The 288,358-nt window shown below is 42.0% G+C and overlaps 11 protein-coding genes and 5 non-coding genes across 24 annotated transcripts; 11 read left to right on the top strand and 5 right to left on the bottom strand.

The window, feature by feature from the left end:
* Positions 1–7,366: 7,366 nt before the first annotated feature.
* Positions 7,367–29,913, bottom strand: LOC124145548 (zinc finger protein on ecdysone puffs-like). 2 transcript variants are annotated; one of them, XM_046515365.2, is made up of 12 exons: positions 29,859–29,913; positions 24,382–24,859; positions 22,982–23,003; positions 22,388–22,431; positions 20,573–20,638; positions 17,386–17,525; positions 16,002–16,071; positions 15,366–15,470; positions 14,112–14,168; positions 12,681–12,717; positions 11,074–11,195; positions 7,367–10,582 (listed from the first exon to the last, which is right to left on the bottom strand). In XM_046515365.2, the coding sequence occupies exons 2-12, from the start codon at positions 24,844–24,846 to the stop codon at positions 10,469–10,471; spliced, it is 1,242 nt and encodes a 413-aa protein (XP_046371321.1). In that variant the 5' UTR covers positions 24,847–24,859; positions 29,859–29,913; the 3' UTR covers positions 7,367–10,468. The 2 variants fall into 2 exon arrangements, with proteins under 2 accessions (XP_046371321.1, XP_046371322.1); XM_046515366.2 differs by having other exon boundaries at positions 29,863–29,913.
* Positions 29,914–47,147: 17,234 nt separating this feature from the next.
* On the top strand, positions 47,148–53,195 carry LOC124145496. The gene is made up of 5 exons (XM_046515276.2): positions 47,148–48,003; positions 48,964–49,176; positions 50,204–50,422; positions 52,007–52,219; positions 52,757–53,195. The coding sequence occupies exons 1-5, from the start codon at positions 47,178–47,180 to the stop codon at positions 52,999–53,001; spliced, it is 1,716 nt and encodes a 571-aa protein (XP_046371232.2). The 5' UTR covers positions 47,148–47,177; the 3' UTR covers positions 53,002–53,195.
* A 6,229-nt stretch (positions 53,196–59,424) lies between these two features.
* Positions 59,425–74,364, top strand: LOC124145549 (flavin-containing monooxygenase 5-like). The gene is made up of 5 exons (XM_046515367.2): positions 59,425–59,763; positions 66,176–66,544; positions 67,308–67,862; positions 70,568–70,733; positions 72,260–74,364. The coding sequence occupies exons 1-5, from the start codon at positions 59,512–59,514 to the stop codon at positions 72,520–72,522; spliced, it is 1,605 nt and encodes a 534-aa protein (XP_046371323.2). The 5' UTR covers positions 59,425–59,511; the 3' UTR covers positions 72,523–74,364.
* A 13,343-nt stretch (positions 74,365–87,707) lies between these two features.
* Positions 87,708–115,353, top strand: LOC124145550 (PHD finger protein 19-like). 5 transcript variants are annotated; one of them, XR_007219356.1, is made up of 16 exons: positions 87,708–87,886; positions 91,724–91,851; positions 94,504–94,585; positions 96,333–96,425; positions 97,372–97,472; positions 97,856–97,886; positions 99,389–99,429; positions 100,398–100,474; positions 101,359–101,411; positions 102,444–102,555; positions 103,369–103,492; positions 104,762–104,829; positions 106,081–106,254; positions 108,525–108,639; positions 109,497–113,460; positions 113,538–115,353. XR_007219356.1 is itself a non-coding variant. In XM_048389198.1 (15 exons), exons 2-15 carry the CDS (start codon positions 91,729–91,731, stop codon positions 110,181–110,183), a joined length of 1,872 nt encoding a protein of 623 aa, XP_048245155.1. In that variant the 5' UTR covers positions 87,708–87,886; positions 91,724–91,728; the 3' UTR covers positions 110,184–115,353. The 5 variants fall into 5 exon arrangements, 4 of the variants coding, with proteins under 4 accessions (XP_048245155.1, XP_048245153.1, XP_048245154.1 ...); XM_048389198.1 differs by having other exon boundaries at positions 108,528–108,633; positions 109,497–115,353; XM_048389196.1 differs by having other exon boundaries at positions 108,528–108,639; positions 109,497–115,353.
* A 3,779-nt stretch (positions 115,354–119,132) lies between these two features.
* On the bottom strand, positions 119,133–126,243 carry LOC124145551 (60S ribosomal protein L5). Its single transcript, XM_046515369.2, has 8 exons — positions 126,101–126,243; positions 124,552–124,621; positions 124,052–124,167; positions 123,185–123,319; positions 122,146–122,348; positions 121,000–121,177; positions 119,644–119,732; positions 119,133–119,286 (listed from the first exon to the last, which is right to left on the bottom strand). Exons 1-8 carry the CDS (start codon positions 126,101–126,103, stop codon positions 119,187–119,189), a joined length of 894 nt encoding a protein of 297 aa, XP_046371325.1. The 5' UTR covers positions 126,104–126,243; the 3' UTR covers positions 119,133–119,186.
* A 133-nt stretch (positions 126,244–126,376) lies between these two features.
* LOC124145552 (coiled-coil domain-containing protein 18-like) lies at positions 126,377–191,278 on the top strand. Its single transcript, XM_048388896.1, has 29 exons — positions 126,377–126,793; positions 128,786–128,999; positions 131,214–131,399; positions 132,359–132,468; positions 134,583–134,711; positions 136,231–136,327; positions 137,704–137,825; positions 140,398–140,501; positions 141,057–141,238; positions 141,768–141,946; positions 145,032–145,168; positions 145,890–146,110; positions 147,428–147,679; positions 149,625–149,759; positions 151,328–151,522; positions 152,873–153,040; positions 155,381–155,523; positions 156,074–156,237; positions 157,619–157,716; positions 160,117–160,232; positions 160,706–160,805; positions 167,439–167,555; positions 167,728–167,871; positions 168,633–168,712; positions 169,900–170,161; positions 171,808–172,020; positions 173,444–174,008; positions 181,651–181,738; positions 188,699–191,278. The coding sequence occupies exons 1-29, from the start codon at positions 126,669–126,671 to the stop codon at positions 188,811–188,813; spliced, it is 4,761 nt and encodes a 1,586-aa protein (XP_048244853.1). The 5' UTR covers positions 126,377–126,668; the 3' UTR covers positions 188,814–191,278.
* Positions 191,279–204,050: 12,772 nt separating this feature from the next.
* LOC124145553 (BTB/POZ domain-containing protein KCTD3-like) lies at positions 204,051–206,709 on the bottom strand. Its single transcript, XM_046515371.2, has one exon. It carries the CDS (start codon positions 206,585–206,587, stop codon positions 204,440–204,442), a length of 2,148 nt encoding a protein of 715 aa, XP_046371327.1. The 5' UTR covers positions 206,588–206,709; the 3' UTR covers positions 204,051–204,439.
* Positions 206,710–209,065: 2,356 nt separating this feature from the next.
* LOC124145555 (serine/threonine kinase-like domain-containing protein STKLD1) lies at positions 209,066–246,731 on the top strand. Of its 4 annotated transcripts, XR_006862568.2 has the most exons (21): positions 209,066–209,103; positions 209,227–209,313; positions 210,412–210,456; positions 215,812–215,886; positions 219,685–219,789; positions 222,689–222,759; positions 223,164–223,276; positions 224,306–224,499; positions 225,382–225,455; positions 225,995–226,101; positions 228,561–228,800; positions 230,125–230,163; positions 233,626–233,687; positions 234,498–234,564; positions 234,963–235,091; positions 235,543–235,671; positions 237,747–237,878; positions 238,456–238,614; positions 239,395–239,474; positions 242,219–242,301; positions 243,373–243,438. XR_006862568.2 is itself a non-coding variant. In XM_046515372.2 (20 exons), the coding sequence occupies exons 1-20, from the start codon at positions 209,089–209,091 to the stop codon at positions 243,430–243,432; spliced, it is 1,986 nt and encodes a 661-aa protein (XP_046371328.2). In that variant the 5' UTR covers positions 209,066–209,088; the 3' UTR covers positions 243,433–246,731. The 4 variants fall into 4 exon arrangements, 3 of the variants coding, with proteins under 3 accessions (XP_046371328.2, XP_046371329.1, XP_046371330.2); XM_046515372.2 differs by lacking the exon at positions 239,395–239,474 and having other exon boundaries at positions 243,373–246,731; XM_046515373.2 differs by lacking the exon at positions 242,219–242,301 and having other exon boundaries at positions 243,373–246,731.
* Positions 246,732–251,473: 4,742 nt separating this feature from the next.
* Positions 251,474–255,512, bottom strand: LOC124145556 (mediator of RNA polymerase II transcription subunit 22-like). Its single transcript, XM_046515376.2, has 4 exons — positions 255,367–255,512; positions 254,781–254,966; positions 254,231–254,311; positions 251,474–251,987 (listed from the first exon to the last, which is right to left on the bottom strand). Exons 2-4 carry the CDS (start codon positions 254,904–254,906, stop codon positions 251,769–251,771), a joined length of 426 nt encoding a protein of 141 aa, XP_046371332.1. The 5' UTR covers positions 254,907–254,966; positions 255,367–255,512; the 3' UTR covers positions 251,474–251,768.
* On the top strand, positions 255,503–267,153 carry LOC124145509 (60S ribosomal protein L7a-like). The gene is made up of 7 exons (XM_046515290.2): positions 255,503–255,553; positions 256,217–256,334; positions 257,452–257,601; positions 257,899–258,119; positions 262,620–262,750; positions 263,266–263,335; positions 267,005–267,153. Exons 1-7 carry the CDS (start codon positions 255,551–255,553, stop codon positions 267,107–267,109), a joined length of 798 nt encoding a protein of 265 aa, XP_046371246.2. The 5' UTR covers positions 255,503–255,550; the 3' UTR covers positions 267,110–267,153.
* LOC124145563 lies at positions 257,755–257,832 on the top strand. The gene has a single exon (XR_006862572.1). It is a non-coding gene; the product is annotated as a small nucleolar RNA SNORD24 (small nucleolar RNA).
* LOC124145560 lies at positions 259,129–259,201 on the top strand. Its single transcript, XR_006862570.1, has one exon. It is a non-coding gene; the product is annotated as a small nucleolar RNA SNORD36 (small nucleolar RNA).
* Positions 260,283–260,355, top strand: LOC124145562. The gene has a single exon (XR_006862571.1). It is a non-coding gene; the product is annotated as a small nucleolar RNA SNORD36 (small nucleolar RNA).
* Positions 263,111–263,186, top strand: LOC124145564. The gene has a single exon (XR_006862573.1). It is a non-coding gene; the product is annotated as a small nucleolar RNA SNORD24 (small nucleolar RNA).
* On the top strand, positions 264,471–264,541 carry LOC124145559. Its single transcript, XR_006862569.1, has one exon. It is a non-coding gene; the product is annotated as a small nucleolar RNA SNORD36 (small nucleolar RNA).
* Positions 267,154–275,956: 8,803 nt separating the features above from the next.
* LOC124145557 (N-acetyllactosaminide beta-1,3-N-acetylglucosaminyltransferase 2-like) lies at positions 275,957–285,096 on the bottom strand. The gene is made up of 2 exons (XM_046515377.2): positions 284,992–285,096; positions 275,957–277,324 (listed from the first exon to the last, which is right to left on the bottom strand). The coding sequence occupies exons 1-2, from the start codon at positions 285,078–285,080 to the stop codon at positions 275,995–275,997; spliced, it is 1,419 nt and encodes a 472-aa protein (XP_046371333.2). The 5' UTR covers positions 285,081–285,096; the 3' UTR covers positions 275,957–275,994.
* Positions 285,097–288,358: the final 3,262 nt, after the last annotated feature.

Here is a 288,358-nt window from a genome sequence, read left to right as displayed (position 1 = left end):
GTCAGCACAAAGTCATCATCCTAACCCACTCAGCCACCAAGGCTAGTGATAAGGTGGCTCACTATAAAAGTGAGGGTTTGAATCCGAGATTGGACTGTACCCAAAAAAAAGTACTAGAAATTGCACTTCACTGAGAAAGCACATTCCTATATATACGTTTCAAACGACATTTCAGCTCAACATTCTTTTCTTTGATATAAAATTTGAGGATATATTTTTATGGCCATAGAAGCTTGACTTAAGGGGTGGCTTAGTGGCCTTGTAATGGAAGCATTTGCTCGTCACACCGAAGGCCCTGGTTCAAACCCCCAAAAGGATACAATGTGTGGAGCCAATTTCTGGTGTCCCCCTGCCATATTGCGGGAATATTGCTGAAAGTGCCCCAAATCATTCATTCACTCTCTCAGTCACTCTTTAACTGAAAAAGCATTGACATCCCTTTTGTTTTTGTGCCATGTAGACATTGACCTTGAGACATTTCCGAATCTACAAGTCATCAATATATACCGTATTCGACGTAATTAGCGCCCTAGTCTAATAAGCACCCAGGGCGATATTTACTAATATATTGGCTTGTGAACAATCCCAATTAGCACCCCTTCCAACTGATCAATGTACACAAGACTTATTTATTCGCGTATAATACACACTCGTGTGTTATATGCACCCTTAATTATGGGCAATTAAATTCTGGAAAAATATGTCTGTCATATACAAACATTTCAGGCTGTCAGCATAAACCACGAAATTTACCTTTGAACTCTTCTTTTTTCACCAAAATAATATTCTAATAAGAGCCCCCTATTTCTAATTTTGAGAGTGCCCCGGGCGCTTATTATGTCGAATACGGTACTACTCAAAAGAAGTTAAAGAACTGTAACTGTGTTCTAATACCCACCAGCCATGACAGATCAAGTAGTCATGAAAATATCAGGTGTCCTTTAACTTCTTTTGCGAAGTATATATCCTAGTGTCATTAAGAAAGATCTCTAGAGTCACCTTAAGTTTTGAGCAACCAGTTGTTTCACGTTACTGCAATAGTTTTTCTTTGTGAATAAATGTTTATATCTGTGATCAGTATAGTAGCATATATATTCAAAATAACAATGAAGGACTCATCATGTTAATAAAACTCTTGTACATATTACTTATATTGTGGCTATTTATATCGATGACAACATTCGACTCTTCCCTTCAAGAGGGGCATGGATGGCCCAGCGGTCTAGGTTACACACAACCAAATGTTTTCCAATAGACTTCTAATGTGATGTTATATATATTTTTTTAAATGACTAAGCATTCAACAGCTATTACATGTACAGTTTGGTCTTAAAGCAGCAATAAAAACAAAAAATTACTAGCTTAGCCAGCTCCTTTTCTGAGTACAGGAAGCTAAACACACTACCCCCAGTTCCGCACCAAATGTCACTTGCTTGACAATGTCTGTGGTCACATTCAGCATAAGTCGTCATGTTGAAAGACACAGCACTAAATATGGATAAACATGGTCAGTTTTAATTACTGGATGAATGTACATTTAAAAAACATAAAAATCTTAGACAAAATCATCCAATCACAGCTGCCAGATGATTCAATCTGCACTGAAAGCTCTACGAAAACTGCTGGTCGAACGACTGACTCTGATCTGATTCACTGTGCAGAGTTGCATTCCTAGGGCACGCTAGAAACCTATTGTTTGTGGTTCGCCACAATTATAATTCTAGGTTGGTCAGCACCCATGCTCGTGGGTTTCACCAAAGTGGTAAGTCATACTTGACTGTGACTCATGCTTGACTGTGACCCATGCTTGACTGTGACCCATTCTTGACTGACCCATTCTTGACTGACCCATGCTTGACTGTGACCCATGCTTGACTAGGACCCAATCTTGACTGTGACCCATGCTTGACTGTGACATGCTTGACGGTGACACATGCTTGAATGTGACCCATGCTTGACTGTGACCCAAGTTTGACAATGACCCATGTTTGACTGTGACCCATGCTTGACTATGACTCATGCTTGACTGTATCCCATGTTGGACTGTGACTCATGCTTGACTGTGACCCATGCTTGACTATGACTCATGCTTGACTGTGACTCATGCTTGACTGTGACCCATGCTTGACTGTGACTCATGCTTGACGGTGACCCATGCTTGACTGTGACCCATGCTTGACTGTGACTCATGCTTGACTGTGACTCATGCTTGACTGTGACCCATGCTTGACTGTGACCCATGCTTTACTATGACTCATGCTTGACTGTGACCCATGCTTGATGTTGACTCATGCTTGACTGTGACCCATGCTTGATGGTGACCCATGCTTGACTGACCCATGCTTGACTGTGACTCATGCTTGACTGTGACCCATGCTTGACTGTGACTCATGCTTGACTGTGACCCATGCTTGACGGTGACCCATGCTTGACTGTGACCCATGCTTGAGGGTGACACATGCTTGACTGTGACCCATGCTTGACTGTGACCCAGGTTTGACAATGACCCATGCTTGACTGTGACCCATGCTTGACTATGACTCATGCTTGACTATGACTCATGCTTGACTGTATCCCATGTTGGACTGTGACTCATGCTTGACTGTGACCAATGCTTGACTATGACTCATGCTTGACTGTGACTCATGCTTGACTGTGACCCATGCTTGACTGTGACTCATGCTTGACGGTGACCCATGCTTGACTGTGACCCATGCTTGACTGTGACTCATGCTTGACTGTGACTCATGCTTGACTGTGACCCATGCTTGACTGTGACCCATGCTTTACTATGACTCATGCTTGACTGTGACCCATGCTTGATGTTGACTCATGCTTGACTGTATCCCATGTTTGACTGTGTCTCATGCTTGACTGACCCATGCTTGACTGTGACTCATGCTTGACTGTGACCCATGCTTGACTGTGACCCAGGTTTGACAATGACCCATGCTTGACTGTGACCCATGCTTGACTATGACTCATGCTTGACTATGACTCATGCTTGACTGTATCCCATGTTGGACTGTGACTCATGCTTGACTGTGACCAATGCTTGACTATGACTCATGCTTGACTGTGACTCATGCTTGACTGTGACCCATGCTTGACTGTGACCCATGCTTGACGGTGACCCATGCTTGACTGTGACCCATGCTTGACAATGACTCATGCTTGACTGTGACCCATGCTTGACTATGACTCATGCTTGACTGTATCCCATGTTGGACTGTGACTCATGCTTGACTGTGACTCATGCTTGACTGTGACCCATGCTTGACTATGACTCATGCTTGACGGTGACCCATGCTTGACTGTGACCCATGCTTGACTGTGACTCATGCTTGACTGTGACCCATGCTTGACTGTGACCCATGCTTTACTATGACTCATGCTTGACTGTGACCCATGCTTGATGTTGACTCATGCTTGACTGTATCCCATGTTTGACTGTGTCTCATGCTTGACTGACCCATGCTTGACTGTGACTCATGCTTGACTGTGACCAATGCTTGACTGTGACCCAGGTTTGACAATGACCCATGCTTGACTGTGACCCATGCTTGACTGTGACTCATGCTTGACTGTGACTCATGCTTGACTGTGACCCATGCTTGACTGTGACCCATGCTTTACTATGACTCATGCTTGACTGTGACCCATGCTCGATGTTGACTCATGCTTGACTGTATCCCATGTTTGACTGTGTCTCATGCTTGACTGACCCATGCTTGACTGTGACTCATGCTTGACTGTGACCCATGCTTGACTGTGACCCATGCTTGACTGACCCATGCTTGACTATGACCCATGTTTGACTGTGACCCATGCTTGACTGTGGCTCATGCTTGACTGTGACCCGTGCTTGACTCTGACTGTGGCCCATGCTTGACTGTGACCAATGCTTGACTGACCATGCTTGACTATGACCCATATTTGACTGTGGCCCATGCTTGACTGTGACCCATGCTTGACTGTTACCTTGACTGTGGCTCCTGCTTGACTGTAGCACATGCTTGACTCTGACCTTGACTGTGGCCCATGTATTACTGTGACCCATGCTTCACTGTGTCCCATGTTTGACTGTGACCCATGATTGACTGTGACCCATGATTGACTGTGACCCATGCTTGACTATGACCCATGTTTGACTGTGACCCTTGCTTGACTGACCCATGCTTGACTCTGACCTTGACTGTGACCCATGTTTGACTATGACCTTGACTTTGACCCATGTTTGACTATGACCTTGACTGTGACCCATGCTTGACTGACCCTAAGGCCAGTTTGATTGTGCTATCCCACTGAGATACCATGCCACAGTTTAACATTAACACCCAATCAGACACGTTTATTGTTTAACACTGCACTCAACAATATTCCAGCTATATGACGGCAATCTGTAAATAACCAAGTCTGGACTAGACAATCCAGTTATTGATATCATGAGCATTTATCCTCTAAATTGAGATACAATGACAGTCATGAACCAAGTTGGCGAGCCTGACCACATGATCCCATTAGGCACCTCTTATGACAAGCATAGTTGCCTCGACAAACATTGGTTGCTGAAAACCTATTCCAACCTTCACGGGTCACAGTATATTGACTCCCAAGCTGACAAGTCCTTGTTTTTTATCCCTTGTGCTAGGCAAGGCAACAAGTAGTATGATCTTGTAACGTCATTGGGACCGCCTCCGGGGTCTAGTGGTAGAGCATCCGCCAGGAGAGCGGAAGGTCCGGGGTTCCATCCTCGGCCGCGTCATACCAAAAGACGTTAAAAGATGGTACTTGTTGTTACCCTGTCTGGCGCTCGGCATTAAGGGGTTAAAGCAAGGACTGGTCGGCTCGGAGTCAGTATACTGTGTCTGAGTGGGGTATTCATGTTAAACTGCGGCATGGTATCTCAGTGGGCTAGCACTATAAATCGGCATCAGTCCGGTCTAGTACAAGCAGCCACACACACACACACACGTGCATGTACGTGGCTATATAAGTGCAATAATCTTGGACGCGACGTTAAACCCAATTTCACCTCACCTCACCTTTAACGTCATTGTGTAGCACCTCCAGGAGGACACAATCTACTACACCACAGATGTGATCTTGTGACAGTGTGCATGGCTGCTTGTTCATCTCATGACTTCTGCCATTTTTTAGTACTTTATTGCTAGCTCCAGTCCTTGTTTTGTCACATTAATGCAGAGTGACATCTTTTGACATCTTTCGGTAAGACTAGCCCGGGAATGGAACCACCGACCTTCCCCTCTCTCTCAACCAAGTCACACAAGATGACACACAAGATGACACACCACCAGCCAAGTCACACAAGATGACACACCACCAACCATGTCACACAAGATGACACACAAGATGACATCACCAGCCAAGTCACACAAGATGACAAACCACCAACCATGTCACACTGACACACCACCAACCATGTCACACAAGATGACACACCACCAACCATGTCACACAAGATGACACACAAGATGACATCACCAGCCAAGTCACACAAGATGACACACCACCAACCATGTCACACTGACACACCACCAACCATGTCACACAAGATGACACACCACCAGCCAAGTCACACAAGATGACACACCACCAACCAAGTCACACAAGATGACACACCACCAAGTCACACAAGATGACACACCACCAACCATGTCACATAAGATGACACACCACCAACCATGTCACACAAGATGACACACCACCAACCAAGTCACAAAAGATGACACACCACCAACCAAGTCACACCAGCTCAGACACAGTGTACTCACTCCAAGCCAACCAGTCATTGTTTTAGCCCCTTAATGCCAAGCGTCAGGCAGGGTAACAACAAGTACCATCTTTTATAGTTTTTCGAACCACCGACCTTCAACTCTCCCCCGGCAGATGCTCTATCTACTGGACCAAGGAGATGGTTGAATGAGTGAGTGAGTATGGTTTGACGCCGCTTTTAGCAATATTCCAGCAATATCACGGCTGGGGACACCAGAAATGGGCTTCACACATTGTACCCGGGTCTTCGGCGTGATGAGCGAACGCTTTAACCACTAGGCTACCCGACCGCCCGGAGATGGTTGAAAACTAATCCGAATAATGATGTTAATGCACATAGTAAAAAGCAAAAGTCTTTTAAACTAAATGTTTTCGTTGTGGGATTTCTTTTCACGCCTAAGCTATTTCATAACAACTAGCATGGGTTGCTGGTACCAATATAAACCCGGAATCCCAGTCAGTGGGACAGACGAGTGGATAAAGTGGGAGTTCCTCACGCCCATGTACAACTCACAGGATCTCAAGATCATATAATCAATCAAGGTGACAATAAGTCAGAGCTTTAGGCAGGGTAACAACAAGTACCATCTTAACATCTTTCGGTAAGACCACCGGAATCGCCCCACCGGCTTCCACTTTCTTGGTACTCTATACACAACAACACAGAGGTGGTCAGTCACATACAACAACAGACAATGAGAAGCGGTGCCTGCCTACTCTTTAATTCCAAAATAGCTCTGGTTACATAACTTCCAACAGCTGTGATGTAACATGAAAACCAACATAATTACATAAGTGTCTTAATTCTGACCTGACTGCAGTTGCCTCCCTTCAGCAGACTCCTGCAGTGTTATTCAGGTCAGTGCATCACTGTCATTTGCAATCTTAATTCTGATTTGACTGCAGTTACCTCCCTTCAGCAGAGACTCCTGCAGTGTTATTCAGGTCAATGCATCAGTGTCATTTGCACAGTTGAAAGTAAACCGTTGAAAGTAAACCTTTCTCAAGGAACAACCTTGAATGTCCACCAAGTCAATGTCACCTCCATTGAGTCCTTGCAACACTCTTGACCCACAGTCAAAAAATATTCAAAGGTTTCAATTCAAAATAATATGGAGGCTGTGTCGGTGCTTATGGCTTGCCATCCATTGCTGTCATTTTGGTGTTTTTCTTACTTTATTTCTGTGCTGAAGGGTTAAACAAAATATTACATACAGCAAGAAACTATCAACGTGAGGTGAAATGAGGTTCAAGATTGTTGCATTAATATAGCAACGTGTGTGTGTGTGTGTGTATGTGTGAGAGAGTGTCTGTGTGTCTGCTTGTACCAGTCTGGACTGATGCTGATTTTATAGTGCCAGCCCATGCCGCAGTTTAACATGAATACCCAACTCAGACACAGTATACTGACCCAACCAGTCCTTGTTTTAGCCCCTTAATGCCGAGCACAAGGCAGAGTAACAACAAGTACCATCTACTAACGTCTTTTGGTATAGGGGATCGAACCCCCGACCTTCTGCAGACACTCTACCTCTAGACTAGTCAGAAACTAGCAAGGAAGGTGTCAGTATTTCTATATATTTCTTACATTCTGTTCAAAATTCAACTTATCTGACAAATTTGTCCTGTTACAGTCAAGGAGTTTCAGTAATTTCAGACTATTAAATACCTATGGTAATGTGCCAAGACCAGTTAGATTTCTTGTTTTATTTGCCAAAAGGGAAAAAGAACATTAAAATCATAATTTCTTGAAAGCAACTTCCTCAATTTTGGAAGTATACAGTTGATGATTTGTGTATCAGAGGTACCAAATCACAATTACCACTACTGCTTATTTTTCTTCAGGGGTGCCCACGTCATGCTGGCTTTCAGAGTAGTTGTACAACAAACTCTCTGTGTCTGAGAGTAAGGCATATCAATGTCAAGTGAGGGAGTGAGGGAGTTGGGTTTGACGCCGCTTTGAACAGTATTCCAGTTATATCATGGCGGGGGAGCTTAAGGAGGGAGGAATGCCCGAAGTGATGCAGGTCTCAGACGTTTACCGCTTCGGTGAAACCCACGAGCACGGGTATGGTGCTGAAAAACCTAGAAACATAATCGGGGCGAACCGGGATTCGAACCCACAATCATAGGTTTCTGGTGTGCCCAAGCGACGCAACTCTGCAAAGCGAATCACGGCGCCTTAGACGACTGGGCCACCCATGCCCCCTAATGTAAAGAAATATTGTTCAAGCACATGATGTGCCATATTTGTTTTAAGGCTGTTATCAGTTTTCCTGAACTGAAATCAACAATCAAACAATGGACTAAACCCATGTCACTGCGCTCAATATTTTTACGAAGTTTGCATTTGGTTTCGTCACTGTTACATTGAGATAAAAAATTCTGTGTTTTCAATTTCAAGCCAGGTTACATGTAGATGTAGCCATGCTAAACCAAACACTTAAAACCTCAAGCAGCACGTTCAGTTCCCAATATAAATTTAGCATGGTTATGTCTACAGGTAACCTTGCTCTAAATTGAAAACACACTTTCTTCTCCGAAATATGTCAGTAAAGCATATGATCAAACTGCATATTTTATTGTATATTTTGCATCTTTGCAACATTCCGAGTGTGTGTGAGTGTGGGTCAAGGTCTACCAGGACGAGATGGAGACAACATAGCGAGGAAAAAAATCAAAATATTCATAGGAAAGCATGCTCCAAACGTAAAGCAACTTTCAAGCTGAAAGCAGTGCCAAGTGCTGAAAAATATAGTCGATAAAAACACTACATGAAAAGAGTAATTGTATATCGGGGTGGATGACACCAACCCCAAATATTTCAGCACATTTGGTTACATCTCAGAAATGTGACACAATCTTCTAAGACCTTTGTCAGTATTCAAATCAACCTTTTTGTCACCACAGCGTTCTTTTCACAACATGGTATTGTGTAAACAATTGCTGTGGTTTGTTTGAAAACATCGAGAAGTAATGAGAGTGACCTCCCTTTGATAAACATTGTTTTCAAACTGCACTTCTCTAACTTTCCTTCCTACTTGTAGATTTCTCTTCAGGTGTTGATAAAACTAACGTAAAGGTCTTTTGTGTCATTGTCATCTGGAATTACTCCATCAAAAATGAACAAACAGAAAGTTAAAAAATAACAATCATTCCCTTAAAAACACTGAAGGGAATTTTTTTTTTTTAGATTTTTTTCATACAACATAAAAATCCAGAAAATCCCTCAAAAAGTGGATAAATTTTGGTCTATCTGCCAAAATCATTCACAAGAGTCTAAACACATAGAAAAATTCTCATGAAGGAATTAATATATAAACTACTCGAAATATATGAGTGAAAAATTCCATTATGAGAGAAACAGGTCAGGTCTAAATCAAACCAACCTTTAAATATCTATCCATGTCAGTTGTCTTTGGCCCATGCACAAATTGGAACCATCAAATTCTCTGAAGAACTTTGATGTTTTTCCGATCATAATATGTAAGTAAGCCATTGTAATGACAGAGCATCACAACATGGTACTTAGCATCAACGACAGAAGCTTAACAGAAAAAACTGCGTGAAACGCATAGGCATGAAAAGACAAATATACAAAACATGAAAACATAATAATCAAAATATATAAACAAAATATTATCAATTAAGTTATAGGAATCCAGTATGTATAATATTCACAGTGGTAAGTCAGGTTTCAGCAAAGTTTTGATACTATATATTGTCAAACCTGGACTTGATAAACATGAATATTCATGACACAATTAGGGCCAGTCTCATTTCGACCTGAGGGGGGTCAGGCATATTCCAATCCAGGTACATTAAACCATAATGTTGAAATAAACATGTCACAGGTCTTTCTTTCAAGTTGATGAGCCCTGCTCAGGTGTATGAAATACTTCTACATTATATTACTGTGAGTATCAAGAGATTTACATAACATCTTTAAAATACTAACAAACCCCAAACTTGAATATACATATTGAATACAATTTAACACAACAAGTAGTAAGAAAAATAAAAAACTTTAACTTATCACAACTTAACTGAATATGATAATAAACAAGTGTCAAGCTTCAGTTTTCAAAAACATGCATAAATGTAGCCATGTTACTCATTTTTGACACAACTAATCATGTTTTCAACTATTCAATTCGTTTGAATAATATACAAATTTCTTATTTCTACGTTAAAAATTCATTTCATATTAGAAATAGTCTTAATTCTGTAGTAAAGTATACAGGACAATTATCATGATAATACAGTAAATATATAAAACTTTGCTGAATTCTGACTTCTTCCATTCAGTTCAGTTGTTGCAGCATCACATTTTGACACCCACGCCAAGACAGCATCATTGCCATCGTCATCCCAAACATCATCTCACCAAGGTCATCACAATCCAAGGTCATCACAATCCAAGGTCATCCTCAAGGTCATCCTCAAGGTCACCATTGTTCACGGTTGAGGCTTATGCCTGCTGCAGTGAGGGTGTACTGTAATTGATCAATGACACAGAGACCATCCTCGGCACACAGGGCTATTGAATTCCCATGGTGCTTAATCCGACAGATGAATCATGATTTGAATGATATTAGAGATAATTTGGAGGCAGCAGGCATTGCCTTAACCATGATGAATGGCAATGAGTGATATCTGACAAGGAAGATAACTAGTTTCCATTAGTTGCTTCTTGGTTGATATTGTTAGCCGAAGCGCTGTCCGACTTGGCCGCCTCCGAATCCGACGTTTTTTCCTCTGTTTCTTCAGATTTGATTTTGGACATCTACAAAAGATGAGGAAGTGAATGTTAGGTTTGCTGGTTGGTTAACGCCACAATATGCCAGTAATATGATGGCGGCACGTAAAGAATCGAGTCTGGATCAGACAATCCAGTGATTGAGATTGTGAGCAATGATCCATGACATCAGGGTTTAATGACGTGCAATCAACCAAGTCTCCATAGTCAGACAACTAAATCCATTCAGCTGCCTAATTCGACCTGGATAGGTTTTCAATTCACACCCAGAACCCCTACGGATATTACCAACTGTTTCAACCCAGTACATTAAACTATGTTTATAACAAACACCCTAATAACAAACTGATGGATATAATGAACTGTTTGGGGATCCCGTCCATATGCTGTATATATGCTTATAACAAACGACAGTTATAACGAATTAAAATTAGTGGTCCCTTGTTAGAACCGTAGTATACAGTATTTCCATGGTTACCCCTAACACATTAGCCGTGCTGACGACACCAACAACCTACCTTGACCTTGTTGTAGTGAGCTCTGATACCACAATGCTCAATCTTGGCTTCCTGTTCGGACAGGAAGAACTTTTTACACAGCGTACAGTAGAATCCTTCCACCCTCTGGATGTACATTTGTCCTGCAACATCAACATTCAACTAGTTACCATGGCAACCATGTGCAGAAAAACACTGAATTTCATGCAAGTAAGTTGAATCAAACATATCATGGTAACAATAATGATGCTTGAAACTTTGTTTTAAACCCGAAACGGTACAGAAGCTCATCTTTCTGGAGGGGAATATTTCTTTCTCATCTGGACATTTGTTGGTGAATGTGATCATCATAGTAATTCTCCATTCATATCTTGACAACTACTGAGACATTATAAAAAGTTCTCAAGCCAATGTTACTCTTTCTTATACTTCAGACGGGCCCCCTTTCTTTGCCTGAGTGGGGCAGTCGGGTAGCCTAGTGGTAAAAGCGTTCCCTCGTCACGCAGAAAACCCGGGTTCGATTCCCGACATGGGTACACTGTGTGAAGCCCATTTCTGGTGTCCCCCGCCGTGATATTGCTGGAATATTGCTGAAAGCGGGGTAAAATCAAACTCACTCACTCACTCTTTGCCTGAGTGAATTTTGTTTTACGTCACGGCCACCAATATGCCAGCTATGTATGAGTGAATGAGTAGTTGGGTGAGTGGTTGGGTGAGTGGGTGAGTGGGTGAGTGAGTGAGTGAGTGAGTGAGTGAGTGAGTGAGTGAGTGAGTGAGTGATCGAGTGGGTGGGTGGGTGAGTGAGTGAGTGAGTGAGTGATCGAGTGGGTGGGTTGGTGAGTGAGTGAGTGAGTGATCGAGTGGGTGGGTGAGTGAGTGAGTGAGTGAGTGATCGAGTGGGTGGGTGGGTGATCAAGTGGGTGGGTGGGTGGGTGAGTGAGTGATCGAGTGGGTGAGTGAGTGAGTGAGTGAGTGAGTGAGTGAGTGAGTGAGTGTGAGTGAGTGAGTGAGTGAGTGAGTGAGTGAGTGAGTGAGTGAGCGGTGTTCCATCTGTACCATAGCAGTGATGGGGCAAACCAGTGATTGAAAACATCACCAACATATCCATCAGAACACAATAAGAGTGGCGCAAGCTAACCAGCAACATATATAAGCCCAAATAGTGACAACACGTAAGGGTAACCTCTAAAAAGCCTGGATTTCTACTGGCCCTTTGGTTGCCTTTACAAGGAGACAAACTGACCTGAGCAGACTTGTGCCTGGGATCATCTCACCCAAGTCTGAACACCCAATCCCATTTAGAGGGGGGAGGGGGTCTGGGGGTGGCCACACTAACACCCCTTTTTCATCTAATGACATTATGTATGTTTGCAGATTGCCTACCATGATAACAGGTTGATTTGGTTCTTAAAGCAAAATTAATAACGGTTTACATAACACGTTTGGGATATTTTGGGTTGATTCTCCATCCTCCCTCCCCCTCTTCACTGCAAGTGGACCCCCCCTCTTTTTAAGATCCTGGATCCTCCCCTGACACGGTTTGCTGGATACCTATCTCCTAACCCAGGCATTTCCTGGAACAAAGTATTGGGAGGTCAAGTAACAGGTCTACATCTTCTTTCACTCACCTAGGGGTGTCCCTTCTTCAAAAGCAGGGAAAGTAGCCTGCAAAACAAGAACAACCGTACTTAACAATAGCAAAAAAAACATAATACTGCATCTGTAAACAACAGTCTGATGTGATTGGAAATATCTTTCTTTGGGTTTTGGATCGGTTTGGACACTGAGTGTTGCTCAAATTTCCAGAAGAATGTTTTCCAAATTGGCAATGACATAAAAGAGCACTGAATCAGAAATTGATAAAATCATGGAAATGTTCTAGAATGGCCTCATGCAATTTGTCTTCAGCAAAATCACAGCAATATGAGAATGTTATCCATCAAATTATATGTGTAATTCACTCACATGAAAAAAGTGCCAAGGCACTGAAGCTCACCTCGAAAGACAGACACTTAAAACAAGCTGCTGTTGGCTACGCAATTATATTCTGCATAAATACTGAGGATGAACATATTACGAAATATGAAGCAAGTAACCATGATAACAATGTTTCTAAATTTGCAAGAATGAATCGACTCTTGCAGAACAATGTTGCAATACACAACTGTTCAATTTACTTTACACAAAGTTCCAACTCGAAGTTAATCCTCATAAATCTTCCAAGGAGAATACTTTTTCCAATTGGTTCACAAAGTGAGTGAGTGAGTGAGTTGGGTTTAACGCCGCTTTGAACAGTATTCCAGTTATATCGCCGCATGTCAGCTTAATGTGGGAGGAAAGCCCGAAGTGATGCAGGTCTCAGACGTTTACCACTTCGGTGAAACCCACGAGCACGGATATGGTGCTGACAAACCTAGAAACATAATCGGGGCGAACCGGGATTCAAACCCACAATCATAGGTTTCTGGTGTGCCCAAAGGACGGAACTCTGCACAGCGAATCGCGGCGCCTTAGACGACTGGGCCACCCGTGCCCCCCTGTTTCACAAAGACACAGGAAAATCCCAATATATGGAACAAAGATGATGTCATAAGGAGAGCTACACATACCAACGTTCATTTCCTCAGTCTCGCAATTTCAGAGAAATGATGAGAATTACAGTACATTCTGAGGAGAAATGACTGAGCAGCAGGTAGTAATAATACAAGTTTTATAGTACCAGCCCCCTGAGATACCATGTAACAGTTTAACATGATTCCCCACTCAGACACAGTATCCTGACTCCAAGCCGACCAGTCCTTGTTTTTGCCCCTTAATGCCTTGAGCCAGGCAGGGAAACAACAAGTACAATCTTTTAGGATGGAACCACTGACTTTCAGCTCTCCGGGCAGACTCTATCCACTAGACCACGGAGACATTCACGGCCACTTTGGCAAATACATCATATACAGTAGCCACCTGATTCTCATATTAGATCACCCCCCCCATAACCCCATAATCCGTGTAGGTATTCAAAATTGGTTTCACACAGAATTACAGGTTGAAGGTGCGGGTCTTACTTCATCGGTACATTTCTCAATCTCCGCCTCCAACTTCTCCCTAGCAGACTCCGCGTTCTGTAAATAAAATACAAACAGATAAACACCTGTACCAGCAAATCAAATCAATACTTCTTGGAAGTTATTGTCCAGAGAGCTATCTGACAGTCACATGTCATGAGGTGAACACAAAGTACCCACGTGGGGAATTGAAACCAGGTCTTCGGTGTGCCGACCAAACGCTTTACCCACTGGACTACCCCAACGCTCCACCTGGACAGTGAGTGGAAATTGGCTTCACACAAACTTCCCATGTGGGGAATTTAAACCAGGTCTTCGGCGTGCCGACCAAACGCTTTACCCACTAGACTACTCCACCGCTCCACCTGGACAGTGTGTGGAAATTGGCTTCACACAAAGTACCCATGTGGGGAATTTAAACCAGGTCTTCGGCGTGCCGACCAAACGCTTTACCCACTAGACTACCCCACCGCTCCATCTGGACAGTGTGTGGAAATTGGCTTCACACAAAGTACCCATGTGGGGAATTTAAACCAGGTCTTCGGCGTGCCGACCAAACGCTTTACCCACTAGACTATCCCACCGCTCCACCTGGACAGTGAGTGGAAATTGGCTTCACACAAACTTCCCATGTGGGGAATTTAAACCAGGTCTTCGGCGTGCCGACCAAACGCTTTATCCACTAGACTACTCCAACGCTCCACCTGGACAGTGTGTGGAAATTGGCTTCACACAAACTACCCATGTGGGGAATTTAAACCAGGTCTTCGGCGTGCCGACCAAACGCTTTATCCACTAGACTACTCCAACGCTCCACCTGGACAGTGTGTGGAAATTGGCTTCACACAAAGTACCCATGTGGGGAATTGAAACCAGGTCTTCTGCGTGCCGACCGAACGTTTTACCCACTGGACTACCCCACCGCTCCACCTGGACAGTGAGTGGAAATTGGCTTCACACAAAGTACCCATGTGGGGAGTTTAAACTAGGTCTTTGGTGGCCGACCAAACGCTTTACCCACTCAACTACCCCACCGCTCCACCTGGACAGTGAGTGGAAATTGGCTTCACACAGAGTACCCATGTGGGGAATTTAAACCAGGTCTTCAGCTTGCCGACCAAACGCTTTACCCACTAGACTACCCCACCGCTCCACCTGGACAGTGAGTGATTGAGTTGGGTGTGGTGCCCCCAAAGAAGACTACTTCAGTTGTATCACGGCATGTCATCTCAATATGTGAACTGTGGCAAATACCTGTTTGTGTTCTTCAAGCTGCCTGTGTTCCTTGAACTCGGTGAAGTTTTTAAAGGCTCCTGTTTTGCAGCATCCACAACCGGCCTTCACCTGTCTCATCCGGTTCTGGGGGACAGAAGCCAGTATATTCCAGTCAAGAGTCAAAATAGCAGGAGTACACTCTTATTACAGGTAATCCAAATTGAATATACTGATCAGTTTACAGTGTAACAATAACAATATATATTGTAGAGTTATATAATTACATTATGTTGGGAATGTAGGGGTTCAATAGCTCTAAAAAACTAAACATCAGTACTCAGCACAGTAACACCAATACCAACAATGTTGGTTGGTTGATATGTTGGTTAGTCGATTTGTTGTTTAACACCGCACTCAGCAATATTCCAGCTAGATGACGGCGGTCTGTAAATAATCGAGTCTGGACCAGACAATCCAGTGATTAATATCATGAGCATCGATCCACGCAATTTGGATCGATGACATGCATTAACCAAGTCGGCGAGCCTGACCACCCGATCCCGTTACTCGCCTCTTACGACAAGCATAGTCGCCTTTTACAGCAAGCATGGGTTGCTGAATACCTATTCTACCACGGATCTTCACGGGTCACCAACAATGTAACATGTTGCTTACTTTGTGTTGGTTTTGGTTCTTGTGGTCTGAGTAGGGGACAGGGAGGTCGATATCACAGATAATGCATTGCCTGCAACAAAAAACATACAGTAGCGAACATATAGGTAAAAATGGATAGAATTATCATAAAAGACTGTCATTCGATAATGCCATCATTATCAATCGTACATCATATGATGGCATTTAACTAATTTGCATCAAAATTGAAGCAAACTTTGATTCTGACTGAATTGGTGAGGCTCTACGTCTTACAGGTGTCAGGTGGATGTACTCACAGGTGTCAGGTGGATGTACTCACAGGTGTCAGGTGGATCTACTCACAGGTGTCAGGTGGATGTACTCACAGGTGTCAGGGTGGATCTACTCACAGGTGTCAGGTGGATGTACTCACAGGTGTCAGGGTGGATGTACTCACAGGTGTCAGGGTGGATGTACTCACAGGTGTCAGGGTGGATGTACTCACAGGTGTCAGGGTGGATGTACTCACAGGTGTCAGGTGGATGTACTCACAGGTGTCAGGGTGGATCTACTCACAGGTGTCAGGTGGATGTACTCACAGGTGTCAGGTGGATGTACTCACAGGTGTCAGGGTGGCAGGTGGATGTACTCACAGGTGTCAGGTCGATGTACTCACAGGTGTCAGGGTGGATCTACTCACAGGTGTCAGGTGGATGTACTCACAGGTGTCAGGTGGATGTACTCACAGGTGTCAGGGTGGATGTACTCACAGGTGTCAGGGTGGATCTACTCACAGGTGTCAGGGTGGATCTACTCACAGGTGTCAGGTGGATCTACTCACAGGTGTCAGGGTGGATGTACTCAGGTGTCAGGGTGGATCTACTCACAGGTGTCAGGGTGGATCTACTCACAGGTGTCAGGCTGGATCTACTCACAGGTGTCAGGGTGGATCTACTCACAGGTGTCAGGTGGATCTACTCACAGGTGTCAGGCTGAATCTACTCACAGGTGTCAGGTGGATCTACTCACAGGTGTCAGGTGGATCTACTCACAGGTGTCAGGGTGGATCTACTCACAGGTGTCAGGTGGATCTACTCACAGGTGTCAGGGTGGATGTACTCAGGTGTCGGGGGATCTACTCACAGGTGTCAGGGTGGATCTACTCACAGGTGTCAGGGTGGATCTACTCACAGGTGTCAGGGTGGATCTACTCACAGGTGTCAGGTGGATCTACTCACAGGTGTCAGGCTGAATCTACTCACAGGTGTCAGGTGGATCTACTCACAGGTGTCAGGTGGATCTACTCACAGGTGTCAGGGTGGATCTACTCACAGGTGTCAGGTGGATGTACTCACAGGTGTCAGGTGGATCTACTCACAGGTGTCAGGGTGGATCTACTCACAGGTGTCAGGCTGGATCTACTCACATGAGTTTCTTCTCCTTCTCCCTCAACGCCTTCACCTCGGCAATCTTGTCCAGGATGGGCTGAGCTTGGTGTTTGGGCAGACGGTTGACTTCCTCCATCCGCTGCAGGTGCTTGTGTCCCTTATTGTGGTTCTTACGGTCCTGAAACATTAACGTACATACAACCTAAACAGAGCCTCTTTGCAAAACAGTTTATTTATACAGTTTATGGATTCCAAAGAGCAGGCTGCAAATGCATTTCTGAGAGACAGAATAAATCCTTTATACCCCGCTTCAAAGCAAAAGGCAGCACGCTTTTTCCGAGCCAATGGATGTCACCGGACATAGCACAAGCTAACATCAGCTCAATCGAGAAGCTGTTTTCTATCAATATGGAATATATTTGAATTATTTCGCAATATCATGTTGGTAAGATAAATTGTGGTATAAAACCTAATGCCGGACGCATAAAACCCCATGTACCCCTCGTGATCCTGCTACAACTCATAATATGACATGTGTCCAGTGTGAATAAAGAGTGTCTTTGGCAAAAAGTTGTTATCACCAGTTTATGGATTAACACCCAAAAATTAGAAGTGGAAACAAATCAGGAAATATTTCATTCCCCTCATGCAAACTTACGTGCTCATTACAAAAGAAACGGTGCAAACACTATGTTAAAATTGCCGCTGGTGAATGTTTTATTTTTCTGACAGTAAGATTGCATAAGTGAGGGAGTGGACGTCATTTAACACTGTCTGGGCACACTCACAATCTGGTCCCAAACTGCAACCAGACTAGTCACCTCTTACAACAAGGATGGGAATCTCCAAATGGAGACAAGCATGGGATACTAGGGACCTACTCGGCCCTGGAATCCCCACATTGAGACAAGCATGGGATACCAGGGACCTACTCGGCCCTGGAATCTCCAAATGGAGACAAGCACGGGATACTAGGGACCTACACTTCCCCGGAATTCCCACATGGAGACAAGCATGGGATACTGGGAACCTACTCTGCTCTGGAATCCCCACATGGAGACAAGCATGGGATACTGTGGACCTGTTCTGCCCTAGAATCCCCACATGGAGACAAGCATGGGATACTGTGGACCTGTTCTGCCCTAGAATCCCCACATGGAGACAAGCATGGAATACTGGGGACCTATTCTGCCCTAGAATCCCCACATGGAGACAAGCATGGAATACTGTGGACCTGTTCTGCCCTAGTCCCCACATGGAGACAAGCATGGGATACTGGGGACCTATTCTGCCCTAGAATCCCCACATGGAGGCAAGCATGGGATACTGTGGACCTGTTCTGCCCTAGAATCCCCACATGGAGACAAGCATGGGTTACTAGGGACCTATTCTGCCCTAGAATCCCCACATGGAGACAAGCATGGGATACTGGAGACCTACTCTGCTCTGGAATGCCCACATGGAGACAAGCATGGGTTACTAGGACCTACTCTGCCCAGGAATCCCCACATGGAGACAAGCATGGGTTACCGTGGACCTGTTCTGCCCTAGAATCCCCACATTGAGACAAGCATGGGTTACTAGGGACCTACTCTGCTCTGGAATCCCCACATGGAGACAAGCATGGGTTACTGGGGACCTACTCTGCTCTGGAATCCCCACATGGAGACAAGCATGGGTTACTAGGGACCTACTCTGCTCTGGAATCCCCACATGGAGACAAGCATGGGTTACTAGGACCTACTCTGCCCTGGAATCCCCACATGGAGACAAGCATGGGATACTGGGGACCTACTCTGCTCTGGAATCCCCACATGGAGACAAGCATGGGATACCGTGGACCTGTTCTGCCCTAGAATCCCCACATGGGGAAGCATGGGATACTGGGGACCTATTCTGCTCTGGAATCCCCACATGGAGACAAACATGGGAAACCAGGGACCTACTCTGCTCTGGAATGCCCACATGGAGACAAGCATGGGTTACTAGGACCTACTCTGCCCAGGAATCCCCACATGGAGACAAGCATGGGTTACCGTGGACCTGTTCTGCCCTAGAATCCCCACATTGAGACAAGCATGGGTTACTAGGGACCTACTCTGCTCTGGAATCCCCACATGGAGACAAGCATGGGTTACTGGGGACCTACTCTGCTCTGGAATCCCCACATGGAGACAAGCATGGGTTACTAGGGACCTACTCTGCTCTGGAATCCCCACATGGAGACAAGCATGGGTTACTAGGACCTACTCTGCCCTGGAATCCCCACATGGAGACAAGCATGGGATACTGGGGACCTACTCTGCTCTGGAATCCCCACATGGAGACAAGCATGGGATACCGTGGACCTGTTCTGCCCTAGAATCCCCACATGGGGAAGCATGGGATACTGGGGACCTATTCTGCTCTGGAATCCCCACATGGAGACAAGCATGGGTTACTAGGGACCTATTCTGCTCTGGAATCCCCACATGGAGACAAGCATGGGAAACCAGTGACCTACTCTGCTCTGGAATCCCCACATGGAGACAAGCATGGGATACTGGGGACCTATTCTGCTCTGGAATCCCCACATGGAGACAAGCATGGGAAACCAGGGACCTACTCTGCTCTGGAATCCCCACATGGAGACAAGCATTGGAAACCAGGGACCTACTCTGCTCTGGAATCTCCACATGGAGACAAGCATGGGATACTGGGGACCTACTCTGCTCCGGAATCCCAACATGGAGACAAGCATGGGTTACTAGGGACCTACTCTGCTCTGGAATCCCCACAGGGAGACAAGCACAGGATACTGGGGACCTACCCTGCTCTGGAATCCCCACATGGAGACAAGCACAGGATACTGGGGACCTACCCTGCTCTGGAATCCCCACATGGAGACAAGCACAGGATACTGGGGACCTACCATGCTCTGGAATCCCCACATGGAGACAAGCACAGGATACTTGGGACCTACTCTGCTCTGGAATCCCCACATTGAGACAAGCACGGTATACTGGAGACCTACTCTGCCCTGGAATCCCCACAGGGAGACAAGAATGGGATACTGGAGAACTGTTCTGCCCTGGAATCCTCACAGGAAAAACAGAATTGGAGACCTACTATGCTCTGGACACCTGGGTACCTTCAGGTTTGGGGGAACAGGGCCAAGGTGAAGGTCATGGCTATACTTTGTCCGACAGTGACAGGAATGAGTCCTTGACACTAAGCACTACTTACGGCATTGTTCGTGCACTGGTATTTACAGGCATGGCAGTAGAAAGTGTAATTGTCTTCATACTGCCCCTGAAACAACACGAAACTAATGTGAGTGAGCAAGTTAGAGTTTACTGCCACTTAGGAATGTTAATAATCAAGTTAATAAGAATGAAATTAGGGGTGTCATTGATTGTTAAGTTTAGTATTGATATACCGACTGAAAAGTATCATGACATATCGATATATTGATTAAAAACAAAATGAGTTATTCTGTATGTGTATAGATAAAACAAATCCTATCTAGACCTGCAGTTAATTAACTAATGATCAATATAAACTGGGCTGATCCGTTAAATGAATAAAATTGAATTTTCTGCCTTCTGATTGTCCGTCTTTACCATGGTAATAATAACAAATGTACACGTTTCCGTGTCAGTCAATTATTACCGTATTCGACGTAATAAGCACTCCGCTCTAATAAGCGCCCACAGTGACATTTGCTGATATATTGGCTGGTGAACAATCCCAATTAGCACCCCTTCCCTTCCCAATGTACACAAGACTAATTTATTCGCTTATAATACGCACTCGTGTGCTATATGCACCCTTAATTATGTGCAAAAAAATTCTGGAAAAATATATCTGTCGTACATAAACATTTCAGGCCGTCAGCATAACCATGAAATTTATCTTTCAACTCTGTTTTTTTCACCAAAATAATATTCTAATAAGAGCCCCCTATTTCTAATTTTGAGAGTGCCCTGGGCGCTTATTACGTCGAATACGGTAGTTCAATATCAATATTCATAAATTGGAATTGACACATACATATGACAATAGATGATGACATCCCTAAGTGAAATAGTTCTAGCCTTATACTCTTTTTAGCTTCTCTTCCCAGTGAAATACAAGACACTGTTGCAAGACTCCAACACACTAGCGGTAACGATGACCTGAAGTAAGACATTTTTAGTTCCTGCCGCAAACCTAGGGCCAAATATCAGCGGATGATAACAGACAGTACTGGTGTCCATACAAATTTTCTGCATCCCAGTGGATCTCCATTTTTTTTGTGCATCTGTTTTAAAATTTTATGACGAGCACATGATGCAGGATTTCGAGTCCAGTAAATCCCTATACGCTGAGATATACTCGGAACAGTGGCAGGCAATATGAGTAACATAAACAGAGCGGTCAAATCTCTTACTACCATACAGCAGCACCGACCCCATCCCTTCCTTGGAATTCATTAGGTCACACCCTAAGGGAGCATCTGTTTCACTTCCGGGGGGTGGGGGAGATTAGTTTAAATGAGTAGTTAGTTCAGAAATATGCCTAAAATGAACAGTTTGTTGGTAATAGTGAAAGACAGGAACAGTTTGTTGGTAATGGTGAAAGACATGAATAGTTTGTTGGTAATGGTGAAAGACATGAATAGTTTGTTGGTAATGGTGAAAGACATGAATAGTTTGTTGGTAATGGTGAAAGACATGAATAGTTTGTTGGTAATGGTGAAAGACATGAACAGTTTGTTGGTAATGGTGAAAGACATGAACAGTTTGTTGGTAATGGTGAAAGACATGAATAGTTTGTTGGTAATGGTGAAAGACATGAACAGTTTGTTGGTAATGGTGAAAGACATGAACAGTTTGTTGGTAATGGTGAAAGACATGAATAGTTTGTTGGTAATGGTGAAAGACATGAACAGTTTGTTGGTTGGAAAATACACAAACTTTGTGTTAATGGTAAAATTGCATAGATTGTTTGATGGTACTCAATTTGTTGGTTACAGCTGGGTAAAAACTAGACTGCTCTCCAAAACAAGTGCCAACCTACCGGCTCAATGTTGACTGGTGTCTTGACTGGATACCCAGACTTGCCTAGAAACAGAAAACACATTGGAGTAAGTGAGTGAGGTTTGAACACCGCTTTGAACAGTATTCCAGTTGTATCACAGTGTGTCAGCTTAACGTGGGAGGAAAGCACGAAATGATTCAGGTCACAGATGTTTACCTCTTTGGTGAAACCCACTAACACAAAATATATTTGAGAGTTGGTATTTTCATGACAGTATGAACTGGACATAAAAACCAACAAGCACTTGCTATCTTTTCCATGTTAGGTTTGGATAAGGGGAAACCTTCCATTTTTCCTTTCTGTTATCAATGTTATGACTTATAGTGCTACCCTACTGAGATACAACGCCACATTTTAATACGAATACCCCACCAGAATACGGATTCAAAGGCGACCAGTCCTTACTTTATCATCTTAATGCCGAGCACCAGGGTAACCATGGTAACAATATTCACCATCTTTTAACTACTTTCGGTATGACACAGCCAGGGATCAAACCACCAACATTCCACTCTCCACCGAGTCCCAATACTGTCGCTCAACTATATCATGGTATATAGAGGATGCACTCACCTTTCTTCACTTGCCTTTGTTGCTGAAAACAAAAGCAGTAAGGACTATTGGCATGAACAGAGCATCCAGGGACATATCTAAGCAAAATAAGCATCAATTATCTTGTTCAAAATTGGCATTTTTATAAGTTCTCACTTTTAAATTCACAAGTATTTTGACAATGTATTTTAACATAACATTGATTTCAATGATGTTTGTTGGGAGTTACCAGTGAAGTCAACTCTACAAAGCCACTGAGTGAGTGAGTGAGTATGGTTTTACGCCGCTTTTAGCAATATTCCAGCAATATCATGGCCGCGGACACCAGAAATGGGCTTCACACATTGTACCCATGTCAGGAATCGAACCCGGGTCTTCGGCGTGACAAGCCAAAGCTTTAACCACTGGTCAAGCGACCGCCCCTACAAAGCCAGTGGATTAGTTATAACTATACAGTTTGGAATCCAGGATAAATTCTGAGGCAGGTAGAGAGCTGCTTTGTTTTTCACTGAAACCATTAAATGGTAAGGAATGGACAGACAAGCTGAAAAGTTGGTACTCTCCAATTCAAAACAATATCTTCCTCAAGATCTGACATGACAAATCCTCGATTGAAATTCGCACCAGCTGAACTTTCATATCAGCCAATAATCATGGTGGCTTCTAAATTCTAGGTACACTCAACCTTACTTGATTTTTGTATCATGAAAACAAAAAGTAAACAGGCAGTTTCGAATGGAGAACAATAAAGGCTGTGCTATGTTGTTCATTATTTCCGTTCTGTTTGCCATGGCATTTACTCCTGTAAGGTTTTCCTATCCAAAGAACACTATGCTTGTGTTTTTTTTATATTTTGTTCAGACCGAAGTGGCCAATCTTGGGACAGAGGAGAAAATATACTACTCAAAAGAAGTTAAGGACCACCTTATTCTTTCATATTACTATAGTTAATACATCATGGCATGCCAGATTAACTGCAGTAATATGAAAGAATCAAGTGGTCCTTAACTTCTTTTGGATAGTATATATGGCTCAATAACCCAACCATCCTTACCTTGGACTGGGCAGTTGAAGTTCTCTCTGGGTTCCCGGAGAGAGGCAACGAATCAGAGGAAAAGACTTGATTTCAATGAGCTTGATACAACTCTCTTTAGTCAAGAGCTATTTTGTAGGGAGACAGGTTAGCCAAAACAAAGATGTTTGCTTATTGCGACCTTAAAGTATTTGTCAAATAATATGGCAGAATGTTGATTTGAATTCTTATTGGTGAAGTAACCTCAGGCTGAAAATGATCAACCAGTTTTAACAAACACTGGGCCACGTAATCCAAACAGCTCAGTGGCAGGTCATTCGTCTGATGACAAAGGACCATCCTTACCCAAACCATGGGGAGACAACTCAAACATGGGGAGACAACTCACCGCGCCAGGCTGCCTGTTCTGGTTGCCACCTCTCTGTCCCCCTCTTCCTCTTCCGCGACCAAATCCTTGCATCCCATAATTCATTCCTGGGTATCCCATGTCCATATATGGATAATCGTGATGATATCCATAATCATCATATCCACCGTAGCTCCCATAATTCCCTCCATACTTGCCAGGCCCGGGGTATCCTGGCAGTGACAAATTGTCCAACCCGACTTGTTCGGATAGTTTTTCTATCACATCACTTTGTCTCTTCAAAAGCTGTAGAAGCTGGGACTCCTGTTGTCTGTCCAGGCCTGGGGAACCGTAGCCTCCCCCTCCGTATCCCCCATCATTATAGTATCCCCCACCGTATCCCGAGGCCTGGGCGCCAATGTTTGTCCCAGGGGGGTAATACTGTCCAAGAATGCCCCTCCCCCTTCCTTGTCTGTTCCCCCCAGACATGCTGCGTGGGTTTAACATCTTTGGTCAAAATCTGAAATAATTTTCAAAAAATAAGTTTCGTAACAAATATTCACCACTTTAAACTACACAAGTACTGAACCTTAAAATAACACCACAGTGAATGAACTATCATGGTATAACATTTATACTAAGTTATCCTATAATAATTAGATCCACATCAAGTGCTTTTAGGAGTTATCATGGTGTATTATTTATACATCATTTCATATAAGTATTACTTGCTAAACTATAATTATATGAAATGATGTATAAATAATACACCATGATAACTCCTACAAGCACTTGATGTGGATCTAATTAGGGTAACGCTATTTTTCAGGGCATTATCATTTGCAGAAGCCCGAGGTCTTCCATTTAACTGCCCGACGAAGGAGGACCGAGAAAAGACCGAGGGCTTCTGCAAATGATAATGCCCTGAAAAATAGTGTTACCGCTATTATAGCTAAAATGGATGGATTTTGGTATCAAATAAAAAGAAACAACAATATCGATTTTGAAACATTGACTGCAATCAACACGAACCCACTGACCAACTTTTACAAATATGGAAACGTCATAGAACAAACCAGATGAAGTCACTATTGAACGTGACGTCACCTATCCCTATCCTATGACGTCACCTAACAACGGGCGTGATAAGGGCCCGTCGTCAAGCAATGTGAGGGCATTATCAAGTTACAGTGGCCCGCTCATTTCTGATAACATGCGGGCAGTTTAATGATAATTCTATCCATTTTAGCTATAATATAGGATAACTTAGTATAAATGTTATACCATCAGGGTTCGAAATTAAGGGACGCTAAGACGCAAAATGCGTCTTAATTTATGATTTTGCGTCTATAAATCAAAATAAAGACGATATTTTTTGCTTCTTGCTTTTTCCCCGTTTAACAATTGGTTGAGAAATACCTAAGTTTCTAAATTCACTGTGATAACATTTAAATTCGCGAAGATTTTCCTTGATTTGTTTACCTCCAATTTAGAGTTACCTCCCCATTCGCGTTTCCGGGAAAACCTTTTACTTCTTTTCAACTTTCGTGAACGCGGACTATTCCGAGCTCTTTTTGACCAATGAACATATAGCACGGAGCTTAATATTATGCAAATGACGTTTGTCTATTTTCGGGAGACCAATCAAATGCCGTAAAAACTATGTCATCGGTAATTTATTCCATTGACCCAAGGTCGTTTCTTATTTTAAGATGACATGCCATCCTCGAATACCAGACGACACCCGTAGGCCGGTTGACTGACGAAGCCGTAGTCACGTCAAAATAGTATATAATTTTATTAACCTACCTGTCCTATGATTCATTTATTTAATCTATCACATTTCACAATGTCTGAAATACGTATTCCATTTCAATTTATCATTTCTTATCGATGAATTAAAAAACTATTCACTATTCCCGCAATGTTTTTGAAAATAAAATCTCGAAAACACTTTTCGACAACAGGTCCACAGCGAACATGTCAAAGAGCAATGTAAAGACTTTTCAAGCTATATATTATACAAAGTAATAGATAAAATTTTATAAATATATCTTAAAGTTGTCAGACTTACATTTAAGTTATTATTTCCATCTTTTCGTGCGATCGCGTGTAATGTAAGTCAAATGACATCTCGGCTTTCGTCGTCTCAATTTCCTCGGTTCGGAGACGATGTTTAATGCAAAAATATAAGCATGAAAAATCTTTGTCACAGCTCGTAACCTGGCACGATACATCTATGAAGTTCCATATTTTTAATATAGATCGCAATTTCCTGCTTAAACCTTTTAGAATAACACGATTTAACAAAAGTCTTTCGTCAAATTCTGAAATTTATCAGATCATAGATGTAATTTGATTGGCCGACTTAGGTCACGTGCTCAGATTTGACCAGTCACGAACCTTGTAGCAGATTTTGGCAAAGACAGAGTCATTAGAAACCAATTTTATCAAAGCTTTCTAGCGATGTGTCACATGGCAGTCTTCGACGACCGTGTTATATGAAAACGGAGGTATCTCTTCATGTTACTGAACGAACAGCCGCTGTTATCGGGAAATGGGTGATGGCAGATACCAGATCTATTTACAATTATTTTTAAAATATTTTTTTCCAATTGTGTTTTTTATGAAATCTTATAGATTCTGTTTGCGAAAATCGTCAATTTTGCGCTTCCTTGGTCCTTAATCTGGACGTTATGAATGTGTTAGCTTACATTTTCTTTCTTTATTTACAACGAACATAATTAAGTTGTAAATGCATTATCTAAATAATGTGATAAACATAACATATTTTATAAACAACAGGATTGGAACTTGAAATGGTGTATAATATGTGCTAGCAAAGATGTTTTACAAACATGCAGATATTTTCTTTGATAAATGTTTTATGAGTGTAATTTAATTACTTTGTTATCTGAATGTCATAACATGCATAATCAGCCATTATTTATATGCAGCATAAATCACGATCATGCAATCTTGTGATATATATTTTGAAGTTTTGAGTTGAGAAAAAATAATTGCTTGTTGATTTTTGATTTTGCTTGTAACTTTTAAAACCACAAGCAAAAATTTGCTTGTGCCTAAAAAAATTAAATTCTAACCCTGACCATGATAGAACTATCACTATATGACATCCCAAAGTGTTTGTTGGTTTGTTGTTTAACCCCACACTCAAAAATATTACAGCTAGATATGACGGCGGTCTGTAAATAATCAAGTCTGGACCAGACAATCCAGTGATTGAGCATGATGACAAGCAAAAAAACAAGTCACTGATTTGTTGGGGTGTTGGACTTATTCATACACTGAATCCACTCAGTTGGCTATAAAATATTTATTGAAGGATAACATTTATCCAAAGATAATGAAATGGTGTGAGCAATATGACCAAATAGGTTATAACAACAGCTCTTTAGCATGTTAAGTCGACACTCTGGTGCACCTGGGATTTACATTCAGAAAGGTAGGATCCAACTTTGCTTGTTACACAACTCCAAATAATAGACTTGATTTTTTATATACCATTTAGTCTCTATTCTAACAGGGACCGCCTCTTTGATCTAGTGGTAGAGCGTCCGCATCATACCAAACGATGTTCAGAGCTCGAGATAAGCTTTTGGTGTTGTGGGTATTTTACCCATGCATTTTAAAATCATTGGGTATCAGTAATTCTATCTGCGTATTCAAATTTCTGTTACCCACTAGGTTTTACACATGTGGGTATTTAAGTTAAATATTTAAAAACACTATTCATCTAGTCCAAGCAAACTGGTGTCGTGTGGGTTCGAGAGCTTTATAGGACTAAAAAATACCACGATACTTCCACAAGAAAGTGTGCTGGCAAATGATCATGATGTAACTGTCATAATGGAGTTTGGCAAGATGACGGAATGCCCATTATAATTTCAAAATAAGTTGCTGATTTGCTAATCTAATACGCAGGGTTACTTCACAATATTTTGATGATATGCACAAGTTTTATTTTTGTAGCGTATCTGTAATGTTCGTAACGTATTTGATACGCTTGGACTTTATTTTACGGCGTATTTCTGCATTTCTGATGCATATTTTACGCGGATACGCAGCCCATCTGGAGCTCTGATGTTAAAAGATGGTACTTGTTGTTACCCTGTCTAGCGCTCAGCATTAAGGGGCTAAAACAAGGACTGCTCGCCTCGGAGTCAGTATACTTCGTCTCAGTTGGGTATTCATGTTAAACTGCGGCATATGGCAATCTCATTAAAATCAGTTCTGAGATCTGAGGACATCCCATTACGGGTCACGTCAGAACGAACTTTCGCGAATTTTGACCGACCAATGAAATGACTGACAAGAAATCGACATTAGCCAATCAGAAGGCAGCTTTCTCGAGCTTTACGACACTAGTTTGAAACTGGCGACTACGCTTCGAAACATATTTTGACGTGTTCTCGACTAAAAAAATTAAAATTGATAAGAAGAACATTCTGGAATGGCTTATAGATGGCCTAGATTGTATGGATATAATCATAAAACCCGTAACTGTCGTTCGGAATACCCTGTGTTAAATATTTCGTGGTTGCATGATTAGAAAATACATTCCGACTGTCACTTTCATGATCTGGTAAGCGACGCTCTGATTGGTTGGATGACCCTTAATGGGATGTCCTCAGATCTTTGTTTAGCGGTAGCGAGAACTAAGATCTGATTTTAATGAGATTGGACTAGTACAAGCAACCACACACACATGTGCATGCACGTCGGTATATAAGTGCAATAATCTTGGATGCGAAGTCAAAACCAAAGACGTTTGTTAAAACCCATTTTACCTGATCTCACCTATTCTAACAGTAATCAGCTGTGAAAGTATCAATTCATAGAACAATATCAGCAAATGGCCACCATCAGCACATAGTGTTCTGTGACATGAGGCTGAGAGTTTATAACAACTATCTTTGAATACTGACTTTTCATGAATAATCAATAACATATTCCAAGGCAATTAACAAATTAACATTTGTGGAGGAGGAAATTGAAAACTAAATTTGTATTTGTCCAATTCGGGAATAAAGCAATTAGTCGTACAAAATGTGTAATACTTCAAACACTGTCTATTTATTCACCATTTGATAACGCATTACCTGGAATGTAATTTAGAGTTATCTACCCTTGACTTCACGTGACGATGCCGGTTGCAAATGTTTTGCAATCCAGTTTCTATTCTATCAAAATACTACATTTCTGTCCAATTGTCAATTATCAACAACCAGATATTGCTCCTATTACAATTACTGAGTAACGTATTCGACAATGAAAACAGTGCGCGAGATACAAGGTGCAAACATTTCACGTTCTCTGATACCGGCACATGTAACTAGCCGAGTACTAGTAGGCCTAGTAGCCGGTTCTCCTTGTAAAGAACATTGCAGACGGAAACGGAGGTGTTTCGGTTGTGTGAAATGATTTAATTAAATGTATATGTAGCAGTACAATAACAAAATATCAGTCATCATGCTTGTCAAATAAGAAAAATATACCAACAAAGGCTCCACCCCAAACAGTCGGAAAAATGGAAGTGAAATGTTGCACACGACTCTCAAACGGAAGTTAATATTCGAGGCCCATTACAGGATCTAGGGAAGCACGAGGCCTTTTTAGGTGCATTGTTTTTGTTTAGTTGGTCGCACTGTACAGCTTTTTTGAGAGCACACAGCCTTGCCATATCTAACCATTACACTTAGCGTGCATAAAATGTCCTCATTACCCACGAATTAAAGATAGATCTAGAATGACTGTCGCTGCGTGGTATAATTATACAGCAATTTAAAATATAATGTCTACACCCATGTGTGCAAGAGTATGGGTAAATTATGCTATCTATACTTTAGGGGGGGATTTCGGGGGATATTTTGGGTTGGGGGGTTGCATGTTGTAACCACTCGGTTTAAATTGGTTCTTTCAACAGCATGGGAAACCGCATCCCTCTCCAAAAGCCGTGTACAAGGTGGCAAAAGACTGATTGTTTATTGCTTGTCCCCTTACGCCGATGTCACAGATCATTGTTAATGCCTTCAGTCACTGGTTTTCTTGCTGTAAAAGGCGACTTTGCTTGTCGTAAGAGGCGCCTAACGGGACCGGTTGGTCAGACTGGGTGACTTGGTTGATGAATGTCATCGTATCCCAAATGCGTAGAATAGGAAATGCCGTATAGGAATACTGCTGAATGCGACATTAAACATCAAATAAACAATACCTGCTCTAGACTCCATAACTACAGTGATATGACTGAAATATTGCTGACTACATGTTGTGTTTAATAATATAACCCAGGAGGGTAGAAAGATCGAGTGTTATCTCTCCATTGTAGCTGCAATGGATAGAATTATCATTAAACCGCCGGCATGTTATCAGAAAGGTCACTGTAACTTGATAATGCCCTCATATTGCTTGACGACGGGCCATTATCACGCCCGTTGTTAGGTGACGTCATAGGATAGGGAAAGGTGACGTCACGTTCAATAGTGACGTCATCTGGTTTGTTCTATGACGTTTACATATTTGTAAGTTAAAGTTACCATACACGTAGGCGAGACATTGTTCCAGTTACAGCAAGGTTCGGCTCGGCCTTTGATTGACGTGCGAAAGGTCCGAGTGGCGGAGTCGAGGGTGTGGTAACTGACTTGTAGCACTGATAGCGAGTGGTGATAGAAATATAGAATACTAAACGAGCTCCCGTGTAATACCAATTTTATGAAACGAGTTTCATAAAATTGGTTTTACACGGGAGCGAGTTTAGTATTTTATTTATTACTTGCAATTTATAACGTTTTTTTAATTATACTGTTGAGTATGAATAGGCTGACACCTACATGATCCACGACATAGTCAAATTGAGTTTAACAGAATAATACTTCAAACACGTCAAAAGTTGAAACGTATGAATTTCATACCATGCAACGGGTCTACCTTTAGAATTCACAAAATTATCGTAGGGCTAAGACTTTCGCATCTCACATACTTTAACTTAGACCAACGACTGTCGTTGCGCTACAATACGATCGTCTTGTGGAACGGGCCTTGCAACTCAAAGTTTTCAATAACGTCACAAAACCCGATGACGTAATTTGTGGAATTTTGATGCAAGATCCATCGGCGAAACAATGCCATGTGACGTCAGCCTAACAACAAGGTTGCTGGGGTCATCGAGTGTGCATAAGCTCCTCTCAGTGATCTATCAACTCCACACGCAATGTCGTTGAATAAGCCAAGGGATGTTGAGAGCTTTCAATATTTGTTCGTGAATCGTGTTCCGAGAGTACATAAGCAAGCGTTTTGGTATTACACAATGTGTAATAAAGCTATATGTTTATTAAACGGGTGATCACTAGGCGGGGCTTGCTGGTGTAGCGGCAGCCATTTGGGAGCAGGCCTCGCTGAATATGACAAGTGATTGTACAGTTTTATAATGGGTGTGTAATGCATTGAACCTTGACAACATTATTTGAAACCTGGACTACCTTGTTCATTATTTCATTTATCGTTCATAAAAAAAACTTCTTCATTTACTTGAGAAGAATAAACACTTGATTTCTCAATTCCTCTTGTCTTGTTTACAGTGTTCAACTTGTTACTTTAGTTCCATAACATTGTTGCAACTTCTGCAATACAATGTTGTATCTTTGTGTACATTTCACTGGGCGGGGCTTGCTGTTGTAACGGCAGCCAATGGGGAACAGGCCTTGCTGAACAAGGCACAGCCGTCTGCACTCTCCTACCCAGAGTTCCATGCGACTGACTGACTGACTGACTGAGTATGGTTTTACGCCGTTTTTAGCAATATTCCAGCAATATCACGGCGGGGGACACCAGAAATGGGTTTCACACATGGTACCCATGTCGGGAATCGAACCCGGGTCTTCGGCGTGACGAGCGAACGCTTTAACCACTAGGCTACCCGACCGCCCAGTTCCATGCGACCGGCAGCCAGCTAGCATAGTACCTCTGCCACAGGCCAGCGCCATGTGACGATTCGTCACATCTTTCACAGTCCATTCAAGATATTGTATATGCTTTTGATCCGTTTCATGTTTGACAAGTCTACACATTTTCATAAACAAATGTCAAAGAATGGTTAACTTTCATTTAGAAAGTATGCAAATACGTAAAAATCTACTTGTTTTTGCGTAGTTATCCTATGTTTACATTGGTTGTACGGCTCCACGTGCTGTCATCGAAGCCCAACGGAGAGCTAGCGATACGGTCACTTTGATGCATAAATATATATTGTCATGCAACTCACTGTCGCAGTTGTAGTAGCATATCTATATAGTTATGCAAAACAATATGTAAAGCGCCCCCAAATACTTGCATTAGTCCATTCTATACTGATTTCTGAAAAAGCGCGTTTGTTTACAAACAAGAGAAAAGTCTGGTCACGTGATATGCAAATTAGCCTGTGGCAGTGGTGTTATGCTGAGTCACCACTGCGACGGAGTGTGAGCCGTCTGGAGCTAGCAGGATACAGCACGGCTAAGATCAAAGGGACCGCTCGCTATCAGTGCTACAAAAGTGGGTTAGTGACATTCGTGTTGATTGCAGTAAATGTGTCAAAACCGATAATGTTGTTTCTTTTAATTTGATAACCAAATACATCCATTTTAGCTATATTAACGGTAACGCTCTTTTTCAGGGCATTTTCATTTGCAGAAGCCCTCGGTCTTTTCATCTGTCCTCCTTCGTCGGGCAGTTAATGTAAGACCTCGGGCTTCTGCAAATGATAATGCCCTGAAAAATAGCGTTACCCTTATAATATCTGCCCATGAATTTTAGCGATTTTCAATAATTGTTCAGTTCAGAGCTATGACGTCACAAAGCGTTATTGTTGAGAACAATTCTATATGACGTCAACATTGGCGTCAACATCGATTAATATACGTCATCTGATAACTTCAGTGTCTTCTTCGGTTTTCTTCAGTTTCGGGAAATGGTGTCTGTGTGTGTGTGCGTGCACAAAAATCGGAGAATAATCTGCGTTTGTAAGCCAAATATTAATCAATTCATTGTTATTTTTCTTCAAATCATGTCACCAAATGCTTTAGTTGTATGTTGTTGTTTTATTCAACAACCTGACTATGCATAAAATGGAGGTGGGAGGGCTGTTGGATAATGTTTCAAGATCAGAGTTGTCCCTCCGTATTCCACAGATGTTGGTTTACGGTCTCATTTCAGATTCAAAGGACAAGTGATGGGCGTGCGTGCGTGCGTGCGTGCGTACGTGGTTGTGTCTGTGTGTGCGTACACGCATGTGTGCGTCCATATGTGTGAACGTGCGTATATGCTAGTATATAAGATAGCTAGCTATACGTGATAAATCGCAAAGAACAATGAAGAACGAACAATGGTTTATTTCACGACAAAACATTGTTCTCTCATGACGTCATTTCTGGAGATTCGAACATGCGCTCGCAACTTGATGACGTCGTATATTGGACGACGTTATCTTTGAGAGGGAAGTTTCTTATGAGTTGTTCCCCATAGATTTAGCTTGGCAACGTAGAAAACGCAGTGGCCGTACGATTGATTCCTAAAGTAGGAGATATGACAATTGGTATTGGGAGAAAAGGTACAGATAATCGACGCGAGGATTGTGAAAATATACGGGGAAATACCAATACCCAACCCACCTGTTCAGAAAATGGACTTGTCCGACATAGCCGAGGTCGGATTCTATTCAGGGAGTCATCATCATTACGTGAAAACATTTTTCAAGCTTGTTGATATCAAATATCGTATCCCATGTTCTATTGTACAATTACAACCACCACGAGTCGTTTATTTCTTATATGAGATATCAACAGAATGTACAGCCTCTTAAGGATGATGATAAAAATGTACAAACTGCGCCCCTCGTGATTTATTCTACCTGCAGTGTTTTATTTAAGAAAAATATATGATAGCTACGCAATAAATCGCAAAGAACAATGAAGAACGAAGCGTGGTTTATTTCACGATAAAACATTTTTCTACCATGACGTCATTTCTGGAGATTCGAACATGCGCTCGCAACTTGACGTCATAAATTGGACGACATTGTTTTTTGGGAGGGAAGTGTCTAGTGAGTTGTTCCCGATAGATGTGGATGGACAGCGCAAATTAACGCAATAACCGAACCATCGCACCCAAAAGTTGGAGAGATATGACAATCGGTATTGGAAGAAAAGGTGTAAATAATAGACGTGAAAATTGTGAAAATACCAAAGTTAACCCCCCTGTACATAAAATGGAGTTGTCCCGACATCGGATATTTAGAGATAGGTACAAACTGTCCGATTTGGAAACGTTTGACCGTAGCCCTGGCAATGTATTTAGATACATGTGTAAAACGATCCGGTCATGCATACACTGAAGTTTACTGCATAAAGTTTTATCTTTATTCAAACATATACAAGTCAGAAGGAATGGGTGCATTGTCAGAAAGAAATGGGAACATTAGTGACTTGTAATGTAACCATAGAGTTTTAGATATTTTTTTGTCATTTAACAATATATATAACTAACCACGGGTCCGGGTAGTCCTGTGGGTACCCGAGTCCTACTCAGGATCCACCCGACCCGGGTATCCCAGTTACCCGTCCCAGCCCTACAGATGACCGCGAAAGTTACGTTCATAAGTGTATGAGCGACACAATTTGACGTTCATACCTTTTTCACAAGACCGTATTCTTGAAATGACGTAGACACTGACGGACTACTTCCACATTTCTGGGGAAATCCCTGGGAATTCCTTACTGACCCTAGCACAAAATACTTAGAGAAGCCTTGTTTCCGAGACCCTACTCTATGATCGTTCACGAATATCCTCGCTCCGACCCATCCTCATGAACGAAACGAAGACATGCATATCCAAACTATCGTAGTATCGACTCGATCCGTGTCTGGACTGACAGTGACAGTCAATAGCGACCTATAAATTTACATTAGTATCTGTTTTGACACATCTTTATAATCACCTTTCAATGATCGACCAATTGATCAACATGTAACCACCACGGGTTCAAGAACAACTTCGGAAAACTCTCCCGTCACGTTTATCGTGTCGGCCATTTTGACGTCTTGTACTTGATGTACATGTATTGACCTTTTTCACACTTCGCTACTTCCGGTTTGAAAGCGAGGCTTGGAGAGCAGAAGGTGAAGGCTGGATAGCACATGAAACACATGGAGATGTCAACAAGGCATGCAATCGGGACAAACTGTGACAATTTAACCATCCCGGTACATTTATCGTAAGTATTGAACATTATTCTTATTGACAAACTATTCTACTGTTATCTGGTCTCCTTATCGATATAAATTTGAGTCTGTCCGTTCTGTTGTGATTTCAATTTAAAATATCCATGACCACCTTGTAACTCCCAGTGCAGTTTATGGTAGCTGAACAGACTTAATACAAATTCTACTGAAATCTTGTAAAAAATAATTCATTGTTTACACACCATTAAGCCAAACTATTTATTGTGAGTTTAAATAACTTTGCGGGTTGTATTTGAAGTCGAAATATTGACCTTTTGACCATATCTAGATATATGTCAGAAACTAACTAAATTGATATGTTGATATAATGTATCAAATTGTAACCTACTGAGAATTTACAATCGTAACAAATCAGAAGTTTGCATCAGTTGTGTATTTGATGTAAATTGTAATGGACTCAAATGCATTCCAATAAAATATTAGACCTACTTGTGCTGTTGGGATTGTGAACAGTTGTTATTTTGATTGTCAATGTTGACAGATTAGATAGCATGAGGTGTAATATTTCAACTGAATTATTACATAAAGGGTGTGTAAATATTTAAAGTAAAGTACAGTTTGATCTGCAATTTTGGTAACAATTAATATTTCTACCAAAATGATATTTACTTTACTGTACCAATTTAATCATGTCATGAAATGAACAAAACCCCAACTAATAATGTCCAGTAAATGTTCAATCTACATGTGATCTTTATATAATTTACAGAAACAGATAACTCTTTAACAGTTTGTATTCAAATATTTCAAATGCATAAATTGATATTGCCATTACTAAAAACTTAAAGTATAAAAAGAATTATTTTTAATTCCCATGCGTATTGCAATCATAACTCATTTATTCCCTTTGTTTAATCGTGAAACCCATCTGGTTTTATGTCCACAAACATGTTTTGAAACTTTTAAAACAAAAAGATATTTTTGGGTGCAAGCAATTGCCATGTATTATTGATTATTAATCATATCAATTTATATATAAGAATAAAGTTGTGCTTTCTGTGTCATTTTGCAATAATTATATTGTTATGATGTAATATTTTACTATTGTTAACAATCTTTAGAACTTTAGTTTATTTCAATCACGTCAAGTGGTGTGATCATTTTGAATTTTTTTGATAATTCAATCAAAACGAGAAAAATAAAAAAATATAAATACATAGAAGAAATTTGTTTGATAGCATGAATTTATCTCATGCTCCTTGTATAGCATGCTCCTTGTGAAAATTCATTCCATTTCTTCTTCGAATGTAACTTATATGATGATTTTAGGGAGACATTACTGACAGCTATCGATAATCTTAGAGGACAAAATACTCTACATAGTATTCTTTTTGGTGATTCAAACTTAGATGTTTTCCTGAATACAAAAATATTCTTGTCTGTACACAAATTTATAGAAACGACTAACAGATTCAGTAGCTAGCATATTATTGTTTCCAAACTGTTAATCATTAATATTGTTAAATCTATATTCAACACTAAAATGTATAATATTAGGATATGTATGAGATGCACACTGTCTTCACTTTCCAGCACATTGTACATATCCTTCATATGAGCACTGTATATATATTGCGCACTATGTTTCCACAATGTGAAGCTTCAACTGTAAATTGTTCATTTTCATTATGGCATAATGCAATATTATGTATAACTGTATATAGGGAGAAGGCGGTAATAAGTGCTGCCCTTTGTCTTTTTGGACAATAAAATATGTTTAATAATATTTCATCTTGTGATCTGACAAAGTTAATATTGTCAAGTCAAAATATCAACTTTAGTAAACCACATGAAGAGATAAATATTGCATTTGACAAAATAAATTCAAGTCTTATATTTTCTTTGTGATCTTCATGACCTTACTCAGAAAACCATAGTGTCAATGAGGCAGACTGACTGTAGGTGTGACAAAACGTGATATTTCACCTGTTTTTTCATAAAAATCTTATTTTTTTCAATCTAGCGAAAGTATGTTTTCAGCATGGTCATGATTAAATACATACCGGTAATACAAATATGAAAACAAGAGTGAATTTCTGTGTGACATTGATATAAAGAGCTGTAGTACACTGTCATTAAATTGATGCATCTGTTGAGTTTACCCTTTACACAGAATATACTGTTTGAGTTTTCGACATATCAGATGAATTGATGCCTTCAAGATTGTTCTAAAGTACATGTAGCATGTAATGTTACACACTGTGATTAATTTTCCTTAAACTTCTCTATTTCAGAAGAATGTTGTTTTCTAAATAAGCAATAATTTGAGAGAAGGTGAATATGCATTGTTTATAAAAAATGTTATTGAAGTAGGAATATTATTACAATATAATAGAATTATTCATTTCAGGCCAGCGATTCAACACAATGAATTACTAGTATCCCGTGAAGGATGTCTGGAGGAGCTTTCTGCTGACAGTAACACAATGGTTACAATGTGCATCCTGTCAAAGGACGAGGAAGTGAAAAGCCATATTCATTCAATCAACAAATGTGGTTCCTGTCACATTTCTCTTAAATAGGACGAGGAACTGAAAAGCCTTATTCACTCACAAATCAACATGGCCAATATTTATCGGACACTGAAAAAGCACATTGTACTATTTGTTTACAAGCAAGAAAATTATTTTCTCCTGGAATTTAATTAGGTGCTTTTGACTGACAAAGACACCCAATCCATGTTAAGTTTTGAAAACTTATATTGTGAGAAATAAAGATATGGAAATTTTGGTTTGTTTTTCTTTGTCAAATATGAGAAATCCAGGTTGTTCCATCAACATAATTTGTACCGATACATATATTTTATCTTGGCTTGATTACCAATTGAAGTTGATTCCTTTTTATCTTTTGTTATTTTATCTGTTCTCATATCTGATCAAGACATTTTCAAACTATTCAGGATAAATGTATTAGTAGCTTCCTTTTGATATACAATTACCTTTCATCATACAGGATTAGGTGAGGGTGTTCAAGAAGTTGGTAGTTGTATCAATTCTTATATTTCTTCAATTTCATGCATTATTAATATTTATCAATTTTTAGTTTCCTTTTAACTTATTTTAAACAGTTCACACATTATTACTTTTGTAGTGCACGGTGCAATCTCAATCGGCAATAATCAGTTAAGTAAGTGATGTTTGAAGAACAAGTAAAGTATCATCTGTCATTGTACACACTGAATAGGGTTATCGCCCCTTCTGAATATTTATTTTGACACACGAATTATTTTCATGATTAACATTGTAATATGTTAAAATGAAAATCATAGCAGAAAAAGTGTCTTTTGTCAACTGGACTCATGGCAAAACGATAGTGCGTTGTGCAGCAAACACCACTATGAAACGTGAAATAAACATGATCTCAATCTTGATCTAGAGTTCGCCAAGCCACGCATTGACTGAGCAATTTTGCAAAAGTACACTGACGTGTTTCATGTTATGCGGTTTATTTACGATAGAAAACTTCTGTCATTGAATGTACTGTCACATTGTACCTATATGCCGATGAGGTTATGATAAAACAATCTATTTCTGAAATACGTATCTCGAAATGCACCTTTCGATTCACTTCCGGGATCCTGACAGCAAAATGCTTATTCCAGTGTATAACAGGCATATTTTAGTTGGACCTCATGATTTAATGTGAAATATCTTCTGTATTATATACAGAGGACACCATTTTTTGTTTGTTTGAAATGTCCATCAGTGAAATGCACAACATGCTGTCTATTCCCTATGAGCTGATGCGACTCTCACTGCATGGAGCTATGCTCTCCGAGCCTCGTTTTCGATCCAAGATGGCGAAAGTGTGAAAAAGGTCAATTACGATGGCTGTCATTGTGACTGACTCACTGAGGTAGTTCTTAACACACCTTTCTCGTCCAATAATGATGTTATTTGAATACATCTCTTGTAAACAAACAACAACAGATGTTCCCGTAAAGCAAGTTGAGCACACATACTCTCACGTCACCTCTCATTTTCAGGAACTATTTTATTCCGTGATACAAATGTTTGTTGTATGGCTGTCAGTGTAAGCGAAAGTCACACGTACCACTTTCAATAAAATTGTGTATAGATCCAGTGATATTTGACCGCCTCCGTGGTCTAGAGGTAGAGCGTCCGCCCGGAGAGCGGAAGGTCCGGGGTTCGATCCCCGGCCGCGTCATACCAAAAGACGTTAAAAGATGGTACTTGTTGTTACCCTGTCTGGCCCTCGGCATTAAGGGGCTAAAACAAGGACTGGTCGGCTCGGAGTCAGTATACTGTGTCTGAGTGGGGTATTCATGTTAAACTGCAGCATGGTATCTCAGTGGGCTAGCACTATAAATCGGCATCAGTCCGGACTAGTACAAGCAGCCACACAAACACACACACGTACATGCACGTCGCTATATAAGTGCAATAATCTTGGACACGACATTAAACCCCATTCCACCACCACCAGTGATATTTGCGGAACACTCGAAAATCTTAAATCAAACTTTACGTACTGCTGTTTGGGTAAATCTGGGAGCAAATACTTCTCAGGTCATCTGAGTCAAAACAGCGGAAGTACACGTTTCTGTTGACTAACTGTGTCAGTTATCTCCCCTCGTCCAACTGAACCTACGTTATAATGTACATTTGTTTAAAAATATAACTAGCATTGATTATAAACTGTTTAAATGTAATGAATAATAAATAAGGTATAATAATGAGTCTCCTGTCAACAGACGGAAACAAGATATAGCTATGGCTCTAGACACGATTATCCACACAACCATAAACTGTGCTGATACCTCTCGCAATCTCAATAAAATCAGACCTCAGTTCTCGCCACCGCTAAACAAAGATCTGAGGACATCCCGTTAGGGGTCACGCCAGAACGACCTTCATCCGACCAATCAGAGCATCGCTTACCAGATTATGAAAGTGACAGTCGGAATGTGATTTCTAATCAATCATGCAACGTCGAAAACTTTAACTCCGAACGATAGTTCCATAGTGAATCCATACAACCTAGACCATCTATTAGCCATTCCAGGATGTTCTTTTGTTCAGGTTTCAAATATTTGTAATCGAAAAGTTGTCAAAATACGTTTCGAAGCATAGTCGCCAATTTGAAATTAATGCCTTAAAGCACGAGAAAGCTGTCTTCTGACAGGTCATTCCATTGGTCGGTCAAAGTTCGCGCAAGGCCGGGCTGACGTGACTCGTAATGGGATGTCCTCAGATCTTTGTTTAGCGATAGCGAGAATTAAGATCTGATTTTAATGAGATTGATGCCTCTCTCTGAGTTCCGCCATTTCGGAGTGTGCCAAAAGCCATTGGACGTTCATCACGTTGTAGACGAAGTATTCCCAATCTGAATACAAATACTGCATTAAAGCAAGAGTAGAGAGTACATGGATAATGTAAATGAGCAATACCATTAGCTCAGACCGATTTGACGATCTTTCGCTGAAGTGTCAAGAATGACGCCTCCCCACTGCATGGTCCACGTGCAGTGTTTCGGGTGTGTTGGAACGTTTTGATTCCGAAATCAATCTCTGTCAGTCATTTTTCAAAGCCGATCTTTCTTCTGACGTCAGATCATAACATCTACTATTTCATGATCCCTACTCTTTTTTGAGAGCATATACTATTTTCTCAAATGATCGTTTTATCAAAGTCTATTATTCGAAAATGGTGGTATCGGGTGATGGCAATGGATGGATAAGAAAAAAGGAAGGATAAGGTGTAACATGACACTAAACAGAATATCTTGGCGGTGTAATGTAAGGGTGCAAACTACCAAGTAAGACGACTGGGGGGTGGGGGTGGGGGGATGTAGTTGTGTAGATGTAGTCAAAAATGAACGTTTGAGATGGCGTGATCAGTAATGAGTCATGCACCACGATTGGTCATACATTCGTTTATACGGACTGGTATGGTCCGAACCAATCTCCCAATGACAATTTTAGGGAGTCTTGTCCACACTTCGTGCTGCGGCTGGTCAGTTTGGCTAACGTAGCGGATGGCCTTTGACGTCGGCATACAAGTTTCCCGATCATGTCCCAGACGTGCGATACGGGGGTCAGGATTCAGTCTGGCCACGCATTCTAGTGATGTTTGGCTGATGGGGGTAAAAAAAAGTGTTTAATCGTGTTTTCAGGAAGCATAACGCTATATGGCGGGAACAGTTAAATATCTTACACCAACGCATGCAAATACACAACGCACACGTACATCTGTTCATTTGCTTGAGACAACTTTTGAGGTCAGTGGAAAATCTGCCCCCAACCTTGATGATGGGTCATACATGACCGTTTTAAAAAACGACAGTTGGTAGGCTAGAGCAGGAAGTAATATTTATCTCAGATGACCTTAAACAAATAAAATACGAAAAAAGTACAATTTCAAATATTGTTAACTGAATGTAAAATTTTATATAGTCAGTTCTCCTTTGCCTCGGGAAGATGCGTTACATATTGCCGAAGGTCTTTATAAATTCTGAACACACAGAAGAAGAGGAAAGAAATATATCTCGAATTTTAGCATATTTTATTAAACATGTTAATTCATAATGCAAACATTGACAGTGGCAGTCCTAGTAATTTTATTCAAGTCGTTCAGACACTACTTTCTGTAACCTAACTAAATTTTGATAATATGTTTTAATAAAACTGTTAGACAAAAGAAAGTATACACCTGTGTTTGAAAGTGGCTATAACTAAAAACAACACAAGCAAGAAATAATTATTCGATATTGATGTGTTTGATACGGGTATCATAGTTGTGTTTTGGACCTTAAGTTTGCTGTGTTTCGGCGACTGTTTTCAGCCTAGGAACGTATTGATAATGTTTGTAATGTTTTGGTCAAATACAATACAAATACAAATTTACTTTTACAAGTGTATACTTTCTTTTGTCCGACAGTGTATCTGTTGATGATTACAATGTCTAAGTTTCAAATGTCGAAATTTGGAAAAAGGTAACAAGTCTGTGGGCTTTAATTTCATTATCGATACAGGTGACCTCTGACCAGGTCAGCGTGAACACGTGAAATATGTAAATATTGAAACTTAACGGTGAACGGCTGTCAGCAGTGTCAGCATTACCCGACCTGCGTGTAATAGAGATTATGTGAGTGATCGAACTATTGATGTATTGAAATCAATCGTGGCAATGCATCGATGCCATGTCAAATACCAATAGCTGACATCGATAGATTCGATAGACGCAAGAACTGAAATAAACACACCCAGATACGACCCCCGTGTTTGAAGTGGCGTGTGTAGCAATTGATTATACGGGGAAACATTGTATGCAGAGCTTTTAATTAGAGTTACCTCCCCTTCAATCTCTTGCACGTTGAGTCACTCACTGAAAGACGAGTCATGAGTTGTGAGACACGATGCATGACAAATCTAAATATACTGAAATACTTTGAAAACGCATTTTTCTCCTTTTTTATAGTTTAGCAAGATAGCCACACAAATCAAATTAAGTTGCTCAGGATATTTAGGCATGACATAATCAAACATAATGTCATCGTTCGTGTTCGAATCTCATTCAGTGTGTTTTGAGATGGACTTAACACATCTTTTCTGATTTCGAGTTAAATCTGATTTTGCTTTTTCACAATGTCACAGTATACATCTTGCGCTGACTTCCGTTATGTCTATAAGAACAAATAAAGTTTTACAATACCGACTGATAATATTTATGCTAAATGATAAATCTCCAAATGTTATGACATGATGTCTTTGTTTGACAATGAAAAACATAACTGGATTTCGTCTGTGAAAATGCTGATCAACAAGCGAGGATTTGGCTCTACATATAGTCAAAACGTAGATTGTCATTTGTACTGAAAGATTCGACGATATGTTTATGCAACAATGCCAATCTTACATGGCATTATCGCCAAAATGTCATTATTTTAGCATGTTTAAAACAGGTCATTTCTGAATAATATCTTTTGAAAGCACTGGTATTATTATTGTTTTTTCAAGACTTACCTGCTCATCGCATGTACTGAATATTGAAACAGGAAGTAGATATATCAAAGTCCTGAAGGGATGTGAAATGTGTACGTTACTAACGCGTGTGGCTGCTTGTACTAGTCCGGACTGATGCCGATTTATAGTGCTAGCTCATTGAGATACCATGCCGCAGTTGAACATGAATACCCCACTCAGACCCAGCACACTGACTCCGAGCCGACCAGTCCTTGTTTTCAACCCTTAATGCCGAGCGCCAGACAGGGTAACAACAAGTACAATCTTTTAACGTCTTTTGGTATGAGTGAGTGAGTTTGATTTTACGCCGCTTTTAGCAATATTTCCAGGAATCTCACGGCGAGGGACACCAGAAATGAGCTTCACACAATGTACCCATGTCGGGAATCGAACCCGGGTCTTCGGCGTGACGAGCGAACGCTTTAACCACTGGGCTACCCGATCGCCTCTCTCTTGGTATGACGCGGCCGGGGATCGAACCCCGGACCTTCCGCTCTCCGGGCGGACGCTCTCCCACTAGACCACGGAGGCGGTCTTAAGTTATGGAATTATAAGACACGTGATATAAACAATTATGATGGTGTCTGTATATCTTCCACCCACGCAGATGTGCTTTAGGTCCACGGTCTGTCAGTAGTTATCCAATAAAGATATGGAACAACTGATAAGACTCCAAGAATGTAAAACTTGTTTACCTGATGACAACCCATTCCCCGTTCATGTTCAACGCGTGATTTCACTCACTGACTTGTGCTGCCATTGAAACAAATTGAAGCAAAAATTAATTCACATTTGTTTTTCCCGTGGTGATTACAGGTACGAATACAGGTCCACGGCAACCTACGTCGAAAGAGGAGACTAAATGGATTGGGTGGTCACGCTCGCTGACTTGGTTGATGCATGTCATTGATCCCAATTGCGTGGATCTATGCTCATGATATCAATCATTGAATTGTATGGTCCAGACTCGATTATTTACAGACAGCCGTCATATAGCTGGAATATTGCTGAGTGCGGCGTTAAACAACAAACAAGACAAACAAAACACATTCATTTCATTGGGCACGGGTGCTCCAGTCGTCTAAGGCGCCGCGATTCGGTGTGCAGAGTTGCGTCCCTTGGGCACGCCAGAAACCTATGATTTTGGGTTCGAATCCCGGTTCGCCCCGATTATGTTTCTAGGTTTGTCAGCACCATACCCGTGCTCGTGAGGTTTCACCGGAATGGTAAACGTCTCAGATCTGCATAACTGGAATACTGTTAAAAGCGGCGTTAAACCCAACTAACTCACATTCATTTAAATTATTTCTATGGTCCCTTTTTTTATCAGTTTATAAACCTAGAAACCACTCTGCTGTGCATAACTTCTACGGTCCTTGTGTTTCATTAACCTTGTACTTTGACATTGATTAATGCAATCAGCGTCGGCATTGTTCCAAACTGTCACTTAACCCAAATACTACACGTCCCAACGTTCACCTTCAGGTTGAGAAAGATCTTATCACATGCCTACGCAGTCAACAAGGTTTTCATGTTCATTTTTCCTGGCTGGGCTGTGTGACTTCATGTAAGTCTATAATCCAGTTAGATCGGCCAATGAGTTGCCGTAACCCTACGCCCCTTAGTGGTCATGGGTTCGAATACCAGACTCTGAGCTCCATATCCGTCGTATGTTTTTCATCAAAATGGTACAATTCTGCGACTTGTATTGCTTTATATTGCAGTATTTTTACACTGAGGTGACAGAGTATTAAAGGTGTCACTGAAACGCAGCTCAAAGAGAGAATGAGAGAGAGAGAGAGAGTACGAGTACTCTGGCTGCAGCGTTCACTAGGCACGTTACTGTTTGTGCATCCACTTTTAATCTTCTTCCTAGGATTCAAACTGTGTGTGTGTCGTATTTCTGTTATTGTAGTCACTTGTAGCTACGAAATATTGAGCACCTACCTGTCAGTGAGCACTTACCTACCATCCAGCACTTACCTACCACTGAGCAATTATCTACCATTGAGAACTTACCTGTCAATGAGCACTTACCTGTCATTGAGCACTTATCTACCATTCAGCACTTACCTGTTAATGAGTACCGGCGAGATTTGGATGTTTTCAGCGCCAATATAATATAACTAAAACACTGCATTCCTGTGCATATTATTGAACAATAATGAATCGAAAACATAATATATGTATATTAGTTCCCATGTACAATCATTTTTGCTATTTTAATTAAGGAAAAAACGAAATTAAAAATATATTGAAAATAAAAGTGCTTTCATAAACTAGCGCTTGCTATAAAATGCGCCGCCGCAGGCTATATTAAGTAAACCAAATATTCAAAACTCTCAACATCGTTGGGCTTATGCAACGACATTACTTGTGGAGATGATAGATCACTGAGAGGAGCTTATGCACAGTCGATGACCCCTGACGTCACAAGGCATTGTTTCGCCAGTGTGACTGGCAACAAAACACTACAAATTACCTCATAGGGTATTGTGACCAGTTTGAAAAGTTTGTGGTACTGTATAAAGGTAGGGCAAAAGCAAGTGTTTGCCTGCTACCTGACGCCGCATAGCAGTATTAATCCAGACCGGCATTCGTCTAATATGCACCCGCCACCACTCCCCCCGTTCCGTAACCTGCAAGCTATTCGAATGGTCTAATATGCTGTGGGGCACGGATGGCCCAGTCGTCTAAGGCGCCGTGATTCGCTGTGCAGAGTTGCGTCCCTTGGGCACGCCAAAAACCTATGGTTCGCCCCGATTATGTTTCAAAGTTTGTCAGCATCATACCCGTGCTCGTGGGTTTCACCAAAGTGGTAAACGTCTGAGATCTGCATCACTTCGGAATTTTTTCCCACATTAAGCTGACACGCCGTGATATAACTGTAATAATGTTAAAAGCGTCGTAAAACCAAACTCACTCACCCACTCACTCACTCACTAATATGCTGTGCAGAGTTACGTCCATTAGGCGTGTGCCTGAAACCTATCGGATCGAATCCTGATTCACCCTGATAAGGTTAACTTCGAGGTTTTCTCTGCATCATACTCGTGCTCGTTGGTTTCACCAGTGTGGCAAACATCTGAGACTTGCATCACTTCGGACTTTCCTCCCACATGACGTGCCGTGATATAACTGGAATACCGTTCGGCGTTAATCCGTCATCACCCACTCACTTACTCACGTTTTGACAAAAATGCGACCAGAAAACATTATTATTATTATTATTATTATTATTATTATTATTATTATTATTATTATTATTATTATTAAGAATTTTAAAAGATGATGAATTTCGTTTATTTCAAATGTAAATACAAATTGTGATAAATGACCTCCAGATCATGACCTTGGCCGCGTGTATTATTACACCCGAAGGGAAACACGATGTGATGATAATAATTGTTCCATGAATCAAAGGCAACGCTATACATCTCAATACTTTGACGACCGTCACCGTCAAACAATGGTCCAGATCCGGCGATAAAATATATGAGAATGTTCAAGCAAAAACCCAAATCGTTCCCACCAACCTTGCATTCGCTGAACGTTCAAGATGGTGGAAGGGCGCCTGAACACACTCTGGATACTGCTGGTGATTTTCCACCTTGGTTGTGCTGAGGTCAAGAATGAAAAGAAGGATATTCCAAACTACAGACTGAACACGAGGGAACGAGATAAGAATGGCGAGCTGATGGTTCTTTCTAATCCTGGGAGTTTGGAAGACTTGGATGATCTGTTGGCAGATGGTGATCTGAACGCGAATGGCATAAGGTCAAGGTTGGATGAAGAGAACGTCAACTGGAAGACGTTGTCTAGCAAAGAACAGAAGTCACTCGTGGGCTTGCTGAAAACCTTGGTGACCACTGTTGGTGAAGGAGACTTACAGTTGTCCAATTCAAGCATGCAACATATCGTGGAGACACTCATCGCCAAGGTCGCCCTGCTCGAGATTGATTTGAATAATCAGACGAAGCAGACGACTTCCGCTCTGAAAGAACTCGACGAGTTGAAAGCGTCTTGCGGCAGGGCGGTTTCGGGACTGAAGGAAGCAAATGAGTGGATATCCAACCTGAAACTGAAAATGGAACGTTCTGATGCTGAGGTAAAGACTAGGTTGGGGGAAGTAGAGCTGAAGCTGAAGAACGGATTAGACGCCGAGATGAAGGACATTGTGGCCATTAAACGGAAGACGGATGAAATCGAGAAGATGAACAAAAGAGGGTTGGAGAAACAGATGGAGGACCTTAGAGCTGAGGTTGCTAGGCGACCTGGCGTCGGGGTGAACCAGACCGTTTTGCGCGAGGGAGACCGATGTTCTGTGCTGGATCAACAGGCACTCATGTTATACGGCATGTGGAAACACGTGTACAGGGCACCAGGTACGTCAGTGGAACGCCGAGGACTGGGTAGATGAGTGAGTTGGGTTTAACGCCGAGGACTGGGTAGATGAGTGAGTTGGGGTTAACGCCGAGGACTGGGTAGATGAGTGAATTGGGTTTAACGCCGAGGACTGGGTAGATGAGTGAGTTGGGGTTAACACCAAGGACTGGGTAGATGAGTGAGTTGGGTTTAACACCGAGGACTGGGTAGATGAGTGAGTTGGGTTTAACGCCGAGGACTGGATAGATGAGTGAGTTGGGTTTTACACTGATGACTGGGTAAATAAGGGGGGTGAGTTGGGTTTAACGCCGAGGACTGGGTAGATGAGTGAGTTGGGTTTAACACCGAGGACTGGGTAGATGAGTGAGTTGGGTTTAACGCCGAGGACTGGGTAGATGAGTGAGTTGGGGTTAACGCCGAGGACTGGGTAAATGAGTGAGTTGGGTTTAACGCCGAGGACTGGGTAAATAAGGGGGGTGAGTTGGGTTTAACGCCGAGGACTGGGTAGATGAGTGAGTTGGGTTTAACACCGAGGACTTGGTAGATGAGTGAGTTGGGTTTAACACCGAGGACTGGATAGATGAGTGAGTTGGGTTTAACGCCGAGGACTGGGTAGATGAGTGAGTTGGGTTTAACGCCGAGGACTGGATAGATGAGTGAGTTGGGTTTTACACTGATGACTGGGTAAGTGAGTGAGTGAGTGAGTTTTAACACCGAGGTATGGGCAAGTGCATGGGTGAGTGATTTGGGTTTAACGCCGAGGAGTGGGTGAGTGAGTGATTTGGGTTTAACACCGAGGACTAGGTAAGTGAGTGACCGACAATATCACTTGGAGCGGTTCCGTCCTGATCAACGTGGATTCACTGTTTCTAAAAAATATGTTCTTGAATTTAGCGATAGAGTTTTATTTTTCAAAAATACTTGATTTAGCGATGGCGTCCACTTATTCTTGTTTCCAGACAAGGGTTCCGTGAAGGTGACGACGGCGACGGCGAGCTCGGTGGGGTGGGGTGGCGTTCCCAGCAGGGCCGTGGACGGCAACAAGAGTCCCCGCTGGGGAAACCGGGGATGTTCTCACACCAACTCGGAGATGAACCCCTGGCTGTTGCTGAAGCTGCAAGGAATTAGCAACATCACGGGGGTGGAGCTCACCAATAGAGGAGACTGCTGTGGTGAGTATAGACGGAACCAAGTTTGAAGATTGATATTATAAGAGGTATCCTTCATACACATGGCCATCAATAGCTTTTTAAAACAGCTTATGCAATACATTCATGCTGCGGGTTAACATTTTTGTTTAGATCGGATCAAATTTTAGCTCACCCGAATATGGCACAGAACATCGACATGTAAACTGCCGGGCAAAAGTAGGTATATGCTTACTTATATTTGACCAAAATATTACTAACGTTTCACAACGTTACTTGGCTAAAGTACTGGTCATGTGTTAAAGAATGAGTGAAAGAGTGAGTGAGTGAGTGAGTATGGTTTTACGCCGCTTTTAGCAATATTCCAGCAATATCACGGCGGGGGACACCAGAAATGGGCTTCACACATTGTACCCATGTCGGGAATCGAACCCGGGTCTTCGGCGTGACGAGCGAACGCTTTAACCACTAGGCTACCCGACCGCTCCAATGAGTGAAAGAATATATATCAATGTTTGATGGTGGCTAGAAATGAAACAAACAAGAAATAGTAATTCGACGGCAATGTACTGGTATAATTTGGGGCGGTGGGGTAGTCTAGTGGTTAAAGCGTTCGCTCGTCACGCCGAAGACCCGGGTTCGATTCCCAACATGGGTACAATGTGTGAAGCCCATTTCTGGTGTCCCCCGTCGTGATATTGCTGGAATATTGCTAAAAGCGGCGTAAACCCATACTCATTCACTCACTAGTATAATTTGATAAGGGTACCACAGATGTTATTTTTTACCTAAAGTGATCAGCGTTTTCAACCTAGTAATGTTTTGATTTTCAAGTGTATACTTTCTTTTGCCCCGATACTTTATATGAATATTTAACCCCCTATTCAAGCCATACACCAAGAATTTGGTTCACACATTGAAATTATTGTGGGGAATCGAACCCGGCCTTCAGCATAACTGTTTAACACTGTAACCACAATGCTACCTAATTTCCCCGATATATTCGAAACCGCCAAGCGTGATTACTCACTGTAAACTTATACCCTCTCAGACCGTAGATTGTCCAACTTCGTGATTGAAACGTACATGAACGACCCGACGACTTCACCGGATGAGGCAGCTACCAAGTGTTTCCACTACACGGGGACGGTCGGCAGAGCGGCTACAGTGCTGATCAAATGCAACTTCACCATTCAGGCTCTGTATGTCAAGATCACTATTGTGAAAAAGACTCCAGCGGTCCTCACGATCTGCGAGGCAGTTGTCAAAGGTATGTTGTCGATTGGAATCTCAAATCAATGAAGACATCGATTGACGACAGTATTGTCCTTAGAAAAATCAGAAAAGAAACGACAGTGAACTTGTTCATTTTTTATGTCAAAGTTTTCCATAACAAAATGCGGCCTAGAGTCCTATGTCCGAAAGGGATCGATGGGCGAACACTGCTACATAAGACTGTCAAACACCTTTTGGTACGCGGGATTCAGGGGTCTACTAGTATTAAGAAGGTTTTCGGGACTTAGGAACTCATTTTAAAAAAATGTTCTTTATATGTTTATTTTTTCCGATATTTTTAAAGCAATTTTACTTGTAATTGCACGCTTTACTCATAATTTGTGTGTGTGTGATTTGTGTTAGTATCCGGTATTCAGGGGTAAGCAAGTGAGTGAGTGAGTATGGTTTTACGCCGCTTTCAGCAATATTCCAGCAATATTCAGACGGCAACACCAGAAATGGGCTTCACACATTGTACCCATGTGGGGAATCGAACCCGGGTCTTCTGCGTGACGAGCGAACGCTTTAACCACTAGGCTTCCCTACCGCGCGGTGAGCAAATGAGACTCAAACCAGATACTAAGTGGAAATTTCCAGATACTAAGTGGAACTTTCCAGATACTAAGTGGAAATTTCCAGATACTAAGTGGAATTTTCCAGATAATAGGGATATGAATTTCTTTTTACATGGCCCTAAAAGGCTTCCGTACTTACGACAGTCGTTGTGTTAAGATCGCTTTAGGAACTGGTCCCTGTCACAATGGTCATCGTATCACAAGCGGTCGTAGCGGTTTGACTATCGTATATTCCATAGTTTAACATAGACATAAGGCATTCGTAGCACCAAGATCACTGAAGGAACATTCCAATAATCTCTGTGATAATTTGATACATGAAAACCCCATGGGGCTTGTTCCACAAAAAGTCGTAGCGGTACGATCGTACTTTAACACAGACGTGCGATAGTCGCAGAGGCGAGATCGGTTAAGGAACGCGTCCATACTTTAACACAGACGTGCGATAGTCGTAGCGACGAGATTGGATTAGGAACGCTTCCATACTTTAACACAGACGTGCGATAGTCGTAGCGACGAGATCGGTCCAGGAACGCTTCCAGACTTTAACACAGACGTGCGATAGTCGTAGCGACGAGATCGGTCCAGGAACGCTTCCAGACTTTAACACAGACGTGCGATAGTCGTAGCGACGGGATCGATTTAGGACCGCTTCCAGACTTTAACACAGACGTGCGATAGTCGTAGCGACGGGATCGATTTAGGACCGCTTCCAGACTTTAACACAGACGTGCGATAGTCGTAGCGACGACATCGGTTCAGGAACGCTTCCAGACTTTAACACAGACGTGCGATAGTCGTAGCGACGAGATCGGTCCAGGAACGCTTCCAGACTTTAACACAGACGTACGATAGTCGCAGAGGCGAGATCGGTTTAGGAACGCTTCCGTACATTAACACAGACGTGCGATAGTTGCAATGGCTCCACTACTTTGTGTTCCGTCACACTGTTAAGAAGAGAGTGACTGTAATTTTCTCAAGTAGATTTCTAATATTTCATTAAGGTCAGCTGATCGGCATTACGAGCGCCAAGCAGGTCATCCAGAGTTCCATGGAGTCTGCGCAGACCGCACCGGAAATGGCAAATGATGGGGATAAAAGTACCTGTTCTCAGACAATGGCGGATTCTATAGACAGCGACCCCTGGTGGCAGATCGATCTTGGGAAGATGGTGGCCGTCCACATAATCTACATCCGCAACAGGAACGACGAGAAATGTGAGTACGCTACTACAGATCTCTGTGTGTAGTACTACAGATCTCTGTGTGTAGAACAAATACAGAGCAATCAAGGAATACTAATCAAAAGAAGTTAAAGAACACCCGATTCTTTCATATTACAAGAAACGGGGGAACCGCCATATCCTGGCTTGAAGAAAAGGGACAAACCATTGGCTTGACTCGAATCTTCTTTAACTGGTTTTGAGTAGTACACTATACGACTGGTAGATTGTACGTTGATTATGATTACTAGGGTCAATAATTTTACAGTACTTTAACCCACAATCAGTGGATCCTGGAACTGATAAGGGACGTAACTCTGCAATGGATCAGATAGTAACGAATGGAGTATAGCGAAGAGTATATAAGGAATAGTTTGAACATCAAGTGACAAAAGACATCAGAATCCGTGTTCGGGAAATGTTCAGTGATCCGCCTTTTTAAATCAACTGTAGTGGATGACCTTATTTATTTCAATATACTTCTTGTATATTTTCATTTATGATTTTGTCATTTTCATTTTCTCACCATTAGATGTGTGGCTGCGCAATATGACCGTGACGGTATACAAAGAATTCCCGTCAATCTGTGCCGACGTGACCCCTCACCTTTGTACCACTTACCCAAGCTCCGTAGGTCAAGGTCAAGTGGTGACCATGACTTGTCAGAAGCCAATCACCGGCCGGTACTTGAAGATCAAACTGGGTAGAAACACCATCGGTGGCGCCCTCTCTCTGTGTGAGGTCTCGGTGAACGACAAGAGTATGATTTTCGGGTGACAGTAATCAGCCCGGCACAGAAACCAATGTACAGTTTACTCTCGTTCTTCCTCGAAGACATAGTCATTACTCCCTACCAATGATTCGTTGATCCGGTTTTACTTTCATCCGGACGATTTCAATGTGAACATCACCGTTTGGATTAACGGGGGTTCAATGTATTTTTCTATAATCTAATAAAATGCATACCACAATCAAGCCTTGGGTGATATTTGAGAAAACAGAATTGGAGAGGACCTATTCTGCCCCGGAGAGCGGATGGTCAATAGTTCAATCCTCGGCCCCGTGGTACCTTAAAACGTTAAACGATGGTACTTGTTGTTACCCGCCTGGCGCTCGTCATTAAGGGGTAAAACAAGGACTGGTCAGCCAGTTTACTGTGTCTGAGTGGGTATCAGTGTTAAACTGCGGCATGGTATCTCAGTGGGTTAGCACTATAAAACCTATTCATTGGGATCGCTATTAAGTAAGAGACTTCTTTCTATAGGCATCAAAACCTATTGTGAGGTTTTACTTTCCAGTCGGGTTAAATCTCATAAACAGGGACGTTGTAATGTCCCTGGGATTTTATTAATGTAACTTCCGTTCAGATTGTAACATGTAATGAAATGTAAAATCAAATGACAAATGTTTTCTTTATATTCCCGAGGATCTCACTCGCAACTTTCATATCTGTAGCCCAGTGAGTGTACCACGAGGCTACATAGGTGTTAATAAGCTACACTGGTTTTTAGAATGTCCTTTTCAAGATCCGTACGCCAGCAACAGATATTTTACGCGCGTTTCCTAAGGTTCATGGAACATATGTTCGAAACATAAAAATGTTGATAAATGTTGTTTTAAGTTTCTTTTTTCGGTTTATAAGCATTGAAATACACTTTCCCTCGGGAAAAACCGCGGGGGCTTCGCCTCCTTGGTTTTTCCCTCTCCCCAGGGCATGCTCTGTCTACCAAAACCTCCTGAGCATGTTTTCTCCAATACATAAAACCGGATATTAGGCCGGACTAGTACAAGCAGCCACACTCACACGTGGTGAGCGGACACTGCTATATAAGTGCAGTAATCACGAACGACGTTAAACCTCACCCCGCCAACATGAAATGCATGTTAGTGTTCTCACTTACAAGGCCTCAAATAACATAACTTATTATATCCCTGTTTGAAAGATTACCCGTAAATCTAAATACAAGTATGGAAGAAAAGACTTCTTTATAATCGCAGACTGGAATTAGTTCCATGTGGATTAGAAAATGCAATGTCAGAAAAAATCAAGTTTGAATCTGTCACTTTTAGCTTACATCACTATCCCATACGACAAACGTATGTTATGCTGAAAGTATAAGACGAGACTGGTAAAGTCAATTGGGCATCGTCTGTGAGACAAATGTTATTTAATAACGGCTTTGCGTATGTGTGGTTCTACCAAGATGTTGGTGATAAGAACATGTTTTTGTCTGCATTTAGAAGATATATATATTTCCAAACATGGTCCACAGTTTGGAGTTCTACTTTTTCAGTGCATTATGCCAATATAAAATCTCTTCCGCAATCCGAATTATATATACTGAACCGCAAAAGAAACGTCACCCTAAGTAACATTGCATGAAAAGTTGTCATTTAAATATCTGGGTAATTTTTGTCAAAGTTTCTAAAATTTAACATTACCTTGTCCGGAAAATTAAATTTGGTGATTAAAAAAACCAAAGTAGATGACAATAAAACCGATCGCCCAGACGCATCACGAAAACGGCCATGGTAACCCGATGCATGTGAGTTCCGTGCAAATTGAAATGCACATGCGTTCCCCCATTTCTTGCCCTATAAAAATCCATCCAGATAGGATAACATTCATTCGTTATTGAATTGCTACAACATGCCAAGATTGACAAGAAATCAGCGACACCAAGCCCTTGGACGATTGCAACCTGGACAAACAGCCCAGCAAGTAGCCAATGCATTTCAAGGACAATATACAGGCTCCAGCCACAAACACTACAGATGACCGACCACGTAGTGGAAGACCAAGGGGCCCTACCCGACGTCAGGATCGTCAGATTGTGCGACAGCATCTTCATGATCGTTTTGTTACTGCTGCGGAAACTGCTGCTCGACACAGTAGTGCGGACACCGTGCGTCGACGATTGACGAGCAGGCACCTCAACTGTCACAGGCCACACCGAGGACCCATTCTGACACCACGTCATCGCCGGGACCGTCCTCAGTGGGCAACACAGCACCAGCATTGGCGCCACCAGCAGTGGAGAAGAGTCCTCTTCTCAGACGAGAGCCGTTACTGTATTTCAACTGCAGATGGCAGAGAGAGAGAGAGTCCGGCGACGCCGTGGGGAACGTTATTCGGATGCTTGTGTTGTTGAGAGAGACTCGTGGGGTGGTCAGAGCATCATGGTGTGGGGTGGAATTGGTCTTACACAGAGGGTCGGCCATGTGGTCTTCCAGAACATCGGTCCAGGGAGAGGCAATGGTGTCACAGCACCTCGGTACATTGATCAAATCTTGAGACCACACTCCATACCTCATTTGGCACGTCGCCGCAACCACGAGTTTCAGCATGATAACGCCCGTGCCCACATTGCGAGAGCAACAAGAGACTTCCTCCAGCAGAATGACATCAGAACCATTCAGTGGCCTGCCCTCAGCACCGATTTAAATCCCATTGCGCACCTGTGGGACGAGATTCAAGACGGCTGAATGACGTCCGACCAAGGCCGACAACTGCAGCTGAACTGTATCAGGCCTTCCTCAGAGTGTGGGCTCATGTGCCTATGGCCTTCATCAACCGCCTCATCCATTCCATGTATCGACGTTGCACCGCAGTCATCAATGCACGTGGCAGACACACGAGATACTGATGCCATTTTCTCAGAGACTAGTGTTGTGTTTCATTTTAAGAACATTTGACATTTTAATTTCAACCTTGATGATCAGTTTTGCCAAGTTACATCATTTTAATATGTCTCAAAGTATGTTTACAGTGTTTGGACATGTAAGGTTTCTCATATATCTATCCATGGTGACGTTTCTTTTGCGGTACAGTATAGAACAGAGAAAAACGATTAGTTAGAGCAATGTGTAAATTTTAAATATCTCTTCACAACTTTCGGGTCAACATTATTCGTAAAAGGTCATTGTTAAATGTACCTCATGTGTGTAAAGACTATGACCTTCATTCAGTAGAGGATGAATACCATGTCTTTTGTATGTACGAAATATATTCACTTGAGAAATAGTGTTCTTACCTTATTACAGAAATAGTATTAAGGTAGAATTACGTTTGAAAATTTATTGAACTCCTGTGATATTAATTTACTACGCTTGATAGCTTCTTTTTTTTAACTTATTCAAAAATGGAATGTTTCACTCTGGACATCTGACGTGAAAATAATTTATTTTACAACTGTTCTGTGAGCTGCATTTCTACCACTTTTAAGATGCAATCCAACATCCTCTTTCCCCGAAGATTTCAAAGATCGTCATAGGTCTCTTGCTCAAAGATGTTTGATCAAGGTTAGTAGTTACAGTATGTTTGGCCTCAGTAAACGACTGGCAAAGGTTACTGGGGACTGGGCACCTATACGCCAACCCAGAATCCCCACAGGGTTAATCAGCAATTATTCATGACAAAATACCCGTGAAGATCCGGGGTAGAATAGGTCTTCAGCATCCCATGCTTGCCGTAAAAGGCGACTATGCTTGTCGTAAGAGGCGACTGACGGGATCCGGTGGTCAGGCTCGCTGACTTGGTTGATACATGTCATCGATCCCAGTTGCGTGGATCGATGCTCGTGATGTCAATCACTGGATTGTCTGGTCCAGACTCGATTATTTACAGACCGCCGTCATATAGCTGGAATATTGCGGCGTTAAACAACAAACTATAGAAACTGAGACAAATATCGCTGTTGTGAGTTTATGCGATATTGACACACTTGGGGCAGCACATGCACAGATGCAATTTGGAAGTCACCTGAAACAGTATTTGAAGCAGAAGTATATTATAAAAAAGTTTCACTCCTTGATTCAAAAATACCCTTCAGACCGCACCAGAGGAAGTTAAAAAATATCAATACCCAAAGTGAATTACAAATTGTGAGTGTGAATACCCAATGGTAATATTATCTGGAGCCCTGGCCCATGTCAGTCGTGTAATTCAAACCAGGCTGACCATGGCAGAGCACTTTTATCAAGTAAGTGTTCAGTTCATTTACCGTATTTCCTCTTAAACGCTTAAACGGTGATATTGTGTTGCAACTCTAAATATTGAGTTTCATCTATGTGTCGTGCCAGGATCCGCTGGCCACGGGTTCGAATCCCTGGTTCATTCTGATCACGATCGTTGGTCTGTTAGCAGTTATACCCGTGCCTAGTGGTTAAAGCGTTCGCTCGCCACGCCGAAGACCCGGGTTCGATACTCGACATGGGTACAATGTGTGAAGACGGCACCAAGAAACAGTTCGTTATATCCGACAGTTCGTTATAAGCGTGTTCGTTATAAACGTAGTTTACTGTATTCCTTGGATGGTGAGAAGCGACAGGGTGCTAAACTATCCACAACATAATGGGGCGGCATTAGTGTTCTACACTCGGAACTTGTATTAGTTCGTTTTCAAGATACAGAAATCAGATATGCTTATCTAATTGCTTCGCTCACTCGTACCGAGAATTTAGAAGCCATGAAGCTTATTTTTGATTATAAAGTTCACCTGACGCGACTTCCTGTGCAGCTGTCATCTGATCCACACACAGAGAGGTGGATATGGTCAAGAAGCCACACCCGTTTACCTTGATCTCGTGTGAAGAGGGTGGTCAGTTTGTTTCTACGTCGGTTTTTGCGATATTCCTGAATTATTACGGCGGTAGATATTATGAATGGGCATCACAGCAGGGGATACCAGCATTTGTCTCTACACATTGCACTCATGTCGGAATCGAACCCATATCTACGCCATTACACTGCGCTTCTTAACGTCTCCCTGTTTGGCGTTTAGCAAAAACATAGACGATGTAGAGAAACGCACAATACTCGGTTACCTGTGTTCGTATTAGGGGTTACGGGTGGCCCAGTCGTCTAAGGCGCCGCGATTCGCTGTGCAGAAACCTATGATTGTGGGTTCGAATCCCGGTTCGCCCCGATTATGTTTCTAGGTTTGTCAGCAGCATACCCGTGCTCGTGGGTTTCACCAAAGTGGTAAACGTCTGAGACCTGCATCACTTCGGGCTTTCCTCCCACATTAAACTGACACGCCGTGATATAACTGGAATAATGTTAAAAGCGGCGTTAAACCCAACTCACTCACACACTCTGTTCGTATTAGAACATCAGAAGTGAGTGGGGTAGGTTTGACCCCACTTTCAACAATATTTCAGTTATGACGGAAGGTGATAATCAACGGGTTTTTAGATTGCAAATCTTCGTTGATTCCGTTTGCACTAAGCTCGTTCAAATACCCACGAGAGAAATGCCATCTTACAGAGTCCGCCTGTTGCGATTATAGCTTTTTTCCGATTATGCTTGCCGACCCGTGAAGATCCGGGGTAGAATAGGTCTTCAGCAACCCATGCTTGCCGTAAGATGCGACTATGCTTGTCGTAAGAGGCGACTAAAGGGATCGAGTGGTCAGGCTCGCTGACTTGGTTGATCCCAACTGCTTGGATCGATGCTTACGATGTCAATCACTGAACTGTCTGGTCCCAAATTCCCGAGGCAAGTGAGTTAACTGACTATAAAAGTCCAGTTTCCACCCTTGCCGAACTAGGCTGGTATTATGGAGTTACATTTTGGCTGGACTAACGAGTCTATGCATAGTCCAATCAAAATCGCGCAACGAAATCGAAATCCGGTTCGTAAAGTGTCATGCAGATTTCGGTCGACTGCAGGATTTGAAAAGCATGTGCACCGCTAACTCGTTGTCAACAGATATTTTCTAAATCTTTTTATGTTTTTAATCAAGGCGCTCACGTGATTTGATGCACTTCGCGATGTAAGACTCGTTTTATCACAATATAGATCTTGATTATCGATCAGATCGTCTTGACTGGGCGCCACCGTTTAGTTTGAAGCAAATGCAAGTGATACGAGAGTTTGAATCTGATTGGTCAATAGGAAAGGCATAGAAAGGACATAACTCGTAATAGCCACTGGTGGCGCTACGATCGAGCCCAGGAATTCAAGCATAGTTCGGCAATGGGTGGAAAATGGACTTTTAAAGGGAAGATGGTCTAGTCCAGTCTATATTATTTACAGACTGCCTACATATGGCTGGAATATTGCTGAATAAATTTCAAGCAAAAGATCTCACGTTTGTACAAAATGCAGGGTTTGAGATGACATACTTGAAAGTCTAAAAATAGGTAGACATGTCTGTACAAATCTTTGTAACTTACCCCAGTCATCAGTGATTACAGCGCTTGAAGATCCCGGTCATATGCAGATAGCGAAATCATAAGCAGATTTGTGCTTCTGGTGATCGGTCGTGAGCATAAATCGTGAAAATGAAGATTTTGGTGATCGGCTGCGGTGCCAGTGGTCTGACGGCGATTAAATGTTGCCTGGATGAAGGTCTGAACCCTGTGTGTCTGGAGCGCACAGACGATGAAGGAGGCTTGTGGAATTACCAGGAGAAGGTCCGCGATGACCAAGGGACAGTCATGAAGAGCACCATCATCAACACCAGCAAGGAAATGATGGCCTACAGTGACTACCCTATGCCAGATGAATACCCAAACTTTACCCACAACTCTCAGGTATGCGCTATAACCAGTTTAGCTTTTGTTTGTGTGTTGTTTAACGCCGCACTCAGCAATATTCCAGCTATATGACGGCGGTCTGTAAATGATCAAGTCTGGACCAGACAATCCAGTGATTGACATCATAAGCATCGATCCACTCAATAAGGATACGATGAGTGAGTGAGTGAGTTGGGTTTAACGCCGCTTTTAACAGTATTCCAGTTTTATCACGGCGTGTCAGCTTAATGTGGGAGGAAAGCCCGAAGTGATGCAGGTCTCAGACGTTTACCACTTCGGTGAAATCCACGAGCACGGGTATGGTGCTGACAAACCTAGAAAGATAATTGGGGCGAACCGGGATTGGAACCCACAATCATAGGTTTCTGGCGTGCCCAAGGGACGCAACTCTGCACAGCTAATCGCGGCGCCTTAGACGACTGGGCCACCCGTGCCCCCAAGGATACGATGACATGCATCAACCAAGTCAGTGAACCTGGCCACCCGATCCCGATAGTTGCCTCTTACGACAAGCCTGGTCGCCATTTACGTCAGGCATGAGTTGCTGGAGACCTATTCTACCCCGGATCTTCACGGGCCACCAGTTTAGAGCATTGATTATCAACTGAATGCTGTTTTATGACGCAGTCAATAACCATACGCTTTGTTAGGGAACAGTTCAAAAGGGATAAAAGAGATAAACTTGACATTAACCCCCAAATTACCTCCCATCAATCTGGGTCATGCACGTTTTTTTAAATTACATGCCCTGAAAACCTGATTTCCCCAACCAGCTCGTTCTCTTTCTCGAGCTAATAGGCTAGAGGAATTGAGATATCGGGGCTAGACGGGTGTGCATATAACGTGTGAGATAGGATAAGTGTTATAAATATACAATTTATTGTAAAATTTACAAATTTTAAAACTTATCCTTACTCACACAATGCATTTATCCCACGGTTGGAGTGAGTGAGTGAGTTTGGTTTAACACCACTTTTAACAGTATTCCAGTTATATCACGGCGTGTCAGCTTCATGTAGGAGGAAAGCCCGAAGTGATGCAGGTCTCAGACGTTTACCACTTTGGTGAAACCCACGAGTACGGGTATGGTGCTGACAAACCTAGAAACATAACCGGGGCGAATCGGGATTGGAACCCACAATCATAGGTTTCTGGTGCGCCCAAGGGACGCAGCTCTGCACAGCGAATCGCGACGCTTTAGACGACTGGGCCATCCGTGCCCCCAGCAACCATAGAGACCTTTGCATCCTTGGTAGTTGCATTGACGGAATTCTTCGCTGCAAGATATATAGATAGGTTATAACACTTAACAGCTAACATGACGACCTGCAATCGACCGAAATCTGCACGACAGTTTACGAACCGGATTTCGATTTCGGTGCGCGATTTTGATTGGACTATGCATAGACTCGTTAGTCCAGCCAAAATGTAACTCCATAATACCAGCTTAGTTCGGCAAGGGTGGAAACTGGACTTTTATAGTCAGTTAACTCTCTTGCCTCGGAAAGATGCAGGACCTGAGGTAGCACACAGCTTGGAGGATAGGCGTAAGCGTTGGAGTTGATCAATATCGATGATGTTGACTTAAGCTGCTACTTGCATGGTATGGACTCAACAAAGCTCACTGTATGCCTGTTGTCGTGCAGAACTGCTACAGACAATGTGATAAAGATGCTAATGACTTTGCAAGAGTGTGTGTAAAATATGTCAAGCCAATGTTTAAAATGGTGTTCAACTAACTCTGGCTCAATATATCGGCATAACCATTCTGCATATTTAATGCAAAATAATATGTTGTTCTCTTAAATGTTCATCTATTATTTTCTGCTTTTTTTGTACTCTTCTTTATGGAGGAATAAAAGGTGAAAATAATGAAACAATATATGAAATAACTGGCAAATCCACTGGATCGAAGTAATTCCAGCACCTTCCATTAAAGAGAAGAATGAACCTGATGGGGACCAGTAAATGCGCGTCCTGTAGATCTAGAAGTCGTCGGGGCGAAGAATCATATGTAGTAACCCGATTGACATTATCTGGAAGTGTGGAGGTGTCACTAGTTATAACTTATTGAAAATGAGCCGGATGTGAAGGCTGTCTTTCAATGGGACCAGGAATATCGGAGAGTAGAAACCTATGGTGTTCTTGGCCAGTAACGTACCTATTGCATCTGTGAGAACCGGAAGCTACTTCTCTGGATGTAGGCGTTGGAGTGGCTTGTACAACGTAGGAGGCGTCGCAATGAAGGGTAGATGATAACGGGAGAAAAGACGCAGAACAAACGGATCGTCCAGAATGGACAACTTATTTGCGAATAGACCCGATCTTCTGCCGCCAGGTGATGGGACCACAGGAACAGCTGGAGGCAGAAGAGTCCTGTTCTTCTGAAGAAGAAACGAGCCACTTGGAGGTCGTATCTCCTGTTCTGGGAGATTTACCACTACATTTAGGTCCGGAGTGAGAAACGGTACGTCCGCTTGATCTGCCACCACGTTGTCCTTGGCGACCACGTCCCCAGCTGCTAAAGGAACTGGATTTGCTACTAAGAACCTCCTAGAGGTCTCACTGAGTAGGAGTGAAGGCAGGTCGTTTACGATCCTTCTGTTGCTCGTAAAGCTGGTTTCTTTGTAAGCAGCGCAGATACACTGTAACTTGGAGGGAAGTGTCACGTTGAACTTCCTGCACGATGTCTTGGATGTGCCAAGCAAAAAGGGAAGGGGTTGACCACATCAGTTAATAAAGGTGATTTTTAAAGGATCATCCCATGAGCAGTGTTGAAGCACACCGCGCCGTCTTAGGGTAGTAGCTGACCCCGTGTGATGGGCTAGAAGGTCCAAAATGGCTGTCACCATGTCCTGGATAAGACCAACAGCACCTCGAATGCAGGCTTCTTCAGGAGAAGATGCGTGATCCAAGACTGAGGTGAGAGCCCCGTCACCGAGAGAATAGTGGAGACTAGGGATTAGTGTTCGACGAATAGTAGTGTCTAGGTGCAGGAGATCTCATCCACAGAAGAACAGGGGAACAAACGTTTAGGAGCCAAGGTCGCAATGTCACCATCCAATTCAAGAGCCGAAGTCGCTAGGCCACCAGTACCTTCATCAGCTTACACACAGCGAGGAGACAAAGCGTAGCCGGCGAAAGGATCCAGAAGCTTTATCCTGATTTGTAGCCACATCCGCTAAGTCACGTGTTCAGCGCGTGAAGGTCGATCCGAAAAAAAGTGCATGACCCAGATTGATGGGATGTGGTCACGATGATGCTATGTGTGTCACCGGGGCGTTAAATGGTCAGTAAATGTTTTGGGGACATGGTTCGATCTGGCTAAACTGAACTAAACTTAGTTACTAGGGTTTGTAATACTCAGGGTTTTTTCTATTAATCTGTTGATAACCATTATTGTCTAGCTATTTGGGAATTTAGTATTTTTTAGTCGTTCTGACTTGTATGATTTTCAGATGCACTCGTCTATTTTTGTAGTCTCGGTGTCTTATTTTAGGGATAGGCCTTCTATGTTTATTTCCCGTTATTTAACCCAACCGAGGTCATTCACTCATTCGAGTGTTGAGTTAATTGACTCAGGTGTTAATTGTTAAAAGCCGACTTAATTGGCTGTCTAAGCATCTGGTCGGTATCTTGTCAAGGTGTTCTTTCAGCTTTTCTATGTGTTTTACTGCGATACAGTTGCTCAGCTAAACCGGCATCCGTCACCACTCGCCCCTTTCTGTAACCTGCAAGAAGACTCGTCCCCCTATCGATGAATGTTTTGTGCGAAAATACGACAAACCAATCAGAATGCACGTATGATTTCAAGTTCTTCGTCAAAGAATCCCTCAGAAATAATTTTTGATTTTACATCTGTCTTGCATCTTAAAATATACCCAAGGCACAGTTAAATGTGTTCAATCATACTGTATAATTCCGCATGTCCCGATGTGCTATAAATTGCATCTGAACTATATATAGTATATGTGAAAATATATGTTAACCATTACCAACGAGTTGACAATGGTTGTAGGTATGCCCGTTTGCGCTAAGACGGAACCCGGTCGCAAAAATTGCCATGAGAGGGGCACGAGTCGCTATTCGGCTTGTCCCGGAATAACACGAGTTGGTCACGAATGCTAAACCGGTTATATATTTGCGCTGATGTAATTAATCAATTATCCTTGTTAGCGCTGATTGTGTTTATCTGATCCTTTATTATCATCTATAGGTAAATTAACTGTTATTAATAAACCCGTGAACCTATTAGGTTACACACAACCTACAGACTTCTATAGTAACGTTATATTTTTGTTAAATATAACTAAGCATTCAACAGCTATTACCTGTACGTGTGTGCACAGTTTGGCCTTAGAGCAGCAATCAAAAAATAAAAAATGGCCAGCTTAGCCAGCTCCTTTTCCGAGTACAGGAAGCTAAACGCACCACCCCCAGTTTCGCACCAAATGTCACCTCCTTGAAAATAGCTGTGGTCACATTCAGCATAAGTCATTATGTTGAAAAAGACAGTACTAAATATAGAAAAACATGGTCAGTTTTTATATCTGGATGGATGTACATTTGAAAGACATAAAAATCTTACAGAATATCCCCCAATCACAGCCTGCAGATATCTCTCGATCTGCACTGAAGGCTCCCTTAGAAAACCGCACTGTCCATACTGGTTCTGATTTGGTGTAGTAGAACCTATTACCGCGTTTTCATTATTACACAGCTCCGTGACAGGGTGTTCGGTGAATTTGTTTTTACAAGCTCGAAACCTTTGTTTAGGCACGGTTCCGCTTAGGGTCGAAAGAAAAATGAGAAAAGCATTGTGTGAGATAAGATAAGTTTAAACTTTCGGATCTTTAATTCTTTTACTATACCGCGTGACGATCTGAGGATACCTCCAAAGGAGCCACGCCGGGTGAACTTTCTAATCAGACAATCAGCGTTGATGTTTATGCATTATCGGAAGGAGTGAGCGAAGCATTAAATTATCTGCTATTTATATCTCGAAAACGAATATAATCAGGGAGTTCCGAATGCAAAAGAATAAAGCCGCGTTAATCTATTTTGAGGATATACTATATATCATATGGTTTCTGAGCGTCATGGCGTCTGCACCCGAAAGGGTGTACTATTGAGGGTATGTTTGTGTTCTGTGGTGGTTTTCTTTCGCTATGATCGAGTTTATTGAATTGAGGTGCTCCTGAATCTATATTCAAAGAGTGAGAAAGTGGTAAAGCGTCCCCCCTTGCCGCGTCATACAAAAAGACGTTAAAAGATGGTACTTGTTGTTACCCTGCCTGTCGCTCGGCATTAAGGGGCTAAAACAAGGACTGGTCGGCTTGGAGTCAGTATACTGTGTCTGAGTAAGGTATTCATGTTAAACTGCGGCATGATATCACAGTGGGTTAGCACTATAAAATCGGGTTTAGTCCGGACTAGAACACGCAGCCACGCGCCCATGCACGTCGCCACAAAAGTGCACAAAATCTTGAACGCGACGTTAAACCTCATCACCTCACCTCACGACACCACTTATATAGGTATGTGAGACACTCAATGGTTTTACGATATCGTTATTATTATCATCACGATGACTTGCGTAATTCAACACGCCCTGTTCTCGTTACTGACCTCGACATATCTCCCAATTGCCGACAAGCCGCTGCAATCATGAGATAGCTCATGGACACTGGTTACAGCACGATGTCGGAGTAAATAAAAACACCCGATAGACATACCGTAAGTCCATGAATAGACGCCCGGTCGTCTATTTATTTCAGAGACGTCTAACACCTAGCGTCCATATATAAATTACGGCAAGCACGTTTAATTTCCATGAATATGAAATTCTTGTATGATAACGGCTTTCGTTTCAATATGAAGAATGTTTGTTTGTTGTTTAACGCCGCACTCAGCAATATTCAAGAATAGAATATTGCCGAGAGCGGCCTCAAAAAACTAACAAACACTAACTCTGTCAGATAGCAAATAACAAAATACCGGGTTAATATATATATGCCCCTTGCTCCCACTAATTACAGACCCGTGAAGATCCATTTAGAATAGGTCTTCAGCAGCCCATGCTTGCCGTAAAAGGTGACAATGCTTGCCGTAAAAGGCGACTATGCTTGTCGTAAGAGGCGACTAACGGGATCGGGTGGTCAGGCTCGCTGACTTGGTTGATGCCATCGTACCCCAAGTGCGTGGATCGATGCTCATGATGTCAATCACTGGATTGTCTGGTCCAGACTCGATTATTCACAGACCGCCGTCATATAGGTGGAATATTACTGAGTGCGGCGTTAAACAACAAACAAACAAACAAACTAATTACAACGTCCGAACCTGGACAGGAAATGTTCACAGGCCGTTGAACGTAGTCCCTCTCTAACCAAAATCTACCCTTTTGCAGGTTCTGGAATATCTGAGGAACTACAAGAAGCACTTCGGCCTCGACAAACACATACAATACAACAGGGAGGCTGTGCTTGTCAAGCCAGCAGACAATTTCGAGACAACTGGAAAATGGGACGTGAAAATACGAGATCATAAAACCGGAAGTGAAGAGCACGTGCAGTTTGACGGGGTTTTGGTGTGTACAGGGCATCATGCAACGAAGAACGTGCCAGAGATCCCCGGGCAGGAGTTATACGAAGGTAAAATGATGCATTCACAAGACTTCAAGCATGCCGTCGGTTGGGAGGACAAGAAAGCATTGGTCATCGGAATCGGAAACTCGGGCGTGGACACAGCAAATGATTTGTCTCGTGTGGCCAAGAAGGTGAGTATTTTTAGTATTACAAAACAATGTTATTACAAAATAGTTTTATTATCGCTATAAAGTGAAACCCCGTTACTCAGGACGGCACTGTTTAAGTGAAACTGTCCGGAATAACAATTTTTCGGATTAAGTAGTCATGCTTTCCCGACGACTTACGGGGTGTTATTGTACTTACGTATATTTGAATAAGATAACTACTGTGGCTACAGCTACAAAAATATATGTTTTATTTACAAATATGAGCTTGAATTATTTTTAAAGAAAACACATTGCAAGAATCAAATTTTAGTGGCGGACAATTTATTTTTTTTCAGCAAAAACATAATTTCTGAAAAGCATTTTCTTTCGATAAAATTCGCAGCAACTTTGTTGACGTTTTTTTTCTTTCATGTCAACCCTGCGTCTCTAAGACTTTAACTATCTAAGAAAAAACAAGTTATTTATTATATGAATTATTTCAAATGTAGTTCAGGTTTTATTGTCCTTCCGAATTGTTTTGGACCCGAAGCCTATTTGAGACCCTGTGTCTATTGGCGTCTGTTTATGATAGATGATATAAGGTATTCTTCCCCTCCGACCATTGACCAACATCAACACAGAGCATTTGCTGCAAAACCGAATTTAGAATCAATATAATTATATGCATATTAGATTTACCAATATGCCTTTTACTCCCCCCCCCCCCCCCCCCCCCCCCTCTTCCACCATCCCCTCCCGTCCTCTGTGTATATACCTATATTCGGATATTGATGTTATGTTTCAGACTTTTATAAGCACCCGTCGGGGCACATGGCTTATCCCGAGAAACATGGACAACGGACTTCCGTTTGACATCGCCAGAACCACCCGGATGTACAACTGGCTGGACCGGACCCTCCCAGCCTCAATATCGACCGGACTGGTGGAAGATGAACTGAACAAGATGTACGACCACAAGCTGTATTGCCTCCAGCCCACACACAGGTTTAATGCTCAACACCCTAACATGAGCAGCGATCTCCCAATGAACATATCCACCGGAAGAATCGTCATCAAAGGCGACATTAGGAAACTCACGAAAACAGGAGTCGAGTTCACGGATGGGACCTGTGAGAACAATATTGACCTTGTCGTCCTGGCAACGGGTTACAAATTTGGGTTTCCCTTCATTGACAAGTCTGTGGTTGACGTCAAGAACAATAAGGTTGATCTGTACCAGTATATGTTCCCACCTGATCGAAAGATCCATACCCTGGCCATCATTGGCTGCATTCAACCATTGGGTGCCGTAATGCCAATATCAGAACTGCAGTGTCGCCTAGCAACAAGAGTCTTCAAGGTAAACATTATATATTTGGTAATTTTTCACAGTACGGGTATGGGTTAAGGGGTTTGTTTTAGAAGTAAGTACAGGAGAAAAGCAGTGTGCATTGAGTTTGTTTTCAAATGAGTGAATGAGTATGGTTTTAGGCCGCTTTTAGCAATATTCCAGCAATATCACGGCGGGGGACACCAGAAATGGGCTTCACACATTGTACCCATGTCGGAAATCGAACCCGGGTCTTCAGGGTGACGAGAGGACGCTTTACCCACTAGGCTACCCGACCGCCCCTGTTTTCAAATGATATTTTAGTGGTCGGGCCAAACTTATACATCAGCGGGGATACAGCTTTTTTTAAAAGACGCGTGTCTGGCTTCTAACAAAAAGGAGGGTGGGGTGCATTTAAAATAATGCTTAGAAATAATATGCATTTGTTTTGCCAAAATTAGTCAATTAATTGTTATTTTTTAACAAATGTCCCCAAATGATTTGTTATATATCTTGGCCAACAATTGAAATGAGGCTGTGTATGATTCCCGGCAGTTCGGTGTCGGTGTAGCATATTCAGGGAGCCAGGCTGATGGCGACGGCGCCCGGTTCGCCCTGATTATGAATGTTTCTGTTTATTTGTTTGTTTGTTGTGTAACGCCACACACAGCAATATTCCAGCTGCATGACAGCGACCTGTGAAGAACCGAATCTAAACCAGAGAATCCAGTGATCGATATTGCGAGCAACGATCCACATCGTCGGTATGCATAGACTTGTCAGTCCAGCCAAAATGTAACTCCATAAATGACCATAATACCAGCCTAGTTTGGCAAGGGTGGAAACTGGACTTTTATAGTCAGTTAACTCCCTTGCCTCGGGAGGATGAGTGAGTGAGTGAGTATGGTTTTACGCCGCTTTTAGCAATATTCCAGCAATATCACGGCGGGGGACACCAGAAAATGGGCTTCACACATTGTACCCATGTCGGGAATCGAACCCGGGTCTTCGGCGTGACGAGCGAACGCTTTAACCACTAGGCTACCCGACCGCCCCCTCGGGAGGATGAAAACCCCGGCTGGATTATGTATGATCCACGCCTGTCAGTACCATACCCATGCTCACTAAAGCGGTAAATGGCTTCAGGTTAACTATAGCCATCAGTCAGATCCTCCACCGTGTACTTTCAGTACAGTTCAGAAAGACAAGGACTGATGTCGATTTATACAGCACTGAGATACCATGCCGCAGTTTAACATGAATACCCCACTCAGACACAGTATACAAACTCCGAGCCGACCAGTCCTTGTTTTAGCCCCTTAATGCTGAGCACCAGACAGGGTAACAACAAGTACCATCTTTTAACATCTTTTGGTATGACGCGACCGGGGATCGAACCCCAACCTTCCGCTCTCCGGGCGGACGCTCTACCACTAGACCACGGAGGCGGTCGCCATTGTGCAAACATATCTCTGGACGCTTGGGTTTTGTATCGAAATAATATATTTTTCAGCTTCAGCTGCGAACCAGATCTGAGCCAAACAAGTGAGCCTGGAATTTGGTCCAGGAATGTCGTTATCTTAATAGGTTGTCCTTGGATAAGCTTGTCTTGTCTTTTGCATTTTTCCACTTTATATCCCGGTCAGGGGAATCTGGAAAACTTTAGACAGCAAGCCTTAGCCTTGCGGCATCAGTTACACGACAAGAGCTGGACACGTTGTTGTTGTTGTCATGAAAATGGCTACATATCGTTTGAATTGTTGTTGTTGTTGTTGTTTGTTGTTTAACGCCACACTCAGCAATATTCCAGCTATATGACCGCGGTCTGTAAATAATCGAGTCTGGACCAGACAATCCAGTGATTGACATCATGAGCATTGATCCAAGCAACTGGTAAACGATGACATGCATCAACCAAGTCAGCGAGTCTGACCACCCGATCCCTTTAGTCGCGTCCTACGACAAGCATAGTCTCCTTTTACGGCAAGCATGGGTTGCGGAAGACCTATTCTACCCCGGATCTTCACGGGTTCCTATCGTATGAAGCCCCACTTGTCTGATAATTGGCAGATGACTGAAGCATATTTTTATACATTCTCGATTATCCTATTTATTATATATCTTCATTTGATTTTTATAACTTATAAAATGGAGAAATAATACACTTTGTATTCGGGGAAGCTTTTTATACCTGTTATCTATAATATATCCCTGTCAGTCGATGTTTCAACAGAATATTGTTACGTTGTGTCGGACGTAACTTTCAGGCAAATAAAATTATACACCAAATTTTTGGTGGCTGAAAATGAAGCAAAAATGAGATGATTTGTCGATGGTGATGTATCTAATACGGGTATCATATAGTTGTGTTTTGTACCTCAAATTTGTAGTATTTCGGTGAGTTTTCAACCTCGTAATGTTTTAATAACGTGTGTAATTTCTATGTGAGTGAGTGAGTGAGTATAGTTTTACGCCGCTTTTAGCAGGATTCCATCAATAGCACGGCGGGGGACACCAGAAATGGGCTTCACACATAGCACCCATGTCGGGAATCGAACCCGGATCTTAGGTTGACGAGCGAACGCTTTTACACTATGCTACGCGACCGCCCCGTAATGTTTTGGTCAAATAAAATGAGTATACTTTCTTTTGCCCGGCGGTTTATGTGGATTTGAATGGTCAGAACTTGTAAAAGACGCTGTTCAAGTTTCCCTGTGTACTCGTTCCCCCAACAGGGCCTGATAAAGCTGCCACCCAGAGACAAGATGTGGAGCAACATCCGGGCGAAGCAGGCCGCGTTGACGCAGCGCTACGTCAACTCCCCCCGACACACCATCCAGGTGGACTTCGTCGACTTCATGGATCAGATAGGGAACCTGGTTGGATGCAAGCCTAACCTGTGTAAGTAGTCCTATGTTTTGTTTGTTTGTTATTTTACGCTGCATTCTACAATCGTCAACCTATAGCTAGAGTCAATCTCATTCAAATCAGAACTTAGTTCTCGCTATCGCTAAGTAATCTGAGGACATACGATTACGGGTCACGTCAGAACGGCCTTTCATCCGACCAATCAAAGCGTCGCTTACCAGATCATGAAAGTGACAGTCGGAATGTGTTTTCTAATCATGCAACCTCGGAAAGGTTAACACGGGGTTTTTCGAACGACAGTTACGGCTCATACGACTGATTCCGTCAACATTATCGTCTGTCTCGCACTTCCGCGGGATAAACATTTGAACGGAGGGGGCATTGCACAGTACGTGGGAAGCGCTGCTATACAATCTCAACCATATATCAGACATTTTGGAATGTTCGTTTTTTCAGTTTTCAAAATTGTAATCGAGAACTTTGTCAACATATTTTTCAAGCGTGGTCTGAAATGGAAGTCGCCAGGTTGAAACGAGTGCCGTAAAGCTCCAGAAAGTTGCTTTCTAATTGGCTGATGTCAACTTCCTGTTAGTCATTTCATTGGTCGGTTAAAATTCGCGAAAGGTCGTTCTGACGTGACCCGTAATGGGAAGTCCTCAGATCTTGGTTTAGCGGCAGCAAGAACTCAGATCTGATTTTAATGAGATTGTAGCTAGAGTACGGTGACCTGCAGGTATACGAGTCGGGGCCCAGCAAGCCAATGGTTAATATTATGAGCAAGGGTCCATGTCGTCGGGGTACGATGAGACGCAGTCAGCCATGTTACCGATCCTGACCTCCCTTCCATGTACCCGCCCAGGGGCTATGGGGTTAAGACGCGCACACGCACGCACACGCGCACACACACACACACACACTCACACACACACCATGAAACACTACTGTTCAAATGACGTTATTTGTCATCAAAAACTCATGACGCCTTTTGATACGGTTCTCAAAAATGAAGCATTGTGACGTCATCTTGCTTTTACCGTTATCGGTGATATATTGTTTGTTTGTTTGTTTGTTTGTTGTTTATCGCCGCACTCGGAAATATTTTAGCTATATGACGGCGGTCTGTAAGTAACCGAGTCTGGACCAGACAATCCAGTGACTGACAACATGAGCATCGATCCACGCAATTGGGATAGATGACATGCATCAACCAAGTCAGCGAGCCTGGCCACCCGATCCTGTTAGTCGCCTCTTACGACAAGCACAGTCGCCTTTTACGGCAAGCATGGGTTGCTGAAGACCTATTCTACCCTGGATCTTCACGTAATAACTGTAAAAAAGCGCACTGTTAGTATGTTAGCATCATATGACGTTAACAATTAAAAAAGTAACTATGACGTCACTAATGCCATACGGCGCGTGAAATCATTTTACAAGTGTGCTTCGTGGGGCGTTTTTACAACCCCGCTTTTAACTATTTCAATGAAATACCCTCGTTTCGTAAGTAGAGTGACACCGACACGTGTAGTAATCTTTGTCCGTTTTGATCAATTCGTTTCCAGGGCGGTACCTACTAACCGACCCGGGGTTCGCTGTGAGGTGTTTCTTCGGCCCGTGCACCCCCTTCCAGTATCGCCTTCAGGGGCCGGGCAAATGGGCGGGGGCCAAGGAAGCCTGTGAGAAGACAATGGATCGAGTTAGGAAGCCATTCCAAACGAGGCCACTTCCGGTTGGGCTTGTCAGCGGCACCTACTGGACATCCGCCGCATTGATTTGTTTCTACGTCGTGCTGTTGGCGTTTCTGGTGAAGGTTTTGTTGCTGTAGTTAGGAATTACGTTTCTTTCTGTTGAAGGTGATGCTTTAAATGTTATATGCTGCCGTAGCAATTGCACTTTTTTTAGGGATAATGAAGCTTCTTGTGTTTGTTTGTTTGTTTGTTGTTTAACGCAGCAATATTCCAGCCATATGGCGGCGGTCTGTAAATAATCGAAACTGGACCAGACAATCCAGTCATTGACATCATGAGCAGCGATCCACGTATTTGGGATACGATGACATGCATCAACCGAGTCAGCGAGGTAATGAAGCTTCTCAGAGCAGTGAGTTGGCGAATGTTGTTTAACTGCGTCGTCCAAATCAGTGTTTATACGTGTCAGGTCCAAGTTTAGTTTTGTGCCTGAAGCCAGATGGAGATGGTAATACAATATAGATCCAAGCGCACAATGCGCGGTTTAACAATTCAGACTTGCTCCTTCACTAAACCCACCCATCCCACTTACAGTTGCCGGAGTGTAAACATAATTACAAATATTTATGTATCTAGATCATCATAATGCATTCATAATGTGGTACACACACTTTTCCAATCGAAAAATGACATTTCTGAGACAGAAATTGCATTAATTGAATACATTTGAAAACCCGAGGGAGTAATTAAGCAAATACAGACTTCGTAACTCAATATACCTTGGACACATTATACATTTCACTCAAGGTCACGATCGACTTAAATCACAATGAATGGATGGCCTGGAAATAATCGATTCTGGATCAGACAAACTCCAAGATAAATTAGCCCTCCCAAATCAGTGAGGTTAAGCAACGTCGGTGGCGGAGAATAGTTGGGTGGGTGACCGCGTTTCGGCAGCTTGACTCCTGCCAGTTTCCAGGGCCTCGGTCCTGCCCCACACTGAAGCACGCATCTCCTTAGCCAGGTGACGTTATTGAAAATATGACTCTATTCATCCAGCAGTAAAATGGGTGCCCCGGTATGATGAGATGGTAATGTGACCGTTAACCTTCAAGCGCCTGACAAGGCAGCTGGGGTTGTATACTCCCCAGGGAGCTGAGAATGAAAATCTTGTGCACACTGATCCATTAACCAGGGTAAAAATGTTTGAGCATCCACCGAGTGTATTGAGGCTAGCACAATGTATCTACGCTAATTGTTGTATTTGTTGTTTTGTACGTCTTTTATTATTACCAGTATGGTTGCCAATCGCCAACATTCCACACCCTAGCTAACCATAACACTAACAAATAGCCTGTGGTGCCACCTGACCGTAACGTGCACAAACTACACTGACGCAGATTGGAAACTGACGCCAGGTCATGGTGATTGATCTGTTACCATGGTTTCCGGACGTGACTTTAGTTAATGACATCTTTTTTTCATTTTGAGGAGCCTATAATAGTATAAGATTATGTATACTAATTCACAAAAGTATGGGAACGCCGAACCCTTGAAACCAACAATGTTGATAGCTGTATTTTATTTTTATCATATTTTTAGTATTACAAAGCACATCCGTGAACACATTTCGTACAGAACAGGCATGGTTCCTGAGAAGCTAGTTGACTGAACGTCAAATTGCCCGAATTTGGCAAGCTTTAACCCTCTGGGTGCCGATTCATTGCCGTTGGATGTGCAACGGTTGATAACCTTAATAGAACAATCCACGTGATTTTACACGAAGCTTGTGAGACCACTGAAAATAGCGATATAGAATGTTGACGCATTGGAATCCTTTCACTGACTGTTTAATAACAGACCGCCTCTGTGGTCTAGTGGTAGAGCGTCCGCCAGGGGAGCGGAAGGTCCGGGGTTCGATCCCCGGCCGCGTCATACTAAAAGATGGTACTTGTTACCCTGTCTGGCGCACGGCATTATGGGTCTAAACAAGGACTGGTCGGCTCGGAGTCAGTATACTGTGTCTGAGTGAGGTATTCATGTTAAACTGCGGCATGGTATCTCAGTGGGCTAACACTATAAAATCGGCATAAGTCCGGACTAGTGCAAGCAGCCACACACACGTGCACGCACGTCGCTATATAAGTGCAATCATTTTGGACGCGACGTTAACCCCATTTCACCTCGTCCCACAGAGGAGGCGACGCACACTCCGTCGCAGTGGTGACTCAGCATAACACCACTGCCACAGGCTAATTTGCATATCACGTGACCGGACTTTTCTCTTGTTTGTAAACAAACGCGCTTTTTCAGAAATCAGTATAGAACGGACTAATGCAAGTATTGGGGGGCGCTTTACATATTGTTTTGCATAACTATATAGATATGCTACTACAACTGCGACAGTGAGTTGCATGACAATATATATTTATGCATCAAAGTGACCGTGTCGCTAGCTCTCCGTTGCGCTTCGATGACAGCACGTGGAGCCGTACAACCAATGTAAACATAGGATAACTACGCAAAAACAAGTAGATTTTTACGTATTTGCATACTTTCTCAATGAAAGTTAACCATTCTATGACATTTGCTTATGAAAATGTGTAGACTTGTCAAACATGAAACGGATGAAAAGCATATGCAATATCTTGAATGGACTGTGAAAGATGTGACGAATCGTCACATGGCGCTGGCCTGTGGCAGAGGTACTATGCTAGCTGGCTGCCGGCCGCATGGAACTCTGGGTAGGAGAGTGGAGGCGACGAATCCGTCGTAGAGGAGGTCCTGCCCATTATTGACATCTTGTTCTCGGATTACACATGAGAATCGACCCTTGTCATTTCAAATCCATAATGCAGTGAATAATTAGCAATATCATATCAAAACAGTTTCATAAATGAATAAACTTTTATTTAATAAACGATTTGCTAACACTTCTGATGTTATTGACTGTTATTGAAAAATTGTTTCCTAAGTTGTTTATAAGGGACTATGTTTGAATAATAATTTTATTCAGTGATTTCACAGTTTAATAATTGCACCTGTGTGAAAATAATGCCATTATTTTTAGTTATTTGTCTTGAAAACTCTCATTTATTATTCACTGTCAACAATAGCCTGTGGGCGTGTCCCCCGATCTTCACGCACTGAGGTATCGTATTGGAGTAAAGTATCTGGTTTTAGTGAGATTTAAGATCAATCATTTACTATTGTTAGCATGCAAGGACGGCGGGGGATACTGATGGCTGTCAATCAATCAATCAATCAATCTTTATTTCTAAATATTGAAAAGGCCATAGACCTATAGTACATATATACAAAGTAGTTGCGGGTACATTTATACAATAGAATATACATAAGTAGCCATGGCAACTGCTATGTTATATCAAGTCATTGAATAAGTTCATGCTTTCTAAGTTTCATGGCATGGAAAATGAACACAGACACATTTTTATATTAGTATTTTTAGTCTTCATTAGTAAGTTAAATTTATACAAGTGAGGATACTTGAAAAAATAATCATGAATGAATTGGTTTCTCGTGCCTTTAATGTCTTTTCTTATCGTGTTGCCATTGCTCCGGTGTGGATCGAATGTTGTGAGATTTGTGAGTTGGAAATAAATCCCAGTTAATGAAAGAGCTTAGTAACTATACCTTTAAACGGTGGCCCATAAGGGACATGGAGTTCGTTTTCAATATCTTGATATTTCACTTGCTGTTATCGTAACCTTTTGCAAATTAACACGATTTGTCATACAAATATGTGATAAATCATGTATAAAGTAGATATTGAATCGCTGAAAAGTGAAGCGAAAATGTCAAAAACTAAAATGAAAATACGGAAACGTATTTCCACCGCGGTGAGTGATAATGTTATCGAAATACTTTTCTGTAATTTCATTTTAATTTTTGACATTTTCGCTATGGTTTTTGACATTTTCGTTTTTGTTTTTGATATTTTCATTTTAGTTTTTGACATTTTCGTTTTTGTTTTGGACATTTCCATTTTAGTTTTTGACATTTTCGCTTCACCTTTCAGCGATTCAATAGCTACTTGAAAGTACATTTGCCATGTTTTCGGTTGTTTTTATACATGATTTATCACATATTTGTATGACAAATTGTGTTAATTTGCAAAAGGTTACGATAAAAGTAAGTGAAATATCAAAGTATTGAAAAACAGACTCCCTGTCCCTTACGGGCCACCGTACCTTTATGATGCGTTTGATGTGACATGCTTGTGTATATTCAGAAAGCCTAATGTGTATGCTGATACTGCCTTAAGAATAAAACTGCATTGGTAAACAGTCCGGTGTTGTCTCCATTCCCGAATACATTAGTCGGATGTTGTTTTACGCCAGTCAGCAATGAATCCAACTACCTGGGACAGGCAAGCCAGTTTGTTTGGTGTGGTGTTTAACGCTGCACTAAGCAATATTCCAACTGTATGGACAATCCAGTGATTGATATCATGAGCATCGATCTACGCAACTGGGATACAATGACGTGGGATACCTAGTCAGCGTGCCTCACCACGTCATCCTGTTATTCGCCTTATTCGGCAAGTATGAGTTGCTGAAGACCAAATCAAACACGGATCTTCATCGGGGGATGGGGTTGAGAGAGACAAGCATGAGCTGCTGAAGACCAATTGTAACCCGGATCTTTATCGGGTGGGGTGTGTGTGTGTGTGTGTGGGGGGGGGGGGGGGGGGGGAGGAGACAAGCATGAGTTGCTGAAGACCAATTTTAACCCGGATCTTCATCTGGGGTGGAGAGACAAGCATGAGTTGCTGAAGACCGAATCTAACACGGATCTTCATCGGAGGATTGGGGTGGGGAGAGACAAATATGAGTTGCTGAAAAACTATTCTAACCCGGATCTTCATCGACGGAGACAAGCGGGAGTTGCTGAAAACCAATTGTACCCCGGATCTTCATCGGGGATAGGGGTGGGGAGAGACAACCAGGATCTTCATAAGTTGCTGAAGACCAATTGTAACCCGGATCTTCACAGCAAAACTACCTGTAAACACGAGCAACAATCCACATCAGGCCCATTGTCACCACGTCATTGTTATTCAAGAGATTTAGACACTTAATTACTATTAAACCTCAATGCAATGCAGCATGTACGTTGTCCAGCGTTACATCACCAACCAGTCTTGATTCTTGTGATTACAACTTGATGTCAACGTTTTCCCAACGCCAGCGATTCACCAATGGTGCCAACCATTCGCAAAACGTGTCTCGCTAGTTTACTCTAAACCCATCCTTGGTTACTCAGGTTATAATATATCCATTCTATTGTGATAAATTATATTTATCGTAATAAATTGGAGATAATACAACAGATAATCGAGGATGCTTTAACACAACGTATCCGTGCAATTCCTTCCTTAATATGCAGTATTGGACAATAAGCAGGAAATGTGTACATTCACCAGGGGTAACTTCCGAGTTAGTGAGAGGTCGAATCTGTTTAACGTCGATGACCCATAATCAACCACGTCATCGAGCCTGGCCACCCGATCCATTTTAGTTGTCAGTTGAGACAAACAGTTACAACCCGATCCATTTTAATCGCGTCTTGAGACAAGTACTTACAACCCAAACTAGTCGCCCTCTACGACAAGCACTAAATACTAGATCCATTTTAGTCGCCACTTACGATAAGCCCTAAATAATCGATCCATTTTAGTCGCTCTCTACGACTACCACTGACCACCATATTGATCGCTTCTTACATCAAGCACTTACAACCCGATCCTTTTCAGTCGCCGCTTACGCCACGCAATGATCATTCATCGATTAAGTCGCCTATCCAGACAAGTACTGAGTGATCGATCTTCTTTTAGACCCGGATCTCCACGGGTCTCACCTGCTGAATTGAAAAACATCGTTCAGCCATAACAATGTGGTGAACTGTCTCCACTTCACTTTCAGTCGTAGGGTAATCTTCAGTGTCCCTTCTGCTTCATTTCAGCTGTGGGGGCACGGGTGGCCCAGTCGTCTAAGGGTGGCTTAGGCGCCACAATTCGCTGTGCAGAGTAACGTCCCTTGGGCACGCCAGAACCTATGATTGTTGGTTTGAATCCAGGTTCGCCACGATTATGTTTCTAGGTTTGTCAGCACTATACCCGTGCTCGTGGGTTTCACCGAAGTGTTAAACGTCTGAGACCTGCATCACTTCGGGCTTTCCTCCCACATTAAGCTGACACGCCTTGATATAACTGGAACATTGTTAAAAGCCGCGTTAAACTCACTCACTCATTTCAGCAGTCAATTTCATATTAGTTGAATACAAGGGACAGTCAACTTTTCACGTCATAGGGAATGATGGGGTGGCCTAGTCATTAAAGCCTTCGCTCGTAACGCCGAAGGCCCGGGTTCGATTCCCTACTCAGGGAGCTCATTTCTGGTGTCCCCCGCCTTGATATTGCTGGAATATTGCTAAAAGCTGCGTGAAACCATACTTACTCACTTTCTATGTAATGTCCGTATTCTCTACTTTCGAAGTTCTTACATAACCAAACACACTGAAACGGGAGTTTTTTCACTCACCCCTGTCAATTACTCTTTTCGAAAATAGATGCAATTATCGGTCAGCAACGTGGAGTCATGTCGTCCAAGAGATGATATTCTCCACACAAGTGTTTAAACCTTACATAACACAAATCACTATCTGTCAGGCATCTTTTCGATTCACCCCCGTACGAATACAACATGGACGACCCTCAAAGCACGTTCATATTCACAGACAGGGTAACCTCGTGCTTAAATCATCGGCTCGTCGCGCCTAAAATCCATGATTCGATTCCCCTCATGGGTACACTGTGTTGTCACGGAGTGAGTGAGTGAGTTTGGTTTTACGCCGCTTTTAGCAATATTCCAGCAATATCTGGGACACCAGAAATGGGCTTCACACATTGTACCCATGTCGGGAATCGAACCCGGGTCTTCGGCGTGACGAGCGAACGCTTTAACCACTAGGCTACCCGACCGCCCCTGTGTTGTCACGGAGGTGAGCTACTGCGACTAAAGGGTGTTAATAAAAATGTCACCTACGCCATCTCTATATTCCTTCAAAATATTATCTACACCCAAATGTCCATAAGGTTAATACAGTAAACTACGGTTATAACGAACTCGAGGGGACCACCTAATTTTAGTTCGTAATAACTGTAGTTCGTTATAAGCATACATACAGCATATATACAATAAATGGTCGGGACTAAAAATTAGTTCGCTATATCCGTTAGTTCGTTATAAGCGTGTTCGTTATAAACGTAGTTTACTGTACTCTTTTATCTACAACTAACATGAATCTTATTATCAATATCGCTAAATATCTGTATCACAGTTTAGAAGACAGAATACGAATTATATCATTGTGACTGTTGCTATAAATATGTCATACAATTTGTACAAAGGGCCTGTGGTCTGAATAATACTAAAAAAAAAAAGAATTTAAAAAATAAATGTAAATACAGAAATTATAGACAACGTGGTAAATTTTCACAGTTCAAGTATAATCAGCTAGATGTACCGTATTTCCTCTATTAGACGCCGAACTCTAATAGAAGCCGGGTCAATTGTTCAGTGTAAAAAATAGAAGCCGGGCCTCTAATAGACGCCAGGTCGATCAACTGATACAATTAATGATCCCCAAAAATATTTCCATTTCGTGACGATTCGGGACATTCGTGGTCATAGTGAAATGGGGGTATTAATAGAAGCCGGGCCTCTAATTGACGCCGGGTCAAAGGCTTGTCCGAAATAAATAGAAGCCCGTGCGTCTAATAGAGGAAATACGGTAATCAACAAGAGACAAGTGGCTTGACCCCAATTGTCACAGGCAAAGATCGCTGATAAATAAACAATGAGTGAATATCCAAGCTCGTTATAACCATGCGACCGTAAACCAGCTATTACATAAGATGGTTTAACCAACCCACTGACAAGACAATCTGCAAGACACAAAGAGGGCTGGTTAAACGGGGTCCTCCCATTTGTCAGACAGTGGATTTCTTTTTCACTGCCCCACACCCCTTTACTCATAAATGGTATGACCCGGACAGTGGAAATCTCTTTGAAGTTTAAACGGCTTGGTTAAACTGTAAATATGTTTGTTTCACTGAAGCAGAGCCCATATAATCTATTATATGGTCTCTGACTGAAGTTTGTGAGATGGCGCTTACTGCTTGTTTTTTACAACTGAGTTTAATTTGCTTCGTGAACATAACCAGTTGGTTTTCGCAAGTGAGTAGGCAAATTAAAAGTAAACTGTAACCCCTTTGTTTGTTTGGTTTGGTTTGTTGTTTAACGGCGCACTCAGCAATATTCCAGCTATATGACGGCGGTCTGTAAATATTCGAGTCTGGACCAGACAATCCAGTGATTAATATCATGAGCATCGATCCACGCAATTGGGATCGATGACATGCATCAACCAAGTCAGCGAGCCTGACCACCCGATCCCGTTAGTCGCCTTTTACGACAAGCATAGTCGCCTTTTACGGCAAGCATGGGTTGCTGAAGACCTAGTCTACCCCGGATCTTCACGGGTCGTAACCCCTTTGAAGTGTATGTACTTCTTATTTTACTGTTTCACAGTTTCTTGTCACTGATATGTTCACTGGGTAGATCTCTTTTGTCTCATAGCTAAATTCATCCGAGTTGTTTTTTTACTGAAATTAGTAGCTATATTATAAGACACATGATCAGAAGAATGGATTCCTGTTATATTCAAACACAGGGGGAAAGATGCAATGACACACCGTCTCTCCATTAAAGGCAAAGCAATCAAATTCGAAAATTCCGTAATATTTCTAGAGATGATCTTAGATCAACACTTCACTTGGAGAAAACATATAGAATATGTGGAAAACAGATGTATTCGGACCTGAACGTATTACGGGCAATATCAGGCACATCTTGGGGTACATGGAGGGACACTCAGCTGGACCTCTACAAATCACTTATCAGATAAAAAATAGACTATGATTGTGAGACCTTTCACTCAGCATCAAGTACTGTCTTGAGCCGCCTCGACAGAATACAACACAAAACCCTAATGCTGGTCACAGGTGCAGCAACAGGCACTTGACTAGAAGCACTACAAGTAGAAACAGGAGAACTCCCATTGAAACTAAGAAGAGAGCTGGCAATATTATCGTTCTGGGGACGAAAATCAAACCCTTTGGTGAAAAAGATATGACAAGACAAAAAACACCCGAATTGCAGTTTCATCCGCTATCTGTCGTACATCTCATAAGGCCAAGAGATGCAATAGCGAAGGCCAAACTAACTCTATTTCTGAGAGATGGACAGCTACTTGAACGTATATAAACAGAGCAGCCAAAGATAGAAATGAAATTATATCAATATACGAAAATAGAAATCATATCAATACAAAAACAGAAATTCTATTAACACCAAACTCACAAAAGATATGTGTACCCTACTCACACACATGAGTCCCAAAGAGGGACAGGTCAGCCGAAATCGCTAAGGCAGTTCTAAGGCGACCTCTGAAACACTTAAAGCAACAACAACAACAACAGCAGAATGGATACCAAACCATGGCTAGGGCTGCATTACTCATGCTGTCAATCACTGGATTGTCTGGTCCAGACTCGATTATTTACAGACCGCCGTCATATAGCTGGAATATTGCTGAGTGCTGCGTAAAACAACAAACAAACAAAACCACCAGAGAAACACAACAGGTACTGTTAGAAGGGAACTTGTACAACAATATTATTACACTGAACTGCAAAAGAAACTTTGCACATTTGAAAATAATGTGATTGACCACATTCGGTATCAGAGTGACAAATTTGGTGTCTGTGACCATTTTCCGTGTTTGAATGAATTGCAGCGAAAATCTGGACAACTGAATTTTCACACACACACACACACACACACACACACACACACACAAACACACACACAAACACACACACACACTGATTTTGTGTGTCTGGTGTACAATATCTAACCACAAAATGTCAAGTTTGAGTTGTTCAATACTTTGTGGAATTGTTGGTTTATTAATTATACTTTACTTCAAATGTTTGTTATTTTTAGTTTATTATTTACAGTCACTTCAATCTGGTGCCAAGTTTATTTTGCCATTCAGTTTATGTTCATAATGATTGATGGACATTATATATTATGCATATGATGTGTATTAAACTCCATGTATATAATGTGAACCTCCTTTAACTGAGCAATATATTCCAAAGGATAAAGCAATAATAATCAAGAATAAACATTGATTTATTTAAATTTTGTTTTATTTTGTACCAGTTGTCAGACAGTTGTTGACGACAGGACAAGTCTATTCGGGTTAAAGGGAGATGTGCAGATTTGCGTCCCTTGGGCACGCCAGAAACATATGATTGTGGGTTCGAATCCCGGTTCGCCCCGATTATGTATCTAGGTTTAGCAGCACCATACCCATGCTCGTGGGTTTCACCGAAGTGGTAAACGTCTAAGACCTGCATCACTTCGGGCTTTCCTCCCACATTAAGCTGATACGCTGTGATATGACTGGAATAGTGTTAAAAGCCGCGTTAAACACAACTCACTCACTCACTCAGTATAACATCACCATCACACAGTAGCAGAACAACCCGTAAAGGTTCAGCGATTCCTGTCTACTTAAGGGTTAAGTCCCACATTCAGGACTCAATCGACAAGAGTGAGTGAGTGAGTGAGTTTGATTTTACGCCGCTTTTAGCATTATTCCAGCAATATTACGGCGGGGGACACCAGAAATGGGCTTCACACATTGTACCCATGTCGGGAATCGAACCCGGGTCTTCGGCGTGACGAGCGAACGCTTTAACCACTAGGCTACCCGACCGCCCCAATCGACAAGAAACGGCAATGATCAATTTCTCCAAATCATGCCCGTTCATCACGACAGCGTCCCGATCCACAGGACATCATCCAGACAACACACGACACCGTCTAGACAACACAGGACATTGTTACGATTTTGATCCGATACAGCAGAATCTGTCACGACAAAATCGACCGAGTTTCACGAATTCTACGGGGCGCACCATACTGTCGGGAGTACTTGGCCGACCTCTCTGGGCCTTTCCCGAACCGTAGGACTCTGTTACGAACGTATACGACTGAGTTCAGACAAAGATAGGACATTCCAGATCATTGAGGATCGTAGCGCTGTCTGATCTCAAACGGGGGCCATAATCGGCACTGTGTGAACGCAGCCTTAGCGAGAAGTGCGGACCTCGGAGAAGACAATCACCGCTAGCTAGGAGCGAAAGCTTTCTAACCTCGTGAGCGAACACAATTGTACTTTCTAAAGTTGGGAAAACGCGAATAGCAAACTAACTACAACTAAACCAATTTTGGAGATATAGGTATACAAAAAACAGGGCCAAATATAAGCTACCCAAAGTTGTTATTAAACATTTACAGCCAGAATTGTAAAATATCTAAGGTGGCAAAACTGACTCTAAAATTCATGAGAAATATCCACATAAGACTAGATAACCCCGCTACTCCCTGAATTCAAAATAACTAAATCTTTCAACATGTGAATATGCTTGCACACACATAGATCACATTTATCAAATCAACACATGATAAGAGTAGAAGACTAAAATGCTAGAAAATGAAATTTACAGACAATTTCTCGAACACAAAGTCAAAGAAGTGAAGACGAGCGGTAGACCGTTGGACAGTGATGATATCGCACTGCTATGAACATAACACTTTGACGGAGTTATTGTCATACAAGAGTTAACTCCCTGGCAAATTGTCTCCCCTTTGACGTAAGTGTCTGGCATATACACAAACTGTCAATCTCATTAAAATCAGACATCAGTTCTCGCTACCGCTAAACAAAGTAGCGGTAGCGAGAACTAAGATCTGATTTTAATGAGATTGACAAACTGTGGATTTCCTTTTTACGTTAGTTCAACATTGACAAGCCAAAAAAAAGGGCAGATGGTCATTTATGCCCTCTGTAACTCTCTTGAAAATGTTTTGTTATAAACTGTAAATTTCTTATTTAACTCGTCAATCGAGACTGTTTATTTCCATCGTTGTTACTTGACCAGTGTATTCTTTCGCTTCCAACAGCGGTCTCGTATTTTTCAGGAATATTTTTTGTTAAAGTTGATTTTGTATATAATCATATCTATATGTATGATACAGGATTTTAGTGACCCTAAATATGTTTTGTTACTTTTGTCTATATTTTTAAGATCTGGCAAACACGAAACAACTGTTTAGTCGCAAATACAAGGGGTGGTGAACCCTCCCTGTGTGTTAGGTAGGAATAATTTACGTTTCAAGGTTTAAGATTTGTAATGAAATAATTTAATTTTCCGGTAGACAACTACACATAAAGTATATAATATATAGGATATTCCATGTGTCGAGTGAAATATCATGTTATATCTTATAATTCAATGTGAAAGACTGCGTTTTCTGAAGTTGAGAAAGTGATACTTCCATTGCAGTGAACATCACACTTTGACGGCACTATTGTCATACAAGAGTTACCTCCCCTCAAATTGTCTCCATTTATCGTATAAAGTGTCTAGCCCTGTACACAAACTTTCGACGTCCTCTTTACGTTAGTTCCACATTGACAAGGCCAAGAATGACAGACGGTCGTTTATGAAGTTAATATCACTTCTTGTCATCTATTATTCTCTTGAAAATGTTTCGTTATAAACTCTACATTTCTCATTTAACTCATCAAGCGAGACTGCTCGTTTCGCAAAGCACCATTTTTGTAACCTGACCAGTGTATTCTTTCGCATCCAACAGCGGTCTCGTAGTTTTAAAGAATATTTTTTGTTTCAGTTGATTTTGTATATAATCATATCTAAATGTATTTCGTGACCCTAAATATTTTTAGATACTATTGGTTACATTTTTTAAGATCTGGCAAACACGAAACTACTTTTTAAATCGCAAATACAAGGGGTGGTGAACCGTCCCTGTCTGTTAGGAAGGGAGAATTTACGTTTCAAGGTTTTACATTTGTATTGAAATAATTTAATTTTCCGGGAGACTACACAAAGGGTATATAATAGGATAGTTCATGTGTCGAGTGAAACATCATGTTTCTTTCATCTCGTGACGGGGGAAAAGGAGATATTTTCACGAGAGGCGTAGTCACGATGAGAGAAACATATTTCACTGGACACATGAAATGTCCTCTATATATTACCAATTAGGTTAAAAATAACCGAGTTCATTAAAATCGTGTTGCACTGGTGCACCTTCACGCGCACCAGTGAATTGTTTACGTCATGAGGACGGCATTGTTGACGTCCTTTCGATTCTTATTGTGAAGTAAGGTCACACTAGAAGCGACGTAATAGCTTAACTTTCGACAATTGTGGTTTTCTTGTTTGTTTTGCTTGTTTGTTTGTTGTTTAACGCCACACTCAGCAATATTCAAGCTATATGTCGGCGGTCTGTAAATAGTCGGGTCTTGACCAGACAATCCAGTGGTTGACATCATGAGCATCGATCCACGCAATTGGGATACGGTGACATGCAACAACCAAGTCAGCGAGCCTGAACCCCCTGCTCTAGCTCGGGAAATACAAACATTCTGACATTCGTTTCATCGCAAAAAAGACACACATGCTCGTACAATTATATATATATATATATATATATATATACTGAAACAACTTGGGTTGGAGGCTTCATATTTCATTGTTTAATGATAATAAAGTTTTAGTGGAAAGTTAGGTTAGATTATGGAGGACACTTGAACTGAAAAACACAATGACAACAATATACCCAAAGGCCCTCCGAAATTTTTGAAACACTTCTGTGGGATGGAGTGTGTGTGTGTGTGTGTGTGTGTGTGTGTGTGTGCGCGCGTGTGTGTGTGATGCACTAATGTACTGAAAATAATGACCCACACCTTGTCCTTGTCATATTTTTTTATGAACATCGAAATGTTCTTGCAGATTTGTTACAAGACTCTCCCTCAAAAAACAAAATGTCATATTATGAATACATTTACAATTTTGACACATTCGTGTCAATCGCGAATCGAAGCGGGATTTATACATACTACGTACTCAATTGTGTTATTTTTATTTTTATCAATCAATATGACGCCATCTCCCTACCAAGCGTCATCGATTACCCATTGTGTTATATCTCTGTTCTATCATTTATCATAAACACAAAATACACATAACAACAGCAAAACATTAATTTGTCAGCAACATCCAACATGGCAAGATAATACCCGCCCAAACTTTGATGGCTTGTCAAAACCTTTGATGAGTGTAAACAGCCAAACTTGCACAGTGAAAACTTTGACAAGTATTTTTTACCAAATTTGTGATAGTGTAACGGGGCTTAATCTAGTGCAATTTTCATTGTTTGCGAAGAGGCCCATAATAACGCGACGTCATGAACAATTTCATGAAGATGTTTTCACCATGCCATGAGTAATGCATGACGTCATCAATTGTTTGCGACAATGCATTCATATGACGTCACGTTACTATGGGCCTCTTCGCAAACAATGAAAAGAGTGGAACAATTGTTACGTACTAGCCAATCAACATGAAGCAGAAATAACTTAATTTGCTTATTTCCCATATGTCCATGGGTCTATGGGTAATATTGGATGTCTATACACTGGAGTCGCTATATGGCTGAAATAATGCCGATGCGTAGTTAAATTTTAACTCACTCACCATTTCACTGGATTAAATTTAAGATGCCTACACTGTTCTATGACGACACTTTGCATAAACATTTCACCCTTTGCAAAAACGAAATAAATTCAGTCCGATAAGGGTTAAAATATGATTTGACCTTCGTAGATCTCCGTTTTCAATACACAGTTTCGTCAGAGTAGATCTTCTCGCTATTATCATCATTATTATTTCAATTCCCCCCAAAAAAATAAATTCTAGATGCCCAGTTCACCTAATACTCTCTTGAATAAATCGTTGCAACTGACAAACTGATACATGCTATTCATGCATTTTATAGTATTTAGGAGAACAATCATGGCTAGCAATCCATCTGCGGCTATTAACTTTGCGCGCTTATTCGTAATCCTTGACCTGATAATGACACCGCCTCACGCACTCTCCTTATACGTAGAAAATAGTCCCCCTCTATATATCAATAATAAAATGGTAATCGCACGTTTCTGTGCAAATAATTCTGACGAAGAACTCTTCTATTTTATCTGCAAAATGTTTGCAAACTCATACACATACAATGAATGATTTGTAAGGTACCGGAAGAAAACCACTCAAGTTTAAGTATTACTGCGCGTGCACTGCAAGCATGGCGGGAGAAATACACATTTGATTTTGCTGAATATACAAATCTATCAACTGATGTGTTGAACATCGTTGTTTTGTAGATGTATTAACGTGTGGAGATTTTATACGGATATACCAAATCTACTCGTGGTGTTTTTCTACTGGACAATTCTCTGATTGTCACCACACAGGTAAACAATCGTCACGTATCGGGCAGTCGCTCTGCAATGTGTACATTCCGGGTCGCTGACGATGTCAGTGAAGGGCTCGCATGGTTTAAATACCTGTTGACATTTTGACCACCGGCCGTGGGCTGGTGCCTACAATTATTGCGAAATGGCGTCCGTTTGTATAACTGGTTGAGAAATGTCACATATTGCTGAAACGTAACCCACAAAATTTGAATTTCTCCTGAACTTATTGATACGATTTGTTCAGATATTGTGAGATTAATACATCGCAGGGGAAGTGTCACTCACAACAATTGTATGTGTGAATATATTGATATATTATGAAACAATGTATTGAAAACAGCCGAGAACACCGATGATGTCGTATTCATGAACAAACCCCGCCCCCTTCTGTGAATTTCGATAAGCAATTAGCGCGGTAGACAATCAATAAACAGTTATGGTGTGTCTCGATCACAGCCTTGTTAGCAATATTACCGTTTTACAGAAACACTGCCCAGTACGCTGTCATAAAGCATGTTGTTTTACCTTGGGTACACTCAGTGAGGAACACGTCTACCCCAAAGGGTACAACTATGGTCAGTTTTCGAAGTAATTACACTATTAAAAAGTAGCCTTCATCGCAAATCAGGGGTGTATAACCCAGACCTCTAAGCCTAGCCACTCACATAGGGCTGCAGTATTTTGTAAACATTTGAAGAAAAAAATGTAACCTGGTTAACCAAGAGTTGATTTATTCTATATAGATCCTTTCAATTTTAATTCATATCTGAAGCAACCATTGGCAAAGACATACCTTGAAATATTGGCCCAGAGTAAGAAAGCATAAGTGTATATATATATGTATCCTCGTCAATTGCTTCCATGCTTCAGGTTATGATGAAAACCTGATCACATGTGGCTAGTCTGTTCTCTGGTAGGTTCACCGAATGTGCGGGACATCGTGAATCTCCACATCGCAAATTAGTATCCTATGTGGGATCATTTATCATTACTAAAAGCTACAAGTGAATGATGGGGTTACTTGTAAAATTTAGTTAAATTATTTGTTAAATATTATTTTCGGCCTGTACCTCATGGGATTATGTAGACTTGGTTAGAGTCTGATGTTCAGTCCCACATCTGCAGCAAATGTCAGTTAATATTCCTTATTTGGAATAACAAATTTCTCATTCATGTTGATATAGTTATATCTCATGTTGATATGGCTTTGTAGAGGTAACTTGTAGATCTATATCACTGATAACAGGACCAATAAAGACAAAGAGGCTGCACTTTCATCAGTCATCTTAAGATGAAATATGTGAACCGCTGATAGAGCGGCTGCCTACCGAACGGAAGATCGGTAGCTGATCTCCAACCGCGTCATACCAAAAGACATGTTAAAACATGGTACGTTTGGCATTAAGGAGTTAAAACAAGGATTGGTCGGCTTGGAGTCAGTATACTGTGTCTGAGTGGGGTATTCATGTACGACATAGCATCTCGGTGGGCTAGCACTATAAAATCAGCATGAGTACGGACTAGCACAAGAAGCCACAAACTCGTGCACACATGCATGTACATAGACGTGAAATAATCTTGAACGCAACATTAAACCTCATTTCACCTCACCTCCCTAAAATCCTTGATATAATATCAGTTCAAGGAACAAAAAGAATGTCATGAACAGCACCGTTAAATTTAATACCATAAAACATTCATACAGAAACTAATTGCAAACATATTTTAAGCAATTAAAAAAACACAACTATTGAAATAACCTAACAGAAACAATAGTCTAGGAATCACATGACTTGACAACAAGTGGTACAGCCAGAGCACTTATCTTGAACGCCATTTCACCTTACCAACTAAACACGTTTAAACTAAATTAAAGCTGGTTTTCTTTTCCTTTGATGATTGAATATTTGTCTTAGAATGGCCAGCTTTGAGCTTTAATGGATCACAATAGTCACTGAAATTGGCCCCTGTCCTATAGTCCTTGCCAAAGTGCCCAATAGTTAAGGTATGATTAGGATTGAAGAAATTTGCCATTTTAAAAGTGTTGCCATATGTTCTCATTGTAAAGACTAGTGGACTAAACATGTTAGTGTCTATCGCTGCAGTGTATCATTTACATGATTAAATCCCTATCACAATATCAGCAGATCTTTTATGATTCTGAAAGAGTTTATTCGCCTTTATTTAAGGAAGGAAAGTCGAATCTGTCCAATCACAGCCCTCCAAGTAGTGAACATTTTGGTGGCCAAATGCGACTTAAATCCAATGTTGGCGACCTAGATTTATCTACTTCTCGCCACTTGGCTGCCTAAAAGTCAACATAACTGATGACGATATCTGTTAAGGATATGTGTTGGCTCCAAAAAACTTAGGTTTGGCACCTAAATAATCATGTTTGGAGCCACTTGGCTCCCTAACAAAAAAAACGAACTTAGAGGGCTGAATCATGACCTTTAAATATGTTTGTATGAACCGCGTTTATTTTTTATGACATATGAATGGTGAAATGCGCTTTTATTAATTTTCATTTAATTACATTCTATCGGAATCATCCATACCAAATATGTTTGATGTCAACTATATTTTAGTTAGTCCGTGGATGTATTGTCGAATTATGTCAGTTTGGCGTTCCTGGGTCTACCTGCTGTTCAAATGTGGTGCTCCCGGGCCATCACCTATTGGCCAGTGATGTTTTGATGGCCTGCTGGGATCACAACCTCAATTCTACCATGAATTTGGAATTTACTCGATTCTGATTGGTCAATCAGAGGCTATTAAATCACAATAAACCCCCTCTGATTGAAACAGCTGGTTTGACAGCCGCCTCGTCGCGGAAGCTAATATTCATAGAATAGTACTATTTTAAGTCATTGTCGGTAGGCATATTTAAATAATTATATCTACAATTACAGGTAACAAAATGCACAGATGCTGTTACTACAATATTCAAAGGATGTGTGGCAATACATTTTCGTGCAGAAAACACGATAGAAACCTACAAGGGGAATGTATTTACGTTTTGGAAACAACAGAGAGCTTGGAATTTTGGCACTAAATTTAACATTTGAAACCTCACGCTGCGCGTTCGGTTCCAAATTCAATTTAGCGGGGTTAAATCTACAGGTAACCTAGCTCTACATTGAAAACACAGTATGTTTATCTCCTAATTATCCAGTGTATTATTTTTCCATTCTAGCCCCTTAGCCAAAAATAGTCATAAAATCAAATTACGCAGTCCTCCCTTGATTGAAACATGCGATGATATCACCAATGCTCGACTTTCTTTTTTGGGTACAATTGAAATTCAGCGGGGAGCACCTGGTAGCATAAGGATTACCCTTAATACTCAGGAATCATCCTTTGCAGGCAGAGTTTATTTTATTAGAGTGATTTTCAGTATTTTCAAGGGTTTGTTTGAACAAGGCTGTAGATTTCCATGTATATAAAGGGGAAAGTCACGTTAAATAAGTATTTCTTTTGAATGTTGATGTCAATCAAGAACACCCAATTTGTTTGTATGACCATAGTTAATCAGGGATAATTCTTTGCTTTTACCCCCTAAATTTGAACAAAGGACGCATTTTCAAACACAATGGGTCATTTTAACATTGTGCTGTATGGGCAAGTGTGGGTGTACCTCTGGAATATTTGAAATTTTCACATAAACATGATAAAGGGCCCATGTCAGAAAATTCCAAGAGTGAACCCTGGTTAATCTGTCATGACATGTTTGTGCTGACATGAGATTGGGTGATGGGGTCTCCATGACTCATCTCAAACCCGTTTAGTTAACTCACCTGTATCATGTTGATGCTAAGACTGATCTGTCGACAGGTGAGATGAGCTGTAAAGGGAGACCCCCGGGCTCGGTGACGCAGACCGTGGCAGGGAAGTTCCACGTCAGCCTGGAGGTGTTGTGTCGATGGAGTGACGGCCTCTTCTACCTGGGGAAGATCATGAAGGTAAGTTCGTTGTCGGGATACTGGGTCAAAACTGTTCCCCAACTACCTATGCTTGTCTTGTTTGTTGTTTAATGCCGCACTCAGCAATATTCCATCAATAATCAAGTCAAAGACCGGACAATCCAGTGATTGACATCATGAGCATTGATCTACGCAATTGGGATACGGTGACATGCATTAACCAAGTTCGCAGGCCTGACCACTCGATCCTGTTAGTCGCCTCTTGGGATAAGCGTGGTCGCCTTTTACGGCAAGCATGAGTTGCTGAAGACCTATTCTACCCCGGATCTTCACGGGTCATAATACTAATAGGTGACTAAATGGAAAGGGTGGTCAGACTTGGTGATGTGTATCATCCAATCTCATTTAAATCAGATCTTAGTTCTCGCTATTACTAAACAAAGATCTGAGGATCAGAACGACCTTTCATCCAACCAATCAGAGCGTCTCTTACCAGATCATGAAAGTGACAGTCGTAATGTGTTTTCTAATCATGCAACCACGAAATATTTAACACGGGGTATTCCGAATGACAGTTACGGGTTTTATGATTATATCCATACAATCTAGGCCATCTATAAGCCATTCCACTTTCCAGAATGTTCTTATCAGTTTTAATTTTGTTAATAGAGAATATGTCAAAATATGTTTCGAGGCGTAGTCACCAGTTTGAAACTAGTGTCATAAAGCTCGAGAAAGCTGCCTTCTGATTGGCTAATGTCGATTTCTTGTCAGTCATTTCATTGGTCGGTCAAAATTCATGAAAGGTCATTCTGACGTGACCCGTAATTGGATGTCCTCAGATCTTTGTTTAGCGGCAGCGAAAACTAAGATCTGATTTTAATGAGATTGTGTATCATCGTGTCCCAATTGCATGGAACATTGTTCATAACATCAATCATAGGTTGTCTGGTCCAGATTTGATTATTTTCGATGCTGCTGTCGTAAAGCTGGAATATCGCTAAGTGTGACATTAGCAGCAAACAGCAGGATTCTCGCAATACTTTATTGATTCGTGCTTAATATTTATGTCCCAATGGGACATCCTGTAGATGGATGTAGTTTATGTAATTATGGGAATATTTTACATCACTGGGACCGCTGCTATAATTATTGCATTAAACTTCCAGATTTTCGTTTCCTTATACGTCTTAATTTACTATCAGCGCCATTCATTCTGCATATCTCTAACGTTGCATGTGGACGGTGATTCTCTCTCCATCAGTTTTATATGACCTCTCAGAGTGTGGCCTCCGACATTTTGAAAATGGCCCCATGTATTTATGCTGAAGGACCCGTGAAGATTCCGGGTTAGAATAGGTCTTCAGCAACACATGCTTGCTGTAAAAGGCGATTATGCTTGTTGTCCCCCGCCGCGCGAAAGCGCGAAGCGGGGGATATAGTATTCACGACCGTCCGTACGTACGTCCCACCTGTTTGTTGCCGCGATATCTCAAGAACTAAACACTGGATTGTCTTCATATTTGGAACTATGGTGTATATACAAATTCCACAGACACCAGTCGGTTTTGGTGACCTTGACCCCATTTTCAAGGTCACAGCAGGCAAATCTGCTTTTGGAGTTGGAAAACGGTGTTGCCGCGATATCTCAAGAACTAAACACTGGATTGTCTTCATATTTGGAGCTATGGTGTATATACAGACATCGTAGACACCAGTCGGTTTTGGTGACCTTGACCCCATTTTCAAGGTCACAGCAGGCAAATCTGCTTTTGGAGTTGGAAAACGGTGTTGCCGCGATTTCTCAAGAACTAAACACTGGATTGTCTTCATATTTGGAACTATGGTGTATATGCAGACACCAGTCGGTTTTGGTGACCTTGATCCCATTTTCAAGGTCACAGCAGGCAAATCTGCTTTTGGAGTTGGAAAACGGTGTTGCCGCGATATCTCAAGAACTAAACACTGGATTGTCTTCATATTTGGAACTATGGTGTATATACAGACACCGCAGACACCAGTAGGTTTTGGTGACCTTGACCCCATTTTCAAGGTCACAGCAGGCAAATCTGCTTTTGGAGTTGGAAAACGGTGTTGCAGCGATATCTCAAGAACTAATCACTGGATTGTCTTCATATTTGGTACAATGGTGTATATACAGGCGGGGGACATTTCGTCACTTTGTGACAAATACTTGTTGTAAAAGGCGATTAACAGGATCGGGTGGTCAGGCTCGCTGACTTGGTTGATGCATGTCATCGATCCCAAATGCGTGGATGGATGCTCATGAGATCAATCACTGGATTGTCTGGTCCAGACTCGATTATTTACAGACCGCCATCATATAGCTGGAATATTGCTGAGTGCGGCGTTAAACAACAAACCAACCAAAGCAATTTATGCTGAAGGTGTCCCTGTCCACACTTGTTCAGATTCTAGACAAACTTAGTTAAGATTGATGTTAATGTATGCTCCCCTTATGAAGAAACATGTCCTAGCTCCTTCACATGGTGTCAATTCAGGAAGAGGATAGGTTGGGTAGCCTCGTGGTTAAAGTGTTCGCTCATCACGAAGGCCTGGGTTTGATTCCCCACATGGGTACAATATGTGAAGCCCATTTCTGGTGTCCTTTGCAGTGATATTGCTGGAATATTACTAAAAGAGGCTTAAGACCATACTCACTCATTTCAGATAGACGATAAGGTTGGCAAGTGTCTGGTCCACTTTGAAGACAACTCTGAACATTGGGTGCTTTTCAAGGACATTCAGCGAGGTAGGTTCAGTGGGGATTTCTCGACAGGGCCTCTGTATTTATTACCCCCACCACCCTCCGCCCCGAAGTGTCTGACTAACTCTGTCTTTTATACACAACAACAATCTTTGAACACAGTGAATACCTCTAAGCTTTATGTACCATACTACATAAAATCACTGGGTTGTCTGGTCCAGACGCAAATATTTACAGACCCCGTCATATAGCTGTAGTATTGCTGAGTGTGGCGTTAAGCAACAAAGAAACAAACAAAACCATAACTAGACCCTGTGTTGTGTGATTTGTCATTCTTTCTTCTGGTTGACATCATTAAACTGTGGGTACTTCAAGACTATGTGCACATCCTGTCAGCATTACATTTACAGCAATATTTATGTAAAAATATTGACTCAGTCATCAGAGATCCGAGATGCACTTGTTCAGTTCATGCATCTATGTTCATTTAAATTTATGGGACAAGAATGCGACCTTTTTTGTCCGGTTCATCTAGATTTTCACAGAGCTCGAGATAAGCTGCATATCTGCATAAAATATGCATCAGAAATACGCAGTAAAATAAAATCCAAGCGTATCAAATATGCAACGAACATTACAGATACGCTACAAAAATAAAACTTGTGCGTATCATCAAATTATTGTGAAGTAACCCTGCATATTCCATTAGCAAATCAGTAACTTATTTTGAAATTATAAACGGGCATGCCGTCAACCTTGCCCAACACCACGATGACAGTTACATCATGATCATTAGCCATCACACCTTCTTGTGGAAGTATCGTGGTATTTTTGAGTCCTGTAAAGCTCTCGAACCCACACGACACCAGTTTGCAGTGACTAGATGAATAGTGTTTTTAAATATTTAACTTAAATACCCACATGTGTAAAAACTAGTGGGTAACAGAAATTTGAATACCCAGATAGAATTACTGATACCCAATGATTTTAAAATGCATGGGTAAAATACCCACAACACCAAAAGCTTATCTGGAGCTCTGTTTTAATGTCAACATGCACCTGATGCAAGTTCCTTTAATCCAGCCCTGCTTTCCTCCAACATAAAGCAGACACACTGAAAATAAAGAAATCCCAGTGTTCCCGTTTACCAGTAATTACCAGTTTTTTACCGGTAAAATTTGACAAGGACCGGTAATTCATGTGACTGCCAGTCCCTCTGGACCGGCAAATAGAGTACCTTATAAATCTTTGTTGTTGAACAAAAAACATCGGTGATATTCATACAAGTATATTTTTCGAATGTCGTCAGTTACCTTCAGGCTTTCCCTTGGTCTATTTTTAGTGCAAGGAAATAACATTTTGCTTTGGTTTTAGGTTAAATATTGTAGCGACTTAGTCTTGAAATGCAAAAAAAAAAGAAAATAGTGACCAAACTTTGTGTGAATGACGTGTAGATCTAACTAAGTTACTTCAGAGATGTCATGTCGAATGAATTAAAACCAGGTAATTTTTATACATTTTTTTAATTGTTGAAAGTTGGGACTGACAAAAATTAGGAGGGGACTGGTAATTTTTAGTGTTGCCAGTCCACCAGGACTGGTAGTTTCAAAAGCCAGCGGGAACACTGAATCCTGTCCAAATGTTCAAAAGGGACTTGAACCAAACTCACTCACTCACTCACTCACTCACTCACTCACTCACTCACTCACTCACTCACTCACTCACTCACTCACTCACTCACTCACTCACTCACTCACTCACTCACTGTGTATGTTTCATTGGCTGTTTCCAGGGGCCATCAAGGGCGACATTGCCTGCTGTATATGCCGAGATGAGAGGTCGGATGTCCCCAATGAAATAGTACTGTGTGACAACTGTGGACTAGGTAAGGCCATTATCATGGATTTAATCTGGATATGCCATTTTAAAGAAATAATTATGATTTAAATTTCTGCTTTTTTTTAAATAGTCGTACGTACATGGTTGGATTTGTTCCATGTCCCCAGACACAGTGACAAATGACTGCAGTTCTCGTGTTATTTCAAACAACTGTCGGGGCAGAGGTGTAGTAGCCTATTGATGAAAAAGGTTTGCTCGTCGAGCCGAAGGCCCTGGTGCAATTACCCACATGGGTACAGTGAGGCTCATTTGTGGAGTCCCCTGCAGTGATGTTTCTGGAATATTGCATAAAACCAACCAAACCACTCACCAACAACTGACTCAAGAAAATAAATTTATTTTTATCTTTTTTTGTGAGTGTTCTTGTGACATGTAGACTTGTCACCTGTCAGTGTTGTTGTCACCTGTGAGTGTTGTTGTCACCTGTCAGTGTTGTTGTCCCCTGTGAGTGTTGTTGTCACCTGTGAGTGTTGTTGTCACCTGGAAGTGTTGTTGTCCCCTGTGAGTGTTGGTGTCCCCTGTGAGTGTTGGTGTCCCCTGTTGTTGTCACCCATGAGTGTTGTTATCACCAGTGAGTGTTGTCGTGACCCGTTTGTTGTTGTCACCCGTCAGTGTTGTTGTCTCTTGTGAGTGTTGTCACCTGTGTGTGTTGTTACCTGAGTGTGTTGTCACCTGTGTGTGTTGTCACCTGTGTGTGTTGTCACCTGTGTGTGTTGTTACCTGAGTGTTGGCGTGACCCATCTGTTGTTGTCACCCGTCAGTGTTGTTGTCACCCATGAGTCTTGTTGTCACCTGTAAGTCTTGTTGTCACCTGTCAGTGAGTGTTGTCACCTGTGTGTGTTGTCACCTGTGTGTGTTGTCACCTGTGTGTGTTGTTACCTGTGTGTGATGTTACCTGAGTGTTGGCGTGACCCATCTGTTGTTGTCTCCAGGCTACCACCAGCAGTGTCACAATCCCCCAATAGATGACGCCATCCTGCAGCCCAGCGTGGACTTCATGTGTAGGCTGTGTGTGTTTGCTACCACCGTCAAGGTGAGTGAGAATACCTGGCGAGTCTCAGAGACATTGTTTGGATGCTGCAGAGACATTTTGACCGTCTCCATGGTCTAGTGGTAGAGTGTCCGCCTGGAGAGCGGAAGGTCCGGGGTTCGATCCCCGGCCGCGTCATACCAAAAGACGTTAAAAGATGGTACTTGTTGTTACCCTGTCTGGAGCTCGGCATTACGCACGCACGCACGCACGCACACGCAAACACACACACACACGCATGTGTGCATGCACGTTGATATATAAGTGCAATAATCTTCGACGCGACGTTAAACCCAATTTCACCTCACCTAAAGACATTTTGTTTAATTTCGTGTTTGAAAACAGTTTCTTTAATATCATCACACTATCCCCATTTACCATTGCAGAGAGGAGGCGCTCTCAAGAAGGGACCAACAGGTAGAGTACCTTGTAGGGGTGTCACAATAAATCAAAATCTAGATAATTGCTATTGGTAAGCACATAAAGTCAATAAATTGATTGTTAAATCAGTTTCCGATCAATAGTATCGATTTCAGTTAGGAATATCGATAGTTTCGATTGTATTTACCATATCAATAAAATACATGCAGTGCTGTTAAATTTGTTGGTAGTAGTTTTCACATGGTAATGTGGAAGTTTCTTTTTCTTAAATTATTAGGGTTAAGAAAAAACAAATCAGTTATATCTCAAATTTTACTTTTTATTTGTTGTTATGGTTAACACATTCAAAGGAAACTTCAGTTCCAAGATTTGATTCAACTCTAAAATCCATCTAAAATGATACACTGAAAACTATCGATATTTATCGCAAAAGTTGCTTGCAATATCAATAGTTATCGCAATATTTTCTTTCAATATCAATAGTTATCGCAATGGTGATTTCCAGACCAATAGTCACCCCTAGTACCTTGGTCCAGACTGGATGATATAATTCATTTGAAACTTATTATTGCTGAGTGCAGTTTTAATCAGTAATCAAATGGTTAATCCCAATGGGGATTCCAGGACCAAATAGGGCCCCAGTACACCATGCTTGTTGTTAAGAGTCAACTTATGTGTATTGGGTGGTTATGATGACCTGGCTGAATATATGTCGACCCATGAAGATCCGGGGTAGAATATGTCTTCAGCAACACATGCTTGCCATAAAAGGCGACTATGCTTGTTGTAAGAGGCGACTAATGGGATCGGGTGGTCAGGCTCGCTGACCTGGTTGATGCATGTCGTATCCCAATTGCGTGGATCGGTGCTTATGATGTCAATCACTGGATTGTCTGGTCCAGACTCGAATATTTACAGACCGCCGTCATATAGCTGGAATATTGCTGAGTGTGGCGTTAAAGAAGGGATTTCTTTAGCGGTGTGCCCAATGTGTCCATACAACATGAAATTATTCAGTCCTATGAAAGATCATCTTAGTCAGGCGCCAGTATTTACCATTTTCAATGATGAAACGCCCTAAAGTTAGATATATACACACTGTTGAAGCAAAATGAAAATGACTGAAGTAATATCAGTGTCTGAAACAGCTGCCTTCCCACTGGTTGCATTTCTGTCCAGTAGAAAATTTCAGCTCTTATTTTTGTGTATAGTCTGCTACACAGACGTCATAGATTCACTGGAAGACAACATTTGCTTTACTGCAAATTGCGATCAAGTCCGAGTCATGTTAACACAGCGGTAGAAACTAACAGTTTCAGTCCACTAGTCCTTATAATGATCACATATAGTAAAACCCTTAAAAGTAGCACATTTCTAGTAGTCCTTATGATACCTTACCTATTGGGCAGTACGGCAAGGACTACAGGACTAGTGCCAATTTCTAAAGCAGTTAACATGGCCTGATTTTGAGCGTGTGTTTGATTGGTCTGTCTTAGATGTTTTTATTAGAATTACATACTTTTTGGTCTGAATTTCAGCAAAGGCTTTCCAAACCATGAAGCAGACATTTCCATACAATGTAAGTAGCCATGCTGAATTATAATCCCGATTATAGCTCCACGGGTTTTCCATGTGAAGTTATACGATATAGGCCTTTTACATAGGACGAGAGGCCGGTCACGTGACCAGGAAACTGTCCTTCATAAGTAAGCATGCTCGGACATTCATTAGGACCTCACTTTTATGGAAGTCCATACTCCACTAAACTCACACAAAGTGAAAGTCAATTCTTGATTGAAAATTTGCAAGCAATTCCATAGTATTTGATTGGCTAACCAAGCAAAAACAATTGTGTCATGAACTTGAAAAAATTCGACTATGCCCACTAACAAACTACTGTTTCCTGATTGGCTGAAAATAGAATGAGCGGGGCTTGTGTTGCATTATTGCGCTGAACGATGAAACTAATTTCGTACTGATGTCGATATTTGTGTTCATCATTGAATAAAAAATCTGAAGTTATTACTGTTGACATATGTATTTGTAAGAATTTGCGTTCGGTGGAGTTACAAACGTGAAAATGGTGTGCACTCTTTGCATACATCTGCTAAACGAATTTGTGCAATATGTTCACCATTTGTTAGGATTTTAACGCAATAAATGCAAATACAAGTCAATTTGTCTCTTGCAATAGAGGGCATTTTTCTGGGTGCTGTTGTACAAAACAACCTTAGCGTAACAACTGTCGTAAGTCTATGTTAAGGTATGGGAGTTACGATCAAACGCTAAGATCGCTTTGTACAATGCCACCCTGATCTTAAGGTCACCATCTTAGTAATTTTCGGAGAAAACATTGTTTTCCTGTTGACTCTAAATGCATTTACTTTTGGTCAAATTGGGAACATGTCATCCTCAGAATGGCGTGTCAATCGGAAAAGGTATAAAAAGGTAATGTCACAGTGAATGTGTTTTGTAAAGTACCTTTAGTCATTAAACTGGAATATACACTTTCTGTTCTAATATTGTCTTGCATTACACATGTTTCAGTTGAACAAGTTGACGTGGGATGCGCAACACAAGACAAACAGCCAGCAGTGCTACTGTTACTGTGGGGGGCCTGGAGAGTGAGTTAGTCAGAATAATATCCAGTTGTCTGATTGGCAGGAATAATATCTAGTTGTCTGATTGGCAGGAATAATATCTAGTTGTCTGATTGGCAGGAATAATATCTAGCTGTCTGATTGGCAGGAATAATATCTAGTTGTCTGATTGGCAGGAATAATATCTAGCTGTCTGATTGGCAGGAATAATATCTAGTTTTCTGATTGGCAGGAATAACATCTAGTTTTCTGATTGGCAGGAATAACCTCTAGCTGTCTGGCAGGAATAACATCTAGTTTTCTGATTGGCAGGAATAATATCTAGTTGTCTGATTGGCAGGAATAACATCTAGTTGTCTGATTGGCAGGAATAACATCTAGTTGTCTGATTGGCCGGAATAACCTCTAGCTGTCTGGCAGGAATAATATCTAGCTGTCTGATTGGCTGGAATAATATCTAGTTGTCTGATTGGCCGGAATAACCTCTAGCTGTCTGATTGGCTGGAATAATATCTAGCTGTCTGATTGGCAGGAATAACATCTAGTTGTCTGATTGGCCGAAATAACCTCTAGCTGTCTGGCAGGAATAATATCTAGCTGTCTGATTGGCTGGAATAATATCTAGCTGTCTGATTGACAGGTCACCATCTTGTAAGGAATGGAAATGGAAAAAAAATATATTTGAGGATAGTTATCAAATCTTAAGTACAGTATACGACACCATTTTATTACTTTATAGGACCCTCATATTTCTCTTAAGAACCCTGAAAATAAATTATTGGGGGTCCAGGGCCTACCAGTTTCATAAGTCAAGGTAAAACCACGGCTGGATACTGTTCAAGCAGTGTTCTCCCCACTCCCTGTATCTAATGTCAGTCAATAGTCAGTGAATGTTTGAAATGTTGCAGCTGGTACCAGCAGATGTTGCAGTGTTGTCGATGCAGACAGTGGTTTCATGAAGGTAAGATGATCGTCCTTGTGGTTCAAGAAACTATGTGACAAAGATCCATTATCTGTGCATGTTTAAACCTGACTTGAATTAAACTATTTTATTCAGGAAAAGTTTCATCAAGGGGATTGTGAACATACAACTAAATATATATAAATAAAACACCTCTCCGAAGACAAAACACTTGACACACAGCATTGTTTTCCCCCGCTTTAGCAGTCATCATGTTTGTCCGTCCGTTTCCAGAGCAGAACTCCAAAAACAGTTAAATATTTCTTTTGAAACTTTACATTATTCAGTCTTGTGGTGAACTGGTGCCTCTTGATGATTTGGGATTTTTATTCTTTTTATTTTGTTTTGTTTTCATGATGAAAACAAGTTGTTTTCCGTTTCCTCCGGAGAACTCCAAAATCGTTTAATATATCTTGTTGAAACTTACTAAACAGATAAGTCTAGTGGTGAACTGGTGCCTTTTGATTATTTGGGATTTTGAAAAATAGTGAACAGCATTATTATATTTTTTCATTGAACTGAAAGTATCCAATGGCAATGAACCAAAAGTGTGGTATAAGTAGGGTATTTGTCTGATCTTATCTGTATTTGTCTGATCTTACCTGTATTTGTCTGATCTTGCCTGCATTTGTCTGATCTTGCCTGCATTTGTCTGATCTTACCTGTATTTGTCTGATCTTACCTGTATTTGTCTGATCTTACCTGCATTTGTCTGATCTTACCTGTATTTGTCTGATCTTACCTGTATTTGTCTGATCTTACCTGTATTTGTCTGATCTTATCTGTATTTGTCTGATCTTACCTGTATTTGTCTGATCTTGCCTGCATTTGTCTGATCTTACCTGCATTTGTCTGATCTTGCCTGCATTTGTCTGATCTTACCTGTATTTGTCTGATCTTGCCTGTATTTGTCTGATCTTACCTGCATTTGTCTGATCTTACCTGTATTTGTCTGATCTTGCCTGCATTTGTCTGATCTTACCTGTATTTGTCTGATCTAACCTGTATTTGTCTGATCTGCCTGTGTTTCAGCCTGTACACAGTGTCTGGAGGTGCCGCTGTTGTGTGGGGACAGATTCTACATGTTCGTGTGCTCCCACTGTAACCATGGCCCGGAGTACATCAAGCGGCTGGATATGAAATGGTAAGACTGAACACTGTCAGGGTGTTTGTTGTTTAGCAGCACTCAACAATATCCCAGCTATATGACAGTCTGTAAATAATCAAGTCTGGACAAGACAATCCAGTGATTGACATCATGAGCATCACAATACCTTGTGCACAATCCGATATGTATCTCAATACCTTGTTCACAATCCGATACATATCACGATACCTTGTTCACAATCCGATACATATGATAAATACATGTGCTCTTATCTGTAATGAGTAAGCCATCTTTTTCATAGACAGGATGGCCAAATATTCAATTTACAGTTGGTAGCATCAAGTGTGGTGCAATTGATGAAAATATTTATGTTCACTTATAATTTTCACTACTAATTAGTGTTTTGTGTAACAGCAAACATTTAAGGAATGATCGATATATTTTATACTTTGCGTGCTACTGTGATTGTGTATCGAGAAGTAAAATATCGCGATCCACTGATCTACCAGCGTATCGTTCCACTACTAATGCCTATAACTTATTTCAGGGTGGTGGGTAGAAGGGTGCACGGGTGGCCCGGTCGTCTAAGGCGCCGCGATTCGCTGTGCAGAGTTGCATCCATTGGGCACGCTAGAAACCTATGATTGTGGGTTTGAATCTCGGTTTGCCCCGATTATGTTTCTAGGTTTGTCAGCACCATACCTGTGCCTGTGGGTTTCACCTTAGTGGTAAACGTCCGAGACCTGCATCACTTCGGGCTTTCCTCCCACATTAAACTGACGCACAGTGATATAACTGGAATACTGTTAAAAGCAGTGTTGAACCCAACTCACTCACTCATTATTTCAGGGTGGACATTGTCCACTTGTCTCTATTCAACCTGACCGTGGAGGGCACCAAGAAGTACTACGACCTGATTGACGTCATCCTGCCCTGGGTGTGTGACAGATGGGACAACCTGCAGCTGGACAAGGTCAGTTTTAACGCCACCCATAGTTCGCAGCTTTCTCATTGATAGGACCCGTGAAGATTCCGGGATAGAATAGGTCTTCAGCAACCCATGCTTGCCGTAAAAGGGGACTATGCTTGTCGTTAAAAGGCGACTAACGGGATCGGGTGGTCAGGCTCGCTGACTTGGTTGATGCATGTCATCGATCCCAATTGCGTGGATCGATGGTCATGATATCAATCACTGGATCGTCTGGTCCAGACTCGATTATTTACAGACCGCCGTCATATAGCTGGAATATTGCTGATTGACGTTAAACAACAAACCAATCAACCGATTAAAATCAATCTCATCGATAGGCTCAGGCCATATTGCTACAAGCATCTTTTTCCCAGTAGCCAGTGGTAAAATCAAGAAGTCAAGCCAATATTGTAGGTAGCCAAAAGCATTTGAAATTATCTTTTATCAAGTAACTAACTATAGTATGTACAAGTCATAGCACTAGTCTTGAAATTGTATATTAGTGGATACTGTTTCCTTGATGTTTTTTATTTGTGACCTAAACAGTGATGCAATTTATGTTACTAGATGATATAGGTATATCCTTGCTTATCCAATGAGCATTGTCAACTGAAATAAAATACTTATTACATTGATATTTATGTATTTCTGTTCATTATCGACTTTAGGAGGTATTATACGCAAGTACAATTATTAGCAGACATGTGTTCCGCAATCAGCTATTATTTATTTTTGTGTCTTCAAATGTGAAGCAATAGAATTGAGTTGCCATAAGATATTATTCAAGGTAGTCATTTGGCTTCCTCTGAATTTTAGAATTGAAATTGAAATTTAGGTCGAATTGGCGACCGTTTCAGTCGCAACTTTGAGGCCTGAGGCTTCAAAGGTAATGAACAAGCAACAATGAAAGAATAACTAAAAATGAACAAACAAGTAAGATCATTTAACTGAAACACAAGGAAGATAATTAAGTTTGAAAGTTTTAAGGCCAGTGATTGGTATTTCAAAAAATGATTTTAAAAACTTGTTTGTATGGTTACCTCAAAGATTTGTTGGGGGGGAAGAAACTGAAAGATAAATACTTTTTTATGTAATTATCAAAAGGCTGCTTTCATTCATATGTTCTCCTAGTTTGGAAAATAGTAAAACAAAGGGTGACAAAAAATGACACTTGCATGAATATTTGTTTTCAAATTGAGCCCCTAAATACATGTTAGATGGTATTTTCTACAACCTGTGATGAGAGTCAAAACAAGCATTTTGCTGTTCCAGTTGAACTGTACGTCAAACAAGGAAGTGGAGATGGAGGTGCTGCAGTCCCTGCAGACGCACAAGTCCAGGTGAGCCACGTTGCAGACTCATTCAAATCTGGGCCCACTTGTGCAAAGCGACCTGGGCGCTTAAACTATCTTAAGCCAATGTTAAAGAATGGGAGTATCGATCACCTTAGCACTAAGAGCATTTTTTGCAAGTGGGCCCTGATCTTTTACTCCTATACCATACCTCTTTGTGAAGATCTAAGGCGCTGCAATTCAATGTGCAGAGTTGCGTCCCTTGGACGCGTCAGAAACTATGATCGTGGCTTCAAATCCCGGTTCAATACACCAACCCTATTATTTATCTACCTGTGGGGATCAAAGGTTGGAATTGGTCCCCAGCATCATGCTGGCCGTAGGAGGCTCTTTGACTTGGTGACGGCATGTAAACATACTCTGACACCACAGAACGTTGCTCTCAATCACTGGATTGTCTGGTCCAGACTTGATCCTTTACAGGCCGCTATCATATAGGTGGAATATTGCTGACTGTGGCATTAAACAATAAACATAATTCATGTTGGAGATACAGAAATCTGATATGCTGGTCTGGATACTTCGTTCACTTGTACCAAGAATTTAGAAGCCTCAGTGCTGATTGGCTGATTGAAAAGTTCTCCTGTCGCTGCCATGAAGATATCATCCTTTCTTCACACAGAGTGTGGTATCATATCGTAGTAGAGGAATACCTACACACAACCTTCCTTAGGGACTAACCATTTGACCGGGTTTCAGCAACCCATGCTTGTCATAAAAGGCGACTAACTGGATCAGGTGGTCAAGCTTGCTGACAACCCAATTGCGTAGGTCAATCACTCAATTGTCTGGTGGGCGGTCGGGTAGCCTAGTGGTTTAAGCGTTCGCTCGTCACGCCGAAGACCCGGGTTCGATTCCCGACATGGGTACAATGTGTGAAGCCCATTTCTGGTGTCCTCCGCCGTGATATTGCTGGAATATTGCTAAAAGCGGCGTAAAACCATACTCACTCACTCACTCAATTGTCTGGTCCATTGGTTATTTACCGACCTGCATCATGTGGCTGGAATATTGCCGAGTGAGAAGTTAAACAACGAACGTCCAACCATTTGATTTCTGGAGAGGCTAATATTATGACTCCATAATCCCAGCCAGAATTCTGATAATTTACTGACTCGAACAATCGCGACATTCCACACGCCTTGAGACAAATTGACTGCAGTTAGCGTTAAGTTGAAGAACTGATTGCTGACTGGCATAAAACTCCATTCACTCACTGTGTCCTTGGTGACCGTACAGGTTCAGTTGGGGTCGTGAGATCAAGAAGAAGATAACGCTGTGGGGGTTGAGAGTCCGCGTCCCCCCTCCTGCCCCGACCGTCATCCTGCCAACCGACGGACACATCTCGGATGAGGTCATGTCTACTCTGCAGATGAAGGGACGGAAAACAAAAACTTTTGTACCCATAGAATGGTATGTAGCAACGTGCAAGCCATTAGTTTAAAGTTGGTGTAGTGGGGTAAGCTAAGAAATAGCGGAAATTATGACACTAGACACAAAACTATATTAATATATATATATTAATATATATATTGATATATATATTGATATGGATACAGAAATTAATGGAAGATTATTCCTATATACTCCTATCGTGTCATGTCTAACAGTGTGACATGGCAGATTGTGTGTCAGCGAACACCAACAGCATTGTTGCTCCTGCTATCAACCACTAGTCCAAACAGATTATTGAACATGTAGCTGCAATACTGCTGAATGTGGAGTTTACAACAAACTTTCTTTTGGGATGGCAACATTTTCACAATTGTTTTTGGCGTTGGGAAGGTGTCTCAAAACTTAATTGAAGGAATAAGGATTTTTATTTTACATTGACCTTCTGAGGTGCTTCTTTGCCTGTGTGTTGTTGGGGATTGTTATGCCTCTTTTCAGAATCTTTCCATTCTATTGGTTAATCCATACCACATGACAAAACAATGCATTTCAATATAGGACCCGTGAAGATCTGGGTAGAGAATAGGTCTTCAACAACCCATGTTTGCCCTAAGAGGTGACTATGCTTGGCGTAAGATGAGACTGACGGGACCGAGTGTCAGGCCCGCTGACTTGGTTGATGCATGTTATCGTATCTCAACTGCCTAGATCTTTGCTCATGATGTCAATCACTGGATTGTCTGGTCAAGACTTGATTATTTACCAACCACTCTATTATAGCTGGAACGATCCTAAGTGTGCGTCGTTAAACAACACACAAACATTTCAATGTAGAACCCCTAATCACGTGATTGACACTGACCTCCAATATTGACCTGACACATGATGGATATTGACTTGTCTGCCAGAAAACGAGATGGCGTCTTGGAATAACATTTCAGGATACTGTAATGAAACTGAAGACAGTTTAAATGCTTCATAAACTTCAGAAAAGAGAATTTCGGTCTGATCAGACCACAGGGGTCAGGTACTCTGGTCCTTGTTTTAGCATATTGAGCAAGTAAAAAGTAATCCTTTGTATTATACAGTCAAGTCTCGTTAATCCGACATCGTTGGTTGCACATGATTGTGTCGGATTAACGAGTATGTCGGATTAACGAAATTAAGTGATATGTGATCGAAAATCGGACATCTTCACGATAGATAATAACCGTGTGTACCTTGTAATAAAATCATTAAAAACGAAATATTAATATTGTTATGTTGTTTATTCATTCATTCCTTAATTTATAATTAATGACTATGCAAAAATAATAATAATTTTCCCATTTATACATAACAATAGAGACATTACTCACTGAATTTATCACATGATCAACGACCCACGTTTCCCCGTGTAAATGCAAGTGCTACTGTCTTAACAACTTGCTTCATCTACTTAAAATAGTCTGTCAGTGCGTGTCAAAACACGGGGTTGTGTACTCGCGGTCAGATGACCACGGAGTACGCTGATCACTGTGTCGGATTAACGAGACTGATTAATGAGTGATTTCGGCAATTCGTTGCAAATTAGGTGTGTCGGAGTCGGAGTGCGAGAATGTCGGATTAACGGGACTAAATAGCACTGAATCAATCGGTTCCCATCATTTGTGTCGGATAAAGCCGAGTGTCGGATTAACGAGTGTCGGATTAACGAGACTTGACTGTATTCCCTTTGACGATCAACATGCACTCTACCATCTGCTCTGAAGAAATGGGAACTGCACTGATCAGAAAACATGACTCTCTCAGAGCTCCAGATAAGCTTTTGGTGTTGTGGGTATTTTACCCATGCATTTTAAAATCACTGCGTATCAGCTATTCCATCTGGGTATTCAAATTTCTGTTACCCGCTAGTTTTTACACATGTGGGTATTAAGTTAAATATTTAAAAACACTTCATCTAGTCCCTGCAAACTGGTGTCGTGTGGGTTCGAGAGCTTTATAGGACTCATAAATACCACGATACTTCCACAAGAAAGTGTGATGGCAAATGATCATAATGTATCTGTCATCGTGGAGTTTGGCAAGGTTGACGGAATGCCTGTTTATAATTTCAAAATAAGTTGCTGATTTGCCAATCGAATACGCAGGGTTACTTCACAATATTTTGAATATACACACAAGTTATATTTTTGTAGCGTATCTGTAATGTTCGTTGCGATTTGATCTGCATTTCTGATGCGTATTTTACGCAGATACGCAGCTTATCTGGATCTCTGGTGGTACTGTACTGTTTGTTTGTCTATCAGCAGCTCTCCAATTCCAGTGAAGTATACCAAGAGGAAATGCATGGATATCGATGATTCCATCGTCTTTAAGACCAAAAAAGCCAAAAGACTGCTCCTTGATGCAAGAAAGGTATGGGTTAGTATTTGTCGTATATTTTCTAATACACAAAATTAGCATTAATAAATCATGCTTGTTTGTGCATCAATTTATCGGATTAGATGACAGGAAATACTACAGGACGGTGCCGTTGTACAAATCGATCTTAGCGCTAAGGTGAAATACAGAGTGTGGTTGACAAGTGTATATACAAGTAGGAGGCAATGTTTATACAGTAGAGTAGATATTGTTATACTGGAGTAGAGAAGCCTGTGTACTTGTCAACCATACTCTGTATATCACTTGCTTAATAACAGTGTTAGAACCTACACCGAAACGTCGCTCCTAATTGTAATAAAGAAGTTGTTCATCCAAAAATCCTTAGTGCTCCAACTTCTAAATGCCTATCAAAGAAGTTAGACTTATGACAGTTGTAGCGCTATGGTTGTGTTGTACAATGGCACCCAGGTAATCTCACCTTAATATTGAATGGATTTTAATCAATTCTTCCAAAAATCCTTCTATTACCTATTCACATAGACATTCCTTTTTCCAAAATTACTATCATATTTACATAAAGCTTTCTGTTGATTTCTGGGTCCTCAGCACCCATGCGACCAAATTGATGGGTGGTCTCTCTCGGTAACTTGGTGGATTGTGTGTCATCAACGGTTATATACAGGCCGCATTATTTTAATGAAATATGATTAAATCCCAGTTTTGCTCAAAATAATTATTCTTTCCCAGTTCGCCTGCCAAAGACACTTAGTTTGGAATCTGAGATAAATAGCTGAAATACTGTTCAAAGCAGCAATAAAACCAACTCACTCACTCACTTGATAAGCCTGAAACTGCAGAAATAGCAACTGACATTTAAAGACAATGTGTTCTTCCAGAACTCCCCTGACAGCCTAAGCCAGATGTACAGTGGTTACAATGGATGCCGTAAACGTTCCTTCAGTCGCCGCTCCATCAGCCACAATTCTGATGACTACGACAGCGGCTTCGAGACAGCATCCCACTGTACGCTCGAGAGCATCATCCCACCACCAATCAACTTCGAGGGATCCAACCATCCTTTCAAGACTGTTGTGGAGCGAAATGAAGAAATTGCCAAGCACGAGCGCCTTCGGGCCAGGTTACTGGATTTAAGTCGGTTAAATTCTGACTGTGACAATTCCTCTCAATACTCGCTGGACTCGTCCCAGTTTTCCGTGGATGACGAGTCCATTGATTTGATAAGTGAGGACTATGAAGAAGAAGAGCAGCCGGAGGAGTTGCCCAAGAAAAGGAGCAGACGCAAGAATCAGAAATACGACGCCATGCTCGACGGATACGCGAGAAAGATACCCAAAAAGATATGGGGTTTACCCCACCCGGTGAAGAACGTGGTCGATCCACGTGCTATACATGCGGTAAGAGCTCAGGAAGTTAATTTCCAGAGTCTGAAGTCAAGTGTGAAGCAGTATTTTGGTGCCGCGGACCGTCTGGCTCACGGGGAGAAGTTCCACGTGTTGGCGAGACGAGTCACACCGAGCAGCAAGGTCCAGTACCTCGTGGAGTGGGAGGGGCTTGTGTCATAGTAGACGGATACTCTAGGTTCTGGTCACTGACTGAAGCATCAAGGAATTGACACTTTGTGCCATGATTAGGGTTTTTTTATATCGGAGGTCTAGTTGCGATAAGTTTACGATTAATACTACTCAAGTTTTGAAGGGGATACCATGACTTCAGGCTTTCTTCCTACTTTAAGCTGACATGCCGTCATGTGACTGAAGTTCTTTTCAATGTGACATTAACCAAAACTCAAGGATAGGGATACCAGGGTTTAACAGGCTTGAAAAAGGCTGTGAATTTGGATTCTGCCTTGAATCAATTTTTTCATCAATGAAGTAACATCATCAGAAACAACTGATCCGTTTCCTGTCCAATGATCGGCTGCTTCTGTTAAGAGTTAAAGTTTGGGCAGTTTGAAAAAGCTGAAATTTTTCAAGCACCCTGGATATAAAGATATTAATAAGGGTAGTGGGGTAGCCTAGTGGAGTAAGTGTTTTCTTATGACGACGAAGACCCATGTTCTGGTCCCCGTTGCTGTGATATGGCTTGAGTAAAGCTGTAATGAACCGTTTCTGGGCCAATAAATTATTGTTAGTTGTTAATTGGTGTGCAACAGAACATAAGGTACACCCTATCAAAAGTTGAATAGGTCTGTCCTGTCCTGTCCACACAGTATGAAACACAACTGGTTCTCAGACAATGAACTTCTGCCGAGATATAACGACCTTGAACATGTAGGTTCTGGGACAAGGTCATAGTCAGCAATCTTTGTTTTCTGAGCAGAACTAAAATATCTTTTTGAATTTTATCAGAATTCCTTCCCCCAGCTATTCAACCTACTGTATTGGTCGACACATGGGTTGATGATGTGCAGAGATAATATTGAGAAAAGTGGGTGTCTTGAGCAAGACCTATTAACCTTCGAACCATGCCTAATAATTCAACATATGGTACAGGGTGTGCTTTCCCAGGTGCACACTTTCGGCAATTTGTTTATGGCCCCAAAGCTGTCTTACTGTCAATGAAAGGTTTATGATACGGAAGTTGGTGAAGTGTCACACCCTAATGATGTCATGCAGTCAGTGACAAGGAATTTGTCCACCCATCACTTCGGTAACAAGTTTGTTTTGAAAGAAAACTGGTAGCCCCTCCATCGAAAACATCTTAAGCTTGTTGGTTGTTGACAGCTTATTTTCCGTTGCCTGAGAACCAGTTTGTAATAATGTATTGGGGTTTTTTTTAAATATATTATTATTTATTTTTCATTTTTTTTAATACCATGGGATCGATCTTGAGTAAACACAAGTGCAAATGTACAAAGAATGAGAATAACTACTTCTAAAAAAATCCAAATATTTGAGAAAAAACTGATCACAAGTACTTCTTTTTTTTTTCAACAAATCGAAATAGTGACTGGACAGTCTCCTATCAACCTGAATGTTCAATATTTAGTATTTAGTTCAAATCATGATTGTGCCATTTTATTATGAGAGATGTGTGTTGGAAGTGTGCCTGACCAAATTAATTGCTACTGCAATTATTGTATCTATAGGAATATAGAGTTAAGAGTTGTGGCTCTAGATTCTGAAGTAGGGTAGAAAAATCAGATTTGAAACAAGCAGAAAGTACTCAATTTCATAAGTCTAAACATTCAGCTAATTCAAGAAACAAAATATTTATACCATTTTCCCATTTCTTGGCTGGAACAAAAGAATGTGATGGTTGAAATTTGTGGTGAATGAAGAATGTAAATTAATTTCTATTACCAAAGAAATTAATGTTGCCATTAAATTTTGTACATAGTTACCTCCCTTTACTACCAGGAAGCCAAGCTCCTCACAGCAATATCCCATTCACGGAGCTCTCTGTACTATCACTGCCACAAGTGAAAGCTCCACACTGTGATGGGTGGCAAAACCATGCTTGGAGTTGAATTCGCGATGGTCTGACAGTTATGTTTACAAACAAATGATGCCTGTCGTGACGCAGAATACTCTTACTCCTGCTAAAAATATTTTCTTTGTCAGTTTGAATTTCTGTTTTATTAGAACTATCATGTAATTGGAATAGTAAGAATGTAAGGAGGAAGTTCGTTGATTTTTCCATCAAACAAACAAGAAGGTAAATTCATCGAGGAAATATGGTCAGTCGTAAACCTTTTCAGAATTACCTGTGATGGCATTATCAAAGACATAAACAAAAGTATGAACGTTACTACATTTGGGGTTAGAGGGCAGATTACAAGGTTCTTGTAATGGCCGCACACTCACTGGCTGCAGCAATGTTACCAAGAGTAACGAAGGTGTCACGTGCTGGGTAGGAGCTTGCCAGGTAACAATGAGTGGAACAACGCGGTGGAATGTGGAACACAAAAGTTCTTCAAAGACTTGCTTTCAAATTAACCTGAAATTTGTAACAGGTTGACATTGAAAAACACTTTAGCGAGAAGCTCTTCCATTTAGCCATCATTAGCAGAAGAGGTACAGTGTTTATGTGGAGGTGTTTGTGTCAGTCATATGTAAATATGTATATACATATACAGAAAATATTACCCATTTACAAATAAAAAGATTGATTGTATCATAATGAAAGTAACCAGTCACACTGAAGCATCTTCAAACAAAGCCCCGACCAATTTTCTTGTCTTAGAGATCTGACCAATTTTCTGTTTAAAAAAAATAAATAAAAAAATAAAAAATTATAATTCACAATCGACACTAAAATATTGAATCATTTCTCAGTGGAAGGGACCAACTCTTCCTAATTGTCACTTGCCATCAGCAGAAGTGTAAATAATTTCATTGGATGCTGCATCGCTGCCAATCCAATCACTTCATTTTTCCATTTCTGAAAATGGCACTTTATCGAGGCCGGATGTGAAGTTATTGTTGGTGTTTCTTGTATGGTTTGGGGCGGTCAGGTAGCCTGGTGGTTAAAGCGTTCGCTCGTCACGCAGAAGACCTGGGTTCGATTCCCGACATGGGTACAATGTGTGAAGCCCATTTCTGGTGTCCCCCACCGTGATATTGCTGGAATATTGCTAAAAGCGGCGTAAAACCATACTCACTCACTCACTCACTCTTGTATGGTTTTGTAAATGTCGACTAAGTGCTTCAGCTCACAGGGAAAAAAACCAGAACAGCTTTCTGATGAAGAAAATAGCTGAAACGAAGCTGACTGACACAGTTGGTAATTTGTCTTTGAATTTCATTTCAACATGCTGTGCCGGATCTTCTTGGAGTAGCAGGAGTTGTTTTCTGTGCAGTTACCCCATAAATCAGGAAATATTTAACATTTGCAAAGGTTTTTTTTCCCCTCCTGCATCCATTGTTTTCTGTGCAGTTACCCCATAAATCAGGAAATATTTAACATTTGCAAAGGTTTTTTTTCCCCTCCTGCATCCATCCTTCATGGCTTCATAAACCTGTAATACATGTACAAACATGTCTTTATATTCATCTAGACTTCTTTTCTTTTTCTCTTCTTTTTCCTTTCCATCCTGCCAATTTGGTCCAAAGAATCTGTAATACAAGAAAACATTGGTCTTGCCTAATTAGTGAATGCAAATTCGCCTTGTCAAACCCTTCCCAGTGAGAGAATGAATGCAAGGGGGTGCACTCAGCCACGAGACAGTCTCACCACCCCATTCTCACGTTAGCCGGCTCTTACAATAAGCCTGAGATGCGGGGATGCCAAGGAATCCTCACAGGATCTGTTCCACAGAGCAACCTTAGTGCTATCAATAAAAAAAAGGAAGTGGCGTAGCCTAATGGTTAAATTGTTGGCTTGTCACACCAAAAACCCAGGTTTGAATCCAAAAATTGTGTCAAGCCAGTTTTTGGTGTCGCCTGACATCCTATGGCTGGAATATGGCTAAACGCGGCCTAATACCAAACTCGCTCACTCCTCTCTACTTAACGTGTGCAACATTATAGGGACTCACCATTTTATGTTTTGGGAAGGGGAGGGAATGTGTTGCCAGAACTTTTCTGGGGTGGCCCAGTGGGGACTGCAAGTTATGGGCCATGTTCCACAAAGTGATCTCAGCACTATGACTATCATAAGTCTATGTTATAGTATGGGAGTTCCCATTGTAATGCTAAGATCCCTTTGTGGAACGCCTTTTCCTTTGCTAGAAACCTATAATCATGGGTTTGAATTCCTGGTTTGGCGTGATTATGTTTCTAGATTTGTTAGCACCATATTTATGAATAAGTGTCCCCAACTGGTAAACATCAACATGCATCAGTCTGGGCTTTTCTCCCAGATCAAGTGGACACGCCGTGATATAACTGAAATACTGTTCAAAGCGGCCAAAAACACACAACACTATTGGATTCCCAAAAGGGTTTTGGCTCTTGGTTACACGATTTGCATGTTAACAACTTATTTTTACCAATTCACACTCTGAACCAAGCACAAGAATGAAGGACGGGTGACCATTTCTTCCTTGGAGCAAGGCTCTGAATAAGCTGAAGATGCCAGAATTCTTGAACAGTTTTCTTTGATTGACAAACTGGAAGTGTGACATAAATTGTAGCCACAATGCTCAGTAAATGGTAACAATGAATACTGTTATGAGGACAATGTAAGAGGAGTCAATGTGTGTGAATTGTAACAAATGTTATATTTGGGATAACACTTTCTGAGTATATTGTTTATATACTACTCAAAATAAGTTCAAGAACACCTGATGTTTTTTACATAGATATAGTTAGTCTGTCACTTCTTGGTCAATATGGGGTCGGTCGGGTAGCCTATTGGTTAAAGCGTTCGCTCGTCACGCAGGAGACCCGGGTTCGATTCCTGACATGGGTACAATGTGTGAAGCCCATTTCTGGTGTCCCCCGCCGTGATATTGCTGGAATATTGCTAAAAGCGGCGTAAAACCATACTCACTCACTCACTTGGTCAATATGACATGATATCATTGAATCAACCAAGTCACAGAGCCTGACAGATTAACTATAGCTAGTATGAAAAAATCAGGTATTCTTTAACTCCTCGGAGGTGTATACATAATGCAACAGTCCTTATTAGTTAGAATAGGTCCACAGACTCCAGAGATGAGCACCGAATGTTAAGAAATTAAATCTGTGAAATGAAAAGCATGTTGGTCTTTCATACCATGTTTTAATGTGTGAGTGTGTATTTATGATATGTTTTATCAATTTTATATTAAACTAACTTTTAAGAGATGTTTTTGTGTTATGTTTTACCCCTCTCTGACATTGCTGGAATATTGCTACAAGTGACATAAAAGCAAGACTAGTGACATGAGAATAAACATGTCCATTGCAGGAAAGCATTAAGACATATTAGGACATATGCTTCTATCTGCCTTATTTGGAAAGTTAAAACACTTCCAGTTTACATGGCTTAATTTAAACAATTGCAACTTTAGAAAGCACATGTGAAATGCAGTCGTGTGCCTCTAGCTTAAAGGGGAAGTGTACACGCAAAAATCACTTTTTCTAAACAAAACGCAATTTTAGAATTAATTAGTATCTGTGTTTGAAAATATACACTCATTTTTTTCACAGTGAAAGTAGGAAGCTCACAATAGTGTGAAAATGATATGTCGTTATGAGGCCTTCGTTTTTCGAGCTAAACAGGCCTGAGTTATCCCCCTTAGATTATGACGTAATTGGTGCCAATTCAACTGGGTCCCTGTCTATTCTCAACGCAAAAGATATCAAGTACCAGTTTGCGGTAAAACAACATGGCCTACGACACACTCCGGCGCAGTGGTGACTCAGCATAACACTATGCTGGCTGGCATCTGAGACGCTAGAATCACACACCTAGACCTACACCACGTGAAGCGGCTCTAACAAAGCATGATGACGTCATAATGTTTATCAATTGGCACCAATGACGTCATATTGCAAGGGGCATAAGCCATGCTGTTTTTGTTGTGGAAATAGAACACTTGGTAAATGTGAAAAATATAAATCGTTTTAATGCGAAAAATATGTTAATTAATTGTGATTATTTATATTTTTGTCTATGACACTTCTAGGTTAACACTTTTAATGTGGAAAAAGTACAAGAAAAATAGGTTAATTTCCGTGTGAACTTGCCCTTTAATAACCAAGTTCTATGCACTTCTGGTCTAATGACATCGATCGTCAATCTCTGCCATTAGTTACCAAAATATATCAAATATGAGTACCGTTGTATTAAAATTGTCTCTCCCATTCTGAAATTATACTGGTGACAAGTTTTTCAGCGTGTGAATGACTAAAAACCAACACCTCTGACTGGTCTTCTTTCAGCGAGAGGGCGGTCGGGTAGCCTAGTGGTTAAAGCGCTCGCTTGTCACACTGAAGACCCGGGTTCGATTCCCGACATGGATACAATGTGTGAAGCCCATTTCTGGTGTCCCCCGCCGTGATATTGCTGGAATATTGCTAAAAGCGGCATAAAACCATATTCACTCACTCACTCTTTCAGGGAGTTTTACACTCTAATGGCTGTTGTAGAGGATGCCATTGTACGTTTTGCCATAAATGACTCGGCCTTGAGAAGCCTGGCTTGTATCATGTATTTTGGTACGGATACTCATCCATGTCTGGAGGTGATGGACACACAGAATTCCCTGGCAACAGCTGACTGCGATTCTCTTGCTTCAACATTGTTTTAAGTATCCTTTGGCGAGTGGATGCATGGCTTTGCAGTTGACCATTTCCAAACTGTTTTCATAACAGATTTAAGTGAGACAGAAGTAGCCAGGAAGCAGTAAGGGAGATAATCATGATTGACATCCATAACAAGGTCTGACCATCAATGGGCAAAGCTATGCTACAGATCCAAGTCGGTTATGAGAAGCAATCACAGGGATAAATGCCAATCTCATTAAAATCAGATCTTAGTTTTCACTACCGCTAAACAAAGATCTGAGGACATCCCATTACGGGTCATGTCAGAACGACCTTTTGCGAACATTGACAAACCAATGAAATGACTGACATTAGCCAATCAGAAGGCAGCTTTCTCGAGCTATAGGGCACTAGTTACAAACTGGCGACTTTGCTTCGAAACATATTTTGACGAATTCTTGATTACAAAAGTTAAAACTAACCAAAACAACATTCTGGAATGGCTGATAGATGGCCTAGATTGTATGGATATTATCATAAAACCTGTAACTGTCGTTCGGAATACCTTTTGTTAAATATTTTGAGGTTGCATGATTAGAAATCACATTCCGACTGTCACTTTCATGATCTGGTAAGCGACGGTCTGATTGGTTGGATGAAAGGTCGTTCTGACATGACCTGTAATGGGATGTCCTCAGATCTTTTGCTTAGTGGTAGTGAGAACTAAGATCTGATTTTAATACGATAGGGACAAATGCCTAACAAAGTTCACTTCAGGATAATGACCAATCCACATGTCCAAGTTTCTGTGGCTTTGAAAATCTGTCTTGTATATTATCTATCCCTAAGTAAGGACATTGTGACTACCACCATCAAAGCCCAACACTACCTTGGAACAAGGTCCTGTGCCTATAGCTACCTCTATAACAAAGTTATAAGCACTTGAAGTTTGGGAAACATGCTCAATGCAATACAACTTTGAAACAATGTCCTATGCCACTAGATACCTGAATAACCATTTTATATGCACGAATGGCATTATGACCTTGACCTCAATCTCGGTTATGAACTGCCAAGAAATCATTCTCAAGATAGTGTGACCTTGACCTTCGACATCCCCAATCACATGAAAAGACACAAATCCAAAACTGTGTTACAAATATGAAGTCTCCATACCATTCTAACAATACTTTCACAATGCAATCATTTGTCATTTCATGACTGAATGGCCTTCAAAACGACCTTGACAGAACCATGAGGTAATTGTAGGAAAATTTGTCTTAAATTGATCCGAAATTCTATCATTACAGTACATTGCTGCAGTCACCCAAAAGTGCTACTGACACCTGCCTTGGACGTTGCGTATACAAAATTTTGTCGATTCCAACCATAAATACTAAGCTACCTTGCACAAACCTTTCTTCATGCTTTGCTTGCCACTAGTGACTATGACCTTCAATGGCACCCAACATATGCGAGAACCTAACTTCACATACAACCTTAATATGGATAACAACTTGATACCGATTTATTGCATATAGGAACATTTAAATCTAGATTCTTACACTGTTATCAATAGACGGAGCAAGCACGTTACAGGGTGCTGCTGAATGATTTGTTAATGTTTATTCTGAAAGAGGCCAAAATCAGTTTGACCTGCATTTGGAACATTTCTTCTCAAACCATGTATGAATCTTTGTGAAATCCAGACACTTTTGGGTTTATTAAAACATGCACTAAGATCGGACATTGAAATCATAAGAATATTTCTCTGCTATTTTCAGTGTGGCTTGAAAACATGTTATAGGTTGTCATTTTGACAATTGACAAATGTATCAAGGTGAAAATTTACTATATGTACTTATTGTGTATTTTGCATATTATATAAAACTTTAAGATCTACAAAGAGATTTCTGAAATATCAACGTAGGCTGGAGCCTTGACAATTAGTAGGCCATACCATATGAAGTGGTGTGTTGGAGGAGGGGCTGGACAGGTATCTCATGTATCCATGTGTTATAGTGAAGAAGACATACTGTAACTCCATGCTTACATAACAACCCACTAATGTTCACCTTTCTTTCTGACCATGCATGTATTGCTTCTGATGTTTCAATAAAAATAAAGCTTCTGTCAACTTCAGAGTATGCATGAACAGATTGTTTTATACGTGTATCTGAATACTATTTGCCAGGGCTCCAATAAAACAATTCCAAAGCGGACATTTTGTACTCAGCTTTTGAGACATGCAGTGGGTAACTCAGGTAGTGTCAGGTAATAGCGGGTCTGGTACCGGGGGTAGTAAATTTGGACTCGTCTAAGTCATGTGTTGCCATGATTCCAATGTAGTAAAAATAAACTTCAAACACCAAATGATTAGACATCAATTCTTTAATGTCTCTGCAGAGTTCATTTCGCGTACAGACTTTAATTATCAGCCTCTGCTTCCAGCTTCTTGATGAAAGCTGCCTTCTTTTGCTTGACACGGGCCTTGCGCTGAGCCAGAGTGACCTTCGCCTTGGTCCACCTGCAAGACAGAATGGCAAGTCAAGACTGGGAAAGAGGCAAGCATGGGTTTATGAAGACCTATTCTACCCAGATCTTCAGGGTGTTGTTAAATGCTTCAATACTGATTGGACCAGTGATGATACCCATGGACAAATTATACACAAATTTTGTATTGTTATCAAAGTGGTATGATTGTTATAAGGAAGACATTACAGAGAAACTATAGGTTTGCTCCCAGAATATTCAGATCTAGGGACCTATAAACATCAATATGGGTGTCTTCTCACTAACCCCCTGACGCATATGCTTAAATTCTGACAGTTTATGTATAATATCTCCTTAATTTGAAAAACATCCTTCAAATTTATAAATTTACCTCTTCTTGGTAATCTTCTTCTGTGGCTTCGCCTTCTTGGCAGGGTCTGCCCTAATGGCAGCATGGGCTTTCTTGTACATCGCTTCAATCTAGAACAGCAGAAAACAGATTTAAATTTACAAGACTCACATCACAATTTACCATTGTATTTCTATCTATGAACAGAAAGTGAAAACTGCATCTACCATCTGTTTGAGTTATATATCACCTGCCACTTAAGCAGGGGTAGACACCATCTGTAATATCCAACAGGTCCACAGTTCCTTTCAGACTACTAGCTGATGTAAAAGAGCTAGGTTTGGGTAGAAAACAACTAGCCAAGCTAGATTTTCAATAGTCTCAGACTAACAGACTAGCGGGGTTGTCAAACCCTGCTTCTGTCCACTCGGCATTTGGCAGGGTTGAAATTAAAAGAAGTCTGCTAGTCTGAGACCAGTAAAATTTAAGGACTGGTGACATTTGCTTCTGGACAACCAGTTTTACCATTAGGTAGATAGCAACTCTGTAGCATATCATGAAAAAATATATTAATTTCTAACCTGCTTAGGTTGTCACAATTCAACAAGGACTTCCACCTGACTATATGATGACTATATATCCATGAATCAATATTTTAATTCTGTATCAATTTTCAAAAGGTTACATCACCTTGTCTTGCAATAATTAGGCCAAATAACTGTTAAAGTTAGTGTAACATTACCACCATTACAAAACAAATGCTAATTCACACTAATTAGAAAGTGCAGAACTAAATCACTTTATGTGAGTTGAACACAAAGGCGGAACAGTTTGATAAATCAAGTTCCTTAGATAAGCCATGGGTTCGAGTCCTTTCATCTTTTTGACAGCAGCAGCCAATAACTGAAGGGAGATAACTGTTGTTTAATGCTGCACTCTGCAATATTCAAGCTATATGACCACAGCCTGTAAATAACCGAGTCCGGACCAAAAAATCCCCTGATTGATATTGTGAGCAACAATCCATGCTGTCTGGGCATTACGACACTTAATGTGTTTGTCGTTTAACGCTGCACTCAGCAAAAGTCCAGCTATTTGACAACAGTCTGTAAATAATCGTGTCTGGATCAGACAATCCAGTGATTTACATCATTAGCATCGATCCACGCAATGGGGATACAATGACATGCATCAACCAAGTCAGCGAGCCTGACCACCTGATTCCGTCAGTCGACTCTTACGACAAGCACAGTCGCCTTTTACGGCAAGCATGGGTTGCGGAAGACCCCGGATCTTCACAGGTCCTATAACCCTTATTTAGAAAAAGCCTATGGTATCAGATGGCCCATTAATCAGAATGAACCTTCACAATCAGCCCCTTATTTAGACTGAACCTACGGTATCAGCTGTAACTCCCTCCTTGATGAAGCGAGAGAACTGTTTCCGGAAGAGGTCTTCATCTTCCTCCTTAAGGTGTTTCATGTAGCCTGCCACGTGCAGACCCAAGATGTGATTGCGATGAATGTCGGCCTTGAATTCGCTGCTCTCAGAGTCAAAGCCTGGGAACCTCTTCATGCTAAACAAACAAGAGGATACCTTTGTCATATCAATGAGGTGGGGTGAAATTGGGTTTAATGGCGCATTCCAGGATTATTGCACTCATAGCAACATGCATGTTTGTGTGTCTGCTGGTACTAGTCCTGACCAATGCCGGTTTAATAGTGCTTGCCCACTGAGGTACCATGCTGCAGTTAAACACTGCAGATACCCCACTCAGACAATACTGACTGCGAGCGGACCAGTCCTTGTTTATCCCCTTAAAGCTGAGCACCAGACAGGATAAGAACATCTTTAGAAAGAATTCATGTGGATTATTCACCCTTCGTTAATTTGTGAGCGAATGTCATCTGTGTGCTCAGACTTTTGCACTGAAATCTTAAGTGTTTGATTGTATTTCTGTTCTGGGTTGATTGTATTTCTGTTCTGGATTGAGGGGATGTAATTTATGGGGTTTTTTAAAAAAAAACTGAAATCTAGCAGAGGGTCTGGGGTACTACATGATTTACGTATATATATATATATATTGTACTGGCATGTTTAACAAAAGTGACCGTTGAGGTAACAAAACTCACTGAAATGCTGTAGTCAGCTGTATATTTGTTTGTTGTTTAACACCACAATTGGGATACAATGACATTCATCAACCGAGTCAGCAAGCCTGACCCCCCCTGACCTCGTCGGTCGCCTATTATGACAAGCATGGGTTGCTGAAGACCTATTCTAACCCGAAACTTCACGGGTCCCTGCTGTATCTAGCAAGATCACAGAGGCCAGACTAACCAGTGACTGAAACAGCCAAATCTTTAGACACACGGACACACTTACAGTCAACTCAACCAGTCTCATCTGATCCTCATTAGTTAACACCAAGCATGAGATACTGGAGGATCTATTCTTACCCACTGGGTGATTCAATTATCCCCTACTCATGGCCTTTCATTCCGGAATTGAAAAAGTTCCATATCCTTTTGTCAGCTTTCTCACCTGTGGGGAATGTCGATGCCACCATCAACGGCTCCCTTCAAAGCTCCAAACACCCTTGCACCAGTGGTGGTACGAACTAGACCAATGTCCAGGTAAGCACGGAAAGCGCCTGGTTTGCCATCCTCATCTTCAACGTAGTATTCTTCACCATTTGCCTCCTCAACTCCAGTGTAGATGGAATCAAGTTTCAACTTTTGAAGCAGCTGTACGGTTCAAGAAATGAGAAGGTAATAGTCATTGGTCATAAAGAAATCCGAGATTGTAAATGTAGATTTTAAAAATGTAAATATGAAATCTTCAACTAAATTTGAATACTTGCAACGAAAAACTACAGGGAGTACCAACGGAAAGTAACATTTTGCAAACGTACAATGACTGTCAAGATTCACTCTTAGGTTCCGTTCAATGACATTACGTCAGCTTGTGTTTTAATCTATAGAGTGTAGTTATGCTTCAAGTAAAGCGATGAGTGAGTGAGATGGGTTAGGTTTAAAAAAATGCGGGCGGGCGGGCGGTGTTTTTGTGTGCTGCTTGTTCAAACAAGTATGTTACCAAATAAACAGTTGTGTACCATCAACCTGGGAAAGGGCCTCCCTACTTAAACAAGCATACAAACTCCTATTGGTGCCATTACTATAACACAAGATGCACAGTAAAGCAGTGCACATGTAAAGGGAAGTAACTGTGTGCCATATTGGATCACATTGTGGTTAAGTATGAGGATTTTTTCATTTTTTAGAAAATGGAAAAAAAATGAAACATGCGGCGGACTTTATGGTGGTGCCTGTGAACCAAGACTACTTTTTAGCCTTAAGTGCCGCTTTAAACAGTATTCCAGTTATATAAAGGCATGTCAGTTAAACGCTCGAAGTGATGCAGGTCTCAGACGTTAACCACTTTGGTGAAACCCACAAGCATGTATAGGGTGCTGACAAACCTAGAAATAAAATCTGAACAAAAGCATTGATTGTTGAATATAGAGCGTGGACTGAAGAAAGTGTGAGTGAGTATCAAGGAAGTTAGGTCTCAGTGTACTTACCCTCCTGGCCAGGAGGAGTCCAGTGCAGTATGCAGCCGCATAGTTCGTCAGCCCTACCTTGACGCCGTATCTAGGTAACTCATGGGAATATGCAGCCGCAATGATAATGTCACCTTCGATCCGAGCGTACGCTATCTGAAAGAGGAGCGAACGCTTTAAGTTATGCGGAGACAAATGTAGACCTAAAAAGGCACTTTTCACGTTTATAAGTAAGTTGTTTAATACCAAACTCAGAAATATTTCAGCCACATAACAACATGTAAACAATCAAGCCTGGACCAGACAATCCAGCAAATTGGTATGTGCAACGATCAACACTGTCGGGGTATGGTGACAATCAAGAAGTCACCAATACTGAATCAATTAAGTCTTTTACAACCAGCATATGTTGATAGTAGGGCTGGGGCGATACACCAACTGCGATCCAACATATATCATGATACTTGTTTGTACCCTTATCTGTGATGCATAAGCCATCTTTCTCAGAGACAGCACAGCAAAATACCTGGCACACTGACGATTTACAGTTGGCAGTCTCAAGCATGGCACATGAAATGATGAATGAAAATAGTGCAACTGTGATTGATACTTGTTTTAAGAAGTAAAACATTGTGATCCACCGATGCATCATCCATCCCACCACTAGTTGATAGGGACCTCTTCTATTGTAACCTGGTAGCCCCACTGGGGCACTATTTTCAGAAAAGGTAGTCACTTGGATTCGACAGCACTTTTAGCAATATTCTGGCAACATCACAGCTATTGGACACCAGAAGCGGGCTTCACCTTACCATGTCTGGAATCGAACCTGGTTCTTCAGCATGACAACACAACCTTAAGGCATGACGACTCGGATCAAAGACCCACCTGACAAATGATGTCCTTGTTGGTGAAACGGACAATCAGTCGATACTTCGGGGTATTGTACTTGTTTTTCTCTTGGAAGATCAAGCGTTTGCGAGCAAAGTAATCGGTACGTCCCTCTGGAAAAGTACAATTGAGAAGTGTTTAAATAGGAATAACAGTCAATTCTTGATAATGAGCAGGTTCAGATTGAACTTTGAAAAACAGCAATATTTCATTTGATCCCATGCAATTTTTCTTGGAAAATTTCTGCACTCCACTTACACTGTGATTTTATACACTAGTCCAAAGCCAAAGTCTCAGAAAATACATTCTGGTCCAGTAATATCAGCTTATTCTAGTCCATATACTAAGACACAAAAATTATAGAAAATAATGCCAAAATACATGTTTTGGGCAAGTACACTCAAAGGTTGTTGGAACAGACCGCATTTAGATATCTTTGTAGCAATAATCTGTGTCTACAAAGAATAACCAACAAGAAACATCTGACAATAGCTTACCTCTCCTCCTTCGGAATTTCACTTGAAATCTCTTGAAGTATGCCTTGTTTTTAACAACTTTTACGAACCCCTGCAAAAAGAAAATAATTTAGCCTTTTTCTAGCATGACAAAGACATCAAATGGCAAACATACTCATTTAAAAGACTGTGGTGATGCAAGATAAATATTTTAGACTTTAAGAGGGATGGTGCCTCTAATCGTACCGTATTCGACATAATCAGGGCACATGGCTCTCTCAAAATTAGAAGTAGGGAGCTCTTATTAGAATATTATTTTGGTGAAAAAAAAAGAGTTGAAAGATGAATTTCGTTGTTTATGCCGACAGCCTGAAATGTTTATTATATATACAACAGAAATATCTTTCCAAAATTTAATTGCCCATAATTAAGGGTGCATATAACACACAAGTGCATATTATACGCAAATAAATAAGTCTTGTGTACATTGATCAATCGGAAGGGGTACTAATTGGGATTGTTCACTGACCAATATGTTAGCAAATATCGCCGTGGGCGCTTATTAGAGTGGGGCGCTTATTACGTCGAATATGGTATTCACCCAAACTTTGATTTGGTTTATCCTAACCCTTACTTCAATTTTTGTGGACATATGAACATTTTTTGCTGACAATCATCATCAGGGCAAATAGAGACACAATCAGCCAAAGCATTGCACCTGGCCACCCGATCTATTTGAGATCCAGGGTTAGAAACTAACAGTTTTTTTCCCACTAGTCCTTATGATGTTAACATACAGCAAAACCCTTAAAATGGGCAATTTCTACTAGTCCTTAGGATACCTTTACTATTGGGCAGTTTTGCAAGGACAACAGGACTAGTGCCAATTTCTAACGCTGAGATCCCTTTTAAGACCAGACAATATGAGCCAGGTCCCAAAAGGATCTGAGAAAACAGGCTTGGTAAAGACCTAGAGATAACTTAATATCCTGAATAAAACGCACTGGAAAATAGCTTACTAAACATTTATACTGAAAAGAAAAACATCTTGATGCAGTGCCACAACTCTTGGTAGTCTTACACTACACCGGTACTTCCTATTGTTTTCTTGAAAGCTCGGTTTTCGTTTGATGTATCCTGCAATAGCTTAACAATATCTGTGCATCCCAAGTCTTGAACTGCCACGACATTAGAGCATGTCTTGGTATGTATCTAATCATGAGGTTACCTATTATTAAAGCCTGCTATCCATAACTATGCGAAGGCTTTTCGATGCGTAAGAATTCAATGTGAACTTGCTCCGGTGTTTACATTGATGATCTCCGAAGCATTTTATTCGAACATGTGGGCCCTCATTCATGATTGCTATGCTCGATAATGCGGTGGTGTCACATTGTGATAGTCTAATCTCTTCTGGATGAACTCAGACATACTGACGGCCATGCTTCTATTACAACGTCGTCAGGACACTGAATTTTCAATCCAGCAAAATCATATTTATTTGGGGTCATCAGGTTAAATTTACCACAATCGAACAGAATTTTATTGTTGGTATACCCTCAGATACATTTGTATTTGAAATTGGGCTCACCATGATAGAGATATTCGAAGTTAAAACTTCGTCACTCCGATAGCTTCGGTTGGGGGCTGAAGTTACGGTAGAAAAGGAAGTTACATGGCTGCCATGCGCATAGGTGTCCGTCAGCGGAAGTGAGAAAATGCGAGATACTAAATTTGTTCTTAAAAATTCCGATGGTTAATTTGTATTACTTTATTGGGAATATTACCTTTGTTTCTACATCCCACAAGTGAAAATGAAAGGAGTTTTATACAAAATATTCAAAACAACCTTGACATTGGCCTTGACATTGGTTCTGTCATGGCGAACCAATAACAAACCAGCGCGGTTTCGTGTTGATTCTGCAGTTGTCGTACATGCTGGATGAGGCGAACTGAAGAATTATACGATTTTACGAAAAGAAAAACTTCAAAATAATAAATAAAGATAAAACAGTTTTATCATGTTCTGAACTTCCGCGGAAAGTATTTTCAGACAAATCTCGTATCCTTGCAACAAAATTCAAAATCAAGTTGGAGCATGTTAGTTTTTTGAAGTAAAGTGACAGATTGCAATCTTCAATACGAAACGGAAAAAGAACATGGCTGATGCTGCGGCATCCTTAACTTTAATGAAAAATGTTCAGGATTTACGACAGAGACTAGTTGACACTGAGAAAACGTTGAAGAAAATAACGAAACTTGAATCAGAAGTTGGTCCTAACCAGTGAGTAACATTGTACTCAGTATAACAGTCGAATAACGCTTTATTTAATCTTAAGTATAGTATACCATATGCATATATCATTTATGAAATGAATTAATTTTTTTATGGCTGCTGTAATCTCACAGGCTGCTAATTAACTTTTTGACTTAGCGTAAGATGACACCGAGGGTCTTTCTTTCTTCATTTGTGTAATGTAAGATGTGTTGAATAGTCAATTCATTTTCATTGTGAATGAGGTCCACACATAAAATTTGTCTCATCCATGCTTAAAAAATGGTACAGCCCTGCAGTCTTATAATGCATGATAGAACTACAGTTTGCTTGTTGTAACGTAGACAAATGTCGCTATTGTGAACTAATGTAACAAACACTTACGGCAGCACAAGAACAGATGAAATATGCTCATAAGATGTCACCTGGGTCCAATTCCACCTAGCGATCCGAAGCGGTCAGGTAGCCAAGTGGTTAAAGCGTTTGCTCGTCATGCCGAGGACCAGGTTCGATTTCGCGACATGGGTACAATGTGTGAAGCCCATTTCTGGTGTCCCCTACTGTGATAATGCTGGAATATTGCTAAAAGAGGCATAAAACCATACTCACTCACACACTCACTCACAAAGTGATCTTGGCAGTAAGATTGTCGTAAGTCTGTGTTGAAGTATTGGAGTTATGATCGCCTTGGCGCTAAGATCGCTTTGTTGAACCGCTGCCGCTAAACAAAGATCTGAGGACATCCCATTATGGGTCACATCAGAACGACCTTTCACAAACTTTGACCAACCACTGAAATGACTAACAAGAAGTAGACATCAGCTAATTAGAAAGCAGCTTTTTCAAGCTTCACGGCACTCGTTTCAACCTGGCGACTACCATTTCAGACTACGCTTGAAAAATATGTTGACACAGTTCTCGAATAAAATTTTGAAAAATGAACAAACAAACATTCCAGAATGTCTGATATATTGCTGAGATTGTATGGCAGTGCTTTCCACGCACTGTGCAACACCTCCTCCGTTCAAATGTTTATCCCACGGAAGCGAGAGATAGACGATAATCTTGAGGGAATCAGTAGTTCTGTCGTTTGGAATGCCCAGTGTTAACGTTTTTGAGGTTGCATGACTAGAAAACACATTCCGACTGTCACTTTCACAATCTGGTAAGGGACGCTTTGATTGGTCGGATGATACCGGTAGGTCGTTCTGACGTGACCCTAATGGGATGTCCTCAGATCTTTGTTTAGCGATCGAGAACTAAGATCTGATTTTAATGAGATTGTTTAAAACCAGGATACCAAATCAAATAAAGTTGTTTTTAAAACAAATAAATTGAAAAAAATATTTTTCTGTGAGTCGAATTAGCCTACTAATACTGTTGTTACAATTATTGTAGTAGTTAGTAATAGTAGCATCTAGTACATAGTACATATTATCCAGATTTTTACAAGCAGTTTTCATCTTCTCGCTCACTATTTATTCTCTGAGAAGTTCAAAACGTCCCATTATTATTTCTGTTTGTGTAATGGGACTTGTTAATTAACATGTGTAAGTGCATTAAGGTACATCATGTACAAGCATGCCAAAGGTGTATCACTTGTATGTACAGGTCAGTTAGATTGGTGTACAGGGTCAGCAATATGAATTCACATCGTAAAATAACAAGACAAGTTTTTGTTTCAAAGGCCACTGTCCAAATACAATATATGTAAAAAACTTGTAGAGAGCACATACTATTACGTTATGACGAACTCAAAGGGACCACTAGTTTTAGTTTGTAATAACCATAGTTTGTTATAAGCATATTTACAGCGTATATGCAACAAATGGCAGGGACTAAAAATAAGTTTGTTATATCGGCCAGTTCATTACAAGCGTGTTCGTTATAAATGTAGTTTACTGTACTTGGAGTCATTTTCATAATCTGTCAAATATATAGGATTCTTTCATCAAGAAAACATTTGTTAATAGTTTGACATTTTCACTAAATGATTGACAGGGAAAGGACTGATGACCGCCGGTCAGCTGGGCAGGGGATGTATTCTGGAGGACAGTATGTGTCGTCACTCTCCTACGACTACCAGGGACGAAGAGACAGCAATGATGACTTCGTGGATCGGGAAAGCATACGTTCAGGGCTCAGCACGTTGCCTGATTCCTACACAGGATTCCTCAGTCGTCAGTTCCCATCAAGTACACCAAACAGACCACAGGTATTGTACCACACCATTTACATCCCCTGTAGGGCTGGGACGTGTCCAAACTTACTACCCGGGTACCTACCCCTCTATTACCCAACCCTACCTGGGTACCCACCCCTCTATTACCTGACTCTACCTGGGTACCCACCCCTCTATTACCCAACCCTACCCGGGTACCCACCCCTCTATTACCCGACCCTACCCAGGTACCCACCCCTCTATTACCCGACTCTACCCGGGTACCTACCCCTCTATTACCCAACCCTACCTGGGTACCCACCCCTCTATTACCTGACTCTACCTGGGTACCCACCCCTCTATTACCCGACCCTACCCAAGTACCCACCCCTCTATTACCCGACTCTACCCGGGTACCCACGCCTCTATTACCCAACCCTACCCGGGTACCTACCCCTCTATTACCTGACTCTACCCGGGTACCCACCCCTCTATTACCCAACCCTACCTGGGTACCCACCCCTCTATTACCCAACCCTACCCGGGTACCCACCCCTCTATTACCCGACCCTACCCAGGTACCCACCCCTCTATTACCCAACCCTACCCAGGTACCCACCCCTCTATTACCCGACCCTACCTGGGTACCTACCCCTCTATTACCCGACCCTACCCAGGTACCCACCCCTCTATTATCCGACCCTACCCAGGTACCCACCCCTCTATTACCCGACCCTACCTGGGTACCCACCCCTCTATTACCCAACCCTACCCGGGTACCCACCCCTCTATTACCCGACCCTACCCGGGTACCCACCCTTCTATTACCCGACCCTACACAGGTACCCACCCCTCTATTACCCGACCCTACCTGGGTACCCACCCCTCTATTACCTGACCCTACACAGGTACCTACCCCTCTATTATCCGACCCTACCTGGAGACCCGCTATAGGTCTCAAGAGATAGGTACAAAATGTCCGATTGGGAAACGTTTGACTGTACTCCTATCAAAACGTATTTAGATACACATATAAACCGATCTGGTCATGCAAACATGTTAAGTTAGAAGGAATGTGTGCATAGTCAGAAAGTAATGTGAACATTTGTCACTTATAGTGTAACCATAGAGTTCTAGATAATTTTTGCCATTGAACAATATAATTACGTGACTAACTGCGGGTCCGGATAGTCTTACGCATACCCAGGTCCTACTCGGTACCCACCCGACCCAAGTACCCAAGTTACCCATCCCAGCCCTAGCCCCCTGTTGTTACTCCTATGAAGATTGCAGACAGTATGTGACATTCAAGTAATCTACCCCTGCCTCAGCTCTTCCACTGCATAGCTCTGTCATGTTTACAGCCAGTGCCTGTCACAGTCTAGACAGCAGGTCAGTTTTGACCAGATTTTCCAAGGGAGTACAATGTGTTTGTACTGCAAAAGTTCCTCTTTTTCTTGCTAGGCTCCAGATTTGTTTGTTTCTAGTTATGTGATAGTGCCTTGTGTCAAACTCAGCAATGAGCAAGGAACTCCGAAATGTCTGTGACCACGAGTTACTGATCTGCTCAGTTATATTACAAAAGAAGTTTCTTCTTGATGGGGATATTTTCTGTGAATTGCATTGGAGTATTATGCAGTTTAATAACTTCTACTGGTACACTAAATTTTTAGAAACTTCTATATTATTAAATATACAAATATGTTTTACATGAGTTTCTAAAGTCACACATGTGAGTCCTAACACTAGTAATGATTGTCTCTTTAGGGGAACTAATGTCTAACTAAAGAGAGCTAACAGGAACTAATGATGGAGAGCCCTGATGACATCTTTCATTGATCTAAGCTGTCAAAATCACTCTCAGTTTATTCCATGTGAGAATATCCATCCTATTTATGAAGCATATAGGGTTCAGGTAAATATACTAAGAAAAACAAGTATAGGACCACCTAATTCTCTCATATGTTTTACTATAGTTTATCTATCAAGCAAAATTGATTTGTGGAAAAAGTCTCCCTTTTGAGCTTTTGAAAAACAAGTGAAAGGCCAAGACAGAATGGAATGTTAAAAAAGTCTAGAGCCCAATTTCACAAATCTGTCTTTTTGCCGCTGTGGGTGTTGTATGTCAGTGTTTGGAGTCTACAGACAATAACGACAGCATGCATCCTTCAAACAACAACTTGCTTTATAGATTTTAGTAGAAGTCAAAATTTATAGACGACGATGGACAGACAGTGAACAATGTCCCTACTGATTTTATTTTTTCAGACAAAACGCCAACTGTCTGAAGACTATGACTCCGACAACTCGACTTTGGGAATATCGGACGCGCTCAACATGGAGTCGAAGCAGTCAGGTGTCGCCAACACCAGCAGGAAGGTGATGAGGCAGAATCAACGGCTCTTGGCCGAGGTCGAAAAATTAGCATATGAACTTCAAGCAGCAAAAAGCAAGGTAAATCAGTGCTTGAGATTTATGACTAACTCTAGGGCTGGGACGAGTCCTAATTTACTACCCGGGTACCCACATCCCTATTACCCGACCCTACCCGGGTACCCGCTGTTGGTGTCAAGAGATAGGTATAAAATGTCCGATTGGGAATAGTTTGACAGTAGCCCTGGCCGAATGTTTTTAGATACACGTATAAAAATATGTGGTCATGCATACACTGAAGTTGACTGAAGTTTTAGCTTTGTTCAAACATATTAAGTCAGAAGGAATGTGTTCATAGTCATGAAGAAATGCGAACAGTAGAGACTTAAGCTTGTCGTGTAACCATGTAGTTATAATTATAGTGATTTTGGTCATGAAACAATATATCATGTGACTAACCAAGGGTCCGGGTAGTCCTGTGAGTACCTGGATCCTACTCAGTCCCCACCCGACCCGAGTACCCGAGTTACCCATCCAAGCCCTAACTAACACTCCTGGAACCTTGAGGGACCATATGGAAACATATGGGACCTAGTGGGACCACATGTATGTTAGACTGGTTGCAGTCCCTGTGGGGTAGCTGAGTGGTTAAGGTGTTCGTGTGTCATGCCAAAGGTCCAAGTTAGATTTTCCACATGGGTACAATGTGTGAAGCCTGTTCTGGTATTCCCTGCCATCATATTGCTGTAATGATTCTCAAAGCAGCATAAAATTGTACTCAATCAATCACATATGAATTTGTGTATTATATATATTCTTCCTCACTTGTATGTTCCGAAATAGTTGTTTTAATTTAAAGCCAGGTAGAATGAGTGAGTTAAAATTGAAGATCAGGTGTGGGACTTCACTCACTCACTCACTCACTCACTCACTCACTCACTCACTCACTCACTCACTCACTCACTCACTCACTCACTCACTCACTCACTCACTCACCGACCCACCCACCCACCCATCCATCCGTTTTCTTTGTATTGCAGACGCGTGAGTTGTCACGTGAGATGGAGAGTCAGAAAGACATTGTGCCGGAACTGGAGGACAAGATTGTTGGACTTCAGGCTGAAACAGAGGCGCAGGACAAGGCCCTGAGGTAGTGTTTGTCAGGGATGGCTCCTGCACAAATCTGCATCCTCTGTTGAAATGTTTTTCTATGTAAATAAATCAATTGTTATTCTGATGGTGTTCTGCAGATGTGTGAATGAGAGGTTTGAGGTGTGTACAGCTGATGTTGTGTTACAGATGTGTGGATGAGAGGTTTGAGGTGTGTACAGCTGATGTTGTGTTACAGATGTGTGGAGGAGAGGTTTGGGCTGTTTACAGCTGATGTTGTGTTGCAGGTGTGTGGAGGAGAGGTTTGAGGTGTGTACAGCTGATGTTGTGTTGCAGGTGTGTAGAGGAGAGGTTTGAGGTGTGTACAGCTGATGTTGTGTTGCAGGTGTTGTGTACAGCTGATGTTGTGTTGCAGGTGTGTAGAGGAGAGGTTTGAGGTGTGTACAGCTGATGTTGTGTTGCAGGTGTTGTGTACAGCTGATGTTGTGTTGCAGGTGTGTGAATGAGAGGTTTGAGCTGTGTACAGCTGATGTTGTGTTGCAGGTGTGTGGAGGAGAGGTTTGAGCTGTGTACAGCTGATGTTGTTTTGCAGGTGTGTGGAGGAGAGGTTTGAGCTGTGTACAGCTGATGTTGTGTTGCAGGTGTGTGGATGAGAGGTCTGAGGTGTGTACAGCTGATGTTGTGTTGCAGGTGTGTGGAGGAGAGGTCTGAGGTGTGTACAGCTGATGTTGTGTTGCAGGTGTGTGGATGAGAGGTTTGAGGTGTGTACAGCTGATGTTGTGTTGCAGGTGTGTGGAGGAGAGGTTTGAGGTGTGTACAGCTGATGTTGTGTTGCAGGTGTGTGGAGGAGAGGTTTGAGCTGTGTACAGCTGATGTTGTGTTGCAGGTGTGCGGAGGAGAGGTTTGAGCTGTTTCAGCTGATGTTGTGTTGCAGGTGTGTGGAGGAGAGGTTTGAGGTGTGTACAGCTGATGTTGTGTTGCAGGTGTGTTGAGGAGAGGTTTAAGCTGTGTACAGCTGATGTTGTGTTGCAGTCGTGTGGAGGAGAGGTTTGAGGTGTGTACAGCTGATGTTGTGTTGCAGGTGTGTGGAGGAGAGGTTTAAGCTGTGTACAGCTGATGCTGTGTTGCAGGTGTGTGGAGGAGAGGTTTGAGCTGTGTACAGCTGATGTTGTGTTGCAGGTGTGTGGAGGAGAGGTTTGAGGTGTGTACAGCTGATGTTGTGTTGCAGGTGTGTAGAGGAGAGGTTTGAGGTGTGTACAGCTGATGTTGTGTTGCAGGTGTGTGGATGAGAGGTTAAAGCTGTGTACAGCTGATGTTGTGTTGCAGGTGTGTGGAGGAGAGGCTTGAGCTTTGTACAGCTGATGTTGTGTTGCAGGTGTGTTGAGGAGAGGCTTGAGCTTTGTACAGCTGATGTTGTGTTGCAGGTGTGTGGAGGAGAGGTTTGAGCTGTGTACAGCTGATGTTGTGTTGCAGGTGTGTGGAGGAGAGGTTTGAGGTGTGTACAGCTGATGTTGTGTTGCAGTCGTGTGGAGGGGAGGTTTGGGCTGTGTACAGCTGATGTTGTGTTGCAGTCGTGTGGAGGAGAGGTTTGAGGTGTGTACAGCTGACGTGTTGCAGGTGTGTGGAGGAGAGGTTTGGTCTGTTTACAGCTGATGTTATGTTGCAGGTATGTGGAGGAGAGGTTTGGTCTGTTTACAGCTGATGTTGTGTTGCAGGTGTGCGGAGGAGAGGTTTGAGCTGTGTACAGCTGATGTTGTGTTGCAGGTGTGTGGAGGAGAGGTTTGGGCTGTTTACTGCTGATGTTGTTTTGCAGGTGTGTGGAGGAGAAGTTTGGGCTGTGTACAGCTGATGTTGTGTTGCAGGTGTGTGGAGGAGAAGTTTGGGCTGTGTACAGCTGATGTTGTGCAGGTGTGTGGAGGAGAAGTTTTGGGCTGTGTACAGCTGATGTTGTGTTGCAGGTGTGTGGAGGAGAAGTTTGGGCTGTGTACAGCTGATGTTGTGTTGCAGGTGTGTGGAGGAGAGGTTTGGGTTGTTTACAGCTGATGTTGTGTTGCAGGTGTGTGGAAGAGAGGTTTGAGCTGTTTACAGCTGATGTTGTGCTATAGGTGTGTTGAGGAGAGGTTTGAGCTGTGATCATCTGATGTTGTGTTGCAGGTGTGCGGAGGAGAGGTTTGAGGACAGCCAGCGTGAGGCGGCACAGCTGCAGCAGAAGATGTCCCGTTGTCAACAGGAAGTGGAGGACATGAGGACGGAGCTCCGGGAGGAGAGGACGATTCGCAGAAAGTAAGAAATTAATACAAGTATGAGAAGGAGGAGAAACGTAAACTCAGAGGGTAAACCACAATACAATTAGGGAGAGCATAAACAGTTGGGATGAAAGTTCAGACCGAGACTTTTTGATGGGAGAAAACAGAGTGTGTTGTTGCTGTGTGTGCTGTGGTTGTAAACCAGCCTTTTTATCCCCCGCTCAACAAAGTTGGCGGGGGGTATAGAAACGGGCTCCGTCCGTCCGTCCGTCAGTCACGTTTTGTTTCCGGAGCATAACTCATAAACCGTTCAATATTTTTTCATCAAACTTTGCAGGTCTGTCAGATACATGCTGAACTGGTGCCTTTTGCTATTGAGAAATTTTATAAATTTTTATTTTTTACGTTTCCATGGCAACAAGATGGACTTAGGTTCCAAACTCATCTTTTTTTTACAATTTCCATGACAAGTTCCACCTCGGTTAAAAAAGGTTAGGGTTTGTTTAGATTCAACTATGTCATAAATTCTGCAACAGGGGCGGGGGATATAGAGCGGCAAACTCTTGTTATTGCTGGATCACCTAACTCCTTTTTTATGAAGAAGAGATACAAAACCCACAAGGTTGGCCTGATTTGTTGTAATCCATACTGTCTGCTGTGTGGAGCTGCAGCCCTTATCCCTGCCAGAATATGGATGTAAATATCTGATTTGCTTCCATTATGATCGCTATATATAAGTTCAAACTCCACCTCACCTCACCTAACCTCACCCCACCCCACCTCACTTTACCTCACTTCACCTCACCTCACCTAACCCCACCTCACCTAACCTCACCCCACCGCACCCCACCCCACCCCACCCAACATCACTTTACCTCATTTCACCTCACCTAACCCCACCTCACCTCATCCCACCTCACCCAACCTCACCTCACCTAACTTTACCTCATTTCACCTCACCTCACCCCACCTCACCTTACCTCACCCCACCACACTTTACCTCACTTCACCTCACCTCACTTTACCTCATACCACCTCACCTAACCTCACCCTACCCCACCCAACCTCACCTTACCTCACCCCACCACACTTTACCTCACTTCACCTCACCTCACTTTACCTCATTTCACCTCACCTCACCTAACCTCACCCCACCCAACCTCACCTTACCTCACCCCACCACACTTTACCTCACTTCACCTCACCTCACTTTACCTCATTTCACCTCACCTCGTCAACCTCACCCAACCTCACCAAACCTAAACTTACCTCACCCCACCACACTTTACCTCACTTCACCTCACCTCACCTCACCTCACCCCACCTCACCTTACCTCACCCCACCACACTTTACCTCACCTCACCCCACCTCACCTTACCTCACCCCACCACACTTTACCTCATTTCACCCAACCTCACCTTACCTCACCCCACCACACTTTACCTCACTTCACCTCACCTCACTTTACCTCATTTCACCTCACCTCACCTAACCCCACCTCACCCCATCTCACCTCACCTAACCTCACCTCACCTCACCTCTGCTGTGTTTTCAGTCTTGAAGCACAGAGAGACGAAGCCCTGCAGACCTTCCTGGAATCTCAGGACTCACTGGAGGAATATCAGAAAAAGATGAAAGACAAAATCAGAAAGGTAATCACACAGCCTTTCAAAGTCATGAGTCAAAGATGAGAGTGTGAAGCAGTCCCCCTTTAAGTAACAATAGGATGAGAGTGTGCAACATTGTCCCCCTTAAAGTAACAATGAGATGAGAGTGTGAAGCAGTCCCCCTTTAAGTAACAATAGGATGAGAGTGTGGAACATTGTCCCCCTTTAAGTAACAATAAGATGAGAGTGTGAAGCAGTCCCCCTTTAAGTAACAATAGGATGAAAATTTGGAACATAGTCACCCCTTTAAGTAACAATGAGATGAGAGTGTGGAACATAGTCCACCTTTAACTCTCCGTGAGATGAGAGTGTGGCGCCCCCTTTAAGTAACAATGAGATGAGAGTGTGGAACATAGTCCACCTTTAACTCTCCGTGAGATGAGAGTGTGGCGCCCCCTTTAAGTAACAATGAGATGAGAGTGTGGAACATAGTCCACCTTTAACTATCCGTGAGATGAGAGTGTGGCGCCCCCTTTAAGTAACAATGAGATGAGAGTGTGGAACAAAGTCCACCTTTAACTATCCGTGAGATGAGAGTGTGGCGCCCCCTTTAAGTAACAATGAGATGAGAGTGTGTAGCAGTCCCCGTTTAAGTAACAATGAGATGAGAGTGTGGAACCCCTTTAACTAACAATGAGATGAGAGTGTGGAACCCCTTTCACTAACAATGAGATGAGAGTGTGGAACCCCTTTAACTAACAATGAGATGAGAGTGTGGAACCCCTTTAACTAACAATAAGATGAGAGTGTGGAACCCCTTTCACTAACAATAAGATGAGAGTGTGGAACCCCTTTAACTAACAATAAGATGATAGTGTGGAACCCCTTTAACTAACAATGAGATGAGAGTGTGGAATCCCTTTAACTAACAATAAGATGAGAGTGTGGAACCCCTTTAACTAACAATGAGATGAGAGTGTGGAACCCCTTTCACTTACAATAAATGAGAGTGTGGAACCCCTTTCACTAACAATGAGATGAGAGTGTGGAACCCCTTTCACTAACAATGAGATGAGAGTGTGGAACCCCTTTCACTAACAATGAGATGAGAGTGTGGAACCCCTTTAACTAACAGTGATATGAGAGTGTGGAACCCCTTTCACTAACAATGAGATGAGAGTGTGGAACCCCTTTAACTAACAGTGATATGAGAGTGTGGAGCAGTCCCACTTTAACTATCAGTGAGTTGAGAGTGTGGAGCAGTCCCCCTTTAACTATCAGTGAGTTGAGAGTGTGGAGCAGTCCCCCTTTAACTATCAGTGAGTTTAGAGTGTGGAGCCCCTTAGTTATCAGTGAGATGAGAGTGTGGAGCAGTCCCCCTTTAACTATCACTGGGATGAGAGTGTGGATGCCTACTGCAGATGGAGCAGAACGAGGACGACCTGCGAGACTCTGTGGCCCAGTCGACCGGGGAGAGGGAGGAACTGCTGGAGAAACTCACCCAGCAGCAGGTCGCCCTCGACCAACAGGAGGAGGAGATACAGTGAGTCCATGGCCTGATTGTATTATAGTCACATAAGGTGTTTACTGGAGGAGGAGATACAGTGAGTCCATGGCCTGCTTGTATTTTAGTCACATAAGGTGTTTACTGGAGGAGGAGATACAGTGTGTCCATGGTCTGCTTGTATTATAGTCACATAAGGTGTTTGCTGGAGGAGAGATACAGTGAGTCCATGGCCTGCTTGTATTTTAGTCACATAAGGTGTTTACTGGAGGAGGAGATACAGTGAGTCCATGGCCTGCTTGTATTTTAGTCACATAAGGTGTTTACTGGAGGAGGAGATACAGTGAGTCCATGGCCTGCTTGTATTTTAGTCACATAAGGTGTTTACTGGAGGAGAGATACAGTGAGTCCATGGCCTGCCTGTATTTTAGTCACATAAGGTGTTTACTGGAGGAGGAGATACAGTGAGTCCATGGCCTGCTTGTATTTTAGTCACATAAGGTGTTTACTGGAGGAGGAGATACAGTGAGTCCATGGCCTGCTTGTATTTTAGTCACATAAGGTGTTTACTGGAGGAGAGATACAGTGTGTCCATGGCCTGCTTGTATTTCAGTCACATAAGGTGTTTGCTGGAGGAGAGATACAGTGAGTCCATGGCCTGCTTGTATTTCAGTCACATAAGGTGTTTACTGGAGGAGAGATACAGTGTGTCCATGGCCTGCTTGTATTTCAGTCACATAAGGTGTTTGCTGGAGGTGGAGAAAACTTTGGAGTGGGACATAAAAATGCTGAGGAATTGAGGAATCTAGATTCACAGAATTTTCTCTTTCAAAGTAATACTGCATTAGGCATTATACATTTGACATTCTGCCACACGCGCCTGATGCTCTTTCACACACATCTAATGTTTTGCAACACACATCTAATGTTTTGCCTCACACATCTAATGTTTTGCCACACACATCTAATGTTTTGCCACACAAATGTGATGTTCTGCCACACACATCTGACATCCTGCCACACACATCTGACTCTCTGACACACACATCTGACATCCTGACACACACATCTTTCATCCTGCCTCACACATCTGACATCCTGACACACACATCTGACATCCTGACACACACATCTGACATCCTGACACACACATCTGACATCCTGACACACACATCTGACATCCTGACACACATCTGACATCCTGACACACACATCTGACATTCTGACACACACATCTGCAGGCCCTGACACACACATCTGACATCTTGACACACACATCTGACTTTCTGACACACACATCTGACATCCTGACACACACATCTGACTCTCTGACACACACATCTGACATCCTGCCTCACACATCTGACATCCTGACACACACATCTGACTCTCTGACACACACATCTGACATCCTGCCTCACACATCTGATATCTTGACACACACATCTGACTTTCTGACACACACATCTGACATCCTGACACACACATCTGATTTTCTGACATACACATCTGACATCCTGACACACACATCTGACTCTCTGACACACACATCTGACATCCTGCCTCACACATCTGACATCCTGACACACACATCTAACTTTCTGACACACACATCTGACATCCTGACACACACATCTGACATCCTGCCTCACACATCTGACATCCTGACACACAAATCTGACATCCTGACACACACATCTGACATCCTGACACACACATCTGACATCCTGACACACACATCTGACACACACATCTGACATCCTGCCTCACACATCTGACATTCTGCCTCACACATCCGACATCCTGACACACAAATCTGACATCCTGACACACACATCTGACATCCTGACACACACATCTGACATCCTGACACACACATCTGACATCCTGCCTCACACATCTGACATCTTGACACACACATCTGACTTTCTGACACACACATCTGACATCCTGACACACACATCTGACTCTCTGACACACACATCTGACATCCTGACACACACATCTGACATCCTGACACACACATCTGACACACACATCTGACATCCTGACACACACATCTGACATCCTGACACACACATCTGGCACACACATCTGACATCCTGACACACACATCTGACATCCTGACACACACATCTGACATCCTGCCTCACACATCTGACATCCTGAAACACACATCTGACACACACATCTGACATCCTGCGACACACATCTGACATCCTGACACACACATCTGACTTTCTGACACACAAATCTGACATCCTGACACACACATCTGACATCCTGACACACACATCTGACTGTCTGACACACACATCTGACATCCTGACACACACATCTGACTTTCTGACACACAAATCTGACATCCTGACACACACATCTGACATCCTGACACACACATCTGACTGTCTGACACACACATCTGACATCCTGACACACACATCTGACTTTCTGACACACACATCTGACTGTCTGACACACACATCTGACATCCTGACACACACATCTGACTGTCTGACACACACATCTGACTCTCTGACACACACATCTGACTTTCTGACACACACATCTGACATCCTGACACACACATGTCTGGCATTCTGCTCCCCAGGAGACTGCAGGCCCTGGAAGCTGTGGAGCTGGAGACCAAGGCGGACATGGAACAGCAGAACCTTGACCTCAGGGAGAACATCACAAGGATTACCACCAGATTCAGTGAGTATAACACACTGGCAGCGGTACATCCAGATTCATTGGAGAAAGAGTGTGTATAAAATGCTGTTTTATTGATAGGGATGACGTGTTTACTAGCAAGACATTGAGGTTTCTGTCATCACTCCATATCTACCTATTGGGCTGGGATGGGTTACTCAGGTACTCGTGACGGTGGGTCCTGAGTAGACCCGGGTACCGACAGGACAACCTTGGTTAGTCATGTGATACTTGTTTAATGACAATAAAACTCCATAGTTACAGTACAAGTCGCTAATGCTCGAATTTCTTTCTGTCTATATACACATTCCTTTTGTGAATGCATGATCAGATGGTTCTATATCTGTATCTGAATAGTGTTCGAAAGGCTCCAGAAAATAAGTTCCCAGTCGGACATTTTGTACCCAACTCTGAAGACCTATCCAGGTAGAGTCAGGTAATAGGGGGTCAGGTACCCAGGTAGGAAATATGGACTCCCTTCTACCTATATTGCAGTGGATAGAACACTCAGGTCTGTGTAGAATACATCTCAGGACTGAAGTGACTGGTGTGTTTCAGACCAGCTTGAGGCTGAGCTGAGCTGTGTGGAGAGTGTGAGGAGGGAAAACCTGCGTCTCAAGACACAGTTGCAGAGTCAGGAGCAGCAGCTGAACTTGTGTCAGGACGAGGTGGAGGAAAGTCGCACCATCCTCGCGCAGCTTGAGCAGTTCACCATGCAGCTCCAGCTCACACAGGCGGGGGTAGGTAACTGTGGGACTGCAGTCTAAGACACACATATTGTAGCTCTCGAATTCAATTGAATGAACGTGAGTAGCTCTATGATCTTACCATGGAACTGCAGAATTCACCTTCAAGCCATCTCATTTTTTGAAAAATGACAGCCAACTTACAAAATGGGATTGTTAAACATTGCTTGTAAGAAATACATCAAGACGAGATGACAGTTGATTTGGAAATAGTTGTAATAGCTGTTAGTAACAGGATTAACCAGTGATTAGCTTTATCAACCTGTATCCTTATACACGAGGGCTGATACTGCTTATTTGATTCCCTGTGAGAACCTGTGTTTATTTGATTCCCTGTGAGAACCTGTGTCTCATTAGATCCTCAACACTGGATCCTCTGATTAGATTTGGTAACTTAGTTGATTGTGTGTCACTGTACCAGGAAAGCCTGGGATGTTGTTCATGATATTAACCACTGGTTTGTCTGCACCAGACTTGACTATTTAAAGACTGCTGTGACATAGCTGGAATATTGTGTTTTCAGGCCAACAATAGCAATAATGACAGTGGGATGTCCAGCATGAATCAGATGTCCAGTCCAGGGCGGCACATTAAGTCGGGAGCAGCAGTCAGCTTCAGCAAGACTGCTGGGTCTGGGTTTGAATCCCTGCCAGGTGCTACCATCCGTGGAGGTGGCGCCAGAGCTTTACTGTCCGATCTCAGGTAAAATCTTCATGGAGAAAGAAATAGTTTGCTGGGTCACTATTGTACAAACTTTTGTAGAATCACAATATGGGACTTTAGTGGTTCTGTTTTAAAGTAAATTTCTTTGACTACATTGACTTGCAACAAATAAATCTCACTGCATCTCTTTCGGGAGAACTAGCTTGGTATCAGTAAGTCTGCATTTAGATCAACAGTCGACCCCTGCCTCGAATGTACCAGACCGCCTCCTTGGTCATACCAAAAAACATTAAAGAATTTTTCTTGTTGTTACCCTGCATGGCGCTCGGCATTAAGGGGCTAAAACAAGGACTGGTTGGCTCGGAGTCAGTATACTGTGTCAGAGGAGGTTATTCATGTTAAACTGCAGCATGGTAACTCAGTTGGCTAGCACTATGAAATCAGCAATTTGGCCGGACTAGTACAAGCAGCCACACATCCACTACATGGACTGCATGGGACCTGAGTATAGTGCACTAACATTTTACCAGTAATGCCTACGAACCTTTAGAACAAGCTGACCTCAAACACCTGATGCAGAAAACATTGTTTCTTCTGGCACTAACCACGGCTGCCAGAATGTCAGAGCATTATGCATCTACACTGAACAAGCTCCAAAAGACAAAAATTAAGAAGGAATACTTAAGCTGAAGTTTCTAGAACAAGCATCTCATTCTGGATGAGAGCAGTCATGCTCAGAGCATACAAGGCAACAGGGTTAGACCCACCTTCAGCATCCAACCCACAGAAAGTCAGAGCTATTGCATCCACTTTAGCTCTACATTGTAACGGCTTCATCCCGACAATCATGGAAGGCTGTTTTTGGAGATTGGTCACTGTCTTCACATGTCACTATCTTAGAGATTTGCTATTCTTCAATAATTTGGAATTCATCGATTTGGACCAATATTTGTCGCACAACAACCGACAATGCCTATCAGAAGATAGACTTGCTGCACTCACCCACGTTTACAGCAGACATGTTGACGTCAGGTTAACGAATGACTGTGAGTCCATGTCCCCTGTTTTACAATGTAATTCAGAGCAGGAGTGACAATGATTGTGTGAAGTTTATGACCTTCTCTTGACACTATAACTGTTTGAAATAAGTGAGAAATAACTTGTTTTGGCAAACTTTAGAAATCCGTGAAATCTAAAAGATTTCCTGAAACAAGGGTGTTAACTGACTAAAAATCCAGTATTCACCCATGCTGAACTATGCTGGAATTTCATGGCTCGATCGTAGCGCCACCAGTGGCCATTACGAGTTATGTCCCTTATATGTCTCTCCTATTGACCAATCGATTCCACCTCTCACAATACTTGCATTTGCTTCAAACAAAATGATGGCACCCAGTCAAGAGGATTAGCTTGATAATCAACCTTGCAGCATGCTTTATGTCATTTGAGCACCTTGATTAAAAGCACGAAAAGATGTGGAAAATATCTGTCAACGTCCAGTTGATGATACACATGCTTTGCAAATCCTGCAGTTGATTGAAATCTGCACGTTGAAATCCACGTTTATGATCCAGATGTCTAGTTCGTTGCACAAATTTGATTCGACTATGCATAGATTCATCAGTCCAGCCCAGATGAAATTCCAAAATTCCAGCCTAATATGGCAACGATGGAGAGTGGACTTTTACGGTCAGTTAACTCTCTTGCCTTGGTTGTCTCCCTTAGCAAGCTCCTTCCCAGCGCGTGACACCTTCGTTACACTCTCGGTAACATCGCTGCCACCAGTGTGGGCGCGGCCATTACAAGAATCTTGAAATTTGCCCTCTAACCCCAAATGTAGTCATATTCATACTTTTGTTTACATGTTTGCCATCATAGTTCATTTTCAAAACGTTTACGACTGACCGTGTTTTCCAGATGAATTTACTTTGTTGTTTGTATGATCAGATCGGTTCGAGATTACAGAGTAACGGAAAATCAACCAACTTCTCTCTTACATTCTCACTTTATCAATTACATGATAGTTTTAATGAAATAGAAATTCAAATTGACAAAGAAAGAAAGTAATTTAACGGGTAAGTGTATTCGGCATCACGACAGTCGTCACTTGTTTGTAAACATAACGGTCAATCGGCTGCGAGTTCAACTCCAAGCATGGTTGTGGTCATCCTATCACTGTGGGGAGTTTTGACTGGTGGCAGTGATAGTATAGAGAGCTCCGCAAACGGGCTGTCGCTGCGAGGAGCTTGGGGAAGATGCTGAGAAGGAATTGCTACCCCACAAAGATATAAGAAGAACTAAGAATATTCTCATGTTCCTGGGGCGGTCGGGGTAGCCTAGTGGTTAAAGCGTTCGCTCGTCACGCCGAAGACCTGGGTTCGATTCCCGACATGGGTACAATGTGTGAAGCCCATTTCTGGTGTCCCCCGCCATGATATTGCTGGAATATTGCTAAAAGCGGCGTAAAATCGCACTCCTCCACTCTTATGTTTCCAGGGGGCTATATTAACAGATCATGGTGTGAATCACGCACTCTGTGGAACCCACAATCTTCTGTGGGATTCAGACAATTAGTATGAGTGAGTGAGTTTGGTTTTACGCCGCTTTTAGAAATGGGCTTCACACATTGTACCCATGTTGGGATTCGAACCCGGGTCTTCGGCATGACAAGCGAATGCTTTAACCACTAGGCTACCCGACCGCCCCGCAATTAGTATGAGTCAGGATAAGGTTAAATATTTATTTTGTAGAGTAAAAATATCATAAATACTTTTCATGATTCATATGCTAAAGCTCCCACCCTGCTTTCCCTGCTTCCTCCTTATATGTGTTTCTACTGTTACTATGGAAATGAGTGAGTGACAAGTCTACCAGCTTGGTCACATGATTCCAGGGCACCTGCGCTGTTCAAGGGTGTGTTCGGGTGAGCTGTTTTTCTGATCTCTGGGAACACAGTTCAGGAAGTTTCCACTATCTTTCAGAAATGCGATGAGATACGCAATAGTATGAGTCAGGATAAGTATAAATGATACTTTGCTTGTAAAGGGCACTTAGTTTGGAGTCCTAGATAAATGCCAGTGAAACATACAGACGCACATGTCAAACCAGTTTCTTGCTTTTTCAGATTAAAGTTATCCATGAAAGATGCTGAGATTCATCGCTTGCAAACTTGTCTTCAATCACGTGAGAGGGACAACCCAGCTTCAATGATAGAAGGCCTGCGTGCAGAGCTGTCAGCCATGATGGATAAAACTCAACAAGGTGTGTAGACTACATGATTGTCTGGCTTAGTGTGTATATATCCCTCGCTCTTTTTGCCAGAAACCTGTGTATGTAGGTTCAAATCCAGGTTTGTCAGCACCACACCCATTCTCGTAGGTTTCACCAAAGTGATGATCTGCCTCACCACTTTTGGCTTTTCTCCCACATTGGGCTAACACGCCATGACATCACTGGAATAACTGGTTTTAAACTCCACCCACTCACTCACTCACTCACTCACTCACTCACTCACTCACACACTCACTCACACATTCATTCACTCACTCACTCACTCATTCACTCACTCACACACTCACTCACTTACACACTCACTCACTCACTCACTCACTCCACTCACTCACTCACTCACACATTCACTCACTCACTCACTTACACACTCTCACTCACACATTCACTCTCACTCACTCACACATTCACTCTCACTCACTCACACATTCACTCACTCACACATTCACTCACTCACTCACTTACACACTCACTCACTCACTAACTACTCACTCACTTACACACTCACTCACTTACACACTCACACACTCACTCACTACTCACTCACTCACTTACACACTCACACACTCACTCACTACTCACTCACTCACTCACTTACACACTCACACACTCACTCACTACTCACTCACTCACTCACTTACACACTCACTCACTCACAGTCAGCCAGTACAAATCTCTAGTTTCCTTCTTTCAGGAAATTTGAAAAGCCAGGAGATGGAGAGTGTGCTCAGTCGGGTGGAGTCAGACCGGTCTAAACTGGCTGCACAGCTTTGTGAGATGAAACGAGATCTGTCGGATAAAGATGCGCAGATGTTGTCTCATGAGGCCCGGCTCACCCAGCGGAATGCCCAGATCATCGAGTTCCAGGAGGATGCAAACAGGAAGAGCACCGAGATCAACAACTTGGAGAGAGAGGTGAGTTGTGTATACAATCATTCAGGCCGTTTAGCGTCAGTAAACCAGTATGTCAGTATATGATGAAACATCATCATTGTGGACACCCCCTCCTAGAGATACATCAGTAGATCAGTATGTCAGACAGTGAAACACCATCAATATGGACACCCCCCTCCCAGAGATACATCAGTACATCAGTACGTCAGACAGTGAAACACCATCAATATGGACACCCCCTTCCTAGAGATACATCAGTAAATCAGTATGTCAGACAGTGAAACACCATCAATATGGACACCCCCCTCCCAGAGATACATCAGTAGATCAGTATGTCAGACAGTGAAACACCATCAATATGGACACCCCCCTCCCAGAGATACATCAGTAGATCAGTATGTCAGACAGTGAAACACCATCAATATGGACACCCCCCTCCCAGTGATACATCAGTAGATCAGTATGTCAGACAATGAAACACCATCAATTTGGACACCCCCCTCCCAGAGATAAATCAGTATATCAGTATGTCAGACAGTGAAACACCGTCAATATGGACACCCCCTCCCAGAGATACATCAGTATATCAGTATGTCAGACAGTGAAACACCATTAGTATGAAATGAAAATCCTGCTAAGAATTGGTCTTCAGCAACCCATGCTTGCTGTAACAGGTGATCATGCTTGTCGTAAGAGGCCACTTTGCTTGTCGTAAGAGGCGACTTAAAGGGATCAAGTAGTCAGGCTTGCTGACTTGGTTGATGCATGTCATCGTATCCCAGTTGCGTAGATCGATGCTCATGATGCCAGTCACTGGATTGTCTGGTCCAGATCTGAAACTGCCATCATATAGCTGGAATATTGCTGAGTGCAGCGTTAAACAACAATCAAACCCAGAGATGCATGAGTATGTCAGTATATAGTGAAACACCATTAATATGGACATACGGCCCAGTGATGGGAGGTGAGAGCTTAAGGCAGTGCCCAGTGAGGCCAAGTGATGAAGCACTGGTGGGAGGTGAAAAGGGGGATGCCCAAGGAAGAAAGAAGTATGTATTTCCCTGCTGAAGAGTTTTTGATAAATTTTCTTGACAGATGGTTAACCAAAATATTGGATTCAGGTTGTTTTCTAGGACAACTTGTCAAACTGATAGGTTCCCCACATCTGCATGGTCTATTGCATTCTGCTAGTTTTCTATGACAGGGCAAAAAGATAGGTTACAATGTATTTTTATATGCTCTGCCGCTCCTAAAATAACACATTTTTTAAAAAGTATTATATATTACTGATGAGAATGTAATATATGTGTGAGAACAAACTTGACCCAATATTTCCAGCTACGGAAGAAGACTTCCCAGATGAGCAGTTTGGAGGTACAGTTGGACGAGAAGATGCGTGAGTTCTCGGCCCACATTGCTCGGATGAAGCAGCTGGAGGAGGAGGTGATTGGTCGCGAGGAGGAGGCAGATGAACTCCGCCACCAGGTGGCAGCACACCAGGCTGAGATACGGAAGAAACATAGCAGCGATGACAAGAAACAACAGCTCCATCAGGAACAGTGTCGCGACTATGAGAAACAGATAGATATTGTGAGTTGTCTCCCTTCTTATGTACTATATTTTATGAAAGCGAAAGCTATTATATATAGCTGTCATAATGCAGTAGGGCCGAAATGGTGGGGTTTGTGTCTGCCAAATGTCCTGTTTAAATTTAGTTTCAACATGAAAACCAAATTTGTAATTCTCTGTTATGTACAATTTTGTCAACAATTAAGCCTGTCAATGTTTGTGGTGGTGAAAGGTCATCTGACTTCGATTTGTTGATGTAAAACTCGTATGGACCGATACAGATGTATGTGAGTTGACTTCAAACAGGGTCACATATAACATAGGTATACCACAGTTTCGAGGTCATTGTGTGTGGCATCAATTCACATGAGACTGATCTGAGCAAATCTTGGTGGATTTGAATGTGGACATGTGAATAGTGATGGGTTATACTGGAACATGGTGATAACTACAATACACAATTCCACGTACAGATGTCCTTTGTATATTTACCCATGTTCCAGACATGTCCTGGAGGTAGGGTTTCCAGTCTAACAGGGTTACACTCTATACATGTTCTGGAAATGTCCTGGAGGTAGGGTTTCCAGTCTAACAGGGTTACACTCTATACATGTTCTGGAAGTGTCCTGGAGGTAGGGTTTCCAGTCTAACAGGGTTACACTCTATACATGTTCTGGAAATGTCCTGGAGGTAGGGTTTCCAGTCTAACAGGGTTACACTCTATACATGTTCTGGAAATGTCCTGGAGGTAGGGTTTCCAGAGTAACAGGGTAACACTCTATACATGTTCTGGAAATATCCAGGAGGTAGGGTTTCCAGTCTAACAGGGTTACACTCTATACATGTTCTGGAAATGTCCTGGAGGTAGGGTTTCCAGTCTAACAGGGTTACACTCTATACATGTTCTGGAAATGTCCTGGAGGTAGGGTTTCCAGAGTAACAGGGTAACACTCTATACATGTTCTGGAAATATCCAGGAGGTAGGGTTTCCAGTCTAACAGGGTTACACTCTATACATGTTCTGGAAATGTCCTGGAGGTAGGGTTTCCAGTCTAACAGGGTTACACTCTATACATGTTCTGGAAATGTCCTGGAGGTAGGGTTTCCAGTCTAACAGGGTTACACTCTATACATGTTCTGGAAATGTCCTGGAGGTAGGGTTTCCAGTCTAACAGGGTTACACTCTATACATGTTCTGGAAATGTCCTGGAGGTAGGGTTTCCAGTCTAACAGGGTTACACTCTATACATGTTCTGGAAATGTCCTGGAGGTAGGGTTTCCAGAGTAACAGGGTTACACTCTATACATGTTCTGAAAATGTCCTGGAGGTAGGATTTCCAGTCTAACAGGGTAACACTCTATACATGTTCTGGAAATGTCCTGGAGGTATGATTTCCAGACTAACAGGATTACACTCTATACATGTTCTGGAAATGTCCTGGAGGTATGATTTCCAGACTAACAGGGTTAGACTCTATACATGTTCTGGAAATGTCCTGGAGGTAGGATTTCCAGACTAACAGGGTTACACTCTATACATGTTCTGGAAATGTCCTAGAGGTAGGGTTTCCAGTCTTAGAGGGTTACAGCCTATAGAAGTTCTGAAAATATCCAGGAGGTAGGGTTTCCAGTCTAACAGGGTTACACTCTATACATGTTCTGGAAATGTCCTGGAGGTATGATTTCCAGACTAACAGGGTTACACTCTATACATGTTCTGAAAATGTCCTGGAGGTAGGATTTCCAGACTAACAGGGTTACACTCTATACATGTTCTGGAAATGTCCTAGAGGTAGGGTTTCCAGTCTTAGAGGGTTACAGCCTATAGAAGTTCTGAAAATATCCAGGAGGTAGGGTTTCAAGTTTAACAGGGTTACACTTTATCATGAAGGCAGATTGTCTGTGAAGGAATCGCAACATGAATGTATTGTTATGGAGACGTTGATCAGTTTACAACATCTTTCAGCTTCAAAATGAGTTGGAGAAAGGTGGGCGGAAGATGTCTGAGTGTGAGCATCAAGTGGCTGCGTTGAGGGAGGAAGTGTCGACCAAGTCTGTCCACAGCAAGCACCTGGAACAGACGCTGCAGGAGACCAGGGAGGTGGGTCAAGCCCTGAATCACTGGCCCCAAGGGATGGGTGGGCCAGAGTTCTCAGAGTTACATCCCTTAGCCATGCCTTGATCTGATTGTCTTCAGTTAAAGTTCTACAAATTGCCCAGATTATGATCCAGATGAATATGCCATGACATGCCATGACGTTACAGAAATGCTGAAACTCCAGGGTGACGTTGTACAAAGCAATGTTCGTGCTTAGGTGATTGTAACTCCCATACCTTAACATAGACTTACGACAGTTGTAAAGCTAAGGTTGTTTTGTACAATGGTGCCCATGGCAACAGTCTTGTATTAAGTGTGTTTAATCCTTGTACTGTCTTCAGGAGCTGAGTTCCCGGGCACAACAGAGTCAGGAGACGGCAACAGTCTTGTATTAAGTGTGTTTAATCCTTGTACTGTCTTCAGGAGCTGAGTTCAAGGACACAGCAGAGTCAGGAGACGGCAACAGTCTTGTATTAAGTGTGTTTAATCCTTGTACTGTCTTCAGGAGCTGAGTTCCTGGACACAACAGAGTCAGGAGACGGCAACAGTCTTGTATTAAGTGTGTTTAATCCTTGTACTGTCTTCAGGAGCTGAGTTCAAGGACACAGCAGAGTCACGAGACGGCAACAGTCTTGTATTAAGTGTGTTTAATCCTTGTACTGTCTTCAGGAGCTGAGTTCAAGGACACAGCAGAGTCAGGAGACGGCAACAGTCTTGTATTAAGTGTGTTTAATCCTTGTACTGTCTTCAGGAGCTGAGTTCACGGACACAACAGAGTCAGGAGACGGCAACAGTCTTGTATTAAGTGTGTTTAATCCTTGTACTGTCTTCAGGAGCTGAGTTCACGGACACAACAGAGTCAGGAGACGGCAACAGTCTTGTATTAAGTGTGTTTAATCCTTGTACTGTCTTCAGGAGCTGAGTTCACGGACACAACAGAGTCAGGAGACGGCAACAGTCTTGTATTAAGTGTGTTTAATCCTTGTACTGTCTTCAGGAGCTGAGTTCCCGGGCACAACAGAGTCAGGAGACGGCAACAGTCTTGTATTAAGTGTGTTTAATCCTTGTACTGTCTTCAGGAGCTGAGTTCCCGGACACAGCAGAGTCAGGAGACGGCAACAGTCTTGTATTAAGTGTGTTTAATCCTTGTACTGTCTTCAGGAGCTGAGTTCCCGGACACAACAGAGTCAGGAGACGGCAACAGTCTTGTATTAAGTGTGTTTAATCCTTGTACTGTCTTCAGGAGCTGAGTTCCTGGACACAACAGAGTCAGGAGACGGCAACAGTCTTGTATTAAGTGTGTTTAATCCTTGTACTGTCTTCAGGAGCTGAGTTCCCGGACACAGCAGAGTCAGGAGACGGCAACAGTCTTGTATTAAGTGTGTTTAATCCTTGTACTGTCTTCAGGAGCTGAGTTCCTGGACACAACAGAGTCAGGAGACGGCAACAGTCTTGTATTAAGTGTGTTTAATCCTTGTACTGTCTTCAGGAGCTGAGTTCCCGGACACAGCAGAGTCAGGAGACGGCAACAGTCTTGTATTAAGTGTGTTTAATCCTTGTACTGTCTTTAGGAGCTGAGTTCCCGGACACAGCAGAGTCAGGAGACGCTGCAGCAACTAGAGGCGCGGGCCACGGAGGGCAACAGTCAGGTGAAGCAGCTGGAGTCAGCTCTACTCCTGTGCAAGGAGGAGATACGGAGCTACCTCAACACCCTGGAGCAGGCCAGGGACAAGTTTGACCGGGAGATCGCCAACAGGGATCAGAGGGTGAGAGGTGTTACAGGCACAAACATCTGGGAATTGGATCTGGTGGATAGGATATATCTTCATACCATTGCATGGTGCTGATGACCCGTGAAGATTCCCGGGTAGAATAGGTCTTCAGCAACCCATGATGCGTGGATCGATGCTCATGATATCAAACACTGGATTGTCTGGTCCAGACTCGATTATTTACTCGTCATATAGCTGGAATATTACTGACCGTGGCGATAAACAACAAACCAACCAACCATGGTGCTGATGACAAGTGCCTTGTCTTGTTAAACAACAAACCAACCAATCAACCATGGTGCTGATGACAAGTGCCTTGTCATGCCAAGTGTTACATAAAGGTGTTGCATAGATGCAATAGTGCTGCCGGGCTGTATATATATATGGCTGCCTGTATATTGCTTCATATCATGAGGACCGCCTCCGTGGTCTTGTGGTAGAGCGTCCGCCCGGAGAGCGGAAGGTCCTGGGTTCGATCTCCGGCCGCGTCATACAAAAAGACGTTGTTGTTACTTGTTGTTACCCTGTCTGGCGCTCGACATTAAGGGGCTAAAACAAGGACTGGTCGGCTCGGAGTCAGTATACTGTGTCTGAGTGGCGTATTCATGTTAAACTGCGTCATGGTATCTCAGTGAGCTAGCACTATAAATCGGCATCAGTCCGGACTAGTACAAGCAGCTACACACACACATACACGTGCATGCACGTCGCTATATAAGTGCAATAATCTTGGACGCGCCGTAAACCCAATTTCACCTCACCTCACCTCATATCATGAGCAGCATCCCCTCCATGAGGGCGGGATGACATCCACTTAACCAAGCCACTGATGCCTATGGTCAGCACTACTGCAGCTGTTGCAGCTTCACAAAGACCCCTTTTAAGATCCGGTTTAGAATTGGTCATCAGCAACCCATTCTTGTCGTAAGAGGCGACTAATGGGATCAGATGGTCAGGCTCACTGAGTGGCTGGATGCATGTCATGTTATCCCATTTGTATAGATGGATGTTCATAATGTTAATCATTGGATTGTCTGATCCAGACTCAATTTTTTACAGACCACTGTCATATAGCTGGAATATTACTGAGTGCAGCCTTAAACAACAAACAATCAAACCCAGAGATGCATCAGTATTTCAGTATAGAGTGAAACACCATTAATATGGACATATGGCCCTGTGAAGAAACTGGTGGGAGGTTAAGGCAGTGCCCATTAACATGATTAATGCGGTATTCTGCAACAAACAGACAAAATAACAATGATGAGCAGAAGCTCAAACAGCTAGACTACAACATGGCTTTTTTTTAAAAAGGTATCTAGTTTGGTTACTTTTGTCGACCAGCTTTCCCGGGCAGAACAAGACTTGAAGGAGACTAAGATGGAACTGGAGGAGAAGACGGAATCCAGCCGTGACATGGACAGGATGCTGATGGAGAGACAGGCCATGCTGCAGCAGAGCTCCAACAGGATCACGGAGCTGGAGGAGACTCAGGCCGACCTCAACAGACAGGTACTTGGACTTGTGTCATTAGGGGTGTGTATAGGAGACTCAGGCCGACCTCAACAGACAGGTACCTGGACTTGTGTCATTGGTGGGGTGTATGGGAGACTCAGACTGACCTCAACAGACAGGTACCTGGACTTGTGTCATTGACGGGGTGTATAGGAGACTCAGGCCGACCTCAACAGACAGGTATTTGGACTTGTGTCATTGATTGGGTGTATGGGAGACTCAGACTGACCTCAACAGACAGCTACTGGGACTTGTGTCATTGATGGGGTGTATGGGAGACTCAGGCCGACCTCAACAGACAGGTATTGGGACTTGTGTCATTGATGGGGTGTATAGGAGACTCAGACTGACCTCAACAGACAGGTACTTGGACTTGTGTCATTGATGGGGTGTATAGGAGACTCAGGCCGACCTCAACAGACAGGTATTGGGACTTGTGTCATTGATGGGGTGTATGGGAGACTCAGACTGACCTCAACAGACAGGTACTTGGACTTGTGTCATTGATGGGGTGTATGGGAGACTCAGGCTGACCTCAACAGACAGCTACTGGGACTTGTGTCATTGGTGGGGTGTACGGGAGACTCAGACTGACCTCAACAGACAGGTACTGGGACTTGTGTCATTAGGGGTGTGTATAGGAGACTCAGACCGACCTCAACAGACAGGTACCTGGACTTGTGTCATTGATGGGGTGTATGGGAGACTCAGGCCGACCTCAACAGACAGGTACTGGGACTTGTGTCATTGATGGGGTGTATGGGAGACTCAGGCCGACCTCAACAGACAGGTACCTGGACTTGTGTCATTGGTGGGGTGTATGGGAGCCTCAGACTGACCTCAACAGACAGGTACTGGGACTTGTGGCATTATACGAAAAAATGAAAAATGGTTCTATGGTTCTATAAATGTAAAACTTGTCACTTACTACAAGTATCTTGGAGTATTTTTCTCAGACAGGTACTGGGACTTGTGTCATTGGTGGGGTGTATGAGAGACTCAGACTAACCTCAACAGACAGGTACTGGGACTTGTGTCATTGGTGGGGTGTATGGGAGACTCAGACCGACCTCAACAGACAGGTACCTGGACTTGTGTCATTAGTGGGATGAACAGGTACCGGGACTTGTTTTAATTGGTGGGCTTGTATGGGAGACTCAGACTGACCTCAACAGACAGGTACTAGGACTTGTGTCATTGGTGGGGTATATGGAGAGTCAGACCGACCTCAACAGACACTGGGACTTGTGTCATTGGTGGGGTGTATGGGAGACTCAGACCGACCTCAACAGACAGGTACCTGGACTTGTGTCATTGGTGGGATGAACAGGTACCGGGACTTGTTTTAATTGGTGGGCTTGTATGGGAGACTCAGACTGACCTCAACAGACAGGTACTAGGACTTGTGTCATTGGTGGGGTATATGGAGAGTCAGACCGACCTCAACAGACACTGGGACTTGTGTCATTGGTGGGGTGTATGGGAGACTCAGACCGACCTCAACAGACAGGTACCTGGACTTGTGTCATTGGTGGGATGAACAGGTACTGGGACTTGTGTCATTGGTGGGGTGTATGGGAGACTCAGACTGACCTCAACAGACACTGGGACTTGTGTCCTTGGTGGGGTGTATGGGAGACTCAGACCGACCTCAACAGACAGGTACCTGGACTTGTGTCATTGGTGGGATGAACAGGTACCGGGACTTGTTTTAATTGGTGGGCTTGTATGGGAGACTCAGACTGACCTCAACAGACAGGTACTAGGACTTGTGTCATTGGTGGGGTATATGGAGACTCAGACCGACCTCAACAGACAGGTACCTGGACTTGTGTCATTGGTGGGGTGTATGGGAGACTCAGACTGACCTCAACAGACAGGTACCTGGACTTGTGTCATTGGTGGGATGAACAGGTGCCGGGACTTGTGTCATTGGTGGGGTGTATGGGAGACTCAGACTGACCTCAACAGACAGGTACCTGGACTTGTGTCATTGGTGGGGTGTATGGGAGACTCAGACCGACCTCAACAGACAGGTACCTGGACTTGTGTCATTGGTGGGGTGTATGGGAGACTCAGACTGACCTCAACAGACAGGTACCTGGACTTGTGTCATTGGTGGGGTGTATGGAGACTCAGACCGACCTCAACAGACAGGTACCTGGACTTGTGTCATTGGTGGGATGAACAGGTGCCGGGACTTGTGTCATTGGTGGGGTGTATGGGAGACTCAGACCGACCTCAACAGACAGGTACCTGGACTTGTGTCATTGGTGGGGTGTACAGGAGGCCCAGGTCACTACAAGTTACATGTGTTTTTATAAATTGTATGTGTAGATATCAAGCCTGGAGCAGCGTCTGCTGAGAGAGAAGGCCCAGTCCATGACCGAGCTTGAGGCGGCCGAGAGGAAGCTGCACCAGGCTTGTAGCGACATGGAGACCAAGTCAGCAGAAGGCACTCATCTCACACAGTCTCTCAGGTCAGTAGGCGTAAGTCAGTACGACCTCAACCCTAAAAAATATTCTTTCTAAAAATCCCAGTATCCACCCTCACCCCTGACCATTTTTTTTTAAAAAGTTGTCCAGATCCTGTAAATCCAGAAACCTTCCGAACCGTTACTTCTGGAAACGCCTGTACAAAGAGACACTAGTTCTAAATCAAGGAAATTGTTTATCCGGACAGTTTCAATTAGAACACTACCATCTGGATTAACAGGGCCTCAGTGTGTGCAGTTGATGTCATAATGATCTTCAGACCGCCCGGAGAGCGGAAGACGTTAAAAGATGGTACTTGTTGTTTAAGGGGCATTAAGGGGCTAAAACAAGGACTGGTCGGCTTGGAGTCAGTATACTGTGTCTGAGTGGGGTATTCATGTTAAACTGCGGCATGGTATGTCAGTGGGCTAGCAGTATAAATCGGGATCAGTCCGGAGTAGTACAAGCAGACAGACGCACGCACGCGCGCGCGACGTTAAACCCAATTTCACCTCACCTCACATAATGATCTTCCATATTGTTACATCACTGTAGGGAGTTGAAAGAAGAGAATCGCCACCTGACTAGTGATCTGTCGTCCCTGGAGCGCCAGCTACAAGAGGAACAGACTGAGAGTGAACAGACAATAACGCGAAATGCCAGGCTGGAGAAGGACAACCGCGATCTGAGGGTGCAGCTGGAGCAGAAGATGGAGATAGGTATGATGCCCCATCAGTCAGAGTGAGTGAGTGAGTGAGTTGGGTTTAACGCCACTTTTAACTGTATTCCAGTAATATCGCGGCGTGTCAGCTTTATGTGGGAGGAAAGCCCGAAGTGATGTTTACAAACCTAGAAACATAATCAGGGCGAACTGTGATTCGAACCCACAATCATAGGTTTCTGGCATGCCCAAGGGATGCAACTCTGTACAGCGAATTGCGGCGCCTCAGACAACTGGGCCACCCGTCCCCCCCACTATCTTTCAGAGGTACCTCTCGTACACCTCAACAACTCCAAGCACTCCGCTACGGTAGCACTGATCCCCAGTAGCCTGTGCTTGTAATAAGAGACTACTACTATGGATCAGGTGTCAGGCTTGTGTGTAATTGTAACTGACATGTTGGACTCAACTACCATATATCGCTGTGTATAAGGCGACCCCACGTAAAAGACGACCCCCCTGTACACGCCTTCAAAATCAACCCAAAATCCTATACTCCGTGTATAAAACGACCTGGAATGAAGCACATCACAAGTGCGCACACAAACCTTATATATGCAATAAAAATATGTTTATCTTGCGTTGTTTTTTTCTACAATGATTGGTCGCATGTGTAACTCCAGCACACGTCGCCATTTTGTGTTTACACGGTACGACACCAAATTGGTGCCCGTAAAATAAAATTCATTTATGAAGTAATAACATATAAGAGACAATGGTGAGTAATTTAATCGCCAATTAACTATGTTGTAACTAACTAGGCTTATGTTTGCTTCACATTCAGCGTGTTTATTCCACAATCACTTACGTGTAGTCCCTGAAATAAAGTTACCTTTTTTGAAAATAATTATCTACAAAATAAAAACCAAATGGAACCCCAAACAATGCTTACTTTCCTATTGCTGAGGCAATCTAGACTTGCCAAATCATTCTAGACTTGAGTTGGATCATTTTTTCGTTTATTCTCTTGAGTCTGGGAGACAGACGAATGTTGGACATTGCTCATAGCATCAGTCACCATTGGGCCCAGATTTGATTATTTACAGTCAGCCTTGATACAGCTGAAATACTCCAGACTGTGGCGTTAAAATAGAAACCATGATCCCCCTGTTGTACCTTTACAGACCACTTGGGCCGATGTTATTTGTGTGTCCCTTCTGTATGTAGGGCAATATATGAAACTGCAGATAGATTCATATGAATGCTATTAAAAATACCTGTTTGTGATAGTTGCCAACAATATTTTGTATGAAATCCCATATTTGTTTATTGTTTGTAAAAAGCCTCCAGTGTTGGTGTTCCTATACTGGGATCTGTCTGCTGTAGGATGCTGCCTGTATTGCTGTGTGTGTGTAAGGTGTTTGGTGTTGTATGTTCAGTGGCGGACATGGAAGACCAGATGGCCAGCAGGTCGGAGGATGCCCAGCAGCAGATGCAGCTTGTGACGGAACTGGAGGAAGAGATCAACAGCTTTAAGGTACGGTCACATCTTTTAAGGCAGAATAGTCCCCGCACCATGCTTGTCACAAGAGCTGATGGAGGAGCTGCTTGTCCCATCTTTTAGGGCAGAATAGTCCCCACACCATGCTTGTCACAAGAGCTGATGGAGGAGCTGCTTGTCACATCTTCAAGGGCAGAATAGTCCCCACACCATGCTTGTCACAAGAGCTGATGGAGGAGCTGCTTGTCCCATCTTTTAAGGCAGAATAGTCCCCACACCATGCTTGTCACAAGAGCTGATGGAGGAGCTGCTTGTCCCATCTTTTAAGGCAGAATAGTCCCCACACCATGCTTGTCACAAGAGCTGATCGAGGAGCTGAAGGAATACTAGATTGTGGTGTTTATGCAGGGATCTCTGAAGGAAAACTAGATTGTGGTGTTTGTGCAGGGATCTCTGAAGGAAAACTACATTGTGGTGTTTGTGCAGGGGTCTCTGAAGGAATACTAGATTGTGGTGTTTGTGCAGGGGTCTCTGAAGGAATACTACATTGTGTTGTTTGTGCAGTGATCTCTGAAGGATTACTAGATTGTGGTGTTTGTGCAGGGATCTCTGAAGGAATACGTGATCGTGTTGTTTGTGCAGGGATCTCTGAAGGAATACTAGATTGTGTTGTTTATGCAGGGATCTCTGAAGGAATACTAGATTGTGGTGTTTGTGCAGGGATCTCTGAAGGATTACTAGATTGTGTTGTTTGTGCAGGGATCTCTGAAGGAATACTACATTGTGGTGTTTGTGCAGGGATCTCTGAAGGAATACTTGATCGTGTTGTTTGTGCAGGGATCTCTGAAGGACTACTAGATTGTGGTGTTTGTGCAGGGATCTCTGAAGGAATACGTGATTGTGTTGTTTGTGCAGGGATCTCTGAAGGACTACTAGATTGTGTTGTTTGTGCAGGGATCTCTGAAGGAATACTACATTGTGGTGTTTGTGCAGGGATCTCTGAAGGAATACGTGATTGTGTTGTTTGTGCAGGGATCTCTGAAGGACTACTAGATTGTGGTGTTTGTGCAGGGATCTCTGAAGGAATACGTGATTGTGTTGTTTGTGCAGGGATCTCTGAAGGTTTACTAGATTGTGTTGTTTGTGCAGGGATCTCTGAAGGAATACTACATTGTGGTGTTTGTGCAGGGATCTCTGAAGGAATACGTGATCGTGTTGTTTGTGCAGGGATCTCTGAAGGACTACTAGATTGTGGTGTTTGTGCAGGGATCTCTGAAGGAATACGTGATTGTGTTGTTTGTGCAGGGATCTCTGAAGGACTACTAGATTGTGTTGTCTGTGCAGGGATCTCTGAAGGAATACTAGATTGTGGTGTTTGTGCAGGGATCTCTGAAGGAATACTAGATTGTGTTGTTTATGCAGGGATCTCTGAAGGAATACTAGATTGTGTTGTTTATGCAGGGATCTCTGAAGGAATACTAGATTGTGTTGTTTATGCAGGGATCTCTGAAGGAATACTTGATTGTGGTGTTTGTGCAGGGATCTCTGAAGGAATACTAGATTGTGTTGTTTATGCAGGGATCTCTGAAGGAATACTAGATTGTGGTGTTTGTGCAGGGATCTCTGAAGGAATACGTGATCGTGTTGTTTGTGCAGGGATCTCTGAAGGACTACTAGATTGTGGTGTTTGTGCAGGGATCTCTGAAGGAATACGTGATTGTGTTGTTTGTGCAGGGATCTCTGAAGGAATACTACATTGTGGTGTTTGTGCAGGGATCTCTGAAGGAATACGTGATCGTGTTGTTTGTGCAGGGATCTCTGAAGGACTACTAGATTGTGGTGTTTGTGCAGGGATCTCTGAAGGAATACGTGATTGTGTTGTTTGTGCAGGGATCTCTGAAGGACTACTAGATTGTGTTGTCTGTGCAGGGATCTCTGAAGGAATACTAGATTGTGGTGTTTGTGCAGGGATCTCTGAAGGAATACTAGATTGTGTTGTTTATGCAGGGATCTCTGAAGGAATACTAGATTGTGTTGTTTATGCAGGGATCTCTGAAGGAATACTAGATTGTGTTGTTTATGCAGGGATCTCTGAAGGAATACTTGATTGTGGTGTTTGTGCAGGGATCTCTGAAGGAATACTAGATTGTGTTGTTTATGCAGGGATCTCTGAAGGAATACTAGATTGTGGTGTTTGTGCAGGGATCTCTGAAGGAATACGTGATTATGGTGTTTGTGCAGGGATCTCTGAAGGAATACGTGATTGTGGTGTTTGTGCAGGGATCTCTGAAGGAATACTTGATTGTGGTGTTTGTGCAGGGGTCTCTGAAGGAATGCTAGATTATGTTGTTTGGGCAGGGATCTCTGAAGGAATACTAGATTGTGTTGTTTGTGCAGGGATCTCTGAAGAAATACTAGATTATGTTGTTTGTGCAGGGATCTCTGAAGGAGAACAAAGCTGAGATGTGCAAACTGGATGACCAGCTCCAAAGGTCAAAGTTTGAGGTCAAGGCCAAGGATGACATGTTGGAGGACCTCCGGGATGCCCTGAAGTAAGTGTTGACATCACCTTTACTCAAAGTGTGAACACCATTTTTTCACATTTATACTTCCATTGACACTGAAACGTATTTTTAGTCAATTCTTTTGAATAAGCCAACAATTATAACTTCACAAACTACCTGTTCAGTCATTAGCATAAAACCTGAAGATAACAGTACGAAATCAGTGACGTGTTTAGCGCAATAATGCAACACAAGGCCCGCCCATTCTATTTAGCCAATCAGGAAACAGTAGTTCATTAGTAGGCATGGCATTATCTTTTTTTTTTGTTTATGGAAAAAACATGCTAAAACAATTGTTTGGTTAGCCAATCAAATGCCATGGAATCACTTGCAATGTGTTTCATCAGTGCTGAGTCTTCTAAATTGTACAGTTCATACTATGCTGTTGCTTATCTATTGGTTAAAGTATATAAGTGATGGCAGACAGATGAATTGTGGGTGATGTGTGTGTTTTGTGTCAGGAAGACCCAGGAGGAGTTGGGGATGATGAGGGAGGAGAATGAAGAGATGAAGGAATCACTTGACACCAGACAGATGGAGCTCAGCGAGAGGGTCGCACAGGTAGGTGTCGGAAATGTTTAAAGTGAGGGGTGAACAGGTAGGTGTCAGGCAACGTTTAATGTGAGGGGTGAACAGGTAGGTGTTGGGCAACGTTTAATGTGAGGGGTGAACAGGTAGGTGTCGGGCAACGTTTAATGTTAGGGGTTAAGAGGTAGGTGTCAGGGAAAGTTTAATGTAAGGGGTACACAGGTAGGTGTTGGGCAACATTTAATGTAAGGGGTACACAGGTAGGTGTTGGGCAATGTTTAATGAAAGGGAAGGGGTACACAGGTAGGTGTCTGGCAATGTTTATTGTTAGGGAAGGGGTACACAGGTAGGTGTCGGGCAACGTTTAATGTAAGGGAAGGGGTGAACAGGTAGGTGTCGGGCAACGTTTAATGTAAGGGAAGGGGTGAACAGGTAGGTGTCGGGCAACGTTTAATGTGAGGGGTGAACAGGTAGGTGTCGGGCAAAGTTTAATGTAAGGGGTACACAGGTAGGTGTCAGGCAAAGTTTAATGTAAGGGGTACACAGGTAGGTGTCGGGCAATGTTTAATGTGAGGGGTGAACAGGTAGGTGTCGGGCAAAGTTTAATGTAAGGGGTACACAGGTAGGTGTCGGGCAAAGTTTAATGTCAGGGGTACACAGGTAGGTGTCAGGCAAAGTTTAATGTAAGGGGTACACAGGTAGGTGTCGGGCACCGTTTAATGTTAGGGGTGAACAGGTAGGTGTCAGGCAACGTTTAATGTGAGGGGTGAGAGGTAGGTGTCAGGCAACGTTTAATGTGAGGGGTGAACAGGTAGGTGTCGGGCAACGTTTAATGTGAGGGGTGAACAGGTAGGTGTCGGGCAACATTTAATGTGAGGGGTGAACAGGTAGGTGTCGGGCAACGTTTAATGTGAGGGGTGAACAGGTAGGTGTCGGGCAAAGTTTAATGTAAGGGGTACACAGGTAGGTGTCAGGCAAAGTTTAATGTAAGGGGTACACAGGTAGGTGTCGGGCAATGTTTAATGTGTGGGGTGAACAGGTAGGTGTCGGGCAAAGTTTAATGTAAGGGGTACACAGGTAGGTGTCGGGCAAAGTTTAATGTAAGGGGTACACAGGTAGGTGTCGGGCACCGTTTAATGTAAGGGGTACACAGGTAGGTGTCAGGCAACGTTTCATGTAAGGGGTGAGAGGTAGGTGTCGGGCAAAGTTTAATGTAAGGGGTACACAGGTAGGTGTCGGGCAAAGTTTAATGTCAGGGGTACACAGGTAGGTGTCAGGCAAAGTTTAATGTAAGGGGTACACAGGTAGGTGTCGGGCACCGTTTAATGTTAGGGGTGAACAGGTAGGTGTCAGGCAACGTTTAATGTGAGGGGTGAGAGGTAGGTGTCAGGCAACGTTTAATGTGAGGGGTGAACAGGTAGGTGTCGGGCAACGTTTAATGTGAGGGGTGAACAGGTAGGTGTCGGGCAACATTTAATGTGAGGGGTGAACAGGTAGGTGTCGGGCAACGTTTAATGTAAGGGGTACACAGATAGGTGTTGGGCAACGTTGAATGTAAGGGGTGAACAGGTAGGTGTCGGGCAACGTTTAATGTAAGGGAAGGGGTGAACAGGTAGGTGTCGGGCAACGTTTAATGTAAGGGAAGGGGTGAACAGGTAGATGTCGGGCAACGTTTAATGTAAGGGAAGGGGTGAACAGGTAGGTGTCGGGCAACGTTTAATGTAAGGGAAGGGGTACACAGGTAGGTGTCGGGCAACGTTTAATGTAATGTAAGTGGTACACAGGTAGGTGTTGGGCAACGTTTAATGTAAGGGAAGTGGTACACAGGTAGGTGTCGGGCAGCGTTTAATGTAAGGGAAGGGGTACACAGGTAGGTGTCGGGCAACGTTTAATGTAAGGGAAGGGGTACACAGGTAGGTGTCGGGCAACGTTTAATGTAAGGGAAGGGGTACACAGGTAGGTGTTGGGCAACGTTTAATGTAAGGGAAGTGGTACACAGGTAGGTGTCTGGCAACGTTTATTGTTAGGGAAGGGGTACACAGGTAGGTGTCTGGCAACGTTTAATGTAAGGGAAGTGGTACACAGGTACGTGTCGGGCAGCGTTTAATGTAAGGGAAGTGGTACACAGGTAGGTGTCGGGCAGCGTTTAATGTAAGGGAAGGGGTACACAGGTAGGTGTCGGGCAACGTTTAATGTAAGGGAAGGGGTGAACAGGTAGGTGTCGGGCAACGTTTAATGTAAGGGAAGGGGTACACAGGTAGGTGTTGGGCAACGTTTAATGTAAGGGAAGTGGTACACAGGTAGGTGTCTGGCAACGTTTATTGTTAGGGAAGGGGTACACAGGTAGGTGTCTGGCAACGTTTAATGTAAGGGAAGTGGTACACAGGTACGTGTCGGGCAGCGTTTAATGTAAGGGAAGTGGTACACAGGTACGTGTCGGGCAGCGTTTAATGTAAGGGAAGGGGTACACAGGTAGGTGTCTGGCATCGTTTAATGTAAGGGGTACACAGGTAGGTGTCTGGCATCGTTTAATGTAAGGGGTACACAGGTAGGTGTCTGGCATCGTTTAATGTAAGGGGTACACAGGTAGGTGTCGGGCAACGTTTAATGTAAGGGGTACACAGGTAGGTGTCGGGCAACGTTTAATGTAAGGTCGCACAGGTAGGTGTCGGGCAACGTTTAATGTAAGGGGTACACAGGTAGGTGTCGGGCAACGTTTAATGTAAGGGTCGCACAGGTAGGTGTCGGGCAACGTTTCATGTAAGGGTTGCACAGGTAGGTGTCGGGCAACGTTTAATGTGAGGGGTACACAGGTGGGTGTCGGGCAACGTTTAATGTAAGGGGTACACAGGTAGGTGTCGGGCAACGTTTAATGTAAGGGGTACACAGGTAGGTGTCGGGCAACGTTTAATGTAAGGGTCGCACAGGTAGGTGTCGGGCAACGTTTAATGTAAGGGTTGCACAGGTAGGTGTCGGGCAACGTTTAATGTGAGGGGTACACAGGTGGGTGTCGGGCAAAGTTTAATGTAAGGGGTACACAGGTAGGTGTCGGGCAACGTTTAATGTAAGGGGTACACAGGTAGGTGTCGGGCAACGTTTAATATAAGAGGTACACAGGTAGGTGTCGGGTAAAGTTTAATGTGAGGGATGAACAGGTAGGTGTCGGGCAACGTTTAATGTGAGTGTCGCACAGGTAGGTGTCGGGCAACGTTTAATGTAAGGGGTGAATAGGTAGGTGTCGGGCAACGTTTAATGTAAGGATAGGGGTACACAGGTAGGTGTCTGGCGACGTTTATTGTTAGGGAAGGGGTACACAGGTAGGTGTCGGGCAACGTTTAATGTAAGGGAAGGGGTACACAGGTAGGTGTCTGGCAACGTTTATTGTTAGGGAAGGGGTACACAGGTAGGTGTCTGGCATCGTTTAATGTGAGTGTCGCACAGGTAGGTGTCGGGCAACGTTTAATGTAAGGGGTGAATAGGTAGGTGTCAGGCAACGTTTAATGTAAGGGAAGGGGTACACAGGTAGGTGTCTGGCAACGTTTATTGTTAGGGAAGGGGTACACAGGTAGGTGTCAGGCAACGTTTAATGTAAGGGAAGGGGTACACAGGTAGGTGTCTGGCAACGTTTATTGTTAGGGAAGGGGTACACAGGTAGGTGTCGGGCAACGTTTAATGTAAGGGAAGGGGTACACAGGTACGTGTCGGGCAGCGTTTAATGTAAGGGAAGTGGTACACAGGTAGGTGTCGGGCAACGTTTAATGTGAGGGGTGGACAGGTAGGTGTCTGGCAACGTTTATTGTTAGGGAAGGGGTACACAGGTAGGTGTCTGGCATCGTTTAATGTGAGTGTCGCACAGGTAGGTGTCGGGCAACGTTTAATGTAAGGGGTGAATAGGTAGGTGTCAGGCAACGTTTAATGTAAGGGAAGGGGTACACAGGTAGGTGTCTGGCAACGTTTATTGTTAGGGAAGGGGTACACAGGTAGGTGTCAGGCAACGTTTAATGTAAGGGAAGGGGTACACAGGTAGGTGTCTGGCAACGTTTATTGTTAGGGAAGGGGTACACAGGTAGGTGTTGGGCAACGTTTAATGTAAGGGAAGGGGTACACAGGTACGTGTCGGGCAGCGTTTAATGTAAGGGAAGTGGTACACAGGTAGGTGTCGGGCAACGTTTAATGTAAGGGTTGAACAGGTAGGTGTTGGGCAACGTTTAATGTAAGGGAAGTGGTACACAGGTAGGTGTCGGGCAACGTTTAATGTAAGGGGTGAACAGGTAGGTGTCGGGCAACGTTTAATGTAAGGGGTGAACAGGTAGGTGTCGGGCAACATTTAATGTAAGGGGTGAACAGGTAGGTGTCTGGCATCTTTTAATGTAAGGGAAGGGGTACACAGGTAGGTGTCTGGCATCGTTTAATGTAAGGGGTACACAGGTAGGTGTCGGGCAACGTTTAATGTAAGGGGTACACAGGTAGGTGTCGGGCAAAGTTTAATGTAAGGGAAGGGGTACACAGGTAGGTGTCGAGCAACGTTTAATGTAAGGGGTGAACAGGTAGGTGTCGAGCAAAGTTTAATGTAAGGGATGAACAGGTAGGTGTCTGGCAACGTTTAATGTAAGGGGTGAACAGGTAGGTGTCTGGCAACGTTTAATGTAAGGGGTGAACAGGTAGGTGTCTGGCAACGTTTAATGTAAGGGGTACACAGGTAGGTGTCGGGCAACGTTTAATGTAAGGGGTGAACAGGTAGGTGTCGGGCATCGTTTAATGTAAGGGGTACACAGGTAGGTGTCTGGCATCGTTTAATGTAAGGGGTGAACAGGTAGGTGTCGGGCATCGTTTAATGTAAGGGGTACACAGGTAGGTGTCTGGCATCGTTTAATGTAAGGGGTACACAGGTAGGTGTCGGGCAACGTTTAATGTAAGGGGTGAACAGGTAGGTGTCGGGCATCGTTTAATGTAAGGGGTACACAGGTAGGTGTCTGGCATCGTTTAATGTAAGGGGTGAACAGGTAGGTGTCTGGCATCGTTTAATGTAAGGGGTACACAGGTAGGTGTCTGGCATCGTTTAATGTAAGGGGTACACAGGTAGGTGTCGGGCAACGTTTAATGTAAGGGGTGAACAGGTAGGTGTCGGGCATCGTTTAATGTAAGGGGTACACAGGTAGGTGTCTGGCATCGTTTAATGTAAGGGGTACACAGGTAGGTGTCTGGCAACGTTTAATGTAAGGGGTACACAGGTAGGTGTCGGGCAACGTTTAATGTAAGGGGTGAACAGGTAGGTGTCAGGCAACGTTTAATGTAAGGGGTGAACAGGTAGGTGTCAGGCAACGTTTAATGTAAGGGGTACACAGGTAGGTGTCTGGCATCGTTTAATGTAAGGGGTACACAGGTAGGTGTCTGGCAACGTTTAATGTAAGGGGTGAACAGGTAGGTGTCAGGCAACGTTTAATGTAAGGGGTACACAGGTAGGTGTCTGGCATCGTTTAATGTAAGGGGTGAACAGGTAGGTGTCTGGCAACGTTTAATGTAAGGGGTGAACAGGTAGGTGTCGGGCATCGTTTAATGTAAGGGGTGAACAGGTAGGTGTCTGGCATCGTTTAATGTAAGGGGTGAACAGGTAGGTGTCTGGCAACGTTTAATGTAAGGGGTGAACAGGTAGGTGTCGGGCAACGTTTAATGTAAGGGGTACACAGGTAGGTGTCGGGCAACGTTTAATGTAAGGGGTGAACAGGTAGGTGTCTGGCAACGTTTAATGTAAGTGGTGAACAGGTAGGTGTCTGGCATCGTTTAATGTAAGGGGTGAACAGGTAGGTGTCTGGCATCGTTTAATGTAAGGGGTGAACAGGTAGGTGTCGGGCAACGTTTAATGTAAGGGGTACACAGGTAGGTGTCGGGCAACGTTTAATGTAAGGGGTGAACTGGTAGGTGTCGGGCAATGTTTAATGTAAGGGGTGAACAGGTAGGTGTCGGGCAACGTTTAATGTAAGGGAAAGGGTACACAGGTAGGTGTCGGGCAACGTTTAATGTAAGGGATGAACAGGTAGGTGTCGGGCATCGTTTAATGTAAGGGGTACACAGGTAGGTGTCGGGCAACGTTTAATGTAAGGGGTGAACTGGTAGGTGTCGGGCAATGTTTAATGTAAGGGGTGAACAGGTAGGTGTCGGGCAACGTTTAATGTAAGGGAAAGGGTACACAGGTAGGTGTCGGGCAACGTTTAATGTAAGGGATGAACAGGTAGGTGTCGGGCAACGTTTAATGTAAGGGATGAACAGGTAGGTGTCGAGCTGCATTCAGTGAGAGAGTTCCACAAGTAAAGGTTCAAATGACATCGCAGTGGGTAAACTCTTTGAAACTGTGACGCTTTTGTGAAATGGGGGGGGGGAGGGGAGGGGTCGGAGGGAGGGGTGTGCAAGAAATGTTCATAGCCACAGATGAAAGAACACATAAAACATATTGTAGAAGCATCACAATACATGAATCATTATTGCAATGAATTGCAACACGAAAGTCAGCCCAATACCCATCACAGCTGGACAGACAGTGCCCAGTGCATCATAACATTTTGACAACAGTTGGAAATATGGACTGGATCAACAACGGATTATTTCTTTACTGGGACCTTCTTTTAAAAATGTTCAAAAACGTTATATAACTGTTGAATTTTCACACAGGTGACGAAATTGGACCAAACGATCAAGGAGACGCACTCGGAGATGGAACAGAGGATGCAGAAGCTGGATGGGACGCTACAGAAATATCAGACCGAGATCCAGGAGAGGACGCGGCAGGTACGTAGCAGACTTGTTGAAAAGTAGAGATAATTTATGGATAACAACTTCTTTATTTACTGTAAAGGCGACGTTTCAGTAACAAACAAAGCAAGTAAAGTGAAGACTCACTGTTACAGCACAGTGAGGGATGTAGTATTGTGCTGGAGGTGACGTATCCATGGTGTTTCAGATTGCCAACCTGGACGACACTCTGCAGCAGAGTCAGTCGCAGCTGCGGGAGAAGACGTTGCAGTTCCAGCAGTCAGAGCAGCTGCTGCAGCGACACACCATGGAGCTGCACGCCGCCACGGCCAAGCTGCAGGAACTGCAGAAGGTGCAGCTGATTTACCTATCCTAGTTTACTGAAACAGAATGTTCATGTGTCAGGTGACGGAAAGTTTCAGTAGTTGCCGATGATGTGACGGAATGTTTCAGTAGTTGCCTATGTTGTGACGGAATGTTCGATGGAATGTTTCAGTAGTTGCCTATGTTGTGATGGAATGTTTAACAGATATTTAGTAGTTGTCTATGTTGCGATGGAATGTTTCAGTAGTTGGCTCTGTTGTGATGGAATGTTTAACAGATATTTAGTAGTTGCCTATGTTGTGACGGAATGTTCGACTGAATGTTTCAGTAGTTGGCTATGTTGTGACAGAATGTTTGACGGAATGTTTCAGTAGTTGGCTATGTTATGACGGAATATTCAATGGAATGTTTCAGTAGTTGGCTATGTTATGACAGAATGTTTCAGTAGTTGGCTATGTTATGACAGAATGTTTCAGTATTTGGCTATGTTATGACGGAATGTTCGACGGAATGTTTCAGTAGTTGGCTATGTTATGACGGAATGTTCGACGGAATGTTTCAGTAGTTGGCTATGTTATGACGGAATGTTTAATACTTGGCTATGTTATGACGGAATGTTCGACGGAATGTTTCAGTAGTTATCTATGTTGTGACTGAATGTTCGACGGAATGTTTCAGTGGTTATCTTTGTTGTGACGGAATGTTTCAGTAGTTATCTATGTTGTGACGGAATGTTCGACAGAATGTTTCAGTAGTTGCCTATGTTATGACAGAATGTTCATGTGTCAGGTGACGGAGAGGCAGCAGCACCGCCTGGAGGATCAGAAGGAGGAGAATGTGGAGATCACACAGGAACTTAGACTGACCAGGTAGGACTACTACATACACACATACACGTCATTACACACACATACACGTCATAGAATAATTCTGACATCAATTAAAATTTTGGCAATCTAGTGAAGCATGCCACATATTGCCAGCCTGGGACTCACATGTTCATGCTTTGGATGGCCAAAAGTACTGAGAAATCCAGTGAGGACATAAATAGATAGAACCAGATGAATTGCTGTACTGAAATATTTTGAAAGTTGTGTGAAACCCAACTGACTCACAGTATAACAGGGAACAGCGGCTGTAAACCCAACTCACTCACTGTATGACAGGGAACACCGGCTGTAAACCCAACTCACTCACTGTATGACAGGGAACAGCTGTGTTATAAACCCAACTCACTCACTGTATGACTGGGAACAGCTGTGTTAAACCCAACTCACTCACTGTATGACAGGGAACAGCTGTGTTAAACCCAACTCACTCACTGTATGACAGGGAACAACTGTGTTAAACCCATCTCACTCACTGTATAACAGTGAACAGCTGTGTTAAACCCAACTCACTGTATGACAGGGAACAGCTGTGTTAAACCCAACTCACTCACTGTATGACAGGGAACAGCTGTGTTAAACCCAACCCACTCACTGTGTGACAGGGAACAGCTGTGTTATAAACCCAACTCACTCACTGTATGACAGGGAACAGCTGTGTTAAACCCAACTCACTCACTGTATGACAGGGAACACCTGTGTTAAACCCAACTCACAGTATAACAGGGAACAGCTGTGTTAAACCAAACTCACTCACTGTATGACAGGGAACAGCTGTGTTAAACCCAACTCACTCACTGTATGACAGGGAACACCTGTGTTAAACCCAACTCACAGTATAACAGGGAACAGCTGTGTTAAACCCAACTCACTCACTGTATGACAGGGAACAGCTGTGTTAAACCCAACTCACTGTATGACAGGGAACAGCTGTGTTAAACCCAACTCACTCACAGTATAACAGGGAACAGCTGTGTTAAACCCAACTCACTGACTGTATGACAGGGAACAGCTGTGTTAAACCCAACTCACTCACTGTATAACAGGGAACAGCTGTGTTAAACCCAACTCACTCACTGTATGACAGGGAACAGCTGTGTTAAACCCAACTCACTCACTGTATGACAGGGAACAGCTGTGTTAAACCCAACTCACTCACTGTATGACAGGGAACAGCTGCAGCAGCAACACGGGGAGTTTATGGAGACGAGGCGGGAGCTGGCACAGTCACACCGAGAACAGGATCGACTTGCACGGGAGTTGGAGGAGGCTGTCCTGCTTGCCCACAACAGAGACTCTGAGGTCACGCGCCTGGAGGAGAAGATGAAGGAATGTGAAGGTCGGGAAACTCAAACAGAGGCTCGGTTGATGTCTGAAGTCGAGTCACTGAAGGAGGAGATTGATGCTTTACAACAAAAGCATCAAGAAGAGGTAGGCAGCTTTGTCTTCAGTGTTCCAAGGGGCGGTCAGGTAGCCTAGTGGTTAAAGCATTCGCTTGTCATGCCGAAGACCTGGGTTCGATTCCTGACATGGGTGCAGTGTGTGAAGCCCATTTCTGGTGTCCCCTGCCGTGATATTGCTGGAATATTGCTGTAAAAAAGTGGTGTAAAGCCATACTCACTCGCTCACTCACTCACTCACTCACTCACTCACTCACTCACTCACTCACTCACTCACTCACTCACTCACTCACTCACTCACTCACTCACTCCTGTGTTCCAATCAGTTTTTGTTTTGTTTCTCCTGCGTTTTGCCTCAAATTGTGATTCTGCTTTAGAATTCTTGGACATAATGGGTAACCAGTCACCTAAGCTTGTTGTACGTGCCCGAGAAGGAGGAGAGAGTGGTGGGAGTGAGTGACCTGGCTGATTGTGTGTCATGGTGCTCTGTACACGTGGGTTGTGCCTGGCCAGGAAATAGCTGGAATATTGCTGGAATATTGTTGAGTGTAAAACAACTCAATCGCCAGTCTGCCAAGTTGTTCATTGCTTGGCATTGTGTCCTGATGGCGTGGGTCGCTGCTCATAATATCAACCACTGGTATGTCTGGTCCAGACTCAGACACTTACAGTCTGCTGTCATATAGCTGGAATACTGCAGAATCACAATTTTGACAATTCCTCACAATGACAAACCAACAAATAACATAAAATGAACTGGTCAGATCTGCATTTACTGTTACAAGATTGTGACTGGCCAATTAGCTGTATCATGCCAAGCAGGCTCAGTCACTTGATTTCCTGGCCCATACCAGGGATTTATCCAGGGTTTTAGACTAAGTGCCCCTGGCAGGCAAATTTTGAAGAAATGGTTACTTTGTTAAAAATTGGGATATTTTAAAGTTTTTATTTTCTGAAATTTAGAGGTAGGCCTATTTAACATTGTATTTTGAAATTGCTTTAAATGCAATGATAAATAACTGGGCATAACAGCCTCTTTCTACCTATGACCTCCTCCGTGGTTAGGTGGTAGAGCATCCGCCCGGAGAGCCGAGGGTTGGGGTTCAGTCCCCGGCCGTGTCATACTAAAAGACGTTAAGAGATGGTACATGTTGTTACCCTGCCTGGCGCTCAGCATTAAGGTGCTAAAACAAGGACTGGTCGGCTCGGAGTCAGTATACTGTTGGGTGGGGTATTCATGTTCCACTGCAGCATGGTATCTCAGTGAGCTTGCACTATAAATCGGGATCACTCCGGATTAGTAGAAGCAGCCACACACACTCACACACACACGAGTGCATGCACGTCGCTATATAAGTGCAATAATCTTGGACGTGACGTTCCATTTCACCTCATCTCATCCTTATTATTCGTCCTGTTATCAGTGAAATACAGGTTATTTCTATAAGGCCATAAAGTTTGCAATTAGTTATATACATTAACATAAATTGGAAAACTTTTCTTTCAATTTCGGAATTTTTCATGACATTTGGTCCAGAATTGGGGCCAAACATCGGCCTCTGAGCATGTCGAGTTGAATTCCTGCATAATCAGTTAGTTCCTCATCTTATGGCTGAAATATGGCGGTGTGTGGTGTTACACAACACGCAAACTAACAAACATCTATTGTTGTTGAAGCTTGCCAGCTGCCATGACAGTCAGCAGGAGAGGCAGTCAAACTACGCACAGCTTGAAGGTCAGCTGACGGTTGCCCGGCAACAGCTGTTGCAGCAGGAAGAGCAACACCAGGAGGCGCTGGAGAAGGTCAAGGACGACCTGGACTGTCTGCAGAACGAGCTAATTGCCAGGAAGGAGGTCATAGATACAGCTAATGAGACCATCATAATCAAGGTAAAATATAAGAGGATTTGGAGTGGAGATACAGTTAGTGTCACAACTGATTATGGATAGTTGACTGTGAAGAGGACTTCTCTTGAATATCTGAATATTTTTTAGTGAGATGACAGCCGAAATACAGGATTTATGGCATTGATGAAATAGAAGCAGTATTCTTAGAATTTATATTAATGTTAAGTAGTGTAGGATATATTATTTCCAAGTTAACAGTTCCGTCAGTTCAATCAGCCCTAAAACTTGATTATTTACAGGCCGCCGTCATATAGATGGAATATTGCTGAGTGTGGCGTTAAACAACAAACAAACAAACATGTCATTACTCGTGAAGATCCAAGGTAGAATAGGTCCTCAGCAACCCATGCTTGCTGTGAAAAGCGACTATGCTTGTCGTGAGAGGCAACTAACGGGAACGGGTTGTCAGGCTCGCTGACCTTGTTGATGGTTGTCATCGTATCCCGATTGCGTGGATCGAAGCTCATGAAGTCAATCACTGGATTGTCTGGTCCAGACTCGATTATTTACATACCGCTGTCATATAGCTGGAATATTGCTGAGTGTGGCGTTAAGCAACATACAAAACAAAACCAAAACATGTTGAGTAAGGATAAGAATTTATGGATGAACAACTTCTTTATTACAATTAAGAGCGACGTTACGGTGTAGGTTCTAACACCGTTATCAACCAAGTGATGTACAGAGTGTGGTTGGCAAGTATATATAGAAGTTGTTCATCCATAAATTCTTATCCTTACTCAGTATATATACTTGCCAACCACTCTCTGTATATCACTTGTTGATAACGGTGTTAGAACCTACACCGAAACGTCGCTCTTAATTGTAATAAAGAAGTTGTTCATCCATAAAATCTTATCCTTACTCAGTACTCCAACTTCTAAATGCCTATCAAAGAAGTTAAACCAAAACATGTTACCGTATTCGACGTAATAAGCGCCCACGGCGATATTTTCTAATATATTGGCAAGTGAACAATCCCAATAAGCACCCATTCCGATTGATTAATGTAGACAAGACTTATTTATTCATGTATAATACGCACTCATGTGTTATATGCACCCTTAATTATGGGCAATTAAATTCTGGAAAAATATCTCTGTTGTACATGTATATAAACAGTTCAGCCTGTAAGCATAAACCACTAAATTTATCTTTCAACTCTGTTTTTTCCACCAAAATAATATTTTCTTATAAGAGCCCCCTATTTCTAATTTTGAGAGCGCCCTGGGCGCTTATTACGTGGAATACGGTATTAGAAATATCATTCACATAATCATGATAATATACACTGAATTTCACCATGATGCATCAAGAAATTGCTGAATGATGGGAAAAACAACATTTTCAATATTTCTGTTTGACTTTGAATGTAGGACTAAGATTTGTCTTTCCCTGTCCCCAGGAGTCTGAGATTGCAAGACTCCAGGCAAGGGTGTCCGGGTTTGAGAGGGCAGCACTGAGCCAGATGCAGTCTGGGAAGAGTTTCATTCACCAACCAATGATTGAAGCCGGTCACAGAATGCTGCCCTCTGGTGGGAGAGTCATGCAGCCAATAAATGGACACCATGCCGATCAACTTATACCACAGAAAATGACAGTGATACCAGAAAATGCATTTGTGAACAATTCTGTCCCAGTCGATGAATCTCAGGGATATCGTCAAGTTAAAGCTGTACATGGTTCCTCGGCCATGTTTGATACCCTGCAGTTCCAGAATGGAACCGGACATTCCAATGGCACCGATTCCACTGTGTTTCAAGGAATGTATATGGAGGCCGTGACTGGACAGAATGTGTCTTCCCAGAATTCCTTGAATGGAGCAGTTCGGACGTTGAATTTTGATAATATTTCAGAAAGCGATGCCAACATGACAGGCCTAAGTTATAGAGGAAATAATATGCATATGTCAGAGTTCATTCAGCAGAAAGTGCCAAAACAGATAGCAGACTTTCCTGTTGTTCATGATGGTGAGTAGGCTGCAGATTGTATTCCGAAATCATAATATTTTTTAACTTATCCTGCATTACTCCATATTGCATTTACTGCTATGTTTGACAGAGAGACGAACTGTGTGAGATCCAGCTGCTGAAGAAAGTTGTCCCAACCAGCCCAGGAGGCAGCGCCCTCTCACAGTCGGCACGTGACCCGGAAGTCATGACGTCACACAAAAAGACATAACTGCTTTGTCACCTCCACGGACGGACGTACTTTGTATCCCTTGTGGAAATTAAAGCTTATTATTTGTTTTTTATATTTTGCGTGTTTCTACATTCATTATATGCTGCTACATTGTTACCTGTTATGGGCCGTGACCTTAGGGTCTTCCCATTCGTAAATTGTAACGTTTATCGCTCGTCTGTGGCTCACGTCACAGTAATTTACGGGCGCAATGTTGTTCCCGCCATTTTGTTTTCTTTCCCGCCATTTTGGCCATTCACCACGTGGCCACGTAATGTCGTGATCTGCGTTTTGAATTCTCTCTTTGGCTTGGGTAATACATTACATTTATGTATGTTGTTTTGGTGTGCTTAAAGCCTTGCCTTTTCGCTACCTCTAAGCGTAATTGTTTCTTCTCATAAACTTCAATATAATACGAAGTTTATGAGTTACATTATGTCTCCCGTACTCTGTGGTTTTGCCACATGGTTACGTGTTTGCTTAAGGCTTTGCCTTTTCGCTCCCTTTTAGCGTACTTGTTTATCTCATAAACTTTAATAAAATATACTGTTTTTGAGTTACTTTATGCTTCCCATACTTTGTGATTGGCCACACATTATGCTTCCCGCACTTTGTGGCTTTGCCACATAGTTATGTTTTGCTTAAATTCCAGATTTTCTGCCTCGCTGCACTTGTTGCCGCGGGAACAAATCTGGCCGGGGCCGCCCCTTTCTGCCGTGATTGTACGACGCCCTGTACTTTCACAAGGCAGTGCCGATGTTGCAGTCATTCGTCGCTGTGATCCTTCAGCTCATGCGAGTATCCAGGACACACCTCGCTCAACGTGCTCGTCGACCCCCACCTACGTTGACGGCAGCAGCGCTCAGCGGAGCTTCACGGCGGCTCCCAACGTAGAGTCTGCCTCCCATGGCACGACATACGACTGTTCACGGTCTCCTACTCCACTGGCGGCTCCAGCGCTCCCAACGTAGAGTCTGCCTCCCATGGCACGACATACGACCGTTCACGGTCTCCTACTCCACCGGCGGCTCCAGCGCTCCCAACGTAGAGTCTGCCTCCCCTGGCACGACATACGACCGTTCACGGTCTCCAACACCGTCAACACTGATGTCTCCGGCGCCCCCGGCGCCTCCGATGTCTCGGCGCCTCTGATGACACGGCGCTCCCGGCACCTCCGGCGCCTCTGATGACGCGGCGCCTCCGATGTCTCGGCGCCTCTGATGACACGGTGCCTCCGATGTCTCGGCGCCTCTGATGACACGGCGCCGCCGATGTCTCGGCGCCTCTGATGACACGGTGCCTCCGATGTCTCGGCGCCTCTGATGACTCGGCGCCTCTGATGACTCGGCGCCTCTGATGACTCGGCGCCTCTGATGACTTGGTGCCTCCGGCGCTTCCGATGACTCGGCGCCGCTGATGTCTCGGCGCTCAACAAGCTTCATGACTTGTTCATGACAAGCTGATGACTCGGCGCTCCCGGCGCCTCTGATGACTCGGTGCCACCGGCGCCTCTGATGACTCGGCGCCGCTGATGTCTCCGCGCCTCTGATGTCTCCGCGCTCCGGCGCCTCCGCATCCTCTGATGTCTTCGGCGCTCAACAAGCTTCAGATCAACAAGCTTTATCAAGCTCAGATCAACGAGCCGACCATCCGATCTTCTACTGCGGCTTAAGGGGCACCATCGGCAATCGCCTCCCCGGCGCCACTGCCCTCTTCTCTTGCTGCCGTCTCATAACTCGTCACACGGAGAAGCATGGTGAAACAACTGTCGCCGCTCCTGTCGCTACTCTCCCGTCGGTCTTCGGGATCGTGACTATCGTACTACTTCCTGGGTGGAATCATTTCAACCAATAGACAGTTGGTCTGATTCAACTTGCCCACTGAGAAGTTATCCATAATCCCGTCGTTTAAAGCGCTATGATTCCGGAGAGATGACCTGCGGGTTTCCATCGAAACAGAGCGTCATGTGAACAGCGTCTGTATCAGATTCGATGACGACATCCACTTACAAAGAGTTTACTTCGTCGACATCGCAGACATCAACGCTGTTCTACCCTACCCTAGCGCCAGCGTTCCTGAGAGAGACTCTTCCTCGGCGCTCCCCGGGTTTTACACGACGCCCATGGGGTTCCGTGTTTTATCGCAAAACTCGGGTACACCACTTGATCGTCTCTCACACAGTTCATTGAGGATTGTCTGTGTGTGGAGTTTGCACCTCAGTTCCGACTCCAAGGCGGTTTTCTCGGCTACTGCGCAGAGTGATTTACATGTCACGTGTCAAGTACTCGGACTGTCAACAACTCCGACCGGATTTAGGTCAACTTACCATGGCAAGGGGTGCCATGTATTTCTACAGATTGGTTTCCATGTCTACCTGTACGCTTGGTGATACCACTCAACCAGGCGCCTGTCGCAGTCCATCCATGCACGGATGTTGGAAACAATAGACCTCCTCTACCAACACGGCTGTCACGAGGAACCTTGTTTCATCAACCCTTCGCTATAAGAACGATAGCGCCTATAGGCGTTCAAGGGATGGAAAAGATCGCCTTCCTTCGTCCGGTTTGATCTTTTCGACTACGACACCTTCCTATCTTCCGCCTTGACTACCGGACACAGTGTCGATTTGATACTTAAAGTCCCTCGGCCGTCCCACTGACCCCTGTTGCATACCTGCCTCGTATCGTGTTGTCGTCCTCCATCGTCACCTCGATATAAGAACAGGAGTACTTATACGCCGCTTCAGGGATGAAAACGATCTCATTACTTCGTGCAATGGCCATATTGCCTCGACTTCCTACTACCCGGTTACGTCGATGCCCCGGCGGTCGATTGTGAAGCTAGTTTACTTCGTCTACTTGAGGTTGGCTCGCAGGCGATCACACCTTTTTCCGAATCGTACCGACGGTACGCAATCGCAGACCCCTGTTGCTGACTACCTCCCCTGCCACCTTGTCAGTGGCTAGTGGCCCACGCCAGCCCACATTGTGACCACCTGTGATTCAGAGATCAACACCATAGGCACAGCAACAGCCTCGAGATAAATGCTTATCCAGGACGGCACTTGCTGACAGTGCATTCTCGGTCACGCCCTGTTGATCGTGTCCACTGACGACGTCACCGTAGTGTGGTGTTTGCGGACCCAGAGTTCTCGCCCCTCTCCCGGCGCTACAAACTCGACCGGCGCCCCCGAGAATCACCATCTTAGGCGTTCCAGGCGCCTCAAGCTCTCCGACGCCTCACGCTCTCCGGCGCCTCGGGCCAGACTATGTCAAACGGTCGACACCCCAACCCTAGATCTGTTTGCCACATATCTGAATGTGGCCAGCAGTCGTCTTCCATTCCACCTGTGCCGGATACGACCGCTGTGGCAGTCAAAGCCTTCCATCGTTCCTGAGAAGGATTACGCGCGTACGCTTTTCCGACTCCGGTTCTCCCTCCCACGGTTCTTCAGAGATCCAGGCCACTCGACCCCTGCCATTGACTTTGGTCTCGCCTTATTGGTCAGCCAGAAGTTGGGTTATCGACCTCCGAAACATAGCCAGAGACAAACCCCTGGAAATTCCTGTGTGGTCCAACCACACGGTCTGTTGCCACACCCTCATACCCGCATGTTATCGTCTGCACGCCTGACACACATGCAGAAAGCCAAGGGCTATTCGGCTAGAGCGACCAAGGCTATTGCTTCAGCCCACCGTCCATCTACAGGGGGACTGTATGCTGATAAATGATGCTTGTTCCAGGCATTTTGTTCTGACAAACACCAGGATCCGATGACAGCGTCACCGCAGATTCTGGATCAGTTCCTTCTGTACTTGTGTAGCACCCGTCGGTTGAAGGGCTTACCACCCCCACATACCTGGTCGCCATCTACTCCGTTCTGGCCATCCCGGACGATCGGAGAAAGACGAAAATTCCCGACCTACGGGCCTGGCTGCGCTCGTTCAGTCTTGAAGACCTGAATACCAAGTTCGGACCGCCTGCGTTGGATCTGAATGTGGTCTTCAACGCCCTTCGAACCACTCCCCTCGTCTTCCTTCTACGACCTTAAGTAGAAGACGGGTGTTTCTACTGGTTTTGACTACTGCCGCTCGAGTCCATGTACAGCACGCCCTCGACGTCTCCCATGCCCGGTTCGAATGCGGTACCCAGGGCGCCGTTCATCATGGACCGTACTGGGACGTCAGCGTAAAGACTCAACTCCCAGGACAGCCTGATAGATCATTCCTTGTCCCCTCCCCCCTCGTCCAGTGTGGGTGCCGAGGATGAGGATGAGCGTCATTATGCCCAGTAAGGGCACTGAAGGTTATTCTACGATCTAAAGACTGCCGCAAGTCTAGGAAACACCTTTTTCTGCCGGTCTCCCCTTCGTCGCTGTCGTTGGTCAGCCGGAATACTTTTCCCTGTGGCTCCGGGCGGTCATCCTTAAAGCGTATGAGCCGCCGGATTGGACCCTCCCCCCAAAGGCTATTACCTGAAATAAAATGAGATCAGGGCGATCGTATTTACACTGGTTCTTCACGGTATACTATTCCATCCCGTCGTTCAGGGAAGCCTGTTCGTGGCGATCGGACACCGCCTTCACCAACCACTACTTCAGTGATGTAGCCTTGAAAGTTGTCGCCAGCGTTCACAGTTTTGGTCCCTGGTTGTAGCCCAACAGGTCATCTATCTCCGACGCCACTGATTCTCCGATACCCTGAGCGGGGCCCGTCGACCTCTCTGGTGTTTATCACCCCAGACGAGACGGCTCTCTTGCGTTCCGCATTCGCTCTTAGGTCAGTTTTAGTTTTGGGTTACCCGACTCATTCTATTGCTGTCACCTATCCGGGTTTTACTTTTTGCATCAACTCTCGTTTCCTGACGACAGGAATGGTAGTAGATGTGGACACCGGCGCCGACGCCAACGCCGCTGCTTCTCTGGTACCTGAGCGGTGCCCGTCGACCTCACCGGTGTTCCTTGCCTCCAGCCTAGAGGGCTCTCCTGCGTTTCGCATTCGCTCTTGGGATTGGTCGTAGATTTTGCCGCCGACGCCGCTGATTCTTCGATTCCCCGAGCGGGGCCCGTCGAACTCTCTGGTGTTTATCACCTCAGATTAGAGGGTTCTACTGCGTTTCGCTTTCGCTCTTCGGTAAGTTATATATTTTGGCTACACGCCTCATTGTATGTCGGTTACCTATTCGGGCGTTTCGTTTTTGCATCGACTCTTGTTTCCTGAAGACAGGAATGGTCGTAGATGTTCCGGTCATCACTTGTATGCGGTGCGGATTCATCGGACCTTGACGAGGGTTTAATATGGTTCACATCTGCAGGTATGCCCACCAGCCAAGCCGTCTGATAAAGATGCAATACGGAGTAATGCAGGATAAGTTAAAAAATTTAGTAAAATCTAAATATTTTTTACATTTGTATACTTATCCTGCATTACGAAGTCTAAGTGCCCTCCCTTTCGCTACGCTACCTCCCCACGAAGTTTCAGATGTTATGTTTAAAGCAGTTATGTCTTTTTGTGTGACGTCATGACTTCCGGGTCACGTGCCGACTGTGAGAGGGCGCTGCCTCCTGGGCTGGTTGGGACAACTTTCTTCAGCAGCTGGATCTCACACAGTTCGTCTCTCTGTCAAACATAGCAGTAAATGCAATACGGAGTAATGCAGGATAAGTATACAAATGTAAAAAATATTTAGATTTTACTAAAATTGCATCTCACTGTGAATAGCTCCAAGATGGCTGATTAGGCGTTATAGAATAATCACTCACTCACTCACTCTCTATTACAAGTGCTTCAAGTAAAATTAATTAATAATGATTATCGGGTGCGCACAGTCTTGAAAAGGCCTTCAGTTATAAAGTTTGTCTTAAAAAGGCCTTAAATTAGTATTTGGCGTCAAAAGGCCTTGAAAATAAACGTGATTTAAAAGGCATTGGATTCCACCCTAACTTCACATCAATAACCTTTTTACTATTTACATACAAAATACAAATGTGTTGTGACGATATATGAGTAATTTAAGGTTTTTATCTGATTTTACTTACCTCATTTGCATGATCATTGCTTGCATTGCGAGTGCTCTACCGAATTCATGATGGTTCGCAGTGGAAGACTAAACTCAGATTAACTAAACATGAACTCACCTTGCAATCAACTAAATGTGAAATCCCCTTGTAATCAAGTAAACGTGAAATCCCCTTGTAATCAACTAAACGTGAAATCCCCTTGTAATCAACTAAACTTGAAATCCCCTTGTAATCAACTAAACGTGAAATCCCCTTGTAATCAACTAAACGTGAAATCCCCTTGCAATGTAATGAACAATGAAAATGTAATAAGATAAAATGAAATGGATTTGAAACTTAAAATGAAGTTGCCGTTTGATTAGCGTGTGTTAACAATGTACATGGGTAACTCTCTCAACTATTTCTGTTCTATTTCTGAACTATTCTAATTCACTATTTTGTAACTTAGAGAGAGAGAGATATCCATTTACTACTTGCACATATCAACGCCAGAATCCAAATGAAAATTCACTGTTTGCAGAGCATGATCATTTTACCCTCATTAAGCATAACTTTTACGCTTTCCGCGAAGCTGTTGTGTACCCATGAATCAACCACTGTGTCCAGGAACATGACACTTGTTCCCGGACGCTTTTTCCCAGACGCTTCAGAACAAATGCAATTGCGATCTGGGATGAGTTACTTCAATTTATATTACATCCTGGCACTGGTTGTTTGCATTTGTCAACAGAGAGCTGACGTTTTACGCTCACGAAGTATAACGTCATTCAATCATCCGTCAAATGAACAATCGCATCTTTTTTGTGTTATTTATTTGCCTTGAATTTGACCTTGAAAGTGCCTTGAAAAAAGCCTTGTATTTGTTGAGGACAAATCTGTACCAACTCTGAAAATCTGTAATTCATGGACACTAAAATATTCTCACTTTGCATCAGGAGAGGGTAATCTGGCTACCATCATGCATACCTTGAAATCGTAACAGGGGACCGCCTCTGTGGTCTAGTGGAGTGAGCGTCTGCCCGGACAGCTGAATGTCAGGTTTGATCACTGGCTGCGTCATACCAATAGACATTAAAATATGATACTTAATTTTGTACATTTTGTACATCGGTACATTGCAACTGATCATGAGTGGGGTATTCATGTTAAACTGTGGCGTGGTATCTCAGTGGGCTAGCACTATAAAATTGGCTATAGTCCAGACTAGTACAAATGGCCACACACAGGTGCATGCACAGGACTATGTAAGTGCATTTCACCTCACCTCACCTCACCTCACCTCACCTCACCTCACCTCACCAACATTGAAGGAGAGTATGGAGGATAAATGATATGCTTGCAGTATTGATATAAGTGAATGATAATTATTTGGTGATTTTTTTCTTTCACTTTTAAACACTTCTTCCTTACAGACCCTGTGACAGCGGTGGGGGTTTACGACCATCACCGTGTGGACGAGGATTCAGAGGCTGACACCACAGGGCCTGACCCAGAACAGTGGTCAGTACAAACATACAGCAACATAATAGTACTCAGGGGCGGTCGGGTAGCCTAGTGGTTCAAGAGTTCTCTCATCACGCCGAAGACCCGGGTTTGATTCCAGACATGGGTACAATGATATTGCTGGAATATTGCTAAAAGTGCCATAAAACCATACTCACTCACTCACTAATACCACTCAAAAGACGTTAAGGACCACCCGATTCTTTCATTCTACTACGTATAGTTAATCTGTCATACCATGACAGGTTAACTACACTAATATGTAACTTCTTTTGAGTAGTATATGTTCTTGTAGTCTTAGAGCAGATGGGTAGCCTTGTGTTTAAAGCATTCGACGGCCTGCCAAAGACCTGGGTTCGATTCCCAGATGGGTTCATTGTGTTAGGCCCATTTCTGGTGTTCCCCACCGTGATTTTGCTGGAATATTGCTAAAAGCTGCATAAAACCATACTCACTCACTCATTTAAATAGTATATGTTCTTGTTGTCTTAAGGTGGTGGGGCAGCCTTGTGGTTAAAGCATTCGCCCGTCATGCCGAAGACCCGGGTTCGATTTCCCAGATGGGTACACTGAGTGAAGCCCATTTCTTGTGTTCCCTGCCGTGATATTGTAGGTCCCCAGTACCCATTGCTTGTCTCTCTGATGATCCCTGGAAGAACAGGTCCCCAGTACCCAGTGCTTGTCTCTCTCTGATGATCCCTGGAAGAACAGGTCCCCAGTACCCATTGCTTGTCTCCCTGTGATGATCCCTGGAAGAACAGGTCTCCAGTACCCATTGCTTGTCTCTCTGTGATGATCCCTGGAAGAACAGGTCCCCAGTACCCATTGCTTGTCTCTCTGATGATCCCTGGAAGATTAGGTCCCCAGTACCCATTGCTTGTCTCTCTGTGATGATCCCTGGAAGAACAGGTCCCCAGTACCCATTGCTTGTCTCTCTGTGATGATCCCTGGAAGAACAGGTCCCCAGTACCCATTGCTTGTCTCTCTCTGATGATCCCTGGAAGAACAGGTCCCCAGTACCCATTGCTTGTCTCTCTGTGATGATCCCTGGAAGAACAGGTCCCCAGTACCCATTGCTTGTCTCTCTGTGATGATCCCTGGAAGAACAGGTCCCAAGTACCCATTGCTTGTCTCTCTGTGATGATCCCTGGAAGAACAGGTCCCCAGTACCCATTGCTTGTCTCTCTGTGATGATCCCTGGAAGAACAGGTCCCCAGTACCCATTGCTTGTCTCTCTCTGATGTTCCCAGGAAGAACAGGTCCCCAGTACCCATTGCTTGTCCCCCTGATGATCCCTGGAAGAACAGGTCCCCAGTACCCATTGCTTGTCTCTCTGTGATGATCCCTGGAAGAACAGGTCCCCAGTACCCATTGTTAGTCTCTCTGTGATGATCCCAGGAAGAACAGGTCCCCAGTACCCATTGCTTGTCTCTCTGTGATGATCCCTGTAAGAACAGGTCCCCAGTACCCATTGCTTGTCTCTCTGTGATGATCCCTGGAAGAACAGGTCCCCAGTACCCATTGCTTGTCTCTCTGTGATGATCCCTGGAAGAACAGGTCCCCAGTACCCATTGCTTGTCTCTCTGTGATGATCCCTGTAAGAACAGGTCCCCAGTACCCATTGCTTGTCTCTCTGTGATGATCCCTGTAAGAACAGGTCCCCAGTACCCATTGCTTGTCTCTCTGTGATGATTCCTGTAAGAACAGGTCCCCAGTACCCATTGCTTGTCTCTCTGTGATGATCCCTGTAAGAACAGGTCCCCAGTACCCATTGCTTGTCTCTCTGTGATGATCCCTGGAAGAACAGGTCCCCAGTACCCATTGCTTGTCTCTCTGTGATGATCCCTGGAAGAACAGGTCCCCAGTACCCATTGCTTGTCTCTCTGTGAAAATCCCTGGAAGAACAGGTCCCCAGTACCCATTGCTTGTCTCTCTCTGATGTTCCCTGGAAGATTAGGTCCCCAGTACCCATTGCTTGTCTCTGTGATGATCCCTGGAAGAACAGGTCCCCAGTACCCATTGCTTGTCTCTCTGATGATCCCTGGAAGAACAGGTCCCCAGTACCTATTGCTTGTCTCTCTGTGATGATCCCTGTAAGAACAGGTCCCCAGTACCCATTGCTTGTCTCTCTGTGATGATCCCTGGAAGAACAGGTCCCCAGTACCCATTGCTTGTCTCTCTGTGATGATCCCTGGAAGAACAGGTCCCCAGTACCCATTGCTTGTCTCTCTGATGATCCCTGGAAGAACAGGTCCCCAGTACCCATTGCTTGTCTCTCTGTGATGATCCCTGGAAGAACAGGTCCCCAGTACACATTGCTTGTCTCTCTGATGATCCCTGGAAGAACAGGTCCCCAGTACCCATTGCTTGTCTCTCTGTGATGATCCCTGTAAGAACAGGTCCCCAGTACCCATTGCTTGTCTCTCTGTGATGATCCCTGGAAGAACAGGTCCCCAGTACCCATTGCTTGTCTCTCTGTGATGATCCCTGGAAGAACAGGTCCCAAGTACCCATTGCTTGTCTCTCTGTGATGATCCCTGGAAGAACAGGTCCCCAGTACCCATTGCTTGTCTCTCTGTGATGATCCCTGGAAGAACAGGTCCCCAGTACCCATTGCTTGTCTCTCTGTGAAAATCCCTGGAAGAACAGGTCCCCAGTACCCATTGCTTGTCTCTCTCTGATGTTCCCTGGAAGATTAGGTCCCCAGTACCCATTGCTTGTCTCTGTGATGATCCCTGGAAGAACAGGTCCCCAGTACCCATTGCTTGTCTCTCTGATGATCCCTGGAAGAACAGGTCCCCAGTACCTATTGCTTGTCTCTCTGTGATGATCCCTGTAAGAACAGGTCCCCAGTACCCATTGCTTGTCTCTCTGTGATGATCCCTGGAAGAACAGGTCCCCAGTACCCATTGCTTGTCTCTCTGTGATGATCCCTGGAAGAACAGGTCCCCAGTACCCATTGCTTGTCTCTCTGATGATCCCTGGAAGAACAGGTCCCCAGTACCCATTGCTTGTCTCTCTGTGATGATCCCTGGAAGAACAGGTCCCCAGTACACATTGCTTGTCTCTCTGATGATCCCTGGAAGAACAGGTCCCCAGTACCCATTGCTTGTCTCTCTGTGATGATCCCTGTAAGAACAGGTCCCCAGTACACATTGCTTGTCTCTCTGTGATGATCCCTGGAAGAACAGGTCCCCAGTACCCATTGCTTGTCTCTCTGTGATGATCCCTGGAAGAACAGGTCCCAAGTACCCATTGCTTGTCTCTCTGTGATGATCCCTGGAAGAACAGGTCCCCAGTACCCATTGCTTGTCTCTCTGTGATGATCCCTGGAAGAACAGGTCCCCAGTACCCATTGCTTGTCTCTGTGATGATCCCTGGAAGAACAGGTCCCCAGTACCCATTGCTTGTCTCTCTGTGATGACCCCTGGAAGAACAGGTCCCCAGTACCCATTGTTAGTCTCTCTGATGATCCCTGGAAGAACAGGTCCCCAGTACCCATTGCATGTCTCTCTGTGATGATCCCTGGAAGAACAGGTCCCCAGTACCCATCGCTTGTCTCTCTGGTGATCCCTGGAAGAACAGGTCTCCAGTACCCATTGTTTGTCTCTCTGATGATCCCTGGAAGAAAACAGGTCCCGGTACCCCTTGCTTGTCTCTCTGTGATGATCCCTGGAAGAACAGGTCCCTAGTACCCCTTGCTTGTCTCTCTCTGATGATCCCTGTAAGAACAGGTCCCCAGTACTCATTGCTTGTCTCTCTGTGATGATCCCTGGAAGAACAGGTCCCCAGTACCCATTGCTTGTCTCTCTCTGATGATCCCTGGAAGAAGAGGTCCCCAGTACCCATTGCTTGTCTCTCTGTGATGATCCCTGGAAGAACAGGTCCCCAGTACCCATTGTTTGTCTCTCTGATGATCCCTGGAAGAAGAGGTCCCCAGTACCCATCGCTTGTCTCTCTGATGATCCCTGGAAGAACAGGTCCCCAGTACCCATTGCTTGTCTCTGTGATGATCCCTGGAAGAACGGGTCCCCAGTACCCATTGCTTGTCCCCCTGATGATCCCTGGAAGAACAGGTCCCCAGTACCCATTGCTTGTCTCTCTGTGATGATCCCTGGAAGAACAGGTCCCCAGTACACATTGCTTGTCTCTCTGATGATCCCTGGAAGAACAGGTCCCCAGTACCCATTGCTTGTCTCTCTGTGATGATCCCTGTAAGAACAGGTCCCCAGTACCCATTGCTTGTCTCTCTGTGATGATCCCTGGAAGAACAGGTCCCCAGTACCCATTGCTTGTCTCTCTGTGATGATCCCTGGAAGAACAGGTCCCAAGTACCCATTGCTTGTCTCTCTGTGATGATCCCTGGAAGAACAGGTCCCCAGTACCCATTGCTTGTCTCTCTGTGATGATCCCTGGAAGAACAGGTCCCCAGTACCCATTGCTTGTCTCTCTGTGAAAATCCCTGGAAGAACAGGTCCCCAGTACCCATTGCTTGTCTCTCTCTGATGTTCCCTGGAAGATTAGGTCCCCAGTACCCATTGCTTGTCTCTGTGATGATCCCTGGAAGAACAGGTCCCCAGTACCCATTGCTTGTCTCTCTGATGATCCCTGGAAGAACAGGTCCCCAGTACCTATTGCTTGTCTCTCTGTGATGATCCCTGTAAGAACAGGTCCCCAGTACCCATTGCTTGTCTCTCTGTGATGATCCCTGGAAGAACAGGTCCCCAGTACCCATTGCTTGTCTCTCTGTGATGATCCCTGGAAGAACAGGTCCCCAGTACCCATTGCTTGTCTCTCTGATGATCCCTGGAAGAACAGGTCCCCAGTACCCATTGCTTGTCTCTCTGTGATGATCCCTGGAAGAACAGGTCCCCAGTACACATTGCTTGTCTCTCTGATGATCCCTGGAAGAACAGGTCCCCAGTACCCATTGCTTGTCTCTCTGTGATGATCCCTGTAAGAACAGGTCCCCAGTACACATTGCTTGTCTCTCTGTGATGATCCCTGGAAGAACAGGTCCCCAGTACCCATTGCTTGTCTCTCTGTGATGATCCCTGGAAGAACAGGTCCCAAGTACCCATTGCTTGTCTCTCTGTGATGATCCCTGGAAGAACAGGTCCCCAGTACCCATTGCTTGTCTCTCTGTGATGATCCCTGGAAGAACAGGTCCCCAGTACCCATTGCTTGTCTCTGTGATGATCCCTGGAAGAACAGGTCCCCAGTACCCATTGCTTGTCTCTCTGTGATGACCCCTGGAAGAACAGGTCCCCAGTACCCATTGTTAGTCTCTCTGATGATCCCTGGAAGAACAGGTCCCCAGTACCCATTGCATGTCTCTCTGTGATGATCCCTGGAAGAACAGGTCCCCAGTACCCATCGCTTGTCTCTCTGGTGATCCCTGGAAGAACAGGTCTCCAGTACCCATTGTTTGTCTCTCTGATGATCCCTGGAAGAAAACAGGTCCCGGTACCCCTTGCTTGTCTCTCTGTGATGATCCCTGGAAGAACAGGTCCCTAGTACCCCTTGCTTGTCTCTCTCTGATGATCCCTGTAAGAACAGGTCCCCAGTACTCATTGCTTGTCTCTCTGTGATGATCCCTGGAAGAACAGGTCCCCAGTACCCATTGCTTGTCTCTCTCTGATGATCCCTGGAAGAAGAGGTCCCCAGTACCCATTGCTTGTCTCTCTGTGATGATCCCTGGAAGAACAGGTCCCCAGTACCCATTGTTTGTCTCTCTGATGATCCCTGGAAGAAGAGGTCCCCAGTACCCATCGCTTGTCTCTCTGATGATCCCTGGAAGAACAGGTCCCCAGTACCCATTGCTTGTCTCTGTGATGATCCCTGGAAGAACGGGTCCCCAGTACCCATTGCTTGTCCCCCTGATGATCCCTGGAAGAACAGGTCCCCAGTACCCATTGCTTGTCTCTCTGATGATCCCTGGAAGAACAGGTCCCCAGTACCCATCGCTTGTCTCTCTGATGATCCCTGGAAGAACAGGTCCCCAGTACCCATTGTTTGTCTCTCTGATGATCCCTGGAAGAAAACAGGTCCCGGTACCCATTGCTTGTCTCTCTCTGATGATCCCTGGAAGAACAGGTCCCTAGTACCCCTTGCTTGTCTCTCTCTGATGATCCCTGGAAGAACAGGTCCCCAGTACCCATTGCTTGTCTCTCTGATGATCCCTGGAAGAACAGGTCCCCAGTACCCATTGCTTGTCTCTCTGTGATGATCTCTGGAAGAACAGGCCCCCAGTACACCTTATGTCTCTCTGCTGGGATTATTTTATTCCCTTGGTGTTGACTTAGGCCAATACAGTCTACCAGGGCCACTATGACAGACCTTGCACCTATACCATGGCCAATTTTAAGTCACCCACATGACATCTTTGTTCATCATCATCCCTTAATCAGCCTACTAAATGAAGGAGGGCAAAAAAATGAGATGTGAAATGGTTTAAATACTGTCTACCGTAACAAATGATGATAGTGCTCTGACACACTGTTAGGATGACTATAGGGATGAAAACACTTCAAAAGGTGTATCAGTTCGGCAAATCTGGACTGTTGATTACCAATCGATGATGGTCATTTTGTATTTAGTCATGTTTTAATATGGTGAACCAATGAAGATCCGGGTTAGAATAGGTCTTCAGCAACCCATGCTTGCCGTAAAAAGCTACTATGCTTGTCTTAAGAGGCGTAACAGGATTGGGTGGTCAGGCTCGCTGACTTGGTTGATGCATGTCATTGTATCCCAATTGCATGTATCGATGCTCATGATGTGAATCACTGGTTTGTCTGGTCCAGACACGATTATTTACAGACCGCCATCATAGCTGGAATATTGCTGAGTGTGGTGTTAAACAGCAAGCAAACAAACAAACAAAACAAACTTTGAAATGGTGCTCCATGATTATCTTTAGATGTAAGTGTTTGATTCTATTTGTGTCATTTTCAGTATGCTGGAGCTGCAGGAGAGACTGAGGTCAAATGAGCTGAGACAGCAGGCAATCGAGAGACAACTACTGAACATCGACGATGACGAGACACTGCAGGATGACAGCAACTCGTAGCTGGCATAGGACATCTTGGCTGATGATATCTGTCTGAGATTGGACTTCCAATCTGATCATGTCTCTTCCTATCTTCCTGTCTGAAGGTGTCTCTGTCAAGGATGCAGACACAGGATTTCCTGGCTCAGGATCTCTCTGCCCGAGGTTTTTTCTGGCTGACATGGGACTTCCTGTCAGATATGGGATTTCCTGTCTGACATGGGACTTCTTGTCTGATATGGGACTTCCTGTCTGACATGGGACTTCCTGTCTGATATGGGACTTCCTGTCTGACATGGGACTTCCTGTCTGACATGGGACTTCCTGTCTGATATGGGACTTCCTGTCTGACATGGGACTTCCTGTCTGAAGGTGTCTCTGTCTGAGATAGGACTTCCTGTCTCCATCAGGGATGCTGACACAGGAAGTCATCAAAGTATTTGCAAACTGTGATAGACCCAGGGACAAGATGGTAGTTTGTATGTTCCTGTTGTCATACATTATTAATTAGGTCTAGAATCAAATCAAATACCATATTTTCAATAGGCCAACACTTTGACTTGAGGTTGTTTTCTTCAGAGAGGCCTGGTGCTGTGGTTGTGGTAGACCATGTATGCACCCAGGGAGTTGGGGGGAATTTTAAGCTATGGCAGACAAATTTGGAGAAAACAGAATTAATGTCTTTAAAATATTTGAAACTTTATATGTATATTGATATTAGGCCACTAATGTTTCCCATACATGGCCATATCCACAAACACACATCATTAATGTGGGACTAGGCTCGGGTCAGTTGGTAGTCATTCAAACCCTGCACTGTCTGTGAACAAAACATTGTTGTGTATATAAAGCAGTTATTTGCTCAAGGACACAAGGACAACATTGTCTCAGTTCAACTCCAGTCACTAGGTACATCACCATGGAACCCTGGAATCCTAACCCCTAGTCATCTGTTAACTGCCACTGTTGTCTTTGTTTGAAGGGGCACAGGTGGCCGACATGTCCAAAGTGACACAATTCACACTGCGGAGTTGTCTCCCTTAGTAGTTCCAAGATGGTGGCTATGAATCCCAGTTTTGTCATGATCATGTTTCTAGCTTTGTCAGCACTATACCTGTGTTTTTGGATTTGACCAAAGTGGTAATACGTCTAAGACCTGCATCACTTCGGGCTTTCCTCCTACATTAAACTGACACACTGAAATGTAACAAACTGTTAACTCACTCACTCATCAACTGAATGATGTGTATTTGTTCAACCAAATTAATGTGGTAATGAATTCCCAAGTCATATTCAGTATTTTGTATATCCAAAGGGAGATTGGTGGTATGGGTGGCCTAGTCATCTAAGCAGCGACAATTTGCTATGCAGAGTTGCATCCCTTTGTACCCGATTATGTTTCTAGTTTTATCAGCACCATATCCGTGTTTGTGGGTTTCACCAAAGTGGTAAACGTCTAAGGCCTGCATCACTTCGGGCTCTCCTCCCACACTGAGCTGACACGCTGTGATATAACTGGAATTCTGATCAAAGGGGTGTTCATTCTAAATCACTCCCCCAAAGAGAGACGTTATATTTGCATTTCCTGAGAACTGTGTTCATATGTTTTCTTTCCTTGTTCCATCTTCCTGACTAGCCGTGAATAGCTGCAATATTGCTGATGCGGCTTAAAGCAATATTTATTCACTCACACACTCTTTCATTCCATAACAGTTACTTTCAGAAATGTAACCAGTCAGTAATATTTGTGTGGTTACCATAGTAACCAGTGGTATATAGTCAATAAAACATCACCTGTATTTAGTGTTTGTCAGTATCTATACGTCAGGAGCTCATTCACATATCTATGTTTATGTAAAATGAGCAAAGTTATATTACATGTACCATATTTGACATATTATTTGCCCCTGATGAGTAATTTTTATGCACACCCCCTAAGACAAAAAATCTAATATTATAAAAAAGTGTTGGTTTTAATGACTTTTGAATGAAGCTTGTTCACTTCCCCTTAACCTCTGAAAACTATTTAATTTGTCTGTGGTTTTCTTTCAGTATTCTAAGTGAGCACTTATTATGTCAAATATGGTAATTGGACTTAATAGTTATGTGTTTGTTGGTGTGATTATTATTGATCTATTTACCCCTTTGTTTCATATGTGCTGTATTCGGAACATGAAAAATAATGTGCTTCCTGTTTGTCACTGTGTATTTACTTCCGACTGGGATGAAAGGGGGGATAAGCAGTGTTAGGCATTATGATTTCCTGTGCGGAGTTGTGTCCCTTGGGCATCTGCTGGTCTGGGGTCTGCTTCCCAGGTTTGTATTAATTACATTCCTGGGTCTGTGGGCACCATACCCATGCTCATGGGTTTAAGTCAAGAATTTGTCTTAATAGTCCCAGACCCTTGAAGATCAGAGGTAGAATAGGTCTTCAGTAACCCTTGCTTGCCATATGAGGCGACTATGCTTGTAGTAAGAGGCGACTAACGGGATCGGGTAGTCAGGCTCGCTGACTTGGTTGATGCATGTCATCGATCCCAATTGCGTGGATCGATGTTCATGATGTCAATCACTGGATTGTCTGGTCCAGACTCGATTATTTACAGACCGCCGTCATATAGCTGGAATATTGCTGAGTGCAGCGTTAAACAACAAACAAACAAACTAATAGTCCCTATTCGTGCCTGCAAAATCTGGTGTTCTAACTGTTGCTTATTATGTGACACAAGACACGCTATCCTTTAAAAAAAAAAAAATTGCCTCCATTCTGTAGCAGGGGGCACGGGTGGCCCAGTCGTCTAAGGCGCCGCGATTCGCTGTGCAGAGTTGCGTCCCTTGGGCACACCAGAAACCTATGATTGTGGGTTGGAATCCCGGTTCGCCCCATTTATGTTTCTAGGTTTGTCAGCACCATACCCGTGCTCGTGGGTTTCACCGAAGTGGTAAACGTCTAAGACCTGCATCACTTCGGGCTTTCCTCCCACATTAAGCTGGCACGCCGTGATATAACTGGAATACTGTTAAAAGCGGCGTTAAACCCAACTCACTCACTCACTCACCATTCTGTAGCAGATGCAGGAAGTCCCTGCAACACGCTGTGTGCAGTAAGCAGATATAGTTGATAAGATGTCACCATGACATACTCCACAAAGTGTTCCACAGTAGCCAGTTTGTCCTATAGCATTTCCTTGGTCACAAGTATCATCAAATGGAGCAGAAAATCCAGTATTACGATCCTTGGTCTAACGACGTTCATGTCTAGATCTTTGCAGGGGCCAGAGACGGTATACAGTACATTTGATCAATTATTATTTAAAAAGTAACAATTACTTTGGATTTGATTTTTGCAGTTGTCTATATTTTTTCTTTTCTAATCCAAAGATAAAGTGGTCATATGATATCATGAATGGCATATCTGTCTTTGGTCAGTTGAATCTGTTAACCTAAACTAATAAAATGTTTCCCTGGATACAATAGTACTCAGGCTGCTGGTTTGGTCAACATTCTCCCAGTAACCATTATGATGAGGCCACGCTGTTGATGTTGTAGTTGATTCTGAGCCAGAAATTCACTCCATGTCTTTTCTGAACATGCATTTTAACAAGGAAGCCATTGGTTAAAGGTTGATCTCGCTTGTAGAGGTGAAACAATACAGCAAGGTCATGATACAAAGGTCATGATGCAATACGTTCGCGATACTCGTACTTACATCAAGTTGCGTGGAAATGTTTTGACTATAAATATTTCAGAGCAGGTTCAAAAGGAAAAGCTAGCTGTAGACACTTGTTCATTGCTGTTATTTTTAGTAGTGTACTTAATTACAACACATTTTGCGATTTCTGACTGACAAAAACGCTGAGAGGTCGTTAAACAACGAGTAATGTATTTCAGCAAGTGTATCGTCTTGTATCGATACAGAAAAAATGTATCTTGTATCATATCAGCGCATAAATCACACAATGCACCGTTGTATCGTTTCACCTCCACTCACTTGTGTTCAACACCGGTGTTGTTCAGTATCTGTTGTTTCAAAACATGCAAAGTTGATTTAATACAACTCTCTGTCTGTGATTGGTAATGTGTTTTATGTCATGCATTTAAAGGTGCTATTTTATTGGTGGTTGCCGTGTATTCTGTATCAGTAACTTCCACATGGATGAGTAATGGGTGGAAACTATTAACCGTATTCACAATTCATGAAGTACATGAAGTATATGTAGTACACACACAATTGGGCACGTTCTTGTCCCTTCAGAAAAGATGGTGCCTCAATTCACTGTGCAGAGTTGTTTCCCCTGGTCGGCCAGGGATCTATGATCACCATCTCCCCGAGGCAAGAGAGTTAACTGACTCTTAAAGTCCAGTTTCCACCCTTGCCGAACTAGGCTGGAATTACTGGGCTCGATCATAGTGCCTCCAGTGGCTATTACCAGTTATGTCCCTTCTGAGTCTCTGCTATGGACCAATCAGATTCCACCTCTTGTACCACTTGCATTTGCTTCAAACAAAATGGCGGCGCCGAGTCAGGACGATCTGATCAATAATCAAGATCTATATTGTGATAAAACGGGTCTTACATCGCGAAATGAATCAAATCACGTGAGCACCTTGATTAAACATGAAAAACATGAAAAGATTTGGAAAATATCTGCTGACAATGAGTTGGCGGTGCACATGCTTTGCAAATCCTGCAATCGACTGAAATCTGCACGAACCAGATTTTGATTTCATTGCGCGATTTTGATTAAACTATGCATAGACTCGTTAGTCCAGCCAAAATGTAACTCAATAATACCAGCCTAGTTCGGCAAGGGTGGAAACTGGACTTTTTTAGTCGGTTAACTCTTTTGCCTCAGGTAGAAGATGATCACAGGTTCAACCTGATTGTTTCAAGGTTTGTCAGCACAGTACCCCTGTTCGTGGGTTTCTACAAAGTGGAAGACGTCAGAGACCTACATTACTTCAGGCTTTCCTCCTCGTCAAGATCAGCAGGGCTTGATTTAAGTAATTGATTTAGCTGCACCAGGTGCGTGTTGATCTGAAAACATTTGCACCAGACAAAACCAGGTTGTGTGGAAAAGTAAGGCTTAGTCAGACAGTAATGTGAAGTTTTTAACCTGCACTTGGTTGCATTTTCAATAATAGGTTGCACTGATGCAATGTTTTGTGTAATTGAATCAAGCCCTAATAAGACATACCAATATTTAAGTAATGGCCTCTGAGCTTATGCAGTCTTACTTGTGGTAGAGTAATGTATTCATTTTTTTATATATTCCTGGCAACCCCCATTCAGTAAACTGGGACCCCTCCAGTTAAACATTTTGAGTCCCTTGGACCCCCAAATTATATAACCGGTTTTGTTGTATTTCATTCAGACACATTTTGGATGTAACTGTTTGTTGTAAGTGAAGATTGAAATGTGAACAAATTTGATCACAAAGCATGTATTCAAAACATGACATTTTATCAGGGTATGAAACTCCCAAAAATTTCAGCCAGACCACAGGACTGGCTAGCTGAAAAACTTGCCAGCCCTGACCAAAACCTGCCTGCCCACTATAATCATATGTTTCTCAGGATAATTTAATTAAAAATATGAAAACTGATTGCTTGTAGCATAAGCGCATAGCTAAATGTTAGGTTGTCTAAAAGCTAACAGGGTTTCTTTTTGGTTACATTTTATCATTCATCTTTACATGTGAATTAATGCTTATCATCAGGAAATATTTAGAATATTTTCACCTATGAAATATAACCCGACCGTCAGGCAGGGGGATTTGAAAATCTGGCAGCCCGAGTTGAAATCAACCCGTCTCAGACGGTCGGTCAGGCAGGTATTTCGAACGCTGATTTTATATTTAACTTGGTCTGCCTAAGAGACATGCTCTGTGTGTGTTTTTGGGTGGAAATGTAACAGCCAATCACTGCTGTGGTGCCCTGAGATATAATGTGCACAGCCACAATACATGTCTCGTGATGGGTCTCGGAGCTATGCAATGTACCCTTTTGTGTATAGTGATCTGTCATACAATGGTTGTATCAAAACTTGATGTGTCATGATGTATCCGTGAATCGTCCCACAGCGATCAAATAGTCTTCCCATGACAACACATTTAATTCCTATATGGAATAACAGGAACAGCCTCATCTAAAGCATCCTCGATTATCCGTGAAGATCCGGGGTAGAATAGATCTTCAGCAACCAATGCTTGCCGTAAAAGGCGACTATGCTGGTCATTAAAGGCGACTAACGTGATCGGGTGGTCAGGCATGCTGACTTGGTTGATGCATGTCATCCATCCCAATTGCGTGGATCGATGCTCATGATATTAATCACTGGATTGTCTGGTCCAGACTCTATTATTTACAAACCGCCATCATATAGCTGGAATATTGCTGAGTGCGGCGTTAAACAACAAACCAACCAACCAATCAATTATCCTGTGTATCATGTCTCTATTCTAATAATCTATTTATTGCCATTATGGCTTAGTCTATTGCTACACTGTTCTTTCGTGATTGGAAGCGGTGGGGTAATCTAGTGACTTAAGTGTTCACTTGTCATGCTGTGGTTGGTTGGTTTGTTGTTTAACGCTGCACTCAGCAATATTCCAGCTATATGACGGCGGTCTGTAAATAATCAAGTCGGGATCAGACAGTCCAGTGATTGACATGAGCATTGATCTATGCAATTGGGATACGATGGCATGCATCAACCAAGCATGCCTGACCACCCGATCCCGTTTGTCGCCTCTTATGACAAGCACAGTCGCCTTTTACAGTAAGCATGGGTTGCGGTGGAGGGGCGGTCGGGTAGCCTAGTGGTTAAAGCGTTAGCTCGTCACACCGAAGACCCGGGTTCGATTCCTGACATGGGTACAATGTGTGAAGCCCATTTCTGGTGTCCCCCGCCATGATATTGCTGGAGTATTGCTAAAAGCGGCGTAAAACCATACTCACTCATTCACTCACTCATGCCGTGGACCTAGTTTGAATCCCACATGGGTACAAAGTGTGAAGCCCATTTTCCGGTATTGCTGAAAGGACCGTATAACCATACTCAGTTGGAAGTAGTGGTAGCTGATTATCCCTATCAAAAGTTGAATAGCATGGAATGGGGAAATAATACACTGAGATGCATCTAAAGTGAAGTATATTTAATGTGTGATTCTATGCTTCTCAACATTTGCTAAGGACCAAAATAATTAGTCAAAAATGGGTGGCCCGTTTGTCTAAGGCGCAACAATTCGCTGTGCAGAGTTGCGTCGCTTGGGCACGCCAGAAACCTATGATTGTGGGTTCGATTCCCGGTTTACAGCGATTATGTTTCTAGGTTTGTCAGCACCATACCCGTGCTCGTGGATTTCACCGAAGTGGTAAATGACTGAGACCTGCATTACTTCGGGCTTTCCTCCCACATTAAGCTGACACGCCGTGATATAACTGGTTAGCCCAACTCACTCAAAGGTGTGATTCTTAGCAAATGTTGAGTAGTATAGTTAGAGGGAGTTTGGCGAGGTCTGTTAACCTCATAATCCCAACACACTGACACGTTAACTGCAGGTTACATCAATCTCATTAAAATCAGACCTTAGTTCTCGCTACCGCTCAACAAAAATCTGAAGACATCCCATTAGGGGTCACACCAGAACGACCTTTCATCCAACCAATGAGAGCGTCGCTTACCAGATCATGAAAGTGACAGTCCGAATGTGATTTCTAATCATACAACCTCGAAAACTTTAACACAGGGTATTCCGAACGATAGTTACAGGTTTAACAACTAAATCCATACAATCTAGACCATCTATTAGCCATTCCAGAATGTTCTTTTGTTTAGGTTTCAAGTTTGTAATCGAGAATTTGTCAAAATATGTTTCGAATCGTAGTCACCAATTTGAAATTAGTGCTGTAAAGCACGAGAAAGCTGCCTTTTGAATGGTCATTCTATCATGTTCTATTGGTCGGTCAAAGTTCGAGCAAGGTCGGTCTGATGTGACCCATAATGGGATGTCCTCAGATCTTCGTTTTGCGGTAGCGAGAACTAAGGTCTGATTTTAATGAGATTGCAGGTTACATTAGCCCTCACATAACCAGATATTTATTTCTGTTCTTGTATATATATTATAATTCCATGCAGATGTGCATTTAGATATCCGTTTGTGTCTGCTCTTGTGTGTATTGAAATGAATTGTGTAACAATGTCAACTATATTTTTATAACAATGACAATAAACCATTTTAAGTTTTGCTTGTTTATTGTTTAAAGTGCAGTCCGGTCAGTCAGAATTCACTTATCAACCCACCTCCGCATATCCTTACAATATATTCACCTGGAAAGATGTTAAACACTGCTTACTATTGATTCCTATATAAATTGGCCATTTTAAAATATACTACTCAAAAGAAGTTAATTAACGTCCAATTCTTTTGTATTACTACAGTTAATCTGCCATGACACCCGTCAGAACTATATGATGGTGGTCTGTTAATAATCAAGTTTGGACCAGACAAGCCTGGGCCAAAATGATCTTAGAGCTAAGATGATCGTAACTCCCATACTTTAACATCTGCTTACGTTAGTCGTAGCGCTAAGATTACTTTGTGCAAGTGGGCCCAGGGGTTGACATCATGAGCAACAATCTACACGATTGGGAGATGATGCCGTGCATCGTCCATGCCACCACCCGATCCTATTAGTTGCCTTACGACCAGCATGGGTTGCTGAAGACCATTTCATGGGGTTATACAGAAATGCATGCATGGCATCATATTTTGAAAGCATGCACAGATATAACTGACATTTATAGGATCCTGGCATGCCTTTAGGCCTGTAGGGACTGCCTCCATGGTCTAGTGGCAGTGTGTCGGCCCGGTGAGCTCCGTACTCGGCATTAAGGGGCTAAAACAAGGACTGGCTGGCTCGGGGTCCATTAACTGCAGCATGGTTTCTCAGTGGGCTAGCACTATAAAATCGGCATCCGCCAGGACTAGTACAAGCACACACACACACACACACACAATGCGACGTTGAAACCCATATTACCTCACTTAGGGATGTAGGGCTCTGGCAGGTGTTCGAATACGGATCTGCTAGATATATCAATTCCCATATCAAGGACTCTAGTACCTTGACCAAGGGAGATTACTCTCATCTTCACTCCTCTAACACACGTGTCGCAGATATGGAAAGGAAACAGCACAATGACTTAGATGATGCAAAGAAGAAAAGACTTGTGTAACATATTCCTGTTTAAATCAGTACTTGTCATTTTTTTTCTACTCAGTGTTTGCAGCACCTTAGAAGACATGGCCTGACCCCTGAGCAGGTCTAGAGAAATCCCTGTTTGCCCACTAGGCTAGATACCCTTGCACTTAAACATGAAAGTACATGACATGTACAACTAAAATAGTGTTTGTTTTGTTGTTTAACGCCGCACTCAGCAATATTCCAGCTATATGACGGCGGTCTGTTAAAACAATCAAGTCTGGACCAGACAATCCAGTGATTCACATCATGAACATCGATCCACACAATTGGGATCGATGACATGCATCAACCAAGTCAGCGAGGCTGACCACCCGATCCCTTTAGTCACCTCTTACGACAAGCATAGTTGCCTTTTATGGCAAGCATGGGTTGCTGAAGACCTATTCTACCCCAGATCTTCATCGGTCACTAAAATAGTGAGTGATGGGGGATTTACACTGCTTTTAGCAATACTGCAGCAATATCACTGGGAGAGGGCACCAGAAATGGGCTTCACATTGTACACACATTTAACCCCGGCCTTCAGCGTGACGAGCAAACACTTTAACAACCAGTCTACCCCAGGGTTCCTACAACTAAAGGAAGGGAGAAGTTGTGTGAAGAAATACATATCAAGGTGTACAGTCTTATAACCCCATCCTAGGACTACTAGCAGTGCTTCCAGTATTGGTGGGGCAGTCGCTCGTCAAGCCGAAGACCTGGGTTCGATTCCCGACATGGGTACTATGTGTGAAGCCCATTTCTGGTGCCGTTATATTGCTAAAAGCGGCGTAAAACCATACTCACTCACTCAAGTATTGGTGAGTTGGTCACTGAGTCCCAGTCACAAGGGGAGGTAAGGAGCCTGGATGTGTCTGGAGTTACTACCCTTCACTGTCAACAAGGGGCACGGGTGGCCCAGTCATCTAAGGCACCGCGATTCGCTGTGTAGAGTTGCGTCCCTTGGCACGCCAGAAACCTATGATTGTGGGTTCGAATCCCGCTTCGCCCCGATTATATTTCTAGGTTTGTCAGCACCATACCCGTGCTCGTGGGTTTTACCGAAATGGTAAACGTCTGAGACCTGCATCACTTCGGGCTTTCCTCCCACATTAAGCTGACACGCCGCGATATGAATGGAATACTGTTAAAAGCGGTGTTAAACTCAACTCACTCACTGTCAACACAACATTGTCATGTTAAGATTTTTCAGGCTGGCAATGAGAAAAATATTTGTGATAATTTATATTTATATTCCATTTTCTCGGTATTGGGGGTTGGGGGATCATAAACCAATAAAAAAAAAGGGAAGGCCTGAGCATGATTAGGAAACAAGTTAGGGAAAAAACATCTTTGGTACAAAATGCAAACAAATACAAGCCTTGCACATTTTAAAACAGATTTTATTTCCATGTATCATAATGTTACAGGGATACCATATAATCATTATAACATAAATACTATAAATTGGTACAATCATATCCAGCATTATTTTACCTGGTGCCAACTATTGTGTTCTGTATGCATACAGATTGATAATGGAAGCAACCAATATGTACTGCAAGCAGGCAAGTGCCGTGGGACACAAAGGAGGAATCACTAAAACAGATTCAGATGCAACATTCATGTTTCATGTAACTCATACTTTCTATTCTGATAAGATAAGTTAAGGCTGTCAATGTCACATATTTCTTCACTACAAGGAAATCACCAACTTCAACTACCATATTTGCCATATTTAGCACCCTGTTCCAATAAGCCCCCCGCTCTTCTCCCGACCAACTTCTAGACCAATCTGGAAGTAATCTTTATAAGGCTTTAAAAAATAAAAGAATTGGTCCTCAGGCAATGTTCTTTTGAAAATATAGTGCAGGCGGATGTCTTCTTTTTTTTTGGGGGGGGGGGGGTTGGGGTGTTGTTCAAACTAGTATTTAACCAATAAACAGTTGTGTAATCAATAAACAGTTGTGTACAATCAACCTGGGAAAGGGCCTCATAAATGTGTTCCTACATAAGTAAAATACTGGAATACAGTATTTGACTACCGTTGGACTTGGAATATTTGAGGATTTTTAATTATTTTTTATTAAAAATGGAGAAAAAACCCGAAACATGCGGCGAACTTTATGATGATGCGGGCGGTGCCTGATAACCAAGGCTATTTCTTTTTTAGCCTAAGCGCCCCCCTTATAAGCTTTCCTACTAAGAAACCAAAACTACAAATGACATTCCATATATATTTCTGTGTATATTAGATTATTTTCCAGAAAACAGTAACATAGAAAGGGTAATACATTTTCCTAGTAAACATTATAAATTTTAGTCTTATCAACACTTGAACTAAGTTCACTATCATTTGATCTCTGAAAACAAATTTGAGTTGAGTTGAGTTGAGTTGAGTATGGTTCTAACAAGCAGCCTCTTTGTGAATTGTCTAAGAGCCCGGAGCGCTTATTATGGCAAATACAGTACAATGATAAGAAAGTCAAAGTTAGTGTGCACAAGTTACAATCCTGTCAAGTAGAGCCGCAGGTTTAAACACAGACACTGTAATCCTCAACACAAAAATAGAATCATGAAATACTGCGATGATTAATTAACTAAGATAGCTGCATGTGAAAAAGTGAAAAGGAGCCATTCCACGAAAAGGAATATTACTTACATTAATTACAAAAATTGCAAAGTGTGCTTTTCAAGAAATATCCCTTGTGCTAGTGATATACATCATCATTGAATTTTGATCACATGGTTACAATCAGGGTAAGAATTGAACGTCAGGTGACTGTCGGTGGTTATATTTAGCAATGACCTTGGTCAAAAACGTCTTAAATACTACATCTGCACATTTGTTTCTTTCAGTTTGTGCTGGTTATGTACGTACATTGCACACACACTGCTAAATATAACCTTAATATTGTCACCTGACTGCCGAAGATTACCCGGATAGTAATCACGTGATCAAAACTCAATGATGATTATCGCAAACAGTGATATTTCTTGAAAAGGGTACTTTGCAATTTTGATTCTATTTCAAGTGGCGAGGACTATATTCTATTGATCTGAGACTATAGTGCATATCAAAAGGGAAATCAAGTAGTATTCTCTCAACATCTAGTTTTTTACATAAACACTAGTCTGAAATAGATGTGGACTTGTTGGATATAACCAAAGGTGCCTACCCAGTGTTAAGTGATTAACCTCCGAGTCGAACCTCACTTTTATGTCGTGGACCCCACCAATATTATTCCTCGCATACCAACAGACATTCATAGCCACGCTACTTGTCAATTGAGATATTGCACATTACAGCTGTCTACTCACCGATCTTTGGATTTTACACATCATCAGACACAATGTTTTTCAACAAAGCCTTAAAAAACATAGTACCCGCCTAGGACGGTGGCGATAGATCTAACATATCAGCTGTCAATAAATATACTGCACGTGCTGAAACCACAACAGTAACAATATGGTAACCACGGCAACACCGGGAATATTGGGTAAATATTATATCTCACGTTATATTAATCTCTAACATCCTACACCTTGTATCTCACCAAGTATAACTGACGGAGGATAAGTGAAAATATGTCATAGAAAATATAAACAATAAAGGTACGGCTGCTGGAACCATCATCACCATGGGCGACACAAAGCCAACTGTTCTTGCTACTCTTTATCCTAGTATATACTACTCAACTTTTGATAGGGATATTTTTTATTCTTTCATGATACACAAAACTCAACGTAAAGTGTATATTTAACACTTTTTACAAAGAAAAACATGTAATTATCCCTTTCAAACACTGAGTAGTATAGTACATCACAAGTTCTTTTTCCGAGAGTCCAGAAAAATACTCAAGGTCGACAAACATAAAAAAGACATCCATGTAAAAAGTATGTTAAGTGAAATTGTTGTGCTCTATTACTAATTTGTGAAATTTGTAAACAATGAAAATGACTGAATGAAGTCAAGTCTTATCAAAGGCGTCAAGACTGCAAGTCTAACTGTATTCAACTCATTCAGCACCCTGCTTCTGTAGTTGTGTGAATCTTCCAAGTACGAGTATTTTGACAGCTTCTAGAATAGCCATAATGAGTGAGTGAGTTTGGTTTTACGCCACTTTCAGAAATATTCCACCAATATCACAGCGGGGGACACCAGAATTGAGCTTCACAAATTGTACCCATGTCTGGATTCGAACCCATTTCTTCGGCGTGGCGAGCAAATGGTTTAACCACTGGGCTACCCGACCGCCCCAATAGCCATAATGAACACTAATCATGCTAATGCATCTGTCAGAATGTTGTATTTTCACCTGTTATAAAATACTTTAAAAACATATCTTGTATCTTGATCACAACTCATTACCCAAATATGTGTATTTTATACTAAACAAAGAAGTTGAGGAACACCCGATTTTTTCATGACTATAGTTTATCTTTCATGTCACGACAGGTTAACTATAGTCATATGACAAATTGGGTGTTCTTTAACTTCTCTGATATGCTATGCTATGCTATACATTCTATTTCTTTAGTGAAATACTATTTGCTGATCTTATATTCTTGAGATAATCAATGTTAATGTTAGTTAGGTTTACTCCAGTTTACTAACATGACCAGCGGTAGAAACTAACATTTTTAGTCCACTAGTCCTTATAATGATAACATATAGCAAAACCCTTGAAAAGGGCACATTTCTACTAGTCCTTATGATACCTTTACCATTGGGCAGTTTGGCAAGGACTACAGGACTCGTGCCAGTTTCTAACGCTGATGACAAACAACATAAACCATGATAGTAAAAGTCATGTTTTAAAATATAAAAGTAATCAGGCAAGATACTTCCTTTTCCAATATTGACCTAAATGGAATTTCTTTCAACATAATTCAGTAGTCTGATAGAATAGGTCTTCAGCAACCCATGCTTGCTGTAAAAGGCGACTATGCTTGTTGTAAGATCGGGATCATAACGGGATCGTAGCGGGATCGTAACGGGATCGGGTGGTCAGGCTCGCTGACTTGGCTGATGCATGTCAACAATCCCAATTGCATGGATCTATGTTCATGTTGTCAATCACTGGATTGTCTGGTCCAGACTCGATTATTTACAGACCGCTGTCATATAGCTGGAATATAGCTGAGTGCAGCGCTAAACAACAAACAAACAAACAATCACCTAGACAGCAAATGTACAGGTGAACTCTCTACATCAATATTTTCTCCGTACTGCTCCCAGGGTGCTAAATGGTTGAACACGAGGCTTCTAAATAAAGTTACTTACATGTATCCAACATACTTCAACATGTTAAAAAACATTAGGTTCAGGCCAAAAGGCAGTCTCACAACATCACTTTGTCTGTGAATTCAAATTGTACAATATAAATCAATCTAGAAGTTAACAATAAATCAAATACATACAGATAATATCTCAGCTTCACACACAGTAATAATACCATTGTCTAGCTTCTAAAACTCATTTAATAACGTTGCTTGTGGGGTTTTTAATGCCTGTATATCTCTGACTAATCTGGATGCCTGGGCCAACTTGCACAAAGAGATCTTAGTGCTACGACTACTGAAAGCCTATGTTAAAGTATGGGAGTTACGATCATCATAGCGCTAAGAACACTTTGTGCAAGTGGGCCCTGGTCTCATCTGTCACAGGGACTCAGAAATACAATATCAATTACAAAATAATACCAGTGTCTATACATAGATTGGAAATGGTGCAGTCCCTCTTTTACATGATCTACCATCTTATAGTGTTTGAAATAAACAGCATATGTTTGTTAGATTTTTGTTACTTTTTGCACTACGCTGCACTTAGCAATATTTTAGCTATATGACGGGGGTCTGTACCAGACAATCCAGTGATTGACATCTTGAGCATCAATCCACGCATTTGGGATCAATGACATTCATCAACCACCCGATCCTGTTAGTCGCTTCTTAAAACAATCATAGTCACCTTTTACAGCAAGCATTGGTTGCTGAAGACCTATTCTACCCAGCATCTTCACGGATTCTATACTACTCAACATTAGAGGAGATATGTCACACTGTGACGTAACACAAAACTTACTGCACTGAGTATTTATGTTGAATCAACTTGAAATAAGCTGCACATGCTTCAGTTACATGCCAATATAAAAAACTATTCGTATCACAACATATTCAAGCTATCTGACACTATCCGGCCCCACCTGGATGCTCATAATCCTTATCAAAAGTTGAGTCACATACTTGAATATGCATCATCTTGGGACTCTCCACATCTTACTGACAAGGACCCCTTGACGTTCATGCTCAATCTTCAACATGTTTAATCATGCTAATGTTGTTATTGTCACTTATACAAAACAATATATTTTAGATCAATAATTTGACCCAAGCTAAAATTTGGTAACTTGGGGTGTTGGTCTGGGTAGTGTGTTCCTGGCTCCCCCCTCTGCACCCTCCTCCGCGCCTGCTATCTGGATGAGGCTCTGGTGACTGCCGGAGATGGAGCTATGTACCGCCATGGAAGCTCGGAGCTTCATCCCTGTCATCTGGAAGCCGGGGCCGGTGAGCAGCGACGGTGATGGGCTGAGACATGGGGTGGAACAGCGTGAGGAGCTGAGGTCACACTGGTCTAGGAGGCGAACCAGCTCACATGGGTTGGGGCCTCCAACCACTGGGATTTGTTCTGTTTTGTTCATCAAATCAAGAGCAGTTGTCAGATCCCACATCTGAATGCTTCCATTTGAGTGCCCTGTGAAAAGATATCGTCGAGGTCGAGATCCCATTCGATTAGAGCCTTCACATTCGTGAACACAGAATGCACTTACTGTGCTGGTGTCCACTGATTTAATCACGCAAACTCGCTGTCCAGTTGAAGACAGTCGCACAAACAGCTGGTCAGTTTCAGGGACTACTTTCTGTATGAAGACCTGCTGGTCATCCCGTTCTCCGAACGGACCAAAGTCATTTCCAGCAGAATAGCTGATATGAGGGTCAAGGTCTTCAAGGGAAACAATCTTGAAGGATGCAAGGGGTGTTGATCCAGGCTGAGTTGAGATCATTCCCCTGAAACGTGTCACACTCCAGCTTCGGACGTGATTATACTCGGAGCAAGCTGACACCAGGTGCTTCTCGGACAGCATAACCTTTGTAACAGGACTGCGATGCACTGTGAATGTTTGAAACAGTTGTGGACCATGACCAACCGTTTCTGGATGCTGAACAATGACACGAACAGTCCCCGAGCTGGTGCCGTATGCAATCTCAATCCAGTTTCCACTTAAGCTTGTTTTCGGGGTGAGGTAGACACTGAGAGCTGTAACCATATCATTATTAGGGTCCTTGTACAGTTCAGTCACCAGCAGATCATTGTCTTTCATTCTCAGAGGGAACTTCTGCATGTCAATGTAGTAGATGGAGCCATTATTACAGCCCAGGAGGAGGAAGGAGCCAGCAGTATCGTAGCTTCTTATCGGGACAACATCCTGAATCTGCCAGTGCTGAGTCATGGAATGCCAAACTCCAACTTTTCCGGTCTGACTCAGAGCTACCAACTGACTTCCAATAAAGAAAAGTGAGTCAACAGACACGTTCAGGTTAAACACACCTATTTCTCTACTTTCCCCTTCATCACTGATAGACCAAAGATGGATGAGATTTGCTGTTGATGCTGTGACCATTTTATGTGTGTTGTCTTGATTCGGATTCAGCACTTTCGCATTGATGGCTATTCTTTCAACTTGGGGCTCCATATGGGGGCTGACCCAGATGAGATGCCATCCAGTCGAGTCCTTCATTCTGTAGCAACAGACAAAGTGTGGGTAGGCTATGCATATCCAGTTATGATGTCCGCGAACCATAGTAACTCTGAGTGGATCCACAAAGGATGTATGTGTGGATGTATCCTTGTTACAGAAGGTTTTCGTCAGATCAAGGGATGAATTTCTTGAGTGGCGTAAATCAGAAGATGAGTTTCTCATCTGGTCTTTTATCCTCCAATCATTTGAACCCTGTCTTGAGTGAGATGCTCGAGCATCAAGAGAAGAATTTCTGGAATGGACAGGGCATGAAGCTGAAGCACCATCCGAAACTCTCAAAGCAGTTCCTGGTCTGCAGGGTGGTTCACTGTTGTCCAAGCTGCTGTCTGAGGATGTCGACATACCTTCAGCGACTGGCGGTAGTGGTGGTTGGAGGTACCCATGGAACAGTACATCTCCACATGAAGCGCAATCCAAGTCCTCGCATAGCATCAATCGGCGAACCAGTGGAGTGATGCCATAGAATTCGGCTTCATGTCGAAGAGCTGGAAGATCAACGTTCTTCAGATGTACCTCTTTCGTTCTCAGGAAGTTGAGGATAACAGTAAAGAGTTGTGGATCTCGGTCGATGAATATGGCATCCGTTTCGTCTTTCAGTGTTGAAATTCGACCACTCAGCATACTGGTGAAAAAAGAATCGGGGATCCATGTTAAAGTCTGACGAGAAGTGGAAAATCTGGACCCACCGACGTTCAGGTGAATTATCTCTCCAGCCATCTCCATCTTCTTCCTTCCTAAATGAAGGAGACACTCGGTCAAATCGCTGCAAAAGGTTGACGACTTCAGAATTATCGTTAAAAGGTGTGACAAATTTGACGTAAAAAGATATCCGACATTTTCTTTTTGTCATGTGAACTCCGCACTACGACATTTCCTATAGCTTATAGTACATTTTACTGTGTAGGCGCTGTTGCGGAGCTTGAATCTTTATTTAGGGAGTGTTTGCGCGATTGTTTATCTTTCTGGGAACAATGTTTTATGATACACGAACCTTGCAGACCACTTACTCGAAATACGAAAGTAAATAAACCATATGCTTTAAATAACAATCAAAACAAATGTAAACAAAGCATATCATAAACCAAAGTATTATATTAAAACATATATGGGTCACTTTCAGAGAAAAAACATAATTTGTGTAACTGGGTATGATTGCTTAAAAGCTCTCCGTGCAGACGCTCTATCCTCAAGACCACGGATGCGACCCATTACCCCTTGCAACCTCGATGACCACCTCCGTGGTCTAGCGGTAATGCGTCCGCCCCGAGAGCTGAAAGCGCCCGCGGTTCGATCCCCGGCCGCGTTAATACAAGTGCAATAATCTTGGACGCGATGTTTTGAATTAATTAACTGATATAATGATATAAACTGCCGGGGGAAAAGTAAGTATACACCCATTTTGATGTTGGCCGAAAATGAAACAAACAAGAAATGGTTATTCGATGATGATCGGAAGTATTTGATACGGGTATCATAATTATGTTTTTTACCTTACGTTTCATCGACTATTCTCAGCCTAGTAACGTTTTGATAGCGTGTGTAATTATTTGGCAAAATCAATTGTCAAATTTACTCTTTCTTTTGCTAGGCAGTTTACATCAAGAAATTGGAGTTAGCAGATAAATAAAGTGACGTTTGAACGATTTCAATAAAACTTGCTGTGACTTCTAAACTGTCTAGCCTGGCCCAGCTAAAATGGTTTCGTTATGTATGAGGTGAGGTGAGGTGAAATTGGGTTTAACGTCGCGTCCAAGATTATTGCACTTATATAGCGACGTGCATGCACGTGTATGTGTGTGTGTGGCTGCTTGTACTAGTCCGGACTGATGCCGATTTATAGTGCTAGCTCACTGAGATACCATGCCGCAGTTTAACATGAATACCCCACTCAGACACAGTATACTGACTCCGAGCCGACCAGTCCTTGTTTTAGCCCCTTAATGCCGAGCGCCAGACAGGGTAACAACAAGTACAATCTTTTAACGTCTTTTTGTATGACGCGGCCCGGGATCGAACCCTGGACCTTCCGCTCTCCGGGCGGACGCTCTACCACAAGACCACGGAGGCGGTTTCGTTATGTATGACAATAACGCATACCGTTATGAACAAACCCAACATAATTAACAAAACAAATAAACAAATATTTGTCTATGTATTTATCTTTTTCCCCATTTTAAATTCGTATTTTTAAATCTTACTATAGATTACTTAATTGACGCGTTGTCAGTTGTAATATTTAATAGTCCCCTTATTACCTAGTCGTACCTATTTGGATATATTGTCTTATATCATGCCCATGTTAAAAATATGCAATGTTTAGTTTTTATTATTTTCAATGTATTTTAAATGTGATTGTAAATATCAGTTCCCACTGTTCACAACGATTCACTGTCCTTGTAATGAGTGAGTGAGTTCGGTTTAACGCCGCTTTTAACGGTATTCCAGATATATCACGGCGTGTCAGCTTAAGGTGGGAGGAAAGCCCGAAGTGATGCAGGTCTTAGACGTTTACCACCTCGGTGAAACCCACGAGCACGGTACTGACAAACCTAGAAACATAATCGGGGTGAACCGGGATTCGAACCCACAATCATAGGTTTTTGGCGTGCTTAAGGGACGCAACTCTGCTCAGCGAATTGCGGCGCCTTAGATGACTGGGCCACCCGTGCCCCCTCATTGTAATGAAATCAACAATATTTAATGTTCCGCGCGCTGCACTGTTGAAAATCCGGAACAAATTAAATGACAGTTGCCAAGGTAACGTACATAGCGAAACTTTGCAATACCGTTATAATGGAAAATCAGTGTCAGATATATCTTTACGAATTACTTTATAGAATTAAGGCTAGTCAGCAACAAAAATGACATTTTTTCAAAGACCACAATGGTTTTAATATTGTTTTCAAATAATGTACTAGTATACCTTTTTTTAGATGACCCCGATTTGTCTTCCCATTATGACGTCACAGTTTGACTATACCTTATGACATCACAATATCAAACCATGACAAAGAAATATTTTGTTAAATTGTGCATATATTTTTACGAATTCGCCGCTTTGCATAACGTTTTTTTAACTGCCCAACAGTTTGAAATACGGAGATACAATACACAAGGTAGCATTTATGTTTCCACGCCATGGTAACCAAGGACTCGAAGTTAGCGGGTTATGACCGGCGATAGACAACACGCATGCGCACTTCCCCGGCGTCAGGTTGTCAAGAATGGAGAACTACAGGGTAAGTGGAGCGTTATGTTCGCGATCTCTTGTCAAATATTTACTGTCACCTATTATTATATTTGAAAACAGGTAGTCACCATAGTTTAGAATGGTTTGTTTTATTTGTGGTTAATTTTTTCAGATTTTGGAACGAATCGGAAAGGGTGGACAGGGGTCTGTACATCTCGTAGATCACAGAGAGGATGGAAACAGGTCTGTTTTGAAAAAGGTGAGTTCAATATCATGGCATTTATTAACACAATCTCGTATACATACTGATGTCACTAATAGCTACATACATTATGATCAGACCACCGAAACTGATTCAATCTTGAAAATATGTTTTGAATGTTTTGATAAGTATAAAGATTATAAAAGTTTAATATTCAATTGGAATCATTTTTATTTACTAATATTACTCTTATGAAACATGTTAAAGAGACCTGTAGTATTTTAATAAACTCTTTGTGACAACATGTGCAGGAGTTAGATGTACATTTAACACATCTGTAGCTTGGAGATTTTATTTCAATATATCAAATGCTTATGATAATAATATATCACCAAAGCATACCTTGGGTGTGTGTGTGTGTTAGCCTGGTTGTTAGAGTGTTTGCTCATCATGCAAAAGGTCTGAGTTCAACTCCCATCATGGTTCCTGTGTGTGAAGCCCATTTCTGGTGTCCCCTGCCTTGATATTGCTGGAATATTGCTAAAAGCGCTGTAAAACCTTACTCACAAATTGTCTACCTGATCTGGGGAACATTGCTCTGTCATAACGTGACTACATGTTTGGAAAGTTAATATCAATGAACAGTTTTCATACACTTTAGGGGTAGTGTTTAAATTTATTTTTTATTATTGCTTTATTTAAAAAGTAAATGTAATCAAAAATATTATTTTACTTAGCCTTATCAGTGTTTGACACAAACACTAGTCCTGTTATAACACATATTCTGTAGGACCAGCAAAATTAATGAAATGGTGGTCCAGAGTTTTTTGTTTTATTTTTGGATAGCTGTTGATTATTTGTCTTTTTCAAAACAGAAATTTGGTGCACCTTAACTTGCATTAATATTTCTCATATGCTACACTTTATACATCTTAAGTTTGAAGAATTATTTTGAAGATATATTCATATTATTAACAATTTTTGGCGAGGGGCATTGGAGATCCAGTAGATTTATCTATCTATCCCAGTCCTTTGGACTGCTTGCAAAGACTGCTTATTGTCAAGCATATATAATCATATTGTTAATTATTTTCCAAGTTACCATAAATACTATTCACATTTTCTGTGTGTTATCAGTCTGTGCATGTTTTTCAGGTTGAATGTCACGATGAGAGTGAGGCCAACAAGGCCTTCAAGGAGGTAAGTTACCATGGTTACTATTGGCATCTCATAGGTGATGGAGGAATCATAAGAGGCAACAAACGGGATCGGGTGGTCAGGCTCGCTGACGCGGTTGATGCATGTCATCGTATCATTATTGTGTGGATCGATGCTCATAAAATCAATCACTGGATTGTCTGGTCCAGACTCGATTATTTACAGACCGCTGTCATATAGCTGGAATATTGCTGTGTGTGGCGTTAAACAACAAACAAATAAACAAACAATAATGGAGAAATCATGAGAATCTGCTGATGCTCTTCCGGAATCAACAGATTCAAGTGATTTCTACGACATAAGTCATGATATGGTTGCAAAGTAAAAGAAATGTTACTGAGTGTTGGATGTTATATTACAAAGAACATTATCTATAAAGCTATTTTTCTGACAAACAGTTTTAAAAATGTCCAAAACGGAAATAAAAACAAGAAAAAGAATGTACACACAGAGCATGAAATAATGAAAAGATATCTAGAAAGGTACCCGAAGATGGATAGAAAATCAAAATGTAACCAACAAAATCTAGAACTGTTGAGTTCGTGAATAATGTATGGTTGATACATGATTTCTCTGTGATACCTATAGTTTTTATGTTGCATAAAACATATATCCTTGCGATAATAAAGTCTATCTTATCTTGTCTTATAGTTGCCAGTATAACTTGCACATTCAAAATGGCCAGTGAATGCCTGGCTCATTATCAACTGCAACAACAATAGCGTGACGTCATCATAATGGTTTAGGGGGTGATCAGGTAGCCTCGTGGTAAAAGCGTTTGCTCGTCACACCGAAGACCCGGGTTCGATTCCCGACATGGGTACAATTGTGAAGCCATTTCTGGTGTCCCCCGCCGTGATATTGCTGGAATATTGCTAAAAGTGGCGTAAAACCATACTCACTCATAATGGTTTAGTTGTGGAGAAGTTCATAGCTTCCTATGATTTTCCTGGACCAGATTTTATTTATTATAGGGCATGATGACGTGACTTGACTCAAGTTAATTATTTTAAAGTCTCTTTGTCTCAGTTAATTATTTTAAAGTCTCTTTATCTCAAGTTAATTATTTTAAAATCTCTTTTTCTCAAGTTAATTATGTTAAAGTCTCTTTATCTCAAGTTAATTATTTTAAAGTCTCTTTGTCTCAGTTAATTATTTTAAAGTCTCTTTGTCTCAAGTTAATTATTTCAAAGTCTCTTTGTCTCAAGTTAATTATTTTATAGTCTCTCTTTCCCTATCCCATCACCCATGGGTTACAAATATTACAAAGTAATTTCTTGGTGAAAGCTAGTCGCTCATATACAGACCCTGAACCAAATATATCAGAAAACTCCCAAGCAAGTATACAGCTCCACGATACTTTAGCAAGTTTAGATTGCTGGAGTTTCTGAAAAAGAAGACATTCTCTGGGCTTCTTTATGTTATATATTAACATACATTAAACAAAATTTCAGAGAGTAAATATTAGTCCAGATGTAGTTTGTGGTATAACGCAGCAGTCAGGACTTTTCCAGCTGTAAATATTCAAGTCTGAACCAGACAAACCCATGATTGATATCATATCCAAGGCAACTGGGGTACAAAGACATGCAACCAGTCAATTTAGCTGCATGTTACAACAAGCACAGGATGCTGAGGACCATCTAGCCCGGAATCCCCATGGAGGATTATTACTATACCTTGCGTGACATTGGCAACATTATCAAACGAGAGTCGTCTAAAACAGTTACAACTGTAGTTCAGTTGAGCTTGGATGTGATTATGTGAATGAATGGAGCATTTATTTTTCTTAATCTTTGTGAAATGTCCATGTGACATGTTTGGGGAGTTTTACTAAATGTTTGAGCTGTAAATTACACAATAAAAACAAATAATCTACTTCAACTCAAGATGAGAAAAGATTTGTTTTTGTGTTCAAGTCCATTTCAAAACACATTGAGTTAGATTTGAACCCGAACGATGACATTGTGTTTGATAATCTCATGCCTAAATACCCAGAACAACTTATTCTGATTTTTGTGGCCATTTTGCCAAATATTAAAACAAATTGAATATGCATCTTCAAAGTGTCCTTTTTTGATAAGCCATTAACCAGTGTAAATAAATTTCAATAACATGATGAAGTAGAATAAGATTTTGACCTTATAAATATTTGTTATAAATAGCCAAATGTTTGTCTGAAATTTGTATTTTGGATATGTGTATTATAACTTCAGTGCACCTGGTGAAAGTGGTCTGACAGTGTTGTAGTATTGATTAATCCCAGTGACCAACATCGTGAACATTACAGTAGTGAATTATTGTATTACACCACTGATGCATGACAAACTCAGGTCCCCCAGGGCTCTCCGAAGCTACTGATACAATAGGGTTCATTACAGACACAGTAAGCTTGGATACTGCTGAAGTAGATCAGTTGTCCCTTTGTTCCAGGGTTAAATATTAACACAGTGTTTCAGTTTTCCACGCTCTCATTCCTGTCAGCTGGAGGTCACTTAGGGCGCACCTTCCAGTTCCATGGTAGCCACTGAGTGCTTATTTCATATGCATCATAATCCCAAAATGAGGCTAATTATCACCCGCCATGAAGTGGAAGGGGGATATATATAGGAATGGATGCTGTCCCTCTGTCTGTCTGTCTGTCACAATTCGTTTCCGGAGCAGTACTAAAAAAACACGAGAGATATCCTAACCAAACTTTGTGCATGCGTAGGTCTAGTGGTGAACTGGTGCCTTTGAGATTTGGGGATTTTTCTAAAATGTATGTTTCGAGTTTCCATGGCAATGTCTCTGATTTAGACTGAAAATGGCAGTAGTGCTCATTTCTGTAGCAGATCTTGAAAACCGTACAATATTTCTTCACCAAACTTGGCACATAGATAGGTCTAGTGGTAAACTGGTGCCTTTTGGTAGTAGGGATTTTTCAAAAAATTATTTTTTGAGTTTCCATAGCAACAACTTTGACTTAGACTGAAAATGGCGTTAGGGCTTGATTCCGGGGGGCTAATGCCTTGAACACAACCGGACATGTCTCGTCCATTGTGTATTATTGTCACATATCTTTGGGAATAATGAATAATAAAAAATAAAAAAGAGATGCACTTAGCAAAGCATGCTCACATGGCAGCACAGTCAGTTAACTGTTTGAAGAACAAAAACATGTTCTGAAATGTTGGTTATAGCTCACCAGGACCATAGGTCAAGTGTTTTGATTGGTCTAGCCTTATTTGGATTAACATTGTTTTTATTATTCGGTTGTTTATTCAAAATAAAGACCAAACAATATCAATGATAAACTTTATCAGGGAGCCCAAACACACGGGACTTCCTGGGGGACAAAAGAGATATATGTGAAGGTGTGTGTTTATTGAGTGGCGGGGACACAGCTCTGACCTTGTTGGGGGGTGTTTGCTTATCTACGTTACCACACAGATTACCTATGTTTACCTATGTCATATACTGACCCTATACTAAGTAGTTTGTCCAACTTGAGCAACCCTACCTGTTCTTTATAGTGATAGGCCTGTATATCATGATTTTGTTTGCACAGAAGTAAATGGAATGAAACTGTTCTTGAGGCTAGGTGTTGGTTTATTTGATAATCTTTAATAATCTGTCAGGGTTCATGCAGGCTCGAAAATGTCTTGAACTTTTAGGTCTGTGTTGAGAAGGCCTAATATTTTTAGGGCTGTGTTGAGTAAGGCCTTAAACTTTTAGGTCTGTGTTGAGAAGGCCTTAAACTTTTAGGTCTGTGTTGAGTAAGGCCTTAAACTTTTAGGTCTGTTGAGAAGGCCTTAAACTTTTAGGTCTGTGTTGAGTAAGGCCTTAAACTTTTAGATATGTGTTGAGTAAGGCCTTAAACATTTAGGTCTGTGTTGAGAAGGCCTTAAACTTTTAGGTCTGTGTTCAGAAGGCCTTAAACTTTTAGGTCTGTGTTGAGTAAGGCCTTAAACATTTAGGTCTGTGTTGAGTAAGGCCTTAAACTTTTAGGTCTGTGTTGAGAAGGCCTTAAACGTTTAGGTCTGTATTGAAAAGGCCTTGAATATTTAGGGCTGTGTTGCGTTAAGAATTGACTTTCACTTTGTGTGAGTTCATTTAGTACATGCTTCAACCAAGTCAGCGAGCCTGACCACCCGATCCCGTTAGTCCATCTTACGACAAGCATAGTTGCCTTTTACAGCAAGCATGGGTTGTTGTAGACCTATTCTACCCCCGGATCTTAACAGGTCTTGTAATTGTGTAGGCAAAGTAGGATGTTGGCCAAAGGGGAATATACCTCCTTCGTCATTAGTAATGGCTGTATGAGTTTGGTTATTGATTGTCCAACTAAGCTGTCAAGTCACAGTAAGTCCTCACTAAGTGACTGTCAGCCAGCCTGACATTGATCCATTGAGAACCACAGGCTAAATGTCAAGTCATCAAAGATACAGCATTGTGGATCCAACAAAAAGAGAATTAGTTCCCATTTTAAGATTTTACGTGGATTGCTTTTGTCTTGGGCGGTTGGAAGTAGTGCCACTATATTCTTTGAACAATGATGTCACTGCATTGTAACCATTTTGAGTGACATTGCTCTGTATGGCATCATCAATGGAATGTTGTTCCATGTTAGGAATTTTTGGAAATATGTAAATGCACACAATTTGATCAAATCTGAAACATCATCTTATACTGGAAGTATGCGCAGGACCGTAGCGTTTGGCGCCATCTATTGGCGAAGTAGTAAATGGGGCATAACTGAGGAATGTTGGCCATTAGCACACTAACATAGATATTGAGATATTTTCTTGTTGAAAAACATCTTCTCCATTATAAAATGGATAATCTTATGATTATAAAATATTTTTAAAAGATAAATGCTATTAATTATACTTTTTTATGAAACTGCAGACGTGATGAATGATTATATAAACCTGTATACTAATTGTGAATTTTTTATGTACATAAGCTTATACCGGTAAGCATAAGAAATGTGTCAAGTGAAATAAAATCTACACTAACGACCATCTTTTATCATTCGAACAGTTAGATTAAATACTAAACATGTTAGAAATAATGATATTACAAATAGTTAAATATGCTCTGTTAATCAAGACCAGTAAAAATCCTTTTTTCATCACGTTTGCTCAGCCCTGTGTGTGATGTAGTACTTCGCGATGATGCTCTTCACTGTTATTGCAAGTACACATTTTGGTTCAATAAATTTTACTTCCTGAGTTGGATGGGGATTGTTTGCAAGGGAAATAGTACCGCCCAGATGAGGAAAAATCACATATACTTTTATTTGTCCATTATTTGTCTGACTGCCATTTATGGAAGTGTGTTTGTGTCCCCCAGGCCATGGCGCTGCGGCAGCTGCAGCATCCCTATGTGTGCGGCTACAAGGAGTTCTTCGTCATGTGGGATAAGGAGGTAAGACACTAACAGAACTTAGTCCATAATAACTGGTGTAGAGTATATTCCATATACTATCCACTCCTATAGACTATATTCCATATACTGTCCACTCTCATAGACTATATTCCATACTCTATCCACTCCCATAGACTATATTCCATATACTGTCCACTCCCATAGACTATATTCCATATACTGTCCACTCTCATAGACTATATTCCATACACTATCCACTCCTATAGACTATATTCCATATACTGTCCACTCTCATAGACTATATTCCATACACTATCCACTCTCATAGACTATATTCCATATACTGTCCACTCCCATAGACTATATTCCATATACTGTCCACTCTCATAGACTATATTCCATACACTATCCACTCCTATAGACTATATTCCATATACTGTCCACTCTCATAGACTATATTCCATACACTATCCACTCTCATAGACTATATTCCATATACTGTCCACTCCCATAGACTATATTCCATGTACTGTCCACTCCCATAGACTATATTCCATATACTGTCCACTCCCACAAACTATATTCCATATACTGTCCACTCTCATAGACTATATTCCATATACTATCCACTCCTATAGACTATATTCCATATACTATCCACTCTCATAGACTATATTCCATATACTATCCACTCCTATAGACTATATTCCATATACTGTCCACTCCTATAGACTATATTCCATATACTGTCCACTCTCATAGACTATATTCAATATACTGTCCACTCCCATAGACTATATTCCATATACTGTCCACTCCCATAGACTATATTCCATGTACTGTCCACTCCCACAAACTATATTCCATATACTGTCCACTCTCATAGACTATATTCCATATACTATCCACTCCTATAGACTATATTCCATATACTATCCACTCTCATAGACTATATTCCATATACTATCCACTCCTATAGACTATATTCCATATACTGTCCACTCTCATAGACTATATTCAATATACTGTCCACTCCCATAGACTATATTCCATATACTGTCCACTCCCATAGACTATATTCCATGTACTGTCCACTCCCATAGACTATATTCCATATACTGTCCACTCCCACAAACTATATTCCATATACTGTCCACTCTCATAGACTATATTCCATATACTATCTACTCCAATAGACTATATTCCATATACTATCCACTCCTATAGACTATATTCCATATACTATCTACTCCAATAGACTATATTCCATATACTATCCACTCCTATAGACTATATTCCATATACTATCCACTCCTATAGACTATATTCCATATACTATCCACTCCCATAGACTATATTCCATATACTGTCCACTCTCATAGACTATATTCAATATACTGTCCACTCCCATAGACTATATTCCATGTACTGTCCACTCCCATAGACTATATTCCATATACTGTCCACTCCCATAGACTATATTCCATATACTATCCACTCCCATAGACTATATTCCACATACTGTCCACTCTCATAGACTATATTCAATATACTGTCCACTCCCATAGACTATATTCCATATACTGTCCACTCCCATAGACTATATTCCATATACTGTCCACTCCCATAGACTATATTCCATATACTGTCCACTCCCATAGACTATATTCCATATACTGTCCACTCCCATAGACTATATTCCATATACTATCCACTCCTATAGACTATATTCCATATACTGTCCACTCTCATAGACTATATTCAATATACTGTCCACTCCCATAGACTATATTCCATATACTGTCCACTCCCATAGACTATATTCCATGTACTGTCCACTCCCATAGACTATATTCCATATACTGTCCACTCCCATAGACTATATTCCATATACTGTCCACTCCCATAGACTATATTCCATATACTGTCCACTCTCACAGACTATATTCCATATACTGTCCACTCTCATAGACTATATTCCATATACTGTCCACTCTCATAGACTATATTCCATATACTGTCCACTCCCATAGACTATATTCCATATACTGTCCACTCCCATAGACTATATTCCATGTATTGTCCACTCCCATAGACTATATTCCATATACTGTCCACTCCCATAGACTATATTCCATATACTGTCCACTCTCATAGACTATATTCCATATACTATCCGCTCCCATAGACTATATTCCATATACTGTCCGCTCTCATAGACTATATTCCATATACTGTCCACTCTCATAGACTATATTCCATATACTATCTGCTCCCATAGACTATATTCCATATACTGTCCACTCCCACAAACTATATTCCATATACTGTCCACTCCCATAGACTATATTCCATATACTGTCCACTCTCATAGACTATATTCCATATACTATCCGCTCCCATAGACTATATTCCATATACTGTCCACTCCCATAGACTATATTCCATATACTGTCCACTCCCATAGACTATATTCCATATACTGTCCACTCCCATAGACTATATTCCATATACTGTCCACTCTCATAGACTATATTCCATATACTATCCGCTCCCATAGACTATATTCCATATACTGTCCACTCCCATAGACTATATTCCATATACTGTCCACTCTCATAGACTATATTCCATATACTATCCGCTCCCATAGACTATATTCCATTTACTGTCCACTCCCATAGACTATATTCCATATACTGTCCACTCCCATAGACTGTATTCCATATACTGTCCACTCTCATAGACTATATTCCATATACTGTCCACTCCCATAGGACATTTTCATATACATGTACTCTCAAATCCCATTAAAACATTTCCCATATATATGATATCCGCCCGAATGACATAGCATGTATTCCCTATACTCTCAAATCACATAGAACACATTCCCAATGCTTGTTAAATCCCATAACAAATGCCTATGTACATGATATATGCCTAAATTCTACAGAACATGTTCCATATACTGTCAACTCCCTTAGAACATTTTCCATATACATGATTTATCCCAAATCTCAGAACATATTCCAGATACTCTCAAATCCAATAGAACATATTTCAGATACTCTCAAATCCCAAAGAACATATTCCAGATACTCTCAAATCCCATAGAACATATTCCAGATACTCTCAAATCCCATAGAACATATTCCAGATACTCTCAAATCCCAAGAAAATATTCCAGATACTCTCAAATCCCATAGAAAATATTCCAGATACTCTCAAATCCCATAGAACATATTCCAGAAACTCTCAAACCCAATAAAACAGACATATGATATACTCATTAATCCTATATTCTATATACTCTCAAAAAATTCCATAGAACATATTTCCTAAACTCTCAAATACCACAGACCCAATTGCATTTGCAGTCAATTTCTGTATTACAAAATCTAGATAGATATTATCTTGAAGCTCACTACCATGAAAATTATAACAGAAAAATTCTAAATGTTATAAATTTTGTTAAACTTCAGTATACCCTTAAAATATGTTCAACTGTTCTGTGCTGGAAGGCTAGTAGTAACATTTGACACACCGGTCTGGGCTAGGGAGGCTAGTAGTAACATTGTACACACCGGTCTGGGCTAGGGAGGCTAGTAGTAACATTGGAGACACCTGTCTGGGCTAGGGAGGCTAGTAGTAACATTGGACACACTGGCCTGGGCTAGGGAGGCTAGTAGTAACATTGGACACACAGGTCTGGGCTAGGGAGGCTAGTAGTAACATTGCACACACTCGTCTGGGCTGGGAGGCTACTAGTAACAGTGGACACCATCGGTTTTGAAGCTAGAGTTGTCTCCCTGACCTTCTTACTGGTTGTTCCAGGAGTCATCGATGTTCGTGTGCATCGTGATGGACTACTACAGCAAGGGGGACCTGAAGAAGATCATTCAGCAGTACCAGAAGGACAAGCAGCCCATGGAGGAAGAGGTGAGGTCGTATTGAACACCCCGGCATGTCGCCTGCCACCAGTCCTCTAATGGAAGCATCCACCCCTGGGTTAAAATGTGTCTTAAACTTAATGCGAGTGTCGATCCCTGGCCCAAAATACGTCATGAAATCAATACATGTAACCAAGTGATGTTACATGAGTTGGGGCAATCCTTTGAATGTAAACAACCAGTGTTATGTATTCACCATGACTGCTGTTAATGCACTGGACATGTTCACCACTTGAGTGACCCATGAAGACCCGGGTTGGAATAGGTCTTCAGCAACCCATGCTTGCTGTAAACGGCAACTATGTTTGTCTTAACAGGCGACTAACGGGATGGGTTGATGCATGTCATCTTATCCCAATTGCTGGATCGATGCTTATGATGTCAATCACTGGATTGTCTGGCCCAGACTCGATTATTTACAGACTGCCGTCACATAGCTGGCGTTAAACAACAAACAAACAAAACAGGTCAGCTCTACTAGTATCCCTCTGGTTACTTTATAGAGGGACAAAGTGCCACGGTCTTGGGCCATCTAGGTCTAGACCTTGTAATTACTGTCATTGTCTCGTGTAATTTGAGTAATCTTTAACTCCAAGGGTGATATGCATCATAGAAATTGCCTTGCCAAAAGCAACTACAATATTTCCTCTAATAAGCTACATACACAAATATATCATCTTCCTGAGGCAAGAGAGTTAACTGACTTTAAAAGTCCACTTTCCACCCTTCCTGAACTAGGCTGAAATTCCTGGGCTCGATCGTATCGCCACCAGTGGCTATTACCAGTTATGTTCCTTCTATGCCTCTCCTATGGACCAATTGGATTCCACCTCTTGTATCACTTGCATTTGCTTCAAACAAAATGTTGGCGCCGAGTCAAGATGATCTGATCGATAATCAGTATCTATATTGTGATAAAATGGGTCTTACATTGCGAAGTGCATCAAATCACGGGAGCACCTTGATTAAAAACATGACATTTTTTGGAAAATATCTGTTGACGAGTTGGCGGTGCACATGTTTTACAAATCCTGCAATTTACCGAAATCTGTACGACAGTTTACAAACCGGATTTCGATTTTGTTGCGCGATTTTGATTTGACTATGCATAGACTCTTTAGTCCAGACAAAATGTAACTCCATAATACCAGCCTAGTTCGGCAAGGGTGGAAACTGAACTTTGATAGTCAGTTAGGTCTCTTGCCTCGGGAACATGCTAATATATTGACATACAATAGAATTTTATGTTCTTGATACAGAATTTACAGAGTGAACGTGAACATCGCAGGTGTAATATGAAATTGCAACAATAACACTTTTTGTGGAGTATTAACCAAGGAACTACAAACTTGATCTAACATACCTGGCACTTCCAGGCCAGGCACTTATTGTGTTGTACACTGCTTCAGACATGCTCTTATTGGAGGTCGGCTCTTATTGGAGGAAATATGGTAGATAGCAGACAGGGAGTGTTTGAAGTGGAGTAGTGTTACTAATACCTGATGTAGCCGCTGATTGGTCATTAGATTAGATTTTAGATAGCCCCCACCATAATACATCATACAGTGTTTTATACTTGTATGATTTTGTCAACCAAAGTGCTAGGAATGTATGAAAACAATATCCCAGTTTGAAGATTGTATTTATTACCGCTGAGCTTGATAATGACACAGATGAGGATAATCACAACTTGTCTGAACCCTGTCTGAACCCTGTCTGAACCAGACAAGTGATGCAGTGTCAGTGCTCACTCAAAGCATGAACTGTAGCCAGGTGAGGTGAGGTGAAATGGGGTTTAACGTCGCGTCCAAGATTATTGCATTTATATAGCGACGTGCATGTACGTGTGTGTGTTTGTGTGGCTGCTTGTACTAGTCCGGACTGATGCCGATTTATAGTGCTAGCTCACTGAGATACCATGCCGCAGTTAAACATGAATATCCCACTCAGACACAGTATACTGACTCCGAGCCGACCAGTCCTTGTTTTAGCCCCTTAATGCCAAGTGCCAGACAGGGTAACAACAAGAACCGTCTTTTAACGTCTTTTGGTATGACGCGGCTGGGGATCGAACCCCAGACCTTCCGCTCTCCGGGCGGACGCTCTACCACTAGACCACGGAGGCGGTCGAACTGTAGCCAGGACTAACATTAGTCATACTGTAGATCACGTACTTGGTCTAGATTACCAGTTGTCAGACTTTCTTTTTGTGGAAGTCTCGGTGGCTGAGTGGGTTAGATCACTGAGTTTGTGTGCTGGTGATTAGGTGCCTCACTCTGGCAGTATGGGTTTGAATCCTGGACAGGACTCACCACAAAAAATGTATGAGAATCTGTACTGTTATCCCAAATTTAACATTTGTTACGTTTGACCACTTTCTAAATGGCATTGTGTGTTCATAGCTTTTAGCTATGGGAGCCTGCCAATCTACACTTGTCAGAGGGGTACACAAAGTATGTGATCTAGACTACCGGTTGTCTGATTATCATTTTTGTGGAAGCCTCGGTGGCTGAGTGGGTTAGATCGTTGACTTTGTGTGCTGGCAATTAGGTGCCTCACTCTGGCAGTGTGGGTTCGAATCCCGGATGGGACTCAACCCCCAAAAAGTGTGAGAATCTGTACTTTACTCAGAAAGTGTTATCCCAAATATAACATTTGTTACATTTGACCACTTTCTAAATGGCACTGTGTGTTAACAGAGAAATGATGTTGTAGCCATCATTATCCCCTGCGTGGAGATATAGGGAGGCAGATATGGGAATGGGTACAGTCTGTCAATCCATTCGTCACGGTTGGATCCTGGTTCAAGGACCATGTGAGAGTTACGCTAGTTGTAGCACTACGATCACTGTGGGGTCGAGAATGTACGGTATTATTGTCTGTTTCAGGTTGTGAAGAGGTACCTGGGGGAAATTCTGGAGGCACTTATATTTGTACACAGAAAAGGTGTCATTCACAGGTAATACGAGTAGCAGCATACACTTGGTGAAAGTTAATATTGAGGGCCTCGTTTGATAAAGCGATCGAGTAAATTAATTCTAACGTATGAGAGTAACGTTTGTTCTAGCTCATTGATCACTTGCTGGAACAGACCACTGTAATTTTGCTATGAAATTGGTGATAATGGTGTAAAATGTAATTGATTTTAGCTTCTATTGCAAACATGTTTATCAAGTCTTAAAAAAAGTCTGTGAGAATTTTTTCCTGATTGTCATTTTATTTTTTAAGGAATTTTACATCAACTGATATCTTGTTTATGTTCTGTTAATTCATGAGATATCAACATCTTAGAGAAAATCGCCGATGTTTTCAATTCTAATGAAACATTGATTGATTTGTTGTGGTCGCCGACGATGTTTGCAGGGATCTGAAGCCAAGCAACATCTTCATTCAAGATAACGACAGCATCTGCCTCGGGGACTTCGGCGTTGCAACCATCATGGGTGACGCCAAGACATGCACCAGGAACACAGTGGGTCAGTAGAAGAATGCTTTGTGTACCATGTGGGTCATCATCATATGAATCAGGTGGTAAGGCTCCGTGACTTAGTTGACTGCATGTCATCGTACCCAGATGTAGTATCAATCACTGGTTGGTCACTCACTCATGGTGTCCCTTCACCTGAAATGTGTGTGTATGTGTTTGTTGTTTAACGCCGCACTTAGCAATATTCCAGCTGTATGACGGCGGTCTAAATAATCGAGTCTGGACCAGACAATTCAGTGATTGACTGGGAACGTTGGGATCGCTGACATGCATCAACTAAGTCAGCGAGCCTGACCACCCGATCCTGCTAGTCGCCTCTTACGACTAGCATAGTTACCTTTTATGTCAAGCATGGGTTGCTGAAGACATATTCTACCCCGGATCTTCACGGGTTTTCACCTGAAATGATACGATGCGGTATTAGACTGTGCACAATATACGAAATAGCAAACTTTCCCAAAACGTGTACCCAAGAAATATAGTCAAGTGCGCATTATACACAAGATGATACAGTACTCTTGATATATTCACTGTAGTCACATCCTCATAGCATGGATAGTTGTTCATGATATCAACCACTGGCTTCTCTGGGCCAAACATGAATATTTACATGCTGCTATGATATAGTTGTAATATTGGAAGAATTCACTCATTATTTCACTGATTACTAGACCTATATAGAGGAAGAGGCTTTAATGCTTAGTTTAACATTGATGCACTTATTGCAATGTTAAAATACTGCGACCTCAGAATTTAGGGGGGCGGTCGGGTAGCCTAGTGGTTAAAGCGTTCGCTCGTCACGCCGAAGACCCGGGTTCGATTCCCGACATGGGTACAATGTGTGAAGCCCATTTCTGGTGTCCCCCGCCGTGATATTGCTGAAATATTGCTAAAAGCGGCATAAAACCATACTCAGTCAGTCAGAATTTAGGAAAATAAGCAGTTATAAAAAACAAAACAATTTTGAACAAAATAGCGATTGTGCCAATGTGCCTGCACACTTGCTTGTGTACAACAGGCACGACCAACTACATGGCGCCGGAGGTCCAGAACAATCCGTACGACGAGAGAAGTGATATGTGGGCCCTGGGCTGTATCCTGTTTGAGATGACGACGACGGCCATGTTTGATGGTGTCATGGTGGCCACGAAGCTGAAGGAAGTAAAGGACGACCCTGGCGTGCTGGAGGAGATCTTCGAGGATGTGGCCAAGGTAGGGGATTTAAAAACGTACCACAATAAAAGAAATTCTGGATCTTTAGTCAGTAGGCAGTGATAATTTACTTGAATTGTTAAATCTTATTTGGTTTGTCAATTTTTATTCTCAATATTTTTGCTTTTGTTTTATCTTCCCGAGGCAAGGGAGTTAACTCACTATAAAAGTCCAGTTTGCATCCTTGCCGAATTTGGCTATAGTTTCGTGGCTATTACGAGTTATGTCCCTTCTATGTCCCTCCTACTGACCAATCAGATTCTTCCTCTCTCAGCATTTGCATTTGCTTCAGACAAAATGGCACACCTAGACAAGATGATCTGATCAATAATCAAGATCTTTACTGTAATAAGATAGGTCTTACCTCGTGAAGTGCATAAAATTACTTGAACAACTTGATTAAAAACAAGAAAGAATTTGGAAAATATCTGTCGACACCCAGTGGAGAGTATCGATTCTTTGCAAATCCTGCAAGTTACAGAAATCTGCACAGCAGTCGGCATGGATGTCGATGTCATTATGTGTTTGTGATTGGATTATGCACAGACTCGTTAGTCCAGCAAAAATAAAACTCAAATTTCAGCCGTTTGGCAAGGGAGGAAACTGGACTTCTGTAGTCAGTGAACTCCCTTGCCACAGGAAAACACTGACAACTGACAACAAAATGTGTATTTTCGACCACTTATGAATTTTTTCAAATTTTACAATGAGCAGTACATTTTTGTTTTACACAAATCAGTATTTCATTGTTGCTTTATGTTCAACTTTTATGATAAAATTAAGATCAACACTTTCACTTGTGTTTTTGAGCTGTTTTACACAAAACAGCAAACCCCACCAGGGCTCTCCTACATGGTGAAATAATAATGTTCCTCCTTACAGCATTTTTCGGGCGACTTGATCACTGCTATCCGTCAGATGCTCAAGTACAACCCCACGCGGAGGCCGACGGCTGAGTAAGTAACTCCCTCACTCACTCAATGTACCCTGCCTGACACTCGGCATTAACAGGATAAAACAAGGACAGTTGACCCAGTGTCAAGAACACATGGCGTGATGAATATCATTCACCCTAACGTGACCGCCTCCGTGGTCTAGTTGTAGATTCCGCCCAGAAAGAGGAAGGTCCGGGGTTTGATCCCCGACCGTGTCATACCAAAAGACGTTAAATGATGGTACTTGTTGTTACCCTGTTTGACGCTCGGCATAATGGGGCTAAAACAAGGACTGGTCAGCTCGGAGTCAGTATGCTGTGTCTGAGTGGGGTATTCATGTTAAAAACAACTCCATTTTAATTGAAAAGTAGCCCCATTGAGGTGAGGGAGTCAGAACCTGTCTAGACTTGCTTCATTTAGGGCTGTTGCATTACAGTAAGGGCTGGGTGGAAGGGCAATGGTGCGGGGACTGAGATAGATGGGTAACCAGCCAGGGTATGGCTCTGTTTTCCCATGTTGTGCTAGACTTGCTGATTATTCTGCTCTCCTCCTCCCTGCAGGCAGCTGGTGGAGAAGTGTGCATACATCAAGAAGTGTGTCGAGGCCAGGGACTCCTCCATGTTGGAGAAGAGGAGGAGACAGGCCCAGACGGAAGAAAAGAAAATCGGTATGTGGACCCTCCAGTACCCATTCTGGATCCTGTTTTTAACCCTACTCCCGCAAAAGTCGCACTGCTGAGACCAGTTAGTGGAACAGGGTCCTGTACAGAAATATCACTTGCATGTTTTGCTCGTCTCCCCATGGAGATAACATATCAGCATAGGTTCTCAGTACTAGGGCTGGGACGGGTTACTCAGGTACTCGGGTCGGGTGGGTCCTGAGTAGGACCCGGGTACCAATAGGACTACCTGGACCCGTGGTTAGTCACGTGAGATATTGTTTAATGACAAAAAACATCTAAAACTCTATGGTTACACTACAAGTCACTAATGTTCCCATTTCTTTCTAACAATGCACCCATTCCTTCTGACTTTTATATGTTTGAATAAAGATAAAACTTCATGCAGTAAATTTTTACACGCGTATCTAAATACATTTTGCCAGGGCTACGGTCAAACTTTTCCAAATCGGACAGTTTGTACCTATCTCTAAATATCTACAGCGGGTACCCGGGTAGGGTCGGGTAATAGGGTTGGGGGTACCCGGGTAGTAAATTTGGACTCGTCCAAGCCCTACTCAGTACCTCCATGTTTATAGTGTGGACTCCAGGGCCCACTTGCACAAAGCGATCTTAGCGTTAAGATGATCGTAACTCCCATACTTTAACATAGCCTTACGATCATCTTAACGCCAAGATCGCTTTGTGCAAGTGGGCCCTGGCCAGTATAGGTTCTCGGTGTCTCATATCTGTGGCCAATTGTGATTATGAGAAGGTCATCAGTACTTCATGCTTGTATCCAATGAGGAGTCCAAGCAGATAGATTCTTAGTGTCTCATGTTTGTTCACGATTAGGACTCCAAGTCAGTTTAAGATTTTCAGTATCTCACGTTAGTGGCCAATTGGGATTCAAGGACAGAAATGGTCCTGCTTTGTGCTTGTACCAAATGAGGATTCTGGGCAGAAATGGTGAGACCTCCAGGTTCTCAGTACCTCCTCTATGTGTATAGTGAGGACTCCAGGCCAGTATAGGTTCTCGGTACCTCCTGGTGCCTAGTAGTGAGACCTCCAGGTTCTCAGTACCTCCTCTATGTGTATAGTGAGGACTCCAGGCCAGTATAGGTTCTCGGTACCTCCTGGTGCCTAGTAGTGAGACCTCCAGGTTCTCGGTACCTCCTCTATGTGTATAGTGAGGACTCCAGGCCAGTATAGGTTCTCGGTACCTCCTGGTGCCTAGTAGTGAGACCTCCAGGTTCTCAGTACCTCCTCTATATGTATAGTGAGGACTCCAGGCCAGTATAGGTTCTCGGTACCTCCTGGTGCCTAGTAGTGAGACCTCCAGGTTCTCAGTACCTCCTCTATGTGTATAGTGAGGACTCCAGGCTAGTATAGGTTCTCGGTACCTCCTGGTGCCTAGTAGTGAGACCTCCAGGTTCTCAGTACCTCCTCTATGTGTATAGTGAGGACTCCAGGCTAGTATAGGTTCTCGGTACCTCCTGGTGCCTAGTAGTGAGACCTCCAGGTTCTCAGTACCTCCTCTATGTGTATAGTGAGGACTCCAGGCCAGTATAGGTTCTCGGTACCTCCTGGTGCCTAGTAGTGAGACCTCCAGGTTCTCAGTACCTCCTCTATGTGTATAGTGAGGACTCCAGGCCAGTATAGGTTCTCGGTACCTCCTGGTGCCTAGTAGTGAGACCTCCAGGTTCTCAGTACCTCCTCTATATGTATAGTGAGGACTCCAGGCCAGTATAGGTTCTCGGTACCTCCTGGTGCCTAGTAGTGAGACCTCCAGGTTCTCAGTACCTCCTCTATGTGTATAGTGAGGACTCCAGGCTAGTATAGGTTCTCGGTACCTCCTGGTGCCTAGTAGTGAGACCTCCAGGTTCTCAGTACCTCCTCTATGTGTATAGTGAGGACTCCAGGCCAGTATAGGTTCTCGGTACCTCCTGGTGCCTAGTAGTGAGACCTCCAGGTTCTCAGTACCTCCTCTATGTGTATAGTGAGGACTCCAGGCCAGTATAGGTTCTCGGTACCTCCTGGTGCCTAGTAGTGAGACCTCCAGGTTCTCAGTACCTCCTCTATGTGTATAGTGAGGACTCCAGGCTAGTATAGGTTCTCGGTACCTCCTGGTGCCTAGTAGTGAGACCTCCAGGTTCTCAGTACCTCCTCTATGTGTATAGTGAGGACTCCAGGCTAGTATAGGTTCTCGGTACCTCCTGGTGCCTAGTAGTGAGACCTCCAGGTTCTCAGTACCTCCTCTATGTGTATAGTCAGGACTCCAGGCAAGTTTAGGTTCTCAGTGTCTCTGCAATTCCAGGATAGAAAAGGTCGTCTTTACTTTATATTTGTACCAAACGCGATTCTGGTCAGATCTGTTTTCAAAGCCTCACGCTTGTACTCAAAGTACTTCGGAAAACGACCCCTTCAGTCTGAGTCAGTAGAGAATCAGGTGTGATTTGTCTTTCCAGATCCTCTAACATCCGAGTCCCCCGGGATCCTGGTCGTCCTGGAACACATCGCCAATATGATTGACAATGAGGACTGCGTCAAGGATGGCATGGAACACCTGGTAGAGCTCACCAAACAAGATGGCGTCCTCCTAGAGGAGAACAGCAAACGTCTGATTGCCGCGGCGATGAGGAATAACATCAACAACAAGACTATACAAATAGCAGGCTGCAATGTGTTCAATAACGTCATCGTTTCAGGTAGGTTCAACTGAACATTAATATGTTAAGTCAGTCTTAGGGGGGTAGGGATGGCCCAGTTGTCTTAGGCAATTCACTGTGCAGAGTTGCATCCCTTGGGCACACCAGAAACCTATGATCGTGGGTTCAAAATTTCAGTTCACCCCGATGCTCGTGGGTTTCACCAAAGTGGTAAACCTCTGAGACCTGCATCACTTTGGGCTTTCCTCCCACATTAAGCTGACACGCCGCGACATAACTGGAATACTGTTGAAAGCGGCGTTAAACCCAACTCACTCACTCACTCACTCACTCACTCAGGCTTAATCAATAGTGAGTTGAAGTTGAATGCTGCATCCACATATTAAAGCCCCATGGATGATGTTGGGCAGTGATTATGATACAGAAGCCTGTGAGTAAAAATTAAAACTATCTCGGCAATATTATTGTATTAATCAATACGATCTGGATTCCATGCTGTATATATTGTATTAGATGCTGTTATTTAATCAATAATATAGCAAGGAATCTGGTATGTATTTTGGCCAGACCACAATTTAATTTTTTGTTTTATGAAATTTCTAACTAAAAATGCTGTAATTGTTAAAATAGTTGCAACATTTTTGGTTGTATTTTCAGTTTGGCTTGTGTTTAAGAAACAAGTTCTTTTCGCATAAGTTTGATCAGATCAAGATGAAGTATCTATTTTTGAGCATTTGCTACAATCCTATTTACATGTTGTTTTGGAAGACGTGATGTACCCGGTAAGCAAATACGTATTGTTGCATACTACCTTCCTAATCATGTAGAATGATTATGGACCTGTAAAGATCTGGGTTGTCTTAAGAAACCAATGCTTGTCAGAAGAGGCGATGGTACTTGTCGTAAAAGGCGACTAACGGGATCGGGTGGTGAGACTCGCTGACTTAGTTGATACATGTCACCGTATCCCAATTGCATAGATCAATGCTTATGATGTCATTCACTTGATTGTCTGGTCCAGACTTGATTATTTACAAACCACTGTCATATGGCTGGAATATTGCTGAGTGCGGTGTTGAACAGCAAACAGACAAACAAATAAAAGAATGCTCATGTCAATCACTGTATTGTTTGGTCCAGACTAGATTATTTACAGACCGCCATCATATAGCTAGAATATTGCTGAGTGCGGCGTTGAACAGCAAACAGACAAACAAACAAAAGAATTATCATGTCAATCACTGGATTGTTTGCTCCAGATTCGATTATTTACAGACCGCCGTCATATGGCTAGAATATTGCTGAGTGTGGTGTTAAACAACAAACAAACAATAGAATGATCTTGTACACTTTGCTTTGCCAGTGTTGGAAATATGCGCCCGGTTCGGGAAGGCGGAGCCTGGTATGAGAGTCGGCAGATTGTACATGATACCCATACTAACATCACATGACGACACTCATGTATAACAGACTATCACGTGTTGTGCATCTAGCATTTAGAGGTGGAGGCCTTGTAACAGGGGCATTTTATATTCATTAATGTTTGTGTAAGAATGTTAACATTCTTGCTTCTCAGGAATGTCAACTTTGAATGAAATTTAATTCTGATACTTGAGAAACTTCTTTTTCACATTTGAAGAAGAAAATATGCTGCTTGCTCTAACTTTTAATAAATTTGTTAAGAATATTTAATGAATGGTAATTCAGAAAATAAAATGTTATTGTTTCTCCAAAATGTCAAAATTGAAAGACATTTGATTCGGAAACTTGAGAAACTTCTTTTTCACAGTTGAAAAAGAAACTCCCTTGTGCTCGCTTTAACCAATTCTTCAAAAGCAATTACATGTTACAGATGTAGTTTTTACTCGTAGCTCACCTGATCATAGATTATTGTCCCAGAAATGTTTTGTTATAAATTGAAAATAATTAACACTTATATCCTATCAAATGGGCTCTCACATTTCATCACCCCACCAACCTTTTTTTAGGGGGGGGGGGGGGGGCTGACCCATTTAGCTCACCTGAACTAGCAATTATTTGGTGTGAGACAAGGGTACACATCCATCAACTTCAAACAGTTAACATTTATCTTTATGTAGCTGCATTCTGGCTAATATATGCATGAAGTGAATCGTGTTTCAATTGACCTGTTACACTGCTAAACCTGATTCATGTCTGTGTTCAGTACGATAAGTTCCATTATTAAGAATTAACAGTATGAGTGAGTGAGGTTCTACGCCGCTTTTAGCAATATTCCAGCAATATCACGGCGGGGGACACCTCAAATGGGTGAATTAACAGATTACAGTGATTAGTTGCAACTCACCTAGCCATTGCTTACCTGCCGGTTTAGATAACTTGGCCAACTCCACCTCTAAAATCAGGACAAGATTTCTTTGCTTTTTATTTTTTTTCCTTGTTTTTTATTTTGTTTCCTTGTTTTTTATTTTGTTTCCTTGTTTTAGCTAGTGCTTATGTCTTAACTAGACAGATGAGGGAGTGTCAGCTGAAAGATTATTATTATTAAAGTTACTTGCAAGCTAGATAATGTTATAACATTGCTTTTACATTGGTATACTTTAGTCTTTACATAAAAAATAGTTGAAAAATGTGGATTTATCTCCATATCCATAGCATTTAATGTACTGTTTGGCATTTTTAGAAGTTGGTACTTGATGTAAAAGACCCTGAATAAAATAAATATTTGTTTATTAATATTAATAATTTTCACATACAGTGAAACCCTGTTAGTCTGGACCCTGTTTTTACTGAAACCTGCCTTCCTGATTACTGTCTTGTATGTCTGGACAAAGGGACGTTACTCTGTAATGGTTATATCAAGCTCCTCACAGCGTTAGTCCGTTCGCGGAGCGCTCTATACTATCGCTGCCACCAGTCAAAACTCCCCACTGTGAATAGGTGGCCACAACCATGCTTGGAGTTGAACTCGCAACCGAAGGACCGTTATGTTTACAAACAAGTGACGACTGTCGTGACGCCGAATACACTTATCTCTGCTAAATTACTTGCTTCGTTTGTCAATTTGAATTTCTGTTTCATTAAAACTATCGTGTTATTGATATAGTAAGAATGTAAGGGAGAAGTTGGTTGATTTTCCGTTTGTCTGCAATCTCGAACCAATTTGATTATCAAAACAACAAAGTAAATTCATCTGGAAAACATGGTCAGTCGTAAAACTTTTCAAATTGAAATATGATGGCATTCCCAAAGACATAAACAAAAGTATAAACGTTACTTAATATGGGGTTGGAGGGCAAATTTCAAGATTCTTGTAATGGCCGCGCCCACACTGGTGGCAGCGATGTTACCGAGAGTGTAACGAAGGTGTCACGCGCTGGGAAGGAGCTTGTGGTTATATGTACAAGGGGACGTTACTCTGTAATGGGTATATGTTCAATGGGACATTACTCTGGACTGGTATATGGACAAAGGGACGTTACTCTCTAATGGGTATACGTTCAATTGGACATTACTCTGTAATAATATATGTAAAGGGACATTACTCTGTGATGGTATTTCATGTATTTAAATAAAGGGACACTGCTATGTCCCAGTGAATGTTGATCCAGTAATTTGTATTTACTGGGAAGGATACAATCCGGATTTGAAGGGTTTCACTGTACTAAGGGCAATGGTTATTATCAGAGTGGTGTGTTTGGAAAAGTTATAATGACTTCAGGGATTTATCTAGACCTGCTCAGAGGCTGATATTCGGCCCCAAGTCTGCAGCAAATGACAGTAAAATTTCCCAATTTGAATGAAAAAGTTAGATAAGTCTCTTGATAACAATTAACAGTATCCCATAGTAGCTTTTGTGAAGAACTTGTCTGGTGTTTTCTTCATTTTTGCTAAAGAAGTACGTATGTATGAAGTGGTATGCATGTAAGTAACGAATGTCACTGTCTTCTACTTCAGTTCATTTTCATTACATTTATCATGTCCTAAGCAGATTTAGTCTCCACCTCACAAATTTGCTTTTTTATAGAATATATATCAATCTTGTAGCAGCTAGACTATGTTTTTTAACCATTTCCAGTAGAACTAATACATCAATTTTGTTTACTGGTATTTACTGTTGCAGAGTTCAGGAAACAATAATTCTACAAAGAATTCTGGAATGCCTGAATCAAAACATAACGTATAATTGTGCAAAATATCAACTATTCTTGCGAAACAGAATGAATGCACCAATTGTTTTGTTTCCAAAACAATTGTTTTTCTAAAAAAAGAGTCCCATTTGAACAAACAAAACATTTATTTTGCTCTTGCAGTTGTTACACAAAGGTGAAAAAAACCCAAAGCTAACTTAACCTAATTAAGATTAATTTATAGTAATTAAACAATCAACATCTTTGGCTTGACCAGTTTAATTATTTATTTTACAGACCTGCCTGTTACTTTTTAGCCATTATTACCAAAAACAGAAATCAGTTATCATATCAAGTTAGTTTTTATCTCCAAATGTACACTACATTGATTTTTTGTTCTGTTGGTTCTCTCACAATCGCTTAAGCTAAAACATTACCTGAAGTCAAAGGTTGGCAGATGCTAACCCAAGATGGGTGTGTGTCATGCTGAGAAAATATTGTAGTAGGCACAATGCAGTAATAAAGTTAGTCATTTATTTCATTTATAATTTTAAAAGAGATACTTATTTTCATTTTTCCGTCCTGACTTCAGTTATCTTGGGGATAAGAATCCTAAAAACATGTATATTGATTAGTCTGACGATGTAAGTTGAAAACAATGCATTGCTACCTGTTCTGGTAAATGCTGAGTGTTGTTGAGTGTTGATGACTGTTGATGATTGTTCATGATTCAAGCACCTGTTTCCCTGTTGCAGCTCAGACTGGGGATGTTCTGTTCACATCTGAAATCATCTCTGTCATTATCCTCGCCATGAAGGTAAGCAGGAGTATCCATGACGGTTCAATATTCCGAGAGATTCTGGCTGACACCTGGATCCAAGTGACCTATATGCTTAAAATTGTCATAAGAGGCGAGGGGCGGTTCCCACACCTCACTCCCTCCCTCACTCCCTCACTCACTCACTCACTCACTCACTCACTCACTCACTCACTCACTCACTCACTCACTCACTCACTCACTCACCCACCCACCCACCCACCCAATCACTCACTCACTCACTCATAAGAGGTAACAAAATGGATCAGATTGTTGGACTCTGTGACCTTGGTTAACTGTGTGTGACCTGCTCCAACACCTTAGCATGTTTCTCATAATATCAATCACTGGTTCATCTGGTCCAGTCTGGTGACGTGATTGTGTGTGGATCGCTGCTCACAATATCGATGACTGGATAGTCTGGTCCAGACTTGATAATTTACAGGCTACCGGCATATAGCTGGAATATTGATGAGCGAGGCATTAAACATCAAACAAAAAAGTCAGCGAGTAATCACTCACCTGAGCTATGACCTGACAGGTGCTTGTTGTGTCAGGTGGTCAGGCTCAGGTGGAAGGCACAGGTAGCCCAATGATGGTAATAGGCGCTACATTTAACTATTGAGAGTTGTGTCCCTTAGCCTTGTCAGGATCTGCTGGTCATGTGGTTGAATCCTGGTTTCACCAGAGTTATTATCCTTTGTCAATCAGCTCCAAATAATAATGAAGTTGGTCCTGTTCCAAGCAGTGTAATACTGTAAGATTTGTTGATGGTGACCTATGTTTGAGTTTGTGTTGTGTATGTTGTAGACTCACCCAAGCTGTTCGGAGTTGCAGCAAACTGCAGCAGCTATACTCATGGCGTTGTCAGCAGACAGTAAGTAGTAGCATGCAGACAGTCAGACAAATAGTTTTCCACTGAAAACGTCCAGCACGTCCATTGATAAAACAGTCCCAGTCATGATAAAACGGTCCCAGTCATGATAAAACAGTCCCAGTCATGATAAAACGGTCCCGGTCATGATAAAACAGTCCCAGTCATGATAAAACGGTCCCAGTCATGATAAAACAGTCCCAGTCATGATAAAACAGTCCCAGTCATGATAAAACAGTTTCAAAGATAATAGAAAGTTTCAGTCATGATAGAACAGTTGAAGTTAAAACAGCACATTTTCAGTCATGGTAGAACAGTCCACGGAGACTTCATGAAGCAGCTGTAGGAGTATTGGTCAGTACACCTTGAATATGACGGCTACATGCCTTGTTTCCATTCAGATAGGGCAGGCGAGCTGATCGGCAGTTTGGGCGGTATAGCTCAGATACTGTGTGCCATGAGGACCCATCTACAGAACCCCGAGCTGTGTGCCACCTGTTGCAGCGCCATCTGGAGTCTCACAGTCAATGGTGGGACACTATGTAACAAGCAGAACATATGCTAAACAAAACAAGTTAGGGATCATAAATATTTTTTTTATTATTATTAAAAAATATTCAACTTTTTTGGTTCAGTATATACTGTGCTTATGTGGGGCTTAATGTTTATTTACTTTGTTACCCTTCTATTTCATCTGATCTTAATTTTATTTCCTTTTTTAAGCTGAAACTTTGTGTACATGATATCTCCTAAACCATGGAATGGAATGCTATGACTTTTAACAATATTGCCATGTATTGTCAATCTGGTCCACAAGTAGGTTATGTTATTACTGTGTATCATTGTTCGACCATATCTCAACTTCTGTTATGTGTTTTCATAATCTTCTTAACCTTTTAACAGTTTTTTAATGATCTTTTTCATCCAATGTTACAAATAGTCCAGTCAGGTGACTACATGTATTTATATCTTGCTCTTCAGAAAATAACTTGCAGACAGCGTACGACAGTCAAGCTCTTGAGACGATATGCTCGGCGATGAAGACACATCCTGCGTCGCAGGAGGTGGCAGATGCTGCATGTGCGGCCCTCTTCTCTCTCTGTTTGGATGGTGAGTTGAGGAGGGCAAAGAAATCAGTCAGTGTAAATGTTGAACTGCCATGACTGAGTCGCTTTGCGCTTCTTCCCACGATTAAACTCTCAGCTTCAATACATTTCATAGTGGCACCCATTCACTCATTGTTAATACAGCTTTTGAAGTAAGCATTGTATTCTCCCCCTAGGCAGATCCCTTTTGAAAACCAAATGTATGTTGTAGGCTGTAGAACTTTCTGAGGGAGGTTTGTTATATGTTGGAACCCCCTTTTAAAAATGCTGGATGTGCCCTTCCCCCCTAGTAGAAGTCCTAGTTAAAACTGACTCCGAAGTTTTGGTTGAAAATGTAAAACCTTGAATGGGGGAAAAGATTTTAACATTTATAACCAAGGAGTGTTTTAACTAAGGTATGAGCTATCTAAATCCAAGAAATACCAGAAAGAATAAGAACACATACGGGTCCCTTATAGTGAAACAATAAAGCAGTCCTGGTTTAAGACAGTGGGTCAGAGAAAGACCACATGCAGCATGCAGACAACTGAAAATTTGGCCTCAACTGGACAGGATGTTGACCGTTCTGAAGTAGTGTTTGCAAACAATAGCTGATAACCCCCAAGCTTACTTGGCTCTGCTTGCCTTACCCCACAAGAGAAGTTTTCTACTCTAGTGACCCCAGCCTTATCACATGACAAGACTTTTATCCCGTTTGTAAACAAACATACTTCTTCTGAAACAAGAACCGACGGACCTAATACAAGACTGTTTGTGCGCTTTACATATTGTATTGCATGATTATATAGATATACTACTACAACTGCGACAGTGAGGTGCATGACAATACAGCTTTACACATCGAAGTGACCGTATCGCTTGATCTCCGTAGGGCTGGGATGACAGAATAATTACATGGAGGATAAATATGTATATTACAATAGTTTTCCACTTTTTAGGATATTTTCTCAATGAATGTTATGTTTATCTAAATGTGTTGACTTGTCCAAATTGAAACTTTAAGACATGAATGGACTGTGTAAGATTTGACGATGTGACAGAGGAACTTGGCTGACCACAAGAGACTCTTGGTAGGAGAGTGATTGGCTTCATACCACGGAGGCTATATTTATATTGTCACCTAGGTAGGGCTGGGCCGGGTAACTCGGGTAACTCGGGTACCCGGGTCGGGTGGGTACTGAGTAGGACCCGGGTACCCACAGAACTACCCGGACCCGTGGTTAGTCATGTGATTATATAATTGTTTAATGGCAAAAATTATCTAGAACACTATGGTTACACTATTTCTTTCTGACTTTGCACACATTCCTTCTGACTTTATATGTTTGTATAATGATAAAACATCAGTAAACTTCAGTGTATGCATGACCAGATCGGTTTATACGTGTATCTTAATTTATTTTGACAGGAGTACGGTCAATCTATTCCCAATCGGACATGTTTTACCTATCTCTTGAGACCTACAGCGGGTACCCGGGTAGGGTCAGGTAATAGGGAGGTGGGTACCCGGGTAGTAAATTTGGACTCGTCCCAGCCCTACACCTAGGCTTTTATAAACACTGGCTTGTAATCTAATCAAACTGGCAATTAGTATTTTGTAACTCAGCCGTAAGAAAAACACACAACCTTTTTCTTCAGTTTGCCTCTAATATAAACATGACTGAAGCCAGTTTACTCTGCACAGTGCTTGGGTCTTTGGCTTCGCTGTGTGGAGCTCTATTGTTTTGGTTTGAGAATTGAATCGGACATGTGACGTCACACTCGGAAAATATTACACACCGTCGACATGCTGTCCCTTTAATAGAAGGATGCTCTTAACATTGTTTTCGAAACATAGGAATAGTGCATTGCATGGGACAAATTTCTGTTTTGTGATGTATTTGTGCAGCCAGTCTCATGCCTTATAATCTTATGTCTATGTCTTTCCCTGTGGTGAATGTATTAGTTTGCTGTTTCACTAAAACTTCGCTTATCAGCAATGTTTAGGTCACCCTCCGACAAAGTTTCCTTTTTTTGAGAGCCAATGATACCTGAAACCAATTTAGAAAAAGCATCACCTGTGTACTTCATATGTTTCAGAAAAGAGTTTTGACGTTGTGAATGACCTGGACACTGTGGGCCTACTTCTCAGTGCAATAGAAACACACGACAAGAGCGCCAAAGTGGTGAAGAACGCCTGCATGGCACTGTCTGGACTGGTGGAACCAGATGGTCAGTATAAACAGGTTACATGTATGTCATGAGACACACCCTCTTTCACCCTCTTGCTGCTACTGCAACTAGTAGTACTTGGGGCGGTCGGGTAGCCGAGTGTTTAAAGCGTTCGCTCGTCACGCCGAAGACCCGGGTTCGATTCCCGACATGGGTACAATGTGTGAAGCCCATTTCTGGTGTCCCCCGCCGTGATATCGCTGGAATATTGCTAAAAGCGGCGTAAAACCATACTCACTCACTCACTCACTCACTCACTCACTCACTCACTCACTCACTCACTCACTCACTCACTCACTCACTCACTCACTCACTCACTCACTCACTCACTCACTCACTAGTAGTACTTGGAGTAGTAGTAGAGGTTGCAGCAGTACCAGTAGTAGCAGCATTTGTACTAACAGTAGTACTAACAGTAGCCCCCTAAAGACAGAATAGGTTCTACATACACCTTTGATATGGTAAAAACTGATGGCCAAAATGGTAAAAAAAATAATTTCTGGTCAAGCTATAGTAGTCACACACCATTGATGAGACATGGCCCCCATGATGAAACGTCCCACATCTGATGTTACAGAGGAGTGTGCATACCGAGTACTGACAAGCGAGGGGGGGAGTGAGGCAGCAGAGAGTAAGGACGGCATCCCCGTCATCATGAGGGCGTATGAGCTGCACAAGGACAACGCCGATGTTGTGGAATCTATTGTCACTCTCATCATGGAACTCACAGAATATGGTAAATATCAATGTCTTTTTTGTTATAATATTCATAACATATTTATTTTGGCCTTTATTCAAGTAAAAGATAATTGTTTGATTTCCATGTATAAGAAGACTGGGCTCCTTTGCTTGATGGTTGACACTGAACATTGTCTGTTGTCGCATACTATGACTGCATATCAGGGATGAACCATTAATATTCGGGGGGGGGGCTAGCATTTTTGTGCGTGATAGAATATTTTTTCAGTTACCGGTACAGTATTTTCTTTCTGAAATGAGAAGTCAAATCAATTATCATTTTCTACATTTTCCAGTATTCTTTGGTACAAATTTGTTTTGTTTTTAAATAATTCTGCCACACCCACCCCTTGAATATAAACTGGTCGATACCTTTACCAGGCAAAACCTCCCTTGAGAATCTGACATCTATTTACTTGGTCAGGAAATATTTCAGATTGAATGAAAACCAAGACTATTTTGAGAAATGAAGACATGCAACTTTTATTATCATATGGGTATCAAGTTCTTTATTAATTGATGTTTGTGTGTAACAAGTTTCGGGGGTGTATACAAGTTTCATGTCTTCATGTTCTTTCAACTACTAAATGTCAATGGAACACGTCTTTTACTGTTTAAATTCATGTTGAAAGTGTTGAACATGCAACTTGATTGTTATTTTTACTTTCGTGTTATTGTTACAACATGGAAATTCTTCCTTTGAATTTAAAGGTGAACTAACAGCTGCTGTGTTTCTCCGAATCAAGAGCTTGTAATGTTTCATCATGTTTTCTTTTAGATGATATTTGTAAGGATTTATTGAGCTTCAAAGTACCTGCACTCATAAAAGAGATTCAGTTGAAGTTTAATAAGAATGAGGTGAGACAGGTATAAGTTGATCGGTGTGGACGGGTGTGTTGTGACTTGCGGCTCTGTTTGACGAGGCTCGTGGTGTCGTGGGGTCAGGAAGCAACGTTATCGCCTTTGTTGAAGAAGTCCCTTTGATTGAATGAGGATATTTGTATATTAAACATACAAAAAATTAGTCTCTGAAAAATATCAGGTTTTAGAAGAATGTGACATGTGACAGTCATGTTACTCAGTCAACCTCAAAGCTTTTCCTTCAGACCAAATTTCTGGGTAGCACAGTGGTTGCAGCATTCTCTCATCACGCCTAGAACTGGGTTTGATCCCTGATAAGGGTACAATGTGTGAAACTAATTCTAGTCATCCCGACTATTGCTGGAATCGTATTACTTAATGCTGTGTAAAGAGTCACTCACTCAGTGACCAGATTACAAAAGGCAATATCATCATTAATGAATGTAAGTTATTATATCAGGACATGGCTCCATTATGCCAAGCTATCCTGCAGGATATTTCTGACCTACAATCATTGTCTTCTTGATATTGTTTTGAAGAATGGTTGACAATTCAATTTATGAGTGAGAGGGTATAATTTTACACCGCTTTTATCAATGTTCCAGCATTGTCACGTCGGGGAAACCAGTAATGGGCTTCACACATTGTACCCATGTCGGGAATCGAACCCGGGCCTTTGCTTTAACCACTAGGCTACTCCATCGCCCTCAATTTGATTTATGGCATGTTGAGACATTTTTTAACATAATACTACCGGCAAGTTTTATTGTCCTAGTTTCGGTTAATGACGGCCCAGCTTTGACCCAATTTTACTTCAAGTCAATACCAGGATACTCTTACCTCCACTTCATAGACAGACATCATTCAGGGGAGATTACTCTTGTATGATATGCCTCCACCACATTACCAGCCTCTTTGGACTTACTCATTGCACTGGCACTGTGATATCATCTTAGTCATGGGATGTAATTGGGGCATGATATCTTCATGGGCGCTGATATCATTGTGATACTCTTCTTGATCGTTGTGATGCAGTGCTGAGCAATATGTTATCAAAAGGGACATGTATTACTAGGGTTAATATGAGATCTGTAAGTGTGATGTCATGATGATATCTGGTTGAGCGTGGTATTTAGGTCGTATTGGGGTCACTGTTACATTGTCTAGGTCATTGTGATATCGTCATGGTAACTCTGATATTGTCAGGCTAACTACGATACCATCTGGGTAACTCTGATATCGTTTGGGTAACTGTGATATAGTCTGGGTCATTGATATCGTCATGGTAACTATGATATCATCAGGGTAACTGATATCGTCTTGGAAGCTAGGGTTACTCTGATACTGTCAGGCTTACTATGATATCATCAGGGTAACTGATATCGTCTTGGAAGCTAGGGTTACTCTGATATTGTCAGGGTAACTATGATATCATCTGGGTCACTGTGACATTTTCTGGGTCACAGTGACCTGGCTTTATATGACACCTGTGTGTATTGATGCTTGCATGTCTTTGCACTAACATTTCCTCACATAACTCAGGTACTGCATGTATTGTGACCTGCTCACATAACTACTGTATGTAGGCAGATGTAAATGTCTTTACAGCTTTGACAAATCATTCAAATTTCAGAACATCACAAAGAAAGTTGAAAAGCTAAGGAATATCACTAAGATATTATATTGATCACTCACATTGAAGCATTTCTCAAAGGACTATATTTTCGTAAAATGTTCATCATTGATAGTCAATAACTTTAAATCTGTTTCGTCGTCAATAACTGAAAGCTGATCATCATGGACTTGTGATCCTAGCATCAGCAACAGCCGCTGTGCTGAGCAACAGCTGTTATGTGACATCAACAACTGATTCAACAAGCCAGAACTCTTATCTTTCATATTTAGGGGTACATGGAACCTTATGGAATGTTCAGTAGTTAGAACAAGATCTGTCAATATTATCAGCTGATTTCACTTAGAGTTAAATAATTACCCTGGACTCATTTGAGGGTAACGTCCCCATTCTCATCTCTCTTATCATTAACTTTGCACAGCATTCCTCTTGCTCGTGAGCTTTAAGTCAACAACTAATTAACATGCTGCTTCTGGACGAGAGTTCGGCGTAGATCCGCATTCAAAATTACAGCCTCATTACAAGCATTTGTCCGAGACAAGTGTGTCCACTAGCCTGTAAAAAGTCTAATCTCCGTGGAAACAAGACTTTGATAAAAAGGCTAGTGGATGGTCATACCTCGGGAACATGCATTACAAGCACTAAATATATTTTATCAAAAAAGTTTACTGTTTCTAAATATACATACACATACACACACACACACACACACACACACACACACACACACACACACACACACACACACACACACACACACACACACACACACACACACACACACACACACACATATTCAAAATTGTAGAAAATTGTGATTTTGCTCATTGTGTCAAACATGAAAGAACAGAGCAATTTGATTGGACTGCTATTTTTAGCATTGTGCATTGTGTCACACTGTGGTGGGTCCAGGGTGTTGATTATAATAGAATGGGGATATTATACACTGGATAATTATGGGTGTTTGTTCTTCCTCCTGGGTAGTGGTGAGCATCTTCAGTAGGTCCACAGTTCCCTCGTGTGGGAAGATGAGAGTTCTGGCTTACTGCACTGTGTGTGTGGTGTGTGTGGCGTGTCTCTATCCTTGCCTCTGTTTGTCACACTGTAGATGACATGAACGCTGAAATGCACCACCTAGCGGTGGGATCCCACATACTGCTCCCCACTCACAAACGTTTCCGGGACAACAGGGTAAGATGTGCACTTGTAAGGCCAGTTGCTATGGCAATGGTTGTCATGTATTATTCATTATGATAATATACTCAAGGTCAACACTGTTGGTGATTGTTCAGAACAAACATTGGATGATACATTGTTCCAGATGAATTTTATATTAAATCTCTGTAAAGTTCTGATATATTTGATTTCTATCATAAAATGTGTTATTCCGATTCATTTGTGGTACACTTTGTGTTATAGCAATACAATCATATGATTATGAACCTAAAGTAAAGTCTTACATGTATCATTAATTGAAAAAGAGACCCGAAATTAGAATTGGGCATGCTAATTTACTTTGTCTTGAGTACTGTTAAATTAAAAATCCTGTTTATTTGGGTTTTTTTTATAAATAGCTCAAACTGTAGCTGTGAGAAATAAAACACATGTACTTTACACATAAAAATAACATTGGGATAATGATTCCAAGACTATATCTTTAATTATGATCAACGCTATATCAATGAGGCCAGATCAATTTTATTTCTTGTTAGTAATTTGACAAAAAGGGGACTTTAATTAATGCCATTCACATGTTACATTTGTTATCAGAGGTCAAGCAGTAGGGAACAAACTTGGTTCCAACATCAATGAAACATTTTTTTATAATAGTTACTAGGCAACTAATATATACCTTCTACAAGCCAGAGCTCTTTTTTTCTGTAAAACATTATGTAAAATACACAATTAAATATTTTCTGTAATGTAAATTTCGGTCTTTGTAGTGGGCACTGTTAAAAATAACTTATAGATAGATCTAGAAGTTGATCAGGACCCCGTTCCACAAAGCCATCTTAGCACTAAGGTGATCGTAACTCCCACACTGGCTTACAATAGTCGTAGCGCTAAGACCGCTTTGTGGAACGGTGCCTTTGGGGTGATTATACTAGCGCAGCACTTACGACAATACAGTATTATGTTTTTTAGAATTAAGGGGTGGACTTGTTTGTAAAACAAGAAAACAAATTGGTTTGGCCTTAAAGTTTTAGAAAAGCCCTCACAGAGTTAGTGTATATGTGAACTTCATGTTGGTTGTTATTGCAGGACATCATGAAGCCGTGTGAGGCGGCCATGCAGAAGCTCGGAGTCAACAAGCCATTATAGACAGCCACCATTCCTTCTCCCTCATACACACTGTCGTTAGCATCATAGAAACAGAAACAATTTTCACACTTAAACTAAACAGATGGGTTAATATATTTCCAAAATGTTCACCAGACAAGTGTGAATCATTTTTATTTGCCTAATATATTAATCCACATGCTGAATTGCAACATTCATTTTTTTAGCGCCTCGACGCCTAACACAGAATTGTTTTGTTTTCTAACATTGTGTAAGGCAGGGACTTTTCAACATTATTTCACAAGGGCAGATAACCTGTAAAATTTATGTTATTCAATATATCCTACTGCAAAATGTCAAAGACTTGCGTGGTTCTTAACTTCTTTTCAGTAGTATATAGTATTTTATCTTCTTTTTACGGAAATAATGTAAATAACTATAGGTTTCCCCACTTAATGTGAAGATGTCGGCTGAACAGTTTTTGTTGGAACAACTTCACATAAAATCACCCGATCCGTCATGAACAAGTATTGACAACTCTTCATGGATGACATCTTGTTGCTAAAGACTGTGCCATTATTCAAACATTTAAACAGTTGGCATGAACCAGCCAATCAGCATTATGCGAAACTTTTGATGCTCAGTTAGATCCACTGAAAATAATTTCACCGATATTCCGATTCCCGGAAATATTTTGTCATTATATGTGGCATCTATGAATGAAAGCATAAGTGCAGTCCAGGAATTAATTTGTCTTACTGTAGAGGAAATTGTCCTCAGGTGCAGGGATGTAATATTTGCTAATCCCTATGGATGATTTTAAAACATGTTTGCTTCAAAACTTCTGCTACACTGTACAAATACTAGTATTTGTTGTGGTGGTTGTTATTTTGTTGATATGAGAATGTGAAGAATGTTGTAGAGACTATAGAATTACTGTGATCTAAGTTGGGTGCTTGGGGTCTGTGTCGGCATCCATTGCTCATTGTCATGTCAGAATAGGTTTGGCCAATATCTTTGTTGTTATTGTACAAGTTATGTTCTCAGTTTGTATCGTTTGATTTTTGAGGAAATGTTTTGTCTGAGAGTTAACCTTTTTTTTATCATTTGTCATGTACAAGTTGATTTCTTGGGCCAGTTGGTTCTGCTCAAGCATTTATTTCTGTGAATTTGATAATATTTTGTATGTGAAACTGTTATATTTCCTGGCGAGTGTGAGAGTGTCAGTGTTTTGTTACAAGTTGTAGTACAATCATGAAACGAAGTGCCTAAATAAGTGCAATCCTGACTGGATTGAACAATTCACACTAGGGCTGGGACGAGTCCAAATGTACCACCCGGGTACCCACCACCCTATTACCCGACCCTACCCGGGTACCCGCTGTAGATATTTAGAGATGGGTACAAAACGTCCGATTTGGGAAAGTTTGACTGTAGCCCTGGTAAATTGTACTGAGATACATGTGTAAAAGGATCCGGTCATGTATACACTGAAGGTTACTGCATGAAGTTTTATCTTTATTCAAACATATAAAAGTCAGAAGGAATGGGTGCATTGTCAGAAAGAAATGGGAACATTAGTGACTTATAGTGTAACCACAGAGTTTAAATCAATTTTGTCATTAAACAATATATCACGTGACTAACCACGGGTCCGGGTACCCGGGTCCTACTCAGGACCCACCCGACCCGAGTATCCGAGTTACCCTTCCCAGCCCTAATTCACACCACACAATCCTAAATGGATTGAACAACTTCAATATACACCAATAGCTTTCCGTAATAGCCTTATGTTTCTGTCCCTGTCATTAAGATGTCTTTATCATCAAACATGTGAATGGGCTCATTTAGGGCCACACTGTGTTTCTTACCAGCCCTGAATTAGTGAAATAGTATATTTTCCTTTGGTTTTATGAAAGGGTGTACCCTTATCAGCTGTATAGACCTTCATGCAACAACTTTCATGATATATCCTAGATCAGGGCCACTGTATATGTTTCATCAGCCCTTACCCAGGATTCAAGTAATATGTGTTTTCAATGTCTCCATCTTACACAAATATGTATTTACATTTCCTGATTTGTGCTAAACACGGGCAAATCAGAAAATGTACACAGCGGTGATTTGTTTTCCAAACTTGTTTGTTTCTACAAAATAAAATCCAAATGGAATGCAGAACAATGCTTAATTATAGGAGGTGAGGTAATCTAGACTTGCCAAATCATTCTAGACTTAAGCTGGATTCATTTTTCTTATTTATTCCCAAGCGTCTGGGTGACAGATTAGACCAGAGCCAAGAGCCACAATCTCAAAATCGAACAAAAGAGTTTAAAATATATTTTTTAATTGCCCAACTACCTCATCTTTGATGGTTTTGAAAAAGAGAAATATAAAACGACAGATATCATAGATAGTGAAAGTACTATGACCGTTTTATGTTATTGATAAGATGCATCGCATGTTACTTGGAAGTCAAAGGTCATTTGTTTGCGTCACTGAATGCCCGATACATAGAGATTTCACCCGAGATCCTTAAATATATCAAAGACGAAATGATGAAATTTCCTAGGGATATTTTGATATATTTGAGCTTGGAAAACAAGATTCTATTTATCATCCAAAGTAATACTACAACCTTTTTCTGTTCGTGCAACGTAATAACCAGGGTCTGGGCCTCATTCCTCAAAGCGATCTTAGCGCCACAGTGATCGTAAGCCTATGTTCAAATATGGGACTTACGATCACCTTAGCGCTACGATTGCTTTGAGGAACGGGGCCCTAGAGTGTAAAAAGTACAGCTACAGCTTCAGTGGCAGTGAGAAGAGTGATGTCATTGGATTGTGGTGTCATGGTAACCAATGATGTCACAATGGTTTGCAAGCATTGTGATGTAATTTCATTGTAGTATATTTCCTCTGAGATATTGCTTGATCTCGCCCAAGCCATATCTCCTGTGGGAACCAGTTTTGTAAAAAATCTCATAAAAACCAGAGGGTAAGTGTTTTATCTAACTTAAAAAAACCAAAAGAAACTTAAAACAACATTTTTAAGTTTCAAAAGTCTTTCCATTGAACCTTAGGAAAGGGGCGTAAAATATCTGTTGCTGGCATACTGGTACTTCAAAAAGACATTCTAAAAAGTATTGTGATTTGTAAGCGCCTCTGTAGCCTTGTGGTACACTCACTGGGCTAGATACGAAGGTTGCATGTTTGATTCCCAGGAATATAAAGAAAACATTTGTCATTTGATTTTACATTTCATTACATTGTGTTAAAATTTCTAGCGAGAAACATTCATATGTTACAATATAAACAGATAAATCCCTGGAATATTATATAAAATCCCAGAGATATTATAACATCCCTGTTTATGAGATTTAACCCGGCTGGAGAACAATCATCTTCCTGAGGCAAGGGAGTTTACTGACTGTAAAAGTCCAGTTTCCACCCTTGCCGAACTTGGCTGGAATTCCTGGGCTCGACCGTAGCGCCACCAGTGGTTATTACAAGTTATGTCCCTTCTAAGCCTCTCATATGAACCCATCAGATTCCACCTCTCGTATCACTTGCGTTTGCTTCACACAAAATGGTGGCGCCCAGTCAGGATGATCTGATCGATAATCAAGATCCATATTGTGATAAAACGGGTCTCACATCGCGAAATGCATCATATCCCGTGAGCACCTTGATTTAAAACATGATAAGATTTGGAAAATATCTGTTGACAACGAGTTGGCGGTGCACATGCTTTGCAAATCCTGTAATCGACAGAAATCTGCACGACATTTTACAAACCGGATTTCGAATTCAGTGCGCTATTTTGATTAGACTATGCATAGACTTGTTAGCCCAGCCAAAATGTAACTCCATAATACCAGCCTAGTTCGACAAGGGTGGAAACTGGACTTTTATAGTCAGTTACCTCCCTTGCCTCGGGAAGATGAGAACAATAGGATGATGTCAGTGGAAGTTTATGCCGGTATGTAACCTCCATCACCAGTATTGTATAACTCTATGTAACCTCCATCACCTAACTCACCTGTGTAGCCGCAGTGTCTTGAAGAACATAGCTGGGACTCCCAGTTAGTTCATGTGTCATGTTTCTCTGGGTGGTAGAAGCGTTCTGTGATAAACATTGCCACCTCAAGAATATTCAGCACTGATTCCAGGTCATATTGACCAATCAGAGTCGAGCGATGTCTTGGTTGACAGTGTCTGAATACACAAGTCAGTTTTAAAGAGGGACTGTACTTCAAGCTCCGGCCTCAGCAGCACAAAGGGATTTTCGTGCTCTGCATATGACGTTTTTTATTGACAAAATAATAAAGTAACAATGTTATGATTAAATGAGTCAAGAAGGTGTAAGGCTTCAAAAATGTTTGAAAATATACCGTATTCGACGTAATAAGTGCCCAGGGCGCTCTCAAAATTAGAAATAGGGGGCTCTTATTAGAATGTTATTTTGGTGAGTTGAAAGATAAATTTTGTGGTTTATGCTGACAGCCTGAAATGTTTATGTACGACAGATATATTTTTCCAGAATTAAATGTCCATAATTAAGGGTGCATATAACACACGAGTGCGTATTGTACGCGAATAAATAAGTCTTGTGTACATTGATCAATCAGAAGGGGTGCTAATTGGGATTGTTCACTAGCCAATATCTTAGCAAATGTTGCTGTGGGCGCTTATTACGTCGAATACGGTACCCAGGCAATTTGACACACTGAGAATGATTTTATTGGGGCTGATGTTTGTTTAAAAGACTTGCTGCTTTTTTAACTTATTTGAATCTAAAATACTCTTTTTTTATCAAAGAAAGTCATTGTTTTGATGCAGATAGAAAGAGAAATTACACTTTACATTTTTAGACATCATTTTCACAAACTCATTACATAATCATGTTAAGGATTTTCACAAGTCTGTAGTCAGAGCATTTCATGTTTTCTAATATAGGTATTTTTCAAATCTATTTATTTATTAAAAATGTCCAAATTAAATTTGAAAGGATGGGTCACTGTAAGACTGCGGGGACACAATCTTACTGTACATTGTGTAACATGTTTATACCCAACTGTTTTGTTATAGTGTTTATAACCAACTGTATTGTTTTTGTGTGTTTATAACCAACTGTATTGTTATCGTGTGTTATTTTTGTTGTAAATTGTTTTTATATTATCCTAATAGTTTTAATACAGCTGTGATAGCTTTAACCATTAGCCTTATATAGTGTCTGTCCACGCCAGAGTCAGACTACCACAGACCAGCCCCATCCCTGACCATAGTAGAGGAGAGGAAATCCCAGCCCTGACCCTAGTAGAGTAGATGGAACCCCAGCCCTGACCCTAGTAGAGTAGAGGGAACCCCAGCCCTGACCCTAGTAGAGGAGAGGGAACCCCAGCCCTGACCCTAGTAGAGGAGAGGGAACCCCAGCCCTGACCCTAGTAGAGTAGAGGGAACCTCAGCCCTGATCACAAGTAAAGGGGCCCCACCCTAGCATATAGTAAAGGGTGTCTGACGCTACGTAAAGAGAGTCAGATTCTAACAGGGTCCGGACTCCTGAAGTTGCATTGTATATTTCTAGATGCAAGTTTGTGATAGGCTGATCTCTGGCGAGCGTCCCTATCATGTGACTGTGATCTCAGGTTCTGTCCAATCAGCAAACAGTAATTCTAGCTGGAACTCACCTGACTGTTTAACTTTACTGATAAATAAAAACATTTGTTGAAGTTGACCTTTGTTGTTTATTACTTATTGACAATTGAACTTTTGTATGGTGGAAGAAGCAGTTAGTTGTCAAACATTGGGTAAGGACTTCCAACGCTAGTGAACCAGTCACCTAAAGTACTCACGGAAATGAAAAAACCCTGTTTTTCTCAATTTAAAAATTGACACAAAGTGTTACGTAGCTGTAAATACGAAATAACAAAACAACTCGAAAAGTACTAGTCTGGATTTGCTAGTTTGATCTCAGTGAACAATACAAAATGTACTTTACAGGAGGTAATTTGTCGGCACTTTCAACATTCAAAAATAAAACTAAGTCCAAATTGACATAGCAGAAACAGACTATAGGCATTATGCACCTGTTCTCACCTGTCGTGAAGGTGTCATAGGTCACCTTGATCTACTTACACCTGGTTATGCCCTGTTTCACAATAGTCTGTTTTATTCACATTTTTACACACTTTTACGTGTAAAAAACATTTGATACGCTGTATTTGTGCCACGGCCCAATTAGTACTAATTTAGTTGTTTGAATATTTACATATTTTGTATATTAACTGCAATAATTTAAGATCTGAGGTCGAAAAAACAGTTTTTTTTCATTTCCGTGAGTACTTTAGTATGGAGGTTAATACAGTGTCTGTCACCACTATTCAAGCCATATCATGGTGGCCTGTAGAACCTGGTCCTGGCAGATCAGTGGTCAATAATATAATGGCGTGTCAGCTTGTTGTGGGAGGAAAGCAACATGTAATGCAGGTCTCAGATGTTTACCACTTTGGTGAAACACAAAGTAGGGGTATAGTGATAACAAACCTAAAAACAATCAGTGCAAACTGGAATTCAAACCCATGATCCAAGGTTTCTGGCCCAAGTAAGGAATGCAACTTCCCAGGTACTTGTCAGAAATAGGGTGTTTGTAAAAGTTGAAATATCCAACTCTGTCTACCACATGCTTACTGTACATAGAGAGATAACATAGGTACTCTAAATTAACCCGAACACCCAGAACATGAGCCTGATGGCAAGGGAGGCGAAAAAACTTAATTCCGTAAGTTTTGACACATCTGAAAAAATTAACAGTGAAATTTTGAATTTAGGAATTCTAGAGAATTCTTCATTACAACGATTAAACGAGCTGGGTGATCCTGACAGACTTTCTAGTGTGGCAGATTAACTGCATATTCTCTCGAGTCCGTGGATACCTACGATGGCGATGCCGTTCATTTTCAACTATGATGATTAGATTTATAATTTACTGTGAGCCCCCCCCCCGTCCCACAAAGTGATCTTAGCGCTAAGTCAATCGTAACTCCCATTCTTTAACATTGACTAATGACAATCGTAGCGCTAAGATCGCTTTATGGAACGGGGTCCTGAACTGTAAATCCCCCGAAAAGTTGATATTTGTCAAATGGATAAGACCTGCAAGCAACATCACCCCCCACCTCTCTAACTTAGGGTTTAAACTTTGTGACCGACATCAAACCTTTCAACCGCTCCCTAAGCTGCCATTTTGGCCATTTGATCCCCAAGAATGGAGCATCCCTGTATGATGTGTGTTTGTTGTTGAACGCCATCCACAGCAATATTCCAGCTATATTATGCAGCCTAAATAATCAAGTTTGAAAAGACAATCTAGTAGTTAGTGAGTGAGTGAGTGAGTTGGGTTTAACGCCGCTTTTAACAGTATTACAGTTATATCGCGGCGTGTCAACTTAATGTGGGAGGAAAGCCCGAAGTGATTCGGGTCTCAGACGTTTACCACTTCAGTGAAACTCACGAGCACAGGTATGGTGCTGACAAACCTACAAACATAATCAGGGCGAACCGGGATTCGAACCCACAATCATAGGTTTCTGGCATGCCCAAAGGACAAAACTCTGCACAGCGAATCTTGGGCGAGACGACTGGGCCACCCATGCCCCCAGACAATCTTGTAACTGACATCATGAGGATTGATCTATTGTTGTTGATGAATAGTTGGAACAAACACAGATCTGAATTGTAGGTGATTTATTCATTGATGATATTTACAATGAACATGTACACATTTAATAAAAGTTTGTATCAAATGCTGTCATAAAGAAAAAGCATGAAAGATACAATACAATACTCGTTACTCAAATTGTCAAGTAACAGTAGTGTTCATTTCGAATAAACACAATTGATTCACTGATTTCTGCCTGGTTCATCCATTGTACATATTAACACAATTCAGACGTTTCGGTTCAATTTGTTATGGATTCTGGGCATAGTCAACACTAATGACATATCACTGGAAGAGAGAAAGCTCTCTGCTTACTGGCTATAGAATGTATGCAAACTGTTCTGTGCAATTTTTCCATGTTTTTTTCCCCAAAATATGTAAAGATCTATTATTGTTAGGTAATTTACTATTGTTGAGGATTGGTCAGAAAAATACAAGGCCTTTCTAAAGCACAAAATCCAATTAAGAGGCCTTTTCAAGGCAAAATTGAAACACTTTTAAAGACAAGCCTAAAAATTGAAAGCCTTTTCAAACCCTGATTACCCTAAAATAATTCAACCAAACTTGTTATTTTGCTCAAATACATTTTCTCCAACATCAATACCAGCTTGATTTTAAAAACCCACACGAAGCAATACACTTGTTTGACCTTGACCTCATTGCTATTTATAGACAGAAGAGTAATACTCGTCTTCAAGCTCATATAGATCCGTGGCCATCTCATCTCGGAGGACCATGAGTTTAGCGTCGACCTCACTCTGCATGTGTTTGTATAGCTGTGTGTTCTGGGAGATTGACTCATTCACTGACGGGAAATCATTCAGTATTAAAAACTGTTTTAAGTCCGACACAAGTTTCATCAAGGATTCACCTGCTCTCACCTGAAAAAGGTAAAAAGACACATCACAACTAAACTGGAAGAGAGAACATATTGCGCATAAAGCGGAATTGAATTGGTTGCTCATAGCCAGAATCACATCAACATTTTTACGACAGCTTTTTCTCAGGCAATGCTTTTGATACACTGGAGGGGGCAGTTAACCTGTTATTTTATTGATATGGAAGTCAAATTACTACCCAAACTTACTGTACAAACAGTGTCTGAAATTGGCACTAGTCCTGTTGTCCTTGCCAAACTTCCCAGTAGTTAAGGTATCATAAGGCCTAGTAGAAATGTGCCATTTGTAAGTGTTTTGCTGTTTGTTATCATTATAAGGACAAGTGGACGAAAAATGTTAGTTTCTACCACTGAGAAACAATCTCATTAAAATCAGATCCTTTACTGGATATGGAAATTACTACCCAAACTTACTGTAGAAACAATCTCATTTAAATCAGATCCTTTACTAGATATGGAAGTCAAATTACTACCCAAACTTACTGTACAAACAATCTCATTAAAATCAGATCCTTTACTTCTGTTCAGTACCTCTCTGCGTGGAAAACTGAGGACACCTTCATAGAAGGTCATGGCAGGTGAACTCTAAATGAACTTTGACCACAGTGTGAGGTGAAATTGGGTTTTAATTGGGCATGTGTGTGTGTGTGGCTGCTTGTACTAGTCCAGACTGATGTCGATTTATAGTGCTAGCTCACTAAGATACCATGCCACGGTTTAACATGAATACCCCACTCAGACACAGTATACTGACTCCCAGCCGACCAGTCCTTGTTTTAGCCCCTTAATGCAGGGCACAAGAAAGGGTAACAACAAGTACCATCTTTTAACGTCTTTTGGAATGATGCGGCCGTGGATCGAACCTTGGACCCTGGACCTTCCGCTCTCCGGACGCTCTACCACAAGACCACGGAGGGGGTCCAGTCTAAAAGAAGGATGCCTGGCTTCCTGAGCCAATCAGATGGCAGCTTTCCAAATTGATCCCACCCATTTGTCACCACTAGCCCCTTTCCATAACCAGCAAGAAGACTCGACCCTCTATCGATGAATGTTTTGTGCGAAAATAATAATTTTTTTATTTTACATATGTCTTGCATCTAAAAATATACCCAACATACAGCTTAATATGTTCAAGCATGCTGTATAATACCTTAAGTCACGATGTGTTTTGAATAGCTTCTGGAAAATATATACATAGGAAAAATATATGTGAATCATTACGCCACGAGTTGACAATTCTTTAAGCTATGCCCGCTTGCGCTTAGATGGAACCCAGTTGCAAAAAATGGCCAGGAGAGGGGCACAGGTCACTATTCGGCTTATCCCGGAATAACACCAGTTGGTCACGAATGTGATCCCACCATGAAATTTGGAGTGTACATGAAAACCCACACAGAACCCAAATACATGTATTCCTTTGGTGGTACTCCATGTTGGATGTAGATGCTGTGGGCTCAGACACAACAGGGTGTATAAATTATTCACACTACACAGCCTTTATTGTGTATTATTTATATTTCGAATTGTTTAGAAAGTTCACTGATGTAACCTTCTATGGAGGGGTAGTCACATATTCATGCAGAGGCATCGTATCCTTGTAAAAGATTTGATTTCCTGACATTGCTGTAGAGTAAGTGAGATGGGTTTAACACCACTTTTAACAATATTTCAGTTATTATATCATGGCATGTCAGCTTGATATGGGAGGAAAACCCCAAGTGATGCAGGTCTCAGACATCTACCACTTTGGATTAAACCCACGAGCACAGGCATGGTGCTGACAAACCTAGAAACATAAACATGGCAGACCAGGATTCAATCCCTCGGTCAAAGGTTTCTGACTCAGCATGCTCAGCCCAAAGGACACGAGTCTGTATAACATATTGTGCCACATACAAAAGCTTTTCTTTTTCAAAGAATTATATAGCTATTGTTCAAAGTTTTTACACCAAGCTTACAAGTTTTAACAATAAATCTTATTCAAATCATATCTTTTACTCCAACTTGATACCCTTCTTGATGGGTATCATGGCGGAGGACACAAGGATTGGTCGACAATATAACATCAATGTGGGAGACCCAGATCTGAGCTCAGAAGAAGAATTTGTTGATCATTTTTAACAATAACGAAAGAAACAATGATCATGACAATGATGATGGTTCACAAAAGCACACACTGGCTCTTTCCCTGCCAGCTAGGTGAGCTAAACATGGCTGACAACTTACAATGTTGGCTGCTCGGACCTGCATCTCATACTGGTCCTGTTCACTCTGGGTTGCGCGAGATATCTGTGAATCCTCTTCAAGCTGACGAAAATAAGGATGACCAAATTAGGGCTTTCATGTATTAGAAATTAAGGAGGCACAACTGCTGGCGAGGTATCTTGGTTTTAATGACTTAGCATGTCATTTACATGGTTTGAACTAATTATTATCTAACAACCTCATATCTTCTCCAAACGATTTAATACCCGGTTTAACAAGTTTAAACAACCTTGTATCTTATTTAAACTAATTTGCATCTCATTATGTTTGCTTATATTTTCTCCATTACACAACCTGGAATCTGTTTTTTATAAACAACTTATTATTTTGATAAATCGTTTTGGCATCATAATTAGACATTCTAGTTAATTCAGAATGTCAATTTAAGATGATAGTACAATGGGGTTTTTCAAAATTGGTCATATTTGGCATACGTATCAGAAAAATGTAATTTGCATTGGAAAAATAGCCATAACCAGCTCTGGTGTAAATAAACCCTGTTCTGACTTACACGTGCCAACTTGATAATCTCTGTAAAGTTGTCCAACATGGAACGGATGTCATCTTTTAAACGTTTGGTGTAAGACTTCAGAAGAGCATCCTTACTTTGGGGCATTGACCGGGTGTGTTGGGACATGATTCAGCTCGATAATACAAGCACAAATGATGGAATTTAATTATTGTCAGTGTCCTCTTCCTGTAATATAAATGAATCAATGTGAAAAAAAGTATGGTAAATGTATCAATGTTTTAATGAAGTGAGCATGGTGGTGAAGAATGCAATATTTGACATCAGACATGCTATTAAAAACAGTATATTATTTGGTAGGGTTCGATCCTGTGCTCGTCTGAGAATAGTATATTTCAGGAAGGACTAGTGTCGTGAAATTTCCTTGTGGATTGCCACTTTCATTATTTGTTTGATGGTAATTTCGTACATGATGTAGCAGATTATTTTCGGAACAGAGCTCTTATATCTTGTATTATTAGGCCTATAGTATGCCGAATAATAATCTGTTTCTGCAACTTTCTCGAATCATTTGGTGGGGTTAATCGAGGTTTTTAATATGTCGATAGATGGATAATGTATAAGTTACCTGAAATTACAAATAAAAGTCGCATATTATTTAGTTACTCTTCATCTGTGTACGAAAGCCAAAGCCTTTATCCACATTATTTAGAGAGTATTTGAAACCGGAAACAACTATTCTCTATTATCTCCCTTTAGTCTCGCGTTCTACGTCAAACAACGAGATTTCGGCCTTTTCTCGGCCAACCAACATGGTGGGTGCTTACGTTTTTCAGTAGGGAGGACAATCAGGCAACATCTCCACTTCAGCCTCACATAAATAACTATTTATCGTGTTGTATACATTAAACATTGATTGTTCTGTATAGCTGTGACAACATTTTGACACGCCTGCAGTTGGTGTGACCAAATAATCGAAATGAGAAAAGGGGTAAACATGCCTCGTAATCTGGAGTACACACGCTTGTATATTGTCGTTCATCCTTTCTGAGATCGTTGCCTTTCCAATTTATGGAGAATTAAGATGTCGTTTCGTGGTTTTAATCAAAATCAGCAAAACTGCTCAATTTGAAGGATGTAACAAGGTAAATGTGTTTCGCAGTTAGGTGTTACGTGAGTTGTGCCATAGTTATGGACATGTTTAAGAACGTTCAGCCATTCATCAGCTGGCGATGTATGCATATAAAATACGCTTTCCTCCTTGCCAATGCTATCTTGAGTTTATTTTCTTTGTACTGCGGTGATGAAGACTATACCATTATTCGCAGTTTCCACAGAGAGGGTGAAACCTCGAAGATGGCAAACACCTTCCTTGGATGTCTGAGCAGTCTTTTAGTTTAACATAAACATGTCATCACAAAAGAAATTGATAGAGATCTACCTGTTTTATGAAATTCTTTTATGATTCTTTTATCTAGCCGAAACCTAAAAAGGGCAAGAAGAAGATAGCGGCAGCACCTTTGCTGTCGAAAAAGGTTGAGCCAAAAACAGTGGTCAACCCTCTTTTTGAAAAGAGGCCAAAGAACTTTGGAATTGGTGAGTATTGATGCTGACGAGGCAAGTTATGAATGGAGCCATTGCACAGGGATAGAAATTAACCTAGAAAATCTACTAGGCTGAATAGTGATAATATATAGGAACACTCGCAAAGTGTTTTAAACATTTTACCAATCCTTTGGATACCTTAAACATTGGTGAAACTGGCTGTGGCTAACAGGTTAGTCCAAATTTTATCCTTGTTCCTGTATGCTGTTACATCATCTATATGATGAGAATCATGATTGAAGTAGGTGCTTTTAATGCATGGTTCATCATAGGTGCCACTGAAATCATATTACTGAGATAGCATGGTTGCAGTGATGAAGCTTTTTATCCATTATTCGCAGTTTCCACAGAGAGGGTGAAACCTCAAAGATGGTAAATTCCTTCCTTGGATGTCTGAGCAACCATGTTTTCTTAAAATATTAGGGATCACCTGGATGGCAATATTACTGGGGGATATCTACGAGTTGCAAGGATTTGCATGCTTTTTCCAAGTGTTGATAATAATTTTCCTGGATGTTGTGCAGCGTTTAGGAGACCCGATACTGATCAGTGTCTAGGTTGAATTGTGTAAGTTTGTACCCAACTGTTAATTCATTGGCTGTCAAGCAAGCATGATTAACATGCTATAATCTGGTTAGTCTAACATGGGAACTAGCTGCTTTTTGGAAATTCATAAACTCTCTGGCTGTAAGGGTTTGCCTCAAGATATTGTTAAAAAAAATGCATCTTGCTCAAAATACATTGTGTATGTTGAATTAGTAATTTGTGGATGTAAGACACTATTGGTTATTTTGGTAATAGACCTCCTCCTGCCTGATTACAGATACATTTTTAATCCCTGTAATTATAAAGTAATGATAAATGTGTTATTTATATTGTGTAACATCAGTTTACATTCTTCTACAATTGTACCACTTGCGACAATTTGTGAAGTGATTGCGATGATGAAGACCTTTCCACTATTCGCAGTTTCCACAGAGAGGGTGAAACCTCAAAGATGGTAAATTCCTTCCTTGGATGTCTGAGCAATTATTCACATCAGTTTGTGACAGTTTGTTGAAGTTTGTTTGCAGTTTGTAATATTGTTTGTTGCATTTGTAATTTATAGGTCAGGATATCCAGCCCAAACGTGACCTTAGCCGATTTGTGAGATGGCCCAAATACATTAGACTCCAACGTCAGTTCGCTGTCTTGAAGCAGCGTCTGAAGGTTCCCCCTCCACTCAACCAGTTCACACAGGCTCTCGACAGACAGACAGGTAAGAATTTCAAGTTTTAACATTGAGATTGTTATGGTTCTATGTTAGTAGCAGACTTATGTGTCAGCAGTCAATTCTTGAAAAATTTGTTGAAGATAGTCAAAGGGGCAGTGTTTAACTGAAGCTCCAGTTCCCTTATTTTCATGTATTTCCAAGCAGTGATGCAAACAAACATTTGCTATCTTGAAAAATGTTGAAGACATTTAATCTACCACCTAGATCTCTGAGCTTGGAATTAAATACCAGTCCTTTCACACTGAGTGTGTTGGCATAGGTACAATATGAAACTTATTTCAGCTACCCAGCTGTTCAGACTGTTGGACAAGTACAAGCCTGAGACCAAGCAGCAGAAGAAGGCTCGTCTCGGTGCCCGTGCTGCTGACCGTGCTTCAGGGAAGGAAGATGCGCCCACAAAGCGCCCTCCAGTTGTGCGATCTGGTGTCAACACAGTTACAACTCTTATCGAGTCCAAGAAAGCCCAGCTGGTTGTCATCGCACATGATGTAGACCCAATCGAGGTGAGAACTGCAAAGCTTCTCAATCATTTATGAAAATAATGTGGATAACAGTGAGGTACAATACATGCTGGCTAGTACATGTGGACATCTTGCCTTATCTGTTCAGATCTAATGGACAAGAATATAACTGAAAGGTTACAAATTGTGCTTCTTCATAGGTTTTGTATAACATTATTTCCACACTGAATGTAGCGCTGGCAATGATGATAGACAGTACAAATGAGTACACCGTTGATTATAATCAAATTTTCCGTTCCAATTGGCTGTCTGAGTTTGCGTTCTTAAAGTGTCAGATGTACTTTAGAAGTCGGTGATCAAATCCCCTGGATGTTCTTGGACCTTCATGTTCTACTTTGCTTATGCTCATGAGATCTGAATGAACAGCGTTAGAAACTAACAGTTTTAGACCACTAGTCCTTATAATGCTAACATATAGCAAAACCCTTAAAAGGGCAAATTTCTACTAGTCCTTATGATACCTTAACTATTGGGCAGTTTGGTAAGGACTATAGGACTAGTGCTGATGAATATGGAAATAGGACTCTGATGTAACCCTTGTCGTGATTCTGGAACACAATATGTCCCTTGAACCGCATACCTGTCACAAGCGTTATCTACTATTTTGTTTGTGTGGTCACTCTTTCAATGGGCTGAGTGCATCATACTGAGTTAGAACGTGAAAATCCGGCTTAGATTGGTCTTCAGCAACCCATTCTTGACATTCGAGGCGACCAGCGGGATCAGATGGTCAGGCTCACTGACTTGCTTGGTGCATGTCATCTTATCCCAATTTCGGAGATAGTTGCTCATGATGTCAATAACAGGATTGTCTGGTCCAGACTCGATTATTCACAGAAAGCTGTCATATAGTTGGAATATTTTTGAGTGTAACGGACAACAGACAAAACATAACCTGGATTGATCACTGTTAATGCGATCAGTCACACTGGTTCGCATAAACCAAACCACCCTGATATACTATATTATGGCTTATATTATGGCAGTTGTCTTGCAATGATGGTTATAACTTCTACAGAATGCTTATGTTGATCACAAACTCGAGCTTTTTAAATCTGAGCAAGAACCTGCAGATATATCACCAGTCATAGTGTAAAGTAGCAACTCAAATGGTGCCAGAAGATTGGCCCAGGTTGTGGTCTTGGTATCTAAGTGCAATATGCATGCTTGTCTGGGAATTGCCAAAGGGGTGTATTTCTAAAATAAGCCAATCAGCATGGGGGAAATTTATTTTGCACGACTTTGAATTTTTGGGGAAGGATCTGACAATAGTATGCAGTTTGTGCAAGAATATTTTTTAAAACAAGTACAAATTTGGCTCCTTAGCTTCATTTTCAGTAGAATTTAGTGTTATATGTACTATTAGCTGAACTTTTTAGACTGAAAGGTTTAACTAGGTTTTTGCTTCAGACTTTGCTAAATTGGAATTGTGGCAAAATTGGAATTTTCTGACTTAAATTCTCACGAACCCTGGACTTTTAAGTGACATAGTAGTTTTCATGAAGGTGAATCTCCATGTTTGTTGAATTAAGATCTAGACTTATGTTCAAATTTTAGTCACTTTGCATCATTGTCATCAATAGTCTACACTTTCTTCACATGGGTTACTGCGGGGCGGGGGGAATGAAAACTCTTGAATGGTTGCGATGATGAAGCTTTTATCCATTATTCGCAGTTTCCACAGAGAGGGTGACACCTCAAAGATGGCAAATTCCTTCCTTGGATGTCTGAGCAACCATTTTAAGAATTGTCATTATGTACATGAGTAAGAGGCGACTAACGGGATCCGGTGGTCAGGTTCGCTGACTTGGTTGATGCATGTCATCTTATCCCAATTTCAGCGATAGATGCTCAGTGGATTGCCTGATCCAGACTAGATTATTCACAGAAAGCTGTCATATTCAGTATAGTTGGAATATTTTTGAGTGCAACGAACAACAGACGAAACATACTCCGGATGTATCACTGTTAATGGAATCAGTCACACTGGTTCGCATAAACCAAACTGCTTTTTACACGCCACCCTGATATGCTCTATTATTGCTGATTATGTTGTGAAACATTCTAAATGTATGGAACATAAAAGGGCAAATTGTATTTTTTATAGAACTACACATTAGTTGACATTAAACATCTGCAGTTGTCTTGCAATGATGGTTATAACTTCTACAGAATGCTTATGTTGATCACAAACTCGAGCTTTTTAAATCTGAGCAAGAACCTGCAGATATATCACCAGTCATAGTTTAAAGTAGCAACTCAAATGGTGCCAGAAGATTGGCCCAGGTTGTGGTCTTGGTATCTAAGTGCAATATACATGCTTGTCAGGGAATTGCCAAAGGGGTGTATTTCTAAAATACCCCACATGGGTACAATGTGTGAAGCCCATTTCTGGTGTCCCCCGCCGTGATGTTGCTGGAATATTGCTATAAGTGGCGTAAAACCATACTCACTATTTCTAAAATAAGCCAATCAGCATATGGGGGGGGGGGGATTTTATTTTGCACGTCTTTGAATTTTTTGGGAAGCATCTGACAATAGAATGCCTAGCAGTCTGTGCAAAAAACATTTTCAAGTACAAGTACAAATCCTTAGCTTCATTTTCAGTAGAATTTAGTGTTATATGTACTATTAGCTGAACTTTTTATACCGAAAAGTTTAACTAGGCTTTTGCTAAATTGGAATTTTCTGATTGAAATTCTCACGAACCCTGGACTTTTAAGTGACTAGTAGTTTTCATGAAGGTGAATGTCCATGTTTGTTGAATTAAGATCTAGACTTACGTTCAAATTTTAGTCACTTTGCATCATTGTCATCAATAGTCTACATTTTCTTCACATGGGTTACTGCGGGGGGAATGAAAACTCTTGAATGGTTCAATGATGAAGCTTTTATCCATTATTCGCAGTTTCCACAGAGAGGGTGACACCTCAAAGATGGCAAATTCCTTCCTTGGATGTCTGAGCAACCATTTTAAGAATTGTCATTGTCTACATGAGTAAGAGGCGACTAACGGGATCGGGTGGTCAGGTTCGCTGACTTGGTTGATGCATGTCATCGATTCCAATTGCGTGGATAGATGCTCATGTTGTCAATCACAGGATTGTCTGGTCCAGACTCGATTATTTACAGACCGCCGTCATATTGCTGAGTGCGGCGTTAAACAACAAACAACATTGTCTATACGACATGGTAGAGCATGGTTAAACAGTTTCAGTGAGGAATCCTTTACTTGACATTACTTACTGTTCTTCTGGTAAATAGTGAGATTGTCTATGTGAATGATTTCTGCTGTTGTCAACAAACATCGCTGTTCATGAATTTCTTAAAGAAGGAAATATTAAGTTAGTAGCTTGTCTGGCACAGTTCTGATGACAAACCAACACTGCTAATATTTATTATTCAGGGTTTTCTGCCAATCATTAATGTGCATCAAGTATTCACAAGAGCATGGTTTCAATGCAGAAAATATTTGAGCGGTCTATGCGAACATTATTGAATTAATCTTTATCAGTGATTTGAAAAGTCAGTCTTTACTAAGTTCATGTCATTCGTAAGAGATGACTTGGTTGATGCATGTCATTGTATCCAAATTGTTAAGATCGATGCTCATGTCAATCATTGGATTATCTTGTCCAGGCTGAATTATTTACAGATCGATGTCATATAGCTGGAATATTGCTGAGTGCTGTGTTAAGCAACAAACAAAACATCATTAGTAATATTACTGTAGAAGTTCATTGATTGATGTGAATGTCATGTAAGAATTAATGTTTTGCATGCCATTGTTTAGTATGGCTGGACCCTCCTATCTATGACAACAGTTTAACTGAAATTTTATTTCCACGGAGTTGATAGAGCTTGTTTTCTTGCCATGATGTTACTCGAATTTCTTCACCAGAATCCTCTGTTGAAAACATGACCTGCTGAGCAAGATTACCAGCCCCTATGTTAGTCTAAATACTATAACTGTACTGTTGTTGATCGGATTACCAGCCCCTATGTTAGTCTAAGTACTATAACTGTACTGTTGTTGATCGGATTACCAGCCCCTATGTTAGTCTAAGTACTATAACTGTACTGTTGTTGATCGGATTACCAGCCCCTATGTTAGTCTAAGTACTATAACTGTACTGTTGTTGACCGGATTACCAGCCCCTATGTTAGTCTAAGTACTATAACTGTACTGTTGTTGATCGGATTACCAGCCCTTATGTTAGTCTAAATACTATAACTGTACTGTTGTTGATCGGATTACCAGCCCCTATGTTAGTCTAAGTACTATAACTGTACTGTTGTTGATCGGATTACCAGCCCCTATGTTAGTCTAAATACTATAACTGTACTGTTGTTGATCGGAATACCAGCCCCTATGTTAGTCTAAATACTATAACTGTACTGTTGTTGATCGGATTACCAGCCCCTATGTTAGTCTAAATACTATAACTGTACTGTTGTTGATCAGATTGATCTTCTCTGCAGTTGGTGCTGTTCATGCCGGCGCTGTGCAGGAAGATGGGCGTCCCCTACTGTATCGTGAAGGGCAAGGCTCGTCTTGGGCGTGTCGTACACAGGAAGACGGCTACATGTCTAGCTCTCACCACTGTCAACTCGTAAGTCATGCACTGAAGTAATGTTTAAAAGTTGTTGCTAGCAACAGGGATTTATCTACAACAAAGTGGCAGATGTTGTGCCTGACATCTGCAGCAAATGCCCATGAAACATCCCAAATTGCAGCGTAATTTCACATTCATGTTATATGACTTTGTAGAGGCAACTTGTATTTCACTGATAGGACCATTAAAGAGGAAGATGCTGAGCTTGACTTCATTGCATTAAATGCATTGTTAAATACCTGAATTAAATAAAATACAATTTTAAAAATCCCAAATTTGAACAAAATGTATTTTGTCCCGAATTTAATTTGTAACAGCAGTCTTTACTTAGAATAGAAAGTAGAATTGTATGTTTCCAAGCTGTGATGATGTCAAAATTTGCTATCTGGAAAATGCTGAAGACATTTAATCTACCACCTAGATCTCTGAGCTTGGAATGCCTCTTGTTTTTCAATGATTGATTTCTTTTAGGTGTACTACATGTTTATTCCTGAATGCATTTATTTTTACAGAGAGGACAAGAGTCAACTTGGCAAACTTGTAGAATCAGTGAAGACAAACTTCAATGAAAGGAGTGAGGAGGTAAAAATAATTGCTCATTAATAATGCCCTTAATCCAGCGTGCTTCAGCTAGTGGTCCCTATCATGATATTCCTGGAAAATTGCTGGATGTTGTTACACTACTTCATTATGACATGGCAGTGTTTAAATTAGGCATGGAAGTCGAGGGGTCCTTGTCAGAACCCTAATAGTAGAAGGTAAAGATTTATGGTGTCACTAGATTCAAACTAGAGCAAACGTAAAGGACTCCCCTTATTTTCGAACACTGCATAGTTAATAGGGAAAGGGTGAAGTGGTCAAGGGATTCAATACTGGTTTTGGCGCTTGGCAATGATGATAAACCGTTTGAATGAGTACACCGTTGATTATAATCAAATTTTCCGTTCCAATTGGCTGTCTGAGTCTGCGCCCGTTAAATGTGTTTGATGTACTTTAGTTCCCATGGTTACCCTTGACTAAAGAGATACTTGACTGCTGTGATCTCTACTTGCTCTTGTTGAAGAAAGTGGACAGAATATATGGGGCAGTTTGTTTGCCTCATAAAGCATGTGCACGTCTTGCCGCAATCCCCCTATAGATACAGTATGTGAAGTTAAACCCTGGTGTAAAACCATACTCACTCATGTTACCATGGTGACTAGTATTTGAAAGCTGATGTCACTGATAACATAAGATGCAGTATTTAAAGGGAGCATGAAAGTTGGTGTCCTTGTCATGGCCCTCATGTTAAAAGTTCATGATTTGGGGGTTCCTTAGATTCAAATAGGAGCAAACCTCAAGGATCCCCGGCCCCTCCGTTAGTTTCGAACACTGACATGGAACTATGAATGCAGAGCCAGTTTAGCAGTTTGTAAGGCCCTTACAAACTGCTAAACTGGCTGTATACTCCTAAGAGATCTGATAATGCCAAAGGAATATACACTGATTTGTTAACCAGGGCCACGTTCCACATAGTGGTCTTAGCGCTACGATTATGGTAAATCTATGTTAAAGTATAGGAGTAATGGTCATCTTAGCGCTGAGATCGCTTTGAGGAAGTGGGTCCAGGATAATATTTATAGCGGTATGTGTTGTGTGGAATTGACGTTAGTTGAATGTGCATCATCACCGTTGTTGTGGAATGCACTGTAGGTTGTCGACATCTCTTAAGAACATTCTGCAGTGATGATCTACTTTACCTGACAGTTCATGAAGAACATACATTTGAGCTTTTTAACCCTGAGCAGATGTTCTAAGTGATCGCCAACATTTACCCAGCATTGATGCTGTCAGTTTTATCTGTGAGGGCTAGGAGCATGGTGATTAGTTTTGACTGCTCCTGCTATCTTCAGCAATTACAGTTTACAGTTACTTCCCTTGCAGCGTTGGCAATTTTGTAGTTGATTGGACAGCGTTACAGTGACTAGGCCACCCTCCAAATATTGACTATCATAATTAAAGTATACATGTACATCAGTCCTTACTCTTCTTTTGTAGAAGGGGTCCCCTAAGAACTCTAAGTAGCAATATTAATTGAATTAATGAATTTAATCAGTTTAAAGTAATTTAATTAGTTTCAACCTTAATAACAAGGCTCTGTTTGGTTTTAAAGTCGATTATGTTTAAAGCAAAACTTTTAAACCAGAGCTACAGGAGACGAAATTTCAATGTTTCAATTACAAAAGAATTGGCAGCTAAAACTGATCGAATAGTAACCAATAATGTCGTGAGTTTGTTAGCATATGGAGGCGATGGGATAGCCTTGGTGTTAACCCTTTTGCTCATTATACTAAAGGCCTGGGTTTGAGTTAGTGAAAGTGAAACGAGGAATTCTGAAGTGAAAACCAGAGTATCTTCCCGTTTATTTTGTACACAAAGCTGTGATGTCACTCTTCATTGTATATGATCAACATGATTCACTCCTTGGCTGTGTCTGAGCTTTGTCCCTGCACAAACTAGGTACATGGGGCCCAGTCTTCATTGTTAGGTAAGACTTGAGTGCTGGAGCAGTTCGTCAAATCTGTCAGAACGATTATGGGAAAAAAAAAATAGTTATCTGCATAGCAGTTAGTCTCCATATGATAACATGGCAGATAGTACATAAGATACAAACTAGAGAAAAAGAACTGCAAATTGGTCCATTTAATCTGACTGGCTATCATTTTTAAATAGTATTTAGGAGGCTACAAAAACAATACAATTAAATAGGTGCTGGTCATTTCCTCTAAAGTGGTGATCAGCTGCTAGTGATATCGTACAACATGTGGGAGGATGTGTTTTTAATTAGAAGATACAATGTGAAATGTCAGAATTGAAAGTGCTGGCTGTGATGATTACAATGAGGATGAATATTACTGATTTTAATCAAATTTTCCGTTCCAATTGGCTGTCTGAGTCTGCACTTACAAAAAATGGATGTCTTTGCAATGGGAAGCATTTCCTAGTTTTAGTAGATCGACATGGCTGACTGTAGCATGTTACCTTTTGTTTTGAAGTCAGTATTATGGGAACCACACAATTTCGGTAGCTATAGAAGCAACCAATAAGTGTTACATGGAGGATTTGTTGTTACCTGCTTTAGCAGTCCTCATGAATAAAGGTCCTTCATAGGTATTTAATAGTTACTTGGACCTTTTAATGGATAACAAGTTCTGTATTCGTGGTGTTTGTAAGAACATTTCAGGGCTACTGCTTGACCCATCATCAGAATTTTCAACAGTACAAATTTATGCAGACATGGACACTGTTCTACAATTGTTTACAAACTCCTCAGCAATATTCCAGCTATATGATGGCTATCTGTAAATAATCGAGTCTGGACCAGCCAATCCAGTGATTGACATCATGGGCAACTAATTAAGACCTATTCTTCCCCGGATCTTCATGGTACCACTGTTCTACAAAGCAGTATTGACACTGACATTGTATGGGAGAATGCCATAATGCTGAGATCGCTTAGGGGGAACAGGACCTCTGCCTTCGTCCACACAAAGCAGTGATGTCACTCTTCATTGTATATGATCTTTATGATTCACTCCTTGGCTGTGTCTGAGCTTGTGTGGACTACTAACACATCTGCAGGATGATAGACAGTAGGACTTGATGTATGATGTATAGTATTGATACTTGCTTTTGAAAATAGAGTACAGACTTTTCTAGTATATTAAGTTAATCAGAGGTTTCTCAGTCATAACCACTCTCCAATGTCATATGGTTGTCTCGCTGTGGTGATTCCATGTTATGAATGGCAGATTTGGTGGCTTGTCTGAATGCATGTTGTTGCACCATGATTGCTTGAATTGTTAATCATGCCAATACTTGTTTGTCTGACCCAGACTCATCAATTAATTTGAAGTGATATGCCATGTATTGCTGACAATTCGTCTTCAGCAGCCCATGTGAGAGCTGTGTAACAGGATTGGATGGTCAGGTTCGCCAACTTGTTTGATGCATGTCTTTTTATCCCAATTGCGTAGAATGATGCTCATGATGTCAATCATTGGATCGTCTAGTCCAGACTCTATTATGTACATATATGCTTTCATATAGCTGGAATATTGCTGAGAACAGCTTTGTACAACAAACACAACAAAACAAAAAAAATACTTACAGAACGGAATATTGGTGAGTACAGTGGCTTTACAGACTGGGAATCCCACTATTTCCTGATATGTACGACTGAAATATTCAAATTATTTTCCTTTCTTTCAGATCCGCCGACACTGGGGTGGTGGTATCATGGGAGCCAAGTCACAAGCAAAGAGGGCCAAGTTCGAGAAGGCACGCGCAAAGGAGCTGGCACAGAAAATGATGTAATGCGCGAAAAATGTACATCAGAAAATAAATTAAGGGAAAAAATATATATGGTGTTTTCATTTGGTGTAAAGATACAGTATTGATGTGTAATGTGTATTAGACTAACATCTAGTCTCTGAAATGAACATATCGTACAGAAAAAAACAGTTGTTCAGTTATCTTAATAAAAGGGAGCCCAGTGACTCTTCATTTTCAGATACAGATACTGCAGTAATCTAGACTTGCCAAACATAGACTTGCATGGGCTACACTTAATGTTCCCTGTCTACCAGGAGTGATATTCCCCACTATTCAAATCACAGCAATAAGACATAAGGTGATCAGGACTACACAATGCCAACTGGGTGGTTTTTGCAATAGATTTCACAGTATTTGCTACTTCAGTTCAATTTTAAATTTTTGAAAACCCTGTCCATTCTTTTTGTTCACAACTTGTGCAGAGTTGTCCCCCTTTGCGATGTCCCACAGCATATTCTGATGCAGTCACAGCTCATCTCCCAAATGAGATCAGCTTTTGATCGGGTTGATTCCTATGGGTAATCTGGTGCACACACTCTTGTTGGTGGCAATCTCTTTACAATCGGATCTTTACGCCCATACCATGTCTCTGAGTGAAGAAATACCTCCATAGAAAGTTGGGTCTGGTGAACTTCTGTCAGCCACTGTTGAGGCTTCTAAGGATCTCCAAGCGAAGCATTCAGACAGCAATATAAAGAAAAGCAGCAGGGAGCAAAGAAACTATGGAATATGTACACACTTAAAATATATATTGCCACACAAATTACAAAGACACCTTAAAGGCCACCATGCTTGAAAGGGATCGGGTGGTTGGGCTCGCAGACTTGGTTTGATGCTTGTCATCGTATCCCAATTGCTCATGATATCAATCACTTGATTGTCTGGTCCAGACTCGATTATTTACACATCGCAGTCATATAGCTGAAATATTGCTGAGTGCTTTCAACTACAAACAAAGACAATCCCCATTAAGTTGCATCATAATAAGAACAGGGCATATTTCAATGGAACCAAACCGTAAATCATGCAGAAAATCCACTGAAAATGTATCAGATCCCTAGGCCTGCTTCTGAGGGTGTATATCGTTGCTGAATACTGTGAAAAGCGGCGTTAAAACTCACTCACTCACTCACTCACTCTGGCCCACTGCATCTGCGTATTGTATTGAATAATCAAAAAATTTAGAACTCGCAATTAAATTTTCAGATTTGTTCACATGAAAGATAATGATCGGTCGTTCCATCTCTTCCCCCGCATGTTCAAACAAGGACACAGACGACCATGACAGTACAGCAATGTTATACTGCCTCAAACAGTCAGTTATACAAAACGTTCAAGGTGTGGGCAGGCGCTATCCTGCTGCAACGTGACGTTGCATTTGCACAAAGGGTAGAACATGATCTCGAACGATGCCGTCCCTGTGGCGTACGTCATTCAAATTGCCTTAGCCAATGACGAGTTGTGTTTTGCGCGACGCCTGGTCCATTCCATGAGACGAAGATGTGTTGCTTGCTTTGCAACCACACACACGCTATTGATTTTTAAATCGACATTTTGGCATGTTCATGTTTTTTAAGAAATCACGCATTTTCTGAAGTCAGTATGGCAAATTAAACCATTTGAACACTTACAGGATTATTTTATCTGATTTGGTAAAAAACATAACTTTGCATTAAATCTTATTCAATGTTACAGGAACTTGTGTTGTGCAGTATGTGTTGTTTTTTCTACCCCTTTGTCTTCTTTTGGCTGTCCAAGAGCTGCTGTCACGTCATCATGCGACTCGAAATGGGTTCCGGCTACAACCTTCTTACGTTTGGGAACAGATCGAAGTCTGACGGAGCCAGTTCAGGAGAATAAGGCAGGTGCTGAAGGAGTTCAAAGACACTTCGTGGACTGTAGTCATGGCAATGATTTGTGCACTGACGTACTGTCCTGATGTAAGAGCACCCCTTTCTTCAGCTTCCCGCGGCTCGTAGTCTTAATTTCAGCCCGTAATCGCCCCAATAGTTGTAGCATAACACGCTCCATTTATTGCACTATGTATAGAAAATACTATTATATTGTAAATAATTTTTACTGTCTATCACAGTCTAAACATATACTCTTAAAAAAAGAAACGCAATATGTATATTTTTGGCCATAAAAGCAAAAATAGCGAACCAAGAGGTGCAAAATGAAGAGGTTTAATGTGTTATAGTGTCAGTGACAAATTTCCCGGATCAAAATGATCACAACAAGGACCTGCCATGAAAAAAACGCACCCAGTGCATTAACAAATGGGCCATGGTGCTGCACGTACTTCAGCAGCACTATGAACGGTATTAAAGAGCAGGGTTTTTTACAATCGAACAGTGACAGTTCAACAACATACCAAGAAGTGCAAAGTAACAACTTCAGGGGAATCCCGATCAGTTGCAGCCAGGGTTTTCATTGTAGCGCCCAGCACCACCACAAGGCTATTGGATCGGTTTCAACAGTATGGGCCAAGGGCCAACAGATGATTGGCCAAGGTCGGGACGACCTAGAGAAACCAACCCCGCCCAAGATCCGACTGCGCCACCTACGCGAAAGGACGACCACAGCCACCTCAACCCTACCCCAAATACCCGGACTGCGCAGAATCTCCGACCAGATCGTACGAAACCGTTTAAGAACAGCAGGTCTACGAGCAAGACTGTTCGACGCGTCATAGTGAGTCGATGACAACAACGAGTGCATTGGTGTCGTCAACACAGGGTATGGCCTCAAATGCGATGGAGAGATGTCTGGTTCAGCGACGAATCAAGCTTTCTCCTCCGTCGAGGGGATGGAAGAGCACGGATGTACAGACGTTGGGGAGAATCAATCAATCAATCAGTTTATTCGGTAATAAGGCCTCAGGCCCACGTACATATATATACAAATTAGTTTCACATCAAGTGCTGCATGAAATAATATTTACAGGTAAGAAGAACGAAGACAGATAGCATTTTTAACATAATTGGCTAAGTTCTCAAGGTGGTTTACATCAGAAGAGTTTAACATTCTAACCAGTGTGTCTTTACGATTATTACCAGTAATGAAGTCTAAATATGGGAAATATTTTGAGCGAATATCTTCATAAATGGGGCAAACAAGAATGAAATGAATTTCATTTTCAACTGCCCTCAACTTGCACAATGGACAAAACCGGAGTGTCTTATCGATGCCATCCCTCCTTCCTGTGTTGTGCATACTTACCAGTTCTCCAATACGTAAAAGGGTAAGCATACGTCGCTTTTCTTTTGATAACACATTTAATAGATACGGTTCAAGTGATAATAATGTCTTAAATAATGAATACAGTTCTAATTTCGAGCATCCAGACAATTCAGAATACCATGTTTGTGCATGACAGTCCTTAACCCTCAGTCTAAACTCACTTATAAAATATTCAGGATCACCAGCACCTTGAAATTCCCACACATGTCCGAAGCCATGAGAATATAACATATTCTTAATAGCCGAAACCCATGTATTCCTACCAACGGCATCAAACCTAACTAACATATCGTAAACCCGTTTTGGAAATCTCTCTTGAGACATATTAAGAAGCTTAAACCAGTATCTTAAACATCTTGTGTAAGAATCAATATAAATACCGTATCGACCACACTCTCCGAGCACTGCAACATTTGTAGATTTGGAACCGATACCCAAAACAAATTTACAAAACTTTGCTTGGAAACGTTCGAGAAACAACCATTTATGAACCCCCCAAATCTCTGAACCATATAAAATAATAGGTTTAATCTGAGAGTCGAACATTTTAAACAACACTTTGGGAGCGATATTTCGAAGTTTATAACTAAGCTGTTTTATAGGAATTAAAGCTTTACTTGCTTTCAAAACTAATGCCTGAACTGTTTTCGACCAACACAGCCTGTTTGAAAATATAATACCCAAATAACTGTAATATGTAGAAACCTTGACAGGCATACGCCCCAGTTTCCATTTCTGGTAGATATCAGTTTTATCCATGTTAACTTTTAGACCCCATTTGTTACAAAATTTGTGTAAAACATCAATCTTCTTCTGTAGTTCAAGAACTGAATCTGCAAAAATACACAAGTCATCCGCATATAAGAGAAGAACCAATTCCAGTAAATCCTCGTGTACAAATATCCCTCTACCACCACACTGCTGGATGTCCTCTTCCAACTGGTTTATGAATAACGAAAACAAAAGGGGACTTAAAACGCACCCTTGTCGCACACCACTGAGACTGTTAAAATAATCTGAGATGCTTCTCTTTGAAATTTAACACAAGCGAGAGTTTTAGAATAAATGTCCTGTATGATAGTAAATAGTTTCCCATGAATTCCTTTTGAATGCAGAACAAACCAAAGAAGATCCCTGTTAATAGAGTCGAAAGCTTTCTGAAAGTCTATGAACATACAGTAAAATCTTCCTTTTGACTTAGACAAATATTTCTGCACTAATGATTGAAGAATAAACATGTTATCCACTGTGGAATATCCTTTTCGGAAGCCAGCCTGACATTCCGGGAGCTTATCATATAACTTAACAAAATCCTTTAATCTATTATTCAAAACCTGGGTAAAAACCTTACCACAAATATCCATCAAGGAAATGCCTCTATAATTGTTAACAACATGAACATTACCTTTCTTATGGAGAGGGAAGATAATACTTTTAGACCATTGATCTGGAAAACTACCTCTGCATAGAATGTTGTTAAAAAGAACTAGAAGATGTGGAATTAAAACATCACTGCCATACTTTATCATCTCTGGTAAAATACCATCAGGACCAGCTGATTTACCACATTTGAGGGAATCTATGGCTTCTGAAACCTCTTTAGCCGTTATATCTTGATTTAACAAACTGTCAACACCCTCATCGTTACACACATGACAATTCATGCTATTTACTGGATGCTCTGTAATAACAGCTTTGCAGAACGCAACAAAATCCACATCAGTTACATTATAAGTAATATTCAAAACAGTTTTAAAGTAATCAATCCACTGAGAAACACCAATACTGGGTGCTGTTACGGGTGGCTTCCGTAGGTGAAATTTCAGTTCGGACCAAAATGTTTTTGAATTTCTCTTATCATTACAGGAGTTAAGAATATTTACAATAGCAGATTCTTCAAATACATCCTTTTTTTGCCGGCATATTTCACTGAATCTATTGCGGACAACATGAAAGTTCTTTAAAGTATATATATCTCCACTAATTCTAAACATGTCTAACTGTTTGTATTTGTAGCGTTTCATATTTTCACATTCTGCATCAAACCACGGCGAAGAAGCACACCTGCTAATGTTAGTGTTACGATTGTTGCTTACAGCCATACCACTGTCCTCAGCACTCTTGAATTATAGATGTCAAATGTTCAGCTTTTTGAGAAGATGTAGAACACTGAGATATATCTCCAACTGGCATGTCAAGTAATCTGTCTTTCAAAGATACACAAAAAAGTTCAACGTTCTGAGAGCGCCATATATATTTCGGTATTGAAACACTTTTTTCTATTTGATCTGCAGGTTTTATCACATTAGGGTTACACTTAAGACTACAAGTAACTGGGAAACGGTCTGATTCAGTACGTGTCTGAACAGTAAAGTCTGATAATGAATAAAATAAATCAGTTGAAGCAACAATATAGTCGACAACGCTGGCCCCAGTGTTTGCAAAACAGGTGAATGGTCCATGTGCATCGCTGGTAAAACGCCCATTTAGAAAGTGAATCCCGTATGTGCAACAGAAAGCGATAAGCTGTTTTCCAAAGTCATTAACGTAAGCGTCTCTCGATTTCCTTAGAATTGAGAAGACGTCACTTTCATAGTTCATGTCACGTAAACATGGAATGTAATCAATATCGTCATCACATAAGATATAGTCAGGCAGTAAACCAATGCGTGCGTTAAAGTCTCCTGCCATCATAACATGAACGTCTGGGTAATCTCTTAGCATTTCTAGTAAACAGTACTCTAAATAATCAATACCTTTGAGTCCTCGGGTATCTGTCACCAAAGAGCTATTATCAGGGTGAATGTAAACAAAGCACACAAGAATATCCTTCTGAACATCAATGAAACTTGAATCTAACACAAGAAATATACAGTCACTAAATGAAGTGTTCACGTGTTTTATCACATTAGTTAATGTTTTCCTCACTAAGACAGCCACGCCGCCTCTATTGTTGTAGTCACGCTTGTTCAAATACACTGAGTACTGTTCAAACGAGCTTTCTAAGCTTTCCTTTGAACAACTTTACCAGGTTTCCAGATATGCAAATAAATCATAATTTTCGCAAAAAACTGACAAAGCTAGAGTTATTAAGTTTATTCCTCAAACCTTGCAAATTCCATGACATGAACGAAAGACATCCACGCGGATCCCGGCCATCCTCCTAGCTCTCAGCAGTATCGTGCAGAGTGTCGCCTTCCCGCCTCTCGATCAGCGCGTGTGCACGCGGTTGTGTTTTGGCGAGCTGTACAGGGGAGTTTGTTTCCAGATCATATGTCATAGTTTTCCCGTTTTCAAATATAAGTTTATCAAATCGCAACCGACACCTCTCACCACGTTCTCTAGCGTCAACCATCAGCACTTTGAGGTGTTTGCGTTTCTGTCGGACAGCATAGGAAAAGTCCTCGGATACCGAATAGCCAGTGTCTTTCAAGAGTTTTGATTTGCCAAGTACAGCTGATTTTACATTAAAATCCAGAAATTTGACAATAATTGATTTACCCCAGTTAACACGATGAGCTCTTTCAATAACCACGTCAGTATCAATCTCCATAGTGTTTTTCAGAATTTCTCGCACACAGTCTTCACAATCTTTCCAGGTTTCTTGCTGTTTAACTTTCGGTATACCGTGGAACAAGAGATTGTTTCGTCGACTTTGATTTTCGAGGTTGTCCAGTTTCGTAGTGAGTGTTTCCACTTCTTTTCTCAAGGATGTATTTTGTTTCTCCAAATGACCACATTTTGAGTTCAAATCAGTAACCGTTGTTGCAAGTGAAGTTAGCGTTGCAGTCATCGTTGATAGTTTGGAAGACAAATCAGTCTGAACTTTATCAACTTTAGTTGAAACCAACTTTATTTCAGACAGTAGTCTTTCAAAGTCAGATTTATCAATATCTGTCATACCTGTTGACGTTGACTTTCCTTGTTTAGCCCCACTGTTTGTTCTTGTCTCAGGACCAGGATTAGGTTCTATCCCAGAACATAATAACAGCATCTGCACAACAGATGGGGAGAACGTTACGCCGGTAACTGCGCACAGGAAGTGGACAGGTTTGGTGGGGGTAGCGTTATGATGTCGCGGATATCTCATCATGGCAGGTCAGGTTTGGTCCACATCCAGGGCAATCTTACGGCCCAACGCTTCATCGACGAAATTCTCCTACCACACGTCCTCCCAATTCCAGCCAACGGCAACGGTGTATTCCAGCAGGACAACGCTCGACCGCATACAGTACGGATCACAAGAGCATGTCTACACAACAACAACGTTGATGTTCTCCCCTGGCCCTCTAGATCCCCGGATTTGAACCCGATGGAGCACCCGTTGGATGAATCTGATAGACGGCTACGCCGACGTCAACCATAACCCCAGACGTTGCAGCAGTTGGCTTTTGCATTGCAGGCCGAGTGGGCTGCCATTCCCCAGAATGTGATTCGCATACTCGTCTCTTCCATGGGCAGGAGATGTCAGGCCGCTATCGACTCCAACGGGGACATACGCGTTATTGATGGTAGCAGACCTTCACCTTTGACTTTTCCTAATGTACCGATAACTGAGATGACTACAATCACCAAGTGCTCTCTCCACGACATTTTGACTCAATACCTTGTACGGTTTCTCGTATAAATGTATTTTCCTACCTCACACAAATCTGGCTTTGCGTTTGTTTTTTTGGAAGAGTATATATCAACATATATTTAATATTATATAATAATCTAAATCTGGCTTCCTTCTGTGAGTTAAGTAATATATAGCTACAATGAAAGTACATAGCAATAATAAGAGACGACTAACGGGATCGGGTAGTCAGGCTCGCTGACTTGGTAGATGCATGTCATCGTATACCAATTGCGTGGATCGATGCTCATGATGTCAATAACTGGATTGTCTGGTCCAGACTCGATTATTTACAGACCGCCGTCATAGAGCTGGAATATTGCTGAGTTCGGCGTTAAACAAGAGACAAGCAAGCAAACAGCCCCCAAATCAGATCTAAGATCATCTTAGTTCTCGCTACCGCTAAACAAAGATCTAAGGACGTCCCACATTAGTGGGCACGTCAGACCGACCTTTCGCGAACTTTGACCGACCAATGGAATGACTAACAAGAGGTCGACAATAGCCAATCAGAAGGCAGCTTAATCGAGCTTTGCGGCACAAGTTTCAAACTGGCGACGACGCTTCGAAACATATTTTGACATATACTCGATTAAAAAAATAGAAACTGAACAAAAGAACATTCTGGAATGGCTAATAGATGGTGTAGATTGTATGAATACAGACATGAAGCCCATAACTGTCGTTCGGAATACCCTATGTGGTTTTTTTCGAGGTTGCACGATTAAAAATCACATTCCAACTGTCACTTCATGATCTGATAAGCGATGCTGTGATTGGTCAGATGAAAGGTCGTTCTTACATGACCCGCAATTGGATGTCCTCAGATATTTGTTTAGCGGTAGCGAGAACTAAGTCTGATTATAATCAGATTAGTAAACAACCATAATACTTTGAAGACCATTGTGACGTCATCGGAATTTGTAAACTATATCGACTCGTGTTGATATATAATATTTAATATCAAAGACATCCGGGAGTTTATTTCTCATGGACATGTTTTCAATCAAGAATAGCGACCATATGAATAACCTGGGTCATTGAATATGAACAGTGCTTTCTTCATTATAAACGTTGGTATTGGGGATTTTACTAAGTGCTTATATGCTTCCATATTTGAGAGAGCTACGATAGTAGTGTTAGTGGCGAGCGTCAGCAAACCCGTGATGTACACGTCATCAATCCAGTACATGCGCACTGAAGACGATGCCACATACAGGCGCTTTATTACTGATATTGGTGCCAAGTATGCAAATCCGGAACAATATGGCGGATAGTGGTCGAAAGGAAATTGATTTTTCCTGGGGAGCCACTTTCCAAATGTTTTAATCTTACTTTTTAAATGGGCACTGCACACTATTTGTCCCTTCTTAATTTTCTTGGTCGAAATATAGTTCACTGCGTTTTCAACATTAACGATGACGTCATCATCAATTTTGATGACGTAGTTCACATGTCTGCAATCGTGCACAACCCAGTGATGTCCCATTATATGTTTGTATGTCATATTCTGATATGAATCTGTAAAATTTCCTTGAACAATGTCTTTATACTTTTCCGATTCCGCGGTCAATTTTCGATGGAGACTCGTGTTTAAAGTCTGACCGAGCAAAAACACGAATTCGAACAGAATTCCGGTGCGAGTCCTTTTGTCATGAAGAGAACGTCTGATAGTCTGCCGATTTTCAAAATGGCTGACGGCTGAATGCACCAGAATAATAATTTTTAAGTGTGCTTTGCTAGAACACTTCACTGGTTTCATTGAGAAATGGTATCGATGAAGATTTACAAAAGAGTTCGACATATTTTTACGAACAATGAAATATTTTCTGATATTTTCGAAGTCAGAACTTCTTTGTTTGACACCTGACGAATACATAGATGCGTCCTTTGAATGTCCAATTTTAGAAGTTTTGTTCTTGGAAGGTTTCAGTGAACGTGTATTTTTGTGGTATTTATCTACTACGTCAAAATCTTCCAAAGTGGATTCAAGACGGTCAGCTACAGGTCCAAGAATCAAATCATTGTTGTACTGTCCACCAGTGCCATCAGATCCTGTTTTTGATGTCTTTGGTAAAGACGTGTTTCCAGGCAAGCCACCATTTCCTCCACCCTGGGCGGGATCTCCATTTACCGTATGCTTTGCAAAGTATTGATGACTTAAATCACGTGACATGGGTACTACGTCACTTCCTGTACTGTGACTGGTCCAAGCCACCAATGACAATGCCCACAGAGAGATGTAGACGAGGATGGTGAGCAGGAGCACCGTGGACATGGAACAATGTCGTCGTGACAGCCAGTGAGACGTGTGAAAACCCATGTCTGCACTGCTTCTGAAAGTAGGATTCAAACATATAAGCTTGCCAGTGTTATGATTCTTACAGGGCACGATTTAAGAACTAGACTCAATTTAACCAATACTCACCTACAAAAGAAACGCGAATACCATACATGTTGGTTAATATATGAACAATTACTCATATTCAAGAGATATCAGATTAGCTTAACGCTTTACGAAAATACTGGTATGTTGTGTGAACCGACGCACATGAACGCATCACATGTGACGTCATAGATCCATGACTCAAGATGCACAATTTGTCTCGTGCAGGATTAGCGCGTAAAGTTAGGAAATCGCGTGCAGCATATCGTGATAAGAATAAAGACAGTGTGGTAATTGTTAGTTGACTGATTGTTAGTTTTGCAATTAAAGTGTACACGTTGGAAACATCTCTTCTTACGTAAATACTTCTCTGTATGTTTCTATGGTTCGCGTCGCTATAAGGCTGAATTAATTCCGATGCGACGTTAAATATTAACTCACTCACTCTATGGTTCGCGTGGCTATAAGGCTGAATTAATGCCGATGCGACGTTAAATATTAACTCACTCACTCTATGGATCGCGTTTCTTTTGGCGTGGAGTTTATAAACCAATATGGTTCTTTAACCATTGTCAAGCACCTGTTAGAAGGTTCACTATAGTGTCTGTTCCCATTGTCAAGCACCTGTTGCAAGGTTCAGTATATTGTCTGTTACCATTGTCAAGCACCTGTTGCAAGGTTCAGTATATTGACTGTTACCATTGTCAAGCTTCTGTTGCAAGGTTCAGTATATTGACTGTTACCATTGTCAAGCTTCTGTTGCAAGGTTCTGTACAGTGTCTGTTCCCATTGTCAAGAGGCGTTTAACGGAACTAGCTCATTCAATAAATTGACACATTTTCACAAAGGATTAAGACAATATATGTAAAGTGAATGTTATAGGAATAGGGCTTTTGTATTCAGTATTCAGGTTCAGTATAGCGACTGTTACCATTGTCAAGCATCTATTGCAAGCTTAAGCATAGCGACTGTTTCAGTTTGTCAAGCACCTGTTGCAAGGTTCAGTATAGTGTCTGTTACCATTGTCAAGCACCTGTTGCAAGGTTCAGTATATTGATTGTTACCATTGTCAGGCCCCTGTTGCAAGGTTCAGTATGGCGACTGTTACCATTGTCAAGCACCCATTGCAAGCTTCAGCATAGCGACTGTTTCAGTTTGTCAAGCACCTGTTGCAAGGTTCAGTATAGTGTCTGTTACCATTTTCAAGCACCTGTTGCAAGTTTCAGTATAGCGATTGTTTCAGTTTGTCAAGCACCTGTTGCAAGGTTCTGTACAGTGTCCGTTCCCATTGTCAAGCACCTGTTGCAAGGTTCAGTATAGCGACTGTTTCAATTGTCAAGCACCTGTTTCAAGTTCAGTGTAGCGACTGTTTCAATTGTCAAGCACCTGTTGCAAGGTTCTGTACAGTGCCCGTTCCCATTGTCAAGCACTTGTTGCAAGGTTCAGTATAGCGACTGTTATCATTGTCGAGCACCTGTTGCAAGTTCAGTGTAGCGACTGTTTCAATTGTCAAGCACCTGTTGCAAGGTTCTGTACAGTGTATGTTCCCATTGTCAAACACCTGTTGCAAGGTTCAGTATAGCGACTGTTATCATTGTCAAGCACCTGTTGCAAGTTCAGTGTAGCGACTGTTTCAATTGTCAAGCACCTGTTGCAAGTTCAGTGTAGCGACTGTTTCAATTGTCAAGCACCTGTTGCAAGGTTCTGTACAGTGTATGTTGCAATTGTCAAGCGGCGTTTAACGTAACTAACTCATTCAATAAATTGACACATTTTCACAAAGGAGTAAGACAATTTATGCAATATCTTGTTCACAAGTAAATGTTATAGGAATAGAGCTTGGGCATCCTTTACAAGTATTATATTAAGCACCACCACCACCACTGCATCTCACAAAGGACCATGGAGACACTGATCGTCGTAAAACAGCACACGGTCACAAAAGCACATGTTACCTGAGCTTAGCTTAACATTTCGAGACATACCAAACGACACTTAAATTTGTCAACCAGAACGAAGCAGAGACAGGCACCTCTTAGCAACAAAATGCCCCCACCCTCTCCTGAATAATATGAATAAAGCTTAAAAAAGCATCTGGGCTTTCCGATGTTTGTGGCTGTTTTTATTAAAAGGTTGTTGTACATGCGCAACGATCCACCATGTCTGCTTGCGAGGACTCACTCAGCCATATCTTACTCTGTAACTTCCTGGTCCCTATACGACAACAGGGACAAGCTCGAATACTCTCTACCCCTTCATCCTTGTCATACTCTGCCCTTCGCAGGTACGTGACTCGAGATAGTTGATATGTATGTGAGTGAGTGAGTGAGTATGGTTTTACGCCGCTTTTAGCAATATTCCAGCAATATCACAGCGGGGGACACTAGAAATGGGCTTCACACATTGTACCCATGTCGGGAATCGAACCCGGGTCTTCGGCGTGACGTGCGAACGCTTTAACCACTAGACTACCTGACCGCCCAAGTTGATATGTACAATGGTTGTTGGCCAATAATTTAACTTAAGCTGCATGGATATCAATGATCTGATATTGTTCAGTGAAGGTCAAATAGCCAGTTCCCTTCCATTTATTTGAACTAGAAATAAAAGCGATAAGTGAAACCGCCTCTTCTGTTTCATATTTAGATCTGTTCATAACGATTCAGAGTGACAAGACTTCATCCACAAGAGGGATGACTTCTACATTCCAATAGTCAACTTTTCCTTTATGTCAAGCAATATTCCAGCAATTCCAGCCTTTGGTGTGTACGTTATTCATTTTATTAGGTACAATTGAGCATAGTCTTTCTAAGAAAATACGGCTCTTGCTCAAAAGTTGGTTGATCAATGATATCACATTCAAGGCCTTAGCAAAGCTTTAAAAACGGTTTATGGTAGAAATGTGGAGCGCCATAAATAATGTCCGATGCAATTCCCTATTTTGACTAGTATCACATTTTTCAGTGACGATTGACTTGCCTTTGCATGTGTTTGTGGCGCCATGAACGACGTGTTGCCAGCTGTAAACAACGTGGACAGAGGGCAGACTTCTTCATTCTTCCAATCTCGCATTAAAAGATGTAGTAGTTGAGTGAGTGAGTGAGTGAGTGAGTATGGTTTTACGCCGCTTTTAGCAACATTCCAGCAATAACACGGCGGGGGTCACCAGAAATGGGCTTCACACATTGTACCCATGTCGGGAATCGAACCCGGGTGTTCGGCGTGACGAGCGAACGCTTTAACCACTAGGCTACCCGACCGCCCTGTAGAAGTTAAACTCCACAAGACAGCGCTGTCTCCGTTGATACTACAGTTTGTAAAATGCTGTTTACAGATATTGTATAGAAAACTCGATTGATGGAAGGTCGTAGGAACGACATATTGTCAAAGTGAGTAGGTTCACGGTCATAGAACGGATGAGGTATTTTCACAAATACCTATATAAACTGTATATGCATGACAAGAGGGCGTGTTTATATACAGTGGTGGTGTCGTCGACACATGCATGATAGCACATGTATGTCACATAGGACACGACAGACATTGATAATTAGGGAGTCTTAGAAGGGACATTGTCGCGTTGTCGCATTGTCGCCCTTACAAAAACAACAAACAAAAAGTGTCAAACTTAACCAAAGCGCGACAATGCGTCATCGCGACATTTTGACCATTTATCGCGTTGTTGCGCTTTTAATATCTTTTTATATACTGAACCGCAAAAGAAACGTCACCCAAAGTAACATTGCATGAAAAGTTGTCATTTAAATATCTGGGTAATTTTTGTCAAAGTTTCTAAAATTTAACATTACCTTGTCCGGAAAAATGAAATTTGATGATAAAAAACCCCAAAGCAGATGACAATAAAACCGATCGCCCAAACGCATCACGTCAACGGCCATGGTAACCCGATGCACGTGAGTTCCGTGCAAATTGAAATGCACATGTTTTCTCCCATTTCCTGCCCTATTAAAATACACCCAGATCGGATAGAATTAATTCGTTATTGAATTGCTACGACATGCCAAGATTGACAAGAAATCAGCGACACCAAGCCCTTGGACGACTGCAAGCTGGACAAACCGCCCGGCAAGTAGCCAATGCATTTCAAGTCCACCTAAGGACCATATACAGGCTCCAGCAACGGTACCAGACCACCAACACTACAGATGACCGACCACGTAGTGGAAGACCAAGGGTCACCACCCGACGTCAGGATCGTCAGATTGTGCGACAGCATCTTCAAGATCGCTTTGTTACTGCTGCGGAAACTGCTCGACAAACCATGGGGACACACCAGCGACACATAAGTGCGGACACCGTGCGTCGACGATTGACGAGCAGACACCTCCACTGTCATAGGCCACACCGAGGACCCATTCTGACACCACGTCATCGCCGGCGCCGCCTTCAGTGGGCAACACAGCACCAGCATTGGCGCCACCAGCAAAGGAGAAGAGTCCTCTTCACAGACGAGAGCCGTTACTGTATCTCAACTGCAGATGGCAGAGAGAGAGAGTCTGGCGACGCCGTGGGTAACGTTATTCGGATGCTTGGGTTGTTGAGAGAGACCCGTGAGGTGGTCCGAGCATCATGGTGTGGGGTATAATTGGTCTTGCACAGAGGGTCGGCCCTGTGGTCTTCCAGAACATCGGTCCAGGGAGAGGCAATAGTGTCACAGCAGCTCGGTACATTGATCAAGTCTTGAGACCACACGCCATACCTTATTTGGCACGTCGCCGCAACCACGAGTTTCAGCACGATAACGCCTGTGCCCACACTGCTAGAGCAACAAGAGACTTCCTCCAGCAGAATGGCATCAGAACCATGCAGTGGGCTGCCCTCAGTCCCGATTTAAATCCCACTGAGCACCTGTGGGACAAGATTCAAAGAGGGCTGAATGACGTCCGACCAAGGCCGACAACTGCAGCTGAACTGCGTCAGGCGTCCCTCAGAGTGTGGGCTCAAGTGCCTATGGCCTTCATCAACCGCATCATCCATTCCATGTATCGACGTTGCACGGCAGTCATCAATGCACATTTCGGACACATGAGGTACTGACTTGTGATGGCATTTTCTCAGAGACTAGTGTTGTGTTTCACTTTAAGAACATTTGACACTTTAATTTCAACCTTGATGATCCGTTTTGCCAAGTTTCATCTTTTCAATCTGTCTCCAAGTATGTTTACAAGTGTTTGGACAAATAAGGTTTCTCATACATCTATCCATGGTGACGTTTCTTTTGCGGTTCAGTATAGTTTACCAGTGGGCGACAATGCGACAAAAAGGAAATTTTTCAAGGTCAAAATATGCATTAATAAGTCGTTATAATGCGCCTCAAAGCGACATATTGATAATGTCGTATTGTCGCGTTTTGGTTAATATTGACACGTTTTGCTAGTTTTTGTGAGGGCGACAATGCGTCAATGTCCCTTCTCGGATTCCATAGATAATCCCATTTATCGCCGCTCAATCAATACACACTTTGCGTGTCAGTCTGACAATCCATTCATGCTTTCAGAGGCCAAGTGCCACCCACTATTGTGTTCGAACTCGGCTGCTGAGAAATGCTACAATGCACTGCATTCAGAAACGTAACTTTGTGAGCTCTGTCACAAGCTTGGCAAGCTTGTATACTGAATAGACTGGGACGAGTCCAAAGTTACTACCCGGGTACCCACACCCCTTTTACCCGACCATACCCGGATACCCGCTGTTGGTGTCAAAAGATAGGTACAGAATGTCCTATTGGGAATAGTTTGACAGTAGCCCTAGCAGAATGTATTCAGATACACGTATAAAACGATGTGGTCATGCATACACTGAAGTTGACTGACGTTTTAGCTTTGTTCAAACATATATAAGTCAGGAGTAACGTGTTCATAGTCATGAAGAAATGCGAACATTAGAGACTTAAAATTGTCTTTAACCATGTAGTTATATAGTGTTTTTTTGTCATGAAACAATACATCAAATGACTAACCACGGGTCCGGGTAGTCCTGTGGGTACAGTACCCATACTGAACATACACTCTTTAAAAAAGAAAAGAAACGCACAGATAGAATTGTAACACAACACAAGAAGGCGGTTTGAGGATTACGTAGTTTTAATGACAATGACATATGTACAAGTCAAAGGAAGTGTGCCGTCCTTCCTTCCTCCCTCTAGATACTCGCCTGTACCTTAGGGTTCTGAGACCAAGTCTGCCGGTATTTGGAAGTCGCCCGGTATATATAGTAATGATGGAATGCGAAGCATTTTGTTTTGCACAGGTACTCAAATTTTTGTGTGGTCAACTTGAGATTAAATTGACCATCAAGTGGTGTCCATGACGAGACACTTAAAATTGTTCCCCTTAAGGTGACATGAAACCACCACTCACTGGTCCACTTGATATGTACTTGACATATCCACGGGGTCAGTCGTATTTGGCAAACACTGAAAGTGTTATGATATGTACTTGACATATCCACGGTGTCAGTCGTATCTGGCAAACACTGATATTGCACTGATATATTCTACAAACGGTGCGTCAAAACGCAGCCATTGTCGATTTGCAATGTCTTTAACGGCATTGTTTTCACACTTGTTAAAAAATGTCATGGAGGAAAAGCAAAATGCACGTGCAAGTTATGGCATTCGTAACTCGTTGTAGTGGCTATAAAAAGGCAAGCATAAGCCAATAATTTGTCATTCAATTGGCAACATTTTCGAAGTTCGAAAATGCCGAGACTCAACACTGCGGATCGGAACATCGCCATAGTAAGTATCCAAAGAGGGGAATCGCAGTCTTCTGTTGCAGGCCACTTCAACGTCCACCACAGCACCATTCACCGCCTTTGTGACCGAAACACACAGTTCAATTCCACAGAAGATCGTCCGAGAACCGGCCGACCAAGAGTAAGAGAATGTCGTTTTGTTGGCTGAACTAACACTTAAATATATATATTTAGTACTTCAAAATAGTTGACTCACAATAAGTGCAAGAAGGGTGAATACAGAGGCGAGTATATATATAAACAGGGGATGGAACTCCCTGCCCCATCATTGTGTCAGTCTCATGTTGTCTACCCGTGAAGATCCAGGGTAGAATAGGTCTTCAGCAACCCATGCTTGCTGTAAAAGGCGACTATGCTTGTCTTAAGAGGCGAGTAACGGGATCGGGTGGTCAGGCTCCCTGACTTGGTTGATACGTCATTTACTACATGTATTGCATCAAACAAGAATTTAACGTGTTCCGCCATTAATAAACTTTATATTTCGCGTGTTTCAAACCACTGGCGGAGAGTGTAGATAGAAGGTGGTATATAACAGATCAAAACTGATCATAAACAATCTATTTGTTCTTCCATAATCCTTCATTGTTCCCCCATGTGTACAAAAGACGCACCAACATGTCTAATATCAAGGTAACTAGGCGATTGTGTTCAGCAGTTTAGTGGCTATGTGTTAAATATGTTCTAAGCATTTTGCTTTCTTCCCGTACTTAATGTCTACAACGAAAGCCACTCGCATGGAATGGTGTTTCGATGACCGCTCTTGTAACTGACCACGATAAAGAACGTATATGAATATATATTTTAGAACAAGTGTTCCCACCCGTTTCATGTTTGACTTACCTGTCGTCAGTGGTCTCGTCGAATAACGCGCGACATGCAATGGCCTTCCGGGCGACCACATGATCCAGTGGTGTTAACTCTTTAAACATTGATAGTTTTGAGGTGTAACACATAAACAGAAATTCTTTGGTACATTTGGTTTCTTTAAGCTTTACCAAAGTAATTGAATTAAGTAACATTGTAATAAGGTATCCAATTTCTCGATTTACAGAAAGAGGTTTTAGTTCCTAACGGCGATTCAAGTGCATCTGGCTGGCACTTGACACACAATGAGTTAATGACGGGTACCTGCAAGCGTAAGTGTTTTGTTTCCTTTGTCACCTGAGTGCAGCGGGTCGTGGGAGGGGGGAGTTTTAGTTTAGCTTCAAACAGTAGGGCTGTTGACTTCAAGTATACGCCCTGCAATCTTTGATGACAGCTGGCTTACATAGACTTGAACTGTCTGACTGAATTTTTTTAGAAGTTGGTAATAACAGTAAAGACGAGATATTGTATGGATGACAACTTCCTTATTCTGTTTTGATGCGACGTTTGGGTAAACTTTATATCCTAGGTAGACGTTGATGCTCTACCGGATATTTCTCTTATGACAACACACAAGTCCGTCTGTGGGTCCACAACGTTTATTCGTGATCTTAATATGTCTATATAACTACATAGTAGTATGGCCAAGCAGGATCTCTGAGGCGTAAGTGAGCCAACCTGCCTAGCCGCTGTCCGAGGGTCAAGTCCCGACTAACAGAAAGCGTACTATCTTTAACCCTCACTGTCAGACTGCAATGTATCGTGTTACGTTACATACATGGTCAGCCTGCAGTATCCCGCACCTCATCCACAAAGTAAAGCTTCAGTGGCCAACCGGCCATTCTCTGGCATTAACTACAACCCGCTGACCCGCACATGACTCTGTGCTGCTGGCCATGGTAATGATACCCCAGCTGCTGTTATAATTTGTATTGGCAGCACTTTGTTTATTTAAATAGATATTATAATCAACTTACTTAATTAAGGGAATATATAAAACGTATATACACTCCCTGTTAAAATATATAGACTCCCTGTTAAAACCTATATACCCTGCCAAACTGCCTATGATATATGCCATTTCTGTAAAGAAGGACGTGTCCCACGTCCTTATAAGGAATTGGGAATGAGGTACGGTGGACAATCAATCAATATAACCACATATTTAAAACAATATGAAATGTATAAACAAGCAAAAGTACATAAAGCAATTTTCTTTCTTTTTTTTAACTGGACAAAATTTAAACTGAGAATTTGATGTAATGTACAGCATTTTGTGTGTGGACCACGTTTGTTTTTTTTTATCTGCAAACACTGCTGTCGAACTGGATACAATTTCACACAGAAATATTTCCAGTAACGACAATATGACTACATACGTACAATGAATACAGTGGTTACATCGATGCATTGCTATCCATACAGACAAGGAAGTTACGCGTTACAAATATACCATTACATGAATATGTACAATTAAAAAAAATGAACAAAGACATTGATGAATATAACAGCGGTTGCTCTGTCTTGTTCTTATTCCCTCTTCTCGTTATTTCCACTCCTCACAAATAACGCTTTCACTTATGCTCTGCTTCACTCACTTTCTTTCATTCTATTTTTCTTGTCAGTTCATAATTCCCATGCGGATAAACACTTCATTCACCCAATTCTACATCTGTCCTTCTCTCGCGCTTACACTTCACCTCTCTCTGTCTCTGTTTCGCACCCACGCTATACCCTCTCACTCTCTGTTTCTCTCTCTCTCTCTCCTTTCCTTTCTCTCTCCCTCCCTCTCTCTCTCTCTCGCACCCACACTACACCTCTCTCTCTCTCTCTCTCTCTCTCTCGGACCCACCCTATCTACCATACATGTCAGTTTTTCTTTTGTATTCTGTCATTTCTTTGTTCATTTATCCTATCAGCAGCTATCTTACTCTTTCACTCTCTCTCTCTCCACTTTACAGTACATAAGACAAGCCTATTCTAAACCAACTTTCAACACACATTTATACTTCAAACAGGATTGACATTTTTCATAAATAGACAACAGCTCACATAGGGAATATATATGCATTCATTTTCAATGATGTATTAAGAATCACATAGGGACAGATAATCGTAACTACTCATTTCCAACCCCCGCTAGCAAAGGCCTATAATGGGTAAGCGCAGTTACTAAGGAACACCAAATGAAAGATAATGAAAGATGATACGTCTGAACACCTGTTAATGGCTAGTAGACATGTGAACATTACATAATGATATTTGAACACTCACAAAATGATGCACTATTCCACAGTCATAATCCATATATTACGTAAAAAATCAGACATCTTGCATAAAATACACTGTTTTTAATGATGTAATTAACTTCAACAAATCGACATCATTGTCACACACTCGCACCAAGGGTACACTTTAATACAAGAACATTAAATCCTATGAGCGTTAATAGACTGTTGATAGGTATGGGTTGAGTTTCGTTAGCACCAGGTTTACAAAAGGGTACATGGTCAAAATGAGGGTGGTGAAAATATGAGCAATACTAAGACATCGTAGCAAGAGGTTTTGATGATACCACATGAACTGGTCAAGAGAACGAGCGTTATCTTCCCATTGGAATCCCATGGAGTCGTTAAAGGGCACAGATTGGGGTCCTTGATGATACATGCAAGGTTGGTATTGTGATGACCTGGGTTGATGAGTTGGGGACTGAGACCCGTGGTTCACATGTTGTGCTTGGGGATATGGTGATGGAATGGATCCTGACTGACATGAATGCTCTTTCTTTGGCCCAGTATCTGATCCTATTGCATTGACATGATGGGTGTTGAGAGTATTGACTTTAACTGTGAGTTCATTTATAGCGGTCATGGTTTCATCAGATCTGGAGTCAGTCCACCCTGACATGGCCTCGGCTATCTCCGCACTATCTGTGACCTGTTATAAGGAGGTGAGGGGCCGTGTCAGGATGAACATGCGGATATTGGGAAGAGCATTACGGAGAATAAGATCTTTGATGTACATGTCTTCATTTCTTTGTAGAAGCTCTGCCTCATGTCTTATGGACTGGAGGAAAGATCGGAAAGGTTCACCTTCCCTCTGTTTTCTGTCCAATAAATCATTTTGTCGAGTTACAAGACCTACTGCGGAAGGTGCATATCTCCGTAAAAAGGCTTGTCTCAACTCAGACCAAGACATAAGTGAAATATTGTTGATACCATCGTGCCATTCAGCTGCGAGATCAGTTAAATAAAGGGGGAATATTTTTGTTTGGTCTTCTTCAGAATACTTTTGTACTGAAGCAAAGTTTTCAAAGCGTTTCAGCCATGAAACAGCAGCAATG

Source organism: Haliotis rufescens, unplaced genomic scaffold (assembly GCF_023055435.1).
Source record: "Haliotis rufescens isolate VD_foot unplaced genomic scaffold, xgHalRufe1.0.p SCAF_8, whole genome shotgun sequence".
In the NCBI taxonomy this organism is placed as follows: domain Eukaryota; kingdom Metazoa; phylum Mollusca; class Gastropoda; order Lepetellida; family Haliotidae; genus Haliotis; species Haliotis rufescens.
Note: the sequence above shows the minus strand (reverse complement) of the source record. Positions and strands in the feature narration are given on the sequence as shown.

Coding starts and splice junctions, on each gene's coding strand:
- LOC124145548 (XM_046515365.2), bottom strand. CDS start 24,846: ATGTTAAACCCACGCAGCATGTCTGGGGGGAACAGACAAGGAAGGGGG. Junction 22,432..22,981: donor ACAAAGGCAAGTGAAGAAAG/GTGAGTGCATCC, acceptor TTCTGTTTCTAG/GCAAGTCTGGGTATCCAGTC. Junction 14,169..15,365: donor AGCTTGAAGAACACAAACAG/GTATTTGCCACA, acceptor TTTTATTTACAG/AACGCGGAGTCTGCTAGGGA.
- LOC124145496 (XM_046515276.2), top strand. CDS start 47,178: ATGGTGGAAGGGCGCCTGAACACACTCTGGATACTGCTGGTGATTTTC. Junction 48,004..48,963: donor ACACGTGTACAGGGCACCAG/GTACGTCAGTGG, acceptor TCTTGTTTCCAG/ACAAGGGTTCCGTGAAGGTG. Junction 50,423..52,006: donor CTGCGAGGCAGTTGTCAAAG/GTATGTTGTCGA, acceptor TATTTCATTAAG/GTCAGCTGATCGGCATTACG.
- LOC124145549 (XM_046515367.2), top strand. CDS start 59,512: ATGAAGATTTTGGTGATCGGCTGCGGTGCCAGTGGTCTGACGGCGATT. Junction 67,863..70,567: donor TAGCAACAAGAGTCTTCAAG/GTAAACATTATA, acceptor TTCCCCCAACAG/GGCCTGATAAAGCTGCCACC. Junction 70,734..72,259: donor TGGATGCAAGCCTAACCTGT/GTAAGTAGTCCT, acceptor ATTCGTTTCCAG/GGCGGTACCTACTAACCGAC.
- LOC124145550 (XM_046515368.2), top strand. CDS start 91,729: ATGAGCTGTAAAGGGAGACCCCCGGGCTCGGTGACGCAGACCGTGGCA. Junction 99,430..100,397: donor AGCAGACATTTCCATACAAT/GTAAGTAGCCAT, acceptor CACATGTTTCAG/TTGAACAAGTTGACGTGGGA. Junction 104,830..106,080: donor CTGCAGACGCACAAGTCCAG/GTGAGCCACGTT, acceptor GTGACCGTACAG/GTTCAGTTGGGGTCGTGAGA.
- LOC124145551 (XM_046515369.2), bottom strand. Junction 122,349..123,184: donor GACTCCTCCTGGCCAGGAGG/GTAAGTACACTG, acceptor TGAACCGTACAG/CTGCTTCAAAAGTTGAAACT. Junction 119,733..120,999: donor AGGGAGTTACAGCTGATACC/GTAGGTTCAGTC, acceptor CTGCTGTTCTAG/ATTGAAGCGATGTACAAGAA.
- LOC124145552 (XM_048388896.1), top strand. CDS start 126,669: ATGGCTGATGCTGCGGCATCCTTAACTTTAATGAAAAATGTTCAGGAT. Junction 141,947..145,031: donor GCTTTACTGTCCGATCTCAG/GTAAAATCTTCA, acceptor TTGCTTTTTCAG/ATTAAAGTTATCCATGAAAG. Junction 160,233..160,705: donor GACCTCCGGGATGCCCTGAA/GTAAGTGTTGAC, acceptor GTTTTGTGTCAG/GAAGACCCAGGAGGAGTTGG.
- LOC124145553 (XM_046515371.2), bottom strand. CDS start 206,587: ATGGAGATGGCTGGAGAGATAATTCACCTGAACGTCGGTGGGTCCAGA.
- LOC124145555 (XM_046515372.2), top strand. Junction 215,887..219,684: donor TCGTCATGTGGGATAAGGAG/GTAAGACACTAA, acceptor TGGTTGTTCCAG/GAGTCATCGATGTTCGTGTG. Junction 222,760..223,163: donor AGAAAAGGTGTCATTCACAG/GTAATACGAGTA, acceptor CGATGTTTGCAG/GGATCTGAAGCCAAGCAACA.
- LOC124145556 (XM_046515376.2), bottom strand. CDS start 254,906: ATGTCCCAACACACCCGGTCAATGCCCCAAAGTAAGGATGCTCTTCTG. Junction 254,312..254,780: donor AGATTATCAAGTTGGCACGT/GTAAGTCAGAAC, acceptor TATTTTCGTCAG/CTTGAAGAGGATTCACAGAT. Junction 251,988..254,230: donor AGGTCCGAGCAGCCAACATT/GTAAGTTGTCAG, acceptor TACCTTTTTCAG/GTGAGAGCAGGTGAATCCTT.
- LOC124145509 (XM_046515290.2), top strand. Junction 257,602..257,898: donor GGCTCTCGACAGACAGACAG/GTAAGAATTTCA, acceptor AACTTATTTCAG/CTACCCAGCTGTTCAGACTG. Junction 262,751..263,265: donor GCTCTCACCACTGTCAACTC/GTAAGTCATGCA, acceptor TTATTTTTACAG/AGAGGACAAGAGTCAACTTG.
- LOC124145557 (XM_046515377.2), bottom strand. CDS start 285,080: ATGTTTAAAGAGTTAACACCACTGGATCATGTGGTCGCCCGGAAGGCC. Junction 277,325..284,991: donor GACGAGACCACTGACGACAG/GTAAGTCAAACA, acceptor TCCTACTTTCAG/AAGCAGTGCAGACATGGGTT.